Source organism: Dipodomys merriami, unplaced genomic scaffold (assembly GCF_024711535.1).
Source record: "Dipodomys merriami isolate MVZ:Mamm:240054 unplaced genomic scaffold, mDipMer1.0.p SCAF_10, whole genome shotgun sequence".
NCBI lineage: Eukaryota > Metazoa > Chordata > Mammalia > Rodentia > Heteromyidae > Dipodomys > Dipodomys merriami.
Window position 1 is genome coordinate 53,110,859 of NW_027202271.1, and position 226,500 is coordinate 53,337,358.

The 226,500-nt window shown below is 46.4% G+C and overlaps 1 protein-coding gene and 1 long non-coding RNA gene across 4 annotated transcripts; one reads left to right on the forward strand and one right to left on the reverse strand.

The window, feature by feature from the left end:
- The first annotated feature begins 10,877 nt into the window (after nt 1-10,877).
- LOC138806198 (carbohydrate sulfotransferase 11) lies at nt 10,878-208,649 on the forward strand. 2 transcript variants are annotated; one of them, XM_069991736.1, is made up of 3 exons: nt 10,878-11,487; nt 112,248-112,333; nt 206,188-208,649. In XM_069991736.1, exons 1-3 carry the CDS (start codon nt 11,370-11,372, stop codon nt 207,040-207,042), a joined length of 1,059 nt encoding a protein of 352 aa, XP_069847837.1. In that variant the 5' UTR covers nt 10,878-11,369; the 3' UTR covers nt 207,043-208,649. The 2 variants fall into 2 exon arrangements, with proteins under 2 accessions (XP_069847837.1, XP_069847842.1); XM_069991741.1 differs by having other exon boundaries at nt 10,878-11,472.
- LOC138838119 (uncharacterized) lies at nt 151,158-155,206 on the reverse strand. Of its 2 annotated transcripts, none has more exons than XR_011375562.1 (3): nt 155,062-155,206; nt 153,247-153,308; nt 151,158-151,302 (listed from the first exon to the last, which is right to left on the reverse strand). It is a non-coding gene; the product is annotated as an uncharacterized lncRNA (long non-coding RNA). The 2 variants fall into 2 exon arrangements; XR_011375561.1 differs by lacking the exon at nt 151,158-151,302 and adding an exon at nt 151,484-151,540.
- Nucleotides 208,650-226,500: the final 17,851 nt, after the last annotated feature.

The window sequence follows — 226,500 nt, forward strand, 5'->3', positions numbered from 1 at the left end:
ATTTTTGTCGTGTGTGATGGGAGGCAGGTGCCTGTGAATCCCAGCTTCTTGGGAAGCAGAGATAGGAGGATCATGGTTTTAGGCCAGACCCTATCTCAACAAAACGCCTTTAACCCCATGGGAGGTAGGGGGAAGGAGATCCCCAGTCTGAGGATAGCCTAGGGAAAAAGCTTGAGACCCTCACTGAGAAACACCAAATGCAAAAGTGACTGGAGGCATATCTCAACTGGTAGAGCACATTCCTAGCAAGTGCGAGGCCATTGGTTCAAAGCCCAGGACTGCCAAAAGAAAAGGAGCTATCATGGATGAAGTTCGCAAGTGAAAGAGCTTAGCATGTGGTGTGTATGCAAAGTAACAATGAGCTCCATGTGTGGGGGATGAGGTACAAAACTCAATTCTGCTTCCAGGGATGAGAGAATATATTCACTCTCCTTTGAGTCTAGTTCCCATGCACCCTGTGGTGCTAACCCTTCCCTCTGCATTTGAAGTATGAGGACATATTACACCACACAGTGTCTTCTGAGAGCAACCTGCTCTTGCCCCTTGGGGACAAGCTAAGAAACAGGAATCAGTTTTCACAGCCTAACGTGCTGGCCTGTGCTCCCCACAGAGGGCCAGTGCATGCACTGGAAATTCTCAGATTTATCTTTATTGGTATACATAGGCACAAAGAATGACCAATGATAAAATTGTAATGATGTGGCCTAGGATATCTGTCTCCTGATTGTCTAATTGAACACTAACCTGTGTACTGCAGAGAAGGAACTTTATACCTCTGAATCAAGTTATGCACCTGAAAACTGAGTGATGATGCAGTTGGGTCCGATCTAATCACTTGTCTTTCAAAGCAGGGGTTCCCCATGCCCTTCCCCCCAAGCTGGCCACAGAGAGATGCAGGAGGAAAGGTGAAGGCAAAAAGGATGTAAGGGATTTGAGTCAGGAGAAGAACCTGATCAGATACGGCTGGCCTAGAACACTGAGGAGGGAGGCCATGAGACAAGGAATGAGGATAAGCCTTTAGAAACTCAAAAGGATCCCAGGCTGTCAGCCAGTGGGGAAGAGGGGACTTCAGTGCCATGGTTGTGTAGAACTGAATTTGGCCTACATCTAAGTATAGAAGCAGAGCCTTCTTCAAACCCACCAGAGCAACTCATGAATGGAGGTTAACCCTGGTAGACCTAAGCCAGGTACCAGCTAGGCAGACCGTGGACAATAAATGAGTGCTGATGAATGGGTGCTACTCTGTTATGGCAGAAAAAGGAAATGAATTTGAGAATCATAATTGTCTTTTGTGTGTGTGTGTGTGTGTGTGAACATTTATTGGTGAGTATGATTGAGGAGGAATCACATTTATTAGTCAGTGATTTTAGATATTTTAAAGGTTTTTTTTTTCCTCTCTCATATGCAGCATGCAGTTTTTGGCTAATAAAATGAGGAGGTAATATTGCCCCCAAGAGGGTGGAAATTGGTTCTGGGGAGCTTAAAACAAATCTTAACTCTTTGTCAGTATAAAATATAGATCTAGACTCAGAATAAAAATAGAAAATCACTGTAAATGTGCTATTAAATTTCCTTCTGGGGAAGAGGGCAAGCTACAATTAGGGAAAAGAGTCTTTAAAAAATGAAGACAACTTCTGAGGAGGTGATAATTTAAAAAAACATTTGCAGCTGCATATATAGTCTCAGCTACTTGAAAGGCTGAGGTGGTCCAAGTGTTTGAGACCAGTCTGGGCCGCATTATGAGATCCTGTCTCAAAGTAAAACAGAAACAGAAAAAGGCTGCAAAACACTGCCTCATGTATTACAACGAGCATCTCTTGGCTTTTGTTACCTCTGTGTTTTCATCTTTCATTCTGAGGGCTTAAACTTTATTTAGGAGGATTTTGGTTTAGCAAGGTTTTCCAAGAATCCACATTGATTTTTAAAATTGAGATTGCAATCCATCTATAGGTTAATTTGGGGAAAAGAATTGACAAGTTTATAATGCTAAAGCATCCCATCAAAACCAGAAAGTACTCCTTACTCAGAGAACTCATCTTTCATTGCCTTTGTTTTAAGGAGTTTTAAAGTGGTTTTTTTTCAATAGAACCATCTATTCCTTATCATTTCCAAGACACTATCTGGGAATGTTGTGGCCAGTATCTTCTTTCTCTATTTTGTAGTCATTCATGTCTAGGAAGCCATCCACAAAAGAAGCATCCCAATTTCAGAGACATAAAATAATGTGAAAATAATATGTGTTTTACAGTTATCTTCCTATTGATTTATTGCTGGTGCCAAGAAATGCTATTGCCTTTTATGGACTAATCCTGTATTGGAAAACAGGGCTTTTTAGTTCAAATAATTTGTTTGTAGACTGTTCTTTTTTTCTAGTAAATTATGATGGTTTTATCTCTTCCCTTTCAATTTTTATTCTACTTACCTGTTAGCATTGGCTTTGTCTTCAGTACTGTGTGATTATTAGTGGTGACAGGAAACTATGAGCTTTCAGTTTATGGACCAATTAAATCCCTCCTGTCTCAGCCTCTCAAGTGCCAGGTTTACAAGTATGTACCACTGTGCCTGGGTAGGTTAGTTTTCTGAAGTTGATGTGTTTATGTCTTTGGAAATTGTCAACCCAAGAACACTAACTAATATAAAGTAACTTCTTCAAAGATCCTAAATGTAGGACGACTGCCATTGCCTAAAGGAATTCAAAGTTCTGGGTTATCAGTGGTTTCTTTACAGCTCAGTACAAATGGAATTGCCTTAGCACCACTGTGGTTTGTGGATAAAGGTGAGTACTGTTAGAAACAGGAAGTGAGTGGGAAGAGAATGATTGGTAGGTTTGGTATAGAAATAATATTAATGCAGGTGATTACAAAGATATTGATGATCAAAGTAATCCCATATCATATGTGGTACATAACAAATGTATACTGGTGTTTTACAAACTCTTTGATGGGTTCTGTGGTGAGGGATGAAGTTAAGGTGTGAAGTGAAAGAGGAAACATCTATATCTTTGCCTATGGATCGTCCTGGCAGGTGAGTGATGAAAACCTCATGGAGGACCTGAAATTGCAAGTCAGTGATGAGGAACAAAAATCCCTATGAGCTTGGGCCCTGTGCCAATGAATATGTTGAAGCCCTTGTCCCCAGTGTGTTAGTACTGGAGGTGAGGACTTCGAAAGGTGGTTGAGGGTGGAACCCTCTCACTAATAGAATGAGCGTCCTTATAAGGAGAGATGCCAAGCACTGGTGACTCACACCTGTAATCCTAGCTACTCAGGAAGCTGAGATATGAGGATGGTGGTTCGATGCCAGCCTGGGCAGAAAAGTCTGTGAGACTCTTATCTCCAATTGTCCACTAGAAAACTGAAAATGGAGCTGTGGCTCAAAGTAGTAAAACAAAGTAGCAAAAGAGCTCAAGGACAGCAGTTCAAACCTGAGTTTAAACTGTATGAGCACCACCACCACCACCACCACCACCAACAACAACAACAACACAAAAAGAAGAGATCAATCATCTCCCCGTTTATTGTTATGTGAAGACACAGCAAGAAGGTAGCTATCTGCAAATCAGGAAGAAGGCCTTTCTTAAAATCCATTGTGTTATTCCTTGATCTTGAACTTCCAGTCTGCAGATGATGAGAAGTGCTGTTAAGCCATCTAATCCATGGTTTTTGTCCTAGCATCCAAAACTAAGGAAGACAACTATCTTCAGACACGAAGGAGATTTTCTTTGTAAAGAGAGACCCATATCCATGAGCTTTGTATAGGCTGGTAGTTCCTGTAATTCTATCCCACTGAGTATTACAAGTGCCCACCCACAGAAAAAGACACTGAACTGCAGGCTGGGGTGGCAAGATAGAGAAGGCTTGCTTTTAAATGGCTAAAGGAATCCCAAACAAAGACTATAATTTTAACACTCAGGAGGCTGATACAGGAGGATTATGAATTTGAGGCCAGTCTAGGCTATACAGCCAGACTCTATCTTGGAAGCAAATGACTTGGTAGCAAACTTATGATCTGGATTAAGAAAGTTCACATTGTTAGTGAGAACCTAATATTCCAGTAAAATTGTACTGGATAAAGTGCCAAGACCAAACCCAGAATGAGTGAAGAATATGGTACGTCAGCCCGTTAGTGATAGGTCACCTGTTACTGAAAAATGTGCAATAAACTGAAAAACAAAACCATGAGTCACTTCCCTATTTAGGTTGATGTGTCAATAGAGTTCACCAGCATGCGTCATGGTGTAGTATTTGTAAGATTTGTGGTTGCTTTATTTTTTTTCCTTTTTGTCCATGGTGGGGCCTGACCTCAGGGCCTGGGCACTGTCCCTGAGCTATTTTGCTCAAGGCTTGCCAGCCCTCTACCACTTTGAGCCACAGCTCCACTTCTGGTTTTCTGGTGGTTAATTGAAGATACAAGTCTTTCAGACTTTCCCACCTGGGGTGGCTTTCAACTGTGAACCTCAGATCTCAGCCTCCTGAGTAGCTAGGCTTAAAGGCATAAACCACCAGTATTTGTAGGATTTGTAAATGATGAAGCTCAAGAATATTTTTTTTTCTGCAGCAAAGAGCTGCCCCATACAAGTGAAAGGGCCAATATGTATTTTTCCTGCATAGCTTTTTATCTTTACCATATCTTTATTGAGGAATGCTAGACGTGTAATAAGCTGTGTAACTGAAGGATGTTTGAATCATCTGTACCTTGGTGTAATGACCCCAATCATGATAATGAATACACCCATCACCTCCTAAAAGCTTCCTTGGCTTTTCTACAGTCCATTGATCTCCCTTCCTCTCCTTGCTACCAGGTAGTCATGGACCTCCTTTCTGCTTCTCTAGTGTAGCATGGTATAGAATTTCATATAATGCTATAGAATTTCATATCATATGGTATGTATTCTTTTGGATAGGAAGAAAGACTTCTGTTTGCTTGGATTGCTCACTCTCATAGCGCAGCTGTCATATAGAAGTCTAAGCTAGCTTTGTGGAAAGACCATGTGGGGAAGGAGCCTACTTCTCCCTGTCCCCCAATTCCTGCTCTCTCCACTGTCTTGGCCATTCTGAACGTTCCAGCCCCAGTTATCATCTTATTAAAGCCACATGACAGAGACTTCAGAGAAGGCAACTGATCAACCTACAGAATGGGGAACCACACTAAAATATTGGTTATTTTTGCTGTGATATTATGGGATGGTTTATTACTTGGCCACAGGTCATGGAACATTTTTCAGAAGTGCTGAGGACAATCAAACTAACTTTACTGTAGAGTGTGACATCTCTTCTGGTCCTTATTAATGTTCTCCTGACTAAGAAAGAGGAACAACTCAATCTCTGCTTCTTCTCTGGCTCCACAGCCTGTTCTTAGTCCTGTGCTATGCTGTGCTCTGTGTGTGTGTGTGTGTGTGTGTGTGTGTGTGTGTGTGTGTGTGTGTGTGTGTGTGCATGTGCACACATGTGTACATATGCATACAGACAGGGTGATGATGATGTAGAGAATCATTTTCATGTTCACCTAGTGCTCTTTCTTGCCTTTTCTCCTGGCTTCAGGTGTGTCATGAATTAAACTGTCTGGGGCTTGTTAAAATGCAGGTCTTGACCACTCTCTGCCAGCCTCAGCTTGGAGGTATGGTAAAGAGGATGCTGAATTTTGCTTGCAGGTGATTGGGACATAGGATGATGTTGAGAAACTCTGCTCTGGGTTCACAAGGTTTTCCTGGTGGGCAGGGGGACACAGTTCAGGAGCTTCAAACAGGGCTTTGCCTGGGCTGCAAAAACTTTGCAGAGCAAAAATGTCCTCATCCCTTCACCTGCTGATTTCCCTCCCAATCATACTACCAGCAGAATGTGAGAGCCAGAGAGAGCCTTTCAAGTCTGGATTCTGTCCTTTGACTCTTCTGATGGGGCCTTCTGGGAAAATGAATTATTTCCTTATCTCAGCAGCAAAGAAACAACTGTCCAAAGGCAGTAGCAGCTCTGGAAATATTGATGATAAAATGAACCGATAAATTCAAATTCAAATTGGCTGCTGATAAACTGCATCGATAAGTTCATTTGCTCATTTCTTTTACAAATGTTTACTGCTGGGCTGGGAAGGTGGCTTAGTGGCAGAGTGCTTGTCTAGCATGCATGAGGCCCTGGTTTGATTCCTTAGTACCATATAAACAAAAAATTAAAAAAATCTGAAGGAACTTTAGAATGTATTTGGGGAAAAAACCCAAGTATTTATTGAACGTCTTTCTGCCATGTGCAGAATTAGCTGTAAGCAAGAGAGTGGAGGCTCCTGCCCCAAAGCAGAGAGGGAGGGTACCCAGAAAAACAAGAATATGTTGGTTACAGAGGGTTAAGAGTGTTGAAGGCAGCAAAATAAGGTTCTAGGGTGGAGGAAGGGGGTGGTCGGAGGTCCTCAGAGACCTGCTGACACAGGAGACTGGAATAATGAAGTCACATTTGAACAGCACATCCCTGGGGAGCAGAAAAGTCCCCTGGCAGGAACAAGCTGGGGCTGGAAGAAAAAGCATCAGAAAAGGCCAATGGCCATGTACCAATGGCTCATACCTATAATCCTAGATACTCAGGTGGCTGAGATCTGAGGATCATGGTTCAAAGCCAACTCAGTAGGAAAGTCCATGAGACTCATCTCTACTAACCAACAAAAAGCTACAAGTGGAGCTGTAGCTCAAGTGGTAGAGTGCTAGCCTTGAGTGAAAAGCTAATGGTCAGCACCCAGGTCCTGAGTTCAAGCCCCAGTACCCACCTATCCCCCCACACCCACATAGTGACCGTAGAGACCCAGTAACCAACGCTTCCTAAGCTACATGTGGCAGAAATTACAGGGCAACCTTTCTGGTCCATCCTTCTCCTGTAGTAATAAAACTCCCAACTTGTACATGGTTGTCAGTAACCACACCTACCCCATTTCCCAGCTTTTTATAGAGAATTCCTCCATCTCTTAGCAAAGCTGGGCTTTCCGTATACCTTCCCTATCTACACCTGATGAAGGATGTTTTTGCTCTAGACGGGAGCTGCTTGGGGAAATCTGCAAGGACAATAGGAAGGAAATTTACTTCTCCTTCTCCTTCCAGAAATGATTTTCATATTCGTATGAAACTGTACTATATTCATATGAAACAGCCTTTTGTCACCCAGAGCAGTGAAGAAATTGAGACCTAGAGAGGGTTAGTTTGGACTTGAATTCATACCTTCTTCTGAAAGCATCAGCAGCAGAATCATCATGGATATTTCCTTTCCTCCCTCCATTACTGTCTTCTCTTCCTGCTCCTTCTTTTTCTTCTTCCTCCTCCTCCTTTTTTTAAAATTTCTTCTTCTCTTTCTTTTTGGTATCAGTACTGGGGCTTGAACTCAGGGGCCAATGTGCTGTCCTTAAGGCTGTTGCTCTACTACTTGAGCCACAGTTCCACTTCCAACTTTTTGGTAGTTTTTGGAGATAAGATCTCATGGACTTTCCTGCTTAGGCTGTCTTGGAATGTGGATCTTCAGCTCTCAGACTCCTGAGAAGCTAGGATTTCAGGCATGAGCCACCAGCACCCTGCTCCATCTGTTTAATTTTCTCCTCCTTCTTTTTTCTTCCTCTCCTTTCCCCTTTCTTTCTCACTGCTTATGCCCTTTTCTCTCTTCTCTTCTTCCTTCTCTATTTGCAAGCCCTGCCTGAAAGGAAAGGCTGCTCTCAGAACCTAGTCATGAGTGAATCACTTGTGTAGTTGCGGTTTACCTACCTGTAGCAAATTTGTACCTAAGATTCCTGCATGCTGTAGGCAAATGGTTTTTAATTCAACTCTACAAATATTGACTGTGCTCTGACTAACTGAGTGTACTTTGTGCTAGCAATGCTAGACAGATGCAAATGGGCAGAGTCATCATCAGAGGAGCCAGCCAGGCCCCTGGCTGATGTTGGCAGAAGACACACCCCTTCCCCAAGGATGCTAAAGAGCTCTCTGTCTGCCATGCATCCCCTGCCCAGTAAATCACAGAAAAGGGTGTTACTGACAGTTCTGCAAGACCTTAACAGGACAGTGTGCTATAGGCATCCACAGGAATTTTGTAGAGCTGGGTCTGCAGGGCTTGGAGGGCCAGGTTCAGTGTTGATGTCACATAAGCTGGAATTGGTTTTTTTTGCATCGATATTCTCATCTCATATAAACCTTACAAAATTATTCACCTTAGTAGGACTTTCTCCTCAACAAAAATTTCAGGAGCACGCTGGCCTTGAAACGTGGCAAACTGTAGCCTCATTTGTATGCTGTGGGATGTAGAAAGTAAGAAGAGCAAGCCAGGCTCCTTGGTGGCACAGTGCCATCTTACTGATGCTCTTGAGGCATAAGGAATTTAGAAACAAAAGAGAGAGAAATGGGGTTCAAGGAGTAATGGAGGGGCAGTGGTGACAGCTTTGTCTGACTCATAAAAATGATCCCATATTCAGAATGGAGGTGTGGCTCAAGAGGTAGAATACCAGACTTGAGTGAAAAAAAGCCAGTGAGAACACAAGGCCCTACGTTCAAGCCCCAGGACTGCTACCATGCACAAAACTTCCTGTGCAACCCATCTGGCCACCCAAGTAGATGTGCGATAAGGGAAAAGGAATCTGCATAACGTTGCCAGCCCTGCCTACTACATTAGAAAAGCAAAAGCCTGACTTTAGAAGTAGTCTTCTCTTCAGTTCTTTCCAGCATTGAAAACATAGGCATCTCCTTTCTTCTCAGTCTTCTCAGTGTGTCATTTACCTTGCCAAATAGACAGTGGCAAGGTTTTGTAAGGCTCAGAAAGGAAAGACCATGATGAGGTTACTTGTCTTTGGTCAATTTATAAGGGAGACAAGAAATGGAATCTTTTCTTTACCCCAGTATAATCTAACTTAACTTCCTGATCCAAGAGGATATCACCTGTCCATCTGTGGCTTTTCCTGCCATCAGTATGCTGGCATGAGATGGAGATGAGGGGGACTTGGTCCTCCAGTAAGGAGTTCAACCTAAGTACCGTGGCCCAAGAGGGGTTTGTATGTAGTGCTCATAACATGCATAAGGAAGAAGGCCACTTCAGGTGAGACATTAGAGAAGACATCTTGGAAGAGGTAGTGGATTACCCATTATCAGACTTTCCCCTTCCTCTGTTTGTGGACTGATCCCAGATCATGAGAATGTAAAAATAGATGCAGGCATGTGGCCCAACCAACCCAACCCCCCATAGCCCACAAGGAATTAGAATTCTGAACTCTCCTTTGGCCCTGTGACCTCCTATACTGTCTTATAAGAATTCAGGCTTTTGTATATCTGACTGTTTGGTTTTCTGCCCTGGGAGGGGGGAGGCTAGTGGGTGACGTGTGTGTGAATCCCTTCCCTTTGCTGCTTAGTAAAACCAAGAGTTAAATCAAAGCCTGGTCTTCCAGGCAAAGGCATCCAGCAAACACTTTCCTAGGTCTGCCCCTGCAAAGACCCCTTGCCTTGGGTGAGGGAGGTGGTGCAGTTCCCACCCCAATCTCCTAAGGGGAAATCCCTGGACAGTAGTTTTTTCTGGAGCCGATTCTGCTTGGCATGCTTTTCTGAGGAGCTGTGCATTCACAGGTGAGGACAAATGAATCCAGTACAACCCAATGCAAAAATATTGTGCTATGTAATTGATTGTCTTCTGGAATCAAAGACAAGCTGCTGACTAGTTATTCTCCCCTCCATGCTACTATCTCCTGGAGGAAGAGATCCAAGGTTGTAGAGGGGTTTTGCTGCTCAGATCAAACTTGACAAGTTGTTTCTGTTGTCAAATCGAGGGGAGGATAAGGCCCATTACACCCAGATTCAATACAAATTTATCAAACGTTGCAAGAGGCATCTAAAGGCACACTGCCTTATTTTATTATTGAGTTAGTAGTAGTGTAATGATGACTTGATACTAAGGCACACAAATTAGTCTTTACAATAACATCTCCCCCTCTCCCTGGCATAAAAGTCATCGTTATACTATATTCGGAGTCTACTTTATGGATTTCCAAACTACTGAAATACATGGGGCTGGAAATTTGAAATCCCCTCCCTTGTACAACACAGGAGAGCAGTACCGTAGTTCAGTTCATCCTCCTTGAAGAAGGCCGGCAGGCAGGCTTTCCCTGTGTCAGTCTGTCTGTCAATCCCTGTTACTACTCTTGTGCACTTTGGATAATTTGGAGGAAGCTCTACCCTTGCGGGGGTGGTGAAGGGGGTGGTGGGAGGGAACTACAATTTTAAAAAATTCACAAAACCCCCTTGGCACTTTGAGAGGTGGGAGTGAAGATGTGCATTACAGACCTACATACTCTTCCCCTCCCCTGGGAAAGCTCAGCTGTCCCCAGGACCCCCTGGGCCCCCTGCCCCCGCCCCCCAGCCCAGTGCATTTTCCCTAACCTTGACTTCTCAGTCATCTCTATCTAACTCCTGGATCTGAGACCTACCTTTTTGATGGATGCGGGGTAAAAAGGGCACAGGCTTCCAGGAAGCTGGGGGGGGGCAACTTTCCTTGCTACCTGGCCCCAACGATTTAAGATCGTCCCCCTTTACCCTCCCTCCATTTCCACGCCCTCCTCCTGCTCCCCTTGGACACCCATCCTGGCCATTCCCCTCTCCAAAATGAGGCAGGTTTTATTCCTATTTTTTCTCCCCCTCTGGGGTTATTTTTTTTTGTCCTGGAGACGCTGACACGACCTCTAGACGGCGTGCGAGCCCGGCTGAGGGCTTTTGGGACCCTGCGGGAGCGCCGCGCGCGCTCCGGACTCCCCGGGAAACAGCTGGACGCGACCATGTCCCCGGTAGGGGCGGGGGGTGGCGACGCTCCGCCCCCCGGCGGCGCCCCGCCCTCCTCCCCGGTCCGCAGGCGCCCTCCCCTCGCCCGGGGCTGCGAGTTGCATTTGGTAAAGCCCAGCCCCCGGAATATATAGATCATTGGAGCGCAATGAAGTAGCCTTTGGAGCTGGGAGGGGGGACCCCGTCCCACAGCCACCGCCGCCACAGCGCACGGCAGCGGCGGCCGCGCCACCATCACCGCTCGCACCCGAGTCGCCCGGCCCACGAGGAGGCAACGGCCGCCGCCGCCGCCGCCGGAGGGAGCGGCGAGACAACCGGCCAGGAGCGCGCCCCGGCCGGCCACCTTCCCCCGGGTACTTCCAGAGCAAGTCCGGTGTCTTCCACACCCCCTCCCCGGCTCCGGGCTGGGGACTCCGGAGAGCCGCTGCAAAAATCTAAGCGATCCACCCTCCCGAGCCCTTCGCCCGGCCCTGCCCTGCGCCTCCCCGGCTGGGATCCGCGTGCCGGGGTCCCTGCTCCTGCGCCCGGGGCGCGTCTCCGGACCCCCCACCCCCCACCCCGCGATCGATCCACCTCCGCCAGCCAGGACAAAGCCATGAAGCCGGCGCTGCTGGAAGTGATGAGGATGAACAGAATGTGCCGGATGGTGCTGGCCACTTGCTTGGGATCCTTTATCCTGGTCATCTTCTATTTCCAAAGTATGTTGCACCCAGGTAGGGGGCGCGTTAGCGTGGTTTTGTTGGATATTTTCTTCTCTCCTCGCCCTCTGGCTCACTCGCTCTGCCTGGGTTTCTGCCTCTTTCCAGCCTTACCTCTTCTCCCGGGCTCCCGGGGCTGGCTACCGCCATCCACCCGGTCATCGGGATGGAGAGGAGGAAAGGTGTGCGCCGGCCTTCGTCGTCCTCTTCTTCTTCCTCCGGGCTACAGATGGGACTGGGGAGGACGGCAGTGTCCCCCCCCCCCCCGCCCCAACCTCCCTTCCTTGTCTTGTCCTCTTTGTGTGTGTGTGTGTGTGTGTGTGTGTGTGTGTGTGTGTGTGTGTGTGTGTGTGTTAGGAAGCAGGTAGAGGCTGGGGGGAGATGCCAGGTTGGGGCGTGGGGGGGGGGGGATTGGTTGGAAGAGAATGAAAACTCCCGTCTCTGCTCCTGCCCAGCTCTTGAGGTTGGAAGAGGCGCCCGGAGCCGCTGCCCTGCGCCCCCGGGCGCGCGCGGCTGCTGCGCCGCCGCCTCTTCTTGGGCTGGAGACCCGGGCTTGAAGGGTGCTCGCTCGGCCGGGGTTTCGAATCTCCTGCATGGGATTGGAACACCCGAGGCCGAGCTTCCACGTGTTCCGGGCTGGGTGGGAGGTGCAGAGTAGGTGTGGGGCAGGAAGGAGAAGTCGACAGGGTTCCATCAGATGCCCTCTCCCCACCTTTCCCCCAGCACAGCCTGGGGTCCAGCCCCCTCAGCGACCTTGCACCCGGTGCCTTGGGGAGAAGTTGGGGGGGGGTGTTGGGGTTTGGTCAGCCCTCTTCCCAGGATCATCTCCCCTCTCCCCTATCCACACCCTGAGCAGCGAGCTCAGGTCATGTGTAGGCTACCTGAGTTCTTTTTGGGGGGCGCGGCGTGCTGGGAGGGGGGGGAGGACTCGGGTTATACCATTGCTTTGCTTCCCTGCGCCCAGGCGGGACTCAACCTCTGCTCCGATCTCCCGTGGTTGAGGCAGATGCGCACGGACGCAGCCGAAGGCCGGGCCTCCCCACTTTGGAAAGGGGGCGCCTTGGAAAGTTTGGGACTGGAGTGGGGAGAGAGCGGCGCCCTCGAGCGCTGCAGCCGGGCCGCTCTGCTGGGCTCCGAAGCCCAACAGGTAGAATCCTGAGCCGGCCCGGGGGTGAACGCGGGTCCTCGATCCTCGTTTCTCCTCGCTGGGCCACGGTCGCTCCGAGATCCATTTCTTTTTTCCGCCTCCGAGTCCCCCTACCCCGTCCCCCCCCCCCCACCAGCGGCCTCCCTGATCGCAAGAAGAGAGGCAGAAACGCATTTCTTTGCAGGGAAATAGGGTCGGTCCCTTTTTTGTGCGCGTCTCCCCTTACTCCTTTCAGTGTATACCTAACACTTCCAGCAGACACAGACCCCTGATTCATCAAACCCCTGTGTCTTGGTGGATGGCAGAGCAATCAAGCTGCTCTTCGCATCCAACAGACCCGGCAGCCGGCTGTGTGATTCTTTGACAGCGCTGGGACCCACTGGCCCCTCTGCCCTGTTGGGCCTTGGAGCAGTTGTTAAGGTCGCCAGGCTGCCAAGAATATGGTCTGACATTACCACATGGAACCTTAGGACATCTGAGCCAGCCCTGTAAAAGATGGCTTTTGTTTGCAGCTGGGTATTTTTAGTTTAATGTTAGTAGCCAGAGCCGTGTTTGTCTCTTCACTCAAACCTGTGGTTGTGAAACTTCCAAGGGAATTTAAAAATGGACCTCACTGGCCTTCCCGCAGTTTAGGCGGTGGTGGCAACAGGCAGGACTAGACAGACAGGCATCTCAATGCCAAGCTCCAAGGGCCACCCAAAAGACCGCCAGGGTTAGATGCTCCCGAGAGAGGACAGGCTGGTGTGGAAATATAATGGGGCCCAGCAGTGTTAAACAAAGGCCCTGATGCTTTGCTTTTGACTTGGAGATGTGTTCAGGCCTATTCCACTTGGGCTGCGATGGTGCCTGCCAGGTCATTCTCTGAAGAAATACCTGGAAGAGGGTTTAGTAGCAGCTTCCAGAAGGAATGTACTTCAGGAGGAATATACCTGTGAATTGTTCAGTGAAATTCCATTTCATGGATCCTGTGGGGAGATAGAAAATAACTGTGTAGTCAAAGATGTTATGAAGAAAGTTTGAACTGTCATAGGCCCTGCTCTCCCTCTTGCTCTCCCTTCCTCTTCCCCTTTCTCTTTCCCCTTTCCTTTTCCTTTTCCCTCTCCCTCTCCTCCTCTCTCTCTTTCCCTTTCTCTCTTTCTCTCCCTCCCTCCCTTTCTCTCTCTCTCTCTCCTTCCTTCCTTCCTTCTTTTCTTTTCTCTTCTTTTCTTTCTTTCATGCTAGCACTGGGGCTTGAACTCATAGCCTCTTGCTCTTGCTTAGCTTTATTGCTCAAGGCTGGCACTCTTCTATTTGAGCCACACCTTCATTTCCAGCATTTTGCTGGTTAGAAAGTCTCTAGGATTTGTCTGCCTGGATTGGCCTCAGACTGCAATCCTCAGATCTCTGCCTCCTGAGTAGCTAGCATGAGAGATGAGAGTCCCTGGAGCCTGGCCAGAGGCATGACTTTTCTAAGCTTTTCTGGCCATAAGCTTAATTTTGCCCAGTCCTTTGCTTCTTTTTCCTACCAAAAAAATGGTATTGGTTTGAAATTTACATCTTTATAAGTCTGCTTTTCTGAGATTTTTTTCCACCCAGATCATATCAAGTATTGGTTGATGTTAAATTTTTTTTTTCTTTTTAGTGCTTTGAATTTAAAAGTTCTACCATATTTGCCTCTGGGAAGGATCACAGAGCAAGGATAGCTGGTCTTTTGGCTTGAGTCTATCATTTGAGTTTCTGTAGATCAGCCTGGGAGAGGCAGAAAGGACCACAGCATGGCCCAGATTATGTTGCTAAAAATTTGAAGTCCTTTGGCAGGAATTCTAAACACCTATATGTGAATCAGAAAAGTAATATTGCAGAAGAAACGAGCTGCAGGCCTGCGGTGTCCAGAGGGTGTGAGGAGGGAGGGAAGAAATAAAGAAGACAGCTGGCTGGGGGCTGGCTGTCCTTCCTGATTCTAACCTGGGATCCATTGTCTCCTGTTCTTCTAATTCCCAAGCTTGAGTAATTTGTGAATTTGAGTAATTGGCCATCAAGTACTTGGCTATCAATTACAGCATAGACTGGTGGTTTAGCAGAAGTGGGCCTTGTCAATTAAGCAGTTTTACTTTAGTCATCTTTGGCCCTCTGAGATAATAGTCTTCATGAAGAATAGGTTTTGGGCCAGGGACTAGGTTTGGGGCTCCATTCTAGTTTATAGGTTTTGTACAGGGTCTGGCACTGTAGTAGGTTCTCTATAGAATATTTGCTGGCTGATGCATGAAGTAGCCTCTGTGTGTCTAGTTCCAGAAGGTACGTTTAACCGAATGCCTGGCCTGTACTTTGGCTCTTTCGGAGGTTGGCAGGGACATTTCCCTGCCTTCCTAGATTCTGAGTTCAAGATCATCAGGACCAGACTGAAGCTTTCACCATGGCCTGAATGCATTGCTCAGGGTCCTGGCTACTGGGTAAAGGTGGCCATAGTTAGTGGATTTAGACAAATCCACATTCAAGACAGACACCTCCTTGTAAGTGTGACCTACTCCTAAATGGACAAGATGGGAGCCACATACCTGTGGTTTCTGCTTTTCTGCATCTGTTGAGTCCTCCCATGAATGCAGCCTGTCAGAGTTCTACTCCTTACACTAAAACATCTCACATACCTGCTGCTGACAGGGGGCTTTGGTGGGGCTGAGCAGGCAGCGCAAAGCTGAGAGGCCCCAGGCAGAGTCCCTGTGAAGAGAACCATCCCTTTGTGTTACTCAGTAAGATTGTGGTTTTTATTTGAAAGCTACTGTTCATAGAGACAAGCCTGCCAAGGAGAAAACCTCTCTCCTCTCTCTCCCCCCCCCCCCCCCGCCTTCACCCCATTGCTGTATGTTTACTCTCCCTCACCTGGGATTTCTTTGCCTTGTCTGGACAGATGATAGCTTTGGGTAAATTTGATCAAAGTACATCCCCTGAAAATGTGGAACTGTCACAATGAAACCCCTTTGTACTATTAATTTATGCTTATGCAGAAAAAGAGATTAGAACAGTTCACTTGATCAGGTGGGCTATAAAATGAATTTGGAGATATAACTTTAACTGATCACTTAATCTCCAGGTTTATGCTCATTATAGAAATTCTGGGATGTCCCAAGGAGAAACTTTGATACGTATTTTTCTACCAGGCAGAGGCAACTGGCTCCTTCTTCTCTTCTTTAAAAAATACATATTCAGGTTAAGCAATCTCCATCAGAAAATCTGAAATTCAAAATGCTCCAAAATTTGAAAGCCTTGGAGAGTCTTACGATAGTCACACCCTGTGGTATTATATAAAATGATGTATGAGGTGATGGAGAGAAAAGAATTTCATATTTAGATGTGGGTCTAATCCAGAAGTATCCAAAATCTGAAAACCACTTGAACTCTGAAACACTTCGGGTCCCAAACATTTTAGATAAGGAATACTTGACCTGTATACATAATAAAAAAATCAGTTGAGGTCACTGCATTTTGTTCTTGGTTCGATATATTTCTGGATCTCTGAGTATCTCCCCTATGCTATCATACACACACACACACACACACATTTTATCTAAGTAATTAAATTAAAAATCCTTTATTTTCAAACAAAAAATTATATTTCAGAAACTATATCATTATGGTAACTACCTATTAAATTTAAAGATACAAAGTTTAGCTACGCTTTGCGTTTATATTTATGTGCTGGCTCTGAGGCTTGAATTCCGGGCCTGGGCACTGTCTCTAAGCATTTTCTTTCTCAAGGCTAGCACTTTACCACTGGAGCCACAGCTCTACTTCATCTTCTGGAGATGAGAGTCTTGGAGACTTTATTGTGTGGGCTGGCTTTGAACCCCTATCCTCAGATCCCAACCTCCTGAGGAACTAGGATCACTGGCATCTAGCTTAGCTACACTTTCAAGTTTATAGATTTGCACGTATCTCCACCCCGCTTGCCCTTGAGCAGGATGATCAGCCAGTATATTTTCTTTTCACCTTTTTCCCTCCTTCCTTCCTTCACTTCTTTTCTTCCTTCCTTCCTTCCTTCCTTCCTTCCTTCCTTCCTTCCTTCCTTCCTTCCTTCCCTTCCCCTCCCCTCTCCTCCCCTCCCCTCCCCTCCCCTCCCCTCCCCTCCCCTCCCTTCCCCTCCCCTCCCTTCCTTCCTTCCTTCCTTCCCTTCCCTTCCCTTCCCTTCCCTTCCCTTCCCTTCCTTCCTTCCTTCCTTCCTTCCTTCCTTCCTTCCCTTCCTTCCTTCCTTCCTTCCTTCCTTCCTTCCTTCCTTCCTTCCTTCCTTCCTTCCTTCCTTCCTTCCTTCCTTCCTTCCTCCCTTCTCTCTCTCTGGTACTGGGGTTTGAACTCAAGGCTTCACACTTGCTAGGCGGGCACTCTTCCATTGAGTCATGCTGCCAACCTTTCCTGTGCTGGTTATTTTTGAGTTAGGGCCTTGCTTCCTGCCTGGGTGCATGCCTGAACCTCGATCCTCTTATTTTTCATGGCGATGACAGCTTGCTAACATACCCAGCTTCTTTTGTTGAGATGGAATCACCGCCCCCTCCCTTCCCCCTTAGATTCTTCTTCTGATCTTAACCTCCTTTAGGCATAAGCCACTAGTGCTTGGCTTTTCTTTTCTTTATTTCTTGGCACAAATGAAATTTTATATTAGAGAATCTTTTTGATTGTGCATGGAGTCAATTTGGAGTCTTTCCAACACTTAGGGTTTGTTTTTGTATATCTATCTGCAGCTTCCTTTGAAAAAATGTCAAGAGAGCCTCAAATATGAGAATTCTGCAAGCAACACTAATTGGATGGGGAGATGTCAGGGGTTAAGTGTTTGTACCTCAATGAGACGTTTTCATAGCCGAGCGGCTACACAGTCGCAGCTACCATGGGCTCCCATCAGGAGACCTCCTTTCATTGCCTTCTGAAGCCCAGGGCTGAGCAGGCACCGCACAAAGTTGCTGGGGGAATTGTTGTGGAGGGGCAGAGGAGGCGTGAGGGACAGGCAATCCCTTCTCCTCCACCAGGTGCAACTGCTGTTTGAGTTTGTCTGGTTGAAAATCATTTTGCTTATGACGCCTGACCTTATCAGCACAGCCTTTCAAAACAGGAAATCAAAGGCTTACCAGCTCAGGCGCCGCCCTTTCCCTTCTCAAACCCCAGGGAAGGCCCGGCTCTTGGTCTTCTGCAGGTTCGGTGACTGGGTTTCTCCTGAAATTAAGGGCCAGCAGGCTTTATCTGAGTATGGACTGAGGACAGCCAGAAGTCTCTCTTCTCATTCATTTTGTTCTCCTTCGTTTTTCTCCTCTTGAATCTTGGGACTAGAGAGCAGCATTCTTCCTATGAGATTATTGAACAATCTGATATGTTGATTAAAATATCCTGGGGCTTATAATTGATGTATCTTGAATCAAATGTGATTAAAATGTTACAGCAGGTTTATTCTCTCTCTCTCTCTCTCTCTCTCTCTCTCTCTCTCTCTCTCTCTCTCTCTCTCTCTCTCTATCCCTCCCCCCCTCATTCGCTTAGTCAGACAAGGGCTGCAATTTAATAATAGAGAGGTGACTATATAGGCATGGTTATTGATTCTATGACACTGGACAGCAGAGTCCCTTGGGAAGTGAAGGAGCAGGCGGTGGATCCATTCCAGGAAGCCTGTTCTAGGCAGGAGCCCAAGGCCAGGTCTGGTCCTTGAGTGCTAAATGCCTGGCAAAGAGATTGGAGGACCCAGAGCAGAGGGAGGGAGGGAGGCAGCCAGAGACCCAGAGAGGCTTTGAGATTATGGTGCAGTCTTTGGCCTGGATTGTGGGAAGGTGTGGGGGTGGGGGGATCCCTGGAAGGGGTTTGAATGGGGAAGTCTAGCCAAAGGGCTGAAGCAGGGCTAGAAATCAAGCCTCTCACTTGCATCTCATGTTGATCTTTGGGCAGCCCATAGATTGTGCATTTTGTTAAGGTGGTCACTTGGTCAATCTCTCCCTCCCGCACCAAGACTTTCCATCTTCAGTGTTTAAGGTAGATATGTTCAAGGGGTGATCTATGGAGTAAACCCACCCATAAATGGCATTGGATAAACGACTTGGGAGTGTAAGAGCCGGATCCTAGTCTGGGTTCCTTGCTCCCTGCTCCCTGAATTATTGTGGTTTATGACACCCATTTTTTCACCCCACACTTGAGGACTGATGCCATTTGACTGTGTTGCAATCAACGGCAGCCTCACAGTAGAACGATCTTTCAGGAGCAGGCTTTCCTTTCTGAGTGTGACATGAAATAGCAGTGTTCCTGCCCAGCTCATGCCCTGCAAAGCCACCTCTGTAAATTGTGATGGTACTTTTTTTTTTTTTTTTTTTTTTGTCGGTCATGGGGCTTGAACTCTGGGCTTGGGCGCTGTCCCTCAGCTCTTCAGCTCAAGGCGAGCGCTCTACCACTTGAGCTACAGCGCCACCTCCGGTTTTCTGGTGGTTTATTGGAGATAGGAGTCTCACAGTCTTTCCTGCCCGGGCTGGCTTTGAACTGCGATCCTCAGATCTCAGCCTCCTGAGTAGCTAGGATTACAGGCGCGAGCCACCAGCGCCCGGCTGTGATGGTACTTTTTGCAAACTTGGCCGTCTTAAAAAGAGGATGGGAAAAGTCTGTCTTGGAAGATGCAGGCTCTGATCGCGAATGCAGAAAAACAGCTGGGATCACTTGTTTCTCCCTCCTCCCCTCCATTCCCTCCCCCTTACCCCCATCTTACTTGCTCTCCATTTTCAGAGCCTTAGAGCTCATTGTATCTCTTCATTTACAGGCAGAGATTGGATCAGAGTCAGAATGGAAAGGGGAGGGAAGGATGGTCTTTGACTCGAGACTTCAGGCTGACAGTTCAACTAGAAAATGATAAATTTCCTAGGGGAAAATGTACCTGTGTAGATTTCTGCTTCTTTCAAGGCTGCTGAGCTCTCTTGGTCTGTACTTCTCTTTTTTAGCTCCTTCAGAAATACGCCTCAGTTGTTTGTTTGTACATCTTCCTTTTTTGACTCAGCACGTGAGGCTACCTATCTGCCATTGACATAGCTTCTGAGCCTGGCCCAAAGGGGCTAGGAAACATCTAAAGAACAAATAAGTGAAACAGGTGTTGGTAGCTCACACCTGCAATCCTAGCAATTTGGGAGGCTGATATCTGAGGATCCTGGTTTGAAGCCAGCCAGGGCAGGAAAATCCATGGGACTCATTGCCAATTAACTATCAAAAAGCCAGAAGTAAAGATGTGGCTCAAGTGGTAGAGCACCAGCCTTGGGCAAAAAAGGTAAGGGACACACATGCATGCACACACATTAAAATAGTGAATCTCAAACACAGATTCTGATATGGTCTAGACTATTGTCTCCCAGACCTCTGTGCTCTGACTCAGGACAGACAATAAGTATTTTAAGCAGAAAGATATTTGATGAAGGGAATTTGATGCTTGTAAAGTTGTTGGAGACATGGAGCATCAAGAATAACTCCTAGCCAATGGGAGTACTATCTGTAATAATTTGTGAACCGGTGTGTTTTAGCATGGTTGCTCAGTAAACCTGACTTACAAACCACATGTGGTTGTACGTTTTCCGAGATCTTGGCACTTGGGAGGTTGAGGCGAGAGAATCTAAGGCTAAGTCTAGACTCTTATCTAGTGAGTCCCTGTTTCAGAAACCAAAATTCAAACAAACAAGCAAGTGAATACATAACAATAAGACCCCCGTGAATTCCCAAGGGGTGCTTCTGCTTCTCTGTCTCTAGAACTATCTATGGAGTTCAGTGACAGTTCTGGAAAGTAGACCCAGGAGCAAGATTCCTGGTACCCACTATTTCAGGTTAGCTTTCTGTATTCCAGTGAGCACCCCTGGAGAGACCAAATTCATATTCAGAGTCAAACAAGTGTGGGAAAAACAGCTTTTCCTGCCAGCCTCTGCAGTCTGGAAACTTTCTAGAAGGAGAATAGAATGAAGGATGAACACAAATCCATTGGACTTACTAATAGACTAGCTTGGCAAAACATTTGAGCAGCTGTGTCACCAGAATATTTTGTTTATAAATAATTTATGTTCATTACTATTATTTAAATATCTAGGAGAGGTTCCCAACAATGCAACTATAAAACCACATAGTCTTTGTCTCTTGGACAATTCTAGAGGCTGACTTGGCTAACTCTTTTATCCTGTCATGTGCCTGGTTGTCCAGGGGGAGATACACCAGGCTACGTGCCTAGGCAGGGGGCCTTGGCTCCTACTGTGTTGCTTGTCTAGGATCTCCATGACAGCCTCTGTCTCTGTCTCGTTTCCTGAGGATTGGGATCAATAGCTTAGGGTTAGCAAAGTCGATCCTATAAAAGTCTACTTAAGATTATACCTGGTGATCCGCTGAAATCTGAGAGGGGGTCAGTAATTGAGGTGGCCCCTCAGCAAGTACTTTGTGGGTTTTACATTTCACCTGCCCCTTCGGGTAGTTGGGTGTAAAGAAGTTGTGAAGGGGATGTTTCTGACAATTTGTGCTCTCAATCTTAGTTGACTTTTATTGTTTTAGATTAAGCAGGAATGCAAAATCTAATGGTTTCTTTCCAGACTTCTTTGAAGGACAGTGATATCCACTGAACTTTGAGATGGCCCCAAATCTTGACTTGTCTGACTGTAATCAATAACACACAGGTCTTGGTCAACCTGGACAGACAGGTAGTAGTGACCAGTTTTAGCGAAGAGCGGCTGGTTCTGATTCTGTCTCAGGGAGATCTGGGTAAAAGTAAAGAAGCGTGGCGATGTAGGTGTTTAGGTCGTTTTCATTCTCCAGTTTGAGTGGAGATCTGAAAAGCTTTGGAGAAGAAAAGCCACCAGTGTGCCTGAGATGGAATGAGTCGGCTTCTGGCTGGATTTCTGTTTAAAGCTGTTCACATCAAAGAATTCCAGAAGAAGGAACACACAAAGGCCCCTGTAAGGTAGCGCTGTAACATAACACTTTACATTTCTTAATGGCAGAGATGCATTTTACCCCAGGTATCACTGAACATTCCTCACCACAGTGAAAAGACATAGGGGTTAGAGTCTAGAAAGTACCACAGGCCTTGACTATCACTGGATTTATTCACACCATGTGAATAAATGTTGAAGGCTTGTTGAAGGCTTAGCCAGTGTAGGCTCTGTTCTAGGTGTTAGGGACACAGCAGGGGACAAGCCCCAGAGATCTGTCCCCCCATGGAACAACAGCCTCATGAGGGAGAGAGTCAAACAATGTCAAATGCGGTAGAGAAGACCATGAAGGCAGGAGGGGAGATTCGTTTTCTGTAGGATGGTCAGGGAAGGCCTCTGGGAGAAGGTGGCTTTGAAGAGGACAGAAATGAGCCGAGCTAGGGGATGAGCTGATGGAGCAATAGGAATATTTATTGGGTATTATTCACTGAAGGCACACACTACTGTTGTCACTATTTCCTGAGAAGGGAGGCAGGCACTGAGAATCTCACTGTCTAAGGTCTAGAGAGAGGAGCTGATGCGAGTGTGGTTTCCTATCAGTTGCTTTGAGCTAATTGGGGATCTTGAAAGGGTGAGCCTTCATCTCTACCCCAAGGACTGATGGGGACTAGTTCACCCAAGACTCATCCATTCTGCCAAATGCCATATGTGTGTGTGTGTATGTGTGTGTGTATGTATGTATGTACATACATACATATATACATATATATATATATATATATATATTTGAGAAATGCTTGACAACTCTGCTGAGCAGCATCTGGTATAGGACTTACTATACTCTGGGTCTTGGGCAAGTGTCTAGCACACTGTAGGGCACACTTAATCATGGGTGGGATGAATGATTGAGTCCAGGTGGCCTACTCAGAGATCTGATCATCTCTTGACCAACAGTAGGCAGAGTACCTGTCTTGTAGGTGCTGCGGGGGGAGGAGGGGGTGGGTGGGTATGGAAGTGGATGGGAAAATGATCTGGAAGGGTCTGTAAAGCCAGTGGTTATAATAACTGCACTGTGATTCTCCCTTCCACTTGGACAGCGATGCTATGGAATTCATTCGGTTTGAAACTGGAGTAAATGTTTATCTATTTCATGTGAGATCTGAGGAAAGGCTCATGTCCAGAGTCCTAGGAAGATTGTTATTTTTGGGGGGAGGGGGGAGAGAGAAGGCTCTGTTCTTCTATGTATTGTGCTAAGGTGGCTCATCTCCAACATCAAAGCTTAACTCTGACTCCATGTAAGCATTTCGGGAATGTAGAGTTTATATGTGGTGGGAAAAAAAAATCCACTGTGTGGTTTCATGCTGAATTCCAAGACCATAGCTCTTTCTCCCCAATTATACACATAGTTACCTTTCAGGTTCCCATTCGCTTTAACAAGAAACACTTGGGAAAGAACACAACACAGGACACGGGTCAATGCCACCACTGAAGTTGAACTTGGAGGAAGATGAAAGAAGTCACTTGAGAATGGCACCCATACAATGGCCGCGCTCTTCCCGGCAGGTGTTGGGTGTACTCTCTGGCCTGGGATGCAGGATGGAGCTGGCTGGCCTTGTTCTCCACATGTGGGCTGTCCTGTGCTGAGGAGGACATAGGTACCAGCCCCCCCCCCCTTCCTTGCAGGTGTCATAGCATTCTCTGTGGAGAGGTGAGGGCACCGCCAAACATCTTCTACACTCCAGGACGGGTCCTGATGACACAGAATGATCCAGCTCAAAATATCAATTGGTAGGACACCCCTACTCAGATTCAACATGTATCTGACAATTACTTAAAAATAACATTAGCAGCAACGGCCTCTTCCTGAGTATTTAGTGACTTCATATATGTTCTAAGTATTGTGTATTAGGGTGTCAACTGCTGTCACGGAGTTATTGCATTTGCTATCCCTCAGCCTTGTGAGCTAAGTACTAACCAATCCCATCATACAGAAGCTTCCAGATAATCTGTTAAGGAGTTGGCTGGACTGGAACATCATCCAGGCTGCTACTGAAGACTACACCTCACTTATAGATTCCATCTACTTAGGCTTGGTTTCAGTTAATTAGGTCCAGAGCTAATTATTTTATTCAGGCTTTGAGCTCAGCAGTGGACTAAGGAAGTTGACCATTCAGTGATAGCCCCTTCTCTTCTTTCTTACTTTATACTCTATCCCTGGTGAGCTCAGCCTCTTGGGACCAGAGCTGTCATCTGTGTTCACATGACTCTCCACTCTCTCCTTAACTTGGATGGTTTTGATGTCAAAGTCCAATTCATCTGTTACTTCTCGTGTGACACCTCATCCATCCCCTCTTGGTTAGTATAAGGGGGATGGAGAACCTCCTCCATGCCCCAAAGTCTCCTGTGTGTGCACAGCAGTATACACACTGGCATATTGGCTCCTTCGAGGCAGGGGCCATATTTGATTTCCCACAGTGTCCCAACATGTAGAATGGATTCTGGTATATGGTAGTCACCCAGTAAATAATACTTGTCAAAAGAGTCAATGCACTGATGGTCATTGAAAATCCTCCTTTGGCTGGGGATGTAGCTCAGTGGTAGAGTACTTGGAAGGCCCTGGGTTCCATTCCCAGCATGGCAAAAGAAAAGGAGAAGAAAGAAGAGGAGGAGGAAGAGAAGAAAGAGGAGGAAGAAGGAGAAAAGGAGAAAGAGGAGAAGGAGGAGGAAGAAAAGGAAGAGGAAGAGGGAGAATGAGAATGGAGGTTTTATTGCAGATAAGATTTTCCGTTTGCTTCTACAGTGAGCTGTCATTGAAAAGAGCCAAGAATGCAATCCTTTTAATGCTATAGCCAGATATAGACACAGCCCCAAAGGGAACAACTGTCAAAGATGTGATTGTAGCTCTGGAGGCAGTGTAGTAATACTGTGTTCCAGGATTGGGTCTGCTGATTCAGTTTTCAGGCGGGGGTCTGAAGCAAGACCCTGGTAGAGCAGCATTGTCCACTAGAACCCCCCTACACGTTCAAGGGCCATGGGGCACTCTCAAGTTTGAACTTCATTCTTGGGATGAGGGAGGTATAGAAGACTTAGGATCTCTTGTTTTGCAGATGATGAAATTGAAACCCTCTGGCGTCACCACAAAGGCAGGAGTTTTATGCCCATTTTCTTAAAATGAGTTTGAGGCCATTTTGGAATCCTTTCTGTTATCATTTAGTGGGAAAGGAGATTATTCATGAATGTACCAAGTACAAAGGAAGGCCTAACTTAAAAGCATTCTATGTCAGGATTTGAAACCTCAGTATTTGCATTGCTTATGCCCAAATTATAGGTCCTGGAGGTGAAGTTCTAGGATCTTGGTTACTAATGATGCCCTAAGTTGCATCCTCAAAAGGATCTGGAAGAAGTGGCAGAAGAGAGGAGAGGGTGTACCGTCGGCTTACGAGGAGGAGTTTTTGCTTTGGTATGCTGGATGAACAGCCCAGAGAGATGGAAAATGTCCTTATACTGGTCACACCATTTTGGAGCCCTCCTTTTAGTTCTTATTGTGCCCTGCCCACTCCCTGCCTTAGACAGAATATCTCAAAGGCTTAATTTTTCTTTTAGAAAGCAATATAGAGTCACTGCAGATATGGAGCAAGTTTTTAAGGGAGCGGGTGTGTGGAGGGGCAAGCCGAGCGGTTTAGAGAGATTTGAGACTGGAAGGGCTAATTAAGGAAGCACTTCCTTCTGGGAGCCGGTGTGAAAGTGCTGGGAGGGAGATTACTTTGAAAATGGGAGAATTAAGCAGTGAAATCCTTTAAGAACGAAGGTCCTATTGTATGGCGGGTAACTGTGGATAATTTTGCTGTTCAAAAATGGATGTATAGAGGTTTGAAGCCAGAAATGGAGCAGGTAATCTTTTAGTCATTTATAACAAACCAGCTTTTGTTGGGAAAGTGTGAGCCAGTCTCCAAAAGACAATTATGGGCTTAAAAATATCAGCTTAGTGGACTGGGGCAAAGCTCAGCAACTGAGCACTTGTCTAGTATTGATGCAGCTCAAGGCTCAACCTTACTCATACTAAGACAGACATATGTACATGTATGCATGCATACGTATAAACAGGTATACTTATAAGCAAACCTTGGTAGGAAGAGCGGTGATGCTAAGTGGAAAGAGTGGGGTGTCATCAAGAACCTGTGACTTTGTACCTGCTCTTCTTCATTTTGGGGACCCCTATGAGTTACCAGGAAGTCTTTACAGATAGGAAGCAGAGAACTTCCTGTAATGCCTAACCCTGTGAGAATGGCTTCTTTCTTGTTAGTATCATATTTTGGGGTTCTGAGCAGAATTTGATCAGAAGAAAGTACATCCAGGTGAAATCCAGTGACCCTCTTGGAATTGACTGTAGACTATTTCAAAGACCTCTTCCCAACTCGATTAGATTCTCTTAGCATCTCAAGTTGGACTCAGGTTTCCAAGGGACTTAAATCATGACAATAAATAATTGTTGTTAATAAGCACAATCAGAATACCACCAGTCTCCTTCCCCATTCATCATGCGAACGTTTATAGACCGAACATTATCTGGCTAAAGAGACAAATCTGAGTAAGACTTGGATTCCTGCATGCAGATAACTTGCAGTTTAGCAAATGATGACAGACCCACTGTTAGCCCCTGCAGTGTTTTGTTAGGGAGAAGGACAGCTAGAAAAAGAGGGAATTGCTGGTGGTGCTTCCCGACTGTAGTCTAAGCTACCCAGGAGGGTGAGATCTGATGATCATGGTTTGAAGCTCGTCTGGGCAGAAAAGTCTGTGAGACTCTTATCTCCAATTAACTACCAAAAAAAGGCAGAAGTGGAGCTGTGGCTCAGGTGGTAGGGCACTAGCCTTGAACAAAAAGCTCAGGGGTTGGGTGCTGGTGGCTCATGTCCTGTAATCCTAGCTACATAGGCTGAGATGTGAGAATAATGGTTTGAAGCCAATCCAGGCAGGAAAGTCCATGAAACTCATCTCTATCTAATGAATGACTCAGAAAAAGCCAGAAGTGTGGTTCAAATGGTAGAGCACAAAGAGGCTCAGGGACAGTTTCTAGGCCCTATGTTCAAGCTCCACGATCAGCACACACACACACACACACACACACACACACACACACACACACACACACACACACACACACACACACACACACACACACACACACTCATGAATCACTAGTTTAGGACTGGTCAGGTATGCTCCAGGCGAAGGACCATTTGAGCTAGACTCCAGTCTTCCTTCCAGTTTATGCAACAGACCTTTATTGTAAAACACAATGTGTCTGGAGCCTTCCCAATACCGTGGGATAAATGGGGAAAGAAACAGACCGGGGAGCCCCCAGCCTTGGCGTGAAGTTTATCAAGTGGGTTGGCAGCACTACATTTGGTGGTTCCTTCTCTACAGTGTCTCAAAGAAAGCAAGTTTGTGTATGCATATCTATCTCCCTTCTGATGATAAAAAGAATTCCCGTGAATTATAGAGACTTTGGGAAAGAGAGATCTACTTCTAGAAGCTTCAGGATCGCTGGCATTGGGAGGAATCTCCATCTCACCATCTTCTTTCTAGTCCTGTCCAGTCCCTACCCCGCCCCCCTCCCCCCGCCATTGTGTTTATATACTTCCAAAGGGAAATCAACATGCAGGTAAGGTAGTGGGGTCTTGCTTCTGTTTCTCTGTGCTGAAGCCCTGGCTTTTTCTTACATCATCCAGTTTTCTGTGAAAATGTCACACCATTCCACCTTATGGATGTATTTTAATTTACTTCTCCTTTGATGATCAGCTTGGAGGTTGTTTGCTGAAGAAAAGGCCCCAATGTGCCTTTTGTATATACATCTTGTCAGTGTCTTAATGCTTCTTAAAACTAAATATTCAGAAGGGGAAGTCACAGGTTATATAAACTTTCTGAGACTCTTGTAGCCAAATTGTTTTCTAGAAGGTTGTCCCCAGTTAGGCTGTAGCCAGTAGAGGTGTGTGGAGGTATCTTAGTGTATCTCAGCCAGTTTGATGAAGCTACTTTCCAGGTTCCTGACAAAGTCCCCTCTGTCTCAGCATGGATACTGGTGCTTAGATTCTTGCTCACACGCCAGGTTTCAGAAAATACAGGTTGTGTCCCCAGTGGCTGGTCTCTCCCAGCCTTGTTATAAAGTAAGTGCTGGTTGAATGCACGCTTTGAATGTTGGAATGAACGAGCTGAGAAGGACAGGGTTTCACAGGACAGCTGTGAAGACAGTAGTCACGTGTCAATGGACTTGCCTGGAGAGAGGAGCAAATCTATCGATGACAAATGGCTCTTCCCACAGCCATGTCCTCCGTTTTGATGCAGATCGACCTCAGGGGCAATGTACAGGACTGGCCAGGCTCCCTTTCCTAGTGCTAAACCATTTTAGTCTTCTCAGCAGTTGGTGAGGGACAACTGCCTTTGTCTTCATCTTTAGGAGACTTGGAGAAGTTTTGTAATTAACGTCAGGCTACATAGCTTATGAGCAGTAGAGCTGAGACTTCCTTCCCATTTCATCTCACTGCTATGCTTTGCCAAGAAAGTCCTTTCTGTGAACTGTGTGGCTAGTGTCAGCGAGGAGAACTTTGATTTAGGAGGCATCATGTAGAGGAATGCTATAGTCTGTATCCTTGTGTCTCTCCAGAATTCACATGCTGAAGCCTGACCCCCTAATGGGACAGAGGTGAGGTCTTGGGAGGTGGTTAGGTGGTGGGGGGTGAGGCTTTTGTATGGAGTTAGTGCTTTTCTACAGGAGAGCTCCTTGGATCAAGCAAGGATGCAACGAGGACCTGGAATTGTCCCTTAACAGACAGACACATCAGCCCAGATCTTGAACTTGGATTTCCCAGCCGCCAGGACTCAGCAGTCCATTGGTTATTTATAAATCACTCTGGGTAAGGCATCTTGTGAACTGCCCACAAAGACAAGGGGCAGATCATTCCTCTGTATTTGGTGAGTTGCTGGCATAGCTAGTGTGGCCAAAGCACCTGTAGGTCTGCAGCCTATGGGGGAAGGAACCAGATGTGACCAGATGTGTGTGTGTGTGTGTGTGTGTGTGTGTGTGTTGCTGAGAAGAGCCAGGAGCTCCTTTAAGCATGTCATATGCTCCTTTTAGCGGTACCCAGACAACGTGTCTCTCCAGGAAGCTACTGTGTTGATGATGTTCTCAGGTTTGGGGAATGACCCCCCAAGAAAGGAAGTGAGACCAAGAGTTGCAAAGAGATAAACAAAACCAACCAAACCCGAAACAGTCCCATGCCAGCCACCACGGACGGGCTTCCTGAGTGACGTCTTTCTGGCCTGTGCCTCCAATACAAAGCTTGGATGTGTCTAATCATCCGTCTTCTGGAACATTAAAAAAAATAGCTTTCCTTTCTTGGAAAAATAAGCTGTGATAAATATTTTGCTCCACAGATCTTGGCGTTTTTACATGATTGCATTGAGATCCTACCGGGAAGATCCTCTAGCCTCAGGGAGAAGTTCGTTGGAGGCAAACCAATTCCCCAGAGCCTCCTTTCCTCCAGGTGTTGCTCTTTCTGGGGTGTCCACATTCTCCTCCTGTCTGCTCTATTCTGCCCAGCCTGCCCACCCAGCAGCTCAGCACTGCGGTGGAAGTGGGTGAGGGGAAGTGAGAACAAGTCAAAAATAGCTGGCTATTAGGTTTCCTGTTAGATAGGATGTGGTTGATTAACTTCGGGTATCTGCAAGTGTGGTTCAGATGCTCTGCTAGCTGTTAAGTAGGGTGATTGCCTGACACTGGTGGCCTGGACTGAAGGGAGTTATTACAGGCCTCAAGACCTGGTGCCACCTTGGGGAAATAACAATAAAAAACAATAAAGCTTTGCCCATGAGTGAATAAAGATGATCTTACCTGTGGGTCTGCCGCAGTGGCAGCATTTCTCTGGTTGCTCTGGAGATGGGTTCCATGTTGTGGTTCTTAATATGTATTGGTTGAGGTCATGAGGCTGTTTCTCTAACCATGACAACATGGAAGGCACTTTTAAAAGTGCCTGGGTGCTGGGCACTGATGGCTCACCCCTGTAATCCCAGCTACTCAGAAGGCTGAGATCTGAGGATCACAATTTGAAGCCAGCCCAGGCAGGAAAGTCTGTGAGACTCTTATCTCCTATTCACCACCTCAAAACTAGGAAAGTCTGTGAGACTCTTATCTCCTATTCACCACCTCAAAACCAGGAAAGTCTGTGAGACTCTTATCTCCTATTTACCACCCCAAAACCAGAAGTGGAATTGTGGCTCAAAGTGGTAGATTGCTAGCTTTGAGCAAAAAAGCTCAGAGACAGTGTTCAGGCACGGAGTTCAAGTCTCATGACTGACAAAAAATAAAACCGCTGCTGGGCACCAGTGGTTTATACCTATAATTCTAGTTACTCAGGAGACTGAGATCTGAGGATCACGGTTTGAAGCCAACCTTGGCAGGAAAGTCCATGATACTATTATCTCTAATTAACTACAAAAAGCCAAAGTGGAGCTGTGGCTCAAGTGGTAGATTGCTAACCTTGAGCACAAAAGCTCAGGGACAGTGCCCAGACCGTGTTTTAAGTGCTAGCACAGGCAAGAAAACAGAGTCACACAGTGTTTGGGTTGACATATACCAGGGTATCAGACCTGTCCCAAGGGTATTATAGTTACTCCCTAGAGGAAACCTAATGGTGACTGAGTTCCAGGCTAATAACAGGCCAGCATCATTCTGATGGTTTGTGGAGTTCATTAGAGTCACAAGGCCTGGTTTGGAGCTCTGGAAAACACTTCTGAGGTTGATCCTCCAGCAGGAAGAAGAGACAGGGATCTCCATGGCACTGGTGGCTCCATGGCTGCTGGTGGCTTAGGATTGCTGTGTGTTGTTGAAGGACATTTTTTTTTTCTGATGGATAACTAAAGCAAGAAAGCCAAGAGGTGAAAAGTCAATCACTGAATGGAAAGACAATCTGTACCCTTTGATTACAGGTGATAGTATTATTTAGAACTTTTTTGTTTTTGCCACATGGAAAATCTGTTTGAACTAAATGTGGCGATGCCAACATTTTGATTCTTATTGCCTCTTTTTGCATTTTATGGCCCAGATGAGCTATCGTCCATATTTTTTCTTATGTACACAGGCTCAGTGCTAATGCAGTGGTCTGTGGAGACCCACATGCCTCCATGCTGTTGCTCTTCCTGGGCGGTGGTCTTTTATCTGCTTGCTCACCATTCTGTGGCCAACTTGTCCAGTGAGAAGAGAGAGAGAGAGAGCTCCAGGAAAGGGTGGGCCCCGTGCACCCATCACATTTGTTCATATCTAAACAGTCACAGCCACTTCTGTGAATGCTTCAGATATGAACAAAGGAGGCTGGCCGTGTGCTAAGATAAACCGTGGGCCTTGAAGTTGTAGAGAGGGAGGGAGAGAGAGAACTTGTCAGCCAGATAGTGAAGGCTCTGATCTCATGTTGAACACAGGTATTTATTGTGTAAGTCGGCTTCGTCAGTGTCCTGTGGTTGGGTACTGTCAGACTCAGAATGTCACCAAATGTAAAAGATGAGGGGGCCAAAGGCAGACACATAGTATCTGTGAAGTTCAGAAACACGGGTTTGTTTTAAATCTCCCCCACCAACCACTTTGGAAAGTAGTATGGAGATTCCCAAAAGTCTCCACATAGAGCTTCCCTATGACCCAGCAATCCCACTTTTGGGCATTTACCCAAATGATCACAAACAAGACCACAGTAAAGCTACCAGCAAGACTATGTTTATTGCAGCATTATTTACCACAGCTAAGATATGGAACTAACCCAGATGCCCCTCAGTAGATGAATGGATCAAGAAAATGTGGTATATATACACAATGGAATTCTATGCCTCCATCAGAAAGAATGACATTGCCCCATTTGTTAGGAAATGGAAAGACTTGGAAAAAATTATATTAAGTGAAGTAAGCCAGGCCCAAAGAAACATAGGTCCCATGGTTTTCCTTATTTGCAATATCTAGTATATGTCTGAGTCAAGCAGAAAAGGTCAGATAAGTTGATGTTAGGGGAATGAACCCCAAGATAAGTATTCAAATGTTTTTTTTTGTTTTTTTCCTGTCATGCAATTGTTTCTAACATATTTATAAGATGATTTCTTTGTTGCTGTGTATGTCCCTCCCCCATGGTATAACCCCTGCTTTCACTGTATTTGAGGTTGGTATAATTTGTGGAGGGGAAGGGAAAAAACAAATCGTTTAACTAGAGATACAGGTGGACCCATTGCAACAATGAGATGTACAAGACGTTATGTTGAAAACGAACTTTACAACTTTGGTGGGGGGGGTGGGGGGAGGATAGGGTGGGGGAAGGGGGGTCTGGGAAAGGATGGGAATGGGAAACAAAGAGGAAGCAACAATGCTTGATAAGAAGTGTACTTGTTATCTTGCCCATGTAATTGTAAGTCCTCTGTACGGTATTCTCACACACACACACAAAAATCTCCCCCACCAGCTTGGAGTATTCTCAGGAATTTGGGGATTTACAGCTCTCTGTAGCTCTCTCCAGCTTTGGCTGGAGGCGTAGGTCTGGGTGCCTTTTGCAGAGTATTGGATTGTTGGGTTTGGCATGGGATCTGGGAGTCTGTGTAACCATCACATCCTGAGCCGGTCTGCCACAGGGAGTCCCGATCTCACTTTGAGAACCACATCTGTCGAAGCCCAAAGGAGCTCTCACGCATCTGTAATGGTTGCGGTGTGAACAAGAGGGGCATCTCCAGGGCGCTTGGGTTCGTCAGGCACTCAGTGGGTGACCCAGGCCAGTAGAAGCAGGAACAGTAGGAGCTGGGCTGGGCTGCAGGTCACAAGAAATTCCCCATCACAAACACTGCGCATCTGTACCTGAGCCTGAGGCACAACCATTTGGCTGAGCCTTTCCCAGCAGAAAGAGCCTCTCTAGCCCCTTCTTCATGCTCCCTGCCGTGCTAGGGCTGAGGAGGGAGGGAATTCATAGTCAAAGCCTCTTCAATGCTCTAAAACCATGGCACGTTTATGATAATGGTGAGTGGAAGGCCTCAGACCACAAACTTCCTGCTGACCCAGCTTGGAATTACTGATGTGCCATTTTTAGACAGCAGGACGATTGATCTAAGGTGACTCGGGGTCCTTCTTTGCATAGACTCCGTTGGTTTGAAGCCGGAGCATAAGTCATCACATGTCTGTCTGTCTCTGTCTCTCTTTCCTGCTCTATTGCTGATGGCTGGGTGGATAGAGATCTGGGGTGGACTTTTTCCAAGACGGTGACTAACTTCAGCGTCTGGGGTCTGGTGTTCTCCCTGTAGGTGACACAGCCTGTGTGGACTGTCGGTCTCCCTTTGCCAGAGCTGGAGCCTAGGCTTCATTGCCTGGGCCTGTGACAGAATCTTTGGCAGCCCTGGGCTGTGTTTCTGGTCTGCCTGGCGAATGGGCCTGTCTGGAGGGTGTGTTCTTGCCTCTTGGCACCATGCTTTGCCATGATGACTGTTCAGTGACCACACCCGAAAGGTTGCCAAGCCACTCCCTGGGACAACCAAGCCTTGGAATCTCAATGTGTGAGAGGCCTCAAGCAGACCAGATGGGACGGGTCCCCAGTGTGGCGGTGTCTCATCCCTGTGTTATAGCTGGAAGTGAGTTCTGCTGGAGGATCAAGCTTAGTGGACCTCTGTGTGTGTGTTTGCGTGTGTGTGTATGTGTGTGTTTGTGTGTGTGTATGTTTGTGTGTGTTTGTGTGTGTATGTTTGTGTGTGTGTTTGTGTGTATGTTTGTGTGTGTGTTTGTGTGTGTATGTGTATGTTTGTGTGTGTATGTTTGTGTGTGTGTGTTTGTGTGTATGTTTGTGTGTGTTTGTGTGTGTATGTGTATGTTTGTGTGTGTGTTTGTGTGTGTATGTGTATGTTTGTGTGTGTATGTTTGTATGTGTGTGTGTGTGTACACTCGCACCCTTATATGCTCATACTAGGTTTCTCCCTTTGTTCTACCAATAAATAAGTCCAATTTGACAGTCTGCTAGAATGAGGGTTTTACACACAAAGGCAACATATAAAGGCATACAGGATAGAGTTAAAAATACAGTGTGCAGGACAAAGTACATCCCCAGAGACGCGTTTTTCAATCCTGCCTTGGATTTTGATGGATCCTTTGGTTGATGCTGTAGATTTTATATAAAAGAGGAACACAAACTACACGGTTACTTTCTGTCCGCCTGAAAAGAGTCTTCATTCTACCCATGAGTCAAAAATTCCTGCTTGTAATAACCCCAGTATTAACAATGATCAGACTACTAATTCCTAAGTGCTTACTGCATGCTGGGCTAGGGAGTTTAGAAACAGAGTCTGGGTAAGACACATGGCTTAGAGAGGGTCTGCCTGTCCCGACTGCACAGATGAGGGAGAGGTAGATCAATCCAGGTGCAGTAGCCAAACATCCAGTCCTCCTTTATGTTAAGAATAATATGGGCTGGGAAGGTAGCTCAGTGGTAGAGTGCTTGCCTCGCATGCTATGAGGCCCTGGGTTCTATTCCTCAGTACCACATAAGCAGAAAAAAACCCGGAAGTGGCCTTGTGACTCAGGTGGTAGAGCGCTAGCCTTGAGCTGAAGAGCCAAGGAACAGCACCCAGGCCCAGAGTTCAGGCCTCGCAACTGACAAAAAAAAAAATAATAATATGAAAACGCACAGGAAGCCACTTATTATTATTGCTATTGTTGTTGTTATTTTGGTGCTGGTACTGGGTCTTGAACTCAGGGCCTGGGCTGTCCCTTAGCTATTTTGCTCAAAGCAGGCACTCTACCACTTAAAGCCACAGCTTTATGCTCTCCTTCTCTTCCTCCCTTTCCTTTCCTTTCCTTTCCTTTCCTTTCCTTTCCTTTCCTTTCCTTTCCTTTCCTTTCCTTTCCTTTCCTTTCCTTTCCTTTCCTTTCCTTTCCTTTCCTTTCCTTTCCATTTTCCCTCCCTCCCTCTCTCCCTTTCTCTCTCTTCCTTTCCCTCCCTCCCTCTCTCCCTCCCTCCCTCCTGTCCTTTCCTCCTCCCTATCCTTTCTTCCTTCTTCCCTCTCATCCTTTCTTCCTCCCTACAATCCTTCCCTTCCTTCCTTCCTTCCTTCCTTCCTTCCTTTCTTCCTTCCTTCCTTCCTTCCTTCCTTCCTTCCTTCCTTCCTTCCTTCCTTCCTTCCTTCCTTCTTTCCTTCCTTCCTTCCTTCCTTCTTTGTGTGTGATTAATCATAGATAAAAGTCTCATGGACTTTTTTGCTGGCTTTGAATCTTGATCCTCAGATCTCAGCCTTCTAAGTAGCCCAGATTACAGACAGGGGCCACTGGCACCTGGCCTGGGAACTCCTTTCATACAAATGCCACTCTAAACAGTGAGTCTCCTTAAGTGGGGCTAGAGTTCTTCTCCTGTGTAGTCTTACTTGTGTAAACTACTCGTATATTGTTTAGAGAGGCACACACATTTTTCTATATGGTTATATTTTTCTTTTTAGTTTGCCCAGCTAGCCAGGACTGGGGGTTTTGGGGAGCTGGATTTTGCATGTGGAGATTATGTTTGAAGAAAGGAAGGAGAGAAAGAATCTTGCTGCTGCCCAGAGAGGCATCTCGAGAGTGAGGCTGAATCCCACCAGCAAGGAGAGTGTGGCCCAAGGACGTAGGAGTGCAAGGATGTGTGTGTGTGTGTGTGTGTGTGTGTGTGTGTGTGTGTCACTATGTGCATATACCTAAGCCTGTTTGGTTATTCACTGTGGTATTAGTTTGCCAGAGCTGCTATAACTAAATGTCACTCACTGAGGCCTCCCAGTTCTGGAATCTAGAAGTTGTTGGTTTAAGGTGTCAGCAGGTCCCTCTCTCTCCCCTTCTTGCTGCTTTCTTGTCTGGTCTCTCCTCTGTGTGCACTCGTCCCCACAATCTTTTGTGTGACCCACTTCTTAGAAGGACCCCCAGCTCCATTGAAGACCTGCCCTAACTAACAACCCTGCTTTGACTTAAGCATCTCTTTGAAGACTCTTCTCCAAATTCCCACATTCCATGGCACTGGGGGTCAAAGGCTTCAGCAGAGGAATTTTGAGGAGGGACCCAGCCCCGAACCAACTGGCTTACTTTGGCAGAGATCTGGCGCCTCCAGCATTTTGAAGGAGCCAGGCCTTTTGCTCTCTCCATAGCCTCTCATCCCCCCCACCCCATTTTTTTTAAGTAAGCAGGTCTGGAAATATCCACACAGCTTATCCTTGGAGCCTGAGGAGCTCTGAGTCATCTGTGCTTTGAGGCCCTTGGGCTGCACTTTGTCAGGAAGTTCCCCTCACTAGAGAGAAAGTTCTCGGTGCAGCCTTCAGCTTACTTTGCAGCAGAACCCTCAGAAATGATCTGTTCACACACTGGGTGGTGATCTGGCTGGGGCACCCTGGAAGAAACAGGGGTGACCTTGAGTTGCCTGAAGAAAAGCAGAACAAGTCTAGACAAAGCGCAGATCTTGAACATCCCTCTATCACCACACAAGCTTTCCTGCGGTCTAGAGCTGATAGGAGATAAAGATGACAGACTTGGCTATTCGACTGCCCTGGGGATTCGACTTTCATTTATGTTTCAAACATAGCCATGGGCAGGGACACAGTGAATATATGACAGTGGGCCCGTTAGATTATAACAAATGACAAATGTCTGTCACCTAGTGATGTAATGCCACACCATTACTGATTTCCCATATGTTTGTGTTGATGCTGGTCTAACGGAGCCTAGTGAGCTACAGATCACATAAAGCAGAACCCAGAGAATATGGACAGTGTGTAGTACTTGACAGTGAGAATAGACTGTCTTATGGATTGTGGATTTACTGTTATACCTTTTATGGGAAGATATACTAGGGATTGAACTCAGGGTCCTGTGAATGCAAGGCTGTATTCTACCATGGAGTCCCAGCCCTAGCTCCTTGGTTTCTTGAGACAAGACAACATTATATAGACCAGGCTAGCCTTGAACTTTTTGATTCTCCTGCCTCAGCCTCCCAAGTTCTGGGATTATAGGTATGTTCCACCATGTGAGGATGTAGGTATGTTCCGCCATGTTTGGCTGTGAATCTGTGCTTTGGGAATAAGCTACCAGAGCATGGTATCAGTTGAGCTGATTAATATAATAATATATATATATGATATATATTCTATTATTATTATTATTATTTTTGCTTATGTGGTGCTGGGGAATCAAACCCAGGGCCTCATGCATTGCAAGGCAAGCACTCTGCCACTGAGCCATCTTCCCAGCCCCTATATTCTATTATTGTATTAGATATCAGGTGATATATAATATTACCTATTATATAGACATATATGATATATATTATATTAACAGAAATCCTAGTTGTAATCGAGGAACATTTAGGGATGAAATCATACATAATTGTAATTGTTTTCCAGCTCCTAGCCCAGTCAGCCTTTCTTAAGGGGGGAAAAAAAACCAGTTATGAAAGTGAGACAAGCCCAGTGTGGGTTTGTCTTGGCTGAAATGGTTTGCTGGCAACCGGAAGAGCCTGAGCCGGTCACACTGACTCCGGGGTCTCTGACCACATGTTTAATTTAGAGCTGGTGCCTGGCCATGTGACCAGGATGTGGCTGTTTTCTCATCTCGTGATGGTTGTGGGAGTCAGGTGGGCCTTGGACTCGTTTATTGAGCTATTTATTCCCCTCCCCCCTTCACCTCCTCTTCCCTCCCCTTCCTTTTCCCCCCTCCCCTTGTTGAGACAGAGTCTTGCCACCTCAGAGCCAGGCTGGCTTCAAACATGATCCTCCTACCTCCCCTTCCCAGGTGCTGGGATGGTAGGCATATGTCACTACCCCTGAGCCACACAAGGGTTCTTGATGTGCACCTGCCATTTTCTCCACAGACATTTAGTGAGCACCTATGAGATGTTAGGCTCTAGGGCACATAGGCTGGCTTGTAACTTAGTGGTTTTGGATGTGCTCTGCGTGAGGGGAGGAAAGATATAGGCAAATATATGCCAAATGTTTCAGAAATGGTAAGGCATTACTTCCACTCCGTCTTAGCCAAATGATAGAGACGGAAGAAGCCACAATAAAGGTATGGATCATGTGGTAGGTGTACTGAGAATGATTCAGTGGAGAGAGGATTTGAAGGCTCAGGGCCTAGGGGATTATTGAACCCTTCCTTCCCTGCCTCCCCTTCCCCTCCCTCTCTTGTCTTTCCTCCCTATTTTTCTTCCATCCCCTTCTCCTTTCCCTCCCCTCCTCCTTCCTTCACTCTCCTCCCCTCTCCTCCCTCCTCCTTCCTCCTTCGCTCCCCTCCCCTCTGGCCAAGGTGCCCAGCTAGTCTCACTGGTAGGATAGAAGGACACATTCGAAGGCTTGGTCTGTTCTGTGCTGTTGAACAGCCGAGCCTGGGTCATTTGTAAGAAGCAGTATTTATCAGATTCATGTTTCTGGAGGCTGGGAAGCCAGGATCTTGTCAGGGTCTTCTTGCTTCAATTACTCAGGGCCTGGGTGCTATACTTTAGCTTTTTGTGGCTCAAGGCTGGTGCTCTATCACTTGAACCACAGTTTCACTTCTAGTTTTTTTTGCTGGTTAATTGGAGATAGGAGTCTTACTGACTTTCTTATGCAGGCTGGCTTCAGACTATTTATGATCCTCAGATCTCAGCCTCCTGAGTAGCTAGGATTACTGGTATGAGTCACTAATGCCCAGTCTTAGGGAGCTCGGTTTAAAAAAAATTTACACAAGTAAGCTTTTTTTTTTGTCAGAATTTAAAAGCATGATTTTAAATTTTGGCAAAAATGCATCCTAGAGTATACTATGTTGAATATTTTTCAGTGTAAAATTCCCTTGTTGTTGTGCAACAGATTGACAGAACTTCATCTCGCAGACCTGGAACTCTACACTCAATTATTAGTATTATCTTTCCTTTTCCTGGAGTTCATTTCGATATATATTATGATTTTATATCATCAGAATGCACACAATTATTTAACAACTTACTTCTCGGAGCCTCTGGTAATATCCTTCTCTTTCTCTGACTATGACTCTAGATACTGTAGACGGTGCTGTGAGTGGCGCCAGATGGAATTTCACTCTTTATATCTGGCTTATTTTGCTTAGTTCCATGTCCTCAAGGTTTGTCCATGTTGTATCATGTGACAGGATTCCTTGCTTTAAGGCTGAATAATCCCTTGTGTGGTCTACGCCATACTCTGTTTATCCACCCATCAGCTGGTGGGCATTTGGGCTGTTTCCATGTCTTGGCTGAGTGTGCAGCTGTTTCTTGGAAATTCTGCTTTCAGTGCTTTTGCAGAGGGCTGGATTACAATAGTTCCGGTTTCATTGTTTTTTTGGTCAGTCTTGGAGCTTGAACTCTGGGCCTGGGCACTGTCCCTCAGCTATTTAGCTCAAGGCCAGCACTCTGCCACTTGAGCCATACACCACTTTAGGGTTTCTGGTGGTTAATTGGAGATGTGAGTCTCACGTACTTTCCTGACCAGCCTGGCTTTGACCCATGATCCTCAGATCTCAGCCTCCTGAGTAGCTAGGATTACAGGCATGAGCTACTGGTGCCTGGCTTCCAGTTTGAATTTGCTTAGGGTCTGCCATACTGTTTTCCATTGTGGCTGGTCCATTTTCTCCCTATGGACAGTGAACAGAGATTCTGATTTCCCTACATCCTTGTTGTCTACAAGCACTTTCTGATTCCCAAGTTCTGATAGGTGTAAGGGGGTATCTTATAGGCTTTTAAATTTTCCTTTTTTTAAATTTCCTCCTCCTCCTCCTCCTCCTCCTCCTCCTCCTCCTCCTCCTCCTCCTCCTCCTCCTCCTCCTCCTCCTCCTTCTTTCTTCCTCTTCTTCTTCTTCTTCTTCTTCTTCCTCTTCTTCTTCTTCTTCCTCTTCTTCTTCTTCTTCTTCTTCTTCTTCTTCTTCTTCTTCTTCTTCTTCTTCTTCTTCTTCTTCTTCTTCTTCTTCTTCTTCTTCGTGTGTGTGTGTGTGTGTGTGTGTGTGTGTGTGTGTGTGTGTGTGTGTGTGTGTGTGTGTGTGTGTAGCAGTTCTAGGACTTGAACTCATGGCCTTGGTTTTCTCTGAGCTCTCTTTCTCAAAATTTTTATTTATTATCTTCACATAGTTGTAGAAAGGGTTTTGCCCAGCCCTTTTGTTTGAGGCTGGTACTCTGTCACTTGAGCCATATCTCCAATCAAGGTTTGTGTTGATTAATTGGAGAAGGATTCGCTCAGACTTTCCTGCCCAGGCTTGCTTTGAACCTTGATCTTCCTGGTCTCAGTTTCTTGAGTGGATTCCAGGTATGATCCACTGGTGACTGGCTAGAATATTTCTGTTCATGTTGTAATCAAGACACAAATTAGCATTAGTAAAAATAAACAGGTCCTGTCTACTGAATGTGGCTTAATTAGTTCTCACCTGGTCACAATGCAGAAGGATCCATTTTTATGCTATTTTACAGATGTGGGGAATTGAAGCTTGGAAGTTTGAATAACATGCTCAAGATCACATGTGGAATAAAGTCCTTTGCCTGGATTTGAACCAATCTTTTGATCTCTAGGAAATTTTCTGCCTCCTTCCTAACTTTGCCTTTAAAACTCACCTCCTGCCGGGCACCGGTGGCTCATGCCTGTAATCCTAGCTACTCAGGAGGCTGAGATCTGAGGATTGCAGTTCAAAGCCAGCCTTGGCAGAAAAGTCTGTGAGATTCTTATCTCCAATAAAGCACTCAGAAAACCAGAAGTGGTGTGTGGCTCAAGTGGTAGAGCGCTAGCCTTGAACTGAAGAGCTCAGGGATAGCGCCCAAGCCCAGAGTTCAAGCCCTACGACTCACAAAAACAAACAAACAAACCAAAAAAAGCAAGCCCCTTCCATCCTGAGCTGACAGATAAGGTATAATATAAGAGATCCTTCCTAGGGACCACAGTCCCTTGGTGGGCTGGGGAGTTGACAGTGTGGAGGCCCCTTCTTCCATTACTGAGCCTCACATATAGCCTAGAGACGCAGTACTGTGGCTCAGTGTCCTCTGACCTTGGCCTGCCTGTCAAGGATGCTGTACTTTTTGGGGGGGCTTGAGCACCTCTAAACTTTTTCATGAAGGTACTGGAGTTTGAATTCAGGGCATTGTGCTTGTTAGGGCAATCATTCTACTGTTGAACCACACTTCCAACCCTTTTTTTTTTTTTGGTGCTGGGGGTTCTTGTTTCCCTCCTGGGTGTACTTAGATGACAGTCTGACTATTTTAGGTTACACAGTGAAGCTGGAATGACAAGTGTACATCACTGTGTCTGGCTTCCCTCATTCAGAAGGGGCTTCTCCAGGTTTTTTTGCTCCATGCTGGCCTCTAATCGCAGTTTTCCTGATCTTACCCTTCCACTTAGATTAGATTTGGGACATTTTTCTTAACACTATTCAACTTTAGAGTTTGGTTTCCACTGTGATTGTGTGTATGTGTGTGTGTGTGTGTGTGTGTGTGTGTGTGTTGAATTAATGAGTTATTTATTAATCATTACAATTGAGGGTTTATTCTTAAAAGCTCTAGATTTTCTGGAAAGCCAGTGTTGTACTAGAATGTCTATGAAATAAAAATGAGTGTGAAGTTGTTGGTTGACTTGTTTAGCTTTGTCATATTTAGTTTTATTTTTGACATCCTAGCAGTCCAATCTTCTTTAGACACTATAATAAGGACTACGGGCCGTGATTTCCCATACCAGTTCTAATATTTACGTTGGATTAATGTATTAACAAATGCTTCAAATTACAGTAGGAAAAACACACGGTATATTATTCTAAGCCAGGGGACCAATTCTGCTCGCACATCTGTTAATCCTATCAGTAAATAATGGCACAGAGCCATTCTAACAGGACAAGGCTGCAGGGCCACTCCTGTGTGTGTTTTGTTAGCATTTTTCTTATTTTCATACCATAAAATGAAGTCTCTATTAAGAACTCAACTCAGACTAATCCCTAAAACGTGTGTGTGTGTGTGTGTGTGTGTGTGTGTGTGTGTGTGTGTGTGTGTGTGTATGTATGTATGTATGTGTTTAAGTGAGATAAGGGAAACATGACAGTATTGTTTTCTGTCGCACAGCCCTAAGCAGTTGGTAGGATGTTTTATGGCATGTTGAGTCCCCAGGAATTTACTCTTTGGAAAGAGGTTCCTGATGGATATGGGGAAAGGGCTAACTCAGCTCCTTACTGGGCTCGACCTACCTCTGTGCTTAAAGCTGTAGAGAATTTAGCTTCCTAGGGGACACATATATAGAACTCTAATTGATGGCTTGTGGATAGTAACACCTGCCTCACAGGACCTCATATGATTATAGTGATTGTCCCTTACAGGTCAGATGTTGCCATGATTGTTTCTGTGTGTGTGTGTGTGTGTGTGTGTGTGTGTGTGTGTGTGTGTGTGTGTGTGTGTGTGTGTGTGTGTTCTGGGGCTTGAACTCAGAGCCTTGTGATCTTGCCTAGATTTTTTTTTTAAACTCAAAGCTGATGCTCTACCCCTTGAGCCATACTTTCACTTGAATTTTTGCTGGTTTATTGGAGATAAGAGTCTCACAGACTTTTCTGCTCAGGCCAAAATCCTCACATGTCAGCCTCCTGAGTAGCTAGATTACAAATGTGATCATGTCTTACAGGCAGCATCATGTCCTCTGAAAGTCATGGGGTAAAGCCCTAACCTCCGGTACCTCAGAATGTGACAGTGTTTGGAGAGGGTCCTCAAAGAAGTGACTAATCTACAATGAGGTTGTTAGGGTGAGCCCTGATCCAATCTGCCTGGTGAGAGGAAGAAATTTGGATACAGAGTGGGCCTGCTGTCATGATCAATGCTTCCTGAGTTAGCTGGGATTACAGGCATGAACCCTGTACTCATCTATTGGTTGGTCTTTTTAGTGGGAAGAGAAGGTGCTAGGTTTTCTATACTTTTCCTATAGTTAGGGGAGGGAGGTTGTTTTTTTACTTATCTCTCTATACCTGGACATCTGTAGAGGCTGAGGGTTAGTGTGTCCTTAGATCTTGGGTAGGGTTGGGTGGGTGAGGCCTGTGACCAGCTATTCGGATCTCAAGAACTGGAGCAGAACTACATTGGACCTCGCCTGGATCCCTGCCTGTATGAGTGGGAAGGGATGAATTAGGACCCTGAAGACCATTAGGAGTTGATCTCCAGCCTTCCCCAAGCCAGGACCAGCTTCTGCTGATCAGGTATGAACTCTGCAGTTCTGGGGCCAGGTTGCATGTTCTTGAACTATGACTTTGCAAAGAAACATGGAGGTGGTGGTGGGGACATGGAGAAAATGGGCCCTGATAAATAGATACAGATCTATGATGGTGTGTCAGGAGAGCTTCCTGAATATGAAGAATTATTATGCAAATCCCATGGAGTCAAGTCCCCAGGGCTGGAAGCTCAACCCTACACAGGTTCAAGCCAAAGGAAGGGAGAAAGGGCAGGGAGGGACGTGATGAAAGCAAGGCTGGGCTCACAGGCCTTGGACTGACTCCTGCCAACTGCCATCTACACCAGCTCTCCCCTTCACCCTCAATCCCTCCTTACTGTCCTGCCTGAGGCCTGGGTGCCCCACCCCCACTGTGACAGCCAATCCGGGGGACCGTGGAGTGCTCTGTAATAGATTTGTTTTTGTTCGTGTATTTCATTGTGCCAACAGTGCTCAACAGGATTGAGCTCACAGTCTGGCATTCCCCCTTAGCTTCTTCACTCAAGGCTGATGCTCTGCCACATGAGTCAGCTCTCTGCTCCCAGATTTTTTTGTTTGTTTGTTTTTTGTTTAGCTGGAGATAAGGTTCCCATGGACTTTTTTTTTTTTTTGCCATGGCAGGCTCTGAACCGCAATCCTCAGATCTCAGCTTCCTGCATAGGTAGGATTGCAAGGGTGAGCCACTGTTGCCTGGCCATAAATATATATATTTTTTTGATGGCATTAAGTGAGATTCATTGGGCTTTTTAGTATTTGTGGGCTTTTAATCCAGCTCTCCAGGAGGCCCTTAAGCTCGTCTCTTTTCCCCTGTAGCTGTTTTCTGAGATTCGCTTGCAGGCTTGTTAATGGTTTGCTTTCTCCTTTGATTTATTAGATTAGCAGCCCAGTTCTTGGCTTTTCTCTTCTCTCTTCAGCTCCATAGATGTTCCTGTTGGGTATTTTCCTGTTTTATTACTGTGTTTTAATACAGGGCAGTGTTAGCTCGGTTCTGTTTTATTTCTGATACCATACTGTATCACCTCCCTCTTGAGTGTTTCCTGCTTGCAAAGAATTTGTCTTCCCCGTCCCCCTCCCCCCCCCCCCCAGCCTGCCACCTCGCCCGTCTCTGTCTCTTTTTACCTTGGGAGGTAAGAGTTCAGATTTATCGGCTCTGGCTTAGTGAACTGTGCTGCAGAGAATTTTAAATGGCTTGCTTTTTTAAACCTCATGAATACTGAGGGGCAAGATGAGTGAAAGACAGTGGAAATGAAAAGGGGAAGGAGGAAAGCAATGAACTTGTCACTTCTATCCTTTGGGGTTGGTGTGTCTCTGGGAGATGGGTAATAAGGACTACAAGCCCAGGAAGGTGGGTTCAGGGAAGGTGTGGGGGGGTGGGCACCATGCCCAGAGGATGACTCTGGGTTTATTGAAGTTATGTCCCCTCACCCCAAACCCATGTTAGAAGAGGAACCACCAAGCTCCAGCTGGGTGGCCCTGGGTTTCATGGGGGAGGGGGGGGTTCATTAGGGCCTTTCAATGCATCTGAACCCCTGAAGGAAAGACTGAAAGAAAGAGAAATGTCCTGCAGCAGGTTGGTAGGTCAATAGGGGAGGAAGCAACTCAGGCTCAAGCTTCCTAAGGAGTTCTGGGGGAGACTCTGTCCTTGGCAGGGAGGTGCATAGAGCCCCCTCCAGCAGTCACACTCATTCTACTCTTAGTCCTGAGGATCAGAGGGTCTTCCATGTTGTTCAGTCTGATAGAGAGAGGCAAGATGGTGGAAAACTGTCATAGAACATTCTAGAATCAGATAAGACAAAGAGAGTAGAAAGATGCTTAGCAATGGATTTTATTCTGCCACTGAGCAGTGAGCTGGGAAGGACAGCTTTAGAGTGTGCCCTGGGGGGGCATGGAGTGGGGCCTGGGGCCCTGGGATCCAGGCACTCACAGGAAGCTTAGGTCTGAATGGCAAATATCCAGATTTTGTGTAGGCATGGAACAGTAGGTTCTGGATCCCAAGTCTTCTCCTTGTGTGGCATCATGTTTGGTGGCTAGACAAATTTTGTGTTCATATCCTATCACAATTACTTTCTAGTCATCTGACCTGCCAAATGGGCTCAAGTTGGTATGTCGAACATTCTGTGTTTTGACGATTAAGTTAGATAATGCAGATAAAGAGGCAGAGAGAGAAGAGGTCCGGCTGAGGGAAATGGACTTCCAGTCTACATGTGTTACAGTCTGTAAATATCATGCTCCTTCAGGTAAGGAAGGATCAGATACAAGGGAGGGAGGCCCAGAGCCTTTGTAGAAGGTAGCTGGTCAATTGGATTGCCTTTCCAATAAACCCTAGAGTCAGGCTCTGTGGTTTCAGTGCCCTTTGGTCAGACATCCTTCCTTTCTATTCCCTGTCTCTTTCTCTGTCCCTGGGACCCACGCATGTGTGGCCAGGGCTCCTAGGGGTTTATACACTGGTGATTTTAGCTCTTCCTCCTTTATTCCTTCTGAGGGTTTGGTTTGCAGAACAGTCCAGAAAACTATGGCTGACCAGATTACTTAGCTAATGAAGTTTGTTGGTTGCTGTTCGCTTCCTCCCCCAACTTAAAAAAAAAAACCCCAAGAACATAACAACAACAAAAATAAAAGAATATAACCCCAAACAGTCATCTCTCCTGACTGCTGGTGAGTTAATTCGGTGGAGCTAGTTTGATTGGTGATCATTTTTCTCCTCCTCCCTTTTGCAATTAGTCTTTCAACCTTTCATTCCATTCTCTGCATGTGTGAAACAGTAAACAGGAGAGGCAGGAGGGAGGTAGCAGGTTGGGAGCTGATCTACGTTAGGAGGTGTAGTTCAGACCGTTAGATGCAAAACCACTTAGAGAAGAGAGGGCAGTGTGGGGAGGCGTCAGGACACAGTTCATCAAGGAAATGCAGGAGTGGGCGCCAGTCGATCTTCAGTATCAGTCTAAGAGCCGTAGGTCCAGGCTTATAGAGGACACCTTAGAGGCAGATCCTTCCCGAGTGGTCAGAGTTGATGGTATCTGGTCAGCATATTATCTAATCAATGTATGGCTCTAGTTCAAGTGCAGATCCTGACTCCGCAGGGCTGGGGCTTCTGCTTTTCCACCAGCTCTGAGGAGATGCTCAGGCAGGTAGTAAGGACAGAGCTTAGTCTAGCCATGTCTTTGATGTTCATATTTTGAAGCTAACTGTTAAACTGTAGGAAACAGGATTAAAGGTGTTAGGTACAGGAGAGAGGGAACTGTTGGTAAGTGGGGTGGCTGTGTCCCTCCAGATAATCTCAGGGTGGCTACTTCTTAGTTACATGACCTCAAATAAGTAGTCAGCTCTCTCAATGCGCGAGTGCCCACGGTCTAATGCTGATGTATGTTCAGCAATGAAAGCAACTCTCTAAGTGTTTGGAATAGTGCTTGACACATCTAAGTAGCCAGCAATGAGGGTCTTTCTCTCAGCTGGGAGTCCCATGGCCATCCCCGTGTTTCCGTGGGTCTTCCAGCTCGGAAGATCTGTCCTTTACAGGGTTTGCTTTACACTTGGATCCTTTATCACTGGCCACCACCAATGACCACTGCTATCACATAGGACACCGCACCCGTTCTTTTCTCTGGCCAGGAAGTCGGAGACGGGTTGTGATGAATGAACAAAGTCTTAGTGGGAGAAAACGAAAATTTGGTGTGTGTGGGGTGGGGGGAGGAAGGAGGGGAACTTGTCACCGAGTAGATGCTTGACTTGAAAATGGCGACCTGCTGTCGGGTTCAGCTGTGCGTTTTGGAGCTCAGGAAGTGGATGATGTACGAGGTGAAGTGCTTCGCATGTCGGATGCATCTGGCAAATGTTAGCTTGTCTTTCTGGCTCTGCAGAGAACGTTTGACTGACTCTGTCCCTGTCCTGGGGTGTCAGCTCTGTGGCGGTCTTCCCTGGGGGCTGGCCTGCCTCTCCAGGTGTCATCTGTGTAATTGGCCTCTGTCCGTGGCAGGGCTGGTGGCAGGGAGGCTGGGTGTCTCCAGACCCCTTTAGTATCTCAGGTGGCTTTGCAGCTGTGACAAGTCCCATTTCCTCTCAGCCCCTCCCGGCTGCAGCAACTGCTTCTCCTCTTACCACCATCCACATTTCACCTAACTGGTGTCTCCCAGGCAGGCTCAGGCAGCGGTGGCGCGTGTATTTCGTAACACCAGACGGAGTCCTCAAATTACTGCTGAGCTCCATCCCTGCAGAGGCTACCTTGGTGGGTCCCTGGGTACCTGCTGGAGCTGGTGCCAGGTTTATGCTGGGCGGGATTGCAGCTTGTGGCAGCCTGAGGGCTCCACATTGGTCTGCCCCCCTGGTGTTAACTCTTGCACAAGTTGGTGGGAAAGACCCTGAGGCACAGGGGGTGGTATAGTGCTTCCTTCCTAAAATCCAGAGCTGGCCAGAATTACCCAGGCCAGACCTGAGGTCTCCTATTCCTTCAGATACTTAGTCTAAGATGGGGTAAGGGATATCTCAGTCTGTCGTTTTAAAACAATTTTCATCCCAGGCACAGTAGCCCAGACCTGTAATCCTAGCTACTCAGGAGGTGGAGATCAAGAGGATCATTGTTCAAAGTCAGCCAGGTAACCATGTCTTAATTAATAGCTGGGTATGGTGACTCATGCCTGTCAGCATAGTTACGTAAGAGGTGTTGGTAGGAGGATGGAAATCCAAGGAGGCCCTGGGCAAAAACTTGAGGGCCTATCTGAAAAATAATTAAAGAAAAAAAGGGCTGGGTGTGTGTGTGTGTGTGTGGGGGTGTTGTCGCTAGAGGAAACACAAAGCTCCTGACTTCAAACCCCAGATCTACCACACAAACAAAACAAAACCCAAAACCTTCTCCATGATTGTCTTAGGCAGGGAAGTTTGGCCAAGCCCAACTCTAGACCACTCTGTGTGTGTGTGTGTGTGTGTGTGTGTGTGTGTGTGTGTGTGTGTGTGTGTGTGTGTGCATGTGCAAGTCTGTGATTGTGTTCCTCTCCGTCACCTCCACACACTCAGTTTCCAGGGCATGTCAATGACAAACTTGGGATCAAACCCAGTCCTTGGAATTTGGGGCCCTGTTTTGGTTTATAGACCCCATAGGAGACCCCACTTATCCCCACAGGAGTTTAACATGGCAGGAGAGCACTCAGGTCTACTTTATCATATTCCCACGGGATGCTGGCTGTGCTAGGGACACGCATGACCATGATGGCTTGGGAAGTGGAAGGGGGTTGCTACTAGTCTAGGTCAAGGAGGCCAGGATGAACTTGAGAAAACCTGGTCTAGAGGGTTGTTTCTCAAACTGGGCTCTGCCGTATGCTTCTACCATGACATGCTGCCTTGCCTAAAGCAACAGGGCTGATCCAAACCTGTCTAACTGTACGCCAAGACCAACCTTCTTTCTTCTTAAGTTGATGACCTCAGATGTTGGTTATAGGAACAGAAAGCTGACTTAGACAGCAGCTCTGCTCTGTTTGATGTTTCAGGGGCCCAGACTCATTCCTTTTTGTGGATCTATTTGCCATCTTTAGCACAGGCTCCCAAGTTCACCTTGAAGGTGGTCTCCTTATTTCAGCAGCCAGCCAGAAGGGGATTAGGACATTGGACTTCCTGAGCAAGGCCCAGAAGAGACCCTTACTACCCCTACTACTGGCTGGAACTTGGTCTTAGGGGACTGAGAAATGGAGCTACCTAGCCTGGTTTTATACACTTTTACTTCATCTTCCACTACCAAGCCAATCTTAACCATATCTAGTTTCTATGTCACCCATCCTTAAGGTTTGGGTTGATAAACATGTGATTCAGAGGTGGTCTTTGAACCAGAAAGGAGGGTGTGTTGGTGCACTCTGCTGTTTACAGATGGTATAGAGTGAAGAGAAGAAGGCTGCTCGCTGCTCTTCTTAGGATCTAGCTACATTTTAGGCCAAGCCTTTGGTAGATGGTTTTGCTGGCTGAAGCTGCTGGAACCATGGGGTTCTTCTTGCTTTGTTTAAAGCCCTTGAGATCAATGCTTTCAGGGGCAGAATTTAATCCACAGGGTGGTAGTCACTATTGAATTCAATGACTGCAGCAGAACTTTATTCCTTTCTCCTATTTGTGCATGGCTTCCATAATCAATACAAGGAAGACAGTGGTGGAGGGACATCTTGTTTGGTAGACAAAGCCTTTCCTTTGTTGGCTTGATGTGCTCCATTAGTTCACTCTGAGAAGTTGCTTAATGATTCTTGGAAATTTGTGTGAGGTTCTTGGATTTTCTTTTTATTATTTTTTTTAATGCAGTCAGCAGCCTATTGTGTGATTGTATAGTATTTTAGTAGCTTGTAATTTTGGGAATGGAGTCATTATTTTATAGATTTGGAAACTTTGTATGTACTTTCTAATAGGTAGGTTGGAGTGGGGCTTTAAAACATGTACCTCTCAGTTTTTAAAAATACTCTAAACCTTTTGCTTGAAATGATTTTACATCAAAGCATCATGGGAGGTGAGCTTTCCAGACCCTGTGTGAGATTTCACAGACAAGAATAAACTGGGCATAATGTCAGGGAAATTTGAGGCAACCATTCGTTGAATTGGCTTCCACTTTCAGGGTGTTTCTGTCCCTTCTCTATGGACCATTTCATCTATCCTTATTGTACTGGGGATTGAACTCAGGGCCTCAGAGTTGCTAAGCAAGCACTCTACTCATTTGAGCTATACTCCATGTCTTTGGCTTTTAGTTTGTTTTTATATAGGGTCTTGTGCTTTTGCCTGGATGGCCTCAAACTACAGTCCTCCTACCTCTACCCCCTGAGTAGCTGGGATTATAGCTACATACCGCTGTGTTTAATTTAGCTCCATCTGTCTTGTTTAATGACAGAATCTTCTTCCTTCTCCTCTCCTTCCTTGCCTTCACCTCTTTTCAGAACACAGGCTTTCTTTCTCCAACATCAAAATTTGTGGTTTGTGGGTCTCATTAGCAAAGACAAAGCTTAATTGGAACTTGAATGTGCAGAAACCAGTTTCTGCCTTCTTTCTTCCTGTCGAAGAGGGTTGTGCTGTGTATTATCGGTGTCTGGGTTTCCTTTCCTTTATTTTAGTTTGAACACTCATGATGCAATAGTAACTGGAATCGACTTCTGTCAGTAGTGGAGTTGGCCCACACTTGTCCAATTTCATGGCTTCGTAGTTTGCTGAATGTTTCACCAACTTATTTCAGTCATGAAACGGTTTAAAAAAATAATGCTTTAGAATGGAGTTGTTCTGCTTGGTAAGTTTTCTTGTCAATGGAAGGGAATGACCTTGGGCAGAGACTGTGACCATAAATGAATTATTTATTCTCACCAAGCCTCCATTTCTTCGCTTAAGAGACTTGGCTGCTATTGTTTCTCTTATGGGGACTATTGGGAGAAGCTCAGCGTTCTCAGTTGTACTTAGTATGTGCCACACTTGATGAATGGTAATGACTATTAATTACTACCAGACATAAAAAATATCACTGTTGGTGAGAGATTAAATAAGGTCTAAGATGGCAATAAAATGAACTAGAATATCAGATTTGCTGGTATGCTTTTCAGTGTGTAGTGACCTACAGGATCCTTCGTTGAGGAAAATTTATCTTACCTGATATGTGTCATACCATTTGGGCTCCTGTTGTTTTCCAGATTCAATTCCGCAGTGTTAATTAGTGACCACTTATGGGTCTCAAGCACTGTTTGGTTAAAAGGGTAAGGCAGGGGTAACAGTGTAAAGCAGGTTGCACTGAGCCCAGTGTCCCAGTTCACCCTGGATGGTCTTTGCATACTGCTGTTACCCTGGCATACTTATTAAAGGAGCGCCACTATGCTTTCAGAAGTGTTCTTATTTGGGAAACGAATACTGTGTCACCAATATAGACTGTTACTAAGACAGGCAGTTTCTTCTTTAGCAAAGGACTATTGAGTTTTCTGAACAGGGAGGACCTGGTAAAAACCATTCCTCAGACTGTTGAATATAGACTAGATGGTTCATGGTAAGGCCAAAGAGGAATTAAAAAAAAAAAAAAAAAGCAGAGGCAGAGGGGAAGAAGTTTCTGGAGTGAGAATAGGTGAATTAGTACCAATATGATGGCCAGAGCCCAACTAGAGGTACCATCTTGAATTCCAGAGCATGAAGCACCAGCCTCAAGTGCCAGGTTTTTTATGTTTAGGGTTTCCCTAGTCAGCATATCTCAGATGCTTTCATTGAGACCCTTACTTTTATGGTTTAATGTTTGCCTTAAAAATTCTTCGTGAAAGGATGTTGGGATTAGGGAGCAAGAGGGGGTGCCTGCTGCTTGTATTTTGGATGCTGAGCTAGCTTATTGGTTTTTATGGCCATTTCCTTTCTAATTCTAGGTATATAGACCTTGGAGGTGAAGGTTAGGGTGATTTCCCATTTGTCAGTGCTTAAAAATTGCCTGATTCCTGTGGGGCCTGGATTAGGGTAGTTCATCCTTTGTTGACTCTATCTTTGAGATTTTAGGACTTAGTTTGCTTTTCTGTGCCACATCTCCCATACTTTGAAAGAATATGGTTGTAATACAGTTGGGGAGAGTTATAAGGTGAGATTTTTATGTTCAGAGATTATTGCTAGGTTAGTAATCAAGAGGAATTCAGATCAGACTTCTGGGATATTTGGATGTGACTTTTTTTCCTTCCCTAAGTGTTTGCATTGGCTTTGAATGTCTTAATTACCATTCAAGGAATGTTTGAGAAATTCAGGTGGAAAAAAAGGCAGTCCTGGCTTAAGTATTAAAATACAACCTGTGTGTTTATTATGAAGCCTTCCCCTTTAGGGTTCCCATTTTCGATCAGGAGTAGCACAGCCAATTTTCTGTGTCATTAACTTTTTTTTCTGTAAGACCGAAGGGCAGACGGGTGCTGCAAGCCACATGTTCTTGTGAGGCAAGTCGAGCGCTCTGCTCTGTGAGACGGATAGTATGTGGTTACCCTCTTGCTTTAATATTTGTGTCTCATAGAAGACTGTAGATACTGATCTCAACCTTCCATATTTTTCCTCACTGGTTCCAAGTCCACGAAGGATTTATCAAAGTCTCCTCATCTATTATAGACAAGGCTCAGTGACTGAACCTTATTAAATGCTGAGTCAAAGGCTCAGGGAAATCACACAGAGGGGCTGGAAAGGTGGCTCAGTGGTAGAGTGCTTGCCTTGCATGTCTGAGGCCCTGGGTTCGATTCCTCAGCACCACATAAGCAAAAAGAAAAAAGCCGGAAGTGGCGCTGTGGCTCAAGTGGTAGAGCGCTAGCCTTGAGCTGAAGAGCTGAGGGACAGCGCCCAGGCTCCTATGACCAGACCCCCCAAAAAATAAATACATTAAAAAAAATCACACAGAAAGCTGGGTGCTGGTGGCTCCCTGGAGGCTGAGATCTGAGGATTGAGGTTCAAAGCCAGCCCGGGCAGAAAGGTCGATAAGACTCTTATCTCCAATTAACCACCAGAACACTGGAAGTGGCGCTGTGGCTCAAGGGGTATATCGCCTTTGCTTTGAGCTCAAGAGCTCAGGGACAGTGCTTAGGCCCAGAGCTCAAGCCTCATCACCACCACCACCACCACCACCACCACCACCACCACCACCACCACCACACCACCACCACCACCACCACTAACAAATCACACAGAACAACTTGGGCCTCAGTTTCCTAAAAGGTAAACTGAGGAAATGAAAGTTATGAAGAACTAACTTCTCACGTTTGTTTGGAGGATGAACAATCTGATGATCGGTAAAGGACTTCAAGCCATCCTTTATTAAATTGACTTATCAAATAACATCAAAACTCATGAAGACAGAAAAGATATGGTCCAAGGACCAAGTCTAGCCCATGTCTTATTTTTATATGGCTCATAAGCTAAGAATCATGTGTTTTTTTTTCAACTATCTTAAAATAGTTGGACCAAAAAAAAGTCAAAAGAAGAATACTATTTCCTGACACATAAAAAATCCTATGAAATTCAAATGTCAGTGTCCTTAAATAGTTTTACTGGAACTTACCCAGGGTCATTGGTTTGCATGCTTTCTGGGCCACTTTGGCACAATCGTGGTGGCATTGAATGGTTGTTCCAGAGACAGAATGGCTGGCAGAGCTGAAAATATTTATCTGCCCTTGGGCCAGAAGAGATGTACTCACTCCTGTTTTAGAACAGTAGTCAACTGTATAGCAAGATGTGCCAGATTACACACAGAGATCTTGGCCTCTAACAATGCTAACGTTTGGGAAAGGCTAAAGGGCTGGAATTCTTGTGGATGATATGTAAGTCCATCCATCCATCCATCCATCTATCCATCCCTCCCTCCCTCCCTCCCTCCCTCCCTCCCTCCATCTATACATCCATTTCTATTTCTCCAAATAGTTCTAAAATTCCTCCTGTGTCTCAGATAGGGTTTTAGGTAATGAGAAAAAGCAGTGGAGAAAAAAAAAATCTTAGCCCTCCTAGAACTTGCAGTTCAGTGGGAGGTGTATGATCCCACAGATTAAAATACTTGGGGTGCTGTTGACAGTGAGGACTAGGAGAAGAGTGGCCAGGGCCAGGAGAGGTCTTGGAACGAAGGGGATGGGTGGCGAGGATGTATGATGGGGTGGGGGTGGGGCAGGGGGACCATTGCTTAGGCAGAGGGCAAAGGCCATTGCTCAGTGTACTGCTGGGAAGCAAGGTGTGCTGAGAGTTTGGTGTGGTTTTTATGTTTGCAGGGACACCCAAGCTATGCTGGTATGATCTACAGTTATGGTAGAAAAGCTGGCGTCCCCTTCAGGCTCATTGGTGAACTGGGGGGGGGGGGAGGGACTGGGCGGGGTGGGGTAGGAATGTGGTGAAGAAGGGAGGATTCGAAGCCATGAGCAGCAGAGTTAGTTCTATCTTGATGCTGGTGCACAGCAGATAATTCTTCATCGTATAGGGCTGTATGGGTGCTATGGGCTATTTAGTTGCTCGGGAACATTTCTGGCCTCTAGCCACTAGATACCAGTAGTAATTCTCCAGTGGTGACAGACAAGTATGTCTCCAAACCATGTCCCCTGGAGACAGATTTTTCCCCAGCGAGAGCCTCTGCTCTCAGATGAGGCTGCTTCCTGGCTCTGTGGCTTTGGGGAAGTTACATAGCATCTCTGGGCCAAAGCTCTTATCACCTGTAGAGCAAAGGTGATGCTGTACCTTGTAACCCTAGGAGGTTTATACAGCTGTTACCTAGGGGGGCCGAGACTTGTGGCAAATGGGAGCTGGAAGTAAGACTGGCTTTCCTTTTATTCTCAGTCATGTGAGCACGTGGGGCTTGAATTTAGGGTCTGGGTACTGTCCCTGAGCTTCTTTTGCTCAACGCTAGCACTCTACCACTTGAACCACAGCGCCACTTCTGGCTTTTTTTTTGTAATTTATTAGAGATAAGAGTCCCACAGACCTTCCTGCCCAGGCTGGCTTTGAACCGTGATCCTCAGCTCTCAGCCTCCTGAGTAGTTAGGATTACAGGTGTGAGCCACCAGTGCCTGGCTGAGAAGTGTGTTTATATAACTGTGTTCAAACACAAGCTCCTCAAATGTTCGGCTTCGCAGCTTCTGCACTGTGTGTTTTCCCCCAATGGCTGTTGTCTCCCATATGCAGTGGTCGTTTGGTGATCCCCCCGCAGACCAGGGAAGTAGTGAAGTGGACATCAGTTCTTCACTCTCAGGGTGATTACAGTTGAAGGTGCTTGGAGCTTCAGAACTGTCCCCTGAGGGCCCTGTACCACCGGCTTGACCTTTCTGAACCCCAGAAGTGTATGAGTAGGTTAAAGAGACCAAGTTCTTTTCCTGTTAATACACATCCACTTCCAATAGCTTCATTGCCTGGAGGAGCCCCTGGGGCTGCAGTCAGCCTCCAGGCTGTACTGAACAGAGAGGGACACACTGGGGTGGAGGAGAACAGCAGCTGGAGCAAAGCAGCGGGTGCCAGTCAGCATGGGCGTGTCATCTCCCCATCTGCTCAGGGCACCGAGAAGGGGCCCCCTGGGAGTGTGGACATAAGTGCCTTTGTGACGTGCTGGGTGGGGGACACCACCAGATTCCTGTCCTCTACTGTCCCCCTCTGTCCGGCTCATCCTTCTAGAGTTCTGAATGGTCAAGTAGCCATGCTGGTGCTTACTGAGCATTCTTTATGCTCCAGGACTCTATGTGTAGTCTCTTTGCCTCTCAGTCCTCTCCATTTCCCTGGGATCACCTCTGAAAGACAGAGACAGAGTTAGGTGCTGGTGGCTCACACCTGTAATCCTAGCTACTCAGGAGGCTGAGATCTGAGGATTGCATTTAAAGCCAGTCTGCGCAGGACAGTCCATGAGATTCTGATGTTCAGTTAGCTAGCCAAAAATAAAAGCCGTAAGTGGAGGCATGGCTCTAGTGGTAGAAAGCCAGTCTTGAGTGAAAAAGCTCAGGGACAGTTCTCAGGCCCTGAGTTCAAGCCCCTGAAACAGCTCTCTCTCTCTCTCTCTCTCTCTCTCTCTCTCTCTCTCTCTCTTTCACACACACACACACACACACACACACACACACACACACACACACACACACACACACACACACAGATAGAGCTCCCCAGAGGTTCAGTAACTTTCCCAGGCTGGGCTCTTAGATATTATTTTTTTTTGGGGGGTGCTGAAATGTGATCCCTGCACCCTTTTCTTTTGCAAAACCGTGGATGGTGTAGAGGAGGAGGCTGAGGAAATTAAAACTCTGCTCTGCTCCCACCAGGGGTGTCCTGGTCTCCCCCCCCCCCCCGCAGGGCCTTCCCCGGGGCGGTGGGGTGAGTCACGGGAGGCCAGTTTCGTGCCAGTCTGTGTATGCCATGAGCAATGGGGATTGGTCTCTGTCGTGGGAGGGATTTCCCACAACCTTACAGCCAGCAGGCCCTTTCCTTCCATCAGTGGTGGAGAGTCAGGGTGTGGGTGGGGGCCCTCCAGAGCCCAGCCTGGCGTCAGAGCGGAGTTCACGCTTGGCTGTGTGTGGAGTCCCCTGGGATGAGCGAAGCTGCAGACGGTGTGACCCGGGGTCACATCTGCATCCCGCACTGACGGCAGGCTGGACTCGCAGGTTCCCGCTGCGGTCATCCCTCACCCTACTTCAGAAGTTCCAGATTCTTACAAAAGGAATAGGGCTTCGGAAGAGACTCAGGAAGACTTCATCGTGTCAGCGTGACAGGAACAAGTGACAAGAGATGTGTCGCTTAAGTTGACGGCTGGTCAACTCCACGAAGTGAAGCCGGGGATTTTGGTCCCTTGTCCTGGGGGGAGTGGCTAGCAGTTGGCAGCCCCTGGAGGGATGCTATGCTCAGCGCTGGGACACCCAATGCTTCTGCATTGCATCCTGGGAAACTTAGCAGGGTCCTGGGCAGACACCTGGGCTTTGCCTGCCCTGTGTGTCGTGACGTCTGTGAAGAACGTCTTTTGTGTGTCCCTGCTCAGGACTCCTCAGGGGTGAGCCAGGACTGCAGGGCAGGGGATTATAGTCAGTGGCTCTATCTCTATGGGTCAGTCCACCGGCAGAGTCTAGGCCATAGAGCCAAGGACATCCATCCGCTGGGGATGTGGGAGGCTTTAAAATTCTTTTTTTTTTTTTTTAAGAATTGTTCTTATAAAGGTGATATACAGAAGGGTTGCAGTTATATAAGCCAGCTAGAGTACATTTTGTTTTGGACAGTGTCACTCCTTCTCTTGTTTTCTCTTAGGTTTTCCCTCCCACCCTACCTACAAGTTGTATAGCTCACTTTCCACATAGTGTCTAGTGAATTCCACGGCTGCACTTGTTCACTCTTTGTCTCTCCATTTCTATGCCCTTTACCCTCCCAAAGACAGAACAAACAAGACAAAAAGAGGCTTAAAAAAAATTCTGTGATCCAAGGGGCTGGGAGGTGGCTCAGTGGTAGAGCGCTTGCCTTGCATGCATGAGGCCCTGGGTTCCATTCCTCAGCACCACATAAGGAGAACAAAGCCAGAAGTGGCGCTGTGGCTCAAGTGGTAGAGCGCTCGCCTTGAGCTGAAGAGCTGAGGGACAGCGCCCAGGCCCAGAGTTCAGCTCCCACGATGGACCAAAAAAAAAAAAATAATTCTATGATCCAATACTAATTTGCCTTAAACAAAAGGAGTAATTTACTGTGTAATTCTGAGTTTTACCATGTTTCCACTAAGTCCTTTCATCTTTGGAAAGATGGTGTTATGCATTTTAATAGAAATGATTGTTTTCTTAACATCTTTTTGGTTTTTTTTCAATTTTAAGCTCTTTTTTCAAGTTATAGTGTTTGAGCTGGGTAGTGGGGAAGGAAGGGCTGTGTGAGGTGTGCCTATGATTCCCGCCCTCCCTGATCCCCCCCACCATCCCCCCCAGAAGAGTCTTCTAAATAGAGATGTGGTACAATGTGTTTTGTGAATGATTATCTAGCAGGGGTTTTGTACCTTTACATTGTTCTCTCTCTCTCTCTCTCTCTCTCTCTCTCTCCCCCAACTCCCTCCCTCTCTCCCTCCCTCCCTCCCTCCCTCTCTCTGTCTTCCTGTCTCTCTGTCTTTCTCTTCCTCTCTCTCTGTTGGTACTGGAGCTTGAACTCAAGGCGCTGCATTCTGGTTGGCTTTTTTGCTCAAGGCTAGTGCTCTATCACTTGAGTCACATCTCCATTTCCAACTTTTTGCTGGTTCTTGGCTTTAAGAGTCTCACGGACTTTTCTGCCCATGTTGACTTCAAACCAGGATCTTCAGATCTCAGCCTCTGGTATAGCTAGGATTGCAGTCATGGGCTCACAGATTGTTCTTGGTTTAGATGTTGGTGCCGCGTGTGTTACGTTCAGCCATATTACCCATTGCGAACTTCTTCAAAGGGTTGCCAGGAAGTTCCCTTACCGGCAGAGTCCAAATGACTGTTTCTAGTTTCATTGCAGTAGTTTTGCAAGGAAGCACCTTTTCGACTGTTATCTAGGGGAGACTTCCTTTAAAGTTGGAGAGTTCAGTGGACCGGATGGAAAGGCGTGATGGGCTTTCGCCTGGGGGGTGGGGGGAGGGTTTGGTTTGAGGAGCTGAATGAGGACATCCACAGAAAGTGAGTGGATGTCTTTCTAGTAGGGCCACCATGCTTGCCCGTTCCACCTCCCTTTAGGATCCACCTCCCTGCCTCCCAGCCAGGTGACCCCAGGGAGCCTGTGATTATGCCCTGGCTTGATGGCTAAGCCCTGGTTCTCAGGTTGGATTCGACGCCGGCATTCTGCACGAAAGCTTCTTAGGTTAGTTTGGTGCAAATGGATACGTTCACTCATCTCGGGCTGCAGTGTGGAAATGTGGATTTGCATGGATGGGAAGAATCTGGGCTGTGGCTGGAACCTGACAGCTGTTTGAGAGCTGCCTGGGCACAGCCTGCATTCTTGGTTACACTGAAGTTTCTGCAGGTGTGGGGTTGATTCTTCAGGAGCAACAGTCGCTTTTCCTCGGAAACAAGTGTGTGCGTGCCTGCGCCTGTGTGTATCTGATCCAGGAAGCCCAGCTGTGGACGGGGCTGGGGCTCATTTGGGGGCTGGGGCTGGGATGACTGGGCTGCTCTGCTGTAGCTGCTGGCATCAGAGCTGTCATCTGAGTCTACCAGGCTGCAGGCAGCAAGGGACGAGGTCTCAGCCAAAGCTTTATTTTGGATCAGATGAGATGGTATGGGAGTCACTGACTTGCTTAGCGAAGGAATTACTTTATGGATTATAAAGATGCACGTGTGGGCAGTGCTGTCTCGTGGTTAGCGATAAGCTAGCTGCAGAGGAAAAGAAGTTGTTATAGAGTAAGAAGGGCTAGCTAGTACAGGGGTGCTATTAGAATATACAGGGCCACTGCTAAGCCAGCTGGCCAACCAATACCCTCCCTCCCTCCCTCCTTTCCCTCCCTCCCTCACTCCCTCCCTCCCTCCCTCCCTTCCTTCCTTCCTTCCTTCCTTCCTTCCTTCCTTCCTTCCTTCCTTCCTTCCTTCCTTCCTTTTTTCCTTCCTTCCTTCCTTCCCTCCCTCCTTCCTTCCTTCCCTCCTTCCCTTCCTCCCTTCCCTTTCTTCCTTCCTTCCTTCCTTTTTTCCTTCCTTCCTTCCCTCCCTCCCTCCTTCCTTCCTTCCCTCCTTCCTTCCTTCCTTCCTCCCTTCCTTCCCTCCTTCCTTCCTTCCTTCCTCCCTCCCTCTCTCCCTCCTTCCTTCCCTCCCTCCTCCCTCCCTCCCTCCTTCTTCCCTTCCTCCCTTTCTTTCCCTCCCTCCCTCCCTCCCTCCCTCTCTCCCTTCCTTCCTTCCTTCCTTCCTTCCTTCCTTCCTTCCTTCCTTCCTTCCTTCCTTCCTTCCCTCCTTCTTCCCTTCCTCCCTTCCCTTTCCTCCTTCCTTCCTTCCTTCCTTCCTTCCTTCCTTCCTTTTTTCCTTCCTTCCTTCCTTCCCTCCCTCCCTCCTTCTCTCTGTCTCTGTCTCTGTCTGTCTGTCTGTCTGTCTGTCTGTCTGTCTGTCTGTCTGTCTCTCCTGTACTGAAGGTTGGACGGTTCTGTTGCTTGAAATTCCAAAGTACTCTCTGAAGGGGATTCTTAGGATGTACTCATTTCAGCCAGCAATAGGATCTATGTTCCTGTCATGTTCATTGAGCCAGTGCAGCAAACTGCTCCGCAGGTAGAACTAAATCTGTCCTGGTGTCAGCCCTAGAGGTGGTGGGAGGGGGAGGCCTCTGAATTCCCTCAAGAGCCCTTGGCCTTTGCTTTCACTCATATCTGCTCAGGAAGTCAGACAGTCTGTGACCGGTGGTGCATGGGTCTGCCTTGGAAGGGTTGTGATCCTTTTGTTTTGAAGTCAACTGCCAGATCCCTTTGGAATATGTCAGGCAAAAGGGGAAGAATGGAAGCTATTTTAATCTTACAGATGGACGTGTGTGTGTGTGTGTGTGTGTGTGTGTGTGTGTGTGTGTGTGTGTGTGTGTGTGTGTGAAGGAATCTCAGTATATTTAATTGGACATGTCTTTGTTCCTGTATCTGCTTTATCAAATAATAATAATAATGATCGGATAATGTTGACCTCAGTGACACTGGCTTCCATCCAGCTGCTGAATGCATATTTATCCAGCTGGGACTGAGTGAATGCCTTAGAAGTCTATGTAGAGGAAGATTCAGAGCTTTAGCGCATCAGGTTCCCATCCAGCCTGGCTGGATTTTTCAAACCTTCCTTCTTTCTCTACCAGTTCTTTTTCCTACAGAAGGACTTTCTTGTTACCTTCCCGCATTTCTGCATTCCACAGCAGGTGAGCCTGGGGCCAATAGGCTTCCAAAGAAGCAGTTCAACGTTTCTCCCTTCTACTAGTTCCCGGGTGGTCAGCATTTTGGGGACTTTGACCACCAGCCTGGCCTCTGCTTTGGGTCTGGATTTCAGATTATCTGAGAGATGGAGGAATGTAGATGGACCAAGGTCCCTCTTATATAAACTCAGGCCCATAGGGAAGTGACTGACCAAGATCACACTGAGTTGGTAGGCCAGGTGTAAGTTGAGGTCTCCTGACTCTTATTTAATTCCAGAAATGTGACTTTGGTCTCTGCTCCAAGGCATCCTGGGTAGAAATGCTGTCCTGCTCAGAGACAGTGTCACAGTACTGTACATAGTACCATGTTTTTCTGAATTCTTTGGGCTTGAAGGAAAATAGATTTGAGGCAGCAGCCCTGTTTGTGATGGGCCTCTCTCACCCGCAGGAAGTTGGTGGGAGCTCCAGTTAGAGTTTTCCAGCCAGTGTGCGTGCTCTGCCTCTGCCCCTTTTCCTGACTGCCAAATGTGATGCCCGGGCTGTGGCAGGCCCAGCTGCAGGCTAATAAACTTGTTTGGCTTCCTTCCTGCTTGTGGTGGGATCCAGAGAGTTTGTCTATGCTAACAGGCGACTCTCCGGGAGTTTACGACATCGGGGTGTCTGTTTTAACTAGCATTAATAATGTGAAATTACATCGACTTTTTTCCTTTGGTGCCAGTGCCAGCTGCTCAAGTACATTTATCTCAGTGCTCTCGTGTCTACTCTAGCTCTTGTTCTCTGGTAAGGAATTTTCTGTGCAGATGAGACAACATACTTTCCTGGGGAAACCTAGAAATTCAGACATCATAAGTTGTGTGATCTTGGGCAAATCAGCGTCATTCACTGGGCCCCATTTTTCTTATTTGGAAGTAGGTGCACATATACTCTGTCACACTTTCTCTTCCAGCTTTTTGGTGGCTAATCGGTGATAAGAATCTTACAGACTTTCTGCCTGGGCTGGCTTTGAACCACAATCCTCAGATCTCAGTCTCCTGAGTAGCTAGGATTACAAGTGTGAGTCGCCAGTACCTGGTGAGGCATGTACTTTTAAGAACAGTCTTTGCCCTAGCATGAGCCCTGTAGGTGTGGCACCAGGGTTCCCAAGCAGGCTGGTCATCAGAATTACCTACAGGGATCGGAAATGCCACCAGCACCAGAAACCTGGCCCCTTAGAGCACCTGCTTATCTGAATCTCCAGTCATTTCAGATGGCTCCCCAGTTCTCTTTCCAATGCCCAGCTATGGTTGGAAGCTTCTGCAGAATAGGTTTTATTTTTTCTTGTCATCCTTAATAAGGAAAAAGAAGGTATGGTGTATAAATGATTGGAGGATTTAAATATTCTGGCCTTTTGTTAAAGGCTTGATATGGGCTGTTTCATAGTTTTTCTCATTTGTTAGGATGGGGTAGGGTAGAAGGAGACAAGCACATCATTCTTGACTTATTAGAAATGGAGAATTTGCTTCTTCAAGAGATACTCTTCTGTAGTACTGAATCCAGTAAAAGGTGTGGGTAAATAGTTAGGGTAGATGTCCCTGGTATCAGATAGCATCTCATGCATGAGGTGAAACAGGTTCACAGCCAGCCAGCAGGTGCCTTAGAGCACAAGCAACACATAATCAGCCCTCTGGCTGATAAGAAAGGCACATAGACAAGTCTCCAGCCAGCAGCTGGAGAGTGCGGAAAAGTTCCATAAAGATCCCAAGAAGAAGGATTTCAGGGGCAAAGCCTCTTGGGACCCTCTTCTGGCTGCAGAAGCTTCCCCTTCCCTTCCCTTCCCTACCCTTCCCTTCCCTTCCCTTCCCTTCCCTTCCCTTCCCTTCAATTCCCTTTTCCCTTTCCCTTTCCCTTTCCCCTTTCCCCTTTCCCTTTCCCTTTCCCTTTCTCCTTTCCTTTCCTTTCCTTTCCTTTCCTTTCCTTTCCTTTCCTTTCCTTTCCTTTCCTTTCCTTTCCTTTCCTTTCCTTTCCTTTCCTTTCCTTTCCTTTCCTTTCCTTTCCTTTCCTTTCCTTTCCTTTCCTTTCCTTTCCTAATACACTTCAGTTCTTTGCTTTCACTCTTAGGTATCTGTAAATTTCTTCAAATTCCAACAGACAAAGGACCCCTGACTGTACCTGACGTGAACTGTTTTAGTAGTTCTTGCTAGCTACTGGTGATCTCTGGTCAGGCTGCCTCTGGGTCATTCCAGGTGCAGATCTTTGTCTGTGAAATGGCTTTGAGATGGACTGGTGGTGTTTGCTTACAGTTTCCTACCTGCTTTCTGGTCTCTGCTCTCCTCCTTTCTCTGGCTTGGCTCCAGAATTAGAGAGCTCTTATCATTTCCTGGAAGGGCCACTCCGCTTTGGAGTCTAAAGAGCCAGCTTCATTTTTGGTTATAACCTTTAAAGAGCTGGAAAATGTGTGAAAATGAGATCTGTTTCTGGTACAAGCTGGCACTTGATGAGAAGCCCAAGATGTGTCTGTTGAGCAAAGAAAAATATATCAGAGTAGGAAGATGAAAATCCTACCCTTCCCTCCCCATTCCGGAAATGTGCCACTTCCGCTTCCTGCTTCTGTGACCTTCAAGTCATTGAACGTCATAGTCGTAGTGAGCTTTGGTTGCCTTATTTGCGGAGTGGGGCATTCACATTTTTTCCTTACTTGTTTCAAATGAAATATTATTTGATGTGAAATTGCTTTGGAAAAGCACAGAGCATGTCGCCCTTCCTGTGAAAAGAACATTCTGTGGCCTGTTAGAACACTGGCATACACTCAGTCATTTTGCTGATTGTTTACCTGTCATCTGGGTTAGCTTGACATATTTATTTTTCCTTTCCTTTTTCTTTTCTCTCTCCTCTCCTCTCCTCTCCTTTCCTTTCCTTTTGTGCCTATCTTGGGGCTTGAACTCAAGGCCTGTGCTCTGTCCCTGAGCTTCTTTTTGTTCAAGGCTAGTACTCTACCACTTAAGCCACAGCTCCACTTCCAGCTTTATTGGAGATTAGAATCTCACAGACATTCCTGCTCAGGCTGGCTTTGAACTAAGATCCTCAGATTTCAGCCTCCTGAGTGGCTAGGATTACAGGTGTGGGCCCGGCTGTATTTCATTTTTAGTTTTTGTTTTTGTTTTTGGTTTTATTTTGGTCCTCTGGGAATCCTTCCTGGCCCAAGCACTTTGAAGAAGGAACTTGTAGAATCTCATGATTTCTCCCCCTTCCCCCCAACATTTCTGGTCCAGGGAGAAGGAAGGTAGATGTTTGCATGACTGCTTACCCACCAGCCTCCCCAGCTACAATGCTCTCTAAAGCCAGAGATTTTTTTTTTCTTTTTCTTTCTTTTTCCTCCCCAATCAAAGTCATATGGTATTGCAGCAGGACTGTTCTGAAGTGGTTACTGACCCAAAGTGTTTTGCCAAATCCATGTTGCTTGCCATGACAATGACTTAGGAATGAGAATAACACATGGAGAAGATTAGAAAGAAGATGTGGTGCCAACATATAGGACTTGCTTCCAAACTGTCGTTTGCATTCAACCTGTACTTGTCACACAGGCAGTTACCGAGAGTGCAGTTCTGGCATCTGTCTGCCAGTCTGGGGAAGGTTGCAGTTCAGGAGCAGCCCACATGTGACCCAGATGCAGGATCTGCTTCTGGTTCATGCTTTTATCTGAATCCATGATATACCTCTGGATAGAAAACAGAATGAGATGTAGAAATGTATAGAGAATGACTTCAGTAGAATCTCCATATTTGACCATTGCTATCAAGAATCTTTCATCCATTATATCTCATCCATTGCTCATTCATTCATTCATTCCATACATTCATCATCTATCTTTCCTCTGTTCTTCCCTCCCTTTTACTACTCATTCATTCCTCATCCATTATTACTGTCTGCTTGCCCTGCTTTCTTTTCTTTTCCTTCTCTCCCTGCCCCCCTGCTTCTCTCCTGTAAGGTCTGCACAGGGACACCTCCCTACCTCTTGGCTAAGTTTCTGCCCAGTATCTGTTACCTAGGTAACTGGCAGACCTGGAAGCAGTCACCTTCTCCTCCTGCTAGGTCACATCCTGGGCCACCTCTGGTCACATGTGTCCCATCTGATCTTAGGAGGGTCCCAGACCCTAAGGTCATGTCCCGATCCAGTGTGGCCACACTTTTCTCCCATCTGGCCACTCCTCTTCCTGTCCCTGGCCTAGATAAGTCCTGGCCCAGGGGTAGGTCACCCCTTTCTTTTTAGCCATGCCTCTCCACCATGCATAGTGGGGGCAACAGTTCGGTTTCTTTCTGGTAACCCTAACACCTCCCTCCCTCCCTTCCTTCCTTCGTTCCTTCCTTTGTTCCTTCCTTCCTTCCCTCCTTCCTTTCTTCCTTCCTTCCTTCCCTCCTTCCTTCCTTTCTTCCTTCCTTCCTTCCCTCCTTTCTTCCTTTCTTCCTTCCTTCCTTCCCTCCTTCCTTCCTTTCTTCCTTCCCTCCTTCCACATCAATTTGTTGTACAAGGATTTTTTAACAAGTCATTCATCTACCCATCTATCCACCCACCCACCCACCCACCCACTCATCCATGCATCCATTCATTCATCCATCCACCCCATCCATCTATTCATCCATCCATCTAGGCAAATGTCTATTAAGACCTACTATGTGCTATGTCTCTGCTTGGCTCTGGGGATAAAAAAGTGAAATAAGACAACATCTGTTTTTGAGGAGCCAACATTCTGGGTGCAGGATGTTTTCCTAAACCTGAAATTCTTACATGAGCTTATTTTATTTTGGTTTGATTCTCTTCTCTTGAATTTGGGAAAACAAGACATGTAACCATTGTGACATTTCACTTGTTTTTATAAACCCAACTCTGTAGTTGGATTTCACATTTTGCATAACACTGAGCAATGCTTCTTGTATTATTGAGCAGAAAAAAGAGGTAAGAAATGACAAGCCAAAAAGCAGAATCAAATTGTGTTGCTGTAAAAATGTATTAGAGAAGTCATTAAAATGTTTTTATTTTATTATTCTTGTTTTTTTGAGACAGTGTCTTGCTAAGTAGCCCAGGCTGACCTCCAACTTACTGTGTAGTACAGATTGGCCTCAAATTCCTGATCTTCTTGCCTCAGCCTCCTGAGTACTGGGAATATAGGTGTGAAGCACCACATTCTGGAATTCTTTTGTTGTTCTAGATGGTGGTTGTGGGGCTTGAACTCAGGGCCTGAGTGCTATCTCTGAGCTTTTATTTGCTCTACCCTGAGTTCAAACCTCAGGATGGGGCTTGAAAAATAAATAAAACAAAATAAAAATAAAATAGCCGACCAGTGAGTTGGATTTTTATATGATACTTGAGACAAAGAGTTCTGTGCAGTGGGACTTATTTTCATAAATGTATCATTTTTATTCAAAGAGAAAAGCAGAAAGAATTTCTTGTGTTTCCTCCTTCCCTATGGAAGGTAGTTCTACATGTTGTTTATAGAGGCCTTGATCCTTTTTAAACTTAGGCCACCCTGTTGGCCTCTCTGGTAATAAATGGAAGGCCATATGCGGACTCAGGGACACTTAATTTATGAGCCTTTCTCCCCCCCCCCCAAATTCAGTCCCCCACTTCCTGGGATAGTAGAATGAGTGATGGTTTCCTGGCATTTTGTCCTGCTGGGATGGCTTTTGAAGTCTGCTTGAGGCTTGGCCCTGTGAGGTGTTAATGGGCTCTCTGCTGGGGCTTTATTTGTGAGGGGTGCTTGTTAGGAGGCTTGATGGGCCCAAGGGGGTGGGTACCAAAGCCTTGGTCTTTCACCCTGAAGGGTTGACTCTCAGGCTTTTGATTCAGTGTCTGGCTCTGTTTGCATTCCAGCTCTCCTAGGGGCTGTCTGTTCTGAGTTTTCCCAGGGTATTGGTAAGTGGGCCACCAGGCCAGGCCAGGCTAGGGAAAATTCTAGAAAGATGGTTCTGAGAATCCACACAGACCAGGGGGAACTCTTCAAAGCAAGGCACAACAGGCTTTTTGTTGTTGTTGTTGTTGATTTTTTTTTTAATGAATAACCAGAGCTCTGTTTTAAGTAAGATGGCCGTTTTCACGCCTGCTAAACATGTCCTGTTGCTCTTTTGTACCTGGGTTTAGTGAAGCCATTTTTGCCCTGTGGGTCCCTAGTGGGTGGCTGGCTGCCTCCAGGCTCTCTTCTCTTACATTCCACTGTGAGAATCACCAGAAGCTCTTTTGAAAAGAGAAACCTGTTCGTGTCACATTCCTCCATGTCCCCTTTTCTAATGTCATAAGCTGAATTGTGTATTTCCACATTCTTATGCACCCTGACCTGGGAATGTGACTTTTTAGATGCAGAGCTTTAAAGAGGTGATTTGGTTAAGATGAGGTTGTTAGCATGGATGGCCCTACTCCAATAGGACAGACGCCTTTGTAAAAAGGCTGTGAGGGCACAGCGAGGAGGTGGTATTTTCCAGCCGAGAGAGACCTTAGGAGAAACCAACCCTTCTCCCATCACACCCTATCTTCTGGCCTCCAATACTTGGAGAAGATAACTTTCTGTTGCTTAAGCCGCCCAGTCTTGTGTTTTTAATGGGCAGGCCAAATGCCCTGGATGGTAGAGACACATTTCCAGCTCTGTGGAATGTCACCACAGTCTTTTGTCTCTGGCTGCTATCTATTTCTGACAGGCCAGAAATCCTTTTGCCTGCCTTCAAATCTGAGTTCAAAGACTACTTGCTCTAGGAGGTCCTGTGGGGCCACCCTTCTTCCCCGCTCCCCTCTACCCCCTTTTCACAAATGTGGATCTTCTTTTGGACACTTCTGAGAATTTGAAGAAGAGATTTTTGTTTCACTTTGCTCCCTGTACCTGGATTTGAGCCTCGGGATGAATTCTTGTTCCTTGACTCAGTTAAAACTGGACATTTGCTGGCACCAATATCTTAATCCTGTTATTCTAGCTATTCAGGGGGCTGAGATCTGAGGATTGCGGTTCCAAGTCAGCCCGGACAGGAAAGTCTGTGAGACTCTTATCTCCAGTTAACCACTAGAAAATTTGGAAGTAGCATTGTAGCTCAAAGGGGTAGAGAACTAGCCTTGAGCAAATAAGCTCAGAGACAGCACCTTGGCCCTGAGTTCAAGCCCCACGACTGATTAAAAAAAAATTAAAAAACCCAAAAACCAAAAAACCCAAAACGATGTTTACTGTTCTGTCCTTAGGAAGCCCTGCCCTACCTTGATTCTCCACAGGGAGTTCATAGTTAGTAGTTGCTGTCTTTGCTTTTTTTTTTTTGGACACTGGGTCTCACTATGTAGGCCAGGCTGTTCTTGAACTCTTGATCTTCCTACCTCTGCCTCCTGGGTGCTAGGATCCTTGTCTTTTCTGCTCATATTCTTGGGTACTTCAATAAAGGATGTCTGGGGCCTGGCTTACTTCACCCAAGAAATATAAGTCCCATGGTTTCCCTTATTTGCAATAATAAGTATATGTCTGAGACAAGCAGAAACGATCAGCTAAGTTGATGTTAGGGAAATGAACCCCAAGATAAGGACTCAAATGTTTTTTTCTCTCTTGCTATTGTTTCTAACATATTTATAAGATGATTTCTTTGTTGCTTTGTATGTCTCTCCCCCACGGTATAATCCCTGTTTTCACTGTATTTGATGTTGGTATAATTTGTGGAAGGGAAGGGAAAAAACAAATCGTTTAACTAGGGATACAGGTGGACCCATTGCAACAATGAGATGTACAAGATGTTATGTCAAAAAACGAACTTTACAACTTTGGTGGGGTGGGGGGGGGAGGATCGGGTGGGAGGAGGGGGGATATGGGAAGGGATGGGAAGGGGAAACAAAGAGGAGGCAACAATGCTTGATAAGAAATGTACTCATTACCTTGCTCATGTAATTGTAACCCCTTTGTATGGTATTTTCACAATAAAAAAAAAAAGGATGTCTTGGATCTCCATGGAGCTCTCAAAGGATTCTGGGAGCTCTGCTCAGGGCCCCTAGGCTCCTGACTCATCACTGAGGTTACCAAAGGTAGGATGGATTTGAACCTTTGGCTTTGAAAGGCAGCAGACCCAAGTTCCTTTCAGGTTGGAAGCACTTGGGGACTAGAAAGGGATTTGTCCTGGAGACCTCAATTTATGCTACAGTATGCAAGAGAGTTGTGCAGGATAGAACTGCATATTCAAATGTCACATGGAGTTTTGGGTGAAGGTATCAAGGAAACCCTCTCTTGGTGTAAATCCTCTCAAAGGCAATTTAGTGGTGCTGCTGCGGCCTTCAGGTTTCCAATAGCTAGAGCTACCATCATCATTTGTCCCCTTTCTCCTTTTTTAAAATAGGGTATCAGAAAGTGACATTTTCTCCCAGGAAGAACTGCTGGACGATTATGGCCTGCCCTTTTTCTTTGTTATCATAGGGCTTGAAAGATTGAAGACCTGCAAAGAAGATTGGGAAATCTCCCAACGAAGCATGGAAGTCATTGTTGAGTTTTTCTCTTCCTCTTTCCCCTTCTCAGGGTCTGTGGAGTCTTGTGTCGTCGCTCAGGGATACCTCTCCTTCTTTGTCTTCCTTTGCTTGTTGCTCACAGGTTCTCTAGTTAGGACTGTTGCAATAGTCTCTCAGTTTCCCTGCCTCCCATTTCTCTACCACTCATGCCCATTTCCTTAGCACAGATCGCTGTCCTGCTTCCCATGAGTCCATTCTTCTCATAATGGCCGAGGGCTGGGAGTCAGTTGTTTTGGCTTGGAGGCCAAGGCCAGACCACTGCTGTGGTTATGAACATGATAGTCAGAATAGCTGGCATTGTGGTGGTAATTATCTGAGGCTAGAGAGAAGGTTTAGTTACTTGCTCTGAAAAGTGGTGAGCCCAGGATTCTTCTCCCTAGTTGGCTTCTTGCCTCTATCTGGTCTTCAGTGGTATGACCCCAGGTGGCCCATTTTATGGTGCCTGAGCCTTCATCTCCACCATCTTCTCTTCCTGGAATACCTTCTGCTCTCTTCTGGTTGGCTTAGTATTCCTCAAAGTCTAGTGCACAGCTCTCTCTAGGAATGTCCCTCTCCCCCCTTTTTATGGATAATTGCTGAAGATAGGCTCTGTGTGTTAACCTGTGAGCCACCTGGCTGGACCCATAGAGCAATACTCCTGTCTGACAGCCATTGAATCTAATAGCCATTGATAAAGATCAAACCTCATAATGACAAAGACTGTCATTGGCCCAAAAGATCCCAGCATGCCGCTGAACTGTGCCCTCCGAGGTACCATCCCTGCCCTCCATTCCCTCTGGATGGTGCCTTGCTGCTGCCATAAGCCTTTGTATGGTCTGGTGCCACGAGACGCTTCCTTTATATAGTTCCGTCCTTGGTCAGTGAAGCCTGATCTAGTCCTCTCCTAGCCTTCCTATGATTGGTTCTGGCTATTGTAGCATAAATTGGGGTCTCCAGGACAAATCCCTTTCTATCCCTGAAGCGCTTCCAACCTGAAATGAACTTGGGTCTGCTGCCTTTCAAAGCCAAAGGTTCAAATCCATCCTACCTTTGGTAACCCCAGAGATGAGTCAGGAGCCTAGAGGTCCTGAGCAGAGCTCCCAGAATCCTTTGAGAGCTCCATGGAGATCCAAGACATCCTGTATAAGCAGATTGGAGCATTCTGTTTCATGAGTTTCCATTTTATCTGGAACTTGCTTCTGGTAGTGGACTCATCCATCCCTCATTATGTCACAATAGATCTGGACTTGACTGTCAGCCCGTTCAGTACATGCACCCAGAACTGAGGAAGCTGAAGAACCGTGGGTTTAGGAGAACTGAAGGAAGTGCAGCAATCCTGCAACCGTGGTCAAGTTCCCCCAGCATTGTCAGTTGGTTTGCATCATCTGTTGGTTTGCATTTGGTCACACTTCCTCTTGGCTACTTTGGAGACAAGTATAAAATGTGTTGGCATCTCATGAAGCATGCCAGGGAAAGGACGCCTACGGTTCTCTGGTTCTGGAAACGTGACCAGGTTCAAAGTGTGAGGATTACTAAAATGTGGAAACACTTTCCAAGTCTTATATTGATGGCTGTGTTTCCCGTCCTTCTCCACCTGGACCTGACGATGATAAATGAATAACCAGATGAATGAAGAGGAGGGTTCTCAGGTTTTTGTGTGCCTAAGATGGGGGGTGGGGCGGGGGTTGTGAAGGACAGTCACCCATCAGGGAGAATTGAAATGCAGGACGTGATAGCAAACGCTATTGATGATGGGGAGAAAAGGATGCTGGTACGTCCTCGGAGCCCTTGGCTGCTCCGAGAGCCACAGGCGGCCTTTCTGAAAGGAGTCTTTTTGGTCCCCGCTCACATCCTGCTTACATAAGTCTCCGCTGGCTCCAGTAAAAGCTGGCAAATTACAAGCATTTATTTGACGTGAAACCCAAATTTACCGCCACCCCTAAATCCATCAAAAGAAGTAAAGTTGCCCACAGTGAAGGAAGGGTCTTGGATTAATAGAGATGCATTTTTTTAACAGAAAAAGAGGAAAAACTCGTGTGTAGTTTTCTTAGGCGTGTAGCCAGGTTCATTTGGAAGCAACTGAGTTCTTCCTTTGACGTTATTAATGGAAGAGTGTCACCAGGCTTTAAGGGTGAATCGATTTATCTGGCAAACGGACTTATTAAGTGTTTCTGTGATGAATTTAGTCCTATAATTCGGAAGCTTGCTCTTCTTAAGGAACGACAATGATAGAAAGGCAAGCCATGACTCACCCTCTCACTTCAGTTTTCTTTGGTGGCAGAGTGTGAGCCATGAAAGACCTTGACCCTGAACTTGAACCAGGCTGGGGTTTCCAGCAAGGCTCCTGAATCATCCCTTCCAAGCCCCACCCTCAAAGCCAGGGAAAAATCGCAAGAACAACTTTCCACTGATATTTATTTCCAGGTTGCCATGAGTCACTTGCTGCTCCCAGTTCTTAGTGAACACCTCTGTCAACTGATTTTTCAACTTATTCTCACAGCAGAGGGACACATGTATCTGGAGGTTCTAGGTGGGTGGATTTCAACTAACCTTATATTACTAATAGAAGTCACTGTTCCTTTCATGTTTTCTTCTAGGAGGGGTAGACTCCGGTGCTTAAAATCCCAGGGTGGCTCTTTGTGGCTTCTGGGACATAGGATACTTGGGCCTTGTGGTCCTGCTGAGTAGCACCTGCTAGATTGTAGAAAGCAGTGTGGCTGCAGGTATGGAGTTCATTGCTAAAGCCTTTGCCCAGCATGTAACTGAAGGGGGGAAAATGCTAGAGAGGCACAAGTTAATTTCTTGTAAGCTTTTGTTTTGATTATTTCCTCTTGCATACTGATTTATTAAGCACCAAAATGTAAAGGCGAAAATCTTTTCATTTCATTAAGGAGCTCAATTATCTCTTCTTTCACAGAAGCCAGCTTTCTGATTCGTATCCCACCCCATCTTCATTAGGCAACCGAAGATGTAAATTATGCATTTTGTTTTTTTTAAAAAGGCAATTAATTATGGTAAAATCTGACACAATTATATCTCTGTAATGTCACCCTGGATTGTAAAATCTCTCCTGGCGCGAGCTGTTTCTTCTTGTAAGAGAACTGGTAGCTGTGGAGCGATAGTGTCTCTGTGTTCTCGTGTGGTTTCTTGGGCCTCACCTTTCCCTTTGGGGTCTGGGTTGAGGTATGGTTTTGGGGCTCTGGCCTTGGTACTTCTTGGAGGGAGTCCGTCGGACTTCTCAAGTGGATGGGCGTGGGAAGCCAGTGTCAGAAGATGGCCAAGTCTGACATTGTTTCCTTCTCCATGGAGCAATCTTTGAGACCCTTCCTGGCATGGCCTTTATCCTTGGTGTCCCATCGGGTCCACATGCACCATATCCTAATTGCGAACTATTTTATAATAATTGGGTCTTAATGTCTGGGAGTTCTAATCTGTGCATCCTTGAGAAGGTTGGTGTGCCCTCAGACCTCAGGGGCAGGACTCAGACTGGCTCCCAGTGTGGAATGTTGTCTACCTCCACGAACATAAACCCTGCCTTGTGGACGGGAAGAACTTGAAAATATCTTCTCTCCCCATGGCCAAGGTGGCTTGGTATCAGTGAAACTCGTGGGATTACAGCGGGCAGATGGAACACAGTGCTTTCTGTGTTTCTGATGACATTCTATGATTCCAAGGTAACCTCACAGCTTTAAATCAGGGCTTTTATTTATTTTTTGCAGAACAATATCTTGTATTCATTTATGGTGCTATAGAAAATTTAATTTATAGGTCTGTTTATACATGGAGATCATAGCTCGGAATTCAACGATAATTATAAGCAGCTTTATTCCAGAGCCCTGTGTACAGATAGAGGATGAAGGACAATTCTTCTCATTTTTCTTACCTTCACTTTCCTCTATAACATTTGGTAGTTCAACTCTGTGCAGTGGAAGGTCATTATAGAAGGGTATGCATAAGAAATTACTGAGAAGGCTGGGGGGGGGGAGTGAAGGGGGAGAGAGGGCTATAGCTCTCTCTTATACTTAGCTATTCAGGAAGCTAAGATCTGAAGATCAAAGTTTGAAGCCAGCCAGGGCAGGAGATTCTGTGACACTCTTATTAACAGTCAAAAAGCCAGAAGTGGAGCTGTGGCTTAAGTGGTGGAGCAGCAGCCTTGAACAAAAAAAAGCTCAGAAAAAGTGCCTAGGCCCTGAGTTCAAGCCCCTGGACAGGCACACATACAGAAATCAAGGAGGGAATTAATTGAATACAGCATGCCAATTCAATGATGTATACAAAATGAGAGCTGTGGAGCTGGTCAAATCTTCTTGCCTGGAAAACATCTTAGGGCCAAGAGTTTGAAAAGTTGAGCTTTGATTATTATTTTTTTATTGCAGCTTATGAGAAGTAGTATTTTCTCAAACAATTTGGGGGCAGAGTTTTAAGTGTAAGTCCCTGCTGATCTTCACAAGCCTGGGGTTTTAGTCTAATGAGGCCATTCTCTCCTTGCTCTGGAACTGTTGGTGAATTTATGTCCTTTCTGAAAAGGCCTGTGACCCAAAATATAGACCCAAGAGCAATAGTATCCGCTCCACGGCTGGTAGAAATGCGGAGTCTTTGGTCTCCTTCACTCCTGGAAGGTAGTTGTACAAACTGTCCATGCAGTCACTTTCCCGTTCTTCACATTAGTCCATGACAACCTGTCTCACTTTCTCTCTTGCATGGGGAGCGTCCAGGTTTGGGATCACGACAGGACAGCACCCATTTTGGCTCTATCTGCTTTGCCTTTGCTTCCCTCCTCTGTGAAGTACAGATACCAACGTCAACTTTGTAGGGCTTGTAGGAGAATATTTATAAACACTCCTAGCAGAGCCAGGCAGACAGAACATGGTGGTTGTTATGGTGATGATGGAGATATTCATACCCTACCTCCCCTGCCATTTGGACACTCCTTGGCTAAGGGCCTCCTTTCTTCTTCACGCAGTGTTTCTCCATGTCCCTTCCTTCATGCCTAGAATAAGTTTGCTGGCTGTTTGGGATAGTGACCGGTGCAGAGAACCCCTGTCGCTTAGTCTTCTAAGAAGTCGGGGAGATTTTGGTGTGAATCAGAATCAGCAGATACAAACTTTAGCCTGATGGGAGAACATTCTAGAGGCATCTAGGGAGGAGATTATTTTAGTGTCAGGTTCAGGCACGTCTGCCGCTGCCCTTTGGTTATGTCCCATGTTGCACGCAGGTGTGCGGGGCTTCAGGAGCAGTCACAGCGGGAGCCAGCCCACCATCTTTATGATCCTGTCACTTTATTGAGATAGAAAAAGGAGACCCCAAAGAACAAGCTTCACTTTTCCCATCCATTGGGGTAGCTATTATCTTGGATTGGGATGTGGCCATAAAATACAGAAGAAGTCAAGCAGCTAGTTGTAAGGCTGCAGGCTAGGGCGTTGGTGGATGGAGCTCAGCATAAGCCAGTTCCAGTCTTGAGGTGCCTGTGTGTGGTTTTTTCCATCTCACCAGATGAAGCAAGGGAGGTTAACAGAGTGGGTTCTGATATCCAAGGGACCTGGGTTCGTGTCTCAGCTCTGCCTGCTTTGTTTGACCGTCCTGACTGGCGCCGTTCACTAGAAGGCCTGAGTGGGTTTGAGTCAGGGATGCAACAGAAGAAGCTTTTTGGTACTGGGATTTGAAGTCAGGCTACTGTGCTTGGAAAACAGGCACACCGCCACTTCTGCAATAGGATTGTTTAGTATATTTTATTTTACTTTATTATTTTATTATTTGTTTTCTAGCCATTAATTGGAGTTAGATTAACTGGAGTTAGAATTTTATGGACTTTCCCTCCCTTCTCGTTCCCCCCCCCCTTGTGCCCCACCCTCCACCATTGGTCTTGAACTGCAATATTCCAACTCTCAGCACCTTGAGTAACTAGAGTACTGGTACCCAGCTTGAGTTGTCACCTTTGTTGTTTATTTTTTTCAGCGCTGGGGATGGAACCCAGGCCCTAAGGCATGCTAGGCAAGCACCCTACCACCAAGCTATAGCCTAAGTTATTGCATAGGACATTGACTTCGATCTTTTGGCTGAGTGGTACTTTTCACTTTCTCTGTCATAGGTTGAGCTCTTCTTATCCTTTGCTTTATGAGGAAGTCATTATTAAGCAGCCGATACTTAAACAATATGTTTGGGTTTTCCTTAACCTTATCACACCTCTCCTCAGCACTTTCTATGTCCCACAGCCTATTGGTATCTGCTGGTATTTCTTTCCACTATTAGATTGTGGCTTCAGTGTGTCTCCTTTTGTGGAGACAGATTGGCTTCTTGATGTAAACAATGTTAACGGGCCAACTTCCTTGACATGTGGGATGGTTTACCCTAGTGTCAAGACTGTACTCCTAACCCTGTACTACAGTGTCCATCACATTTGCTGGCTACATTTTCAGCACTGTTTTTTGAGTCATTTAGAGGCCTCCGAAGTTGAAGCAGTAATAATAGTGCATGTCACACACTGCATTGCTCCTGGGTCAGAGAGCTCTGAGCATGTGTTTATTTAATCCACAGAGCAATCCTGAAATGTAGCTACTGTTGTTATCTTTCTTTCACAGATGAAAAACCTGAAGCAGAGAGGATTGTGGTGCCTAACAGTGCACAACCAGCCAACTGCAGAGCTGGCAAATGGAATGTGTGTGTGTGTGTGTGTGTGTGTGTGTGTGTGTGTGTGTGTGTGTGTGTGTGTGTGTGTGTGTGTATGTGTTTATGTATTCATGCACATGCGCCAGTCCTGGGACTTAAACTCAGGGCTTGGGTGAAATCCAAAGCTAGTGCTCTGGCACTTGAGCCATAGCTCCACTTCTGATTTATGGTGATTAATTGGAGATGAGTCTCATGGACTGATCCTCAGATCTCAGATTTCTTTGTAGCTAGGATTACAGGCTTGGGCTACACGCACCCACTCAGCTCCAATAGAACTTTTTTTTTTTTGTCTTGTCAGACATGGGGCTTGAACTCAGGGCCTGAGCACTCTCCCTAAGCTTCTTTTGCTCAAGACTGGGACTCTACCACTTGAGCCATAGTGCCATTTCTGGCTTTTCCTGTGTGTATGGTACGGAGGAATCGAACCCTGGGCTTCATGCACATTAGGCAAGCACTCTACCACTAAGCCACATTCCAAACCCTCAGCTCCAATAGAACTTTAAAAGCAAAAAGTTATCAGTATATATCTTACTCATCCCATGCTATCTACAGTAAGTTGATAACCCCAGCCTCCTTGTTACTTTGTGTTGAGAGTGCATGCTTTGAAACATGGTGGTTTTGGATTTACTCTTGGCTTGGTACTCACCATTGGGTGAATGTGGACTTCTTTGTGTCTGAATCTGTAAAAGAGAGGTAGTAGTAATAATAATAATAATAATAATAATAATATTTGCAGCTCCCTGGGGGAATTTAGTAAGCTAACACATACATGGCAATAGACCTAATATTTAACATATATTACAGATAAAATTTCTATGTCTCTTGAACTAAAAGTAGGAGGGAGATAGCTAGGTGTGGTGGTAAATGCCTGTCATCCCAGTACTCAGGAGGTAGAAGCAAGAGGATGATGAGTTTGGGGCCAGCCTGGGCTGTATAGCAAAATCCTGTCTCAAAAGAAGAAAAAGAAGAAAAAGAAAAACGAGATGTGTGTAGATTTAAAACTACAAATGTAGCCTTGTTTGTTGTGGGCTTCAAATGTCGTTAAGATATAGATTGGGCTAGGAAGGTGGCTCAGTGGTAGAGCGCTTGCCTTGCATGCCTGAGGCCCTGGGTTCGATTCCTCAGCACCACATAAGCAAAAAGAAAAAAGCCGGAAGTGGCACTGTGGCTCAAGTGGTAGAGCTCTAGCCTTGAGCTGAAGAGCTGAGGGACAGCACCCAAGCCCAGAGTTCAGGCCCCACGAACGGACCCCCCCCCAAAAAAAAGATATAGATTGCCCCATAAAAGCAGGATGTCTGCATAGGGGACTGGATAGTCTGATGCTGAGGAGTTAATTGTAGAAGGGGGCTGAGGGAGCTAGGCAAGACAGGACCCTCCAAAATTCTCCACCATGAGCATCATAAGTCACAAAGCCTCAGCCAAGGAACTGCAACTCTCTTCTCAGACATCTTTGGTACTGGTCAAGGCTTAGGTCCTGTCCCTGAGCATTTTTGCTGGCACTCTCCCACTTGAGCCATAGCTCCACTTTCAGCTTTCTGGTGGTTAATTAGAGATCTCATGGACTTTCTGCCCTGGCTGGCTTCGAATCACAGTCCTCAGATCTCAGCCTCCTGGGTAGCTAGGATTACAGGCTTGACTCACCAGCATCTGGCTTTTTTTCCCCCTGGACTTTTAACAGCTATCCAAAGATAAAAGCCTTCCATTAAAATTGTTTGGGCTTTAATTATAATTTAAGATCCATAAAAGAATATGAGTCATTTTAATAAAGAACCATAAATTCCTGGACTTTAAGAAATTTTTATCTTAACTTCTTGTAACAGTGCTGGTAGGCAGACTAGGGGGGAGCCATGACCTGTGTTTCTTGCAAGGAGGGAATAGAAGTGTGATTCTGTACGAGAGAAGAACCTTAGCCATGGGACCATAGGGCACTTGGCTGGTGCCCTACTCTGCCCTTACCTGGGTGAACTTGACTCTGAGTCATCCCTAGGCAAAATCAGAAATGACTGACTTCATGTCAGGAACCATGGAGAATTTTTGCAAATGGGTAAAACTGCGACATTAGATCTGGGAATGCAATGGCTCCATCCTTTCTCATGATAAAGCTAAAGAGAACTAAAGGCCAGGGCTCCTCCAGATGGCTCACAGTAAGCCAGGAACCTGGAGAACACTACCTTGGCACACGTGTTCCTTCTGAAAACAGTCTTATTTAATTTAATGTGTGTGTGTGTGTGTGTGTGTGTGTGTGTGTGTGTGTGTGTGTGTGTGTGTGTGTGTGTGTGTGTGTGTGTGAAGTGTGGGCTGAGAATTGAGCCTTCCCTCTTACAATGTTATACTTCCTGAGTTGAAATCAGGTCAGAAAGAATGCTCTTCCATCTATTATGGTTTAATAGCAAAAGCAAAGAACCTGTGTCTCTTTTGAGTGAGTTTTAGAGGGCCCAATGCCCTTAAAATATCTTAACATACCAGCTTATAAGAATAAGGATCAAAATGGGACACTTAGGTTTCTAATCCGTGGAATGTTTTCAAAATGAGAAAAATCTCCAGATTAGATCCAGTGCCCTGGAAACCCACACGTAGAATATATGCACACGTGCTCGCCGACACATTTTTGTTTCCATCTGCCTGGTCATGATGACCTAGTGACTCACTGGCCATTTTGGCTTTGCTCTGAACATGGGAAAATTCTTCAGATAGCCTACATGGTATGATGTCAGCCTGCAGACTGATTCATTCTGTGTCTGGAATATTAACATCTTGTTTTTGGAGGGATTCATCTAAAAGCCAATAAGACCCTGGAAAAGTAGGAAAGGTAGAAGATTTCTCTATCAGTGTTTATGGAATTTCTGGATTGTTTTTTCTCTTCTTTCACTTTAGCCAAAACAATGATGATGGTCTCATTTGAATTTCTTTAGCTTCCTTGTCCATTGTTTATAAAAATGGTTCTCTAAGTTTTAACTGTGGTGGGCCAGAAGATGGAAATGAAGTTCTGGCCATCACCCTCTTGTTCAAATTACCCTGTTTAGGGGGAGCTGTTTATTCCAAGTGCACTTGCTAAATTCTAGATAAATATGCTCTGTTTTGTAGGGAATTGGGATCACAATGGAGGAGAACAATCTACATGTTCATTGATAGATGCGTGTGGTTTAGACACAGAGTAACATGAAAGGCTGAGTGTTAAGAAGGAAGGAAATTCTAAATACATACCACTGTGCAGGTGAAGCATGAAGCTTCTATGCTCAGGGAAATAAACCAGACAAGGAAGGACCAACACTATATGATTCCACTCACATAATGTCTCTAGCATGTCATATTTATAGACTCGGAAAACAGAAGGATGGTTGCCATGGCTAGGAAACTAGTGTTTAGTGGGGATGGAGTTTCACTTGGGAAGATGATGATGATGGTGCTACAATGTCAGTGTGTCAATGGCGTATGTAGGAAGATATTATTATCATATATTTAAAATGCACACAGACATATCTGAACACTTGTATATGTGGAGACCATTCTGAGAAAGACACACAGGAAACTAGTGTGAGAGACCTACAGTGTTCTAGTATAGAGCATGTGTTCTAGAAATACATGGGAACAGGCACTGGTTTTCTGCGATGATGACATGCAGGAACATAGTTGCCTCACAATCTTAATTTGTATGTTAGCAAGGCAAATATTTCTGGCCATATGTCATATTTTGTGTGTGTCCTTATGTTCCAGACTTGGGGGGTGGGTGAGAAGACTGGTGATTTCTTTCAGCCTTGAATGCTTTTCATGATTTCCTTCTGAGGAATCCATATTGTCCCTATCTCCACTTTTCTCCTCCTGGCCCTGGAATTGGCTCGGACTCTCACAGAAGCCCAGAATTGGGAATAATGAACACATGTGGCTGGATTCTGTCTTGTGATCTCATATGTGAGAGGCATCATGAAAGGTAATCATTGTGACTAAAATCACCTTATGTTTTCTTATTCCTCCTGCCTCTTTCTCTTTCCCTCTCCCTTGTCCCAGAGCCATCAGATTTCCCCTCAAGAAGCCAACTACTAGTATTCTTCTCTTAGCTTATATTGGCCACTACTTAAGAAAAATCTGGAGGGAACTGATTCGAGCTTATATGGTCCTGAAGAAGGTATTGGATAAATAGATTGCCTCAAGACTTGCTTTTCTCAGAAAATAATGAACACCATTAAGGATATTTGAGGAATGCTTGCACTGTAGAGACCATGTCCCACATAAAAATAATGCGAGAGCCGAGTACTGGTAGCTCGTGCTTGTAATCCTAGTAGTCAGGAGGATGAAATCTGAAAATTAGGGCTCCAAGCTAGCCCAAGCAGAAAAGTCTTTGAAACTCATATATCCAATTAACTGGCAAAAAGCCAGATATGGTGCTGTGGCTCAAGAGGTAGAGTGCCAGCCTTGAGTGGGAAAAGCCACGCAAGAACACGAGGCCCTGAGTTTAAGCCACAGTGCTGGCACAAAATTGTGGGTGATCATGACATGATATCTTTTTTTTTGTGTGGGTCCGGTCGTGGGGCCTGAACTCTGGGCCTGGGTGCTGTCCCTCAGCTCTTCAGCTCAAGGCTAGGGCTCTACCACTTGAGCCATAGCGCCACTTCCGGCTTTTTTCTTTTTGCTTATGTGGTGCTGAGGAATCAAACCCAGGGCCTCATGCATGCAAGGCAAGCGCTCTACCACTGAGCCACCTTCCCAGCCCCATGATATCTTTTTATAATGTTAGATTCTACTTTTGCATTCTTGTTCATTATTCTATTGCTCTCATTCCCCTTTTTACAGTATTTTTATTTGATAAATGAGTTGGAAAATTAAAGAAAAAAGAACCTCAATTCAATCCCTAGTACTGACACACACACACACACACACACACACACACACACAGGTGACAATAGGGCAGTTGTGTGTGTTCTGTGTGGTTTGCACTTGTTCAGAACATAAGCCTAATCTTTCCATGACAAAAAGCGCCCTAGGCCTTTTGGAAACAAGTCCTTCAAATTTCTAGTTAGGTGGTACTCGTATTTTCAAATTAGATGACCTTCTTCATATATCAGAGTTTCTCATTCTCAGAGACAAGAGAAACCAAGGAGAACTCCCTTTTTTCTATTTCTTAAAAAAAAAAAAGATTAGTTAAAAAAGCAGTCAAGGTTTTTGGCAACTCTAGCAAATACTGATGTTTTTTGGTATCTGGGTCCTGGGAGGAAAACCAGCCAATGAGGTTGGGTTGTGATTTTCTGTGCTGGGAGAGCAACAAGTATGAATTCTAAGATCTTCTCAAGCTGTGGGTATAGTAAGGAGGAATGCAGCTCTCCAAAGGGAGGTGTGCAGTTACAGACAGATGGGCCTCAGAGATGATCTGATTGCCAAGTGGATGGGAGCCCAAGTCTTCAGGTTTTCAAGTGGGTAATTGCACAGGAAGGAGCCAAACACAGGCCTGCTGGCGCCAGGAGCAGTGAGGTAGATTTTCCATTCAGGTTGGACCATCTGAGAGCTGAGATAGGTGCATGGCAGTATCTCTAGCTTCTAATGTCATGCCTGTGATTGTGGGCGGGGAAGGTAGAGTTAACTCAAATAATCAAATGGAGATTTCATTCCTGAGCAACAAAACATCTTAGACTACAAGACCGAGGCACATGGAGACTACAGAATAGTACAAGATGGTTCAATGGGCAATAGCTTGCAAGGCTGGTTTTAACTTCTGCATGCTAGTGTCTCTGTGTTAGCAATAGACACACACACATCACAGGCTCTGCTGTCAGAATGCTCGGTTTTAAATTCAGGCTGTTCAAGTTCTGTAACCTTAGGCAAATTATTTAATCTTCTCTGGGATTTCATTTCCATGTCTATAAAATGAGAATAGTTATAGTAGCAACTTCATGAATTTGTTATGAGGCTTAAATTATTTTCTTCCTGGGTAAAAAGAAAAAAAAACTCTTTTTGCTTCTATGTCTTACTTTTGAATGCAGTTATGATTCTTGGAACTGTAGTATCAAGAGGGGATTAAGGGGAAACGTTGATATGTAAAGGATGGTAAATGAGAGGGCTGGAATTACTGTTATCACTCATGGTTTGACAGGGCTGCCAAGACAGGTCTCATCTGACGGGCGGGTTTTCTTTCTTCCTTCCTTTCTTTCTTTCTTTCTTTCTTTCTTCCTTCCTTCCTTCCTTCCTTCCTTCCTTCCTTCCTTCCTTCCTTCCTTCCTTTCTCTCTCCCTCCCTTCCTTCCTCCCTTCCGTCTTCCTTCCTTCCTTCCTTCCTTCTTTCCTTTCTTTCTTTCTTTCTTTCTTTCTTTCTTTCTTTCTTTCTTTCTTCCTTCCTTCCTTCCTTCCTTCCCTCCTTCCCTCCCTCCCTCCCTCCTTTCTTTCTTTCTTTCTTTCTTTCTTTCTTTCTTTCTTTCTTTCTTTCTTTCTTTCTTTCTTTCTTTCTTTCTTTCTTTCTTTCTTTTGTCAATCGTAGGGCTTAAACTCTGGGCCTATGTGTGCTGTCTCTGAGTTCTTCAGCTCAAGGTAAGCACTCTACCACTTGAGCCACAGTGCCACTTCCAGTTTTCTAGTGGCTAATTGGAGATAAGAGTCTCATGGACTTTCCTGCCCAGGCTGGCTTTGAACTATGACCCTTAGATCTCAGCCTCTTGAGTAGCTAGGATTACAGGTGTGAGCCACTGGGTGCCTGGTTTACAGATTTTCTTAATTGAACCACTGATGGCTGAGATTTCTATTAGTTAGTTAGCCTCTGTTTCTTAGTACAGCTTTGTTGTTAGACTATAAACCCATTGAAGGTCAAGCTATCTGATATTCACCTTCTGGCTTTAAAGAACCTGACATAATACACTGCACACAGTAAGTACTTTCTAGTTTATAATAGGAAGATCATAACTGGAAAGAGGAGAGGGAGGGAAGTAGAAGTGATGGGCTGGGAAATGTTTGACAGCTCTCTGGGGGAAAAATTCTGCTTTGTAGCATTTGCCAATTTCCATGGTGTAAATATTTCCATTATGACTGATTTCAAGCCACCAATGTGAAAATACTATACTCAGTGTTGAGAAGAATCACCCAAAGTAGCTGCTATGACTTGAATGAGCCAGATGTAATTCATCATTAGAGAAATAATAGAAAAGAAGAAAGGGAAAGAGAAAAAAGAAGCAAGTTCCATTAAAATCAATAATAGTAGAGGTGGGTGTGGTGACTGACACACATTTATATAATCTAGCAACTTGGAAAGTGGTGGTAGGAGATCATGTTCCAAAGCCAGCCTAGACAAAAACACAAGACACTAGCTGAAAAGCAAACTTAAAAAAAAAAGAAACTCACCCAAACAAAACAAGTCAATAGCAAAACAACTGAGGGTAGGGGATACGGCTCAAGTGGTAGAGTACTTGCCTAGTAAGTAAAGGCTCCAAGTTCAGTCTCTAGTACCTTGAAAAGCAAAATGGATAGTAATAGAACAATATCAGCAGTAGCATAAACCTTACTGAGAGCTTAGATCTAGGCATTACTCCAAACCCCCCTCCCCTCCATGTGGTCTTCTTATATCTCATTGGCCAGCACAGGGTCACTTGACCTTCCTAGCTGCAAGAGAAGCTAGGAAAGTTTGCAAAAGGAGATTGACCATGCTGTGAGTTGCTTAGACCATTGATGTGTCATTGCTTAAATCAGGAACCCTTGCCTCCTCTCTGCCAGCCAAGAAAAGGACTGTTGGATGGCAACCAAGAGTATCTGAGAAGGCAACACCCATTCAATGGACTAAGTGAGTTTTCAAACTCAGACCTAATTTCAAACTCAGAACTACTTGGTTGGAGGTATGGCTTGAGCAGTAGAGTACCTAGCAAGCTAAAAAGCCCTAAGTTTAAACTCCAATACTACAGAACAAACCATAACAAAGCTAACAAATCCATTGACATCAAAATGATGAAATTCCCTGTTTCTTCATTTCTGCTAGTGTCACTTCAGATACAGCAAACTATATCTTCAGGGAGATGGTTGGTTTTCTAATGTAAATGGATGCAACCTCAGGGATAAATGAAGTAGGAAGGAAGGAGTAATTGCTAGGTATGGCTGGATTGAGGTCCAAAGGATGAGGTGGAAGATGCTTCCCACAAAGCCCTGTCTTGAGGGATGGACCTAGAACAAATCATGTTAAGTGAGGTAAGCCAAGCTCAGAGGGACACACGGTGTGTGTTTTCTTTCATATGCAAAGCTAGATCTAAAACACATAGGACATAGTAAATTATACAGATCTCTAGTTATTTACACATAGTGAAACCAAAGGAGGACATTCTTAGAGAGGAACACAAAGGCACAATGCCTCTGTGAATCTGATCATACAAAATAATATTTATTGAAATGAATTCAGGAAATGGAAACAAGAGAGTTTTTTTCTTTTTGGCTATTTTTGTTTTCTTTTTGTTCTGTTTGTTCATTTATCTATCTTAGGTAATATAAGAGGAGGCACAGAAATGGAGGAACAAAGAGTAAACAAATGCAGCAGTGGTATTCACTGGACACTGTGTTGAAAATGAACTATACAACTTGTGGGTGGGGATGGGAGGAAAAAACTGGAAGAGAGTGAGAGAAGGGGTGACATTGTGCAAAAGGAAATATGTTCAATACCTGACTTATATAACTGTAACACCTCTGTACATCCCGTTTATAATAATTTTTTTAAAAAACCCTGTCTTTATTGCTTAGCTTTCTCTCTGCATATGTTGTCAAGCTAGCTGCTCAAAGTAGTGGCCAGAGTTTTCATGCTGTTCTGAATGGTAGAGTGAAAAGGACAGTGAAGAACTAGTCATGAGTAATGAAGGCAAGAAAGTCTTGGGGCTACTATCTATATATGTTTATCTATCTATCTGTCTGTCTGTCTAGATGTCTTTATGTGCACACATATCTGGATGGTATGGCCTTGGACTTTTCACATGATGGCTAGAGAATCTTATGTGTTTGCTGGCTAGCCAAAGGATTTTACTAAGTCCTCACTTCTCCTATTTTTCTTTTAACAGTCTAGAGAAAAAAGATAAAGTAAGTGCTGATGCCTCCCATTGAAGACACACTGCAGTTGATTTCTTAGCAATTTCCTTGCTCCGGCCTTATTCCAAAGGCCACATACTCTATCTAGCATCTTAATGTGTAGGTTGGGATTCTCCACCTATCCTAAACTGAGGAAGGCTCTCTTAAGAAAGGAAAATGCTTTCCAGTTTTAAAAATGTGATGACTTTTTCTGGCAGACGTTAGAGAATATTAACATGCAACTGCACATGGCATGTATTAACTTTCATGCTGAAACCCAGAGGAGGTGTGGGGGTCGGTGAGAAGGATGGCTTTAGATGCATATGCCAGAATCAGGGTCTCCAAATGCTGACAGCATCATTCCAAGGGGCAGAGTGGAGGGGGGTGGACTGGTTTTCAGAGTGTATCCGAGGGTGTACCTGCTTGGGACTGAGTGTGGGCTGTTAGAAATAGCTTGATTTCAAGGGATGAAAGTCCAGTTCATGTCTTTAGAGTTACCCAGTTTCAATCTCTTACATGTCTTGCAAGAAGAAATGAGATCAGCACCCTCCTCTCTGGCTTGTACTGTGCCAACGTGACACAGACGGGTATCCGCTCTTCTAAGAGGCAGGATTTACATATTTTGCTAATTACAGCTGTCAGATTCCTAGAAGTGATCTAATGGCGGGGAGGCCTAACAAGTGTGAGGAGTATTTTTAACAAAGTTGTGTGGGTTTGATAGCCATTTGAGGACTAGCAGTTGCATCTGAAGCTCCTTGAGAGGCTGTGGGGAAGCGAAGAGAGGTAGTGGGAGGCCAAGGCTGGGAGGGATTGGATGGAGGCTAGCTGGAAGGCCATTTGATCTTGAAGTGGCTACCAGTCAGTCATCTGCTTTATGGTGTGTCAAGTTGGCGTCTTTCTTATTGTCTGAGACAGGGCGCCAGGTGGCTTCCCTGGCTGCATTAGTTGAGAGGCAGATCTACAGAACCTTTGTTCATTTGTTTGTTGATTCCACAAGTATATTTTTGCTTAGAGTGTGCCTAGCTTCCTGGGCACACACATTATTGAGTAGTTTTGTGTGTATGCCAATCAATATGGGGCTTGAACTCAGGGCTTGGGCATTGTTCTTTATCTTTTTTGGCATGCAGTTGGCACTCTACTAATTGAGCCATAGCTCCACTTCTGGCTGTATGATGACTAATTGAGATACGTCTCATAGACTTCCCTACCCAGGCTGGCTTTGACCCATAATGATCCTCAGATCTCAGACTCCTGAGATAGAACTTGTGTACCAGTTTCTACATGCTTTCTGGCCCTGCTGAGAACTTTACCTGAGTCTGAACCCAGTCCTGGATCTTCATTCTCCAAAAGTGTGAGCAGAAAAAGCCAGAAAAGTCATCAGATTTTTAAAACTGGAAAGCCTTTTCCTTTCTTAAGAGATCCTCAGTTTAGGATAGGTGGAGAATCCCAACCTACACATTAAGATGCTAGTATGTGGCCTTTGGAATAAGGCCGGAGCAAGGAAATTGCTAAGAAATCAACTGCAGTGTGTTTTCATTGGGAAGCATTCTTCTTTCACATATTTTGTAGCAACAGGCAACAAACAAATACAGACCTTGAGCCAGTGAGCTGCTTTGGTATTGTTACATCCAGAATCAGGAGAGAGAGACTTGGAGCCACACTAGGTTGATGTGGAAGGTGATTACTGAATTATTGGAAAACCTACTTTCTAAGTTCATTGTCAGAACTGGGTTTTTTTTGGTGGTATGCCTCAAGTCCTTTTGCTTTCAGTTAGTCTTTTTTTTTGGGGGGGGGTCTGGTCGTGGGGCCTGAACTCTGGGCTTGGGCACTGTCCCTCAGCTCTTCAGCTCAAGGCTAGCGCTCTATCACTTGAGCCACAGCGCCACTTCCAGCTTTTTTTCTTTTTGCTTATGTGGTGCTGAGGAATTGAACCCAGGGCCTCATTCATGCAAGGCAAGTGCTCTACCACTGAGCCACCTTCCCTGCCCTAGTTAGTCTTTTTTTTTTTTTTTAAATAAAATACCTTGAATTACTGGCCTCAGACCATGATCCTTCTGTCCTGCCTTGGGAGTAGCTGGGATTCTAGTTGTGTGTCATCACACCCAACTAAAACTGTCTGTTCCATTCATTCAGTTGGTCATTCACTCATTCTTCTGTTCATTCATACACGTGTATTTCAGTGTAGCCAGGAGAACTTTAGCATATCACCTCTGAAGTGTTTTGTTAGCCCTAAGAACATGGGGTGGAGAGCCCTGACCCCAGCCACCTTAGAGGAAGATGTGAATCCTTGTGACTCCTGCTGCTAGGAGGGATGGCATATCAGGGCCATTTTTCATGGCTTTTAGGGATCCCACAGAAAAGTCTAAAAAAAAGGTTGAGAGGTAAAGAGTAGTAGAGTGAGAAGTATACAATCTCAGGGGACAGAAATACACTTATTGGAGACTTTCCCACTTTTTAGATTTATGGGTTGTAATTTCTGTAATCTGGAGTGGCTCAGGAAGAAACCTTGCACTCGTTCATTTACTCTTTAGGAGACACATACCTCGCCTGTCACCTCTCATCTCCTCATTTCTTCTTTTCCTGTCTGCAAGTTTTTAACTTTAATAAAAGATATTTTTCTTCTAATGCTAGTTTTGACTTTAAAGTATCAAGGTCCCACTATGGGACCTTGGACAAAATCAACTATGCTGACCTAGGACCCAGATGAGACTGGGCCACTCTATGTCTAAGCCCCTGGAGGCTGCCGGTGTCTGGAGGCTAGATTCTGTCTCTGCTATGTCGGAAGCATTAAAAGTCACTGTCTTCCCTGGAGCCAACTCGTCCTCCATTAAACGGCTTATCCCTAGGCTGATGGAGCTGGCGAGGGGCCCGTCCTGAGAAGCAACAGGTGGAGTGTTGGCAGGCTCACAAAGGAAGTCTTAGGGGAGACCACCCCCCAGCTGCTCACCATGCAGGGAGTCCATCAGAGCAGGAAAGGAAGGAAGCTCCCCCCAACAAATCCTCTCCCTCTCCCCACTTCCGGTGTGAGGGGAGCTCTGGGGTCGGGAATAGGGAAGATCTCTGAAAGTCAGGGACTGGTGCACTTGATCCAGGCTGCATCTTCCCTGGGATCTTAGCAGTGTCGGATGAGGAGGGGGTTCTAGGAGGGGCTTTGGAAGAAAGGAAATGCCTCCCAGAAGACAGTTGACATTGTATGTTAGTTGCATATTTTCTCTAAAACCAAAGATGGTTTAGTACCCTGGTTTACAGAGTAACATCTGAGGCTCTGAGACTCAAGAGGTCTGCTCTAGGTGGCTCAAGCTGGAAGGTGATAGAGCCATGATTACAAACCAAGTGTGATCCCAGAGCACCCCCTTTTCCATTGACCCCAGCTGAGACATATCAGAAGATGGGAGGGATAAGAGTCTAGATGGGTAGGTACTTCTGCTTCCTAGAGTCACTCTGTAAGTTACCATGAGCTGGATGGCTTGGGACAACAGAACATTTTGGAAGCCAAGAAGGCTAAACTTCAAGGGCTGCCTCCTCCTGAAGTTTGGGAGAAGAATCTTCCCTGGGTCTCCCTCCTGGCTCCTGCTGGTTGCGGGTAGTCCTGGGTATGCCTAGGCTTGTAGATGGTTTATCCAAGCTGTCTTCACACTACCTCCTCTGTGTGGTTTGTCTTCATATTGTGCACATGTGTGGATTCAAATGGAATCAGATGTGCTTATCTCTAGGTCCAGGTTTGCCTCTTCTTTTAGGGGCACCCATCAGTAAATTGGGGGCCCCAGTTCCCCCATGATGTCTTCTTAACTTGATTCTCTTTGCAGGAACCCTATTTCCAAATAAGATTATATTCATGGGAACTGTGCCAGAAGGACTTGAACAAATCATTGTGTGTGTGTGTGTGTGTGTGTGTGTGTGTGTGTGTGTGTGTGTGTGTGTGTGTGAGACTGGGGATTGAACTCAGGGTCTCATGCTTGCCAGGTAAACACTGTGCCATGTCATTTTGCTTTTAGTTTGTTTTTCAGATAGGTCTCATGCTTTTGCCTAGGCTATGATCCTCCTACTTCCATCTCCCAAGTAGCTGGGATTATAAGTGTATAGCAGCACACCTGGCTTGACATATTTTCTTGAGGATACAGTTTAATCAGAAGAGTGGGGATGGCTCTTAAGTTGGCATGGCTAGAGAGATGGGGGTCGAAGGAAAGCAGTCACTAGTGTCTCTTTCTGCTTCTGTGAGCTTCTTTACTACTCATTACCAGCTGTAACCCCTAAAGCTCAGGAAAGGTTATGTCATGGAGCCCTCATGGGCCTTTCTCAGGACTTTGAACTTGAACCTAGACTAGATAGCTGGAACAACTGAAAGATCTTGAGTGAGTGTGCAGGTCATGTGTACATGAGGGATACTGTAGGAGGGTGGGTATTGTATAGTGAGGCTAAGAATGACCAGGATCACTGTGAATCTTGTGGTCCAAGAACAGACAATCAGGTCTTGGATAAAGCCATTGTTGGAAGGGTGAATTCCTCTCCACATAAGGAATTTAGATGGCCAAGTGGGAAGAACTTCATCATTCGCCGCTGTTGCTGTTCAAGTAGGGAGGGGCACAGCTCTAAAGTGGATTCAGGAATTCAACATGGCAGAGCAATGGGAAGGTCTAGTCTTGAGTGGGGTAACTGGACAATGTAAGCACCAGGAAAGTATCTTGATGGAGGTAAAGAGAGGGTTAGTCATAGCCCACGAATGATAACCAGGTCCTAGTCACTATCCTTGTGCTTTTATGCTCAAGGCTAATACTCTGCCACTTAAGCCACAGCTCCACTTCTGGTTTTGGGGTAGTTAACTGGAGATAAGAGTCTCATGGACTTTCCTACCTGGGTTGGCTTTGAACTGTGATCCTCAGATCTCTGCCTCCTGAGTAGCTAGATAGGATAACAGGTATGAACCACCAGTGCCTAGCCTGAGTAATCTTGAGGTTAGTCATTAAACCTCTGCAAGTTTAGTTTCTACACTTGATATCTTCTGCTTATTCACAATCAATCTGAAAACCCTTTGCAAACCCCTCTACTGACCCTTGAAGGACAGATGCTTTGTGTCTCTTGATTCAGGAGAATCATTAGAGTTGTACATGGAACTCAGCTGTGGTCATCCATGTATCTTAGGGACCAAGTCTAGTACACAGTTCAGTTACCCTGGGAGGAGTAATTGGAGCCAGAATCTTCCTTCCACCATTTAGAGTTATTTGTCTTTGGACTGAACACTCACCTCCAGGATGCTTTTCCTCTGTGAGATATGCTAAGGTCATTTTACCAACTTCACTTGGCATTTGTGAGACTTGGATGGACGAGCAAAGCTTATTAGATTAGAGACCACAGTGCCCTCCCCCTTCCCACCCTAGCAATGGCTCATAGAAGATGGAAGTTCGTTCTCACTAAACAATCCTGGCATGGCCCACATTGCGCTCTGTGGTATCACCAGCTCAGATGCTCCTCCACCCGTCATTCCTTCATGTTGACTTTATCCACATGGTCCAGGAAGGCCTTCTGCTACACCCTTACCCCCTCATAAGAAAAGAGGATCCCTAGCAAAGAGTGAGTGTTCTCACATCCCATTGGCAGGCCTGGGTCACGTGACCTGCTTCTAGTCTTTATTTTAGGTGCCCGGGTGCGCTTGACTTACTTTCTAGACTATAAAAGAAGCTACAATTAAATTTGGGGGAACAATCTAAGTCCCTGCTGTAGTAAAATAGAAACAATGTCTGAATCTCGAAATAGAAATATTTCAGGGGTCTCCTGCAGCTTGAATTGGAAATGATTTTACTCCTCTGGCATCGCATTGAAAACAATTTCCTGTATTTCCCATATCATTGTTATTGTTATTGAATGTTTATGGTCCAGGCTGCCGTGCTGACTTTGTTTTCTGTCTCCAGTGAATTCTTACCCAAAGACTTATGAAGTCTTGTGATCAGACCCCATGATGAGACTCACATTTTAGATGGGAGGTCCGAGGCTTAAAGGAAGTCAGAGGAAGGATTTGAACTTGCGACTACACATTAGCCTTGCCTCACACTGCTCAGAGTGCCCATCAGTTCTGGTTTTCCTGCTGGAGTCCACGTGGTCCCTCTCTCTTCCCTCTGTGTCTGGGGCCTCGCTTCTGGCAAAGTGGGGGCTGGGTTTCCTGGATGAGGTTGGCAGGATGGACTTTGAAAGGATTGCTTGGAGTCTGAACTGTGTTGTCGGAGATAAGACATAGCCAAATAGGAAGTGGGAAGATTCCAGTCTGGGAAGGTGGGCCAAGTTCTATGGGGTACCTCCCGCTCTCTCAGGCTGCACCTGTGTGCCCATCTTCCCCAATCCCTTTGGCATTGAGAGGTTTGGTGGCACGGTGGGGGACAGGTGGTACCTCTGATCCCACTGTACCAGAATCTCCGCTGTGTCTTCGCCTTCTGAGTTATACATGATGCAGCCAAATCTCCATTCTCCCTGATCTCCTTCAGCTGCAAGAAGCCACGGGATTGCCAAAGGCACTTCCTGTGCCCACAGCCAAGCACTTGGCCATCTGAACAGCCACACGTCATGTTCTGCGAAATTGCTCAATTCAGATAGAAGTAGTTAACAGTCTTCAGACAACTGACAGCCTGCAGAGCTGACAGGCACCATCTCCTCCCTAGTGACAGCCTGAAGTAAGCGTACTTCCCCGCCCCTCCCCAAGCGTTCTGTGATCCAGCCCCATCCACACCACCCTCCCCTCTCCCAGAGCCCCTCCATCACTCCTAAAGGGTTAAGTTTCCCAAGGGCTGGCTAGGTGCCACTCTGTCTACACCCACCCAGGGTAAGTCCTCGCTCCCTCACCATCTTCCTTGTTGTTCTTATTGATGAGAAAGTTGACTCATTTTTAACATTTCGCAAGCAGCCCCCTCCCACGGGTAGATGTGTGTGCAGCTGGGGATTTTTACCATCTGTGCTCCCTCCACACTCGTACTTGCCTCCTCTGTCTACCTTTGTGACGCTGTGCAACCAACTCAAGCCTTTGTGCCCCATCTACATTTCCTCTCTCAAATCTAGACTCCGGCTTGATGGTAGTAAGCCCCTCCTCCATCTCCGAGAACAAAACATGCCAGCAGATAGTGCTAGGGATACAGAAGTGAAGAGACAGCTCTGTCTTTAGGTAGCACAGGAACTGAGGAGGAATGCTAATAAAATGGGAGTGAGTGATTGTAGCTCAGTGGTAGAGCGTGTGCTTAGCAGGCACCGAGGCCCAGGGTTCGATCCTCAGCTCCAGGATATAAATAAGTGCAGCTATTTACAGTGTGCTCAAGATGTGCTTTATTCACTTCAATGATGTCATCTCATCCCTACAACCCTGGGACCTGAGAAGAGAAAGTGACAGTCAGGATGAATTAATTAGCCGATGTCTAGATAGCAGGTGGTGCTTAAAAGTCTATTTCTAGAGGACAAATATATTGTTTATATATTATTATTATTAACATTAGTGAATGCCTACTGAGTGCCATGTATCAAGTACTTGTACACATGCCATTTTTCTAGTCTGCATAAGGATGGTATGATAGGAAATGACAACCTGAGACTGGCCCCAAAGTTGGTCTGATTTTCTATAACTTTCTAGCACCTGATCCTGTATCTCTGTAACTGTTGCCAGACAACGCAAGATCTACGATCAACCCTGGGCCCTTATCGAAGTGGAAGGAGCTGTGCAATGGGATTGTGCCTCGGAAGGCCCAGAGGGGGCGGGTGGAAGCTCACCCTCAGCGGGCTGCACAGCGTGGGCACAGTGTGTAGCGTGAACAGGGCAGGGGGAGGCAGGGCTTGCTGTTGGTGGCTGGAGGTGGATGAGGCCGGTTTGAGTGGGATCAGTGGAAGGCTTGCAGGGCGAAAGGCTGTGAGGGGTTTCTGGGAGTCTCTTCAGGTTCCTGGGTGAAGGACAAGGGATGGCCTGGAAACAGGAGCCGTATGACCATTGGAAGGGATTCCCCTGGAGGTGCTCAGAGGTCTGTGAGTGGTTTTGAGTAGCTGGAAGGGGGCATCCTGTGGGGTTGGCAAGGCGTGGCTTACAGCAGCCTGGGAGAGAAGCCATACTGCGGAAGGCAGGGGCAGAGGCCACTTCTTTACCAGAGAGGACGCCCTGCCCTCCAAAAGCAGGGCCCAGGGCTCGTGGCCTCTTGCCTGGGGAATGGAAGTACTTACTACTGAAATCCTGCTCATGCTTGTCACCTTGAACCGGCAGGGTATGATTTATAATCATGGAGTGAACTGTGCATGCTTGAGTTTGGGTCTTCTAATAACAGAAGTGTGAAATACATTGTCTCTTAGGTGTCTTCCCTCCCTGTGACTTTCACACGCAACCTTCTCGTACAAGTGAGGGTAGTTACATTTATTCACCGTGTGCAGCGTGCTCCCTGCTTTCCCGGAATTAGCTCATTACCTCTAAGCACCAAATTTTGTTTATATTCCCACTTGGCAGATGTGAAAGCTGAGGCTGAGTGAGGTGACGTGTCAAGAGCCCTGGGTTCCATGGATGGGCCGCAGGACTGGAATTCCCGACGTAACAGTCCTAAAGCAGAGCTGCAGAACATCTGGCCCCAATGGGCCTTGAAAGCATTTTGGTCCGGCCTTTGCCCAAAGCAACCACAGGCGGGACTTTCGATTCAACAAATCTAAGAGTTTTTAATTTCCAGTCATGATTGAATAAATCCAGGCCTATGAATGTAAATATCCAAGTGGTCCTTGGCAGAGGAAAAGCTCCCCATCCCCGCTAGGCAGGGGCCCTTAGGTCCAGTCTGAGGGGGAAGATGGAGGTGCCGGACAGGAAATGCATGAAAGAGAGTAGGCCTGATATCTGGGTGTCAAGTGCTCACAGATGCCCACTGGGCTGAGCAGGCAGTGGAGCTGCACACATCTGAGCCTTGCTGTTAGTTGTTTAAGGACTGATGAGGGCCTCCTGCAAGTTGGTAAAGAGCCAGAGGCAGCCTGACCCAGGTACAGGAGCAGGAAGCGGCCCATTGGCCATTCTCTTATGCTCATTTCTAATGTCAATGCCAGGGCTCTACTGGGTCCGCCCCCTTCTCTCCAGCTCACAGTTCCCAGGCCTTGGTGTATCCCAAATTCCCAAACCATCACCTAGGACACTGAAAAGGGCTAGTTCCTGGGCTTCAAGGGAGGCCTCCTGAGTTAAGGTCTAGATTTCTGGTGTTTGGACATCTGTATCGATGTCACCCCAGGTCATCCTGAGGGGCATTCAGGTTAGAGGACCACTAGCCTAGGCCTCAGTTTAAGACCCCAGCATGGGTAAGATGGTTGTGAATTCATGCCAAGGCCCAGCATCAGGCTCAAACACAAGACCTGGGTTACTTTAGGCCAGAGATGATTCTCATCAGGCTCAGACACTCTGAGGACATGCTGGCTGAGGGTGGCGAGCATGTATCAGTGTGGTATATTTGTCCCCCTTTCGTATTTCAAAACAATAGTGATAAAATATGCATAGCATAAAAGTTGCCATTGTAACCATCTTTAGTTTACAGTGCTTCAGCATTGAATAGATTCATGTTCTACAAGCAACCTAATCTTGAGGGCTCCTATGGAACATTCTAGAAAGGAAGGGTGGCTGTGCATACATTGGGTGCTGACTGTTTCCTTTCAGATGATACCGCAAGGGTGAGGTGGGATGATTGGGTGGCAAGGTACCCTAGGAGGTGCTAAGTAAGCATTCTCCCTCCTGATTTTCTTTCTTTCTTTTCTTGTACCAGTCCCTGGGCTTGAACTCTGGACCTGGGCTCTATCTCTGAACTTTTGCGCTCATGGATAGCACTCTATACCACTTGAGGCACAGCTCCACTTCCAGCTTTTTTTTTGTGGTTAATTGGAGATGAGCATCTCGTGGACTTTCCTGCCCAGGCTGGCTTTGAACCATGATCCTCAGATGGCAGTCTCCTGAGTTGCTAGGATTACAGGAGTGAGCCAGTGGAGTCTGGCCCGCCTGACTTTCTTATGAGCAACCTCTTAGTGTAGATGCAGTGGAGGAGGCCATGGTGAACTAACCTCCATTTCTATTTTGGGGTGAAGCTGAGGGGTGAGTTCATTGTCTGGTCAGTGCCCAGGGCAACTTCCTCTCTGGCCTCCATCCCCCAGGGCAGAATAGAAGCATGGCTGTGAATAATCCAAGTGCCCCTGTGTGCCTGTTGGGGTAGGGCACGCTGATTTATGACTGGGTGACCTGGTTAAGAACCATACAAATGGACCTTTTCACATTTAAGAAGAATGTCTTCTTTTTCTTTTTAAACCACAAGTCAACAAAAGATCCCTAGACAATCTAGTTACACACTTCACACTGCATGACCCCTCACAGGTTGCTGTGCTCCAGGCCCCGTTGTATTTTTTGGTGCATTTAGGTTTATGTCTGTGGTTACCAGGCCCTGAGGGAAGTCACAAAAGCTGGCCTGTTCGGTGAGGAGCGAAGTGCCAGTGGAATCTTGGTGAGCTTCCCAGTAATGGAGGGAAGATGTTAAATCAGCAAGTGCAAGGAGTTACACAGCTATTGCCCTTGGCAGGGATCTTGTATAGACTGCCCTCCTCCTTTATAGATAAGGATATGGGGACCCAGAAAGGGGGGTGTATCTGGGCCTTAGCTAATGCCCCACTGTGAGTTAGGAGCTGGGCTTTCTGTTCTCTTTCCATGATATCAGACCATTCTAGAGCCTGAGTTCTTGAGTTCCATCCAACTACATGGCACAGGAGATAAACCTGGAAGCTAAGGGTGCCTGAATCGATATTCATCCCAAATTCATTTCTGTATTTTGTGACCTGTCCATTTCTCTTTTCTTGTATGTGTAGGGGGAAGGGGGACAGGAGGGGATTTAGTCTTTGCTTCAGAGCAGATGTGGCTACCTGTGATTGCTATCTTCCTGATTGTCACGGTGGCCACTACCTCCTTTCTGAGGACCACTGGCGGTATTGTTGCTCTCTCCCTGGATGGCAAGGTGACTGACTGAAAGACACAAAGAGCTTCTTTTTTGTCGGGGGAAGTTGGTTGGAGGCACTGCTCTTTTCTGAGAATTCCCAGGTACCCTCTGATGTTGTGTCTGTCCTGTCTGTCTGGGAGTGACTTCAGATGTGACTGTGAGAGACTGCAGCAAGGCTCTCGGGGGGTAGGAATGCTCCTGGAGATGATAGTAAGCTGGCCTGGTCACTCAGAGATAGGCCACACCCTCCTCATTCTCCAAGGAAACCTGGGAAAGTGTTGGAATCTTGTTCCTGTGCAGTTCCTCACCTGCAGAGCTGGATTCATTCATTCCTTAAATACAAGGTGTTATTTGAGGGCCTATTTTGGGCTCAATTTTATTCAGAGTAGGAGGTACAAAAAGGAGTATTTTTCTGGCACAAGGTAGAGGCAATGTAGAAGCCCCAGGTAGCTTTTATGGGGGGCTTAATTCAGTATTTCTGATTCCTTCATCCCCCTAAGGAATGAGGGGGACATTCTAGAGGAATACAAAGGGGACAGCTCACCCTCCAAGTGTGGCCATGGCTGGGTCTCTCCCATTACTTCCTCCCGTGTCCTAGTTCATTGTGGTTGCTCAGTAGTGGAGTTCTTTTTCAATATATACCTCTTCTTCCCCTTCCCGCATTTTCCCTTCCCCAGCTCCCTCCTACTCTCCCACCATTTCTTCCTCCCTCCCTTCTTCTCGCTAGAAGCTGCTATTGATGTAGTAGGTCTGATTTCCTTAGCTTACCTTTCCTCTTTCACTTAGCTATTGCTTCTAGGCAAGACCCTTTGTGTCACTAGAATGGAGATGTCACTGATTCCCTCTGTGACGTTGGGGGCATCCTTTAACCTTCCTGATCTTGGATTTCTCCTCTTTATAATGAGAGGAAGGCATGTGAGAACAAGCAACAGCTAAAACAGGTCTTTGTTATTATCTTACCAGTGTCTGGAACAAATGCTTTTCCTTTATTGTATTTCAAAGGAAAGTTGAGGAGAACGAACGCGTTCCAATGGTGGTTTGATGTATCCTCTCATTTCCCCTTTTTTATCCATAGACTCTTAAGTCTGAGTAATGTCCCCAGCCAGTCAGAGCCCCAGAAATGCGAGGTTATTTGAACAACCCTTAGCCACTCAAAGGTAAATGTTTAGGGATCCTGTCTAGCAGTTCCAAGTGCTCAGAAAGCATGTTTGGGTTCCTTCCCACTTCTGACTCAGCTGGATCAATCACCATAGTCCCCGCCTACTTTGATCATCAAAGGTTCATAATTGAAAACCATGTGATCATGTATGACCAGCCTAAAGTAGCTAGTCCCTTTCTGGATTTTTGTCCAGCAAATGGTAAAAGGCGAAAGATTTATACGATCTGAAGAGAAACCAGAGAATATTGTCCAGCACATGGTACCCAGTCTTCACAGGCCGAAAGAAGCGGGGGTGGTTCATATTTCCTAAGGTCATCTTTACTTGTTTGAATTAAATGATGCAAAAGTTTGGTTCCATTTTCACCTTCCTTGGGTTTGTGTGGTCTCCCTGGTCTGCTCTGAATTCCCTGACTGGACCTTTGATCTTGGGTCTCCAGGAGCGGCTTTCTCCCATCACACATTCCTGTGTAGAACTACTTGGTGTAACAGATGCATCCTGTACTCCAATTCTTATGGAAGTTGGAACCTGCTCCCAAGAGTGTTGACCTCCTTTAGCTTCTCCTGGTGGAATGGCCTAAAACTTGATCAAGGCAGTGAATCATTTAGAAGTCATTGCGATGTGCTATGCTCTCTCACATGTTGGAAACCCAATGACCCAAATGCATGTTAGTAGTATTTGGAGGTGGGACCTTTGGGAGGTAATTAGAATTAGCTGAGGTCATAGGGAAAGGGTTGCCATGATAGCAGCCATGCCCTTCTAAGAAGAGGAAGAAAGACCTGAGCTGGTGTGTTTGCTGTGTCTCATCGTGTATAGTTGTCCACTATGTTAGGACGAAGCCAGAAAGCCCGCACCAGAAACCTGACCTTGGTGCTATGATCTTGGGCCTTTCAACCTCCAGAGCCTGAGTGAATTAAAAAATAAATAGGTTTAAGATAAATTTCCGATAACAGACTAAGACATAATGATATATGTTCAAAATATATTTATGCCTCCATATTCTCATGTAATTCAAGCATAGTGGTGCCAACTATTCAACAAAATGACAGAAAAGCTTGCTACCTGAGAAAGTACTATGCCTATTTTTGATGTTATAGCTGTCCACATTTTGACGAAGATGATTATTTGATGTAGTGAGAAAACATCAGAGATACTAGAAATGAGAATCCTAATGGAGTGTTTGGGGTTTCTCACCCTCATAAGTGATAGGGTCATTATTCATAGGAGGATCTCCTGCTGGACAGTCTTTCTGGATGCTGTAGGACCGTGACTGCAGTCTGCTCCATCAGAGATATCCGCTGCTGTTCATAACACCAAGGCAGGACCTTGGTCTGGTGAGGACTGGTTGGGACACAGAGTGTCTCAGAGGGCCTAGAGCCCTGCTGTTGCCTGTCTGCAGCTGGGCGAACGCTGTCTGCTTAGCTCCCTTACAGGGTGCAGAGAATTTCAAGGCTGTGGCGCTTTGCCACTTGGACTTGAAGGTATTTGTCTTGGCTTGGGAAATAAAGCATTAAAACTTGCAACAAATTAAAAGAGAGAAAGGAGGACAAGAATGAACATACTTTATCCAGCAGTTTGGATTTGAAATGGGGACGATACGGAGGATCTGGAAAGGATGCCAGGGATGAACTACCCCCTTGTCATTATCATCACCACTATCATCAGAATCACCATCATGATCACCACCACCACCACCATGACCATCATCATATCAGCATCACTATCACCACCACCATCACCACAGCTAGCACCATCATCACCATCATGACTGTCATCATCATCACTGTCAGCAGCAGCAGCATCGCCATCACCATCACCACTATTATTACCATCACCACTGTCATCACCAAGATTATTGCCATCATCCATCATCATCATCATCATCATCATCACCATCATCATCATCATCATCATCATCATCATCATCGCCACCATCACCATCATCACTGTCAGCAGCAGAAGCATTACTGGCATCTTCATTGCTATTTCATCAAGTCTGAAGGGTCTCAGTTATAAGTTGAGCCCTGATTTCAGAGAAGTTAAAACGTTTAAAAACAAAAAATAAAACACTGTGTCCCCAGGGTATGTGGCAGCCAATCAGCACCATTGTCTCACATCATTCTCTTAGTCATTTGCTTATAGGGCAAGTGTTCTCATGATTTCCATTATATTGGTGACCACTGAGCCACTGAAAGGTTCGGGTTCCTTTACTAGCTGTGTGCCGTGGCAGGAGCCCGAGCTCTCGGGTTGAGGGTTAGCTAAGACAATGTTTATGAGAGTGCCTGGCACTTCCGCATAGCCCCTGGACAGAACTCAAAATACATTCTCCCATGGCTTTCCTCTCCTCCCTGGGTCACCCAGATAAAAGGTGGCAGCAAGATCTTTCTCATACACCTGGCCACCTTCTGTAGCTACAGGCAAGCATCTGATGCTATGTTCTCTGTAGCTATCACCATTTGCAAACACCATCTTATTGTTTTACAGCTTTTTAATTTGCCTGCACAAATAGACCCTGCCTGGTTGGCATGGGAATTTGAATATGTAGACACAGCCCATCCGTGTGTGTTATACGCCTTCCAGCCTACCACAGCCACAAGGTTTTAGTTACACAGTTTTCTTACTTTCTCAAGAAAGGCAAGACTTGGTCTTTCCATTTTATCACAATGCCTTTTACTTTTTATTTTAAGAGGAGGGAAAAAAAGTCTTATAATGCAAACTGTTTCCCTGGGGGTGGGGTGGAATTCTGATGGTAGCTCTTTCTCCCTCTCCCCCGGGCTCATTCCCATCCCACTGCTTGCTTCAGAGGGATGCTGGAGGTAGAACAGGCTCAGCCTTGCTTCTTGGACTCACAAGAAGGCAAGGGGGTGGGAGGGGGGGTTAGATGGAAGTGGGAGCGTGGGCTTGTGTAATGGGATGCAGCTGCAGTGGCCTGTTCCCTTTGGCCACACTTCAAGGAGAATAAGATTCGAAGACAGCAGAGCTTCAAGCTTCTCCTCCAGCCCACGTGAGACTGCCCCCACCCAGAGGGGCACTCGCTGCCATGCCCCTCACCCCTTCAACACTTCTTCATGGCAGCCGCTGCAGTGATCCACAAGCATCTTAGCATCCAGAGACATGCAGAAATCCACCAGATTCCCTGTGTGCCCCTGTTTCAAAGATGGGAACTAGGAATGTAGCCCAGTGGTAGAGCTCATATTTAGCATATGGAAGGCCCTGGGATTCATCTCCAGCACTGAAAAACAAAATAGAACAGACAACAACAACAACAACAACAAAAGATTTCTTGGGGAAAAATATCCTACACTTATGGCTGCAGTTGGTTTTCTGGGGCAACTCCAAATATCTTGGTTTTGGCTGATTGGATCTAGTATTATGTTGAAGTCATCATTTTCACATGATGTACGTAGAACATGGAAGAGCATGCAAAGACACCCTATCTGGTCGTCCCTATTTCCATTTATTCTCTTTTACACATGCCTGTTTAGGTAGATGATATCCTTGACTTTGTATTTGTAATTTTCCTCTCCCCACCACCATTTCCATGTCTTTTCATGACGACTTTTTTAAATGGTAGCATTTTTTTTAACTCATTAGTATGTCATGATCTATTTACAATGTTCCTAAGTGAACTATGGTTTATGAAGTTGTCCCTATAACCTTGGATAGCTTAGTCTTTCCAGTTTTTAATCATTAGCTGAGAAATGCTATAGTAATCATCTTTGCACACAAATCTTTCTCTTTCTGTTGAATTATTCCCGTGGTGTAATCTCCCGAAAGAGAACTGGCTAGATTTGAAGGGTGTAAACATCTTCCTGGCTCCAGGGACGTTGTGCATATGGGCATGTTTTTAAAAATCAGTGTTCTCTCTGTTGACATCCTGTGCCAGAAACATGCCAGAAGAACATAGTACAAATGAACAATTAAAAAGATAATTTCCCATTTTTAACTCATCTAAGCATAGAAATGAAAATATGGGTGTGGGTCGTTGGGTGGCTGCTTTTTATAACTGTGAGTATGCCTCACAGATTCTCTCTCTACCATCTCTTGACTCAGAAGAAAAGATAGACACACAGTACAATGACCCTGTCAGAAGGATAGGACCCAAATTAATAAAACTAGCGAAGAGAAAGGAGGTATCAGAGCACATACCAATGAAACCCAGGAGGATCATTAGGGAGTACTTGGAAAATTTGTATTTTCATAAACTGGGACATATAGACAAAATGGAGAAATTTCTATGTGTATAAGACATACCAAAATTGAATCAAACATATCTTTTTAATAAGTTTTTTTATTGTGAAAATACCGTACAGGGGTTACAGTTACATGAGCAAGGTAATGAGTACATTTCTTATCAAGCATTGTTGCCTCCTCCTCTGTTTTTCCCCTACCATCCCTTCCTTCCCACCTCTACAACTACACTCTCCCCTGCCACCAGCCTAAATTGTAAAGCTCGTTTTTCAACATAGCGTCTTGTACATCTCATTGTTACAATGGGTCCACCTGTATCCCTATGTAAACATTTTATTTTTTCCTTCCTCTCCCCAAATTATACCAACATCAAATACAGTGAAAACAGGGGTTATACCGTGGGGGAGGAACATACAAAGCAACAAAAAAATCACATGGTATTTTATAAATACGTTAGAAACAATAGCAAGAAAGAAAAAAACCACGTGTATCCCTATCTTGGGGTTCATTTCACCTAACTTCATCTTATCTAGTCATATGTACATAGCTTTTGACCTTTTCTACTTCTCCCAGACATATTCTAGTTATTACAGCCCAAACATACCTTTAACAAACAAATTGAATAATCAATGAAGAAAAGCCCAGCACCAGATAGATTCCCTGCTGAATTTTACTCATACTTTAAATGTAACTTAATGCCAAGCCTCTTCAAACTATTCCATAAAATAAAAAGGGAAGAAAGACTATCAAATTCACTGTTTTAAGCCAGTATGACCCTTATGCCAAAACTAGATAAGGATATAAGAAAAAAATTATAGAATATGTCCTTGATAGACACAGGTGCAAACACTCTCAATAAAAACATGCCTGTAATCTTAGCTACTCAGCAGACTGAGATCTGAGGATCATGGTTCAAAGCCAGTCCAGGAAGGAAAGTTTATGAGACTTATCTCCAACTCATCACCCTAAAACTGGAAGTGGAGCTGTGGCTCAAAGTGATAGAGTGATAGTCTTGAGTAGAAATGCTCAGGAACAGTATTCAGGTCCTGAATTCAAGCCTCATGACCAATGACAACAAAAAAAGTGAAAAACACTTGCAAACAAAACTCAACAGCATGTTGAAAAAACATACACCACAATCAAGTTGGTTTCATTCCAGGAATGCAAAGATAGCTCAACACGTGCACATCAATAAATGATATAGCACACAAAATAAAGGACAAAAGTCATACAACCATTTCAGTATATGCAGAAAGGGACTTTGAAAACAAAAGAAAAGAAAGGAAAAACAACAACTAAAAGCACCTTTATTGTTCATCATGAACTCTTGTCCAGTTGGTGAGATAATTTAATGCCACAGGCCGGTGTGTATATATTATGCTTATAACAGAGAGGTTTTGAGTTGAATTAGAAGTTTTTGAGGCTCTCTCTTGGGAGAGAGAAATAGCTAGAATCACATGGTAGTGGATATGAGGAATAGTAACTGTCTCTTATTGAGTATTTATTGCTCTCACTATTTGACATGGAGGGATTTATTTGGTCCTCCCAGTAGTCTTACTAGATGAGCATCTTGTCCTCATCTTTGAGCTAAAGGAACTGACAGACATCAAGAGACTGATTGGCCTTGTCAAGGCTACCTAGGTTGTAAACCTTTGTGTATTAATTTGTTACAACAAATTACCACAAACTTGGTGGCTGAGAACAGTAATAATTCATTTTTCTATAGTTCTGGAAGGTCTTAGTCCCAAATCAATGTTTGGACTGAGCGTGGTTTCATTTGAAACTCCCTTCCCTTCCCTCCCCTTTCCTCTCCTTCCCTCCCCTTTCCTCTCCTTCCCTCCCCTCCCCTTCCTTCCCCTTTCCTCCCCTCCCTTCTCCCTTCCCCTCTTCTCCACCTCTTCTCCCCTCTCCTCCCCTCTCTTCTCCCCTTTTCTCCCCCTCCCCTTTCCATCTTTCCCTTCCCTTTTTTCTCTTCTCTTCCTTCTTTCCTTTCTTCTTTCTTTTCTTCCTTTCTTCTTTCTTTTTTGTCCAGGACCAGAACACAAACTTGGTATCTAACACTTTGGCTCATTGTCTACCTGAGTCACGCCTCCGGCATCCCATTTGAAGCTTTCTTCAGGGAGGATCCTTCCTTCCTCTGGTTCCTGCCTAACCCTGGCAATCCTGGTGACCCTTGGCTTGTAGTTATATCCTTCCTACTTTGCTTCTGAAGACTTCATGTCACAGGCCTTTTCCCCAGTGTGTCTGTGTTTTCTCCTCCTCTTAGAAGACACCAGTCATGGGATTTAGGGAAAACTAATCTAGTATGAACTCATCCTAATTTAGCTATAATTATATTTGCAAAAACAACCCTGTTTCCAAACAAGGCCATATTCTGATGTTCTAGGTACATATTGAATTTGGAAGTGAAACCACAGTCCTACCTAGGTCCCTTATCATCTTCTAGAATGAGGGTGGGGGGGTAGGGAGGGAAAACAGCCTAAGGTGGCCCAGAGTTTTCCTAGGTGGCCTTGAAAGAGGTTAAGGGTACATGACAATTCCCAGAGCCTTCAAAGAGACTGTGTGTTCAAGAGACTTGTCTGGTGAGGCAGAGTGGCCTGGCACAGAGTGGCTAAGGGTACAGGGTCCTGGGCAGGCTCTCTGTGGTCCTAGAGAGGCCAGTTTGGGGGCTCCTACTCTGCCATGCACAAGTAACTACAGTCCCAGTGACTTGCACCACTTTCCGTACTCCTCCCTTCCTTCCCCTCCCCCACCCAGCTGTGTCACTTTGTATCTGAGCATGGGGAACCCCAGCGGCAGACAGCCACGTGTCCAAGTTGGAAAGTCAGACTTGAATCACCAGACACTGGGAAGAAAGAATGTTGGCATGTTATCTGCAGCCCTGTAAATTCAATTGCTAAGGGGATCGGGGGACCCACAGGGGCCAGAGTGAAGCCCTGCAGCATAGGGGGAAAGCCGCTGTATGTGAGTTGCCCCGCGGGTGTCTATAGTTGCTTATTGAGGTGGACAAAGAGTGATTGCAGGGTTGTCTGTTTTGTTTTTATTCAAGTGAATGGAAAAATGTAACATGTCAGGACCTTCCTAGGTTCTTTGCTAATGTCAGTTTCTCTGTTTTAATCTTCTCTACAATAATATTCTACCATTGCCTGGGTTTTCAGAGATGGATGGGGGGCAGGATGGGGGAGGGAGAGTCTGTGTTGAGGTCTGGTAGCTGGTAGGTATGGTGGCTAGCTCTTGACTCCCACCCTACAACCAGTCCAAAAGTACCTGGTGTGCTATGAATTCTGTTTATGTGAGCTTTTCCATGTCATTCAAAGTGACATTTATTTACAGAAAAGCCTCCTAAAAACACTAGCTTCCCTAATTTTAACAATCTTAGTATTGATATTTTATACATGAACAATCTTAGTATTCATATTTAGCCTTTAACAAACCTGTCCTTTCATAATTTAAATTACGCTCTAAAGTCTCTTTTGAATACTTGTTGCCTGATTTCATAAATATCTAATTGATATAAAATACTTCAAGCTTAGAAATCTGATTCCTTACTCCTATATCATATATAAGCCATGAGATTTAAAAATAATCTGTAGTCAAAAGATAGTTCATTCAAGTCTTTCATATTGACATTGCAGGGTGGATCTACTCAAATAGGTCAAAGTCTTCTTGATAATATTAATCTGAAAAAAAATCATGTACTTTAAAAAAAATAAGCTTATTGAGATTTTATTCTATGTGTAAAACACCCATTTTATGTGGGGCCTATTTACGGAGTTGTACAAACACGACCACAGCCTAATTTTAGAATGTTCTAGAAAGAAACCCTTGTCCATTTACCGTCACTCCCTTTTCCTGTCCCTGACCTTAAGTAGCCACTGATGGACTTTCTGCATCTCTAGTTTCCTGTTTCACATTCTTTCTCCGCTTCATTTGAAATCACCCTGAGTTTTAAAGGTAAAAATCTGGCAACGCAAACAATTGTAGGATCACCTTTCCAAGCCGTTCTGTGGGTCCCATTCTTTGTCAGTCCCTTTGGCCTGACACCTTTCCCTCTGGACCGAGTAGAGCTTGTGAAGCCAGCGACTAGACTCGAGTCACTGGCTGCCTGGTACACACGACCTTGCCCTGAAGATGGCCTCTGTAGGGTGACTGTTTATTCTTACCACTCCCTTGCCTGTCCTTCAGGCTCATGGGTGGGAGGTGGGGAGTGTAAAGATTGGTATGAGAGAGCTATCAGGCTCTGCTGTAGATGGCCACAGTGCAGTGGCCATATATTATCCTTGGAACACAGTCAACCTACTTGCCTAGCAGCCTTTGGGCCTCACCATGGGCCACGTGTGTTTCAGTGTCTCTGCACACTCACCTTCATGGCGGTGTTGCTTACAGTAGCCACGAGGTGAACAGTACATGTGCCCCATTGATGGACAAGCGATCAATATGGTTGCGAATCCACACCACGAGCTATAATTCTGACATGCCCCACTACACAATTGAACATCAAAGACAATACACTTCATGACACAATTGGTCATGACAGGACAAATGCCAGATGGCTCCTCTTGTATGAATAACTAAGGCCAGTTTCACAGAGGCAGAAGGTACCAGGATGTTATTATAGGCTGGGGGAGGGAAGTGAGAGGTTGTTTGAAGGGTAGGGGTTCCATCTGAGATGATGGGAAAGTTCTAGAACTACACAGCGATGATATTTGCACAGCAGTGGGAATGCATTGTGTGGCTGAACTCCATCCTAGAAATGCCTTAAGAAAAAAAAAAAAAAGCAAAATCTGCTACATGCTGGTGACTCACACCTGTAATTCTCAGGAAGCTGAAATCTGAAGATTGCAGTTCAAAGCCAGCCTGAGCAGAAAAGTTTGAGACTCTTCAGTTAATTAGCAAAAAGCTAAAACTAGAGGCCTGGCTCAAGTGGTAGAGTAGAGCTGGGCACTGATGGCTCATGCCTATATTCCTATTACTCATGTGGCTGACATCTGAGGATCGTGGTTCAAAGCCAGCCTGGGCAGGAAAGCCCGTGAGACTCATACCTCCAACAAACTATTCAGAAAAAGCTGGAAGTAGCACTGTGGCTCAAGTGGAAGAGTGCTAGTCTTGAGTACAAAGAGGCTCAGGGACAGCACCCAGGCCTGGAGTTCAAGCTCCAGGACTGGGACCCTCAAAACAAAGTGATGAGTGGCTGCCTTTAGTGAAAAAACTAAGGCACAGTGCCCAGGCCTGAGTACAAGCCCCAATACCAGTACACACACACACACACACACACACACACACACGCACGCACGCACGCACGCACGCACGCACGCACGCACGCACGCACGCATGCACGCACGCACGCACATACACACAACAACATCAACAAAAACTAAACCAAAAACTCTAGTGTATTTCCTTCCTGTCTGCAGAGACCCAGGCTGACTGCCAGTCCTTATTTAATTTTTTTTAAATTGTTGTTATAAAGATGATGTACAGAGAGGGGTTACAGTTACATAAGTCAGGTAAAGAGTACGTATCTTTTTGGACAACATCACCCCTTCCCTCGCTCTCTCCCAGTTTTTCCCTCCCATCCCCACCCATAAGTTGTCTAGTTCATTTTCAACCAAGTGTCCAGTGAGTACCACTGCTGCATTTGTTCACCCTTTGTCCTTCCATTTCTGTGCCTCCCCTTACATTCTGCCAGTCCGTTCTTTCTTAAGAGTGACTCAGTTCTTTAAGAATTAAAGAATTGAAGGTGCCTTGGCCTAGCTTCAGTCACCCTTTCACTAGGCTCCACATGGCCCTCTGAACACCCATGGTCAGGGTAGGATGCATGGCCTAGATAGAGCCTCTCCACTGGGGATTCAAAGTGCCAGAAGAGTCTTGGAGATGTAATGAAACCTCGCAGAGGTATAAGTGACTGGTACTTTTAAACTTTTGTACGAACTAAGCACAGATGTTGTTTTCTGAAGACTTTTACTTCTGTTACCTACCACTTTTGTGGGTGCTGCTTAGGAATAACTGTCTCCACAGTGCTCATCAGTGGTGGAGAAACTCCTTAGAGCTTCCAGGCCCCGCCTCTCTCCCTGTCTCCTTTCCATTTTCCTGCCTTCCTGAGATACTGCTTTGATTTCAAAAGATGGTGGCCATGGAGAAGACGGAAGATCCTGCAGAAGTACTCTTGATCCTGGGGTGGGGGAGATGCAGGTGCCTCCAAGGTACTTGGTGGTGTCTGGACTGCCGAGCTGATCCTTCCTGAGAGAACTTCCACCCGAAGTCCCTAGGGGTGAGATCCAGTCCTGTGATATTTCACACAGAGAGTTTTGGGGGACCAAGCACCAGACCATTTTTTAAAAACATTTTCATTTAATTCCCACCCCACTTTGGAATACAGCCATCATTGCTATCAGACGTCTTGGCTCACTTGCAGAAGTTGGGGCCTCTTTATCTCAAATCTCAGGCTGTGAATGGAATAGAGTGGGATTGGAATCCATTTGAGTTGACCTTAGCTTCCAAAAGGCTCTATTGGCTGACAACTCTAGCTTGGCACTTTGCTGGCTCTTTGGCAGCACAAAGTCCAAGTGTTAGAGATCTTGGTCCTTTGCAAACCAGGTTGATTGGTTTCCTCAGTTTTAACCCAGTGTTCTTGGAAAGGGATGAGTGACAGCTGTGACTTCCTGACTTCTGGGAGTAGGCTGTGGGTCCCCTGGTACAAAGCAGAATGATTCCCTCAGAGAGAGCAGGGAATTACTTGGGAAGACTGAATCCATCACTGCCCTGTTTTGACACATTGGCAGGACCACACCACACTGGAGCACTGACAGGACTGTGCACATCTGGAGGAAACATCTGGAAATAGGCTGCTGTTCTGCACCCAGAGCATGGAGTAGTTGAGGAATCAGGCCCGCCCTGGCTCTTAGAAAAGTCTGATTTGGAAAGTGTTTCAAGTCAGCTGCAAATGAGGTGTTTTGCTAGGGGGAGGAAGGAGGCCCATGGATTGTGGGTGACTTAGGCAATGAGGGCACTCTGAATGCTGAGTGAAGCGACAGCACGTCACTCCTGACTTTAGAGCAGGTTGGCAAGGTAGTAGAAGACAGGGTTTGAATTTGCTATTTCCTCTTCCATTTGTTGGCTGTGAGGCTGGATAAGTTACTGTGCTTCAGTTTCCTCAGTTGTAAAATGTGAGTAAAAGTTTGCGCTGGTAGCTCACCCCTGCAATCCTAGCTTCTCAGGAGCAGAGATCTGAGGATCGCGGTTCAAAGCCAGCCCGGGCAGGAAACTCCTTGACACCAATAAACCACCAGAAAACTGGAAGTGGCACTGTGGTTCAAGTGGTAGAGCGTTAGCCTTGAGCTGAAGAGCTCAGGGACAGTGCCCAGACCCAGAGTTCAAGCCCATGACCGACACCCCCCCCAAAAAAAAAGTGAGTAAATATTACATCTCACTTAAAGGGTTTTATGCAGATGAACAGAACTAGAGTGAAAATTGGGCTAGTATTAGGTCAAGCATCAGGCACCAAGGGGTAGATTCTCAGGACTTGTTTTTTCTCATGCTTATTGTGTACTTTTAATGTTTTGATAAGACCTGACGCCTGGCCCTGGCTGTGTTAATGATGCTGGAGTGCCAGGCACATGGGTAAACCTTTTGAGGTGCTTCTGTCAGTTGAGGGGCTGGAGATATTTTGCATCTCTCTCTGGTTTTGTGAAATTTGTGGAAGGCAGGTTCTCCCCCTGCCCCGCCCCCACAGCACCCCGGCCGCCACCAGCGGAGGTGGGGAGGCTGCAATGCTTCTGTCTTCAGATCTGAATTAACTGTGCCCGTGGTTGTGGTAGAATCAGAGAATGAGCTGGGCCAATTCCCTGGCCCTGAGCTCACTGTCCACCTCTTCTTCTCTGGGAACAGACTGGGATCCACAAAACAACATTGCCTCCCTCCCAGAGAAACCAGCACACGAGGATGGGCTTTCATTTGGGTTTCATTGGATGTTTCTTGGCTGGTACAGGGCTCTTCCTGGGTCTGATGAATCATGCTGTGAAGGGGCCCAATTAGATTCTTAAGGGCTGTGCTTAATTCCAGTGAGCATGGAAAGGAGGAAAGCAGGGTTTGTAACTAAATAAAACTCATGGTAGTAGATGGCAGATGGTCACAGCTAGATGTCCTTGGGCACTGATTTCTTAGGGCTTTTGATCATCAGACATTTCATTTTCAAAGGCAAAAAAAAAAAAAATCACCCCAATGCCACAGGCATACATAGCCAGAAACAACCTGCATGCTGATGGTCTCACAGGCAGTGTGAAATTCTAGGTTATTCATAAACCTTTCTGACAAGTGAAAATAACCTGAGGAGACAGAATCTATGTGCCCAGTACCTGGCAAGGCACCAGCACACCGGAGGCACTGGAAAATTCCTTGAATGGATAAATGGATGAATGCACCCCAAAGGCACTTGAAAATCCCTTGAATGAATGGATGAATGGTTGTAATAGTTATTAATTGACTCTTTTCCCACTGTACCTTGTTGAGTCCTGTGCCCCTGGGTTTGGAGGTATATTTGTTATTGAATCACCTGTCTTAGCTGTGGCTAACCAACCAGATCTCAAGCCAGGAAGAAGCTGTGGAGACATGTGGCACTTGATGTAAGCCAAGGTGCGGGTGTGCACCACTGCCTTGCATTCAACTGATTGCAGTCTGAGACTATTAAAAAAAAAAAAAAGCACATCAATAGCCAGGCACTGATGGCTCAGGCTTGTAATCCTAGCTCCTCAGGAGGCTAACATCTGAGGATGAAGGTTCAAAGCCAGCCAGGAGAAGAAAGTTCCTGAGACTCTTATCTCTTAGCTATCCAAAAGCTGGAAACAGAGGTGTGGCTCAAGTGGTAGTGTACCATCCTTGAGCAGAAAAAGCTAAGAGACAGCACCCAGACATGTGCAGATGTTTGTTCTTGCCAGTCACCACCAGTCCCTAAAAAATCCAATGGAATAATGATTTACAGAACTTTACGTGGCATTAGGAATGATAAGTCAGGAACCAGTGAAACAGTGATGGTGTACTGCCATTTATACAAGGGACCATGGACTATGTGCCCCCCCCAAGGATCCCAGAACCTCTCCCCTGTATCCACCAAGGGGCAACTACTATTGCCAACCCTTCCCAAGTTTCCCAGGTGGCACGGTGGCCCTTGTTCTTACCATTTGGATGTGATTAGCTCAAGAGTCAAATGTGACCATAAGACCTTATGCCCTGTGGTGGTACACTTGGGTTTGACTTTTGAGGGGGCATCTATATCTGTACCCTCACCCAACACCAGAATAAGGATGCATTCCATGGCTCTCATTTCAAATGCCATGGTGTCTTTAGGGTTAAGTGGAGGCAGGCTGAGGAAAAGTTATTTACTCTGGAATATGACTTGTCTCTCTGCCTCTTCTGTGGTGGTGGTGGTGAATGTGATGTGGGGGGGGGTCATCTTACCAAAAAGCAGGTTGGGGGCCCTTCCTGATGATCTAACAAAATGCCAGCTGCAGGCATGGAGCCTCAAAACTGTTATTTAAACAAGCTCACCAATGCAGCAAGTGAGTAGAACCCATCGAAAAGCTGTAAGGATTTGGTTATTTATTTACTTATTTATTGTGTGTGTGTGTGTGTGTGTGTGTGTGTGTGTGTGTGTGTGTGTGTGTGTGTGTGTGTAGTGGGGGTGGATATCTCTTCCTAGAATCGCTTTACTCTTGCTCCTCTTCCCCATCAAGTTGGTGGACCTGTTTGTGAGTGTCCTAACCTGATTGTCAAACCCTGGTGGGCAGGGCTGGCTTATGATCCAGGGGCTGAATCCCCGGTTGGCTGAACTAAAAAGAATGGGGAGGGGACCCTTGGCAGCATCAGCCATATTTGAGTCTTGATTACCTGCTTCTACCTACTCTCCTTGATCATAAATTGACTCTCGTTGGGGGGCGGGGGGCCGGGCTTGGAACAGTGATCTGTTAACTGTGGGTCCTCTGCTGTGGGAAGGCTGGATCACCCCCCGAATTGCCACACACAGAAGCCCTCCACACACAGCGGGATGGCTCTCATTCTCATAAAAAGCATACAAGGCCCTGCTACTTTTGTAGCCTGGGGTGCTGAAGTTATTTTGCACCTCACCCCATGAAATCACAGGCAGGGCTGGAGGCAAAGGGTCCAGGCTACAGGCCTCACACAGTCAGAGCATCTTAAAGGCCTCGTATTAGAAAAATAAACCAATTAAATAATACTGCCCGCCATAAAAGCAGACTTATAATAGATCCGCAGCGGGGTCCTCTCTGGCGGTCCCACAGCCCTGGTCTCGATGAGCCTGTGTGCTGCCCTGGGGAGAGATTAATCTGGAATGGCGTGGGCATAATTTTACACGTTTTATGGCTGCTTTTTTTCTCTCCCAAAGTGTTGCTGTGTCATTGTACACCAAGGGCAACGTTCATGCGTGTGACCGTTTGCCTCCTTTTTGGTGGAAATGAAAAATGAAGTAATAAATGAAAGAAAAACACAAGGTAGATTTTTTCCCCCTTCCTCAAGAACAAAAAGTCAGTGTTTTCCTGGATAGCCTAATCAAAGTCTAGTGGCTTCTATGGATTGCTGTTTGTCCTCAATCCCTTCCCCCCACCCCCCACCCCCAGGCTGCCAGATTCACAGGCAGTGATTGGGGTTTAGGTGCTGTGATCTAGGTTCTCCAGGGCAGTGGATGGCAAATGCTTACTAGTGGGATCAAATCCAGTCCACTGTCCATTTTTGTTCAGCAATTGGAAAAACAAAAAATCCAAAGAGGAAGAAAAAGAGTTCTTGACACACAAAGATCTAGTGTGCACTGCCTGGACATGAAGTTTTATGGGTGCTCCATTGTCACTCTCTGCTGTGTTGGTGGTAGCTGTTTGACCCCACCATGGCCAAGACTAAGTACCGTCTGGCTCTTTCCAGAAGTGTGCCAGCCCAGCCCTTGGAAGTGCACACACACACACACACACACACACACACACACACACACACACACACACAGCCATACTCTGCGTTATGGTGATCCAGTCAACATCTGACCAGGCAAGGTTATATAATAGAGCCAAAAAAAATCCTATCACCTCGTGGTGTGACGTCACTTTCACTGAGACGTCACAGCACAATGATAGTGCCCGTGTGTGTGTGTGTGTGTGTGTGTGTGTGTGTGGTGATGCTGGCGTAAACATACCCACTGTGCTGCCAATTGAATAAAAGCATCCCATGTGCAATTATGCACAGATAGGGAACTTGATAATGATGGTAAATGACTACATGCATTTACTGTGTATTTACTTCATGCTTATCATTATTTGACAATATACTCTTTCTATTTATTAAAAAAATGTTAACTGTGAAAGTCTTTTCATCTTATACCAGCAGCTACCTACTGTATCTAGTGTTTAGTTATCTCTTGATTACACCAATAGGCTAGAGTTGTACTACCCAGATTTGCGTAATACTCTCTGTCAAGTTCACACAGACACCATCACCTAATGATGTTCTCAGACCTTGTCCCTGTTGCTAAGCAATGAAGACTGTCCATTAGCCAGCCCAGTGTGTGGTTGAACTTGCTCTCTTGGAGTGATCTTGACAATGTCTTTCATTTCAGAGAACTGTAAATGCGGTTGTGTTTCCTTGCAGACTTGCTGGGGAGCATTCTTTAGCACAGTTTAGAACCTTGGGGTGAATCACTGCCTGCCATTGGATCAAGAAATAGCCCTGAGGATCTGCCTTTGCTTGAAGCAAAGCTAAAGTCTTTCTTCTTCTTCCCTATTGCTTCCTTGCTCCTTGGATGCCCTTTTCTTTGTCAGACAAGACACTTGTGTTTCGCTCATTTCTGATCAGTTTTACTTTCTTCCCTTAGTCATGAGGAGGAATCCGTTTGGTGTGGACGTCTGCTGCAGAAAGGGGTCACGAAGTCCTCTGCAGGAACTCTACAACCCCATCCAGGTAGGACCCCAGACGCCTGTGCTTGTGCGGCTCTCTCTGTTGGCACGTGTCAGTTTGAGGGTGAGGGAGCTATGCTGAAAAACTCCAAAGGTGCATTTGTTGGGAGGGGGGGATTTAAAATCTCTTCTCTTTCTTGGCATTTTACTGTCAGTGGTTACTTGTTGACTCCCCTTTCTGTTAGATGGGTTGAGTATCCCTAATCGGAAAATTCCCAACCCCAAATACTTCTAAGCCCAAACTTTTTTGAGACTCAAAGTGGCCCCTCAAAGAGAAACTAACACACCCTGACATCACTGATGGGTCATAGCCGCAATGCTGATGCAGTGAAAACATTCTAGAAAATGACCTTCAGAAAGGGCATATGAAGCACAAGTGAATTCCTCATTATTCATATGCAAATTTTCTAAAATAATTAAAAGTTTACTAGCTGAAGCATTTCTGTTTCTTTTGGATAAAGGGGCAGTCAACCTGTAGAACATTGTGAAACTCTAGCAGAGATTTTTAGAATTAGAGTTATGGAGGGGTTAGTGCCGGACTGTACTTTTGTACCTACCCAGGGTTCAAACCTTGGAGACATAGACATTGCAGGCCCCAGAAATGGAACTCTTGACTTGAGGCCTGAGCCAAGCTATGAAGAACCTCCTCCTGCACCTCCGAAGAAGGCCTGCAGATGGGTAAATCTGGCATTCACCAATTGCACGTAGGATTCGTCAAGTCACTGACACCTGAGAAGTGTACTTTTCTTCACCAGTTTGGCAAGATCCCCTTGTGTTGGGTGACTTTTGCCAACTGATTGTCACAGTCACCCTGACTTGTTAGCTTAGGGAGGTGGCAAATGTGACATCTGTGTTGTTGATGATGTAAAAAGGTCCTCTTGCAGCAAGAGCGGCTACAATGTAGAGAATGTGTTCCGCATGGAGATTAAGAAGCAAAGTTTGGAGGTCTGGTCACCGTGGCGATGGCCTCAGTGGCCTATGGGTCTTGATGGGAAGGCTCCAGGGCTGGTCCATTTGCAGGGGCCATAATTAGTACCTTATGCTGAGGGTTGCTCAGTGGTAACATCAGCGAAATCAACTGACCTTCAGTAGCTTCTGAGAAGGGGTGTGGGATAGTAAGAAACTGCTGAAGCAGCCTAAAGGCCAGAGTCTCTGGACATCAGTTTGGACTGAATTCTTAATTTTATACTTCTGGGGCCCATGGTGTCTGGTAGGCGAGTTTGGGCTTCACTGGTGCTGAATTCTTAAAGCTTTTGCAAAAGAACCTTCTTATTCCTACATCTCACCTGCACTCCCTTCTGAGTTGTGAGTGGCAGAGGGACTCTCCTGTCTCTGCCCTGTCTTGGAGCTCTAGGTATGGCAATTAATACTGCTACAGGCTTCTTCTGCTGGGTTCTGGGCTCGCTCAGCAGGGAATTTGGTGCCCAAGTACCCTAACTTGTATGGGGGTGTCTCCTGGTCTTCTGTATCATCATCTCCAGGAGACAGCCATTTCCTTTTTTTCTGGTAATACGTTTTTTTAAATTTGGTGTTTATTGGGTTGTATATAGAGAGGTATTTTTTATCTTGACATTTTAATATATGCTTATAACACAGTGGATCATATTCACCCCTTGATTATAATCTCTGGCAGTCTCTTTTACTTTCATGACTTTGGTTGTTTTGTTTTATACTTTTATTTCCTCCTAGCTTCTACAAGTGAGAGAAGACATGTGGTACTTGTCTCTGTGAGCCTGGCTTATTTCACTTAACATGAAGATCTCCAGTTTCATCTGTTTCCCAGCAGACGATGTAGTTTTATTCTTAGTGGCTTAGTAAAACTCTGCTGTGTCTATATCTATCCATCCTTTGATGGTGCCTAAGCTGATTCCTTCACTTGGAGTAATGCTGTGCTGACCGAGGCAGCCCCGGCCTTTGATTATACATAGGGTTTTTGGCAGGCAGGGCAAAGCACATAAAGACCATTCAGATGTAAACCACTCCCTCATTGCTGCTATCCTATGTTACGGGCAATTTAGGATGTCCTGGCTATTGCTGACACAGCTTCCTCCTCTGCCTGAAAGTCCAGAGACTGTCCTGGTTACCATTGTATCCCCAAAACACCTCATACAAGGCTTGGTCAGTGCGAGGTTCCCTCCTCTCCACAAGCTTGTGACTATTTGAAAGGTGAAAGTCTAGGTTCGAGTTCTTCCTTCACATCTGTCTAGCTATACAGCCTGGAAAACATGATGAGTAAAAAAGACTTTTTTCCCCCAACAGAGAATCTCTCTGGAATGTTGGGAGGATAAAATAATTCTGATGTGTCAAGGGCTATGTGAGGGTAATTTGTCATTTTTATAACCAGGAGGGTGGCTGTGATATTAGAAGGTCAGACCTGGAGTAGAAGCCCCGCGTCATTTCCCGGCTATGTGCCTATGAGCTGGCTGCACAAACCCTCTGAGCTTCTTGTCCCTCCATTTATCACGTAGTACAAATAATACCCACCCTGCACGAACACATGGTGACATGTGCAGAGTTTGTGCCTTCCTGGTTGGCCCGTTTGCTATGACAAGTGCTTACTGAATGCCATTGGGCTCCAAGCATGGACATAGGCATGAAAGAATGCTCAGGGCCTGTGGTCAGCCTTCTGTGTGGCTTACATTGTTATCTGCCCCTAGGCAATGTGCAGAAGTGGTAGGGCTAGGTAGACCCTGCTGGGTATCTTTGTAATCCAGTCAGAGGAGAGGGAGACCCCTCCTGGGTAGAGATCGCTTTCCCCCTTGTGGTGGCTTGAGTGTTGTTTGGGTGAAAGGCTCATTTCACACTGGCCTAGAACTTGGGGAGGGCAGGTGGGGCTGGAGAGGCAGTACTGCGAGTCACTGCAGGCGTGGGTGGGCGGGTGAGTCACTGAGTGACTACCCTTGTTCAAGGACATCTTGAGCATGGTGTCTAGCCCAGGGAAATTGTGTCTGTGCAGGAATCTTGCCCCATTTCCTCGGGATGTTGTCTCAGGATATTCTCCCTTCCCCCGCCCCCACCAAGGGCTGGCTTCCTTTACAAGCGGTGATTATGTTCCATTCCCACGCAAACTCCTTAAGTGGTACTCTTTGGAGAAGCTGTCCAGGCCTGGGGTGGGTGGGGGAGTTGAGAAGGGAGGAGGGAGATAGGTGGAGTGGGAGTGAGACTTGTGTCCACCAGATAATTTACAGACTTTGCAGCTGATTGGGCTGGGCTTTCGTGTCTCATGTTTTCCTACCAGCCACGCTGTAAGCCCAGAGCAATGGTGTGTGGATGAGGCGGGAGACCGAGGCTGATAATGTTATATCCACGCCACGGAGAGCAACTAAGGAAGAGGCTTGAGCTTTATCAAAGCTACAAACCCATGATGTTCTTGCTGTCATTAACAACAGTGGTGGCGGGAATTATCCCTTCCTCAGGAAAACGGGCTATACTCTGATTCTAGTATCTAGGGTTTTCTTATTTTAGTGCCCAACGAACCTCCCACCATTTAAACAACAATTGGATTTTAAAGACAAGAAAAAAAAACCTCTCTGACTTTGTAGTTGATATTCTTAGCAAAACTGCACTCTGATGTCTTATAATTTTCCCGGTTCTCTGTTGTCTTCCTGGACCTAAAATAAACCATAATTGCCCATCAGATCAGCTGGCTTCGAGTCACCCAAAGTTCAGGAGTTGCCAACTGTATATTTGTGGGCCAAGAACATCTGTGGGCTTCCCGGACTCAGCTCAGACTCTCGGGGCAGAGCTTCACTGTCAGCCATTAATAGGGCATAATTGCCCTTAAATGCCAGCGAGGGTGAGACGTCTTGTCCTCCTACCTCGCCCACCTCCTGGGCTTCTTGTGGTTTTCCTGAAGTCTTCATAGCATCACTATGTGGTTCAGCCCTGCCAGGCCTCAGTCTTTCTTTAGCATGTGCATTTGTTGTGTGATGTACCCTGGATGTCCAACCGGGCAGGGCCAAGTCAGCCATCTGAAGACTTCCTCAGGTCCCTGGGGACCAGTTGACCAATTAGACCAACTATGGGGTCCAGCGATGTTCTGGATGATCTGTTGGAGGGTCACACAAAAAGCCAAATAAAATCAGCAAGGAGGGAAAAATGAGAGAGACTGGCACCCCCAGGACACCCCACTATCTGTCAGGTGATGGTCTCAGTGATCACTTCTTCAGTGTGCTAAAGCAAACTTCCATCTCTGTCAGGTGGGGTCCAGAAAGAAGGGTGGAATGAAGGGAAGAGAGGCAGGGAAAAGGCAAGGGAGACACGAAGGAAGAAAAAGTAGCTGTTTACTGAACTTCTAATATATGCCTGTGACAGACATGTTCAAACATGTCTCATTTCTCTGTCTCTATTGGACTGGGGATGGAACTCGGGGGAGGAGGAGACGACCCTCTGCTGAGCAAACACCATTGCTACCTCTGAGTTACATCCCAGCCCCTCACCATCCTAAGGAAGTGTCATTTTTCCATAAACCCATTTTCCAGATAGGCTCACTGAGGCTCCAGAGAGGCTAAGCAATTTGACAGGATCATGCCAGAACCAAGCCTCTCTGACTCTCTAGACTGTGGGAGGATGAGAACCTAGCAGCTCTTTGCCAAGTGGAAAAATGCTGCCTGGTGACTCAAGCTGTGGCCTGGGGTGTGCTCTGGACCAGTTGTGAAAGTCACAGTGCGCTGCCAGCCCGGGGCAGGTGTGGGACGATGTGCAATGATCAATGGGTGTCCAGTGTAGCTATAGATTAGCTTGATGCAGTGAAAAACCTTTGCCTCTGGGCTGGAGGCAGGCTAAGCTGGAATCACCCCCAGAAACCCTGTTTTGAACGTCAAAGCTTGTTTGACTTTCACAGATGCTGAAATCAGGGTGTGCTGCTTGGAGAAGGGGCAGGAGAAGCATTTGGTACCAGTGGATCGGCTCTGCACTCTTGCAGAGAGTGTGATGGTGAGGGTTGGTAGGCGCCAGGGCCTCCCAGAAGACGGTGTTTGACTCCTGAATGGCCCAAAACAGATGGAAATCTGGGCTGCTTGTTAGCTCAAGGCCTCTTTCTGCAAGTAATTTCCGCTTTGGACTTTCGCATCACCATTTGAAAGTGAGATTTACCAGAGAGCGTAAAACACACACATGCACACACACATGCACACACACACAACAACAACTTAGAGCCCTGGAGGTTTCATTTGATTAGCCTAGGATGTAGATAGTGTGTTGCTTTTTTCCAGTGCTCCCTAGGTGGTTCTCATACCCTGCCAGAACTCTGAAGTCCCAGGTTGAAGGTGTTGAAAGGTCTCCACCATTTCAATCATCTTTGGTTTGAGCATTATTCACTGTGCATTCCTTGAAAAGCACCACAAAGCACATGTACTGAGATTGTCTTCACTCTTCTCGTAGGAAGGCCCCAGGATTACTTCTGTTGTCCAATTGCAGATTTGTAGGGCTGCTCCCCCGAGGCTTAGTCAGCATTATGTCGACAAACCGGAAGCTGAGTTTCCAGACAGTCTATTGGGAACCAGCCCTGTGAAAGGATCACTCAGGCTACCCTCATTGATCCTGTGAAAAGGAGGATGCAGACTGGTTTCAGGCCAGGCATCAGACGGGCCTGGTTAGAATCTCACAAATACACCAGAAGAGGGAGGGCTGGTCTGCCTGTCCAGTGACTGCTTGGGAGGAAAGATGTTAGGGAAGGCAAGAAAGAACAGCCATTGTTCAGTTCTGACTCTGGTCAATTAATCCCTTCATTACCAACCACCTGGTAAATGATGAGTCCCTCTAATTATCTTGCTTTGACCCAACAGCTGTCTACCAGCCAAAGAGCGATTCATTGATTTCATTGTAGGCTGGCTCCTTTTGCAAAGCTACTACTGACTGAGCCTGATACTACAGACAGCAGCTGGCTGGCCAAGAGGAATATTACCTTAACCTGATCTTCCTGCACGATGCTGATGAGGACGCTCCATTATTCATTGCAAAGGACAATAGACCAACCAGCTTCATTGCAAAAGCCAGGGATAGTGAGCTGTCTTTTCTCTCACTCTCTCTCTCTCTTTGCTATTGGCACCATGATCTTGAGTCAGAGCACTGCACTGGTCAAATTTCCAATAGAGCCAGGACAGATGGGGACGCAAGAGGGAGATGCCATTTGGGTCATAGGAGAAGATTGGGTGGGTGAAGGCTCGGGGTAATCCCAGCCCAGGTTTCAGTATGACCATTTTGGTTTCTGTTATGTGTCTGTGAGTCTCTGTGATGATTGGTTAGCTTGATCTACAGGTTTACAAGTCCCTGTGAGCTTTTGCATGTGTCCTAAGTGTGGCTTGTGGACCTATGTGTCTATTCTACAAGCATCCTAGAAAACAGGACAGTCACAGGTTTTATGGTTTGAAAAATCCATTTGGTCATGTCTGTTCCAGGTCTGATCCTTGTGTAAGCAACCCAGGAACAGGCTCAATGAGACGGGTATATTCATGTGCCATTGTTGAACTCATTCATGGATCTACCTTGAACTTCAGCTTTCTGTACAGGCAGCTGTTCACTTTCGGAGACAGATGAAGTCTGATGTGACCCAATAGATTCCAATGTAGAAAGGAAGTGTGTGGCATTAATGAGGTTCTTCTATGTCAGTTGGGGTGAATACAATCTGACAGCTTTCAACAGGAGAAGGGCATTGGGTGACAGAATGACTTCAGCAAATGCCAAATGGTAACTTAGCTGTGCAAGCTGCCATTTCCCCAAAAGTTATTTCCTGAATTACCCTCAATTATAAAAGGCCTCTACATAATTTGATTTTTTTTCTCCCTGTAAATTACACAACTCAAGTAGCTCTTGGGCCCACTGGATTTTGACCTTGTCAGATGGATGAGCTAAAACAAAGCGCTGACTTGTAGAAGAAGCGATGGGGTGGGACCTTCCCATGGGGGGTAGATGTATAGTGTTCAGCTCAACTCCACACAGTTTCCTGTAGACCCCGGGCAAATAGCTGAATGTTTTATAGCCTTGAAGTCCTTGTATGTAAAATAGAAATAAAATGCCACTGTTTTAGTTATTAAGGATTACATTTGAGAATGCAAAGAGTTCTAGGCTTGCAGCAAGTTGAGATTGATTGCAGATTTCTAGCACCCTCCCCTGAGAAGATCTCCCTGATTTTTCTCCCTGCCCCCAGCTCAGGTTACATGCCTTTCTAGAATGGTATCACCTAGTAGCAATAGAAGGTAAGCCACATGCACAATTTGAAATGTTCTGAGAGCTTCACAAACAAAAATAACAGGCAACATCTAATTTTAATAACATACTTTTATTTCACTCAGTATTTCCAAAATAAAATTTTTTTTTCTATATGACAATCCATAAAAAGAAACGTTTAGATATTTAATGTTCTGGCTTTCACTTGGAGTCTCTGAGCAGGCTTGATGCTGGGGAAGCCATCTCAGTGGGGACTGACCAGGAGGAAGAAGCTCAGTAGCTACCTGTGGCAGTGCACTGCCCTGTTGAACATTGTGGATCTATAACATGTCACTTCTGGCCAGTGTTTCCCTGATTTAGGACTTGCATTGCACTCATCTTCAATGACATCACTAGGCTGTGAGCCCATGCTAGGCCAAAGGCTGTGTCTAATTGTCTCAGGTTCCTGGTGCTCTTCCAAGCTGACTGCCAAAGAGATGACAGGTGGGACAAAGCTGCTGCTTCCCGTGACCCTTGTGAACTTAGCTTGTGGGGCTCTGGGGTGAGACCAGGCTTCGCATCCCCAAAACCTCAGAAGCAACTAGCTATCAAAATGGCCAGGTTTCCTGGGGTACATTGCCACTCCAGGCCAACAATGCCTCCCCTCCCCCAGTTAAAACAGCCTCCCAGAACGTGTGAGTAAAGACACTGGAGAAGGGCCACACTTTGAAACCTATCAGTTATATATCTCTCCATTTCACCATTGTAGGAATGTCTGTCTGTCCATCTGTCTCTGCTTAGTATGGACCTCAGTGTCTCATACCTCATGCATGTTAGGTGTGTGCCTGGGCCATGATCCCCCTATTTTAACCTTCCCATCCTTGCCGATCACAGGCACATACAATCACTTTTGGCTTTTGTGCATGGAGACTGAGTCTTTTCCACCCAGACTGGCCTGACGCCTTCACCCTGCCAGTTTCAGCCTTGGCTTGGGATGACAAACGCACATCATTGGGTCCAGTTAAGGGGTGAGAGTTGGTTTTACTAACTTGTCCATCCAGGCTGGCTGCAAACTCTGCAAACTGTGATCCTTCTCAGTGCTTTTTTTTTTTTTTGAGTGTGTGTGTGTGTTTGTTTTTGTTTTGTCCACAGAGGTCTATTTTCACACTCCACTGGGCTTTTGCTCCCAACTCAGTGGAGACTGTTTAACTGCCATTTTTCATACACTGAAACTAAGAACGTGTGTTCCAAGAGGCATGGGGGTGGTTCTGGGTCTCTGGTAATTAACAGGAAACACAAGTCAGCAAAATAGGTATCTAAGCCCCAGTAGGGATCTAGCTGGGGGAGGCTAGACTGGGGGTACTGCTCATGAGGGGCTGCCCATTCCTGAGATGGACCACACTGATCAGTACATTGCTGGGTATCTTGGCTAAAGTTCTGGGGCCACAACCTTGTTATAGACCCCTGGCTGATGCTGGTAGAAGGAAAGAGAAAACAGGGTTCACTCACCTCAACCATTTGTTGCTCTAGTAAAGAATTTTATTTATTTATTTATTTATATTTTTTATTATTGTAAAAAGACACTGTACAGAGGGGCTACAATTACATGAATAAGGTAATGAGTACATTTTCCTATTGAGCATTATTACCACCTCCTTTGTTTTCCCCTGCCATTTCTTCACTCCCCAGTTCCCCAACTTCTCCCTTCCCCCTTATTATTTTTTTTTAAAGCCAAATACTAGTAGCTCACATCTGTAAACCTAGCTATCCAGGAGGCAAAGATCTGAGGATCACAGTTTTGAAGCCAGCCAGGTTGGAAACTTTAATCTCCAATTAATCAGCATCAGGCTGTGGCTCAAGTGGTAGAGCACCAGCCTTGAGAGTAAAAGCTAAAGGAAAGCTCCCAGGCCCTGAGTTTAAGTCACACACACACACACACACACACACACACACACACACACACACACACACACACACACACACACACACACACACACACACACACACACACACACACACACACACACACACACACACACACACACACACACACACACACACACACACACACCCTCTCACCCTAAGCCCATGGCTCTTACAGATGGAACACTGTGATTTCTCGCTGACAAGAACCATGGAATCTTCGCAGAAGGACAAATTTGAATTGGAGAAAGCCTATCTCTGAGCTAACAAGAGAGCGCAGCCATCCACCCTGCGCGACAGCTTTGTGATTCTCTAATTGTCATTCCCAGAGAAACTTCATTCCAGTCTGAAGCGGCTGCTTGAAAATCTCATCACATTGCCTAGGGAGGTGGCATGCCAGAGTGACATTTGAAAATGAGGGAGTTTGAAGGCTGCCCTGAGCCACGTCTCTCAAAGGTAGTTTGTCACCACATGCAGTAGCTCACAGATGCCCCCCCCACCCCACGCTCTTCCTTCCACTCCCTTACCCCTGGGACTCTCGTCCACAGAACAGTTCATCTTCATTCAGAATCTCAGCCGCGGGCTCTGGGTAGATTTCCTCTCATTTGACAGGATAAATGAGCTGATGCCTGAAAAGAAGAGTGGGTTCTTCAAGGAATTGGCAGGCACAAGGGGAGTTCATAGGCAGCTGACATCCAATTATTCATGGTCGTGGGGAAAAGGGATTGAAAGAGAAATAGAAACCCACAGAGAAGCTTCAGATCCTGGTGCTGATCGATAAATAGCCTTTCCAAACCACCTGCCGGCGATGAACCAAGAGATGCCTTCATGTGTGGCTCTCTTCACAGGAAAATGCATTCGCCAGCCATTCTCTGATACATTTTCTTTTTACCTTCCTCACCCAGAGTGAAGTGTTATTTTTCTTGAGAGAGAAAAATGCTCATTGTTTGTTTTATCAGGGAATGGCATGTGTTATTTTCTCTCCCCCCACCCCTGCCTGCTTTGGTTTCAAAAAAAAAAAGTATTGGGATTTAGGCCTAGATCATCTTGAAATAAAGACCAGGAGCAGGGAAAAGGATAGCCCATTGGGTTTGATTAATCATCAGATTTCCTTCACAGGATATTACCACATAAGTAAATCAAAGGGAAAGAAATGATAAGTATCTCCTTGAGATAAGCCTTGGCAAATTGCTGCCATTTGTTATCTGATTAGTGTGAGAGGCTATATTCTTTCTTGAGTCCAAAAAAGCCCTGCTCATTATTATTATTATCATTAGTAGGAGGAGGAGGAAGAGGTGTGTGTGTGTGTGTGTGTGTGTGTGTGTGTGTGTGAGAGAGAGAGAGAGAGAGAGAGAGAGACAGACAGACAGACAGACAGACAGACAGACAGACAGACAGACAGACAGACAGACAGACAGACAGACAGACAGACAGAGACTGGGGCTTTAACTCAGGGCCTTATTCTCTTGCTTGGCTTTTTTGCATAAGGCTGGTATTTTACCACTTGAGACACACTGCCACTTTTAGCTTTTTGCTGGTTAAATTGAGATAAGAATATCATGGAGGTTTTTTGTTTTTTGCCTGGTCTGGCTTCAAACTTCAATCCTCAGATCTCAGACTCCTGAGTAGCTAGGATTACAGGCATAAGCACCAGCGCCCCACTTGTCTGTTTCAGTGCTATTGTCCAGATTTTTTTTGTGGGTCATGGGGCTTGAACTCTGGGCCTGAATGCAGTCCCTCAGTTTTTCAGTTCAAGGCTAGCACTCTACCACTTGAGCTACTGTGTCACTTCTGGTTTTCTGTGTGGTTTATTGGAGATAAGAGTCTCATGGACTTCCCTGCCTGGGCTGGCTTTGAACCTCAATCCTCAGATCACAGCCTTCTGAGTAGCTAGGATTACAGGTGTGAGCCACCAGTGCCTGGCTCTGTTACCCAAATGTCTTGGAAGGTTATGTCACTTCCTGGCTTGACCCAGTGGGATTCCAGGGGAACCACCCCCCCCCGCCCCACAGACCACCCCCACCTATTTGTGGAATACCCTGATCAAAGCACAGACAAAGAATCTTCCAGTGAATACAAGCAAAGCCAGCCTCAAAAATGAACTCATGTGGCATAGGCTATTAACCCAGTTAGAGAAATGAGACATAAATATTCATTCTTCTGCTCTGGTACATGGTCCTCTAGTGCAATAACCTTGGATAAGATCATTCAAAATTCCAGGCCTATAGATACTGGCTTCTCTAGCTATGGGAGGCAGAATGTTACCCACAAGTCGTGTCTATCTATATTCTTATCCCCATAACCTGTAAGCATGTTACCTGTGTGACACCAGGGACTACGGCAGCCATGATTAAGAGTTTAGAGATTGGGAAAATCCTCCTGGATTATCTGGGTGGAGCCCCTGTGAATGTGGCTCAGAGAGAGAGAGAGAGAGAGAGAGAGAGAGAGAGAGAGAGAGAGAGAGAGAGAGAGAGAGAGAGAGAGAGAGAGAGAGAGAGAGAGAAGAGAGAGAGAAGAGAGAGAGAAAGGGGCAATACTATCAGAGCCAGAAAAAGAGATGTGTTGATGGGCATATGGATATGGGCACTGAGGTTGGAGTAAGGAAGGGCCACAAGCCAAGGAATGTAAGTGGTCTCTAATGCTTGAAAAGGGACAGGACGAACTTTCTTTTAGAGCCTCACCTTGGCTTTAGCATTTTGACCTCCAAAAGTGTGACTGAGTAAATGTGTGTTGCCTTAAGCTGCCAAGTTTGTGGTGATTTGTTAGAGCAGCAACAGGAAGCTAATATATGTACATGTCAATTTAAGTACTAAGTATCTCTCTCCTATGTCGAAGGTCCCATGCCCAAGGGGATGCTGAGAGATTTAAGGTCTGTGGTTATTGTAATCCCAGTACTCAGGAGGGAGAGTCAGGAGGATCATGAGTTCTAGACCATCTTGAACTGTATAGCAAACTAAGCTATATAGCATGCAAAGCTAAGTCTTTTCATTAGTCTCCAGTCCTAAGGTTGACAAATGTTTTCTGTAGAGGGTCACAGAGTACATATTTCACCTCTGCTGCTGCTGCTATCCTTGTGGAATGAGAACAGCAGTGACAGTATATAAATGAGTAGGCGTGGCCCGAGGCATCTGTGAGCCAGCAGTATTGTGCTCAAGGCTCAGCCTCAAGGGTGGTGATCTGTGAGTTAGAGAAGGTTCCAGAGACTCAGGTGCTTTGCCTCTAAAAATAGGACTACCAACGCCTCCCTCTGGAGATAGTGAGACAGAGCTGTTTGTAGACTGCAGAGTACGGCTCCTGAAACGGTACGTGGTGCTTTCTGATTCTGGCTACCTGGGTACAGACATGTGATTTAAGATACTGGGTGCCGACTGGCCTGCGCTGCTGTTGGTAAATTGCGTTATGAAATCGGGTAGGGGTCATTTCATGTCAGTTGCTCTCACCTTATTTGGAGGTGTGAGAAACATATCTGCCTCTCAAAGCCTCCCTTGACCGCTGGATGTGTCTCAGTAACAGTGCCTCTAAGGTCTCTCCCATTCTAAACATGGCAGATGAGCAGGAAGGCCATGGTGAATGGCACTACCGCAGAACACAGCATTCATTGTCAGTGTTCCCGGCTGGAGGAGCGAAACCTGTGGCTTCTATCTAGAGAAGATGGATGGGAAATGAATTCATTGCCAGGCGGAATTGCAGACTGGTTGATGAACAAAATCATTGCACTGAGCCATGATGCATCTCATTAAGATGCTCTTTCCTCCACTCTCCCACCCATACTAAGGGAATCATCAGAGAGCAATTACATGCAAACCTCAATTTTGAGGTTTAAAAGAGGTCACCACATAATTGGTAGGAGAAGAAAAGGAGATGGTTTGAAACAATAGGTATTAAATAGAGAGCAAGGAAGACTCAGATGGAAGGGCCAGGCTCCTCGGTCAGATGTTTAGAGACTAACTGTGGGTGGTCTCTGAGTCCCATACGGAACTCCTGGATGTTGCATATGGTGTCGTTAATAGACCTTGGAATGAAAGGGCTGTGATCTGTGAAGGAGCTGCAAGTGTGACACTTCAGATATTTTTGTTGAATAAGTAAATGCATGAAGTGATTGGTGCTTGCCCACCAGGGAATTAGATGAATGAATGAAGCAGAGAGAGAATGAATGAACAAGTTGAACACAGTAAGCATGAAATTATAGTAATCCTATCTACCTTCCATGGCTAGTATGAGAATCTAAGTGAATAAGCAAACCAAAAATAAAAACTACCAACATAGAAGCTGCCGCCCACCTGAGCTTCATTTTACTTCCCACAGCAGTGACATTTTCTCCAGGTGTTGTCACTCAGCTCTGACTGCCAGGACAAGATGCTGCAGACTCTGTGGCCAGACAGCAGACGTGTGTTGTGTTTCCTCGCAGTTCTAGAGGCTGGTGTTGAGGTGCTGGCAAGGCTGGGTTCTGGCGAGCCTTTCTTCTGGCTTATACTAGTCAGTCACTTCCTGCCTTCCATGCAAGTGCATACGTGACTATCTTGTCTTTCTCTTCTTTTTCTTTCTTTACTTTCTTTCTTTTTTTTTTTTGTTCATGTACGAGGGCTTTAACTCAGGGCCTGGGCACTGTCCCTGAGCTTTTCTGATCAAGCCTGACATGCTACCATCTAAGCCCCAGCGCCACTTCTGGCTTTTTGGTGGTTAATTGGAGATAAGAGTCTCATGGTCTTTTCCCTCCTAGGCTAGCTTCTGGCTGTGGTCCTTAGATCTCAGCCTCCTGAGTGGTTAGGATTAGAGGTGTGAGTCACCAGCACCTAGCTTGTGCCTTCTTCTCAGAGTATATCAGTCCTGCTTTATTACCTTGTACACCTTTGCATCAGTACTCCTAAGAGCCCAGTTCCTAGTACTAGGTAATGAATCAAGTCAGCTTTTGAGATCATCAGATTTGACTGTGTCACTAAGCAATGACACAGAACCTCTTGACTCCATGAGAAAAATCTTCCCCACGATGAAAAACTAGGGACATTCTTCCCTGAGTTAGCATCTGGTGTGCCCTGCAGAGACCCTAGTGGCCATCCCGGTTCTGTCTAACTGATACACAAATAGGCAACTCTCAGCTACTTGAATTACCTTCAAAGGATTCTGTACACAAGATTCCCAGGGAGATGAAAGTCATGTGACCCTGTAATTCAGTGTCAGAGCGAGCACTGTGAGATCTCATTTAGTTTCCCATCTTCTTTCTCATCTCCAAATCTGCCTGGAAGACAGTAAAACTCATTAACTTGAACCCTACTAATTTAGAATCCATAACATTTCCTCTAAGTTCTCCACCAAGAAGGGATTTGTGATGCTAATTAATAGTGTGAACATAATTAGAAAAGATGAATCTGGCAGAGCGGGTGGTGTCTGGAGACAACCCAGTCCCTGCCTTGAGCTTACTTCCTTTCGAAGGAAGAAACAGAGGCTCAGTAAGATTCTTGGGCTCCTCCAAGTGCACAACGAACAGCCTGTTGAACTTTCTTAAGGACACCGGCTTAAGACACCGAGACCCTGTTTGTTTGTTTGTGAAAGACACAGGCTCTTTCTTAGCTATGAGTTCCCTGGACTATGTGGACTTCAAGTATTTTTTTACAGCATTTTTAAAGAAATATTCTGCATTTTGGGTCTCCTGCTAATTATGAACAGCCTTCTCCCAAATTAGTAAGAGTTATTTTGGGGGAGGTTTTATTAGAGATTTAATAATAAAAGCTTTCGTAAAACATAAAACCTTTTGTACAATTCACTCTCACCAACCTTCCGTCTTACAATTATGTCACTAACAACTTCTTTTTCAAAGACCAGAACTTTTGTCTATTCATGTGAATCTCAAAGAGGGCATTCACGGAACCCCTGAACCAGGGGGCAGCCTGTGAGACTTGGTGGTAAGGGGGGGTCTATACCTTGGGGAAGTGTATACAAATGCTTATGTTTTTCTGCATCACCGTGTCTGGCCTGGACAGTCCCCAGTGGGTAGTCAAAACCATTTGTAGATGCAAATAGAATTCTTCCTGGGAGACTCTTAACAAACTGCACTCATTTTCCATGGAGTTTTTTGGAATATTTTTATTTATTTGTTTTTGTGTAAATGCTTTTGTTATTATCAAGATGATGTACAGAGGGGTTAAAGTTATGTAAGTCAGGTAAAGAGTACATTTCTTTCTTTTTTTGGGGGGGGGTCCGGCCATGGGGCCTGAACTCTGGGCCTGGGCGCTGTCCCTTAGCTCTTCAGCTCGAGGCTAGCGCTCTACCACTTGAGCCACAGTGCCACTTCCGGCTTTTTTTCTTTTAGTTAATGTGGTGCTGAGGAATCAAACCCAGGGCTCATGTATGCAAGGCAAGCACTCTACCACTGAGCCACCTTCCCAGCCCCTAAGAGTACATTTCTTTTTTGACAGTGTTACCCCTTTCCTCGCTCTCTCCCAGTTTTTCTCTCCTGCCCCTACTGACATGTTTTACAGTTCATTTCATGTCCAGTGAGTACAATTGTATTTGCTCACCACTTTTCCCACCCTTTCCCTCCCCTTCCCACCCCTTACCCTCCCAAAGACAGATAAATGAACAAACAGGACAAAAAGAAAAGAAAGCAAGAACAGTGAAGAAAAAAAACCCCTCTCATTTCCATTTCCTAGAGTTCATTTTGATAAATATTATTTTATATGATCTGAAGCTCATAGGCAATATTTCTCTCCTAAGAGTATCCTCTTTTGGTCTCACTGTGTGAGAGTATTTAGAGTCCTGAATAATTTGTCATATCCCAGTGTGTTTTAGATCTGACTTCTACATATCAGAGAGAACATGCATTGAATGTCTCCCTGAGCCTGGCTGGGTCCATCCATTTCCTTGCAAGTGGCATAATCTTCTTTCTAATGGCTGTGTAAAATTCCATTGTGTATTGCTACTGTATCATTTTAGATCTACTCATGTATTGTAGGCTATCTGGGCTGTTTCTATAAGGGATTAAAAAAAATAGACCATTCATTTATGTGTTTATTTTAGGTTTAAATTCTTACCAAAATCAAATACAGTGATTTCTCTCTCTTCAGCCTGTACCCCCTGACACACACATCCTCCCATGGTATAAATGAGATACTTGTGACACCTGATCAACGCCCATCACCAGCACCCGAAGAAGTCCAGAGGGTTTGTTCACATCAGGGCTTTTTTTGAGACAAAAATCTGTCTGTGTAGCCCAAACTGGCCTTGAACTTGTGATCCTCTTCCCTCTGTGTTCTAAGTACCAGGATTACAGTTGTATGCCACCATACCCAGTTTAGGACTTGCTCTCGGTCATGTATATTCTAAGTGGTTTGGCTAAGTATATAATGACATGTGTCCACATTATAGAGTCACATAGAGAAGTTTCACTGCCCGCCCACCCTCCCCATTCTCCGGGCACCACCTGCTCATCCCTGCTGTCTCTTGGATAACGTGGACAATGGTTGCCCCTGGCAATATCTTGATAACTTGGATGGTTTCCTTCCACCTCACCTCATGCTTCGTTTCCTTTCCTGGCTTGGTTGCTCATTTCTTGTTAGGGCTGAATACTATTCCCTTGCCTGGACATACACAGTTTCTTAATCTCCTTGCCTACTCAGAGACATCTTGGTTGCTTCCAACTTTGGCAGCTGTGAGTAAAGCTGTCACAAGCATCTGTGCGCAGGTTTCTGTGTGAATGCCAGCTTTTCCTCTGGCTGAGTTCCGAGGAGCACAGTAGCTGGGTCATACACTAGGAGCATGTTGATTTCAAAGAAATGGAATAAGCAAATGGCCTGTTTATGAATTTCAGTCAAACTAATGGCCACGTGGGCTGCAAAGTCCTTCTCAGGAGACCAGCACATCCTGTCCCTGGGGTCACACCTCCGGGAACACCAGACTGATTCACTGTGAGGTTTAATGGATCAGAACCAGAGCTCTAGTGAGGTAGACACATGACTGAGTGTTGAATAGCCTTGGACTGGAGGGAGCCTCTTGACAGGGCTGTGTCAACAAGGCGGAAGCTCCACATTTGGGCTGGGGGCTTCTTGTTCTCTCCCTAACACAACTGTAATACTGGTCAGGATTGTGAACGATCAGGGTGCTCCTCAACAGGACCGCACTCAGCATGGGGTCAGCTTCCATGCATGGCAGTGATGACCATGATAATGATGATGATGATCACGAGGGTGACAGTGATGATGATGATGATGATGGCAGCGATGGTGATAATGGCAATGAGATGATGATGGTTACAATGATGATGATGAAGATCATGATGGTGACAATGATGATGACGAAGATGATGATGATGGCAGCGATGGTGATAATGGCAGTGATGAAGATGACAATGATGATGATAAGATGATGAAGATGACAATGAGGATGACAATGATAATGACAATGATGAAGATGATGATGGTGACCATGACGATGATGAAGATGATGATGGTGACAATGACGATGACAAAGATGATGATGATGGCAGTGATGGTGATAATGGCAGTAATGAGGATGACAATGATGATAAGATGATGAAGATGACAATGAGGATGACAATGATGATAAGATGATGAAGATGACAATGAGGATGACAATGATAATGACAATGATGAAGATGATGATGGTGACAATGATGGTGATGATGATAATGCTGATGATGACAATGATATGTCGATGATGACAAAGATGATGATGATAAGATGATAATGACAATAATGAAGATGAAGATGATGATAGTGATGATGATGATGATGACAATGACGACAGTGCTGATGAAGATGATGATGACAGTGATGATGAAGATGATGTTGATGGTGATAATGACAGAAGTGAAAATGGTGAAGGTGATGATGACAATGATAGTAATGACAACAATGATAGTAATGAAGATGATGATGACAAAGATGATGAAGATGATGATGACAGTGATGAAGATGATGATAACGATGGTGACAACAGTGAAGAAGATGATGACAATGATGATGAGGGTAGTGACAGAGGTGGTGTTGATATGGTAGGAGTAGCTGTAGGAGGAACAGTTGTTGACATTTCCTGAACACAACTTGCTCCATACCCCACACCAGAGTGGTGCTCTGCCCACCCCATTTCCATCATCACAGCTCTGCAAGGCAGAAGCTCCATTAGGCAGACAAGGCAAGGCTCAGAGAGGTTAGTAGCTTAGCTTGGGCACACAACTGGCCTGTGACATCAGCCCTTGTCTGCTGCCTGGCTCAGTGCTTTGGGTCTCCATCCACTCAGAGTGGATCCATCTCAGCGCTCCCAGCATTCACTGGGAAGCCTGGGGGTGGGTAGGAGGCAGGAGGCCACAGTCAGTCCTGTGCTGCTGGCTCCTCTCAGGGTATCAGCAGCATAGCACATGCCCACAGGGAGCGCTGCCCCTCACTAGGCACACCGATCCTTGCACCTAGACTGTCTCATAGAGGTTTTGTTTGTTTGTTTGTTTTGGTCGGTCATGGGGCTTGTACTCAGGGCCTGGGCGCTGTCCCTGAAATCTTCAGTTCAAGGCAAGCACTCTACCACTTGAGCCACAGCACCACTTCCGGTTTTCTGGTGGTTAATTGGAGATAAGAATCTCATGGACTTTCCTGCCCACACTGGGTTTGAGCCATGATCCTGAGCTCTCAGCCTCCTGAGTAGCTAGGATTAGAGGCATGAGCCACCAGTGCCCAGTGGTGGGGTTTTTTTTTTTTTTAATTTTATACTCAAGAAAAGGAAAAGGGCGAAAGATTTCTATTCTCAGCTGTCAGGCACAACAGGGGGCTATCAAAGTGTGTTTAGTCTGGAAGCATTTCCAGTTTCCTTCTCAGATTGAGAATTTTTGACTCTGGGCCACTGGTGCTCAGTGAAACGTGTTTCCATCATCCAGAGCAACATGATGTTGAATTCTTCCTCTTTGCTGGAAGAGGCTCAGTGCTGTGTCTCCACAGAGCTGGTCCTCTCTCACTCTTCATCCTCATCCTGGGCCTGTTTTTCCTGTTCAGCCTTTGCAGGACTTGATGGAATTTCCCTGCTGCACTGTTTTCTTCCCCTGCCACAGGGCCTCTGCAGATGCTATTCCTGTCTGCTTATTCCCATTCAGTCTTAGGCTGAGAGCTTTCTGGAGCCTGGTATATGTAGCTGGTATATGTACCTTTACAGCCTTTCTTTGTCTATGAGATTATTTAGATGGTGAAGGCCCATTTCCACAGCCTTGGTGACTGCAGGTACAGCTACAAGGTCTTTCCCCTTTGCCATTAGTGATATCCTGTCATAGTCTCACCATCAGAGACACAAGATGACACAGGGAATGAATAATAGCAGAGGAAGAGATCCCAGGGCCTGCGTGAGAATTCCGTCTCCCGCACAACTAGCTGTGTGGCTTTTGGTAATTTTTGTAACTTCTTGGTGTCCATTCCCCATTCCCTAGGGCATATTGTGAAGATCGAATGAGTTGATTTGTAGAAACTGCCTGAAACTATTCCTGGCAGGTGGTGAGTGTTTGATAAATATCAGCTGTTAGAACCCTGAAGACGATAATAAGCCCCAACCAGACTAGTGGGACCCATGCTTAGAACTCCAGCCCACCCGCAGGCGGGGAAGTGAAATGTGAGAAGAGCCAGGGAGCTTTTGTCAACCGGCCGCTGCAGAACAAGAGCTGACAACTTCCTCTGTGCACCGCAAGGATGGATGGGTGGATGGCAAGGCGGGTCCAGTTACACCCGCAAATTGGTTTGTAAGTGGATGCACGTGCCCCCGCTTAGTTCCTTCTGCTAAAAACATCTCAAAGCACCGCCTAATGTTCTCATCCTCTCCGCAGACAGCGCAGATCCCTTCCATCGGGGATCTTGATCAAGATGGATGTCCCCAGAGTTGGAGTCATGAGCCTAGCTGGGTATCTGAGCAGAGGGGCCTCAAGCTCACACCCGCCCCCAAGAGAAGGCTTTCTCCTGAAACCGGGAGCCGTTATGCCTGGTGTGAGGGCCGCTCACCATTCCCCACAATCCATGACAGGGTTGGCCATGTGCATACGCAGATTGGGCTCTATGGATAGATTAGCGGCTCCATCTAGGATTCTGGCAGCCAGGATCAGAGAGTTCAGCTGGGGAAGAGACTGTAGCAAGTTGACAGTGGCACGTCAGCGAAGGCCCTGGGCAGGATGGGGAGAGATGGAGGAGGTGGCTGTCTAGGGCCACGTCTGGCCCCTTTGAGATCCTTTCTAGGCTGGCCAGTCATTGACTCTTCTTTAGAGATGGTAGTTTGCATCTGGTAGTTTTAATCACAGTGGTGGTGGATACAGTTGGCACCCTGCCCAGACACCCACACATGTCTTACAGACTCGCTGAGTACCCTTCCTTGCCCAACCCCGGAGCCTATGTGCGCTGCTTCCAGTGCCTGCTGCTGTTCCCTGCTTCTCAGCTGCGGGGCTTCCTCCCCTGCCCAGAGATGACACTGGATGAGGAATGGCCTCTTCCGGAGCAGCCCTCCGCCTGTGTCAACCTGTGGAATTAGGGTCCACACTCACCAAAGCCTGAGACTTCATTCTGACTGTAGCTCTTCTCTCCCCCCGGGAGCTATTGACTACATTCTGACCTAGCTATAAGATGATGGACAATTTTGGGAGTCAGGTGTGGTACGCATACCCCAAGTCCTGGCAGTCAGGAGGCTGAGGCAGGAGGACCAAGCATTTGAGGCCAGTCTGAGCCACATAGAGAGACCTTGTCTTAAAACAGAGGAGGGAAGTGAAGGGAAGGGAAAGGAAAGAGGAGGAGGAAGAAAGATAGGAGGTGGGGGAGAGGAAAAGGAGGACAGGAGAATAGGAAAAGAATTTGAAGACGGTGACACCAGAGCATTAAACCAAGCTCAGACGTTTCCAATCCAGGCTTGTGTGAGTGCTCAGGTTGTATACTGACCAAGCTGGTGGTTCCAGGGCCCCTCATTTCCTGGGAGTTCTCCCTAATTACACCACCTGCTGGGGAATTCCACATTTGGACCACACTCCGCTTTGATGGGCTGAGACTTGCAGGCTCACAGCACAGCCGAGGGGAGGGAAGAGCTAAAATGAGTGTGGCATCAATCCACCCCTCAGGGAATCAACTTTAGCAGGAAAGTGTGGCTACGAAACAGACCACCTCACCACACATCAGGCCGCCAAGTCCAGCCCCATCCTTAGGTCCCCACATTGCAGTGTGGAGAGGCTGTGGGACCAAGCTCCTGGTGAGGGTGCTTTTTTTCTGCCTTGAACCCTGCACATAAGAACTAGGGAAATGGTATAGGAGAAGAAACGGGAATCCTCTTAATGGGTGGCCAGGTGCCGGTGGCTCACACTTACAATCCCAGCTACTCAGGGACTGAGACCTGGCGGATGCTGGCTCAAAGCCAGCCTGAGCAGAAAAGTCCATGAGACTCCATCTCTAATTAACCAGCAAAAGGATGGACTGGTAGCATAAGTCAAGTAGTACGGTCACCAGCCATGAGCAAAATTGTTGAACGAGATCTCAAGGCCTTGAGTTCAAATCCTCCCAGGCAACAACAGCAAAAGAGGGCAGAGCATGTACAAAGGTGAGAAGGTGACTTGGGTTTATTTAGAATGTACTTACTACAGACTCAGTGTGGGAGACTTGAACTTCCTACCCCACCCCCAGTGTTCATGGGAGATGCTTCCCTTTCTTGTTCTTATTTTGGGGGGGGGAGGTGAAGGGTAGGAGAAGGACACAAGCATCCCCATTGGCTTCCTAGGACACTGAAGCAATCCAGTCCTGATATTAGATGTCTGTTCCAGGGTGGGAAGTAGAGGAAGAGGTTCCTGTAGTCCCCTGCCAGGAAGACCAAGGGGCCAGTATGGTGCATGGTGTGGCTGGAGGGCTGGGCAGCAGAGGGGAACCCTGGGATTGTCATTGGTGCTGTGGGGCTGAGGCTGGCCCTCCCTCTGTGGTATGCTCGTGAGCGGGGACTGCGTTCATAAACGTCGCCATCTTCCCCAGAGCTCTGGGCTGCCCTGCGCATCATGCATGTTCTTTCTAGCACAGCTGCACCAACTGGCTCCAGCTAGTGATTCTCCCCTGACACAAATCCCACTTGCGATGATGATTCATGATTCTTTGCTGACTCCTGTTAAGCAATGAAAAAGAAGGCCCACGTTAGTCTATAGATCTAGATGATCTTAGTGGCTGGTGGAAGAATGTGAACGCTTCCTTATTTTAGAGGCTTCCAAAATTGCTGATTTCATTGTTGTTGGTGAGGCTTCCCAGGCATCTTGGAATGTGGCCTCCAGTGATCCAGCCCCTGCCTGCATCAGAGTCTCCATCCCACAGGGACATCATCCTGGCATGGCGATCCTCCCATCCCTGATCTCCACCTTGCGGGCCTCTGCCCAGAGCATCTCCACCATTTTCCCTGGAAAGCTTCCATGTCACCCCACTCAGCTGAGATCCTCTCCTCAAATGCTCTCACTGTTTACTCTTCTCTTCCCCTTCCTCTTCCTTTTCTTCTCTCCCTTCTTCTCCCCTTCTCCTGCACTGGGATTGGAGCCCAGGGCTTCATGCATGTTGGGATCTACAGCCCAACCCGCTTTGCATTTCCTTCACTCACTCAACACATACTTATTGAGCACCTATGATGTACTAGGCCCCATTATAGGTACTTTGTGTCATAGCAATGACCAGAGCAGCTCCAAATCCCTGCCTTGTATTCTAAGTCATTGTGGCAGTATGATGAAGACTTACTATTCAGTGACTCGCAGATCTTCCTGCTGACCTGGGAGGTCACCGAGGAGCTTTCTGACCACAGTCCTGTGACATGCCAGGTTAGGGGTAGGGTGACATAAAACCCTGCTTACATTTCTTCTGAGAGCCTTCTTCTGCTGGGACTGGTATTGGAAGATTGCTCTTATCCTCATATTGTTATCACCTTGGTGGTTATCTTCAGGAATCTCTGTGGCTCATTGAGGGGATGTCTCTCTGTCCCCCAGGTCTAGGCCTTACAAGTCACGTCATCAGACCAATTTCGTTTCCCACAGTTGTGTCTGCTTCCTGGCCCCAGCAAAGTACTGGCAGTCTTCACAGAGCAGAGACTCTGAGCTGCACAGACCCCAAATGCCAGCAGCAGGCCCCAGATCCAGAAAGCCATGCACACGGCTTCTATTCTGGCACTCAGGCTGAGAATCCTTTTTTTTTTTCTTCTAGAAATGTCAGGTTGGGAGTAGGAAGCTTGGAAATGTCAGTGTAAAGTGTCTTTCCTGGTCTTGTTACTCTGTGGCTCCGTGGCTTTCTGGGACTAAATTCTCAGAGTTGCATCTGTCTTTCTGTGACCTTTATTCTTCTGGTAGCAAGAGGAAGCAATTGGAGTCATCTTGCTTTCTCTGGAGTGTAGGGGGGTGGGATTCACAAAGAAGGGATCCTCCTCCCCCAGGTCTCCTGACCTTGACCATCTCTGGTAGACATTGCTGGTCTTGGCGGTTTCTGACTGGAAGCTTTTGGTGGGATTTGTCCTTGAATTGTATGGTGGTGAGTTGCTTCCTCTTGAGAGAGAGCCTCTACTCACTAATCACAGCCTTTACTACTGTTTAGAGGCTGGTAGAAAATGCATTCTATGGTTACCTCCTGGCCAGAGACATTATGAATACCTGTCTGTAGAAGTTGACAGGTACCTGCCCCTACTTTTCATGTTCTGGGCTGTTTTGTCTCTGCCTTTTGATTCTCTATCCCTTACAATGCCATGCATCAACTCTCTCACTGACATCTTTCCCCAGTCATGTTTTAAGGAGTTTTTCTTGCTTCCATTCTTCATCAGGCTAGATGCTATTTCCAGCCTGCAGGGCCTGACATGTGGCCAGCCTCTTCCTTCAAAGGCAGAGCTGCTCTTCACATCTGTGAAAAGATGCACCTGGGCTTCCCACAGCTGGTGTGGTGCTGCCTGGGCAACCTGCCAAGCTGGAATGCTTTCCTTCATGTGGCACTGTCTTGCTTCATATTTTTAAAGGCCTGTGAGCAACACTAGGAAGGAGGAAAAGGCCTGACTCTGGACTGAGGGTGAGTCCCAGACCTGCCATTAGCATCCACCCTGTGGCCTTGGCCTCAGACTCCTGGCTGGTGGCTCTGTCTTGGAGCAAGGGAAGGACTGAGTGGCATAGGTTAGAGAAGAATGAATAGATGCCCAATTCAGACCTTCTCCTTGAAACAGAGTGTGGGCCAGATGCCGTGGAGGCTGAACCTGGAGACAGTCTGAAGGCAGAGTTGGCAGATATGATTGTGAGGACCATCCTTGGGTGCTGGTGTAGATGCTTGACTTGCCTATCATGATCACCTGAGGTGGACACATTATTTAAGATAGCTCCCTCTAGAATGCAAAAGCACAATGCCTGTGTACCTCTGAGCATAGCAAATCATATCATATGGAAACAAGAGTTTATTTTTCTTTGTTGCTGTTTTTGTTTTGTTTTCTTTTTGTCTTGTTGGTTCATTTATCTCTCTTTGGGAGGGTAAGTGGGGAGCACAGAAATGGAGGGACAGAGGGTGAACAAATGCAGCAATGGTACTCACTGGACACTGTTGAAAATGAACTATACAACTTGTGGGTGGGAACAGGAAGGAAAAACTGAGAGAGAGAGAGACAGAGAGGAAAGGGGTGACATTGTCCAAAAAGAAATGTACTCCTAGCTGGGCATCAGTGTAGCTAGCTACTCAGGAGGCTGAGATCTGAGGATCATAGTTCAAAGCCAGCCTGAGCAAGAAAGGTCATGAGACTCTTTTTTTTTTTTTTTGTCGGTCGTGGGGCTTGAACTCTGGGCCTGGGTGCTGTCCCTCAGCTCTTCACCTCAAGGTGAGCGCTCTACCACTTGAGCTGTAGCGCCACTTCCGGTTTTCTGGTGGTTTTTTGGAGATAGGAGTCTCATGGTCTCTCCTGTCCGGGCTGGCTTTGAACCGCGATCCTCAGATCTCACCCTCCTGAGTAGCTAGGATTACAGGCATGAGCCACCAGCACCCGGCAGGTCATGAGACTCTTATCTCCAATAAACTACCAGAAAGCCAGAAGTGGCACTGTGGCTCGACTGGTAGAGTATTCACCTTGAGCTGAAGAGCGCAGGGACATCACCTAAGCCCAGAGTTCAAGCCCCACAACCGACAAAAGAAAAGAAAAGAAAAGAAATGTACTCCTTACCTGATTTATGTAATTCTAACCCCTCAATACATCACCTTTATAATAACAAAAAATTAAAATATAGTAAAATTAAAAAAATAGCTCCCTCTACTTAAATAGTAGTAGCCATCTTGATTTGTATTTCTTGACTGTTTGAGGGTGCTTGGAACAATCTTTTGGGGTTGCATCTCCAGTTCTCTTCCCTGTCATGCAGATGAGGAAACCAAGGGTCAAGGAAGTTCTAGAATGTTCTCATCACAGAGTCAGAGGTAGGTCAAGACTGGAGCTCAGGCTTCCCTTTTCTTCTTAGGTGGACATATTTCTGTTGGAACACGGCCTAGGCTGGGGCAGAAGTGGTCACAGGTGGGCTGGCCCCATGGCTGCCCTCTTTGCTGGCGCCTCCTAAGTTTGCTGTCTGTCTGCCTGAGCTCTGGGGGTGCCTCCACACCCCACTGTGCCTGGTCTGGAGTGGGGGTTGGGGGCAGACCTTCCTTCTGTCTCCTCCTAACTGAGCTGTAGACTAATCCCTTTTCCCATTAGGTGAGCCAAGACAAGATTAGAGCTTTATTAAAAGGAAATTAAACTCTGAAATGGAAGGATAAACAAACCCCAATTGAGAAAATAAAACATCAGCACCAGAGCAGATGTGTTTACACAGCCAGGATCTTTATCCTAACAGCTACAATCTACTCATAACCTGGGCCAGGGCTTCTAGAAGATTCCCTTACCTCCTGTCCTCTCATGCCCTCACCAGCTCCACTGTCATGGGGTTAGCTGTCCAGTCCTTCATTTGGTGGGCAGTAAGAGGGATGCCCATTCATTCTTGCTGAGCCCTGTCTAACAATGAGAGTTGCCAGCAGTTAGATAAGGTGCTCCCTGTTGGAGGTAAACTGCCTGTCACAGGAAGACTTCCAGAAAATGCCCATTGCCTAGCAGCACGAAGCCCACGTTCCGTCTCTAGTATTGATATAAAGAGCCCCTCACCGTGATGTGGCAAGTAGAGTCTCCCCAAGGTCCCTGGACTGATAGCAGTCCTGTAGCTATCCAGCCAGGACGGAGCTATGGGGATGGAGCCAGGTGAGGTCAGGAAGGAGGGCGGGAGTTGGCAGGCAGACAATCACCTTTGACTCTTCCTATTGGGAGTCAACGGGTTCCTTCTGGGGAAAAAAAAAAAAAAGGCTTAAATGTTTTTACTTTATGTAAAACAAATTTCCACTTAAATATATACCAGGAAAGCTATTTTAAAAAATACTTTTATTGTTATTGAAAAGGTGATGTAAAGAAAGCTATTTTTAAGCTATACTTATTTTCAGATTAGAAAGTAATCATTTTGGAAAAAAATACAGAACTGAAAGAAAATTAGAAGTATTTTAATTTCCCTACCCAAAAAAATAGTATAAACATTTAAATTTATCCTCTTGTGATCTTTTTAGATGAATATACCAAAAAATACATTTTTTCCCCCAAATGAGAACACTTCTTGTACCGTGGTTTTGTTTTGTTCTTTTGGGGTCCAGTCGTGGGGCCTGAACTCTGGGCCTGGGCGCTGTCCCTCAGCTCTTCAGCTCAAGGCTAGTGCTCTACCACTTGAGCCACAGCGCCACTTCCGGCTTTTTTTTTCTGCTTATGTGGTGCTGAGGAATGGAACCCAGGGCCTCATGCATGCAAGGCAAGCGCTCTACCACTGAGCTACCTTCCCAACCCAATACAGGGTTATTTTTACTTAAATTAATGGGAGTATCACTCTGCTAAGTGTTGTTCCAAAATAAGATCTTTTTTCTTTACCTACATGTGTGTGTGCATATATATATTTATAGATATATGGCATGTATATATATTTATTGTATAAATAAATATGTATGGGTGTGTGTTTTTGTTGTCTTTTTTGTGCATGTACTGGGGCTTGAACTCAGGACTTGTGAGCTATCTCTTAGGTTCATTCAAAGCTAGCATTCTACCACTTGAGACACAGATCCAGACCTTGCCTTTTAGTGGTTCATTAGAGATAACAGTTTCACTGACTTTCTTGCTTGGGCTGGCTTCAAACTGTATTTCTTAAATCTCAGGCTCTTGAATAGCTCAGATGATAGACCTGAGTCACTGGCACCTAGCTTTATAGGTTATTTTTGTATTTTATTTATTTGTTTGTGCTAGTCCTGGGGCACGAACTCAGGGCCTGGGTGCTATCCTTGAGCTGCTTTTGGCTCAAGGCTAGTGCTCTGCCGCTTGAGTCTACCTTTATATGTTATTTTTTAATATAATCAACTGCTCTCAAAACTCAGCCTAAAACCACCCTCCTCATTCTCTCTTACCCTTTCCAAGAGTCATGAACTTAAGGGGGATCTGGGCTCTCACATGACCTCTGCCCAGATGTTGGCTGCGTCCACAGTCACTGGAAGGCTAAATTGGAGCTGGAGCATCCATGTTCAAGATGGTGTCCTCACCTGGAGGTCATGCCCATACCTTTCCCCCCTGGCCTGCCCACTGGGCTGCTGAGCACCTTCACAAAGCAGTGACTTTGTCCAGGGTGATCGGTCTGAGAGAGCGAGCCAGGTGGACACTGTGTCTTTCTGGGGACCCAGCCCAGGGAGTCATGGGTGAGACCTGGACAGCATTCTTTGCAGGCACAGGTCACAGGCCTATACACAGGCATGAACATGAGGAAATGAAGACCATCTAAGAGGGCCACTTGGGAGCCTTGACACTCTGTCATCGTGGTTCTGACTCAGGTGCTTCCTAACCAAGCCCCTCTCATCGGGCAACTAGATTGCTTCCGTTGCTTTACTGTTACAGGAGATGCACATTTGTAAGTACAGCGGATGGGGGACAGGTGCCTAATCCATCTGGGGCTCCGCTTAGTCCAACCCGGGCCTCAAAAGTCACAACTTAGGAGAAGTTATTTAGGGCCATACCCAAAGCTGTCCCCGCTAGCCACCATTCTCTGTCTCTTGCAGGAATTGTCATAGTGACTTAGCAGACTAGCAGGGTCTGGCGGGAAACAGAATTGGACCTGGAGACCTGGGGAAAGCACTCACACATGGAGATATGTGGGGGGGACCAGGAAACAGCAGGATTTGAGCCTCCCCCGCCCTAGACTGGAAGCACATTGTCTCCTTTGAGGCCTGAACAGACAGGGTGACCGAGCTTCCGAACTTCAGAAGAGACATGGAAAGTATCCCCCAGGCCCATCGGTTCCTCGGTTTCCTTTCTGTCTTCCATTTTTAGCCAGTAGGGAGCTTGGTTTGGTCTGGTCTGTGGAGGCCAGCTTTCTGGGGAGACAAGGCAGGGTAGAAGACAGTAGACAGTAGAGGGGGGGTGAGAGGAAGATGGAACAGAGGCTCAGAAGCACATTCAGTCCCTCAGCATCTTTCAGAACATCATTGAGTCCCAGGACCATGTGTGAGAGCAGACACAACTACCCCCCTGCCTTGCAGTCGATGTGGGGTGACTGTTATTAATAATCATCTTAGTAGCAGTATTAGCTAATGTGTTAAGTATTTTCCATGTACAGGTCAGTGTATTACATTACAGGACATTTTCTACATAGTATTTCTTATTTTTATAGCCAAGCTGTTAGGCACATGTTATTATGAGGCTGTTTCAGGCAAGGAAAAATGAGTTTGGAAGGCTCCATATGCTGCTGAGGTCAGGAAATTAGTAGCGGAGTTAGGATTGGGTTCAGATCTCTTTTACTCTAAATACCAAGTGCTTTTTTGTTTAAAAAAAAAAGACAAAGCACAGTTGAAAACAAACGTAGGAAGGTAAACTCATATGGTCACCTTCAAGGTCTTCTTCCACAAATAACATAATAATTTTTTAAGAAAAAGAAAGGAGAAATAGAAAAAAAAAAAAAAGGAGAGCTTGGCACTGGTGGCTCATGCCTAAAACCCTAGGTCTAAGGATTGCCATTCAAACCCAGCCCAGGCAGGAAAGTCTGTGGGACTCTTATCTCCAATTAACTACCAGAAAACTGAAAGTGGCTCTGTGGCTCAAAGTTGTAAAGTGCTAACCTTGAGCAAAAGAACTCAGGGACAGGGCCTAGACCCTGAGTTCAAGCTCCATGACCAACTCTGCACACACACACCAATAAAAAAAGAAGGAAAAGGAAAAAGGAGGAGGAAGAGAGAGTGAAAATAGAGGAAGAAAGGAGGAAAAGAACCAGCAGGTATCCAGGAGTTAAGAGTCTCCTGTCTGGTGAGGTGTGTTGTGTTAGGGCATATAGGCGAAGAGAGAAGCAGGAAGCAGATTTCTTAGACTGAGGGGCCAGGAGCCACAGGATTACATGAGGTCACCTTAGGGACCTTGGTAAATCATTGTGTGGAGGCTGCTGGGGCTGGGAGGTTGTTGATCAAGGTATCTACAGCCCCTGAATGCGGTGTCCTGGGGGGAAGCAGGAATCAGAAGAAAGGCAGCAAGTTACAACAGGATGACAGGATAAGGTGCTGGGCATTTTTTCAATAATGGAAATCACCCGCTTTATCCTACATGCTGGGGGACAACAAATTTAGGGACATGGCAGAAATCCTTCAGATTTCTGCCTGAAATGGTTCTGGGGATGGGGGGGGGGTGTCACATGGGTGAAGGAGGGACAGAGAACGCAGGGTTTAGAGAAGGTGTTAGCCCAACTCTGAGTCAAGTGTTCCAGGAATTATAGGTGGGCTTTGCTTTGTCCTTCTCTTTTAGGTGGAGAATTCTAATCTATTTATACTTTCAAACTCCAGGTGCCATAATTAATATACCTAATCAGGCTGGGTATGGTGGCTCACACTTATTATCCTGGCTACTCAAGAGGCTAAGATCTTGAGGATCACAGTTTGAAGCCAGGTCAGGTAGAAAACTCTACTGAGACTCTCACCCCCAATTAACTAACCAGAAGTGCTTTGAGCCAAATGTGGCCTGGCCTTGAGGTCAAGCCCAAATATGGAGGTAACAACAAACTAATAAATAAATCCAATCAGTGCTATGATGCATACATGCCTGGCTCACTGGAGGCCATTCAGTGAGAGAGTTTTCTAGAAGGACTGACCAAGTACTGGGCTCTTACTCATTTTGGAAAAGCAGTCCCAGTGCCCAGGAGACAGGGGTGCAGGAAGGAAGCACCAGGTTAGGGGTGAGCAGAGCATGTGTTCAGTCTCCAGGGAAGAAGAGAGAGAGACCCAGTTACCCATTTAAGTTCCTGCCAGCCAATGAGACAATTCCACACAGACTCGAACTCTGAAATGGAATTGGATCTGGTTGTAAAACCTAAGGTGAACTGTGACCCTGGTCCTACATACAATTGGTGATCCCTCAGTCAGAATTGCTGTTGCCCTAGGCAGTAAAGGATGGGGATGGAGTGAGTTGTCCTGCAATAATAATAAGTGAGTCACAAGTAGTAATTATCTTCACCTGAAAATGTAAAATCTAGCATGCGCTAAAATCTGAACTTTTTGAACATGATACCATAGATGGAAATATCACATCTGCCCTCATGTGATTTGTTACAGCCCAAAAAGGGTACCACTAAAAATATTGTGTAAATTGCATTCAGGCTATAAATATAGATAGATATGAAACATAGATGAACTCCCTATTTAGACCCAATCTCTGAGATTTCTCATTCTGTATATGTCACAGTCCCCAAATTCAAAACAATGGAAATCTGGAACCTATCTGGTCCCATGTATTGCAGATAAGGGACGCTCGCCTGTACTTGTGAAGATCTTTGCACAGTAATTTTAGTCATCATTTGCATTCCTCATTTTAAGACTTATTTTCAGGTAGCTAATAATCTTTGCTGTGTGGATTTGTTCAGGACCAGTGCACGATTCATGGCCAAGTTCAGAGCCATTCAGCATCCCACCGTCAAGTTAATTTCTAAGTGAATCTAACTTTGTGCTCCTTCCTTATTTGCATTAAAAAATTTAATATGAGATGTAAGAGATTTGATTTGTGGCTGGGCACCCATTCATGTGGAAATGATTGGTGGCTCTTCCTGAGAAAATGCAGAGCCTCGAGAGTGACAGGTTGGCTTTGCATTGTGCAGTGGAAGAGGGTGTCTGATGCATAGTTCCATTTGCCTGTGTTGAACATCGCTGTTCAAGGCCAATAGCATTCATCTTTGCTCCCCAAGACAGCTTCGTGCCCCACGCTTCGCTGTGTTTCTAAACACCATGGCAACCAAAACAGTACTTTAGGACTCCCCAATAAAAGACATAGGGGGGCAAGAACAGAAAAGGTCAGAGTCCCCCACTCAGCCTCTCCTTTCTCCTGGGGAACAATCCTGTTTAATTCCATGATTTGAGTCACACCTTTATGTCTAGGGGAGGACTGACAGGCCTCCTCTAGTCATTCTGGAAACTTCTGAGGAAACACAAACAAGAGTCCGTGACTCCAGCCTGGCACCCTTCTTGATTATTAAATTGTTCTTTGTCCTTAAATTTCAAACAAAAATAGCCCATTCTTCCTACCGTTTCTTGATTCCTGCTGATCTCAGCTCTCATTACTTCACCCGTATGCCTGGGGCTTGCTCGCAGTAGGAATGTTTTAGGTTGCTCTCCGAGGCTCTCTGGAGGAGTTTTTTGGGGTGCTCTCTTGCCAAGATCCCTTCACCTGGTAGTCATCTGGTACAGCTAAAATTTGACCCTTTGTTTACCTGTTTCTGTCTTGGTCTCTGTCTCTATCTCTTAAGGGTTAAACACGAAATGTGCCACAGGCTCATGTGTTGAACACATGGTCTCCAGCTGGTGGCGCTGTTTTGGGAGGTGGTGGGAATTGTAGGAGGTGGGCCTCCCTGGGAGAAGGGGACATTAAGGACTTGTTGGGGGTTGTATATTACCTCAGCGCACTCCTCTGCCCGTCTCTGCTTCTTGTCTGCGGTGAGGTGAACAGCTTTCTCCATACATTCCAGCCACCAAGGGCATAGGGCCAAGCAGCCGTGGTCTGCAGCCCGTGGATTCTTCTCATCTGTTGTTCCCTCAGGTGTTTTGGTCACAGCTATGCAGAAGCATCTAATGCAGTCTCCATCTCTGTCTTTCTCCCCCACGAACTCTAGAAGGAAGCTGATTATCCTGAGCCTCAGTTTCCTTCTCTGTAGAGCAGGAAAAGTATACCCACTTAGCAAGCATTTGAGGCATCAAGAAACTTGCTCAAGTGACTGCACAAAACACGGTCTCATGCCGGGCACTGGTGGCTCATGCCTGTAATCCTAGCTACTCCGGAGGCTGAGATCTGAGGATCTCGGTTCAAAGCCAGCCCGGGCAGCAGAGACCGTGAGACTCCTATCTCCAATAAACCACCAAAAAACCGGAAGTGGCGCTGTAGCTCAAGTGGTAGAGCGCTCTCCTTGAGCTGAAGAGCTGAGGGACAGCGCCCAGGCCCAGAGTTCAGGCCCCACGACCGACAAAAAAAAAAAAAAAAAAAAAAACACGGTCTCATCCCATGGAGGGTCCCATCTTTCCTTCCCACCCTCAACTCTGTAGAGATCCACGAGAAATGTGGATATTTCATTGTCGTTATTATTTCATTGTCATTTACCTTTTCAGAGCAATCAAACATTTGGTTTAATTTAAACCAGAAGAATAATAGACAAATCACTAAAATTGTCACTGGGCAATTGTGGACAGCAGGGTAATTGATCAGATTATGCAGGGAAAGTAGCCACCCCACCCCCTTCCCACCCCCTCAAGGCACCTCCATGGCCTCGAGGTGCAAGATATGGCAGGTGTCCGGCAGGCTAGGAGATGGAAGATAGGATCTTCCATAGGAAGTATTACCTGTTTGCCAACAAGCGGTCACTGATGTATGTTTTGCCTGGTGGCCTTTGGAAACAGAGCTCACACTCAGGATTGTTTAGAAAATCGTTTATGGCTACTATATTTATTCACTGCGCTCTCATTGGGCCATGGTGGGGAAAATGGATAGATTCCTGAGATCCAGGACTAACACCACCATTGGACTAACAACCCAGCCTGAGAAGGGCTGGCCATCTGGGAGGAGAAGCAGCAGCAGTTCCCAGATACATGGAAGCATGCTTGGGGAGGCCTGTTGGCTTTGGCCCTGAGCCATAACCCCCAACTCTGGAAGCATCCCAAAGAGATGTGTCCCCTACCACACCTGGGACAGTGACGCCCAGGTCCCATTTTCCATCTTGGTCAGGCTACTCTGTCCTGGGCCTCATGACCAGTTCTTTCACCAAGGGACTCAGTCCCTTCAGGGTTCTGGTACTCACTCAGCTTGCTTATGACTGGTGCTCTACCACATGAACCATGCCTTTAACCTAGCCTTTTGCTGGTCATTGTGACAACAAAGTCTCCCCTACTTTTCTGCCCAGACTGGTTTTGAATCATCACTCTCCAAATTGGCTTCTTGAGTAGTATTATAGGCATGAGTATTACAACACCTGGGGCCTTAATAATTGTGGTGGGGTTTTTTTAATGCCATAGAATTGACTGTTTTTACACATGCACTTCGGCAGTGATAAGTGTTCCCCCATGGTTGCACAACAGATCCTCCAACCTTGTTCCTCTCACAAAACTAAAGCTCTCTAGCCCTCAAGCAGCAGCTCCCCACGTGCCCTCCTTCCCTCCACTCTCCCTCCTGTTCCAGTGGGTCCCTGGTTTCAGGGACCTTCTGTAAGTGGAGTTGTGTACTTTCTCTTAGTGACTGGCTGCTTTCATTTAGCCTGGTGTTCCCCAGAGTTGGACATGACAGAGCTTGCTTCTTTTTCAGGTTGAATGTTATCCATTGTTAGGCCCTACCACGTTTTCTGTAGTCATTCATCTGTCGATGGACTTGGGTGGCTCCCTCCTTCCCTCTGGTTACCTTACCTAACTTCATGTGTCCTGTCCATGACTCTAGTTATTTCTGGTGAGGACCTAGAGGCCCAAGGTGATGATGGGGCTCACACATGACTATACAGCAGGCAGTAGCAGACCAGGATTTGAACCTGGGCCATCTGCTCTGGGCCTGGAATTCCAGATGGGTGGGAACCTCAAGAGGGGCTGTGTTTGTGTTTCTATACCCTTGGCAGGGGGCCAAGATGGACAGCCAGACACCCCCACCCCTCCCTGCCCTGCCCTGCCCCCATGGACTGGAACAAATCCTAGATACTGGATTAGTCTCCAGGTATAGAATATGATGGATCCACATAAAGCCAGTTAGAGACAGACAGACAGAGAGAGAGACAGAGAGAGAGAGTCCCTGGTTCTGGGCTCCCTGTATGTCCTTCTGCTGTTTTTCGTGTGGTAAGGTAAGGTTGCTAGGCTCTCAGACACTCAGGCCACAAATTGAAGTTGAGTACTGCTACAGTTTGGCTATCCAGTGTCTCCAGAGACTCATGAGTTGGTGCGGCTGTGTTCAGAGATGGGCCCTGGAGGAGTGATTGGATCACCAGGGCCCTAACTTCATTGGTGAATTTATAGCAGAACGGACTATCAGGAGAGGGGCCTCCATGGAGGAAGTTAGTCAATGAGGGACATGCCTTTGCTATGTCAGTCTTGTCCCTTGCCCCATTCTCTTCTCTCTGCTTCCTGGCTGCCGTGGGGTGAGCAGCTTTGCCTCAGCACTCACAGTCCTCCATGAGGCTCTGCTTCATCACAGCCTGGGAACAGAAGCCATGTAACTATACCCTGAAACCTTGGAAACTGTGAGCCAAAACAAATCTTCCCTTCTTTTTTTTTTTTTGGGTCCGGTCATGGGGCCTGAACTCTGGGCCTGGGCGCTGTCCCTCAGCTCTTTAGCTCAAGGCTACTGCTCTACCACTTGAGCCACAGCACCACTTCTGGCTTTTTTCTTTTTGCTTATGTGGTGCTGAGGAATCGAACCCAGGGCCTCAGGCATGCAAGGCAAGCGCTGTACCATTGAGCCACCTTCCCAGCCCCGAATCTTCCCTTCTTTAAGTAGCATCAAGCCTTCAAGCCTTCAAGCACACTCACTCAAAAAAAAAAATCTGAACATTGAGACATTATGAAGTAGAAAGGAAGTGGCAGAATAAGGATTAAGTAGAACAAGGATTACTCAAATACAATCACTGCAACCCTGTGGCAGTTTTTACATTGGCACGATGGATATTAAGTGACAGGGGAGAGGTTTCCTCACACCACCCAGAATGGCCTAGAGTTCAAAACTTACGGGATATTTCTGGAATTTTCCAGGTAGTCTTTTCAGACTGAGCTTGAAGAGAAAGTGCGGTGGGGGAAGGTGGGAGTGAGGAAAATGACTCTATGACCCAGGCCATCTCCTCGGTGACAGACAGCCACTCACATAGGAGAACACGAGGTGTTTCAGGAACTGTCTCTTCGGGTAGTGCAGTTTTCAGGAAGAGCGACATGGCGGGTGTCACCGTCTCCTCGTTCCAAGTGGGGTCACTGGCAGAGCACTTACTCCTGTCGGTCCTTTGGTGTTCAGCCTATGGGAAACCATGCCCGTGGAGGTCCGTAGCTTGGGAAATGGGCGATCGTTGTCTTACATGGCCAGGCTTTTGGAAGGCTTCACTTTGTGCCTTTCCAAGTGCTGGTGTGTTTGAATACACAGCTCCTCAGGGTGGGGGCTCCCTGAGCACACCCATCACGAAGAGCACAAATGTCTTTTTGAGGGTCCCCGGGCTCCGGCGGCTGAGGAGTGTGTCAGGAACACGCTCAATGAACAACTGTGTCTCTTTTGGCCCAGGCAGGAGTGTGACGTCCGTCCGAGGGAGCCTGAGCCCGAATAAAGCCCCGCTTTCTTTCCTTACAGCTCACAGAGGGGGATTCTGGAGGTAGCAGGGAAACAGAGTGAGCAGTGTTCAGGAGCTCGGCCCACCTTCCTGAGTAGTTTTCCACCATAACAAACCTTGGAGCCTGCTGGCCACAAGCCGCTTTTACAAGCATGCTGTGGGGAAGGGGCTGAAGGGGTCCCCCGTGGGACACCCCCTCCCTACCCCCAGCAGATCTCTTCCCTGGGAAGTGAGGAGAACTTGTGAGTTCGCATGCCACGTTCTCCTGGAACAAAGGACCACAAGCCTGGGGACCTAAACCACAGCCAGCTCTTTCCTCGGAGTTCTGAGGTTGGAAGTCCTTGAGTCCTTGGCAGTGGCTCCACCTGGCAGGGAAGCGGTTCCAGGCCTGTCTCCTTGTGGAGCAGACGTCCACATGATTGACAGAGAGGCCCCTGTGCAGACACCGCCATATTGGTCTGGGCACCTAAAAACCTCACTGTGGTTCGTGAACCTCCGTGAAGACTCTGTATCCAAACGCAGTTACTTTCCGAGATCCCGGATTCCTGGACCAGCTCATGGATTTTAGAGGAACACATCCCAGTTCATGACAGCACCCACCTCACGTTTACCGGGAGATAGGGTTCAGTGATTATTCCCTGCTCACACTCTGAAAATGAGATGGTACCCCACTGATGGCTCCTTTCGCACCAAAATGAGGGCATTTGTCTTTGTGATCACCTTCCAGAGAGGTTTGTGTTAGGGTTCCCATGGTACACAAACCAAGGCACTGAGGCTCAGGGAGGTTGAGTAACTCATAATAGGGTCACACAGCTAAGCTGTTGGCCTGGCTGTTGAAGGATCATTATAAATCACTTCCTTTTACTTAAGAGGCTTTTCATCTGACAAGAATCCCTTCACAGTTTATCCTTGATTCCCACCCTCAACACCCCATGACGGGGGCTTCCGAGAGAAAGGACCCACTCAACATTGGTCTGACCTGGTGTTCAGAACTGAGAAGATATCATAGCTTAGGGCCTAGGCCCTGCATTCAGCATTTAAATGATCTAACTTGCTTGCTGTGTGGCTTTTGGAAAATGATGTAACTTCTCTGTGCCCTTACTCTGTGGCGGGAGGAGTGAATGTGGGGACTGTGGACATTGTTTTGGGGGACAACCATCTCACTGCCCCCTCCTCCTCCACCGCCACCTCCATAACCTGCTGTACTGTGTGGCTGTCTGGAGACCCGCGAAGCACTTCCCCTCCAGCTGGATGGGAGGGTTTCAACACACACCACAGTTTGAAGTTTCAGTACAGAAGAAGAAGATAAAAAGATCTCACTAATCACTTTTTAGATTGATTACCTATTGAAATGATGTTTTAGGTGCATGGGGTTCAATTAACTATAGTACTGAAATTAATTCCACCTTCTTACAGATGTTTTTGTGGATTGAAGGGCTAGGTTTGGAACCCAGTGCCTTGTAGCCTGATAGGCAAGTGCTCTCTACCTCTGAGCTACATCCCCAACCTTTCTTACTGCTTTGCACGTGTCCGTTAGAAATTTACTGTCACCTCTGTCCGGACTGGAGGCCGTGACCGCCAGGCCCCGTATCGTTTTGCTCTCTGTATCCCCACACCTCCTCAGACCCTTGCCTTACCATAGGTATTCAGAATATAGCTGCGGGAGCAGTCTTGATGACTGGCCTGGTTTTAGCCCCGGTGAGGTCTGCTGGGGACTGAGTCAGAACCAGGGGAGGCCCCAGGCCCTGAAGCTCAGCGGAGCCTTAAGCCTGCGCGTAGAGCTCCTGTGCCGATGTGGCCATGCCTTTCCTTGGGCCTGGCACCAGAATGCCTCTCTTGGAACGGCTGGGTTAGGTGGCCAGCCACCGCCTCTCTTGAAGGTAGCCTGGTTCTTCAGCCCGGGGGGAAAACCTGGCTGTGGGAGTGGCTGCTATTCCCAGCGTGTTAGAGAAGCCAACTTTGTACAGAGGGTGTAAGAGCTCACTTCATACGAGGCCCTTGAAAGACAAGTTTGTGCCCAGAGCGGGAGAGAAAGACCTGGAGGAAATTTCCACCCTGTGTCAGATCCCCTTCTGGCCTTGGCAGCCCACAGGATGCCCGGTAAAGACAGAAAACATTCCTTCCCCTCCCCGTCCCTCCTCGACATCCCCTCTTCCCAGAAGACAACTTCAAGCCCTGCTCTGGAAAGGGGACATGGCTGTGACCTTCTTCTTTCCATCTTTTATAAACTGAGTCTAGCTCTGCCCGATTCCAAGAACACTTGAGACTGGACAGAGTCTTGGGGAGGTTTCTAGTCCCTTCCATTTGGGAGTTCAGTGGCTTTTGCCCTGTGGCATCTCTGCAGTTGGGAGTGGGAGGGGGTGGCTCAGCATTCAAGAGACGAGACCCTAGGTGGCCACATCTACATGCCCATCCACATGCCCAATAGCCCTGAGTCTGGACCTCTCCTCCACGCCTCTGAGGGCAGCACAATGGAGTTGGGTATATCTGAACACCCATTCCGTGCCGACCAAATCCAAGCTGCCTCTCAGCCGACACATGGTTTTTGTCATTGTCCTTGGGCTTGGATGACTAGGTGGAGACCGTAGCTCACAGGTTCGGGTGGGTGGAGGAGGCATTTGGTGGCCGTGTCCGCTGTTCCAATCTGCTCTCCTGTCTCTGTGTCCTCCCGGGCCTTGACAGGATGGCTGGGGCTTCCCTGCACATGCGTGATGCTGAGCACAATGTAGCGGCCCCCAGTGAAGTGTGCTCTTCCTGGCAGATAGGCAGTTTGGACAGTCTTCTGGAAGTTGGAGGTTACGAGTGTTTGTACTTCCTTGTGTTTTTCAGAAGTCACCTGTTCTTTCTATTTGTGTCAAGATTAGAGCATGGGATCTTGGCAAAAGGAGGATGTTACTCTGAGTTAAACATCCTGAGCCTCGGTTCCCATTTTGAGATGACTCAGTGCACTCCAGATGGATGGGGTGATGGAGAGCAGAAAGACATTGGAATAGAAATATAAACTCAGCTGGCCACAGAACTAACTGAAGTCCAAGGGTCTGCATTGCTGACATTGCCTGGCGTATGTGTGTCTCACCCTCCACCTGGAAGTCAAGAAACAGACTGAAAGCCCAAGATCTGGGGGTCAAATTCTGCACTGTCTTTCACTAGCTGTGTGATGCTGAATAGGCCACTTGACATCTCTGAGCCTCAGATGGCTTGTTTTAAAAATCAGAAATAGGCCAAGCATAGAGGTGAACTTGTATAATTCCAGTTATTCAGGAGGTGGAGATAGGAGTATCACAGTCCAAGACTGGCCTCGGCAAAAATGGGAGACTCTATCTGAAAAACAAATGAAAGCAAAAAAGGGACTGGGGACAGTAGAACTCCTGGAATTCAGCCCCTAGTACTGCCCACCCTCAAATGGAAATAATTACCACCTTTCCAACCTCATTAGGCTCAGGTAGCTCAGTGAAAGTGCTTTGTAAATCACCAAACTCTAGAGTCTTGTAGTTCCCTGTCCCTATTATTTGTGGTTAATAATTAATGAATCTTTTGAAGGGGGGAAATATTTTTCCATGACTGAGGTTTGAACTCAGAGCCGCCTCCTCAACTCATTTGCTCAGCTATGTTGTGTTCTTTTTTTATGGATAAGATCTTGCTTTATGCGCAAGCTAACCTGGGCAGTAATCCTCCTATTTTGTTCCCTACATCACTGGAATGCCAGACATGTGTCACTTTAGCCAGGAGGACAGGCAAATGCTACTATGCCCAGCCCATGGATAAAGGTGGAGTCTCACATTCTTTTTGTTTTTTCCCAGCTGACCTTGAATTTCAGTTCCTTGGTGTCTGCCTCTCAAGTATCTGTGATGATAGGCTTGAATCACTGTGCTCAGAAAACCCTTTAAATTTCATTCAAGTGATAGTCAATTCCTAGTCGTGATTCAAATTAGATATTTTTCAGATGATATGGTTTCTAAGTCATCTCTCAACTCTTGGCAGCCAACTATTGATCACGCTTGCTTTCTGGGGTGAAAAATGTAGATTTCTTTCATCCTTTCTACCTGATATGCAAGTGACTCCGTGCTTGCCAAGGTGCCAGATGGGAAAGTTGAGAAACTCTTGGAAGAAGAAAGAAAAAGCTCTTTGGAAAAAGTGCTGGTACGGAGTATTTACTTAATTTCTGAGGAGCAGGGGCTGTTGCTTTTTAGGCATAAGGCAAGGAGAGTTTTTATTGCTACTTGGGGTTTTAATTGGTTTACTAATACTTTTCTAGCTTCTTATTTTAATGTTTATGGGTCTCCAAATGCTGAGATTTACTGACACCCAAGAAGGGGTTGATAAATGATATAATTGAAACAGAAAAACCCAGAGGCATTGTGGGAATTAGAAATCATGTTATGTCCCCCCCCCCCCGCCCCTGCTCAGGAGCCGTTCATTTATTTAATGTGATTTGAGTTGCATAACTGCTCTTCTCCATGTCCAAAGAGAGAACACGAACGTGAACTGTTTCCTCAGCAAGCACTGGGTCTCAGGGGATGGGCAAAGGCTCTGGAGAGCTCCAGGTAGGTCAGACCTGGGTTTGGGGCAATATGACAGGCTTTCTTCTAGAGGCCTGGGGGAGCCTGTTGGATGGGCCCTGCCCCGCTCTCCCTCCCACCCGTGGGAGCCATCCATCATCTCCCTGTGTGGAAGGGGAAGATGTTCTCACGTTATTCAAAGGCAAAGAGGTTCCCACTGGGAGCACTCAGCCTTTGCCCATCCCCTGGCCAGTACCCCTATATTTCCTCAGACTTAGGGTGCTCTGTTGAATCTGTGGTTTAGCGAAGGGTACTGCCACTGGCCTTAGTATCTGCAGAAGAGGGGATCCAGGACCCATAAAATACGCCTAAGTCTGAGAGTTTATTCAAGGTCCTGCATTTAAAATTCCAGGGTCAGGCATGGTGACCCTGGTCCAGAGGCTGAGGCTGGAAGATCACAAGTTCAAGGCCAGCCTGGGCATACTGAGACTCTGACTCAAGGAAATAGATAAATCGCATAGTACTCACATGCAACGCATGTGTCTTCTCCTGTAGACTTTTGAGTCATAAATATCACATCCATGGGTGTGCTATATTATGTAGAGAAATAAGTTAGGAAAACAGCCTGTACATGTTCAGTAAAATGTAATTTTCCCCTCAAACGTCCTCAACCCCCAGTTTGCTGGGTCCACAGCTATGGAACTCACAAATATGAGAGTTCCCTGTATTCTTCCTCCCTGCTCCCACCATATAGAAATTTCTTGCCAGTTTCAAACTCTGTGTCTAGAATCAAGGAGACACTTATTGCATAAGACATTTTTTGTTCCAAATACACACACACACACACACACACACACACATACACACATACACACACACACACAAATACACAAATATGGAAGTTGGGTGCAGGTGGCTCACACTTGTGATCTAGCTACTTAGGAGGCTGAGATATGTGGATCTTAGTTCAAAGCCAGCCAGGGTAGGAAAGTTCATGAGATTCTTATCTCCAGCTAACCACCAAAAAGCTAGAAGTGGATCTGTGGCTCAAGAGGCAGAGCATTAGCCTTGAGGAGGAAAACAAAGCTCAGGGACAGTGCTCGGGACCTGAGTTCAAACCCCAGATGGGCACAAAACAAAAACAAAAACACGGTGTCAAATAAACTAGAGCCCACCAGCAAATCTATCACCCAGTGATGGATTTGTGAATATTCTTCTAGGCTTTTTTTTCGTACTTTTAACAACTTGGACATGCACAGCCTGTATTATGTGTTTCCTTGCTATAGTCCTGTGTCAGTGTTAAGCAGTTTTCTTCATGGTGTTTGAAATCCTGGCTTGGACAGTTCAAGGGGGCTGTGCAGGCCGACCTGATGCAAAGTACCACTGGGAATGGGTTCCCCGAGTGCATCCTGCCGCTGCCGGTAGTGACGCTGGTGGCAGCTGGGCATTTTTCTAGGTTGCTTCAATGTCATCTCAAAGTCACTAAGTAGGTGGAGACCCTTTCCTCTTTCTTTAGCCCATTTGAGAAACCATTTAAAAATTTTTTGAGTAGGATTTGAACTCAGGATCTTATGCTTGCCAAATGGGTATTCTTCTACTTGATCCATGCCCCCCCGAGCCCTTTTGCTTTAGTTATTTTTCAAATAGAATCTCACATTTATGCCCTGGCCAGCTTCCACTGTGGTCCTCCCATTGATGCTTCTCCTGTAGCTGGGATGACATGAGTGAACCCCAATGCCCAGCATTTATTGTTTGAGATGAGGGTCTCCTGAACTTTTTGCCTGGGTGGTTGTTGAACCGTGATCCTTTGAACTCCACCTCCTGAGTAGCCAGGATTACAAGTGTGAGCCATCACCCCTAGCTCAGAAACCACTCTTAACAGGTTTCTATAGATGGCTTTGTTTTCCTGCTCTCTTCTTTCCATCCATATACTCATCTATCCATATATTCCCCACCACTGGGGCCATTCATTTATTTTTCCTTCCTTCCTCCCTCCCCCCCTCCCCCCTCCCTCCCTCCCTTCCTTCCTTCCTTCCTTCCTTCCTTCCTTCCTTCCTTCCTTCCTTCCTTCCTTCCTTCCTTCCTTCCTTCCTTCCTTCCTTCCTTCCTTCCCCCATGGCTCCATCCATCCCCCATGGCTCCATCTACCCCTCCTGTGTCCATTCATCCATACATCTATTTATCCCATGCATCTATTTATACTTCATTCCTTCCCTCTATCCATCCATCCATCCTCCACATCTCCATCCATCCCCCATGGGTCCACTCATCCATACTCCATGCATTCATTTATTCTTCCATTCACTAGTCCATCCATCATTGATCATCTTTCTATCCACTTACCCACCATCCATCTATCCATTATGTGTACTGAGCTACTGGACTTTGCCAGGCATTAGGTTTGGTGTTAAAGATGCAGCAACATATGCTGTAGACCCCTGACCACTGGGCTTGCCACTCTCCACCCAGAACTGCTCTCTGCCCTGGACGTGAGTTGGTAGCTCCATCTCCATCTTCACTATGAAGTCAATACCCTCCAGCTGCTGGCAGCCCACTCTTCCCTCATTGTGGAGTCATCCCAGGCTAGGAACTCAGGACCACCTGCCCACCTGTTGGCTGCACCACTAGCCTGATGCTCACCAAGAACCCACGGGATGAACTGACTATTCGGGCTGAGAGTGAGACACCGCCATATGTTTCAAAAGCTATTGTTGTTTTTCTAGTAATTCTATTAATTTCTATTCATTCTATTTTCTATTCTATTGTTTTTCTATTAATTTAATTCTATTAATTTTTCTATTAATCTATTACTTGTTTTTTTTCTATTAATGCAGCTCCTCTTTCAAAGACAAATGAGAATGGCGACACATTTTTTAAAACCATTATTCGAGCTTTTCTTGTTCTACGTGTGGTCTTCTTGGGGCTGTGTGTGAGCAGCAAGGCTGCTCTGTTTAGATCTAAGCAGCGTTTTCCCTCCTTTGTCATTTGTTCTAAAGAAACACAGTTTTGTATTAAAAAAAAAAACAAACTAAAATTTATTTTTGCCAGTAAAATGTGAGGCTCAGCACGAGCAAGCGACAGCCCTGGCAGGAGGAAGTACCTGGCCAGCTTCGGGCTGTTTTCCTGTCCCGATCTCCTGTTCTCAGCACAGGCCTGATGCATGTGTTCCTTTTTTATGGTGTACCCTGACTTCCTATGGCTGCCATAGATTTATAAGGAAATCATTCTCCGACCAGACCAGAGTGACATCCTAAAGTTTCACAGGAGCCATTTATGAAATTGCAAGAACTTTTCATGAAAATGTTTCCATGTCAACAATGTAGGCCCCTTTATGACATTTATGGAACTATGTGTGCTGGGTTTTTTTTTCAAGGCACCAAAACATATTTAATCCCTCACCCCTGAGGCAGACCTTGTAGGTTAATTAGAATAACAAGCATGGTGGTGAACCCCTATGCTACTCATGCAGAGAGAGACAGCAATCCTTGCTCTGGGTGAGTGCCTTCAAACCTTCTGCTCAGTGTACAGCAGTCCAGATCTCATGTCCAGGAGCCTCGTCCTTACCTGCCTCCCTGCCCTTGTGTCTCTGGAGAATCTTGTCTCTCTTGGGAGAGGAGCAAGTAGATGTCAACAAACTAGAGATCTGGGGTTCAAAGCCCTGAATCTGGGGTCTGGTCCCACCTCATTTATTACAAGCTGTGTGTCCAGGGTGAGGTTACTAGCCTACACTGGGCTCATTTCCATATCTGTAAAAGGCAGACATGATAGCCATTATCCCAGGGATTTTGAGGAAAATAGAAGTTTAGCAATTGTAATAGGAAGATAACAAGAAGAAGATAGCATTGCTTTTAAAGCATTTCAAAATGTCTCATAGTCAGGGCAGTCTTGCCATGGACGGTAACATCTTTATGAAGGCAGTTGGATGTAGAAGTGACAAGGGCACGTTCTGGGGTCACGCTTCCTAGGGGTGAAGTGCAGCAATATTTGTGTGGCTGTAGGCTTCTATTCCCTTACCCTACCTGGAATTTCCCCTGGATACAAAGCAAAGGCTCTGTGTTTGGTGGGCATGCTCTCTCCTTCCCTCCTTCCCTCCCTTCCTCTCCCTCCCTTCCTCCCTCTCTCCTTCTTTCTTTACCCTCAGACCACATGAATAGAGTGGAGACTTGGATATTTCCCTTACATGATTACTGATGGCAGGTTCTGTTTAGGTAAGGATTCATACTCTTGATTCTGAAACAAATAGAGATGTCCTCTGCTGAAACTGCCCCCCGACCCCCAGCCCCTATCTGTTCCTAACTGCTTCCCTCAAAATTTCTAAAACAGTTCAACCAGCTGGGCATGGTGGTACATGTTGGGAGGCTGAAGAAGGAAGATCAAGAATTCATTTGAGGCCAGCTTGATAGCAAGGCCCTGTTGGATGGGATAGGAGGGAAAGAAGAAATTTAATAACGGAAGATTTTTTTTTTTGTCAGTCGTGGGGCTTGAACTCTGGGCCTGGGCACTGTCCCTCAGCTCTTCAGCTCAAGGCTAGCGCTCTACCACTTGAGCCACAGCGCCACTTCCACCTTTTGCTGTTTATGTGGTGCCTCATGCATGCGAGGCAAGCCTTCTCCCACTGAGCCACCTTCCCAGCCCGATAATGGAAATTTTTTTTTTTCAAAATGCAATTCAGGTGATTAGAGGTCATCACAAATCACAAGCCCACTTTGTAGCCACTGTGTCTTAAATTCTGCCATGTTCAAGAAAGATTTTATTAAGATAAAGCTATTCAATTTCCTTCTGTTGTTCTTGGGATCTTGCAGTTTTTTTTGCCATTTGCATTCATCTGCGCAGTGAGTTGAGAGGTGTCTTTATGGAAGGATAGAATGGGATGATGTAATTGGGGTGGCCTCCACATTGCTATTCAAATTCCACATTCAGAGCTTCACCTGCCTGAAATACAGATTTTGTTCTGTGGCACAATGGGTGGCCAACAAATGTTCTTGATAACAAAAGGATGGAAAACAGCTGGGTGCCAAGATTGCTCATGTCTATAATCCCAGCTACTCAGAAGGCTGAGAGAGCAGAATTAGGGCTCAACGCCAGCCCAGGCAGAAAAATCAATTAAGAAGAAGAAAAAAGCCAGACCTAGAGGTGGGATTCAAGTGGTAGAACACCAATCATGAGTGAAAATGCCAAGTGAGAGTGTAAGGCACTGAGTTCAAACTTCAGTACCCAACACCCGACAAATAAAACAGATAGGATCGATATGTCCAGCCCAGGTTACAATACTGACTCAGAAAACCTGGCTCCATGGGGTCTTCTGGAGGCCAAGTAGCCAGGAGAATACTTGGGTCTGTCTGAAACCCAGCCCTCCTTTGCTTCCTGCGCTGACTGGGCCCTGAGAGCCACTTTAATCAGCAAGGATATGAGGTCAGTATTTCTTAGCATCTCTCGTCCAATCAAGGGAGAAGAAGAGTTGAAGTCATGCCAGCGTGTGCCTGGTGTAGAGTAAGACTCCAGGATTCGATGGCACTCAATCTATCTTCCTAACAACTAGAGAGTGAGCGGAGTCACCATCCATGCTTTGCCTGCAGGCAGCATTTTGTCTATTATCTCCAGGGCTACAGAGTATAAAGCCAGTTCCTGAGATACTAGACACAGTGCAGAAGACATCACATAGCACTCTCAGCTGAGCGGGGAAATGGCCTATAGGTAGCTGACCATATAATGGGAACCACAGGCCAGCCCCTGGCTTTGTGTTCATCTTCCCTGAGCCTTTGTGGGCTCTCCTGCTTGCTTGCTTTATGAACAAGCCCTTGGTTCTGCCACTCATTGTCGGTCCCCTGCTTCGATAGTACTGCTTCTTACTAAGCTGATGATGGCAGTTCCCATAGATTTACAGTCACGGCAGGAGAGGAAGAAGGCCCAAACTCATGCTTTGAAGGGAAATCGATTCTGGACCTTGGCTGCCCATGGTGAACTTTCCTCCCCCTTAGGAGTCAGTGGTTGTTTTCCTGTGAGAATATAGCTGCCTGGACAATGCTGTATCCAGAAATCCAGGCATCCCGGGCCCTGGCGTCGGCCTCACCCCCTGTCTATGGAGGCAGAGGACACAGCCCAGGAGCTTGTCCCCGGTTCCTGTTCCTGCTCTCCTTCGCCACACACGCTCATCTAGCACGCACAGGCTCGCACAATCACCCCGCTGTGTCCCCTGCCAGCCAGCTGGGTGAGTGTCCCAGGCCAGCCCTGACGCTTTTCCTCCTCCCTCCCTCCCCTTCCCTCCCCTGCCCAAACGTCTCCTGAATGTTCCATTCTAAGCAGGCACAATCAAGAGCCTGTTCCTGAGCTGGGAAAAGGAGCAGCGTGCCGGCTTTTAAACTGCCTGGGTAATTTAAGGTATTTATCACTATTTTGGAGAGCTCTGCTTATTTTGAAGCCACCTCCTTCCCACTCCAGCTTTCAGAAATGGTACAAGGGATGGAGTTTGGGGTTTTGTCTTGTTATTTTTGTTTAAGTCTCTGTAAAGGATGCCTTTTGCTGTTTCTGCTGCCTAGGGCTATAGTCTAAGTGAAGGCCTATCAGACCTGGAGCAGTAGCTGGGTTTGTCCATTCTTCATTCACAATATCCAATACATGAATGGATACCGGCCTCGTCGTGTGTAGACAGCTCCCCTGCTGGGGCCCCCGTGCAAGGGTGCTTACATTCCCAGCAGCAAATTGCCTGTCAGCAAATCAAGGCTGTGGGTCTAGGCTGACTCCAGGTCAAGTCCCCCCTAACTCCCTCCACTCCCCGCGCCCACCAGCCAGGTAGGAGCTTAGACAAGGCTCTCAGCCCCTTCAAAACTTTGTTCTCTATCTGCAAAGTGGGTTTGATGAGAACTTTCTAGACTGCCAGGATTCCAATGCTGGCTTAGCTGTCCACTCATGCTGCAGCTGAGCTCTTTTGTTCACTCACTTCATTTACCTGAGGGTTGAGCGTTCAATAGCCAGGGAATACACAAATGGTGCCAGTGTCTGGCACTTGTCAGTGGATGAGTGATCAAATGAATGAATGGGTTCATGAGTGCATGAATAAGCAAATGAATAAACCAATGAGTGAATGAGTGAAGGAGGAGCGGAGTGAATGAGTGTGTGAATGAATGACTGAGTACATGGGTGAGTGCAGGAATGAGTGAATGAGCACGTGAATGAATGACTGAGTATCTGAGTGAATGAGCATGTGAATGGCGGAGTACACACGTGAGTGAGTGTGAGTGAGAACTCTCAGTAGCAGCTGCTGTAGTTGCTCAGGGCTTACCCCATGCTAGATGCTATATTAGGACTTCCTTCACTCAGCAGCCAGAGTCCTGGTCCTGGGTTCTGTACTTGAGCCAGCCACTCCCATGCCTGTCTCCCCTGTGAGATGGACCCATACAGTGCCCTCCTCACTGAGCTGTGCTCAGGCTTCAGTGGTAAAGTAGAAAGCCCACCGCACATGCTCAGTGGGCTGCAAGCCCTCCTGTGGATTAGGCCTCATTCTAGAACTCTGGCTGAGAGGTTTGCCCCTGGTCTGAGGATCAGGGGCATGGGCACAGAAGTTCAAGAGCTTGTTCCAAGCCACAGGTGCTTCTGGGTATTTGCGGGGGAGGGTGCTCAGGGGGGTAGGTGAGATTCCAGAGCCCTAGGTGAGATTCTCACAGCCCTACAGGTACTCCATGGCAGTAACCTTTGGAGGGAGGCAGGATCAGCACCTTGTTCACTGACCAGCCCATGAGCCTGCCCCATGTTGGGTCATCCAGCTGTGGAGAGCATGAAATTGAACAGGATGTGCCAAGTGCCTAATTGGCTGAGAAATGGGAACCATTCTCTCTATGAGGACTTCACAATGGAGCCTGGTGTGGTTTCATGCCTATAATCCTGGTACTCAGGAGGCTGAGATCTGAGGATCCTGGTTGGAAGCCAGCCCAGGCAAGAAGGTCTGTGAGACCCTTATCTCTAATTAATGCCAAAAACCAAGATGTGGAAGACTGGTTCAAGTGGTAGAGCTCCAACCTTGAATGGAAAAAACTAAGGGACAACACTCAGGCCCTTAGTTCAAACCTCAGTACCAATACACACACACACACACACACACACACACACACACACACACAGAGAGAGAGAGATACAACTTTGCAATGATTTCAATGCTTCTGTAACAACAAACAGAGCCCAGGATCTTGGTGTGGGCAGTGGAGCTGGAATGTAAGCATGTTGGTCCAGGGGTCCTAATAAAGCCTAAGGAAAGGCAAAAAAAAAAAAAAAAAAAATTCAACCTGGTCTCAGCCAGCCAGAACCACAGTGATGTGGAACAAAAGAGTCTTTGAGCTGAGCAATGATGGGGGAGTGGGGAGAAGAAGGAGGAAGGGTGGGGAGAGGAGATCAGCTTGTCAAACAGCATTTTCCTGAGAATGCTGCCATCAAGGCGGTCTTTTGTCACCGCATTTATATTAAAAGAGGCCCAAGATATTTATGGCCCCTGTAGAGGCCCAGACCCTCAATAGCCACCCTGTTTGATCCCATTATGTGATATTTCCAGGAGGAATTAGGTATAAATCTTCTGAGGAGTCATTTGAGATGGGAGAAACCACTGGGAATGGGAGGGTATGGAGCAGAGGGAGGGAGGGAGGTTTCTGATCTTTGTCAGTTACAGAAGTTCAAATATGGCGTATGGGTGGCCATGGCTGGCTCCTCTCTTCCTTGGGTGCCATGTTGCCAAGACTGGCAGTCAGTAATCTGGAGATTTGTGGCAAAGACTAAGAGGACTCTAACTTAACCTTCTTTTCACTGTGCTCCTGGTCACATATGCCCAATACATTGGCCTTCATTCCTCCAGCATGCCAAACTGGTTCCACCACCGGACCTTGGTTTTTACTATTCCCTTCTAGAACATACTTCTTACAGGTCCTGTGTGGCTGGCTTCTTCCTTGGCCTACCAAAGCCTTTTCACGGCTTTGCTTTAGGATCTTCATAGACTTTTACAATCAAAAATGGCCTTGCTTATTTGTTTGCCTGGAGTCTTGCTCAGCCAGCACCTATGGGATGTATCTCTGGAGAAAATGGGGTCCCCATGTCTTATTGATTGCTGGAACCCCAGAGCTAGGAAAATAGCATGGTAATTACCTAGATGTGTTTATAGGGACAGTCACTAACTGTCATATATTTGCATTTGTCTAATCCTCTCTGTGAATCTATTTCACAGATGAGGAAAGCAACACATAGTTTGATAAATGAAAGAAGTCCAATTAGTAGACTACTCAGACATATTTGAGGTATTTTAGAATTGATTCAATACCTGTCCATCTTATTTAGTGCCACAATCAATTTGCATAACACAACACCCATTTTTTTTTATAATACTGCATACCAAGAAATAGGAGTTTTGTTTCTGTGTTCCTACGTCTAGGCAATGTAGAGCCTGTAGTTTGTATTTTCAGAGAGTTGTGATGAGCATTGAGCTGGGGCTGTATTCAGGCTCCACAGTATTTTATGATGATTTCTCAAAGCAGCCCCCAGGGAGTCTGGTGTTGTCCCGCCTCCATCAGGTCAGCAGATAGGCCGGGGGAGGGGAAGTGAAGTGATTTCTCCCGAAAGTCTCCAGGTGAAGCCATGCCCCATGGGTTGTTCCTGGTTGCCTTATGGTTCTGCCAATGTTGTCACCCTCCTAATGCTGCCACTTAGACCTCCTGCTGAACACCTCACTCTTCAGGTCGTGATCTTAATTTTCTCCACACTGACACTAGGGAGTTGATGGGTACCCTGTCTGTCAGTTTCCCTCCTTAAGAATAGAACTTCCTCTGCAGTAATAAATATTTAATGCCAAACGCAATGGCCTCATTGAACAGACAGCAGAGGAGTTGGTTCTGGATTTGAATGCTGCTGCTGCTGGCAGCAGCCGGATGCTGTAACCATAGCAACCAATCATTGCTACAGTGCTCTGCTCAGCATGGTTAGGTAAATGCCTGACATGCTGGGTGTCTCCAGCTCTGTGTCTAATGGGGATAAATTATGCTGTCTTCTCAGGGAGTGAGGACAGATGGGAATTCACTGTAAAGGTGAATGACCTTTGGCAGGAGAGAAGAGAGTGAGGGGAAGGAAAGAGGGATGAAGGTCCCTGGAGAGTGGGAGGGTACCATCCAAGGCAGATTGACACTTTCAGGCTCAAGCTCATGGCGGGGTGACTGGCACACAGACAAACCAATCCTAAGGCTTCAGCAAAGCTGAGAATGTGTTCCTTCTAGGCATCCCTGCACCCCCTGTAAAAATAAAGAGAGTAGAGATTTTTTTCATATGTACAGAAGTCACCACTGTAGTGTTCAGCATCTGAAAGGCTGGGACTTACTCTGTGCTCTAAGCTCATGCTTATGTTGAATCACATCTTGGAGGTGACTCTGTGTTTTTGTTTTTGTTTTTTTAAATGAATTCAGACAGTTTACTTAAGTTTTCTTTCTTTCTTTTTTTTTTTTTTTTTTTTTTTGGTGGGGGGGTCCGGTCGTGGGGCCTGAACTCTGGGCCTGGGCGCTGTCCCTCAGCTCTTTAGCTCAAGGCTAGCGCTATGAGCCACAGCGCCACTTCCGGCTTTTTTCATTTTGCTTATGTGGTGCTGAGGAATCGAACCCAGGGCCTTAGGCATGCAAGGCAAGCACTCTACCACTGAGCCACCTTCCCAGCCCAACTCTGTGTTTTGTTGGGCTGTCAGACCTCAAAAGGCCTCACCTAGCTGTGACTGTTGATCAGTTCTCCTGCAGCTGCTGGGAGCCACTTAGTGGAGTCGAAGTGAGTCGTTTAAAACATGGGACATGAGTCTCTTTCTCAGGGGATTATAAGGTACAGGGTTCCCTGACCAGCCACCCTATGCCTTATCATTGCAGGTGTCCATCCTGCATTTGCCAGTGCCAGATTGCTTTTAGAGAAACGTCTCTTTTGTACTGGCACTGGGGCTTGAATTTAAGTCCTCATGCTCTTGCTTAGCTTTTTTGTTCAAGGCTGGTTCTCTACTATTTGAACCATACCTCCACTTCTTGATTTTTGCTGGTCAATTGGAGACTCTTCTGTTCAGATTGGCTTCAAACCTTGATCCTCAGATCTCAGCCAGAGTGTCTAGGATTCCGATGTGAGCCACTGGCACCTGGCTCCTAGGGAATTTTTTTTTTTATCATTATTTAAACATTTTAATTTGACAGATGAATCTTTTCATTGTGTCCCTGGGTAGTTTGCAGGGAAGCTAGGCGATGTCTATTATCTATTTATAGAATGAATGAAAGAATGTGCAAGCAAGCGGATGAATGAATGTGTGAGCAAAGGCATGAACAGACTATGGTTGGATAGTCATCTCTAGGGGACAGTTTCATGTTAGCCTTTATTAGCTAAGTACTCAATCTGGAGAGGTCTGGAGTCCCACCAAGCTGGCAGATTAGAAGGGCAGAAGGGTCCCCATGCTGGTTAGCGCTGACTGTAAGTATGCAGCAGTGTGCAACTGTTGATAGCAAAAATGAGGGGGAAACAAGGAGACAGCAGAACTGGGAGGAGGCAGGCCCCCAAGCTAAGGAAGGGGTGCTTGTAAAACTGCCTACACATGTGGCTGTGGCTCTTCACCAAAGAACTGACTCTGTCCCTTCCTTCTTTCCTTCCCTCCTTCCTTCCTTTCCCTTTCCTTTCCCTTTCTTTCAGGAAGGATTACAGAATAATAGGCATTGGTTTGGAAAGTGGATGGATGGATGAGTGAGTGGTTAGATGGATGCATGGGTAGATGAGTGGATGAATGGATGGGTGGGTGGGTAAGTGGATGGATGAGTGGCTGGATGAATGGGTGGGTGAGTGAATGGTTGGGTGGATGAATAGATGAGTAGATGGATGGATGAGTGGATGTATGGATAAAGTGGATGAGTGGATGGATGAATGAGTGGATGAATAGAGGACTGGATGGATGGACAGATGGACGGATGAACTGATGGATGGATGGATGGATGGATGGATGGGTGGGTGGGTGGGTGCGGTGGTAGTTAGATGGGAAGATGGATGGATGTGTGATTAGATGAATGGGTGGATGGCTGCTTAGATGGATACATGGATGGCTAAATGGACATCAAGGTGGAGTAGGAAGAAGAGCATTGGTCTTGAATGACAGACCTGCCTAACATTTCTGACTCAAGATCTTCCATCTTTATAAGGGACCATAAACCCTCAATCTCCCTAGTCTCAACTGCTACAGAAAAGGCTTCCAATGAAAGCCAGACACCTTTGCTTTGCGCTTATAAGGAATTATTATCCCTGTAACTTCTTCCCTCCAAAAACTGTCTGCAATTCCCCTCACTGAAAATATATTATGATTAAAGTACAAGAGTAAGTCAAAACCTTTAGTAAACTCCATGATCACTTTGGAATTCCTCCAACAAACTCTGCATGGATTTTCCCCTCTCTTGGCTCCCAAGCAATTTTTCTTACATTGGAGGTTGCCAAGATTTTATGGCTATTTGGTTATCTTATGCATCCAGATGGTTAGCATTAATTTATGCTGAAATAAATCTACAAAACCTCATTTGTCTTATGGCTCCAGAAGCATGAGGTGTAAGACCTGAAGAAGTTTTAATATATAGCCTCCTGAGAGTGGAGAAGTGTGATGTTCCTGCATGCTTTTTTAGTCAATTTGGCTTGAAATTCTACTTTCCTATCCCTGACATTTATACGTAGGCAAATTAGGTTATTTGGTATGAGAAACCCAAGCTTATTTTATGACTTTTAATACAGAAGCTTGTCTCATGTTACTTAGTTGCTTTTTTATCATGAAAAATTAAGCTGTGATTTATTACCTGATGGTAAATTTTAAACACCTTTTTCCCCCATATATTACACATTAATCATTAGGCATTAGACATAATACATAAGTTGGTGACCAGAGACACAAACACTCATTAGCTGTGTGGCCTCAGGTGAGTTTCTTGGCCTGGCTGAGCTGCACTTCTGTGGCCTAAGTGAATGCTTCTTGTAGTACTACTATGAGCAATACTGATCAGAATGTATGGGTAGCACCTGGCATACAGCAGTACCAAATAATTGCTATGAAGCTAGGCACTGTTGTCTCATGCCTGTAATCCTACCTATTGAGGAGGCTGAGATTTGAGGATCATGGTTTGAAGCCAGCCTGGGTAGGGAAATCTGTGAGATTCTTATATCCAATTAACCACCAAAAAGCCAGAAGCAAAGCTGTGGCTCAAGTTGTAAAGCACCAGCCTTGAGCAAAAAAAAAGCTAAGGGACAGTGCCCAGGCTCTGAGTGCAAATCCCAGGACTAGCACACACAAAATAATAATAATAATAGTAATAGTAATAGTAATAATATAGGTGTAGTGGTTCATACCTATAATCCCAGCTATTTGAGAAGAGGAAGCAGGAGGTCCAAGTTCTGAGGGGAGAGAAAGCAAGAAGGACATGTGCACGCATGCACACACACACACACACACACACACACATACACAAACACACACACACACAGCATGGCTCAAGTGGCAGGATGCTTGTCTAAGAAACTCAAGACCCTAGCTGGGAGCCTGTGGCTCACACCTGTAATCCTAGCTACTCAGGAGACTGAGATCTGAGGATCGCAGTTCAAAGCCAGCCCGGGCAGGAAAGTCCCTGAGACTCTTATCTCCAATAAACCACTAGAAAATCAGAAGTGGTGCTATAGCTCAAGCAGTAGAGCACTTACCTTGAGCTGAAGAGCGCAGGGACAGCGCCCAAGCCCAGAATTCAAGCCCCACAACCGACAAAAAAAGAAAAAGAAACTCAAGACCCTGAATTCAAACCTCAATACCAAAAAGAAGTTATTAGGTATCACTTTTGCGGTTGAGCCAATGAAAAACTGTGTGAGAAACTAGACTTCCATTTGGAGCAAGTTAGGTCAAAATAAGAGCTCCAGGCACTGCCAGACCTGTGTTCTCCGCCTGGGTACTGGCTGACACATGGCTGTTTTATGCCATTACCCTTGTGCTCAGGCAGATGCCTGAGATGCCATCAGAAGTATTTTCTGATGGGGCCAGGAACCCATTCAGAATATTTCCACATAGTAATTCATAGCATTGTCCTAACTTTTCCGAGACATCAACGCTGTTGCTGTCCAACCTCTCCGGCCGTGGTCCTTGACAGACTGTCCCCAGGGGCTCGGCTGTGGGACAGCTGTGCTTTTGGAGGCTGTCCTGTGTGTCCCTCTGCTCTCTTGGGTGAGGAAGGCCTAAGGGACCAGGCTGTTGAGTGCCGTGCTCATGAGTTGATACTTGGTTCTGAGCTCACTTCCTGTGGGCTCTTCATTTACGATCATCGGACTTCTGGTCAGGACTTGTACCTGTATCTGTGGATACAGCTGCATCTAAAGAAAGTGGGTGCTAAGTGAACCTTTTGGGGTTTTTTGGGTCTGCTTCCCTCTGTCTGTCTGGAGAGGTTGGTTTGGAAAGTATGTAGGCCCCAGTTTTCCAAAGCATAGAGCTGTTCTCCTATATTGATGCAGCTATGCAAATTGGGTTCCCACAGCACCTTTCTAGGGGTGCCAGAAGCTCAGAGCAGTTGTGACTGGGCCTAGGACTTAAGCGTTGCATTAGGAAGTCACCAAGGCAGACATTCCAGACACCAGGCAGCATTTTGGGGCCGTCATACAAGCATCCAAGTGTATCAGACCTTGTCCTCTTCTCATTTGGGTGGCCAAGCCAATGATGGTTGACTAAAGTCCTATAAGCACCAGAGATCCTAAGGAAATGTGAATAGATCCTAGTCGGCCAGCAGTAGGAAAGATCATTAGTAATAGCTCGCATTGGACACTATTGAACACTACATGCCTTGTTGAGTGTCTTACTCATGTTTCCCCATATCACCCTTCCTGGGCCTCAGGTAGACATTGGAACTGTCCCATTTTACAGATGAAAAAGTTGAGGCCAACAGAGCCCAAACTGCCTATCATCCTAGCTAGAAAGCAGGCAGTAAGGCTTTGGGGAAGATGCTGTCAAGGCCATGAAGATTCCTTGTAAAGAAGTGGCCTTCTCTGCCAGGTTGATCATCTTCCAAATAGCAACAAAGGCATTTTCCTTCATGGTTTTGTCAGCCGTATGCACCAGGGAAAGGGTCCCAATGTAGTCCTTGGGTATGTGAGCTGCTATTTTCTTTCCGTCCCATCATGTCACTCTGGGTGAGGGGTGGGCGCTTCGCTCTGCATTTCCTGTGTGTCCCCTGCCGTGGCAGGCTGAGAATTCACACCTGAATTTAACAACTGTGAGTCACTTCCATGGTGTCAAGATAGGCCTTGAACTTCCGAGAAGTCACAATGCTGTGGTTCTTTGTGTGACTGTCAGTGAAGGAGGTCCCTGTGACAGTGGGGGGGGGGGAGGAGGGAGGAGGGGGGAATGGAGACGCTATCTTCCATTCTCAGACCAGAGGCAAGCACCGGATGACCCGAGCTGTTGAGTTGTAACTGGGGGTGAACAGTTTGCTGTTACTGACTTCATCATCCTACAAGGTAGCTCCTATTATGTCTGTTTTATAGATAGGAAAACTGAGGCAAGGAAAACTAAGTAACTCCCCACCCATCCCTGACCAGTATTAAGTAAAGTGAGATGTCACCCCCAGCTCCGGAGCCCCAGAGCTTCCATAATAATAATTAACAATAATGTAGGGCTGGGAAGGTGGCTCAGTGGTAGAGCACTTGCCTTGCATGCATGAGGCCCTGGGTTCGATTCCTCAGCACCACATAAGAAAAAAGCCGGAAGTGGCGCTGTGGCTCAAGTGGTAGAGCGCTAGCCTTGAGCTGAAGAGCTGAGGGACAGCGCCCAGGCCCAGAGTTCAGGCTCCATGACCGGACCTAAAAACAAACAAACAAACAAAGAATAATGTACTAGGAGCTCTTCCACATAAATTGTCTGTTTCTTCCCCTCATTTAGCTGGAGAGATACACCCATGCTAAAACTGTAATCCAAAACATGTATTGGAAAAACACCTTCAAGTATTCTCAAGATAACCCACAGAAATATGTGCAAAGGAATAATCCCCCAAACACTGAAGACTCTTGAAGAACTTCAGGTTTCAGCCATGTCCCATATCCTTATCCAAGTCCTGGGGATCGAACTTAGAGCCTCATCACTTGCTAGACAGGCACTCTACCACATGAGCCATACCTCCAGGGCTTTTTGTGCTGGTTATTTTTAAGGTAGGCTCCTGCTTTATGTGTGGGCCATCCTGGGCTGTTCTGTTTGTGTTTCCAATGCCACTAAGGAAGTCAGGTGTGAGTCATGGTGCCCAGCCATGGGGCTTCCTCATAGCTAAGATATCAGGCATGCCACCGTGCATAGCCATTGGTTGAGATGGAGTCTCTCCTGCTTTTATGCTATTGGTTGGTTAGAATCCCAGTCCCCCAGTCTCCACCTTTCAAGTAGTTAGATTGACAAGCTGAAGCCACTTTCCCAGCCTCTATATGATCACTAGTCATGAGCATTGTCTAAAACACTAGACAACCAAAAATTGAGCCTTGTTGTCATAGCTATACAAGAAAAACTGAGATGATGTTGGAGAACAAAATCCACAAACATAGGAAGATGCTAAGGAGCTATTGCTAAATAGGATGGCAAGTTTTCTAGTATGGAGGGCGTGTGATGCCATTCTTGGCAGATGCAGACAAGAGGAACATTTCTAGAAGAACCTATGGCAGAGATGTCAGCAGTATTTCCTTTGAGTGTCTATGATTTGAACTTCATTTTGTTGTTGTAGGTGGTAGTGGTCGTGGGGCCTGGGTGCTATCCCTGAGCACTTTTGCTCAAGGCTAGCACTCTACTACTTTGAGCCACAGCTTCACTTCCAGTTTTCTGAATTAACTGGAGATAAGAGTCTCACGAACTTTCCTGCCCAGGCTGGCTTTGAACTGCGATTCTCAGATCTTAGCCTCCTGAGTAGCTAGGATATCAGATATGGTGTTCGGCTGGAGCTTCCTTCCTTTATAACTTCCCTTACTCCTTTCTAAGTTGCGTGCCATGAGCAAGGATCAGCAAAACAAATTCTATTACCAAAGCCAAACCTTGGGCCCAGCCAAGGCCAAAATCCCTTCCTACCCACTCTACAAGTTCAGGACCATGAAACAAACCATGTGCTGCCCTGCAGTGGACAAGCCCTCATGAGCTAAAAGCACTGAGGAACATTTCTTTATTTCTGAGGGTGAGATGCTGTGACTAGCCTGGCCAGTATCAAGCTGTGTGATGCTCGGTTAAGACTGGGTCATAACCTTGCTCTTAGCATCTAGGAAGATGAGCACCATCTCGGGGAGGGGGAGTTCTCTTTCATGTATTCTGGCAACAACCTTTTATTGAGCACTTACTATGTGACTAGTTATATGTATCTTCTGTTTCTCTGTACCAGGCGCTGTGGGGTACCTGCCTGAACTTAGAGACTGGGTGGTGAGGACACCCAGACTAAGCCTGGGGAGTGGGTAGAGCTACCCTGAGGGAGGAAAGGCCTTAAGAGATGTGAGAGGATCATGGGAAGGTGGCCATTGGGACAGCAGCATATACGCACCCACATTTCCCCCCTCCCTTTGTTCCTCCACTGCAGTGTGCCAGTGCATCATTTTACCGAAACCATGGTACACAAATTATAACATAGGTCAGCACTGGGTCAAGTCTGCCTGGGAGTTGGAGGAATTTGTGGTGACACGATCAGACGTCCTGTTAAATCATCTAATAGCTGTTGCTATTTCCCATTCAGGTGGGCTCAGACTCCCGTGTCTGAGGTGAGGACTTAAAAATAAATGATGCCCGCATAACCACAGGAAATCAATTGGGCAGGGAACGCGTGGAGAAGAAAGAGCTAGGGAGATTTCGCTTTCATTAAAATAACATGGTACCTATAAATAAGGTGAGAATCCGGTTAATAGCTTTCTATTAAATTGAGTTGTCAGGATGGATGGCATGCCAGACCCACGGCTGGCGAGGCCCTGATTAAACAGACGCTCCTTGGCCGGCCCAAGGTCTCTGGGCGTCCTGAAGGTTGAATCATGTCATTTGAATTTCTCTTTCCAATTTGCTAAAAACCATTCGGACTTTCTTTCTCTCCCTCCCTCCCTCCCTCCATCCCTCCTTTCTTTCCTTCTTTCTTTCCTTCCTTCCATCCTTCCTTTTCTCCCTCCTTCTTCCTTTCCCTTTTCTCCTCCCTCCTTTTCTCATTTTCCTTCTCTATCTTTCCTTCCTCCCTCTCCAGCATTACCTCCTTCCTTTCCTTTCCCTTCCCTCCCCTCTTCTCTCCATCTCTCCATCTCTTCATCTTTCCCTTTCTTTCTTTCTTTCTTTCTTTCTTTCTTTCTTTCTTTCTTTCTTTCTTTCTTTCTTTCTCTCTCCCTCCCTCCCTCCCTCCCTCCCTCCCTTCCTTCCTTCCTTCCTTCCTTCCTTCCTTCCTCCCTTCCTTCCTTCCTTTTTCTCCTTCCTTCCCTTTCCTCTTCTTGCTCAGCATATGCTCTACCACTGAGCCATATTTCCAGCCCTTTTCTGTCTGGTTATTTTTAAGATAGGGTCTCACCTTTTGCCCAGCAGATACCAAGATGATGATCCTCTTGTTTTTTGTTCCTGCCATAGCTAGGGTGACAGGCTTGTACTGCTGTGTTCAGCTTGATTTGACAGGGGGTAGCACGAGGTTTTCTTCACAGGCTAACCCTGAATCTTAATCTTTTCAGTTTCAGTCTTCTAGGAAGCTATAATTACAGGCATTAACCACCACTGCATTTGTTGTTTCTTGATGGGTAAGAATCAAAGTTGATTCCCAATTCAAGCTCCTATGAAAAGCACATGCATTAGGTCCCACATTGAGGCCCTCCTCTGTCCAGTGGAGGAAGATATACTGAGTCATGACCTTGGGAGCACTGGGCACCAGTGACACATGCCTTGGGATTCTAGCTACTCATCCAGCTGAGATCTGAGGGTCACAATTCAAAGCCAGACCAACCAAGAAAGCCCATGAGACTCTTATCTCCAATTAACTACCAAAAAGGCAGAAACGAAGCTGTAATGCAAGTGGTAAAGTGCTAGCTTAAAGCAAAAAAAAGCTCCAGGATAGCTGCCAGACCCTGAGTTCAAGCCCTAGGAGCAGCATAAGAAAAAGAACAAAATAAATAGAGAGAAACTGGGAGCAAGAAAACCAGTAACTAACTGTTGGAGTATAAGACTGACCAGAAGAGAGTGTTCAGTTCAGCATGTCCAGCTACAGTTATTCCACATTAAAATCATCTCTGGCCAGCATCAAAGCATTGCCCTCTCTTCCCTGGGAGCTTCCATTCCTGGCCGCGTTGGAATCATTAGGCTGGCATCGATTGCCACCCTCTGCTTTCCTCCCAGCTCTCCACAGACCTGGTACCAGCAGATGTGGCTTCTAGTTCTGATTCTGCCTCCCAGGAACAGGTGGCCTAGGGCGGGCCGTTAGGTCCTCAGTTTCCCATGGGCCCAACTAGGCTGGGGGTAGCTTGGGGGGGGGGGTCAGCCCAGAACATCTGGGCCTCCTTTAGCTCTGTCCATGCCGTGAGGATGTGGTCTTTCAAGTCCTGGCATCTCTTACAAGGGAAGTTCATAGAGAGAGAGAGAGGGTCTGATGAGCTGCAAAATAAACTGGATTCCCAGCTCAGCCACAACTGATAAATAAGTCCACGCCAATGCACCTGCTTAGAGAGAATTAGCCAGTTGGTAGTATTATATTTTAAAACTTAGCAGGCACAGGAGAGACACCGTTTCACAAGTGTGGTTGCCAAGGGTGGTTGGACTCACAAGTGACCAGGCTGTGGCAGTCCCTTATGCAGATGGAGAGAATTCCAGATGTGGGGCTGGGGATGTGGAGTCCCTGGTGAATGCCTGCTGTGGGGCAGTCATGGTCTCAGGAGAACTCTTTTGCCTCCTTCGCGCTGTGTCTCTGCAGCGAAGCTCCCGCGAGGCCACGCTTTACCCAGTCTCCTCATTTGGACTGTGTTGACACTTTAAATATGCATATAAGATTTCTGAGGATCAAGAGGCAGACAGTGAGACTATGAAAGGAATCGAATCCATTTTCTGCTGCTGTAACAAAACACCTGAGTCTGGGTCCCCTTAAAGGACCAGGTGGCCACAGCTGTTCAGCCTCTAGGGAGAGCGTCATGGTGGATGACCAAGGTGTGTGCAGAAAAGATCACACAGCCAGGAGAGAAGCCTCCCACTCCCTCTCCTTGTCACAGCCCACTCTCAGAGATCAGGCCAGGGTCCCAGGAGAATCACATTAACCTCTTCCCTGGACCCCACATCTCTGCGTGACCCCTCCCCTCTGAGGACCAGCACCCCCATACATGAAGGATGATGACACATTCGCAGCATTTCAAAGCCACAGCCCTTCACATGAATGGTCTAAGAAATGAACAGACTTTAAGCTTCATCTTCCCCTACTGCTGTCACCCTGTAGGCTAATTCTCCTTGCCCACCTTCCACCGGACAGGTGTCCTGCAATCCTCACTGGGCTGTTGGCTTCAGCATCACCGGTCCAGCTTACCAATCCACTCCCTTCATGCAATCGCCCTATTCGGCTTTCCATGCATCCATCCCTGACTGGCCTTGCCGTGTGCAGCGCTGTGGCTAGGGCCATCCTGTCACCCACAGGGCCCAGAGCCGTCACCTGACCGTCTCTCCATCTTCTCCTTGCCTACAGTTCTCCACACTCTCCGTGAGGACACTTTGGAGCCCTCTCTGCCAATGTTCCCCATCTAGTTGTTTCCAGAGGGAAAAATGTCTCTTGGCTTCTGAGCCTAGAGCGCTTTGCTGTGGTCCCTAACGCTTCGGCTGTGTAGTAAGGCTCTCCTGGGGTTCTCCTTTGCCACTGTAGTCGCCCCAGAGCTGTGCCTGGCATACAGAAGGTGTTTAATGAAGGCTTATTGGCAATGCTTCCTACGCCTTCATTTAGTTCAGCATGCAGACCCATCATCCGGCTGCTGGTATCTGCTAGTCTTTCTGTGGAACAAATCAGTATTGGAGACATGAAGGAAGGCTTGCTTAATCACCAGAAAATAAATTGGCTTTTCAAGAGTTGAACATAGAATGTGCGGATGCATAAGGTTTCGTTTTAATCGGGAAAAGGTTTATTTCTTCTTCAGAGGAAGCCCTGGACTCCGAAACAGTGGAGTTTGAACACGATTGAATACCTTCTTTCATTTAGACTTGGCTAATTAAGATCAAGCGCTTCCTAATCGATATGAATTAGGGAAGAGTCCTCACTGGCTAGCTGGCTAATCTCTAATCTCAACCGAATTTAATAAATGACTGAGCTGCGTTTTCTTTCTGCTTACTGGTTCTTAACAGGACTGGACGTGTCTGAGCTCCCTGCAGTGAGGACTAAGAGGCAAATTGCTGGGCCTCACTCTGAGCCTATGAATGGAATCTCCCGGCGGGCAGGGCTTGGGCCTCTCCCTGGGACTCTCTGAGCCTCTGGGAACCTTACCGTGCCTCTGGGTCTGGGCTATCCATTGTGGCAGCCATCAAGTCTCTCAGAGTTGTATTTATTTATATATTTATTATCATATTGGTATTTGAACTCAGGGTTTTATACTTTCTAGGTAGGTATCTACCACTTGAACCATGCTCCCAGACTCTTTTGCTTTAGGTTTTGGGTTTTTTCCAGGACTCAAACTCAGTGTGTGATGCTTGTGTTTGCTCATTGCTGGTGCTATACAACCTGAGTCATGCCTTCATCCAATTCTTGTTTTTTGTGTTGTTGTTGTTTTTTTAAATAAGGTCTTGTGGATTTTTTCCCCCAGATCCCATCTTTGATCCTCCTATACTTTTTTTTTTTTTTTTGGTCAGTCATGGGGCTTGAACTCTGGGCTTGGGAGCTGTCCCTGTGCTCTTCAGCTTTAAGGCGAGCGCTCTACCACTTGAGCCACAGCGCCACTTCCGGTTTTCTTGTGGTTTATTGGAGAAAAGAGTCTCACGGACTTTCCTGCCTGGGCTGGCTTTGAACCTCGATCCTCAGATCTCAGCCTCCTGAGTAGCTAGGATGACAGGCGTGAGCCACCAGCACCCGGCTTCTCCTATACTTTTTGAGTAGCTGAGATTACAGATGTGAGCCACACAGCTAGTCTGTTTGTGGAGATCAGATGGGTCTCACTAACTTTTTGCCCAGGCTGACCTCAAAGTGCAGTCCTCCCAAGGAGCTAGGACTATATGTATGAGCTACCATAACCCTGTGTGTAGTTTTGAGGGATTGACATATGCCCTCCAGATTAAGTACACACCAGATTTCAAAGGCTTAGCACCCCTGCAAAAGTAAAACACCTCATTCATTAGTACTTGTGGAATACGATTATACCGTGATAAAAACAATAATACCTTAAAATACTGAGTTATTTAAGCGATTGAAAAGAATTGCGCCTGTTATTTCTGTTTGACTTTGAGCGTAGCTGTTAGAACAACTTTCACTGCCAGGGTAGCCTGTGCATCTTCTCATTCCACGGAGCAGCACTGCTTGTCAGTTGCTGAGTCTCTCCACAAATGCATTGCTTCTGGAAAATTCCACGTAGTCAGCACTCGGTAACACAGGCTCCCACTTTTTGCCTGTGTCACACTCTCACAGCTGTTTTGCCTCGCGGGGCCTCAGTTTCTCCTCAGACACAGGCAGCTTGCGTCCCGTTGGGTCTCAGTAATTGGGCAAAGGTGCTGTGTCTTCCCTTCAAAGTGACAGGGACTGCAAGGCGTGCTCAGCAGGGGACCGGAAATGCTGCAGTCAGCGGCCCAGCCCTGAGCTCACACGCCCTGGACGCCCTCTGTAATTGGATCTCCCTCCCGGGGGATTTGGGAATGTCCTGCTAGGCCTGCCAGCTGCTGCGGGTCCTATCTTTTGGGTAATTGCTTAGCCTCTCAACTTGTGTCTCACTGCTGGTGACCCGTGACTCACCTCAGCAAACGCCAGAGCAGACGCCTCCCCTGTGGATGCCTCTGGCTTCATTGCTCATCTGGTTTTTGTTTGTGTTTTTTTTTTTTTCAAAATCAGATTAAAAACAAATTTTCATTTACTACCCGTACAACAATACATCCACTGGGGAAAAAAAAAAAAAAGCACAGTTCAAAGCCTGGCACCAGTGGCTTATGCCTGTAACCCTAGCTACTCAGGAGGCTGAGATCTAAGGATTGCAGTTCAAAGCCAGCCCAGGCAGGAAAGTCCTATAGACTCTTATCTCCAATAAACCACCACTGTGGCTCAAGTGGTAGAGCACTAGCCTTGAGCTGAAGAGCTGAGGGACAGCTCCCAGGCCCAGAGTTCAAGCCCCACCACTGACAAAAACCAACCAAAACAAAACAAAAAAAAAATCCATAGTTCAGAGAAGTGGTCAGAAAGGCCATTTCCACAAGCAGCTCATCTGACTCAAACCTCACTCACACAACAAAGTTTTTTAAATATATGTATTGTCTAAAATGGCCAGGTGTGATGGTACATGCCTGTAATCACAGCATCACAACAGGAATGGCAAGGAGACCACAAGTTCAAGGCCAGCCTGGGCTACACAGCAACACTGTAACTGAAAACAAAAACAAAAAACACCCGAGACAGCCTTCCGTCTGATGTGTTTGGGGCATATATACGAGACAGAGACGTTCTGTGTTTAGATTTGACTCCCATTCCCCAAGATTTCTCATTACATTTATGCAAAAGTTCCAGAATCCAGAAAATTCCCAACTCCGAGGCACTTCTGTTCCCAAGCATTTGGATTGAGAGTTTCAGCATGCTCTGGTGACTAATTCACACGTGAGCCAGGGAGGGTTGGGCGAGGATATTGCATATGAAGCAGACAGTGCCTGGCAACAAAGCCTCATCCTGTACCCGCTCTGGGCTGTGTCCCAGTGTCCCAGAGAAGGGCAGCTTTCCCCCTCTCTCTCATAGCAGCCTTTAGAGAAAAAAAAACACAGTGGGAGGACTTCTATATAAGCAGTCATGGCTAGGTCTAATGGTACACACCTAGAATCCCAGCTACTCAGGAGTGGAAGTCGGAAGATCACAAGTTCAAGACTAGCCTAGGTAAAGTGAATGAAACCCCAAACAAAAGGGCTGAGAGATATGACTTGAGTGGTAGAGCACTTAACTAGCATGTATGAGGCCCTGGTGTGTGTGTATATGTGTGTGTGTGTGTGTGTGTGTGTGTGTGTGTGTGTGTATAACTGATAAGCTGTCCACTCAGGCATGGACAGGAAAAAAAAAAATAACATCAGAATGATAATGGTCAATGTCACCATCAATGTCACAATGCCTGCCCTAGTCTGGGCCCATTACAGGTTCCAAGCATGGTCTCATTTCCTCTCCATAACCACCCCAATGGGGAAACCAAGACACAGAAGATCCCAGTAATGGGACCAAGGTTAGCCTGCTACTAAGTGGCTGAGCTGGATTCAGATGCAGATCTTTCTACTCAAAAGGTGTCTGCTCTTCGTACCAACTCCTGATCCCCTCCATGAAGGGGAAAGTCTGTTCTGATCATAGGACATCTCCTGTCTTATCACTATTGGAGACTAGGCAGAAGTAAATCATTGCGGTTAAAACCTGTCTTCCTCCCCCTGCTTGTAGGAGGCTGGCCTTGGTCAGAAGTAGGGCCTGGGATTGAGGTGAGACCTGGAGATTCAGCAGGCTGGGAATGGAGCTGGTCAGGAATGGGGCAGCAGCCAGGATGTGCACCCGCTGCATATTCTGTCTGTTCCTGTAGGACTGGGCAGGGAGCTGAGATATCCATTTGGATTCTGGACATGGCAAGGGTCCCAGTAATCCTAGCTGCATCTCCTTCCTCCATTCATGCCCCAGCCCCCCAACCTGTCTAAACCAAGTTCACCTTGGTTTGTGGCCAAGGTGAGACTCAGAGGCCCTCACTCCTGGCAGCTGGCCGGACTCATAGGGCTGCTAAGATCACCTTGGGTTCTAGAAGTTCATCTTTTATTCATTCCACCAGCGGGCCAAGAACTGCAGTGCTCCATCTTCAGGTACCCGTGCAGAGAGCGCTGTGTGCCTCCGGTAGCGTCTGCTACTGATTCGTTCACCTGCTGTCTGCCCAAGCTGCAGAAACTGTCGACACACGCTGTAGGTGCTCAGCAAACAGCAGTCAGTAGCAATTAGCAACACTCCTGCTCTGTGACCGCTCTAGTGATTCTATGTCACTGACTCTCCTGCAATTCTGGGGGGCCTCCACAGCAGCTCTAATATGTTAGTGTTGGAAATCAAGGCAGGGATGCCCGAAGTCATGGCTACCATTTTGCCACATTCTCAAGTTCAACTGGAAGAGGCAGACATCAGGCTCGCTGAGGGACTGGCCCCCATGATGCCTCAGTCCCTTTAGGAAGCTCTAGGAAGGAAGCAGACAGCCCTTTGCCACAGCGGTTGAACAACACCCCTGGCCACTAGGAGAGCCAGCTCTCCTGCCCTGTTCCCTCACTCCTTCCCACTCCTCTCCTTCCCAGATTCTCCCTGCCCCTGCTGTGTCTTTAAACTATCTTGTCCCCCACCCTTTGTCTTAGCTGGTGTTTAGTGCTTCTCCAGTGGAGGAGGTCATCAGGGTGGATAATAGATTCCAGTGATTGGAACACAGCTCCTATCCTCCCATAAATGAGTTCAAATCCCCCCCCATGTGCCAGTAGCTGCTGGGACCAGCTTTAGCGGGGAGCTGGCCTGCAGGGGACAGCAGACAGGGACCACCACTGACCTCCTGGCTTCTGCTCTGCCACCCGCCCTCGAGCTGATGACGAGACGAGCTGGGCTCAGCCTCTCTTTGTGTCTCGCCCTTCCATCCCTCATTCCCCCCCCCCTGTGACCCCTGCATCGTGAATAGAGCCAGCCCATTATAGATCGTGGGGTCTGCTTCCCAGACTTCCTCCTCTGAGGCTGATTTGCAAGCGTGCATTGTAGCATAGGCATAGAACCTGCTGTACATTGTTCCAGATACTTGCTCTTTCTTTGCTTGCTTATTTGGGCAGTACCAGGGATTGAACTCAAAGCTTTCCAGGCAGGCTCTCTACCACTTGTGCCACAGCAACAGCCCTCTTTTGTGTTTTAGGTTATTTTTCACATAAGGTCTTGCACTTTCTGCCCTCCACATGACTCCTGTGTAGCTCTGACTGCAGACACGCACCTTCACACTTGACCTGCTAGTTGCAATGGGGTGTCACCTAACATTTTTCCAGAGCTGCCCTCAAATCTCAACCCTCTCGAGCTTTGCCTCCCAAGCAACTGGGATTATGCATGTGTACCAAAGCACCTGGCACATCCACTTTAAATTGCCTGGTAATTACTGGTAATAGCTAAGCCGATGTAAAATGCTAGGTAGGGACAACTCTGTTGTCTTGTTTAGGGAAAATGGCGAGCAAGAAAATTGTATGTGTTCAGTGTAGCTGTATTTTTTTTCCCAAACATTTTTGATCCATGCTTGAGAGCACAGATACCCAGTGTGGATGCCCAGGGCCCCACAGCATGGGTTACGGGACTGCACTACCTTCCTAGCTCCTGTTCACATTTATTCAGCCTCACATAGCCTCCTACTCTCGGACTTGCCTCCCTCCTGCCTCCTGCTATTCCACATCCGACACATCTGAACCCCAGAGAAACTGCCTGGCCCCCTGTGTCCCACCACAACCACTGCCTCTCATCCTACCAGCTGCACAAGGAAAACCCTCAGTCTTCTGCTGCCCCTCCCCTGTCAGATCACGTGGCACCCCAGCCCCGCCTTCAACACAAATGAAGGTCATGCCCCTCCCCCTTCTCCAGGTGGCTCTCCTGTCCAGGGTCACCCGCGTCCACCTGCTAGCCCTGAGGCCTGTCATTCATCCCTATCCTGCGGTGTGGCTCCTCACACACATCAGCTCCCCTGCGCCCTGCTCCCCTCGCTGAATACCCTTCTCCAAGTGTCTCCCCGCACCTCCTTGACCTCCTTCAGGCTTCTGCTTCTCTTATCCTAAGGCTTGGGGGATTCCTAGAGAGCCTGTGGGAAGTAGTGAGGTCAAGGCCTCGCGCTCGGGCTCTGTGCTCTCAGCGGGCCTGGCTCCCAGGGAACGCAGATGTGTGTGAACAAACTGTGAGCCTGCGGAGATGGGTCAGGAGGCTGTGCACGTGCGCTTAGCGTGGCCACATGCGCTCTGCCACCTGGTACAAAGATGAGAGCTGGGGTAGGGGAGAGCAGGTTGGCGGGGAGACGGCATGCCTGCAGAGGGACTCACTAATAATCCGAGAAGAGCTATCACCCCGTCCGGCCTTTCTCCCTCTGCCTCTCCACCGGAGGCCTGAGCCAGGAAGCCCCTGAGATCGAAGGCTGTGGCCACATCTCTGGGACTCTTTCCAGGACAGAGAAAACCCCTGTTCATCTGCTCTGATTTGAGTCATTCATAACCCAAAGCAGCTGCTGGGCCCAAGCGAAACTTCTCGTCGGTGTCTCTCTGGCTTCCAGAAGGACGGGCGAGGTGCGCGTTGGTTGAACCTTGCTGCTTCTCCTGAGATGCGCCGGTGGTGGAAGGTGGTGCGCTTCCACTTCCCAGGCCGCCTCGCCCGACCCCAGACCCCGCTCCTGCAGCCCAAGGGCGTCTCAGGGGACTTGGCCAAGGGTATTTCGTGGCTCCTTCCATTCCCCACCCCCAGCTCTTCTGTTCCAGGCGCCTAAGGGCTTTGGATGAAAGCAGGCTGGAAACTTCTGTGAACCAATAGTGGTGCTTCCATCTTTCCTCCCCATGGAGAGTGTAAGCCAGCTGTTTGCCAATTAACGCACCCCGCCCTGACACTCTTCTTTAGGGATGAGCCCTTCAATGTGGGCTGTCTGTTTTATACGGCGCCTCTGCATTGTAAGTCAGGTGGGTTTGGAGTCAAGGAAGCCTGGGCAGACTCCATCACTAACCCACTGCCCGGACTTCCACCCTCTGAGCGCCATGTTCTTAGCTTAAAAATAACCCTGAAGACCCACCTTGCAGGTGGAAGGACGAGGGATCCATAGGTAAGGGGCTTGTCATATGCCAGGTCCTGAGAAAGGGCTGGCTGCTATTCATCGGTCCAGGCAGCAGCATTTATTGAGCACCAACTGTGTACTAGGTGAGATTAGAACAAAACTTCATGCTGTAGGAAACTAACCCCTTAGATGGAGAACCAGAGGATACGTGGGTGAAGTACACAGTTGGTCAGTTTGGTTTTTGTTGTTGTTGTTTTGTTGTTTTATATTGGGATTTGAACTCAGGACTCTCTATTTGCTAGACAGGTGTTCTACCACTTGAGCCTTGGCTTCCAACCATTTTTACTTTAGTTATTTTTTTTTCAGATAGGATCTGGTTTGTTTGCCCCAGACTGGTCTCAGACTGTGATCCACCTATGTTCTCCTATGTCGCTAGGACTGTAGATTTAGCCTTGCTAACTTTGTATCTGAGATGCCCTTGAACCATGATCTTCCCTATCTCTGCCTCCTGAGCATCTGGGATTACAAGGGTGAGCCACTGCATCCGGCCCATAGCAAGTCAGTGCAGACAGTGTGGTCAAGGACAGCATGTTAGGTAGATGGTATGTGAGCCTGTGGCAAGGAGGGCCTGGTACCCAGAACTACGTCCTTATATCCTTGAGAATAAGGGCCTGGCTGGGGGCCATTGTGCAGACTGGGGTCTCCTCTCATCGCCTTTGTGTCCTTGGACATGGGCTCTGAGCCCTTTCCTCTCTGAAGTTTGTTATTGATCAGCCAGTTCACCTCCACAAGATGGGCTGTGTCTTCAGGGAGCTGGCCTTCATAACAGAATTAATCAAGCCAAATGTTATTTCCAAGTGTTCCAGCAGGGAGAAAAATAAATGACTCTGTCCCATTGAAAAGCAGCCAGATTTTAATGTGGAGAACTTAGGGCAAGATGTAGCTGAAACGGGAGGAGAGAGGAGGTCTGGGGAGAGGGTAGAGTCACTGCTGAGGAGGTGCGGGGGGAGGGGAAGCTCTTTGTGGGAGTCGTGTTCTAGCCTTGGCCATGGAGACAGGAGGCTCCACACAGCACGATCCTTGCTTTGATACTTACCACAAGGTCTGAACACAAATGTCACCTCCACAGGAAAGCCCTCCCCGACCAGCCCAGATGAATTTCCTTCCTAGACTAGGTCACCTCTTGAAAGTTATTCAGTGTTTGGGGTTTTGTGGTTCATTTTCTCTCGTGGAATGAACACACCAAGAAGAGGAGCGGGCTGTTTCCCAAGAACCTAGAGAACATGGTTGGCACAGGTGCAACATTTCCCTCTTTTTCCTCAGTTTTTCACTCTCTGTAGTTCAAGTGCATGGGAAATGGGAAATTCCAGAAAGGGTTCCCGAGCTTTCGATTTCATGCTCTTCTCAGAAGAGTGATAGTACTATCCCAGCCCTTCAAGACATAAGTCATCCCTTCGTCCACCGTATCCATGGTGTATACACTATCCTCTTGGTAGCCATCACAGTTAGCATATTCTTAACACCCCCCACCTCGCCCCACAGTATCATAGCATTGTGTCCAGGTGGCCTTTATTCTTCTAAATGATAGCCTCAGGACCCAGTGCCTAACCACACTGGCAAGTTTGATGAGACAGAGCAAAGTCATGAAGCGTTTGCTTTAACTGAAAAGAGGAAAGTTCTCAACCCGAGAAAGAGAAAGGAGAAAACCAAAGGCTGAGTTTGCTGAGCATTGTGGGACTGAAGGATTCGCCTAGGTGAGGAACTGTGGAGAAGGGAAAAGGAGTCCATGCCGGCTTGGCTGTTGTACTTCAGCTCCACTTGTTAAGTGCTCAGTTAAGATGGAAAGGCAGGGCTGGGAAGGTGGCTCAGTGGTAGAGCGCTTGCCTTGCATGCTCAAGGCTCTGGGTTTGATTCCTCAGCACCACATAAGCACAAAGAAAAAAGCCGGAAGTGGCACTGTGGCTCAAGTGGTAGAGCACTAGCCTTGAGCTGAAGAGCTGAGGGACAGCGCCCAGGCCCAGAGTTCAGACCCCACGACCGGACCCCAAAAAAAAAAAAAAAGATGGAAAGGCATCACTCACTGGCTATGGCGGTACCTCACCTCTCCCTCCATGGGGATGAGAAGCCGCCATAGCTGCTCCACCTGCATTTGTCAGATGAAAAGCATTCCCATGGAGCCAGGGCCAGGGCCAGGCTCACCCCAGCCATTGCATTCAAACTGCACGTATACTGTATATCCTACCATTGTGCTGTAACCTCAGAGTAGTGACTGGTAACTACTATTTAACAAAATAACAAATTAGCATTTTAAAAATGTCAGCACACATAACCCAGCTCAGCATCAATTTTGCTTTAAGACGTATCTCTGAGGAGTGATAAGCGACTAATGCACTGGGGGCTAGTGTAAGACTGCGAAACTCACCCGTGATTCTAACTGGTCTCAGCCTAATCTCCATGAGAAACGTCCCTCCCTGGAGACCACAGAGCCATATACAGTTTACATTCAGAGGCCCAGAAGCAGAGGTGAAAAAAAGATTCCTTTGTCATCTACCTCCTGGAGGGGAGGGGGGAGAACTCCTTTCCACAGTGCAGGAGACCCAGCCTCCATAGCTGCCCTGACCTGCATGGGTTAGTTACACACTCACCCGCAAATGCACTCCAGGGTACATGCACATCCTCATACAGTAACACATGCAGGCACACAGGGAGACACACCAGAGCCCATAGAAATGCACACAAAACTGAGGAAGGGGTCCAGGGTCTAAGGTCCAGGCATGTTCACAGAGGACCAGGAGGAACAAAGACCTGAGACCCATTTTATGTTGCATACTGGACCTCCAGGACAGCACTGCACAGTAGATGTCCATGACACGGATACAGAAAATAGCAGAATGTGTGACACTTTGGCAGAAAGATGCAGAGTTGAGTGGCAGCTGGCCCAGCGACATCCACGTGGGGGACCACTCACTCCACATGCTCGGGGGGCTCAGCCTTGTCTCTCCATCCTTTCCCCTCCCACCCCTGCTGTCAGCCAGAAAGTAAGCATGGAGAAGGCTCTGATAGGTGCCAGGCACACACCAGGTGGCCTGGAGGGGGAGGGGTTGGTCAGGAAAGGGAGCTGGGCGGACCAGCTCCTGCCTGAAGGAGGGAGAGATGGGAGTGGCCTGTGCCTTAGCAGTGCATACTGGAGACCTCTTTCACAGCCAGGGAGCTTGAGTGAGCTTGCTAGGTGAAGTGACTGACAGTCCCTTTAGTTCTCACTGCTCCTCTTTGATGGAGAGACTGCTGTGACTCCCAAGGAACCCACTAAATCTTGGAAGACCACATAGTGTCAGCCCTCCTGATCTGTAGTTCCACATCTGTGGATTCAAACAACCACAGATGGAAAATACACACACCCCCGCCCCCCACCCCAACCAAATTGTATCCATCAGAGCATGGTGGTACACATGGTGGATACTCAAGAGGCTGAGGCAAGAGAATCCTAAGTTTATGGCCAGGCTGTACCGTCGGCCAACCTGGGTTAAATAAAAAGAACCTGTCTCAACATAATAAAAAAAAAAGGCCTATACAACCAAAATTTGTATCTGATGAACATCTATAGACATTTTTCTTGTTGTCAGTCCCTCAACTATATGTTCTAACCTGCAGAGCATCTGCAGTGTGCCAGGCCCTGTAAGTCATCCAGACACCATTTCAGGAAAACAGATGAGATGCATTGGTTGTCTGTATGTATTATTCCACTTCATGTTAAGAGTCAGAAACAGGCAGTCAGGGGAGTTTGCTACCCAATATCCATGGATACAAAGGGACAGCTGGACTAGAGGATTCCAGGTCTATGAAAGATCCAGAATAGGCAACTTCACAGGCACAAGATGGCTGCGGGGCCAGGGGTGATCTTGATGGAAGTGGTATGGATGGGGGTCTTTGAAGTAATGAAAATTGAAACCACTTCAACAGTGTATATCCCACCAGAAACAGCGTAGCACGGGGCTCACATCTCCAGAGCCAGCACTGACTGCTTCTAGGTGAGGTCCAAACCCTTCCACATTCCTCCCAGATGGCCTGATGCTGTAGTGGACAACAGCTGGCCAGGTTCTCCTCTACCCCCCCCCCGCCCCATTCAATGAACTGTTGGCACTTCTGGATTACAGTGAGGCGGGGAGAGGGAAAAAATGCAAGTCAGTCTTTATACCTTGAGCTGGCCTCAAGTTGGGGTTGGTTCTGTCCAGACAGAGCTTATATCTGTAACCAGCTCTTTCTCCAGCTCCCAAGAGACTGGGGAAACTACTCCCTGGGGAAATCTCCCTTCCATTTCCTTAAGGAGGCTACATTCCTGCAGGGGGCCCCCACCTTGATCCCCAACCCCATACAGCCTCTGGAACTAGCATTCTATAATTCACTCCTCCAAGTGTCTGCCTCTTGACTAAACCCAAGGAGGCCCCTGCCAGGCCTCCCTCAGGTGAGGCCCTGTCTGGTCCATGGAAAACCCTGGTCATCTTTCACCTGACAAAGTCTGCATGTGGCTGCTGTCCAGCCCAGCAGACTTCTGTTGTCAGAGTTGTAGGCTTAAGTCCCCAGGCAATGGAGAGGTATGAAACTCAAACCACAGGGACATGATATATTAAGTTCTTCCATGACTTTAAAGCTATCCACTTAGTTTTAAGATACAAGACATCTTCCACCTTTCTCCCATGGGCATATATATGGGCAGCTCTGTCCAGCACACTTTCCAGAACCTCTTTCCTCATCTTGAAAAATAGCCCTTTTGTGTTTGACATAGATGAGGCTGAGTGGGATTGTGGGTGGGTAATGCAGACATCAGCCCCTCTAATAAAATCTGCATGTCGCCAGGCACCAGAGGCTCAGGCTTATAATCTTACCTGGTCAGGAGGCTGAGATAGGAGGATTGTGGTTCAAAACCAGCCTGGGCAGGAAAATCTGTGAGACTCTTATCTCTGCTTAACCACCAAAAAGCCAGAAGGAGAGCTGTGTCTCAAGTGGTAGAGCCCTAGCCTTGAGCAAAAAAGCAAAGGGACCATGACCAAACCTTGAGTTCAAGCTCCAGGTTGACATAAGAAAGAGAGAAAGAGAGAGGAAATTTGCATGTAGCCCCACACATCATTGGATTTCGATTGCACCATTAAGAAGTTCAATGCCACAGCAGAAATTTCCACTTAACATCATTACTATCAGCAAGGGTTTAGGCTGAAGACTTGGAGGTATTCTCTCTTCACCTCTGGAGCAGCCATGTTGTGTTCTACTCATAAAATCTGCAATTGCACCAAGATGGCCTTGTCCGCTGTGGCACATTTCCTAAGTTGCCCCAAGAGTCCCTTTTGAAATGAACCCTCTGGTCCCAGATGGCTTAGATTCCACTCACCCGGTTGAGCTTCCTCTCGGGGCTGCTCCCCACACTGTCGCCCCAGAGAGACACCCTGTGACTAGGTTTCCTCTATCTAAATATGATAACAACAACAAAAAAGTAAAAAGGTCGAAAGAGAAAAGTTGGCATTTCAGAGTGGCTCTGGAGGCTCGGTCTGTTCACTGGCACTCCTGCCCGTGTCTCGTGGAGATGGTAGAAATAGCCCAGGCCCCGCCTGTTTTTCCACTGTGAATCAACAGCCAGGATCATTTTTTTAAAGTGCCCTTAATGTCAATTTCTCAATTAATCTTGGGAAAGACCCAAAGACAATGTCAGCCAATTTATAATTGAATCCAAATTGAATGGTGGCAGGGGTGGAAAGAGCGTCAGTTTTATTCTCTTTTCTGCCATGTGTAGTGACATTTTTAAGCAGGCCCTGTCTGGGTGGATTCAAAAGGACCTTGGAGGGCAAAATGGAGGTGAAAGCCAAACTGTGGAATTAAAAAGAAAGAAAGTGGGTTTTAGCCAGGCATTGGTGGTTTACGTTTGTTGTCCTTGCCATTCAGGAGGCTGAGATCTGAGAATCACAGTTGGAAGCCAGCCCAGGCAGGAAAGTCCATGAGACTAGACTAGACACCCCCAAAAAAAGCCAGAAGTGGAGGTGTGACTCAAGTAGTAGAATGGTAACCTTGAGCAAAAAAGCTTAGGGATGGCACCCAAGCCTTGAGTTCAAATCCTATTTTTGGCACCCCCAAAAATAAAATATCTTTTTGGAAAAAAAAAGTAGCTGATGGATGAATCTTGTCTAGCCAGTCATTAGCACCCTAGCCTGAATATCCCACAGTACTATCTGGTTCCAACAAGAGTTAGGGGAGCCCACCATTACTTGCTACTTCCTGTGACCACAAAGAGCTGGGGATATGGGAGGGCCAGGCAGCTGGCGCTAGATAGGGGAAAGAAGGGATATTCTCTGGAAAAACCAACTCTTGGTGGGAATGTATTGACTGAGAACCAACGAAAGTTGGTCTGGATATAGTTTGAAAACCATAACTCAGAGCCTGAGCGATGAGTTTGGCGCTATTCTTGTTTGATGGCTGCAGAGCTTCAGTTTTGTAAGAAGTAAATGTTTGGCGAGGGTTAGTGGCGATGGCTGCACAGCCCTGTGAATATCTTTAACACCTCTGAATTGTGCAACTAAAAGTGATTGAAGTGGTGAGCTTTGTGCTCTGCATGCTTTACCAATTTTTAACCATGACTCAGGGTAGTTTCTATGTTACTACCGAAGGGGCGGGCACCCAAGGGATCGCATTTGTCCTTGCAGAATTAGGTGCAGCTGCCAGGATTTTAGGGAGTAAGGGACTTGCCCCCCAGGCCTCCTCTGTGCAGTCTGAGGCTTCAGTGTATGTTTCCTGAGCTGCTCTATGCTCAGAACACTCTCTGGGAAATCTCATTCTGTCTTTTCCACTACGACTGGGGTCATCTTAAAGCTTCTGAGCTCAGTAGCAGGGCTCTAGACTTCCTAAAGGGACCATCAGCATGTTAGGAGAACAGAGCTGTGTGCTTCGTCAGGGCTTTTTAAGTGTAGCAAAAGACATAATCAGAGACTCTTTAGTCCTTTGCTCCACATCTGGCTTGCAAACTCAGAGGTAATTTTTGGCCTTCTCATTTTCTGGCAGATCACTTAGAAGCTGGCTTTGGGGTGATCTCTGCTGACCAGTAAAGATTGGATGACCCTCTCCACCTCCCAGGTGCAGAGCCCAGCTTGGGAGAACACTGGCCTTGCCTTTCAGCATCTTCTAGAAAAGAAAAGAAAAAAAAAAAAAACCAAGGCAGCTGGACTGAAATGGAAAAAGAAAGGCTTGTAATTAAAAGGCTGTGGTGTAACCCAGAGGCCTGGAATTGGTACCTGGTTCTTGCAAGCTAAAAATAGGCCCTTTCCACTGGACAAGTGGCGGATCTCCCTGGCACTGACCTCTGGGCACCAGAACACAGGAAAGATGGCACCCTGTGCCTTCCTTTTACCCTGGGCCAGGAGAGTAGCAGGGTGGGGTTCTCTGGAAGGGACCAGCCTAGAATGGGAGTGGAAAGTCTGGGCTGGGCGTGCCATCATTTGGAGGACACCAGCAGCTGCTAAGAACTCACTGTAGGCTTGAAACTGGTGTGAGCGCGTAGTCCCTCAAGGGTTTCAGATGACGCTTCACTGGTCTGGGTGGCTAGGCCATGTCACCTGCTGGGCCACCACAAGACTTAATGTATCTCAATGACCTTATCATCCGTCTAGTATAAGGCAGGATCCCAGAAGAGTTGGATCGGGCTACAGAGCCACTTGAGTGGATAGAACAGGAAAGGTGTTAGAGCAAGTCAGGACGTGTCACGTGGTTGCTGTAAGTGAAAGGTGGCAGTTTTGTCTACAACAAGGTGCCCAGTGTGATGGAGCTGCTGGGGCTCTGGGATCTGGAAGGAAAAGAGCAATTATATGGCCACTCTCCCCCCTGGTAATGACAAAGTCATGGTGATGACAAATGACCACACAGAAACTTCTAGAAGGAATGAGTACCCATCCTATATCAACCTTGAGCAGGCTTAAGGTCTCCATGGTTTGGATTTTTCATTGTATGGCTCAGGGACCTACATTTGGAAGCTTTGGAGCTCTTCGCTCATCCCATTCAGTCCTCTGAACAGAGATCCAGGAAAGTTATCTGTTTACCCAGGTAACTGGAGTTACACCAACCCAAGCCAAAAGAGCTGACAGTGCAGCTGTAGACCAGCAAGGCGGCTATGGGCATGGTGGGCTCAACCAAAGTAGGTTTGCCTCACTTGATTAATGCTTTGTGGAGCAGGGGTAACGGACAAGATAGGACCAACCAGTCTCTCTCAATCCACTGAGTGCTCCTCTAGTGTTTACGAATCAAGAGATTTACATAGTCAAGTTTAGGTGCATCTGCACTCATAACCAAAAAAGAAAAACTTTATTCTCCAGCTGTCATTCTACAGGTGTTTATTTAGCATCTACTGTCCTCCTCTCCCAGCTAGGGACACAGCAATGGAGACAGCAAGCACGTTCCTTGAGCTCTGTATCAGATGGATGTTGATGGATGAACAAGGAAAAGCACGGGGTCCCAAGGCTTCAGGAAGTGCTGAGAAGGGCTTACCAGAACCTTAACCTCGTCAGGAAAGTTCTTCCAGCAAGTGACATTTTAGTTAGGAGTCATCTAGGCCCAGGGGAGGGAGGAGTGTGTCCAAGTAGACTCTGCTTCCTGTGATGTAGGGGTGAAGTCCATGTTGAACGAGTTGGTGGGATCTGATCACGGCCTGATTTGTAAGACAACCACAACAACAATAATAGCTTCAATTTCTCGCCACTCTCCGGCCAGAGATTCTCTTCCCTCTCTTGAGCTGCAGCTCTAATTGGGTAAGTGGTTTCTTTAGAAGTAATTAGAGTGTAATCAGTGGCTATTCAGGGTTTCTGCAGGAACTAATTTGCACGGCTTTCTAGGGCTGGCCTTACAACTTCAGTGCCACAGCTTATAGTGGTAAAGCTAAGTCCTGGGCAGCTTGTGTACATTTCAGACCAACTGAAAAGTGTATCATCTAGACTACCCCCAGGTAGCCATCCCGGCTCAGGTAGCACCCCCTTCCCAATCCAGATGCCCCTGGACTGGTCACACCACCTTCAACTCCCCACGCCTCCTCCTTGCCCACAAGGGGCCTGAGGTCCTTTCGCATCCACTGTGAGTTTGCTCTCTCTAAGGAACACAGTCAGGAGGTGAATTGTCCCACCAGGGAGAGGACTGAACTGCTAGTGGCCACCTGTCCCTCCAGTGCTGACCTATATTTACACCTGACGCTCTGTGGGGAATTGAGTTGTGCATGGGGCCCTGTGCATAGCGCCAGTGTCTGCTCTCCGTGGGCTCCTGTGTGTGTGCTCATCTCAAGAAGTCAGTAGGAACCCCTCAGAGTGCTGACCTTAGTGCCCCGGTCTGGCAGAGATGCCTATTCCTTCCAAAGACGGTTCACCCCACCCTGAGCTCCCGGGGTTTGCCGGCTCCTGGTGTAGGAGGCCCAGGATGGAAGTCATTTAGGAAAGCAATGCGTATAGAAATGAGTGGACAGGCAGACATCCTCTAACCCGGTAAAACTGTGCCCTCCTGTTCCTTCTTCATTGTTAAATGGCATATATGTATATGTATACGTATACACACACACACACACACACACACACACACACACACACACACACGCACACACACACACACAAACACACACACACATACACTTGACTAATAAAACCATGTAACACCAACAGAGACACACCAGAACATGAATAATAATTATCTTCTCTAAGTTCATAGGAGCTGGGGGGATGGCGGTCATGTTCCTCTTACTGTTTTACCTCCAATTACTACCTTTAGTTTCTGAAGTGGCTTAAGAATTACAGCAAATAAGCTGGCCACCTGTGGTTCTTAATTATAATCCTAGCCACTCAGGAGGCTGAGATCTGACGACTATGGTCTGAAGAAGCCAGGTCAAGAAAGTCTGTAAGACTCTTATCTCCAATTGACCACCAGAAAACCAGAAGTGGCGCTGTGGCTCAAAGGAGTAGAGTGGTAGCCTTGAGAAAAAAGCTCAGAGACAGCACCCAGGCCCTGAGTTCAAGCCCCACAGTCAAGGAAGGAAGGAAGGAAGGAGGGAAGGAGGGAGGGAGGGAGGGAGGGAAAGAGGGTTACAGCAAATAAGAAAAAAGAGAAGCAGAATCAGAGCTGTGGCTCAAGTGGTAGTGCAGTGCACTAGTCTTGAACAAAAGAAGCTCAGGACCAGTGCCTAGGCCCTGAGTTCAAGGCCCAGGACTGATACCAAAAAGGAAAAAACAACAAGAAGAGACAGAAACAGAGACAAAGAGGCTGAGATGCACTAAGAGATACAGACTCACAACAGAACGACCAGGAGGAAGGTGCTTTCCCGCTGTCCAACACCCTCTGCTACCTCTTGTAGACTCTACTCTTCCTCATCTTTGAGGCTGTGTGCTTCCCCTGGCCACCTGGTCAGCTATTGGAGACCATAGGGGATTCAAAGATTGTTATTCAATATGAGGTACCAAGGATTTAAGCTGTTTCTTTGCAAGTGACTTACCTGCAGGATTCATTAAGATGCAAATTCCCAGGCCTGCTGCACAGGTTGGATCGTGGGGTCAGGCCCAGGACTCTGCATTTTAATAAGTTTGCCGTGTTCATGAACATGGAGTATCATGAAGGCACATGGCATCAGCACTGGAGCATGGAAGGGTGGTTTATTGCAGGGTCAGTGAGTGATCTGAAGCCCTGCAGGTTCCACTTTGCTGTGTTCTCACACTGGGACCTCACCGGGCAGCTCAGAAGTGGGTGGACAGACGGATGCCCATGCAGTGACATTCTGTGTCCAAATTGGCCCTTGCTGGTGTTTGACTGAAAAAAGTCTGCCTCATCATCCTACCCTCTGGCCCACGGCAGGAGAAACTAGGCCTGGCTCTGCACCTCTGCTCTGTTCCACCAGGGAGGGAACTGAACTTCTAGTTGTTCATTAAGGCCACTCACCTGAAGACTGCCCCAGCTCCTAGCCTGGCTCTGGCAGGAAAGCTGGCCTTCAGACATGTTTTTCCTGAGTTTAGGTCCTAACAGCATCTTTAAGTAGCCTCAAAGTTAAATCACTGGATTTCACTGATTTTTATTTATTTATTTTTATTCACTCTGCACCAGTACAGAGCTTGAACACAGGGCTTGGATGCTTTTTCAATTGAGGTTGGTGTGGTACCACTGGAGCCACAGCTCCACTTCTGGCTTATTTTGCTGGATAAGTAGAGTTAAGAGTCTCACGAGCTTTCCTGCCTGGTTTAAACCAGGATTCTTAGATCCCAACCTCCTGATCAGCTAGGATTACCAGCATGAGCTACCAGTGCTCTGTTATGGAGTTTGTACATGTAAACAGGAAGTTTGTCAGCACCTTGCTCCTAAGCGTTTAGTTCAGTAGCCATTGCCCAAGGGTCTTCGTTGCACCCAGAAGCTTGCCCTGCAAGGTAGATGGTAAGGGTGATGGCCACCCAGGCGCAGTAGCTAAAGGTCAGGGTAGCAATGGCTGGCTTGGGGTTGAAGACCCAGAACTAAACACCGCTTTTGACAGTGTGGCTCAACTCTGAGCGTCATTTTATTCATCTGTGCAATAGAGAGACCCCTCCTGGGTTACCATGAGGATGAACAGATGGAGACTGGTGGGTGCTCAGCACGACCTGGGGCCCTACGTTTCTTAACAAATGGCCACTTGATCTAGAATGGTCTAGATCATTCTGTTCTCTCCAGACCTCCCATTAGCCCTCCTTGGGATAGTCCAGTAGACAAGAAGTCTCTTCTTGAGAGACTGTAGTTTTTATGTTTTTCTCAAGAAAACAGAAATAGAATCCCTGCTAGGTAAATGTGTACCGAGGGCCTGGCTTGGTAGGGGAAGTGCAAATAGAGCTTGGGGGTGGGGGTGGGGCACAGGGGGAAGCCAAGCCCTGCAGTGCCCTGTCCCCAGGTGTCTTTGTTCCCTACTGCTGAAAGGTCTCCCTTGGGGGATTTTAGTTGTACCAGAAGTAAAGTCATTCATGAAAGTCTGCCATCCCCTAAAACCCCCCTGTCTACTTCCTGTTCTTAGAGCCCTGTCTATTGCTGTGGCTCAGAGAATACCACTTAATGTATATATATTTAAAAAGTTCCCCAGCGCCCCTCCCTGCCCAGCAAGTGTAATTATGTCTGTGGAGGCCTGAGGGATGGATGCCAGACTAGTCCACTGACACACCAGGCCAGTGACTACTTCTGTCCCTCTGGGCTCACCGTCTGTGCAGGGGTGGCCACCAAGTCCTGCTGAGTCTACACTCCTGCCCCTCCCCTTCTGTGAGATGGTGTCTCCTTATGCCCTGTGCATTCCTGATCTCTCTAGGCAGCTTCGGGAGAGCATTCTTAGCTAGGGAAAACCATCCACGTCCCTCCCAGGCTGAACCAGCGCTGTGTACATCCACCCCGGTGCTCAATATGAGCTGCGAATGTCACCTACTCTCAAGCTGTCTTTCTCCACCCTCACGCCCACCCGTGCTGTGGCGCTGTAAGTCTAGCTCCTGAGTGTAACAGAGTTCCAGGCAGGGCCCCGATTCCAGGGCTTCCACGAGTCGGGTCTGAAGATATTTCCTAGGGCAGGATGGGTACCCTGTGGGAAGAGCTATCTTCCCCTTACACACAGGAGCTTTAGGTTTAAATAGACAAAGAAATGGAGCAGGGCGGGGTGAGAGGTCTGGGTGAGTCAGACATCCCTGGCAAAGTGTGGGCTTGTTAACTGTTATGCGCTTCCAGTCTTGCAGTGGGTTGTGGAGAGGTCGTTATTGCTTGAAGGGAGACAGTCTGGTTCTCATGGCAAGATTGGAGTAGAGGGATGGGGTAGATCATTGTGGAATGGTGGGTTGGTGAGGCTCTGCTGTTCCCAGAACGCAAGAAGACTGCAGCTGTGTAGAACAGGGGCTTTTGGGTGACCCTTGAGGTCTGAAACACTGATCTTGAGATGCCTCAGTAACTCTTAGTGCCTTCAGCCATGAAGGGGCATGAGATGGGTAGGTCACTGGGATTTACACAGACACCCCTTAACTGATCCTAAGTGCAGAAGCCTGGCTGTCTAAAGACAAAAAAGAGATACACAGGCTTTGTTCCTGCTTAAGTTAAATCGTGGGCCTTTGGGGCAAAAGCGGGTTTGTTTTCGTTCTACGATCACTCAAGCATGCTGGACTCTCTCTTCTCATCTTCTCAGCCACTTCCAGATGGGTTCTGCTCGGCCCATTTTACAGATGAGGAAATAGAGGCTCCACCTCAGAGCTTCCTCCTGCTGAGTCTGGGAATGCTAGGTCTCCCACCATCTCTCTCGGCCTCACGGGGCATCTGTAATGCTGGGTTGCTGGGGGTGCTCAGCAGCTGCCACATTGCTCTGCAAAGTTTGTGTCTTCTATTGTGCATGCACTCTTTCCTGAAATCTCATCTTGCCTGAAACTAGCTACCTTTGGGCCTTGACCAGGGGCCTGCTGACCTAGCAGGGAGTCAGGGAGGGCAGTATCAGTCCTGAGCGTGGAGGTTAGGGCTGGGGCTAGGATATACAAGATAGTTGATCGATCCATAGGCCACAGAGAGCTAAATGGGCACTGTAGGTGGCGGGTCCTTATGGCAGAGGGTGTTTATAGACATACACAGATCCTGGGCCTTCTGTATTCTCCACATTGAGCTTGCCAACCCATCGCTTTAAAGCCTCCATCCAAGGGAGGCTGGGAAAATGAGAGGACAAGGGATGTCATCCATTCCTTCCCCGCCAGCACCTTAGGACACAGGCCGAGCAGGGAAGGAGAATGTGGGGTGCTTCCTTACCTTTGTACCACCTGAACTTCTAGAAGATATCGTGACTTCTCTAGGCCAGGCACCTCCAGTGCTCAGGGAATACAGTCAGCTATTTCTGCATCAGATCTAAGGTAGGAACTCAGCTCTGTTCTAATCTGCCCCCCACCCCACCCCCACCCCTTGACAGAGGGAATGCAGAGGCCCAGGTTGCTAAGTAACTTGCCCAAAGCCAGGAAGCGGTGGAGCCAGATCCAGGTCTTAAACCAAAGCTGGCTACCTGAGGAGTCTGTGTTCTGTCCCCCATGTCCTCTCTGCCCCTAAGACCGAAGTAAAAACTCAGAATGAACTGCATGTCCCTTAAATACTAAGTTCTTTTCGGACTTGAGCCACTTCAACCTCACAGCAGCTGTGAGTATAAGCTGTTGTCAGCCCCTCACTTCCCAGAAGAGGCCAGCGAGTTCTCATCAGGATGTGTCTATCTGCCTCGAGCATCTTGACTTCAATTCGCATCTGGTCAGCTCGATGTATGTGCAGCATTTATTTCATAGGACCAGGGAGACACAGATATTCTTAACAATAAAATCCTGAAACAGATTCATTTCGTTTCCTCCAGTAACCCAAGCAAAGGTCACTGTCCTTTAAAAAAAAATTAAAAAACCAAAAAACTGTCAAGACTTGCTACTGTTCTTGTTTCACTTTTCTTAATGAGGTCAGCCCAGGGAGCCCTGTCCCATGTTCTCTATTCTGGATAATAAAATAGGTCACTTGCTCCCTTTGGGTTCCCGAGTTTTTATCGACCATGACTGTACACGCTCCTCTTAGTGGGAGGAAGATAAAAGAATGCTTCCTAGGCACATAGACATCAGCCTGGGACATAGGTCCCAGCCTGGCTCACCCTGCACTCTGGCCCAAAGGCTGTACAGAGGATAGAATGAGAAAAATCCCTCACTCAGCTGCATCTGGGAGCAGGTGGTAGAATATCCATTCTTGGACCTTAATTCTGCCATCTGACAAAATCACAAGGTGGCCATAGATGGTAGCAAAGGCATTCCTAACTCTGCAGCTCTGTGCTCCAAGCACCCTTGAAGGTCACTTGAAAGCTCTACAGACAGCAGAGTCTTCACGCCCAAAGTGTCCTGACCTGTGGGTGTCTTGCTCATCTCCAGGCCCTGTGCCGCATCGTAGCATCATGTGTAGCTGTTAGGTCTACCTGTCCTCAGTTGTGATCTAAGAGGCAGCTTGGGTGAGTGGCTGGTGAATTTCAGATGTCCTGGGTCTTGCAGTGCCACACAATGGCCTTTGTGTTATGCTGTCACCAGGACTGCAAAAGGACCATCTGTCTTGAAAGACAGAAAGAAAGACAAAGACCAATTTAAACATCTTAGTACTGAAAAGAAAGATACACAGCACCCTTTTCTAAGTCCTACAAGTATTGGGTACATGCTGCAAGCCCAAGCCCTTCCTCTCCCTCTGCCTGTGTTTGTTGGTGACCTTTTAAGGGGGAAAGCAGAATGGCTTCCTTGGCAGGGTATTTGGTGGGGCGGGGGGCCTCCATCTGCAGAACTGGATCCTCTTAGCAAAAGGTCAGCCTTCCCCCCAACTAAGGAACATCATCATAGAAATGAAAACCCCCAGAGTGACTCACGTGTACTTTTTGGACAATGGAGGAAATAGGATCTCATAGAAACTTGCTATTAAGAGATCCATCGGCCTTTCTGGCTACCTCTCATCTCACAGTTCAAATGCTCTGCATTTCTATGCATACTTGAAGTCTGTTAATACATATTACTAGCTGATCTTTATACAGATGCTCCATGGACCTCGAGTTTGCATTAACAGCTGCCAAGGCAAGGTGCTGTCAATTACTCCTGTTGGTCTCCTTCTGTGTCCATGAGACATCGGGTCACCACGAGCCAGGCACTTTGTGCAGAAGACAGATGTTTCTGGTGCTGGCCATGATGCCTACTTTTATAAACATGATGCTCAGATCGCCAGCCCTAAAATCAGGGTCAGCCTTATGGAGTCACACTTTCTCTGAATGGGTGTCAGGGAGCCTTATTTCACCCAAGACCCGCTCTGCGTGTGGGCATACGTGCGCATGCACATGTGTGCCAGCACTGGGGCTTGACCTCAGGGCCTGGGTGCTTTCACTTGGCTTTTTTTTTTTTAACTCAAGGCTGGTGCTCTACCACTTGAGCCACATCTCTACTTCTGGCTTTTTTTTTTCTTTCTTTCTTTTGGCTGGTTAATTGGAGATAAGAGTCTCAGACGTTTCCTGCCCAGGCTTGCCTCAAACCTCGGTCCTCAGATCTCTCAGCCTCCTGAGTAGCTAAGAGTGCCAGGATGCTTGCCTGTGCTGCATATTGCAAACTGCTGATAGGACCAGCAGGGTATAATAAGACCCACTCATGATTACAAGAGAATCCCTGATTGCTGAGTGCTCAGTGTGTGCCAGGCTCACGCGAAGGGCTTCTGTTGTGGTATTTTCAATCATCACAACCACTCTGAGAAATGTACTATCATTGCCCCTTATTGTTCAGATAGGGAAAACTAAGGCCTAAGGGATCAAGAATCTTAGGGAAAATATTTTTGTGTGTGCTGGTACTGGGACTTGTACTCAGGGCCTAGTCAATGCCCCTTAGCTTTTTTTGCTCAAGTCACTCTACCATTGAACCACAGCTCCACTTCCAGCTTTTGGGTCATTAACTGGAAAGAAAAGTCTCACAAACTTTCCTGCCCCTGCTGGCTTCAAACCTTGATCCTTAGGTCTCAGCCTCCTGAATAGCTAGGATTACAGGCATGAACCACCAACGCCCAACGCCCAGCTTAGGGAAAATATTAAGTAGAATATGCTGGTGAGTCTGGAAAGAGCCAAGAAGGGTATCAGCCAGCCCAGTTGATTAAAGGAGAGGCCAGAAAGAGAAGATGGGGGGGTCATAACCCCTCCAACCCCTCCCCAGGGCACCGTATGTGGGAAGTCTACCTCCGTGGCTGGTGGCTGCTAGCCTCTTGGCTGAGGATGAGCCCTCCTCCCTTTCTCCTGCCAGCCTTGACTTCCGAGAGCCCCAATGCCTTAGGCAGCAGGTGCACAGCCCGCCACCCCCCCCCGCAGCTTCTGACTCCCAGGGAGTCAGCCCCCTACGCAGTGTGAGAGCCATGTCTGTTCCTCACCATTATCCCTGTTCCAGGCCCCCATTCATCAGAACCCAGTCCAGCCTGGCAGCAGACACTTCCTATTCCTGTGCCCCTCCCGTACTCTGCCTAGGCCTCCGGAAGCCTAACGGCGGGTCTGAGATGAAAATCAGGTCCTTCCAGCTGCACCTGGCCAGGCTGGAAGGGAGCCCCAGGCACAGCTTCATAGTCAGCCCTCCCCAGGCAGTCCTGGGCCCACTCACTCTCCAGCCTGATTTGCGCCTCGCCTCCTGTTTCCTGGTCACCAGCTGTGTGGAAAGTACCAATATCCCAGGCTATTGCAGTCACCCAAAGCCCGTTTCTCCGAAGGCCCAGAGCCCCAGCTGCATATGTCTTGGCCACCACTTCTGAGCCATGCTGAGCTCCTGGGTTGCAGCTGCAGGCTCTGGGCCAGAAACATTCATAGGAAATAGGGGATGGCAGCAGGTCTAGGTGCTTGAGAGCCTGTGTGGTTTTGTCAGCTCTGAGGGGCCTGCACAATCACTATAGCCTCACATCATTCACTCCTGCATTCATTCATCATCCATTTACTTCTTCGTGCACGCATTCATTTGTTCCTGTGTGCATGCATTTATTCACTCCTACATGTATGCATTCACTCATTCACTTCTGTTTACATTCATTCACTCCTACATGCATACGTACATTCATTTCTGTGTGCATTCACCCATTTACTTCTTTATGCTGGCATTATTTATTTACTTGCTCATTTGTTTGCTTCTGTGGGCATTCATTCAGTCACTCCTGTGTGCCTGCATTCATTCATTCCCATGCCCATTGATTCATTTCTGTGTGCCTGCATTTATTCACTCCTGCATGCATGCATTCACTCATGTGTGCATTTATCCATTTCTATGTGCATTCATTCACTGCTGCATGCATTCCGTCCTGTGTACAGTCATTCATTCCTTTGCATTCATTTGCTCCTGCATGCACTCATTCACTTGTATGCATGCATTCACTCCTACATACATGCATCATTCATTCGCTCCTGGATTCATACATTCATTCACTCTCATGTGTGTTCACTCATTTGACAAAGTGTCTTCTATGTGGAAGGTACTGGGAATGTTATAGCAAAAAGAAATGGACCAAACCTGCCCTCTCAGAATTCCCATTCCAGAACAGAGAGGCTAGCGAGACAAGTGAGTTGTGATGAGCGTTGGAAGATGAGCGCTCCAAGCTGAGCTGGAACAGGAGAGCTGAGGACCCCCTGCTTCCTCCGTGCCCACACGGTTACAAGCTCTCCACCCTGTGCTTGGACGCCCACAGCCTGGTGGCTTCCATCTCATTTTCCTTTTGCAGCTGCCCACGGGATCCTTTAGCTGAGAAGGGGACGGGGGTGCCCTGAGAAGCCACCTCTTTACAGTGCTCCTCTCCTCAAGTACCGGGGGTGATCCAGTGAGAGGCCAGAGACACACAGATCCCTGCCTGGCCCAGGCCCCTGCCTTAGTTTCCAGACACTGGCACCCACTGCTCTGAAACTGTGGCTCCCATCTGGGCAGCCTGGGAACCTTGGGAGAGCCAGCCTCAGGGGGAAACATTTACATAGGGTCTCTGGGTAGGACCTAGGCCTCGGGGTACCTTATGCTTCTACCATCCCAGTGTACTGCCAGGTTGAGGTTCAGCTTCAGGGGCTGCTCTTGAGGTGAAAACTCCTAGGTGGATGTTCAGACCCTAAGAGGCTGCCTAAGGCAGAGTAAAGTCTGGCTGGATTTGAACTCCAGTCTCAGTTCCTAAAGAAGGTACGTCTTCCCCTATGCCTCAGTTTCCTCAGTCCTAAATTGGAACTGCTAATGACTGCAAATCTTGGAGCAGATGAAGTAACGGTGGGGCAGGCATGGAGTTTCTTTCAGAGACTGCTCATGACCTGCTCCTTTCATAACAGCTTAGGAATTACACCAGCAGGAAGCAATGTTACGGAATCAGAGCAAGTTGGCTCATCTAGTTCCCCTCCTGAGCCCCAACTCTAAATCCCAGGTGACAGAAACAACAAAAAGTTGGGGGACCAGGAGGATCTAGGTGCAAATTTTCATATGGAAAAAAGCAGAGGACCAGCTCAAGCTAATAGTTACTAGAAGCATATTCAGACATCTCAGTCACTAGAAGCTTCTAGATTTCCCTTTCTCCCCCGCCCAGGCAGTGAAGTGGGCAGCAATAGTTTAGGTCTTGCTTCACAGAACCTGTTTTAATTTAAGAGCAGCCAACCTTCCTTCCTCTAAAGATGAAACACAGTTAAAAAAAAAAAGTTAAAGACTTTTTCAAACAATCCCTAAATTTGGTACTTACACTAATTATAGTTGCCATTTCAAATGTTCACATTAAAAATAGACATTGAAAAGAGAACATGGGACACAGCCCAGAGCCCCTGGGGGCCATGTTTTGGGATTCCTCGAACCAGCTTTCCCCAGACCTAATTTATACTTTGAGATGATGAGAGGGCGATGAAAGAACTGGAGGCTGGAGCCTGGAGGCAGCAGATGGCGAAGCCGGCTTCCGGGTCTGTCATTATGAATAGCAGTGAACTGATGGATGCTAGATTATAGTCATTTCCATGCAGTGTAAACTGTGATTCTTAACCTCCAGGATCGGAGAAGGGGTGACTATTGCCGGAGACTGCATCTTTAAAGGGGTGACTGAATTAAAATAAGGGATCTTCAAAGGAGAATATTTTTAGGAGAGGATCACATAGGTGTAATAGCTATGTGCATCTGATCATACAATATTTATCCAAATGAACTCCAGGAAATGGAAACAAGAGGTTGGGTTTTTTTTTCTTCATTGCTGTTTTTGTTTTCATTTCCTTATTTGTTTGTGTATCTGTCTTTGGGAAGGTAAGGGGGGCACAGAAATGGTGGGACATAGGGTGAACAAATGCAGCAGAGATACTCACTAGACACTATGTTGAAAATGAACTATACAATGTGGGGGTGGGTTGGGGCTGGAGGGAAAAACAGAGAGGGTAAGGGAAGAAGTGACATTGTCCAAGAAGAAATGTACTCTTTGCCTGACTTATGTAGCCATAACCTTGCTGTACATCACCTTTACAATAACAATAAATACACGAGGAAGGCACCAGGGCACACTTGTGGGACCAGAGGCATGACCCCCTACACAGGTTGCCAGAAAGGCAGCCCTTCCTAGGCCAAGGTCAGAGGTAGAACCCAGCCCTGCCAGTACTTGGATCTTGGATTTAAGACTCCAGAGCTCACAGCTCTGGACGATGCAAGTTTGGGTAAGCCCACATCTGTGGGAACTTGCTGGAAATGCAGATTCTCAGGCCCTGCCCTTGACCTGCTGAGTCATCAGGTTTAGGCTGGAGCTCAGGTAATGGTTGCAACAAATCCCCTTGGGTGACTTGCATGCAAGCTAAGTGTTTGAGGATCACAGGGATAAAATATGATCAATATCTGGGGCTAGCCGCCTGGGAGAGACTGGCACCTCTGGGAAGTAAGGAGGGTCTGCTAAATACAAGCATTCCTTTCTTAGGCTCTGGGCTGTCTGGGAAAGTTGCGATGGTTTGTTATTGGCCATTGTACGTGAGTGTTCATATTCAAGGAAGCCTTCTGGAGACTTTAGGTGGACCCTTCCACCTAAACTCAGTACTGAGTTCTGAACAATGTGTTCCCCCAAAGATCCAGCATGAGCACACAGAATCAGCAGTTGATTGAATTTCCTGAGATTGTGTAGATCTTGAGGGTTTAACTCCCCTAAAAAAAACAACAACTGGAATGCTTTTCCTTTCTGAAAATTAGAGCAAGGAGGTTCAATCACATTTCCCGTTTTGCCATTGCTGCTAGGAAACCCACAACCAGCTAAACTCCTTCATCTCAACTCTCCTATTTCTGCCTTTCCCCCCCTATTTCAGTTAGATTGCACATGCCCTTCCTTGTTCCTTTCTAGCTCCCAGTGGCTGTCAGTAACCCTGGTATTCCTGGCTTGTAGAACTATGACTCCAACTGCCCCCTTTGCCTTTCCATATCATTCTCCCCTAGGTGTGTCTTTGACTTGGCTTTCTGGGGTCTTCGTTGTCACTGTTGTTTGTTTGTAGTGCTTGGGATAGAGCCAGGGCCTTGCTGTGCTGGCTTGGCTCTCTGTTTTGATCAAGAGGCTGTTGGGCTAGGGTCCCTCCTAATCCATTATGACATCGTCTTAACCAAGTGCATCTACATAAACATTCAACAAATAAGATCACATTCTGAGAGTATGTGTGGGCATGAATTTCTGTGTGTGTGTGGCAGGGGTAGGTGGGGGGATTCTGTGCCAGTATGGCCGCTATCTCTGAATCACTAGGAACCTCTTTCAGCTCTGTAAGGTGGGACTTGCATACTTACTGCTAACTTTCTCATGCATTCTCTCAGCAAGTACTTATTGAGCGTATATGATGAGGCCAGCACTTTGCAGGCACTGGAGTAGGGTTGTGGAAAGGCAAGCCTACCACTTCATGTGCTAGCGTGTGGCAGGGAGACTCCTGTATATCTCTGTGGTGTGCTTAGCATGAGCTCCAGAGTCACAGGTTCCGTTGTATGGACTGGTTTGTTGGCAACACACAGCATTAACAATGTTGGGAGGAGTTCATGGGGTAAGACAGGAAGCAACAAAGTGCTCTGTAAATCATTCCCTCTTTTCTTCATGTGTTGGTGCATCTGATACAGCCTCAGTCATACAACAAAGATTATGTGTCAGGTAGAGCAGTTCACACCTGTAATCCCAGCTATGAGAGACTTAGAGGTAGGGGGATTGTGGTTCAAGTTGAGCCAGGGAAAGGTTAACAAGATTGTGTCTATCTGGAAACCAAACTAAAAGCAAAAGGACTAGTGGGATGGCTTATAACAAGCACAAAGCCCTCATTCCAAACCCCTCTTAATAGTACTATAAAAAAGTGAAACAGATGATAAAAATACTTTCCCCCTGGATTATTGATTGTATTAAATAAGTTAATCGATATAGTGCATTAGTAACATAGCTGGCATACAGTGAATACTCACATAATCGATGTTAGATATTATTAGCATCCTTGCTAGATATTGTACGTAAAAGAAAATCAGAAAATTCTGCTGCTTGCCTTCTGCAGTTTTGGCATACACATGGTATCATTCATGCCTTGGAACAGGGTACTTGGAGAAACTGGGCATTGAGCCTTAGTGGCAAAATCTAAAGCAAGGGACCAAGTGCTGAGGAAGAATATTCTAGAAGATTTTTTTTTCTGTGGGACTCTGAACAGAATACATGCAACCAATTGGACCCCTGGAACAAATTGGACTACAACCAATATGAAAGGTGGCCACATCTCTGCACTTAGTTGATTTAACTCTTTCTGTAGACTATGCAGCCAGGGCTTTCGGGGGAGGGTGGATTGGAAGGGAGGAAGAATGTTGACTGGGGGTCTTATGGGATCGCATGTTCCCACACAGGCCTCTCCCTCAAACCCTGGCTCCAGCTCAGGCAGGGAAGCTAAGGTCAGAGAGATTCAGCCCCCACATTTGGGTCAAGGTACCAAAACTGGATCTTAAGACACAGCAGGCCCGGGCTCTGCACATACAAGACTAGTGCTTTGTCCTTAGGGTGGGGATGAGCTTCACTGACTGTTGTCACTTGGCCTGTGAGTAACCAATGGTCAATAACTTGTCAATCATTCCAATTTGGGAAACTTCCTGGGACAACTGGCTTTACCAAGTGGAAATTAAAAATGTATAGGTTGAGTAACCCTTATCCGAAATGCTTGGGACCAGAAATGTTTCACATTTCATCCACTTTTGTATTTGAGGATATCTGCATATGCATAATGAAATAGGTATCTTAGGGATGGGTTCAGATTTAAATATCTAATTTCTATCACACATACCTCACCCACATAGCCCTAAGGTCATTTGATCCCCTATTTCAGATGCGCCTGGTTTGGACATTGACATAGAAGAATGTGGAATTTTCCACTGTGGTGCCTAGTTGGTGCTCAGAAATGTTCAGATTTGGGGCTGGAGGCATGGCTCCATCTCCAGCACTTCAGGGGTTTTGTTTTGTTTTGTTTTTTGCCAGCCATGGGGCCAGAACTCTGGGCCTGGGCTCTGTCCCTCAGCTCTTCAGCTCAAGGCTAGTGCTCTACCACTTGAGCCACAGCACCACTTCTGGGTTTTTTCTGTTTATGTGGTGCTGAGGAATCGAACCCAGGGCCTCATGCATACGAGGCAAGCACTCTACCACTGTGCCACCTTCCCAGCCCATCGCTTCAATTTTTTTAAAAAGAAAATCTAGAGCTGGGCACATTCTGAATTTCAAACGTTCAGATTCGGGGCACTTGGCCTGTCTTGTGGCATCTTTGCCTGTGGTATTTAGCTAACAGGCCCAGCCACCCTTCCCAGCACCCATGTTCAGATAGCTATTATTGGGTAACACACCACGCTGAACTTTTCGGCTTCAGACAGTAAGCATGGACTGCCTACCCAATCAACCCTAAGCCACCAGCCTAGTCCTGGTTTAGGTCATTCCCACTGCTGTGGTCACTGGGTGGCTGGCAGTCAACTCTGGCCATCAGAGGCGCTGTCTGGTCTTCTAGGAGTCTGGGTAGAGCTTTCTCACCGCATGGTGGTCTCTGGGGTAGCACTGCCTGGAAGAGAAAAGAGCAGAGACTGTGGGACTTCCTCACAGGCTCTAGAATTTTCCATCACCTCCTCCACTGTGTACTAGCAGGAGCCAGGCACAGCCAACCCACATCCGAAGTTGAGCTGTGAAGTAGATGCACATGATTCACACATACCTCCCTTCAGAGCCAGTCGGTTATTTGTGAAGCGGACATAGTAAGAGTCCCCATGCTGTGGTACACAAGACTTTACCAAGCACCTTGGCAGTAGTTGGCTTTCTCTCGGGGGAGGGGGGGGCATTTAATGGAGACAGTGCCTAGCTCACAGTGCTGTGGCTAGCAAGGCTGGCTGAGCACTGAAGTCACCTGAGAAGGAATCTTGCACAGAAGGGCTCCTCAGTTATGCAGTCTGCCGTTGCCATGGTCGCCATCTCCATCATCACTATCCTTGCTGTCCTGAGGCCGTGAGAGGAGGCAGACGCGGAGCTCTGCGGCCAGCGATACCAGCTAGGGGGGATCAAATTCATTTTCTCTGCCCATTACAGAATGAAAGGGCAAGAGAGTGTTTAAGGTAAATAGAGAACGTTTATTTGAAAAGAAACGAAAGTCATGAAAGGGAATAGTGAAATTCTCCACCCAGACAGGGGCCCAAAGAGGAGTCCGATGGAGTCCTCTTGGAGGGTAGTTTTGTAGGACGGGACTCCTTCCGTACCTCTTCTCTTTGGCTTTTGTGCCAATAGCTAGATGGCTTGGGCATGACCTGCCCTGGCTCTTTCCATTGGTTGAGCAGGCATCCCAAGGCATTATGGGAAGAAGAAGTGTCATGAGACACTATGAGAACAAGAAACTCCATGATGAGATACATGTTATCTGCTATGGGTTAGGTCCATCTATTTTTTTTATCCCTATCTGCCTAACAGTGCCCCTTTCCCTCACACACAAGATATCCCCCAGGTGTCCAGTGAACCCAGGGTTGCTAATGTAGGCCCATCCCAGGTGCCCTGTGCATGGGAGGGAAGGAGTGAGCGCAGCCTATGTTTCTCAGTTGGGAGTGCGGGGCCAGCTTTCAAGGTCCCCTGAGCTCTGAATTCTACTGACTTGGCTGTCCAGGTAGCTACACTGACTCTTTTGCATCCTGAGGACTCAAAGCTACCCACAGTCTGACCTGAGGAAGCAGTAAGGCCTTAGGGCTCGGCAGCCACAGGAGCTGAGCACCCCAAACATGGTTTGATTGAGGGTTGCATTGTGTGGCTGTTCAGTATTGTGGCTATTTAGTGGAAGAAATGATCTTCCTGTTGTGTGGCATGGGACCTTGTTGGGCCTTGAAGGATGCAGCCCATAGGGACAAAGAGGGGGAGATTCCCCAGCTGAACCCTGGCCCAAGGAATGCCTGGGCAAGCAGAAAAGAGGGAATGATTGTCTTCCCAGGAAGAGCAAGGAGCAGGAACGAAGCTGAAAAAGCAGGAGAATGTGAACACGAATATATCAATGTGTGTATGAGCAAGAGCATGCCCTTGGGACAGGGAGGAAAATCAAGCCACCATGTCACCTGCAACCCCAGAGCAGCCATTACTTAGCCCTTGTACTCCCGGCTTCTCCATTGCTTTATGATGGACAATTCCTTCCTTTTCTGTTGAGCAGAAGGGCCATGGTGTACATTTGAGAGAGGCAAATCACGACAGTAGGCACTAAGCCAGGAATAGGGTTCCATGAAGAACTCTTGAGTGTCTAGACATTGGAGACCAAGATGGCGGCAGACTAGGAGAGAGAGGCCTTGGGCTTCCTATTCCTCATGGAGCTACAGGACTAGTTCAGGTAGAGGGTACATATTTTTGCATAGACTTTTGCCCTTAACATCTTCCCATGTGGCTCCCTGTGGCTCTCTGCCCTGTCCCCTCCCCCTGTCCCCATAAACTATGAGCATCTCGGGTTGCCATTCCTCCTCACCGTGCAGAGCCTGGCTGGTCCCCTGTGGAGTCACCAAGCACGATCTAAACAAGCGTTGAGTTCTCCTTCTTCTTGTGTCCCCTCTGCAGCTGGAGCTCTCCAACACCGCAGTCCTGCACCAGATGAGGCGAGACCAGGTGACAGACACCTGCCGAGCCAACAGCGCCATGAGCCGCAAGCGACGGGTGCTGACCCCCAACGACCTGAAGCACTTGGTGGTGGATGAAGACCATGAACTCATCTACTGCTATGTGCCCAAGGTGGCATGTACCAACTGGAAACGTCTCATGATGGTCCTTACCGGGCGGGGCAAATACAGTGACCCCATGGAGATCCCCGCCAACGAGGCCCACATCTCGGCCAACCTGAAGACCCTCAATCAATACAGCATCCCAGAGATCAACCATCGCTTGAAAAGCTACATGAAGTTCTTATTTGTCCGGGAGCCCTTCGAGCGCTTGGTGTCTGCCTACCGCAACAAATTCACCCAGAAATACAACACCTCTTTCCATAAGCGTTATGGCACCAAGATCATCAAACGCCAGCGCAAGAATGCCACCCAGGAGGCCCTACACAAGGGGGCTGATGTCAAGTTCGAGGAGTTCGTGGCTTATCTCATTGACCCCCACACCCAGCGGGAGGAGCCCTTCAACGAGCACTGGCAAACCGTCTACTCGCTCTGCCACCCCTGCCACATCCACTACGACCTCGTGGGCAAGTACGAGACCCTGGAAGAGGATTCCAATTATGTCCTCCAGCTGGCAGGAGTGAGCAGCTACTTGAAGTTCCCCACCTATGCAAAGTCCACGAGAACTACCGACGAGATGACCACAGAGTTCTTCCAGAACATCAGCTCCGAGCACCAGACGCAGCTGTACGAAGTCTACAAACTCGATTTTTTAATGTTCAATTATTCAGTGCCAAGCTACCTGAAATTGGAATAAAGGGGGCTGGGGTAGAGGGTAGGGTGGGGGAGGGAGAGAATCCTGCTTTTTAATTTAAGATTTTTATTTGTCAAATGAATTATATGGATATGGGGTTATTTTGTAAATTAATATTTCCTCGGGGAAGATGCTGCTAGCAGCATTGGTGAGAATTATTTTTTAAAAAAAAAATCCTTCATCGGGAAGGACAGCTGTCTTTGCAGGGGAACAGGGCAATTGTCCTTGGTTTTTTTTTTTTTTTTAGAAGTGAATACTGCAACACTGTCTCAGAGATTTCCTTGTGTTCTGGTGAATTCCATGAATTATGCATTCCATAAATTCTAATTAATATTATTTATAGTTATTTAAACATGGTCTCTGTATAGATTTCTTTTGTGTGTGTGTTTGTATGTGGCAGCAGACTGCTACGTCTTTGCAGAGGAAATCTATGGTCTGTGCTTCTCTTTGCAACAGTTCATTGGAGACATGCTGGTTCTCCACATCAACTTCTCACAGAGTTGTACAGTGACAACCTTTGTGATGTGCATAAATGCCATCATTCAGGAATTCTGTTAGGAATAAGTAGGTTGTTATTGCCCTTAGGGCTAGGCCTGTGGTGCATGCCTATAATCCCAGCTAGGTGGGAGGCAGAGATGGGAGGATCCCAGTCTGAGGCTGGCCCAGGCAAAAGCCTGAGGTCTCATCTGAAAACACAAACTAAAAGCTAAAGGGCTGAGTCATGGCTCAGACCTCAGTACTGCCCAAGAAAGAGGCATCATCACAAAGGACTAACTCTAAGCTAATTTCAATTGACCCCAAAGTCCCTTCCATGAAAGAAATGTGATTTTTTTTTTTGTAACCCAAGCAAAGAGCTGATTTTTCACCAGAAGTAGCAGTCTGGTAGTATAGGCTTTTCTATAGAAATGAACTGGCAGTGCCAGTTGTGGTGAAGGCAAAGTGACCATAGCTTTATAGTCGGCATGTATTTATTGAGCATCTGCTGCCTTCTAGGCCCAACTATATAGGCCTGCAGACAGAGCATTGGACAAAGCCAATAGTCAAGCAGCTTTACATGGACACAGGGCAGCCAGCTCGACAGTGAGCAAACCCTTGATATTCCTGGGTTTGAGGGGCTATTTGTGAGCAACCCCAGGAGGTCCATAACCCTTACAGCTGTGCATTTTTCTTTGGCCCAAATCTGAAAACCTCACACTTGGCTCGGTCCTCTCGACATGGTCAGTAATCCAAGGTCATTGCCCAACACAAGAAATGCAAAAAGTGTTTCCTCTCATGTGCCTGTTGCAATTTGGTGGTCATGGTTTCTTTTAAATCCCACCAGGGATTCTCCAGGCACAGTGTGGAACTGTGCTATGATTGATTAGTGATGTCTGCCTGGATAAGGAAAGGGGAACGTGGTCATCTTGCATCCAGTAGCCACATTCTCATACAGACGCATTAGTTACTGCTTGCTGCATTTAAGAGTGAGTGGCATGCATACATTTTGGGATTTTCAATGGTCTAGCATTTCTACCCCTTCTGAAGGTCAAAGATAAAGATTCACACACACACACACACACACACACACACACACACACACACACACACACACACACACACACACACACACATTCCAAACCCTCCCATGTCCTCCAGAGGCTAAGAGACCTTAGGCCTCTCATGGCTGCTATGCATCAGCAGCTAGGACAGCCTCTGTGATTTAATCTGTGCACCTTCACTGGGAGACTGTAAACTTACTACTTCCTGGGAACATCCCAACCTACTTCCCATTTGCAGTCATTTCTGATGATTTTTGGTTGAAATTTGAGCCACATCCCTCTTACAACTAGTGAATGATTGGGTAGCAGATACTGTATATAGTAATAATAATAATAATAATAATAGTTCTAATGATTGGGAAGGGTGGGATGGGTAAGTTTGTTTTGTTTTTGATGCAGTATGTAGTGTAGAGGTGGGGATATTCTAAACAAAAGAATGAATAATTTATTCACAGAAACTATGAAAATGGTATTGTAAAGCTCATAGCAAGCTCTGTGAGCAGCAACTGCAACTTCTCACCGAGGAAATTATTTTATATAATGTGAGCAAGATGTGCTCCAGAGAGGAGCAGGCTGAAGCTATTTATAGCATGTAGGTACCTTCTTCCATGCTATCTTTGCTTTGTGACAGGCACAGCTACTACACTTTTGATAGATAGAGAGTTATGCAATGTGTTTGACCAAACAGCATCAGTAAGTGTAATTTGGAGTCTGGACTCTTTTTTTTTTTTTTCCAGATAGTGGGTGCTGTCCTCAGAAATCAGCTCCCACTAATGAAACAGGTCCATTAAATTCCTAAGGTGTGATCTACAGAAAAAGAGTTTCTGGCACATCCCTTTGGTGCGGTACAAATGAAAGGTTTTGTGATCACATATCCTTGGGAAACAAAGTGAAGTCCATTTCCTTTCTGCAGGAATTTTTAGAGCCTTGGATACTTGAAGAGCATTGTGAGTTCCCAAGAGCATTATGGCAGCATTTCTTGGACTTACCTGACCTGGACAGTCTCTTCTGCAGATCACCCTATAGAGCAGGTGTTCCGCAAGAGAATCTTTAGCTCCAGTGATTTAGCATGTGAGATCTGCTGAGGGTAAAAACTGTCCCCAGCCTTCTCCCTAAACAAACAAGGAAGCAAAACCAAACTAGCACTGAAGTCTCTATATAATTTATAGAATACAGGTACTTTATATGACATGGATTAAACTTTTACTTAAGTGCAATGGTTTTAATCCTGGATTCTGCCCTCAGACAATGATTCTGTTTCAGGTGGGTGGAGGGAGGTCTCAGGAAGCTGTAGATGGGAGAGAAAAAGAGGGGGGGCAGTGAGTAAGTTACAAAATGACCCCCCCTCCAAACACACACACAGTGTAACGTTGTTCAGTGAGAGCAAATGATCACATAAGTACTTCTCCATTTTCATAGTTTGGATGTGTTTGCTCTGTGCTTTCTTTTGTTTGTTTGTTTGTTTACAAATGGAAATTTACATCTACTTCCCATGCTTTGCATTTCTGCCCCTAACTTGTAGTGCAGGCTCACCGCATGCTGCATGCCCTTCGCTGGCTTCAAGGGAGAAAAGTTGTCTTTTGGGGGATGGATGCAGCTACTCATTTCTGAAGGGACTCCTTCTCCTCGTGTTCTGTTTTGTGTTCATGTTTTATTTTCTTATGATATAATTTTTAATTGATCTGTTTTGCAGAAGGTAGAAAGTATTCCATGTCCTTGTCAAAAAAAAAATCTATTAGTGAGGTATGCCTAGAAAACAAAAGGCAATGGTTTATTTGGCTTTTTGTTTTTGTTTTAAAGAAAAACATTTGCAAATGCTTTTGTTCTCCCATGCTTAGCTGGTAGAAGTACAGGCGGGAGTCTGGCTGCCGCTGTTTCCAGAACCAGGTACAGTCAGAGGACAAGGATGTTTCCTGCTTACCCTGCCCCTTCCACTGGAAAAAGTCTAGGTTATCAACCACAGGACTCCACAGTTGTGCCAGCCCTGCCGTCCCCAGCTGGTCTGGGAAGAATAGCGGCAGCCTGCTTGGGTCCACAGAATGGCTGTGGGCACTGGAGACTTCAGTCTGACTCATGCTTCTGGGAACAGAGGCATAGAAGCACAGGTTTAAGCTGAGATGGAAGAAAGCTCCAGAACAAAGTGTGTGAGTCCCTGCCATGCTAAGCTGGTAGGGTCTGAGCCTCTGCAGAAAGCAGAGGGACTCTTCTTGCTTTCCCAGTCATCCCTCTGCTTCCCTTGCCCAGTCTTATTCTACACACACACACACACACACACACACACACACACACACACACACACACACACTTGCCCAACTCTTTGTCACTGTCAGCAGGACTGACTACATTGCTCCCCCTAGTTCCTACCACCAGCACCCCTTGTACCCCTTTTCCCATTATAGCCCACTGGATTCTAGATAAACAGGCAACAGAATTTTCTAGAACCAGCTGGACACTTGGCTATTAACAGGCGAATTTCAGTCTGCAACTCTTTGTAAGGTACAGAAGGAGCTGCCCGTATTTTCTCAGGCGCATGCCCAGTGCGGCATATGGACGTACATTTAACATCTCTGTGGCATGTCATTTTTTACGTATTTGTATGCAGTAGAAGTCTGTTGTAGAAAACGCTCCCTGTATATCTAACGATACTGTTAAAGAAAGCTGAATTCCACATTGCCAACAAAAAGCGTGAAATGTTCATGAACCTTCCTCCAGGAAAAGCCATTCAAGCCTGATTATTTTTCTAAGTAACTTCAATTAAATTGAAGGGAAAAAAAAACTTTTGTGCATGGTTTGTTCGTGGCTCATTAATAAAAGACTGTAGGGGTGGGGTGGGGTGGGTGGGCTGTGCTCTCTGGCACGCGGGGGGCCCTGCTCATGTGCATCAAAGGATGAAGCCATGGTAGCTGTTGGCCAGCTCAGCCATGGTAAGACCACCACGTCTATGAAGTCTTGAGGAGGGATTCATGAGAAGCCCATGATGTTGTTCTACCATGCATGTGAACAAATAAGGCAATGGGGTCATCCAGGGGTTCAGTGTCTGGTGGCAGAACCCCAGGCCTGGGACACTGAATGACACACTTCTCAGTGACCGCTAAGTGCTCCCACTTTGAAGCTAGGAAGCTTCAGACTTGTAACTTCCAGCCCCAGTGAGTCAGTTCCTATCTAATGCCACCAAGAACCTAAATACCTCCCAAATAGGCTCCACCTCTTAAAGGTCCCACCACCTCGACACTGCCACACTGGAGACCAAGCTCTCAGCACAGGGAGACTGAATTTCTCTCCTGGAGTCGGGGGAAGGGGGAGCACACATTCAAAATTACAGCGACAACCACATCTTTTAGCTTCATTTGTGAAAACAATTCTTTCCTATTTTTCCAAAGAAGAAATCATATGCAAAGTTGTTCATTCTCAATGTATTGTATGTTCTACACATGTTCATATCAACATGAGAATACTACTGATGGGGAAAAGCTTTCCCGCATGGCATGTGGTTTCTAATTTTAAAAATTAAAAAGATCTCCAAAAATATCTTTTTTTAATTTTTTAAATTAAAAAATAATAAACTGATGTGCGGGGCTAGGAGCATGGCTCAAAAGTGGTGGAATGCTTGTCTAGCACAAGAGAGATCCTGGGTTCAACCCCCAGTACTGGAATAGTTGATTCCCCTGCCGATAAAAATTGGGCATCGGACAGAAAGAAGCCGGAAGCCTAAATGTGGGAGAGGATGGTGTCACAAAGACATAGGTAGAGATGCAACTCTCAGCCAAAGTACAATTGATAAAACATGAGAAAACAGGAGAGCTAAGGGCTGGGAAGGTGGCTCAGTGGTAGAGTGCTTGCCTTGCATGCATTAGGCCCTGGGTTCAATTCCTCAGCACCACATAAGCAGAAAAAAGCCAGAAGTGGTGCTGTGGCTCAAGTGGTAGGGTACTAGCCTTGAGCTGAAGAGCTGAGGGACAGCGCCCAGGCCCAGAGTTCAAGCCCCACAACGGACCAAAAAAAAAAAAAAGAGCTAGAAGACAAGGGGCCGAGTTGAGGCTAAAAGTTGCCACAGAATACTAGCTAGTCCATGCAAATATGTTTCTCTGCGTGATCCATTAAAGTACCTCCAACAACAGCTCAGAGCCTTCCCTTCACAGTCACCCCATGCTAGAACCTGCAGCTGCCCAGAAAAAAAACATTCATTCATTCCTTTAAACATTCATTCACTCATAACATGTTGGTCATATATTCATTCATCAGAGCATGTTAGGCATCTGGGCAGCCGCAGTGCAAGTGGCCAGGGACTTGTCATCAAATGTGGAGAAGGTTAGCAGAATGTGGAAAGGTTAGCAGATTCTGATGGGACAGGGGACATCGCTACAAAGACAAAACATCATATTCGGTTTGGGATGGAAGTGACCCAAGGGTAGCTGGAAAAATGGAAAGGAAGTGAGAGACTGGAGCCGTGTTTTTCTGCCTCAGGGAGTTTAAGGCCCCAGTAGTCAGACTCACAACCAAGAATCACTTGGGTCAAATGTCAATAATGCCAAGGTGGGAAACCCCTGGATCAAAGAAAGATGAGGGGTAGAACCTGAGTGGAGTGGGGGTGAGGAAGAAGAAAGGGGGAGAGTTGCCACACCCCCATCTTAGGAACTAGAGGTGGAGACAGATGGGGCCTTCGATAGAGCTGAGGGAATGAGAGGCACAGACAGGTTGAGGGAAGGCTGTGACTTTAGTGTACTGCATGCTGATTTAAGGCTTGGTGGACATCAGGGAGAGATGGATAAGTGGTTTGGGGATCTCGCTACTCAAAATGCAGTCTGGGGACCAGCAACATGGACATTCTCTGGGAGCTTGCTAGAAATGGAGCCTTTCACATACTGTAACAGCCCTCCTGCATTTAAAGACACTCCCTGGGTGATTCACAGAGTATTCACATTTGACCTGCTGGTCTGCAGCGTAAGACATTCTGGGGTCCAGCTGTGGTCTGGAGAGATGGGAGGGTTCTCTTACATTAATGCTGATTCTTCCAGCACCCCCGGAGATCTGCGTGGTCAAAGCCTTTATAGCTGGTTGTACAGATTGGAATACCAAAGGAGTCAATGCCAATTCCTCCTTTAAAAGACATTGGCAGCCAGGTGCCAGTGACTCAAGCCTGTAATCCTAACTACTCAGGATGCTGAGCTCCGAGGATTATGGTGGGAAGCTAGCCTGGGCAGAAAAGGTCCATGAGACTCTTATCTCCAGTTAACCACTAGAAGGCCAGAAGCAGTGACTCAAGTAGTAGGGCACTAGCCTTGAGCAAAAATAGCTCAAGGACAGCTCCCAGATCTTGAGTTCAAGCACTAGGACCAGCACATACATACACAAAAAAAGCTATTTGCAACCCAACATGGTAGCTCAAGCCTGTAATCCTACTTGGGAGGCAGAGGTCAGGGGATCATAGTCTGAGGCCAGCCTGGACAGAGCAAAACGAAACTGAAAAAACTTCATCTCAACCCATGGCTGGGCAGAGTGGTACAGAAGCCAGTTATTCCAGTGACACAAGAAAGCAAGAGTAGGAGGATGGCAGTCCAGGCAGCTCAGACAGAAAGTGAGCCTCTAAAGCGGGGCTAGAGATGTAACTCAAATGATAGAGTGTCTGTCTAGCCAACATGAGGCCCTGAATTCAATCCTGAACGCAAATGGGAGCAAAGGACATTTGCATGCTCAGAGATCCTGAGGTCCAATATCTGAAAAATGTTTACAATATTTTATCCACTTTTTTAGTTATTATTAAGGGACAAGATTCTGGATTATCTTACCCTCTCATGGTCAGATGCATAAAACTGCCTGTTTTTATAGCTATTATGACCCATACACTGGCTTAATCAATCCCATGACACTAAGAATTTAGTGCTGCTTTTCAAGTGGAGTATTTTGTTTTCTTGCTTTCTTGCTTTGTTTTTGTTGTTATTTTTAATTTTTTATTGTAAAAAATAGTATACAGAGGGGTTACAGTTACATGAGTAAGGTAATGAGTACATTTCCTATCAAGCAAGTAACCTTCTTCTTTGTTTTTCCCCTACCATCCCTTCACTCCCCACCTCCCCAACTCCCCACCCCCAAGTTGTAAAGTTTGTTTTCAACATAGTGTCTTGTACATGTCATTGTTACAATAGGTCAACCTGTATCCTTGTTTCAGCATTTTGTTATTTCCCTTCCCCTCCCCAAATTAAAAAAAATGTATATGCAAGATGCAGGACACTGGAATCAAATACAGTGAAAACAGGGGGGTTATATCGTAGGGGAAGAACATAGAAGAGAAACAAAAAAAATTACATAGTACATTTTAGATACATTAAAAACAATAGTAATAAAGAAAAAACATTGTATCCCTATCTTGGGGTTCATTTCACTTAACATCATCTTATATGTTTTTGTTATTTTTGTGCTTGTATTGAACTTTTTTGCTCAACACTCTACCGTTTAAGCTTTTTGCTAGGGACGAGAGTCTCATGGACTTTCCTGTCCAGTCTGGCTTTGAGCCATGATCCGCAGATCTCAGCCTCCTGAGTAGCCAGGATTATGGACATGAACTCTACCAGGCTAAGCTTTATGTCTCTAGTTTTAAAAATTATTTCAATAAGGTTTTTTTCTAATGATTTCTCTAGTTTTTAGAAAATGATATAGTATACTGGTATGAACATTGTTTGAAATGTTCTTTTTGTTGCTGTTTTCAGCCAGAGTCTTCCCCTGGAGCCCAGGCTGGCCTTGTACTTGGAATTCTCTGCCTCAGCGTCCCAGGTGCTGGGATTATAGGCATGTGCCACCCCACCAGGCTCTGAGAGCAATTTCACAGTTCTCGTTGGAGTATTTCCTTATTGACTCCACAGAGAAGAAGGTGATTTCCATTGCCACTAGCAATAGCATGCATTTCTCTTGATTACTGACACTGAATTTCATTTTAATTTATTTTCTTTGTGAAAGCCATGAATAATGGTGCCTAGAAAGTGATTTGTTAATTTTTTTCTTCTCTTTTAAAAAATTATTTATTTTAAATTTATGTGGCACTAAGGAATTAAACTCAGGGCCTCATAAACACTAGGCAAGCACTCTACCACTAAGTCACATTCCCAACCTATTTTTTTCTTTTTCTTTTTTCTTTTTTATTTTTGTCGGTCATGGGGCCTGAACTCTGGGCCTGGGCGCTGTCCCTCAGCTCTTCAGCTCAAGGCTAGTGCCCTACCACTTGAGCCACAGCACCACTTCTGGCTTTTTTCTGCTTATGTGGTATTGAGGAATTGAACCCAGGGCCTCATGCATGCGAGGCAAGCACTCTACCACTGAGCCAACTTCCCAGCCCTATTTTTTTCTTTTTATATTGCTAGGAAAATTGTACACTTTCTCATCAGATCACTAAATGTCTGCATTTTCTTGCACAGAACTTTTCTACACAGCGATCTTGATGATGTATTAGGAAAAATTAAGGACTTAAATTTGGACTTAATCAAGGACCTATACTGTGGGCCCTCATTACGTTTTGCAGAAGAGTAAGTTGTTATCTGTTGTGTTTTCTACATGGTTTCATCCTCTTTATTTATATATAACTTTTACATAGCTTCATCTTCTTAGTTTACATTTAACTTTCCACTTTCAGACATGGCTCTTACATATTTTTGTTATTAATTTTCTCTGTTGCTTCTCTTTCTCCAGAGGATTTCATCTTTTCCCCCTAAATAGAACTGGCACACCTGTCTTTTTTTTTTTTTTTTTTTTTTTTTTTGTCGGTCGTGGGGCTTGAACTCTGGGCCTGGGCGCTGTCCCTCAGCTCTTCAGCTCAAGGCGAGTGCTCTACCACTTGAGCTACAGCGCCACTTCCGGTTTTCTGGTGGTTTATTGGAGATAGGAGTCTCACGGTCTCTCCTGCCCGGGCTGGCTTTGAACCGCGATCCTCAGATCTCAGCCTCCTGAGTAGCTAGGATTACAGGCGTGAGCCACCAGCGCCCGGCACACCTGTCTTTTTTTAAAAGCACTTTCTAAGTGCATTGTCATTCCCCCTTTGTCTTCATGGCTGCTGGAGGAAATGTAGACAGCTGGATTTCCCTTCATTCTGCACTCACTCTATGGGACAAGCCATGTCTGTGTACTCACTATATACCTTTCCAGGTCTAGTTCTGACCTGCTCCTTCATGCATTCACCTCAGAGATCCACTATGAAGGATCCCTGGAGACTCCATGTGTGAATTTACCTCATAATCCAAGCTCTTTTTTTTTTTTTTTTGGTAGGTCATGAGACTTGAACTCTGGACCTCCCTCAGCTTTTCAGCTCAAGGCTAGCACTCTACCACTTGAACCACAGTGCCACTTCTGGGTTTCTGAGTGGTTTATTGGAGATAAGAGTCTCTAGGATTTTCCTGCTTGGGCTGGCTTTGAACCGTGATCCTTTGATCTCAGCCTCCTGAGTAGCTAGGATTAACAGGCGTGAGCCACCAGTGCCCGGCCATTCCAAGCTCTTTCTTAGCATCAATTTTAGACCTTGTGTTTCTCATAATTTATGGTCTGTTGATAAGCTCCCTTGCTAACCATGCTGCTAGAATTGTACTAAATGTCCCTTCTGAAACTTCAGTTCATTCAAACCTGCATTTTCCCAACCCCAGAGAAAATTCTTGCAGTCAGCAAGTTGAGCATTGGCAAATTCAGTGTTCTTTTTTTTCTCCTAAAAAAAAGGTCAATCTGATTTAGGTTAAAGGTCAAGCCAAAGGTCAAACACCCCCCCCCCCTCCAAGGTCAATCTGACCAGGCCTGAGGGAATTCTTACAACTGGGACTCTCATAGCTTTGTCTATTCTATTAGGTCCTCTGTAATTTAAATGGGAGACTCCAATTTTGTTTTGTTCTCATATCGCTCAATGTTTCCTTTCTTCTTATCCTTAAAACATTCTTCCACTCCCCTTTCCCCTCCCGGATGTTGAAAATATTGAGCAGAAGTTGTCTCTGTGGGTGTCTCTCCTCAGTGGATTCTGTCATTCTCTCCTAGGGGCTGCATTGAGATGGTCATTCAAGGTCAGAAGTTTGATCTTTAATCATTTCTATTAGCCCTGGCCTTTTCCCTGGGGCCCTAGATGGTGCTGGGTCTGCTTGTTCTATTCAATTTATTGAGTTCCTGCCAAGACTCCTAGGGCCTGTCCATCTTTCTTGTATTCTAGTGCTTGCCTTTGTGATTTGGTTTCGATTAAATTTACAGATACCTTCTGCCTCACTGAGGGACTCTCCATGCCAAAGCAATAACCTTCATTTAATCTTTACACAAACTACCCAGCTCTTGGTTTAAATGAAATTCTACATAGAAGTCCAGTTTGAGAAAAGAATCTGACCCAGAGCTCCCTCAGTCTGAGGTGTTGATGGTGGAGAGAGCTGAGGAAGTCTGAAGACCTCCCCTCTCTCTGTCCCCTGTGCCCCCAAATTCCAGGAGAGCTCTGGGCCCAAGGGCTCTATCAAATGCCTTTATCCACTTCATTTCTTTTATGGCAGATCTACCTTCCCACTTTAGTTTTACTCCCCAGCCAAATTTATGAGCATTAAATCTGTCTTTAATGTTCTCCCCTCCTTCCTTCCTTCCTTCCTTGCTTCCTTCCTTGCTTCCTTGCTTCCTTGCTTCCTTGCTTCCTTCCTTCCTTCCTTCCTTCCTTGCTTGCTTCCTCCCTCCCTTCCTCCTTCCTTCCTCCCTTCCTTCCTGCCTGCCTGCCTCTTTCTTTTCTCTCCTTCCTTGAGATATAGGGAATTGAACCCAGGAACACACACTTGTTAGGCAGGAGCTCTACCAGTTGAGCGATAGCTCAATGTTCAGTTTTTCAGATAGGGTCTCGTGCTTTTGCCAGACTGGCCCCAGGCTGTGATTCCCCCACCTTGCCTCTTGAGTAGATAATCGGTACATGCCATGTGTGTGGGTTCCGCTGTTTTTTCTTAAGAATCATCATTTCACATTCAGTGTTTTACACTAACCCGTATCTCTGACTTTTTTTTAATGCTTCCTTGAGGATTGTTGGAAATCTGGGCAGAATTGGTTAACTTTTAAAAACTATTTACACTTAGGGATTGTGAAGGAGCCAGGAAAGAAGTGTCTTGGATTTCGAAAATACACATATGGGCTTCTTTTTTATTTATTAACAGCTTTTATATATTTTCAATATTATTCCTGAAAGCAGCTGTTTCTTTGAATTCTCTTTCACACCTGCCTGTCACTTTGGATTTTCATTTGTTAATTTACAAATCTGAATTGGAAGTGAGAAAAGCAGAGCACAAGGTGATTTTTCTGATTTGAAATTTTATTTATATATCTGAGTGTTAGAAGCTGGTGCAGGCTGGGGATATGGCTCAGTGGTGAAGCACTGTCATGAACACAGAACACCTCCCCCCCCCATACACACACATAAAAGCTTTTCTGGGTCTAGTGGTACAAGCCTACAATCTCAGCACTTGAAGGGTAGACAGAGATAGGGAAATTGAGGGTTCAAGGCCAGCCTGGGCTATATAAGGAAACACTGTCTTTGGAGAGGAGGAGGAAGAGGAGAAGTTAGAAAAGGAGGAAGAAGAGGAAGAGGAAATGGGAGATGAAAAGAATTGAAGAAGGTGTGTGATTCGGGGGGGGAGTTGTGGAGGAGAAAGGGGAGAGGGTGAAATTGGAGGAATTGGGAGAAAATGGCAATCAGAAGCTCAGACCATAACCAGCAAGGGTCACTGAAAGCAATGGCTTATTCCTCACCCCTAAATACTATTTTCTGGTGTTAATACTAATACAGAATTTGCCAGACTTATATTATTTGTATTCTTCCTCCACGAAATGACAAGACTAAAGGGACAAGATCGCTGTGGACCACAAAGGGCACAATCTCAGAGGACAAGTGGTGCTTTCATTAGTTAAATGGCAACATGACTGGCAGGTAGCTGTCTAAGGTGAAATGATAGGAGGAAACACCCAAAATGAATAGATACCAGGTGGCTAGGGGCTGCTGGGTATGAGACACCATTGTTATCTCCACTGTGAAACCCCAGCAAGGACCCCAGCACGGCCGCAGACTCACTGCCCTTGGAATCAGCAGCATCCAGCACTGCGGCGGCGGGGGGGGGGGGGGGGGGGGGAGGGGGGAGCAGGGGGCAGGGGGGGGAAGGAGGGGGACTCTCATGCTGGCCCTGGGCACAGGCACTCCTGCCTGCTCACAGGAGGGCTGGACTGCCCTACCTGGAGGGGCTCACCTCTATCAGCTTGGTGTTATTTCAAACACAAGGTGAGAGCTAAATAAATCCCCACCAAGCCTGGTTATCCGTTCAGCCAATTTCCCACGCATTGATTGATTGAGACACTGAGGAATGGCAGAACAAATAAATGACAATACTTATACTTGTTCTCCAGTCAGCTTCACAGCTTCTAAGATAATATAATTGACAAGAGATATAGAATCTTAGTCTCTTTCCTGCTTCTAGAACAAGATGTGTTGGCTGTAACTTATAAACAATGGAAGTCATTTGGCCCACAGTTCTGGAGTCTGAGCAGAACGTAGCGCTGGCTTCCAGCAAGAGCCTTCACCCTATGGTGAAGACTAAGCCAGCACACATGAGAACAGAAACAGAATCCAGCAAAGTTCATCCTTCTCAGCCAAAACCAACCTCCTAGGATAAGGACATTAATCCATGAGGGCACAGACCTCTTGATCTACCACTTCTTAAAGGTTCTGCCCAGGTCCGCATGGTGGCTTGCACCATTTAATCCAAGCTAATCAGGAGGCAGAGACCAGCAGAATTGTGGTTCAAGTCCAGTCCAGGCAAACAGTTGGTGAGACAGTCATCTCAACAATTAAACCAGACATGGTAGTTCATCCTTGTCATCTCAGCTCTACAAGTGGCAAAAACACAAAACCCTACTTGCAAAATAACTAAAGCAAAAAAAGGGATGGTGGTGTGACTCAAGTCATAGAGCATCTGCCTGATAAGCCTAAGATCTTGAGTTCAAATCCAGTACCATGCACATGCATGCATGTGTGTGTGTGCACATGCACACACATACACAAACACACACACACACACCAAGCTCATACTGATAGAGTGGCAATTAAATTTCAATGTATGTTTTGGAGGCAACATTCAAATTACAGTACAGAGTAAAAGCACAACAGATCTTGGAGGGTGGAGTAGGTTTAGACAAAGCAACTTCATTAAGATTGTTGTTGGTCTCCTAGAGTGGGGCTGAGTCCCTGCTCACATACACATCATCCAGGGTCCCAAAGAAATGCCATCATAGAAATGTCCAGTTGTCCTCATGATCTGTTCCTCTTTAGTGAACAAACAGAGCCCACACATGGTCTTGATCCTGAGTATCAATGTACAGCCAAGAATCTCATAAAGAGGAAAAACAAAACCCAGAGGAAATAATGAAGATTAAAACAATCCAAGCAGTAGAGCTGATGTCTTACAAAAGAGGGGCTACTGTTTGCATAAAACACAAAAACAGCAAGACTGAGGAACAAACAAAGAATAAAAAGATTCTTGGAGCTTGGTACTGGTGGTTGAAATCCTAGCTACCCAGGAGGCTATGATATGAGGATTGTAGTTCAAAGACAGCCCAGGCAGGAAGTAGAGCTGTGGCCCAAGTGGCAGAACACTAACCTTGAGGGGGAAAAAAAAAAGCTTAGGGACAGAATCTAATCCTAGGATCCTAGGACAGGCCAAAAAATAAAAATAAAAAATAGCTTAGTTACAACAAATCCACTGAAAAGACAAGGAAATAAATATACCTCACAGGAAAAAGATTTTAAAAATACAAAGATATCTGGGCACTGGTGGCTCATGTCTACAATCCTAGCTACTCAGGAGGCTGAGATCTGAGGGTCGTGATTCAAAGCCAGCGGGGGGAGGGGAGGATGGTAAGTCCATGAGACTCTTATCTTCAATTAACAACCAGAAAACTGGAAGTGGTGCTGTGGCTCCAGTGGTAGAATGCTCACTTTGAGCTGAAGAGCTCAGGAACAGCGCCCAGGCCCAGAGTTCAAGCTCCACAACTGACAAACACACACACACACACACACACACACACACACACACACACACACACACACACACACACACACACACACACAGAAGAAAAAAAAAGATGTGAGAAGTGATTGATTTATCCAGGAGGTACACCACTCAACCAACAGTGATTCCAGGAACATAAAATAGCCAACAAGAAATGATTTAAAAATTATATAGAGGACTTTTCCCTGAAGTAAAGGACAAACTGTGTGCTCAGGACAATGGATTTAAAACCTTACACCAAGAGGTCCAAGCATTACAAACTTCATGATACCAGAAGCAAGCTCCCGTAATAGAGAAGAAAGACAAATAGATAAATAAAACTACCATTTATCGGAGAAGGCAAAGAATAAAAATGACAGTATAATGAGTGTCTTCTGGTTAAAATGATGTTCCAAGCCATGGAGCTTCACACCTCTTATTCCCAGAACTACATCCAAATGTAGCAAGGAGGAATACAAGTGAATCAAGTCCTAAAACTGCTGAGAAGAGAGAAGGGGGCAGAGCCTGCATTCTCAGATTGTGATCACACGGAGGGTAGAAAGCGGGCTAGGTGACACCAGCAGGCAAGAAAGCAGGCCTGTCCCAGAGGACAGCATGGGACAAAGAAGCTGTAGGAAATCACCAAACAGCTTCCTTCCACCTGATAGTGGCATCTGAGCCCAGGACCTGAACTAGGATTTAAAGCCATTGGTGGCTGAGTCCTTACAGAAAGCCACCCCACATTCAGACTTGAGGAGAAAAATTCAGTCTATCTGCCTGTTCTGAACCTGGACATGCTTTAGAAAAAACACTTAGTGCTGCCTGTATTTCATTGTTGAATATACATGTGCAAAGATCCTAAGTCACCCAAGGAAAAGCTACTGCACAAAGGAAAACCGGCAAACAATGAATTCTATGTATTAGTCTGGGCTTTGTGCAGCAGGGTGCAGTATCCACTCTAGCTGGATTTATGCAACCATTGAATGACTATTCAATGAACCAGGTTCTATTGCAGGTATGATAGGAATGGCCATGAACAGGTAGAACAAGCCCCTTGTCTACAGAAATCATCCAGGAAAGCAGCCAGGGCAAAGGCCCAGAGACAGGAACAGGCTTTGTCTGCCTAAAGACCTTTAAGGTGCTGGTTCACTGTAGGAAGAAAAGAAAGGGAAGACTGATGACAAGTAAGGTCAGATTACACTGGGCTTTGGGAGTCATTACAAAGTCTGTCTCTGCCATAAAGGAAAAGGGAAGACACTGGAAGGCTTTGAGAAAAATGACCTGATTTTAAACAGACTTCTAGCTCTGTGTTGAAAATAGTCTAGAAAGGCAAAAGAGACAGATTATCAAGGATCCTACCACAGACATCTATACCTGAGACGCTAGTGATCTTGTCCAGGGCGATAGATGATGAGAGCTGGCCAGACATAGCCAGGCATGGTTTAGGAATGTTTTGAAGATAAAGCTGATGGCTTAGGTGATGTTTGGACTACCAGGTATGAGCAGGGAAGTCAAGAATGACTCCCAAGTTCTTGGCCTTAGCAATTGAAAAGATAGTGAGACCAGGAAGACTATGAACAAAGAGCATGGGGGACGCAGAGAAGAAGATCAGGAGTTTGGGTCTAGACAAGTTAAATGTATGATACTTATACTCGTTATCTGTTGCTAAGGAATGAAACTTCATAGCTGAAAATGCCATTTTTTTCAAGGTTTCTGTGAGTCGGAATCAAATACAGTTCAGCTAAGTTCTTCTGGCTCAACGTCTCATGAAGTTGTCCAGTTTGGGGCTGGGGTCTCATTTGAAAGTCTGACTGAGTAAGGGGTTTGGTTTTTGTAGGCCCTGAGAGGCCACCACATAGGCCTCTGTGTATGGCCACCTTGTGATTTAGGCATTTGGCTTTTCTCAGAGTGAATGAGCTGAGAGAGTTACAGAGTGCCTTAGAAGGAAGGCACAGAAGTCTTCTTATTTCCACCAGGTACCGCTGGCTCACACCTGTAATCCTAGCTACTCAGGAGGCTGAGATCTGAGGGTCGAGGTTCAAAGCCAGCCCAGGCAGGAAAGTCCGTGAGACTCTTATCTCCAATAAACCACTCGAAAACCGAAAGTGGCGCTGTGGCTCAAGTGGTAGAACACTCACCTTGAGCTGAAGAGCACAGGGACAGCGCCTAAGCCCAGAGTTCAAGTCCCACGACTGACAAAAAAAAAAAAGTCTTCTTATTTCCTAATCTCAGAAGTGATGGCCATGTTCTGTCAATGGGAAAAGACTTCATATGCTGTCTGCCACACTCAAAGACAGCATACCGCCCGTGGCACAAATACTGGCTGGTGAAGCTCACTGGGTGTTCCTGTGCCAAGATCATCTAGGCAGGGGAAAAAATGTGATTTGGAGGATATCAGGCTGGAAAGGTATTTAGGGAAAAAAACCTGCAACTTAGCTGGGAACTGGTGTCTCATGCCTAGCTTACTCAGGAGGCTGAGATCTGAGGATCAAAGTTTGAAGCCATCCCAGGAAAGAAAAGTCCATGAGTCTCTTTTTTTTTTGGGTCCGGTCATGGGGCCTGAACTCTGGGCCTGGGTGCTGTCCCTCAGCTCTTCAGCTCAAGGCTAGCGCTCTACCACTTGAGCCACAGCGCCACTTCCTGCTTTTTTCTTTTTGCTTATGTGGTGCTGGGGAATCGAACCCAGGGCCTCATGAATGCAAGGCAAGCACTCTACCACTGAGCCACCTTCCCAGCCCCCATGAGTCTCTTTTCTCCAATAAACCACTCAAAAAAGCTGGAAGTGGAGCTGTGGCTCAAGTGGTCCCGTGTTAGCTTTGAGCAAAATAAGCTCAAGGGCAGAGCCCAGGCCCTGGGTTCAAGCCCTAGGACCGGCATACACACACACACACACTCACACACACACACACACACACACGCACGCACACACACATGCATGCGCACGTGCACACGTGTGATGTATTTGGGGAAGAAGTGAGGCTGGAAAGACATTATTGGGAATAATTATTTATCAAGTACATATATATATATATATACATATATAATTATTATTAGGCAATCTTTGAAAAGACTGGAGGAGTCTGCTCTAGAATGTCTCTGGGAAAGTATTCAGTAAGTGGTCTGGTGAGAGAGAGTTCTGCAGTGGCCCTTGCTGATACCAGAAAGGCTATCCTGCTAGGTGTCCCTAGTAGCTTTCTCTTGAAACTTACTTTAGAATCAAAGTTCTCAAAGGAACACATGTTGCTTAGAAGAACCAAAGTCTACAATGCCGTTACAGGGTGATGGGAAATGTAATTGTTTGGAGATACCTGTTATGGGAAAATGGAATCAAGATCAGTACCAAAATCTGGAGAGAGTATTTGAGAGAGTTGTTCAGGTGTGTACCAATGACCATTGTCCATCCCATTGTGGAGGCAACTGAGCCAATGAAGCCAGAACAGGAGGTCATAAAATAAATCTACTGAAGAGTAAGTAAGAGATATGGCTAGAGGCTGCGTCCAGTAAAAATTCCAACATGCTGACTATAAAAAGAAAAAAACAAGACATACGATGTGAAAATTAAAGACATTAATGCAAAGATAAATTGTATAATAAATTAGATTGAAGGTTTAAATAAGAAAGTCTCCCAAAATACAAAACAAAAAGACAAAGCAATGGAAAATCTGAAGAAAATAAAAAGACTAGGAACATCTAACATTGATCTGAGAACTGAAATTTAACAGTGACACCCTAGAAAGCACACATGCACACATAACACACACACACACACACACACACACACACACACACACACACTTTTACACTTTTTAAAAATCCTAGGAAGTAGATCTATGGCTCAAAGTGGTATAGCATTAGCCTTCAGCAAACGAGAATTCAGGGACAACACCAAGTCCTGAGTTCAAGTCTCAATACCAAGAACAACAACAAAAAAACTCCTAAAACAAGAAAGAGAAAATGGAAGATGCAGGATTGTTTTCTTTCTGTTCTTTCTTTCTTTCTTCCTTTCCTTCTTTCCTTCTTTCTTTCTTTCTTTCTTTCTTTCTTTCTTTCTTTCTTTCTTTCTTTCTTTCTTTCTTTCTTTCTTCCTTTCTCTCTTTCTTTCTTTCTTGTACACCAGTTATTCACACTCATAATCCTAGCTACTCAGAAAAGCTGAGACTGAGAGGATCAAGGTTCAAAGACAGCCCAGGCAGAAAATTACATGAAACTCCATCCCCAGCTAACCAGCAAAAAGCCAGGCTGATGGCATAGCTCAAGGGGTAAGAGATCCAGCCAAACAAACAAGCTAAACAAACACAAGCCCCTGAATTCAAATCCTGGAACTAGCAAAATAAATGTCCCAGAAATAAAAGAAAATAATTGAAAAAGTGTAAAAAATTCCATATTTAACAAGTGTGAAATGACCCACATAACAAGAAAATTGTGAAATTTCAGGGCACTCAAGATAGATGTTGATGAAATTGGTTTAAGAAAAACAACTAGCCACCCCTGTTCTAGGGCACACTGCACCAGCAACTGCTTTAGTCACTTGACAAATATGAGCTCATGTCAGCCTCATGGTAAATAATCTTCTGAGTTATTTACTACTCTTATTAGCATTTTTCAGATGAAAACACACAGCCAGTGTATTTTCCCTGAGTAGTCTAGCTAATGAGCAGCAGAACTGTGATTCTAATCCTGGCTTTATAAATATAAATATATTAATATGTAAAAATATATAAATGCAAAGCCTGAGATTTATATTTTCATCACTCCTTCCTCCTTCAAATTCATGAGTTCTAGAGCACAGTAAAGAAATATCTTCAACATTCTGAAGATAAATTATTGTGGATATCAAATTACCCCAAATATTAATCAAGTTTTAGGGGGATAGAATGCATTTTCACACATACAAAAGCTCAAATATGCAG

What these genes read in the sequence shown, in the direction of transcription:
- LOC138806198 (XM_069991736.1), top strand. Translation starts at nt 11,370, where the DNA reads ATGAAGCCGGCGCTGCTGGAAGTGATGAGGATGAACAGAATGTGCCGG. An exon ending in CCAAAGTATGTTGCACCCAG is followed by an intron (nt 11,488 to 112,247) that starts GTAGGGGGCGCG and finishes TTCTTCCCTTAG; the next exon opens with TCATGAGGAGGAATCCGTTT. An exon ending in AACTCTACAACCCCATCCAG is followed by an intron (nt 112,334 to 206,187) that starts GTAGGACCCCAG and finishes TCCCCTCTGCAG; the next exon opens with CTGGAGCTCTCCAACACCGC.